Source organism: Gasterosteus aculeatus, chromosome 11, assembly GCF_964276395.1.
Source record: "Gasterosteus aculeatus chromosome 11, fGasAcu3.hap1.1, whole genome shotgun sequence".
NCBI classification, from domain to species: Eukaryota; Metazoa; Chordata; class Actinopteri; order Perciformes; family Gasterosteidae; genus Gasterosteus; species Gasterosteus aculeatus.
Window position 1 is genome coordinate 13,470,989 of NC_135699.1, and position 248,432 is coordinate 13,719,420.

At 45.4% G+C, this 248,432-nt stretch overlaps 8 protein-coding genes and 1 long non-coding RNA gene across 15 annotated transcripts in view; 4 read left to right on the plus strand and 5 right to left on the minus strand.

The window, feature by feature from the left end:
- Nucleotides 1–30,986: 30,986 nt before the first annotated feature.
- On the plus strand, nucleotides 30,987–34,693 carry LOC120827713 (protein Tob1). Its single transcript, XM_040190799.2, has 2 exons — nucleotides 30,987–31,311; nucleotides 32,514–34,693. Exon 2 carries the CDS (start codon nucleotides 32,726–32,728, stop codon nucleotides 33,767–33,769), a length of 1,044 nt encoding a protein of 347 aa, XP_040046733.2. The 5' UTR covers nucleotides 30,987–31,311; nucleotides 32,514–32,725; the 3' UTR covers nucleotides 33,770–34,693.
- Nucleotides 34,694–46,448: 11,755 nt separating this feature from the next.
- LOC144384543 (uncharacterized) lies at nucleotides 46,449–56,284 on the plus strand. The gene is made up of 2 exons (XR_013451334.1): nucleotides 46,449–46,535; nucleotides 55,339–56,284. It is a non-coding gene; the product is annotated as an uncharacterized LOC144384543 (long non-coding RNA).
- Nucleotides 56,285–60,970: 4,686 nt separating this feature from the next.
- On the minus strand, nucleotides 60,971–65,373 carry wfikkn2a (info WAP, follistatin/kazal, immunoglobulin, kunitz and netrin domain containing 2a). Its single transcript, XM_040191928.2, has 3 exons — nucleotides 63,867–65,373; nucleotides 63,162–63,478; nucleotides 60,971–63,000 (listed from the first exon to the last, which is right to left on the minus strand). The coding sequence occupies exons 1-3, from the start codon at nucleotides 64,083–64,085 to the stop codon at nucleotides 61,800–61,802; spliced, it is 1,737 nt and encodes a 578-aa protein (XP_040047862.2). The 5' UTR covers nucleotides 64,086–65,373; the 3' UTR covers nucleotides 60,971–61,799.
- A 2,003-nt stretch (nucleotides 65,374–67,376) lies between these two features.
- ankrd40 (ankyrin repeat domain 40) lies at nucleotides 67,377–72,760 on the minus strand. The gene is made up of 5 exons (XM_040190315.2): nucleotides 72,041–72,760; nucleotides 71,309–71,457; nucleotides 70,545–71,165; nucleotides 69,942–70,123; nucleotides 67,377–69,711 (listed from the first exon to the last, which is right to left on the minus strand). The coding sequence occupies exons 1-5, from the start codon at nucleotides 72,172–72,174 to the stop codon at nucleotides 69,568–69,570; spliced, it is 1,230 nt and encodes a 409-aa protein (XP_040046249.2). The 5' UTR covers nucleotides 72,175–72,760; the 3' UTR covers nucleotides 67,377–69,567.
- Nucleotides 72,761–73,518: 758 nt separating this feature from the next.
- On the plus strand, nucleotides 73,519–79,416 carry luc7l3 (LUC7-like 3 pre-mRNA splicing factor). 2 transcript variants are annotated; one of them, XM_078083914.1, is made up of 11 exons: nucleotides 73,519–73,777; nucleotides 74,268–74,337; nucleotides 74,424–74,463; nucleotides 74,560–74,704; nucleotides 74,833–74,907; nucleotides 75,150–75,254; nucleotides 75,474–75,635; nucleotides 75,889–76,266; nucleotides 76,739–76,931; nucleotides 77,037–77,254; nucleotides 78,754–79,416. In XM_078083914.1, the coding sequence occupies exons 1-10, from the start codon at nucleotides 73,679–73,681 to the stop codon at nucleotides 77,219–77,221; spliced, it is 1,452 nt and encodes a 483-aa protein (XP_077940040.1). In that variant the 5' UTR covers nucleotides 73,519–73,678; the 3' UTR covers nucleotides 77,222–77,254; nucleotides 78,754–79,416. The 2 variants fall into 2 exon arrangements, with proteins under 2 accessions (XP_077940040.1, XP_077940039.1); XM_078083913.1 differs by having other exon boundaries at nucleotides 77,037–79,416.
- An 11,838-nt stretch (nucleotides 79,417–91,254) lies between these two features.
- On the minus strand, nucleotides 91,255–223,076 carry cacna1ia (calcium voltage-gated channel subunit alpha1 Ia). 5 transcript variants are annotated; one of them, XM_078083915.1, is made up of 37 exons: nucleotides 221,904–223,076; nucleotides 195,552–195,816; nucleotides 173,472–173,583; nucleotides 170,068–170,201; nucleotides 165,947–166,044; nucleotides 162,763–162,922; nucleotides 158,578–158,926; nucleotides 158,158–158,250; nucleotides 155,290–155,614; nucleotides 154,656–155,044; nucleotides 151,554–151,705; nucleotides 150,989–151,174; nucleotides 149,647–149,764; nucleotides 149,359–149,514; nucleotides 148,635–148,725; nucleotides 148,019–148,173; nucleotides 147,067–147,798; nucleotides 146,365–146,465; nucleotides 145,671–145,794; nucleotides 145,466–145,534; nucleotides 144,068–144,246; nucleotides 143,836–143,962; nucleotides 143,376–143,501; nucleotides 143,207–143,296; nucleotides 142,896–143,088; nucleotides 142,158–142,309; nucleotides 141,310–141,419; nucleotides 139,237–139,370; nucleotides 138,807–138,877; nucleotides 136,276–136,354; nucleotides 135,205–135,326; nucleotides 133,653–134,096; nucleotides 130,475–130,624; nucleotides 127,391–127,525; nucleotides 96,527–96,728; nucleotides 96,093–96,334; nucleotides 91,255–95,852 (listed from the first exon to the last, which is right to left on the minus strand). In XM_078083915.1, the coding sequence occupies exons 2-37, from the start codon at nucleotides 195,797–195,799 to the stop codon at nucleotides 95,133–95,135; spliced, it is 7,068 nt and encodes a 2,355-aa protein (XP_077940041.1). In that variant the 5' UTR covers nucleotides 195,800–195,816; nucleotides 221,904–223,076; the 3' UTR covers nucleotides 91,255–95,132. The 5 variants fall into 5 exon arrangements, with proteins under 5 accessions (XP_077940041.1, XP_040046660.2, XP_077940043.1 ...); XM_040190726.2 differs by having other exon boundaries at nucleotides 127,391–127,528; XM_078083917.1 differs by lacking the exon at nucleotides 130,475–130,624.
- Nucleotides 223,077–234,021: 10,945 nt separating this feature from the next.
- lgals2a (lectin, galactoside-binding, soluble, 2a) lies at nucleotides 234,022–237,351 on the minus strand. Its single transcript, XM_040190263.2, has 4 exons — nucleotides 237,052–237,351; nucleotides 235,341–235,420; nucleotides 234,847–235,018; nucleotides 234,022–234,629 (listed from the first exon to the last, which is right to left on the minus strand). Exons 1-4 carry the CDS (start codon nucleotides 237,214–237,216, stop codon nucleotides 234,483–234,485), a joined length of 564 nt encoding a protein of 187 aa, XP_040046197.2. The 5' UTR covers nucleotides 237,217–237,351; the 3' UTR covers nucleotides 234,022–234,482.
- A 1,336-nt stretch (nucleotides 237,352–238,687) lies between these two features.
- Nucleotides 238,688–244,531, plus strand: gtpbp1 (GTP binding protein 1). Of its 2 annotated transcripts, XM_040190261.2 has the most exons (14): nucleotides 238,688–239,128; nucleotides 240,058–240,169; nucleotides 240,252–240,432; nucleotides 240,600–240,783; nucleotides 241,142–241,306; nucleotides 241,436–241,559; nucleotides 241,677–241,791; nucleotides 241,879–242,023; nucleotides 242,134–242,316; nucleotides 242,438–242,573; nucleotides 242,665–242,843; nucleotides 243,352–243,507; nucleotides 243,752–243,802; nucleotides 243,951–244,531. In XM_040190261.2, the coding sequence occupies exons 1-14, from the start codon at nucleotides 238,934–238,936 to the stop codon at nucleotides 244,062–244,064; spliced, it is 2,040 nt and encodes a 679-aa protein (XP_040046195.2). In that variant the 5' UTR covers nucleotides 238,688–238,933; the 3' UTR covers nucleotides 244,065–244,531. The 2 variants fall into 2 exon arrangements, with proteins under 2 accessions (XP_040046195.2, XP_040046196.2); XM_040190262.2 differs by lacking the exon at nucleotides 243,752–243,802 and having other exon boundaries at nucleotides 238,752–239,128.
- A 51-nt stretch (nucleotides 244,532–244,582) lies between these two features.
- The window catches only part of sgsm3 (small G protein signaling modulator 3), a 12,261-nt gene continuing 8,411 nt past the window's right edge, over nucleotides 244,583–248,432 (minus strand). The window contains exons 17-21 of the mRNA XM_040190260.2: nucleotides 248,049–248,097; nucleotides 247,738–247,823; nucleotides 247,499–247,621; nucleotides 247,233–247,293; nucleotides 244,583–246,236 (exon numbers count right to left, since the gene is read on the minus strand). Coding sequence (XP_040046194.1) covers nucleotides 246,153–246,236; nucleotides 247,233–247,293; nucleotides 247,499–247,621; nucleotides 247,738–247,823; nucleotides 248,049–248,097 — 403 coding nt within the window. The 3' untranslated portion in view covers nucleotides 244,583–246,152. The remainder of the gene's footprint in view (nucleotides 246,237–247,232; nucleotides 247,294–247,498; nucleotides 247,622–247,737; nucleotides 247,824–248,048; nucleotides 248,098–248,432) is intronic.

Here is a 248,432-nt window from a genome sequence, read left to right on the forward strand (position 1 = left end):
GAAACCCGATGGTTACTCACTGCCTGGTGCCTCCTCCGTGTCTCTCTGTCCTTCTCTGTCTTATGAAAATCCACCCCCCTCTTAAAGGTCAAATGTTACGATGGGCCTGTTAGTTATTGTGATTGCAGACAATCTATTCCTCACTGAAAGCTTCAGCCCCTTCTGAGGGAAACGTGGCGGTGGCGGTGTCTCAGCTCGGTGCACGGCTGTGACGGCGTTCTCACTCTGTGGTCTCAGGCCGGAGAGGAACTGCAGAGAAAAGGGAAGAGTGGTAGAATTTGGTGGTAACCGCAGCACCGGGGCGGCGTGTGGATGCATTTCACATTTTCACGTCTGACCTCTTAGCAAGTGGTGAGGAGGGGGCGGGGGCTGGATGAAGGAAAGTGAGAAATCCAAGAGGGTGAGAGAAGGGAGAGAGTCAACAGGGTTTGGGGAAAGAGGAGAGGCCCAACAGATGACGCTGGAGTGAAAAATAGGGCAGATGTGAGGAGAGACTGAGCTCTGCATCTAACGGGATCCTCCCATAGTGCAGCGGAAAGGCTCGTAAACACCAAGCAACGTGCATGTTCATACGTGTGTGTGTGTGGGAGTTTTATACTTTGTTACCTTTTAATTCCCAGATTCCGAAGCGGCCCGGCGGAGATCGATGATCACGCCAGCGTTCGATCCTCAGCACTGAGAGCTGAGCTGAGTTTTTCAATCCCCTTTTGCAAACACAACGCTGAATGCTTAATGTATTTCTGACATTAAATATTATAAACGGTAAACATACAGTACGCACCTCTGTCTTTCCCTGTGCCTTTGTGTGTGCGTGTGTGTGCGCGCGCCCACGATAGCACGTGATAGCATGTGATTTAAAAGATCCCCTCGGCCCCCCGGTGAGAGCGCCCTTGGCCTCCAGTGGAAGTGCGCAGTATTTCACCGTGATGGGCCGGGCTGAGCGCTTTGTGAGCCAATAAAATCTCCTTAGAGCACACTGGGCGCACCATCAACACAACGCCAGCCTCTAGGTGAGGCCTCATCACAGCTCAAATCACCTTAGCGGAAAAATAAAAGTGTGTGTGTGTGTGTGTGTGTGTGTGTGTGTGTAGATGCCTATTTATAGCAAATGTGTAAAGTGCTGAGGGGGCGGAACCAGGTTTGAAAGAGGGGACACAGTTTAGTATGACACCATGTGCTGGCCGGCACTGGGGCACAGGTTATATATGGGTGTAAACCAGTTAGATCCTCATCCTCTTCCTCTCTCTCCCTTACCCCTTCTCCTATATTTAGGTCGCACCTTCGACGTACACAACTTTGCAGTTTGTGGAACCAACAGAATCAGTCGTGAGACAAGTGCAGAGGGTGAAGTCGGAATCTGTATCAGCATCTGTAGCTTTGTGGATGCAATCACAGGCTGGAAGTAAGCGCTTAGGTTATCCGTGTGTGTGACAGGTCATTTGTTGGTAATCATTGCAGTATACTATGAATTATTGACCAGAAAATATACAAATGAGGAATCAAGAGTGTGTGTGTGTGTGTGTGTGTGTGTGGATAAATATACATCTGGTGGATTGAATAATGAAGCACCTTTGTACGCAGTTTGAGTGTTCCAGTTATGGAGCGACGTTCCGCCGCGTCAGTCGGCCTCCAGCAGCAGGGAGATCTCCTTGCTCTTTTATTAACCCACTCTGCCCTGAGGGTCTGGTTACCCTTTCATGGATGATGTAGGCACACCGCCGTTATCCTTTTCCCCCTTTTCTCCATGTTATTTATTTTTCTACTATGTGTGCTTTTGCATTCAGGCAGCAGAGGGATAATTTCAGTCCTATGAGTCACTCTCGCTTTCTCCCCGATGATGATATGATTCACGTGGCCTGCGATGGTTTTCGGTCTGAAGAGACACTTTAAGCCGTCAGGCTCTTTGTAGACTTCTCTTTCTGTCAACCATCCTACTTCTGAGATCCAGCCGTGTCTGGTGGTCACGCACACACGTAAACAAAAGAGCACTTCACCGTAAGCAGCCTGGTTCCTGGAGGATATAGCTTCTGTAACATGAATGTGGAAATCTCTTGTTCCTTCAAGGCTGAACCATGGTCCTGTTATAACTGTAGCCTATGAAGCTTAACGATGGGTAACCATGAAACACGACCGTAGCTATTACACATTATTTATTACTGGATTTTAAAACACTTCTTTGTGCTCTCTTGGTGAGTATTTGATGAGAAGATCAAATCCAATCTTGTGTCGATAAATATCTCACGAGCTACATCCACAAGCTTAGCTTAGCTTAGCACAAAAAATGGAAACAGTTAAACCAGCAAAAAATCTGTGCCACCATAAGGAAAAAAACCCGTTCAGTATGAGCCAAAGGAGTGTGAGCATTGCCTTCTCCTGCTTTGCTGATTCAATCTTATGATGTTAGAATGCACAAATTGGAGTAGCTTAATTAGCAGCAAAGAAGTGTTGCTCAGGTCTCAGGTTATTTTACTTCCCATGAAGTCAAACTACAATTTGCCCACAGGGGCGATCTGCTGACTTACAGGTAACTCACAATGTGCCTGCACAAGCCTGTCAGCTCACGTCCACAACGTCCATCCCGCTTAGATCGTCTTCTCTTTCCAGCTCTTCTTCTGCTTGTTTTTGCTGCACATTAGGGTGTCGATTCAATGAAAAGGGTTCAGGTTGGTAAGTGCAGGAGAGAATGGACGATTACTTTGTGTCCAGACCCCCGAGAATGTTGCCCGGCCCGACAAATTGTGTCCATGTCCTTGCCAGACCACAGAGAGATTAGCAGGACTCATGTTGCAAGGTTGCTTTTTACTGCGAGGTCAAGGTAACCGGAAGACACACAGCAGATAACTGCATGCTCGTAAATTGTGAAGAGAACAGGGCCTAATATAATATAATATAATATAATAAATATTTCATACAACCTCATCATACTATACTATAATATATCAAGTCATTACATGCAAGTCAGAGTATAGTATTTTGTAGAAATATCATAATAAGTCACAGCATAGTCAGATAGTTGAAGTTAGCTATAGTGCGTAAAAAATATGATAAAATTTTTATAAAATTGCTTTACGAGCTCCACATATTTTTGGTGCTATTGTCTTTCAAGCAAACAATTTAGCTTAAAACAAAGACTGGAAACAAGATGAATAAACGCGCCTGATTCTGTCCAAAAGTAACGCAATCTGCTAAGAAGGGATTTCTAGGGACTTTCTCCCGTTCTATCTTGTTTGTTGAATTCATATAATTCCTTGTTTATCGAGAGGTTAGAGCCAGAATGGTTATTGGGCAGCAACAGCCACCTCCTAGAGTTTTCTCTGGTTGCCCGGCAACCATCTGCAGCAAGCTGTTCCCACGGGTTTTCAGTCCTTCATAAGTTAGCTTCGGTCAGCCAACGGTCTCCTAACCAGCTTACAATACAAATATGTATCACCGGCATACGTCAACCTCCCAAAATATACAGCCAGCTGCAGCATCTAGACGCTTTCAACTGTCCCTCAGTGATGAACGTTGCTTTCCTCTTTTCCGATGTCTGCACTTCCTCTGCCTCTTGTGTGAGATTCTGTATATTCACTGTAAATCAGCCCCAAAAAAAACCTGTCAAAGATGTGTTCCCATGACAACCTCCATCTAGCAGTAGAAACATGTCAGTGTCAGGGTACATCCAAGTGTGTGTGTGTTGAAGAGAGAAAGAGAGAGAGAAGGATGAAACCACCTCAAATGAAGCAGACAGGAATTTGGAGATAAAAGGGGAAGTAAATGTTGGTGAAAGGTGACCGTCGATGTGGCCGGTGCACAGTCATCAAACAATCATGAATATGCATAAACATGCATGCATGCATATGTATTTCTCTCTCTCTCTTACTATATATATATATATATATATATATATATATATATATATATATATATATATATAGTTAGATGTCTATCCACACACGTACATAGTAAAATAAAGTAGTAGCAGGCTGAGACTCCAGCAGACAGATTGTGCTGGATGTGTTTGTGTTGGTATTTGCGTCATGTCCAGCTCAACTGTGAAGGTCTTCTACAACTGTTGCTATGCTACAAGAATTTCCTGAAGAAACCACAGTAGTGAATACAATTAACATTTAACACAGTGGATGGCGAAAGTAAAAAAAACTGAATTCCTTCCTTGCAATTAGTATATTGGGTTTAAAAGTAATGAAAAAGGCAGAAAAATAGACCCCGGTTATAGTTATTTGGCCTCTTGTGACATGAATCAAGTTGTGACATGTTTCTGACACCTGTCAGCTCGTCGCCTGAAGTATTCACTGTACTCCCACACCTCCTCCCTTTGTCTTAAGTCTCACTCTCAGCTCTCCCCCCTTCCTGCCTTTTACCGTTCTCGTCCCTGTGCCTTCTTGTCTTCATACCTCAATTACATAGAAGAGCAAAATCTCCTCCTAAATCTGTCGATGACGTACTTTGACATTCAGTTCTCTCCAACGAGAACCCCTCGAGGTTCTTCTTCTCCCCTTTCACACGCGGCTCTTGCATGACCAAGCACATCTTCAAAGTTGTAATTTCGAGATACAATCTGTCCTAAAAATCCAACTCATAAACCCCCCTTGTCACCCCCTCCAGGGACGTGACTCTCATACACGAGCTAAATGAATCTCTTCGTCTCTCTGACACACGCGAGCCGAAGTAACGGCGGCTTCTCGGGTTTTCTGTCCCTGAACGCGACACACACGAGGAACCCACAGCGGCGTAGAGGGCGAATTAAATGCACTAATGTATCCGCCAAGGTTGTGATGCAGCGGTGGAACGCGGCCCGCCTGACCTCTGAGACGCCTCACAGGGACATCGGTCTCCCCCGTGACAGGCTGAGGTGAAGAACTTTTACATCTCGGGCCAAAAGGGGAGAATAGCATTTGTTATGTGACAGAGTGCCTCGGCCTCTCCGAGGGGCGGAGGGCGCACATTAAAAGATGGCGGGGGAACACGTTGGTGACAGATTGGAGAGCAACGCGGTGCGCTGCCGCATCGCTGCCGCATCGCTGCCGGGCCGCTCGCAGCAGAAAGCGGTCGCGTTCAGAAAATGAATAACTGTTGAAGCTAAACTTCAATTTGATCACATTGGAAATGATATGTAGACTCATACACGTATGTGTATGTCAGTCGAGAGCTGAAGTCTTCACAGAGGTTAGCGTTGGCTTGAGAGCTGCGTGTGTGTGTCTGTGTGCTTTCATCCGTTTCCAGCTCGATATGTCAGCATGCCGCACAGACGCAGGCTTTTTATCACTATGTGACACACTTGTTTGTCGTTGAGTAAATCTTTGTGCAGCCAACAACACATTATGTTTGGTTTGCTTGGGTATTTCTTTAAGGTAAAAACGTCAGCTGCCATGTAATCAGGTTAGAGAGTACAAGGTTGTGGGGACACATTAGTATCATAAAACAAATATACTCAAGTTAAGTACGACAGTACTTACTGTTCTACTTGGTTTTGAGTAAATGTACCTACTTACTTTCCACCGATTGTCCCCGACCTTTAACACTGGCAAGTTTGAGGTCTCTTCTTCCTCTGATGATCGAGACCTTTGAATGACTTTAATGGTTAAAACCTCTGATGAAAATAAATCGATGCAATATTTAAATCGACACCTAAGAAAATTCCGTCTCTGTCTTTCTCATCTCGTGCTTGCTTGCCAGTCCTTGTCCGTGTGCAACGTTTGCTTTGAGGAACCTGTAGCCCTGATAACGCTGCGCACGTAAAAGAATATTCTGCATAAGAATGCAGAGTATTGGAGCGGACACACGGTGCAGGCGCGCCGCCGAGGAGACGGGGGGCTTGAGGGAGCAGCTTCGGTCGGGTATGAATAGCAAGGCTAATCGCTGCAGGCCGCGGGAACCAGGAACCGAAGGGGGCCGAGAATAGACCGGATTGGTTGTTGGTGGGAGAGCTGCTCCGCCGGGCCGGCCGCTGACCCACAGCGGGAGGGGATTGAGGTCAGCCCGACACTTTTTCTGTCACCAAAGCTAGCTCAGGCTTATGGAGCGTAAGAAGGCCTGGATGTCATTAGTGGGGTTTATGCAGGCTACAAAGCAGATGTGGAAAGGAAAGACATCATTCTGAGCTAATAGAAAGTGTAACAGAGGATTTGGAGCATCGTGTCCTTTACATCGACTGGATCGGTTCCGGTGGAATGAAAAGCAACTTTGGGAGAAGTGAAGCTTTTTCATAATCTGTCACAGTGAACAGAGAAACAATGTCTTATTTTTATTTGTCGCCAAAGGTGAAACGAAAGACTGGAATTTAGTATTAAAAAAAAGGGCACCTCGCGCATTAATCTGCAAAAAGTAGTTCATGAAGTACTTTATGAAGTACTAACTATGAATACTGTGGAAAAGAATCATAATGCAGCAGCGCTCAGTTCCTTCAGAGCATTGAATCCTTAATTGAATCCTGTCGGGCTGCAGCTGATTTCAAACCCTACATCCAGTCACTGCCCACACATTTATATTCTCTATCGTCATTGTCCGTAAAGCAACTGAACTGAGCAGCCTTGGAATGAACCCTGCTGTAATTCTTTGAAATCTGGAGAGCTAAACAACCCAACCGCCAGGAGGTTATTCAATTATGACTAGAACATCTTGATAAACATGAAACGCTGTAAAAGCGAGAGCTACCTTTGGCCAAACATCTGTCTGCTTCTACTGCCGATGTTGTTGGTGGAAGCGAGGAGTCATCGGAAATAAAATGACAGCTACTGCTGGAAGAAAAAAAACACAAGATAGATGAAAAAGAAGAAGTGAACTGGGTACGTCTCCCGTCTAGAAATCACTTTGTATTCAACAAAGCGTCCCGCAAAAAACACAGAGAAGCCAAAACCCACCACCTGCTACTGCTGCAGATTGCAGGTCAGGCATGATTGCAGAACACTTACAAATTATTGCTCATATAATTAGAACCCCGTGGTTAATTTGTGAGGATGGCGACGCGGGTTGTTGGCCGATAGCTTGACCTGTGAATGCGGCGTGTCGCTTCACATCGGGGGGCGTCGGTGCAGCTATTACCGACGAGGCTCCATCCGTCCTCAGAAGAAGTGGCTGCAGAAGTAATCAACGGCGGACAGAGTGCCGAGTTTCTCCCTGACAGCTGCATCTTCTCTCTCTTAGGATGAGGATAAGGACGGGAAAATAACGCAGGACGGTTGGGAGGATTTTAGCAGCAATGAACACATTAGTTAAAAAAAACATGCAAGAGTTAAATGCAGCAAATGCAATGCTGGAAAGTCATCCATCCAAACAACACTGAAATGTGACATTTCCAGGGGGAAAAAAAAGATTAATCCCCATAAAGAACATTTGCTCCAGTTTCTGCTCTTTTTTCTTTTTTTTGCAGCTGACTGTCTGCAGTTATCTGCTGTGTCGAAAAGGACAACATGAGGGGAAGGCTGGTCACGGCCTCGTTTAATGTCGTGACCTATCCACATTTAGTCCATATTAGCAGTAATTCAGCCTGTTTGTTGTTGACACTGTACTGCTTGTGAGTAACTTCAGGCCCTAAGCAGCCACGAGGAAATATAACAATCATGTACAGATATACTGAATGAGAAAAGCAAGCGAGAAATCGTCTCATCTCTTTGGAAAAACACTGTGCCAAGAAACATTTGCGTATTATTGATTCTGAGCAACATGCGTGTTGATTTACACAGAGAAACACAACAGTAGACGTTGCCAAAAAGACAAATAACGTACAATGTAATGATCGGTATGCTGCATTCAAATGGATATTCGACATCGGGTTGCACCGCTCTGCTGATGCCGTTCGTCCTAAAATAAACACAGGTCCTTTCATGCTGTCTGACTGATGCTGAGCACTGTGCAAACATCAGCAAAGCAATTTCAGTTTTCACTGACTTTAGCGGGTAAACATTGATTGACGGAGGAAGCAGGTTTTAATCTTCCTCGAGCGTGTGAGACGGAAGAAATGGCTCCGTCTATTTCAGGGTAAATCCTCCCGCGCACATGTGATGACGTCCGAGGCTGCAGAATGTAGATCACAGAGGGGTGAAGTCCGGGTAATAGAACATAAACATACTGCTCAGCGTACAGTCGCTCATGTTTGGATTTTCTCCTTTTCTTTTTTTACAGCATACAATAACTCTCGTCCCCACACCTGCCGCCCTGAGGTGTCGGAGCAGTGTGTGCTTTATGACGGCCTCTGAAAGATTGGATGGACACGCCTTAATGCCACCAAGGTCGCCCTGGGGCTTTGGGGCAGGCGTCATTCTCCTTTGCTGCATACTTGATATACACCGTGAAAACAATAAGGCAGAGGCGGATAATTTACCCACAGTTGTAGCTCAGAGATGCACACAAAAAGCTTCACTTAGAAAGCGTTTTTTCTCTTTCCATTAGGTCGGAGGTGTGGGATTTATGCCGGCCCTGTCGAAAAGTGCCCTCGCCCGGTGCTTTATAGCACTAATATGAATCATTTGGTGTGCAGAGCGCATGGGGGAGGAATATATGTCCACTGCTCATCTCTGCAGGTCCCTATGTGGGTTTATGACAGGTCAAAATGGACAAAACATAGAGTAACTTAAGAAATCATAAATCATTTTACATGTACAGTATAACTTAATCAATGAGAAAATCTATTTAAGCGACACGCTGTAATTTCAGTTTAAGCTACAGGAAGATAGAAACGACCAGGATTCAGGGACTGGATGCTTCTTCAGACCTGTGGATCCCTTCTGGTTGCTCTTAATGCAGCTGTGGGGAGAATCCTCCGGTTATTCAAGTGGAATTAAATGTGGTTACTCTACTTTTCTTCTCTTTACTCCTTTTAGTTGCCAATGAGGCAGTGAAGCTTTAAAGTCTGCCAGTAGTTCTCAACCATTATTGTCTGACTGACTCTGCGCCCTCATTGCTTTTAGCACTATTTGAACTATTTAACAGCTTATTGTAAATATCCTAGAGTTCAGCAGTTAAGTTAATCCTATTTGTTCTTCCCTTCAAACAAATATATATAAATCAAATCACAATTTAAATTCTTTGATTGAGTTTAGTTGAACTTTTTTCCCCCAAAGCCTCTGATGCAAAAGTAATAATAGTTGAAAATTGGTTATCGCAATGAAGTTATGCGGCGAATGCTGTTGCTGGGCATAAAAAGAGTTTGATATATTTCGACGGTGCAGATATTATTTATGGTAGTGTTATGGGCCCCAGTAAAACAATGCATGCTGATTGTTTGGGGTTCGGGGAGCAACACTGCGGTAACGCTGTTGCCAAGTGATCAGCGGGAAACGCTGGCCAGAATGCCACAGCAATGACCGCACGTCACCAAAGATGTCACAAAAGCAAAGCAAACAAACCAACACAACATAGCAACGATAACGCAGACACACGCATTCAAAGCCCTGGGCTTCACTTTCCTGTTTGAGCAACATGCTCGTTGTGCGTGGATGAGCTACACAGACGACTGCACGACAAGGAAATGCAAGTTTGATTTGTTTTCAAGTGAAACATGACAAAGCCGCTGCATAGAGATTTAGCTCTGGATTTCTTCACAATCACATCTGGATTTGAAAAACTAGGAATGGAAAAAGCTCACCTGACAATGTAAAGAGCAAAGAGGAGTCACTGCCTTTACAAATGCAGTGTCAGTGAGGGAATGGAAAGGCTGCTTTTTGATTGGTGAGAATTTAATAGAAAACCCAGATTGGAAGCAATGCACGGCTGAGCTCAGCACTAAGCTCACGTTTTAGTGGCCCGACCTGGTCTCCCCCCCTCTGCACACTGATGCTTGCGCAAGTGAAGCCTAACCGGCTGCACTACATTAATTAATTATGCAAACAGAAAGTTGGAAATGTTCATTTTCTCTAAGGATCTTGTTATCTTTTATATGCATCTTTTCGACCTACAAAAGTGACAAATTAAACCTCTGACAATCCATTCAAAGGTTTGAATTATAAATCCCTCGATGTGCCGCCTGCACATTTCAATTTACCCCTGAACTGATTTACATTTCTATGGCTGCTGGGGAATATAAAAGTAGGGGGCAAGGAACCACCGACGCGCTGTGTTCCCGCTCAGGTCACTTTAACTGCACATATTCACTGAGACATTAAACTGCCGGCTTGAGTCTCTGGCATCAGAGAAAGACATTTGTCATTCTGCCATTCAGCAACACACACGCAGTGAAGGATTATGGTAAACAGCCTCTGAAGGCTGGTTAGTTTGGTCTTGTCTGCTGCACCTCATTACCCTTCAACCAAGCAAACATCAATTATGAACCATATGTCTGAAAACATAAAAAAACAACACAAAACCTTCCATTGATCGCACATACTACGTTCTATTTGATTTCCATCAAACGTCTTAATCGTGCGTCAAAGACGAGACCTCGGCATGTTGAAATAACGAAGCTACTTTCATAGATTGAGTTATAAAAAACATGGCGGGTGACACGCCGATGGGAAAGGTGCTTTAATGTGAATCAATATGAAAAGCCACAGGCAATCAATACATCAGCGGGCTGTGATTGGACACTTCAATATGTGCTTTTGACATTTCTCATGAATGCAGGAGATGGGACTTCTCGAATAACACTGATTAAATATTGTTACGCTCCGTCTCATTTGGACATAATGCAGTAGGAAGACAAATGTATACCTTCTGAACTGGACCTCCAATTACTATATTTTCCCCACATCAGCACTATAAACCGAAGTCAACAATTGCAGATTTGATTTATATTTGTTTCATCCTGTGCATCATGTATAGAGCTCAGGCCTCCTTTCAATGCTGATAAAAGATAAGCAGCTGCCTTCATTGCTGACCCGACTGTTTTCCCCCCCTCCTATTTTTCCAACCCTCTTCATCCATCCGTCTGGTCCGCCAGTGTTTCCTCTGCTTGAGAATACAAGCAGATGGAAAGGGAGCCTGCTGCCAGGTGGTCAAGCGATAGCGGGGGGGGAGGCGGGAGAGGAGAAGTTGTGCTCCTGCGGTCGTGGCCCAGCCGTGCAGTCTGCTCCCACCTGAGATAAGACAGCGCCGACCCCTCCCTGAGCTGCCCCCGGGGAATCATGTGGATCCTTTCCAGATCTTTGACCTCTCCTGCAGCGAATGGCTGAGAAATCACCTCACATTTTCCAGCACTTTTCCTCTTTCCACTACTCATTTTGATTCTTTCCTAAGTGGAGGCACTCCACGCGGACTACCGTCCGCCGCCCTCCTCCTCCGCCTCCTCCTCCTCCTCCTCCGCCTCCTCCTCCTCCCCTCCGGTCAGGGTTCAACTGCAACGTCTGGAAGGACGTCACATGCCGACCGCTCGGGCTCACGCACACAGTATCTGCACATTTATCTCTGCAAAGGTCGTCCTGCAGGGAGGTGAGGAGGAAGGCCGGGGGATCATTTGCTCCCTGTGAACAATCTGACGACGCGGCTCCGCCCTCTTTTGCATCGTCAACCTTCGCTTCAGGAATTTGGCAGCCTCTTTTTGTGCGTGTGCGTGCGTGTGTGTGTGTGTGTGTGTGTGTGTGGGTGTGTTTGTTAGTTAACGGGAAAAAACATGCCAGCGTCCCACCAAGTGATGCAGTGCCCTTTGGACACACACCCATTGAGGAGGGAAGCAGAACATGTACCAGCAGGGAACAACTTGTTCCTACATGGACTCTCTTGACCCAACTGGGGCACCTGCTGTTGTTTACTTACAATGTAAAATCTGTAAGAAACATGGCGAAATAAGGTAGTTGTTTAACATCACGGAGTGTCACAGACAAGTCAGTTTGAAAAGGGAAATGTAATTCGGTCACGATTCCCACGTTTCAACTGAGCGCTGTGAGTCAATTTTACACGACACAAAAATATGGAGATCTATAGCGTTTTATATCTTTGTGACTCTATTTGTTCCAAACAGATTTCCCCTGTTTGTTGAGCCGACCGGGTTTTCCTCCCTGCATGTTACTTCAAATGTTTGATTTTCCGATTCATTATTTGCACAGCTGTTACCCTGGTACAGCTGTTGAACTATGTTTTCTTTTAATACATATTTTAAATGCATGAGACAAATACATCAAATAAACTATATCCTCTTTGAAAGCAAACAGGCTGAAGGAAAGGGAGACAGTATTTGTCCCTCTTTCTGTCTCCTGATACAACAATCTCCCTGAGGACAAACGGAAATAGCACGGTCGCTTTTCATTCATTGTTTTCTCATGCTTTTGGTCATACATTTGAAATGCATGTTCTGCCCCGGCCTGAATCAGCATGAATTAAACAAGCCGGTAAACAACAAAGCAACCAAACGGCCTGCATCCGGGGGGCAACCACCAAATGAGAAATAAAAGCATAAAAAAAGCCATTAAAAAAAGCCATATTAAGCGCTGGGAGGCTATGCAACCAACATCGAGTCGTCCCAAAAATGATTTAATAACATTTCTATTTGTGGGAAGCGCAGAGATGACGCGCATCCATTTACAGCGTGATGTAACATGATTATCAGTGGTTTGAATCGACGCTGCCCCGGTTTTCAGGGATTAGAATTCAGACAAACATCAATGTGCCGTCTCCATTTTCGTCCGCGATACGACGCAGATTGCCGGCGGGGTCTTGAAAACTAATTAGAGGTAAAAGGACGGAGGATTAGCGTGAAACAAAGAGCGTTCGAGGTGAGACGGGTGGTTGCAGGGGCAGATGGCCTGTGCTCAGAAGAGGACCCAGTCGGCGAATTCACGTCAGACTCAGGTTCAGTCCGGTCGCACGCATCGTGAGCTGTTGAGCACCAGTGTAACCAACACCGGCAACAAAGCGGCCGTTCCAATTAGCCGTGAGCCCTGGAGTACTTTCCTGGGTCACGGCAGAGCGTACTGGCGCCAACGCGGATGTAATTAGTTACACCGGTGCTTTTCCTGACAAAATGTGTGCCATTTAAAGGTGAACATAAAAGGTCAACCGTGTGCTCTGGTGGGCGGCTGTTTCCTCTCAGTTTATAAATACATAAGAGCGAGCACACGTGGCCCCTGGCATGCATAGTAATGTTTGCCTCCCCGGGGATCAGTAAAGGAAGTCACGGCAGAGTTTATTTTAACTCACTGCAAATAGGGAATACGTGTCCTACGTAATGAGCTAATACAGAGATATGTGTGTTTCTCAAGGCACATGTTGTGCTTTAACTGCATTCAGTGAGTACGGCAAGAACTCCTACCGCTGAGTTCCCTGACAGACAGTCGGACCTGGTTTCCCAGCTGTGTGTTGTAACTTTAGCGGCCCGGCGGATCGCGGGGCCCCCCCCCGTCCCTCAGAGCAGTTGCCAGGGGGGGTTTGTGAGCGAGGGCCGAGCTCAGCGGAGAGAGAAAACACCCGGCGCGCCGAGAGGTGTGGCCGCCAAGACTGGCCTCGGCCAATCGCGGCGGGGGTGGAGATGTGCTTCTACCCGGCAACACGGCGAGAGGGGACTTAGGCGTTACGCGTGGAACGCGTGGACATTAGACCCCCGGGAGGGATTCCCTCTGGCTGAATCTATGACTTAGAGCTTCGATGGGCGCGTCGGGGTATTGAAGCAGGCGTCGAATTGGGCTGCAGCAGGTTCGCTCAAGCTGATGTGTGTGTTTTGCGTTAGCTGTGTTGACACAGCGAAAAGGTGGTGGAGGAGGAGAAGATGAGGCAGCAAAATAACTTATTCCCAGTGCATGAGGGACAATTATTGAATGTGTCAAAAAGGAAACAGGGAGGGAGGGAGAGAGAGTTTGTGTTTGCACAAGCAGTTTTTCTCTCCAGGAGGCCCTGCAGGGCAGTTTTACAAACTTGGCAGATTGGCAGAGCGAGTGAAACATTAACACTACTCAACCTTTGCTTCTGCCAAAAGAACTACAGCTGGAATCAAGACAAGGAGAGACAGCCCCTCGAATGCGTGTGGGTGTTTGTAGTGCAAATATGAATGTTTGTGTGTGCCTGGCTGCCCGACTCCAAGCACGGGGTGGTGAAATGTGGAGGTATAGCCATCTTTCTGTTTGCCTTCGCCACCATTTCCCTCTCATCAAAAGTCCCAGCAGCTCAAAAGCATCCTTTGGTGTAATGTTGTCACTGCCTCAGGGTTTCAATTATACCTCTGAACTTTTCCACCGTGTTTACTTTCTCTCATTAAAAGGGGCTTTAATGCATGCAGAACACTTTGTCCTTGAAAGCTCGTGTGTTGTGCACGCCAGCATATTAACTCCTGCACCATTTATTTTTGGTTGTTGACACCTCTCTTAATGCTGAAACTGTAAATCACTGAGCGAGGGTGACAGCGGTGACATTACCAATTCGTGCAATAACGGAGGCTGCTGAGCACACGCACAATGTACGCGACGGCATTTTTTCAGGTTGGTTTTCCTTTCAAGCCAATGCACGATTTGAAGCAACGCAATCACACTTCATCAACACCGAGTTTTTGAGCAGGGAGAATAATTAGACTAAATAGAATCCGTACATTACCAGCAAGTCGGTGATACCATTTGTTTTAATTCAACCACAGGTCTAGTTAATGCTTTGCAGTTTGTTGCCCCAGCAGAAATATCCGTGGCCTCACGCAGTAACTGCTACATGAATCGATGATGCGTTTCCTCTGCTGGAGCAGACACATCAGCAACGACGCGGATGGAACAGGAGACACATTTCCCTGCAATAGCTTTCCAGGGTGACGGACACAACTGGGGTCTGAAAAACAACATTTCTAAAGGCACGTACGTACGTATATATATATATATATATATATATATATATATATATATATATATATATATATATATATATATATATATATTACATGTACATATATTAGAACAAATCACTGTTGGACTATGATATCACGACGCTGCAGATACTTTTTAGTTTGGCTCAAAAGACACTTGCTTGGGTTTAGTGAAACCTCGTTGCTCGGATTGGAATGACACCTTGATGAGGGCTTCGTTACTATGGTGACAAACGTAAACCCGGGGTTACGGCAGCGGAAATGATCGGCGTTCCTGCTTAAAAGAAATACACGATTCACTGTCGGTCGCAGAGCGGAACAGACTGAATGACTGCGACCCCAAGAGGGCTTTCTCACGTGACCCTAAACGTTTGCTCTTCGCCTCGTTCCTATCGGGGAGACGGTCTCCATCCATCTGGTAAAGCTAATCACTGTCTGCTGTGTGAGGCCCTCCCCGGGCACCGCAGTGGAGTTAGCCCCGATGTGGGTGAGGGTAATTGGACATTCCAAATTGAGGGGGTGAGGGGGTGGGGGGGGGAAACGCAGCCGGAGGAGTCACTTTATCACCAGAGGGAAACGTGTCGCTGTTGCCTTTGATTATTCAGTCCGGGAGTCGGCACGCAAGCGGCGCGGCGGCGGCGTGCGAGGCCTCGTCAACGGGCCGCAGATGAGCAGAGCGGCTTTTCGGAGAGAGGCACCGACGGACGGACCTCAGCAAAGATATCACACAGATTGCCGCCTGCGGGCGTCTAGCAGCAGCACCGAGCACGGCCCCAAATTAATTGGACCACAGCATTGCTTAAAAAAAACAATAAGAATGGGAAAAAGCAGAATGAGTGGCGAAGCGTTTTGAAGAGCTTCGTGCCCAATTCAGGGAAATGAGAACGCTCGCGTCTTCCATTTGTTTATTGGGGAATAAGAATTGAGTTTGACTCTGAAATTCTTGCTAAATATAAACAGCGCAGCTCTGGAGTTCTCCTAATCCGGCTGGGCGTGGAGATCCAAGCTACCCAACTTCAGAACTTTAAACAGGTCCCGCCCTGTCTAAGGTGCTGCTAGACGTCAAAGGACGTATTGTGTGAATGTGGAGGCCGGCAGCTTTCTCCTCCTTATCCAAACACGGCACAGGCCAGAGCTTTCGCTCCATCCTCCACACACAGAGTATCTCAGCAGACAGGATGTGTGGCGAAGGGTCACTTCCTAAAAAAAAGAAAAAAGGCTACGGGCACAGACCTGTGCTTGATTTGTGCATTTTTTTTTTCACAGTCTGAAAACGAGCACGAAAGAGACGACCACAGCGGCAACCGTCACTAAGAACAAGGCTCATTTGTTGTCCTCTGCCATTACCGCCAATTAAAAGATAAGGGTCAGGATGAGATATCAGATTCCCCCGACGGGTGCGTATGGGTGCAGCACCCACAGGAGCAGAGGAAAATCAGAGCATGCTCAGTGACTTGATAATAGCTAATAGCAATAGAGGGGCAAGCGCTAGATACCCTCTGTAGCAAGAGCATAAAGGGAACATTTTAGGATTAACTGAAAGCTAAGGTTGAGCTGAATGAAATAACCTGTTGTTAGACGTCTATTTGATTTGGGATGTTTGCTTCTACTGCTTTCAGGAACACATCGCTGTGATATGGAAAAAATACAGCGGGCACCGTCCTGGGTGCTGTTGTCTCGGGGGAAGCGTGATTGAACAAGCTGAACTGAACTGAAAGAAGCAGCGTCATTGGAGACGGTGAATGCCTGCGTCTGTCACAGGGACAGAAGAAAAGGATTTTGCTACTTATGCAAACATAACCTCATTTGCTTTTCAGGGTCCCTGCAGAACGTCTCAGTGGCTTACGTAACCGGCGGAGTTGATTACATCTTCCTTTGAATATGTACCCAATGGCAGGTTGATGTGAGAACAAGGCAGGCAGAGCGATGGGCGAGTAAAAAAACTCCCGCAACAGTGAATCATAACCTCAGTTTATTTCTACGTGATATAAATGATTTGTAAGCGATGTCACTGCGACACCAAATTCTCAGAATAATGAACAACCATTTCACAATGTTATCTTCACATCGAGCAACCCGCACAGGGCATGGCAGTGGCTGCTGGAGACGAGCCGGCGCGCCGGAGGTCAGAGGTGAGACCCCTCCTCGGGTGCCTCGCTGGCACCGAAGCAAAGAAAATGGTCTCCGATTGCAGTGTTCCTCGTGATGCCTCCAGTGCCCCGCGGTATTGATTGTTATGTTCAGAACTCCTGGCCGGGGTACAACGATGACTCGGCGTTGGCTCCACCACCACCGGCCACGGCAGACAATCTCCCTTTCATTTCGGCGCCCATGCTGTCCCGTCACAACGCCTTTTGTACAGCGCCACGGTAAAAAAGGCACCGAATAGCGACCAACAACTGCGTGTTGACATTTGCGGCCTCGTCGATTGGATGGTTTGACATCGCATCTTTCATGCGCTTGCCGCAGCTTTTTTTTTTATTTGCCGTCGAGACGAAGCGGCCCTTGTCAAGGGGCGTTGGGCCGGCGCCACAGCGGGAGAGATAACCATCGCACGGCACAAAGGCTGTTGACATCGCGGCTGTTGTGCGTGAACAAAGTAAATGGAAGACTCGTTTTCTAGTGAGGCGATGATGGAGCGCAATAATGTCTGTGCATGGGAGTCACTTTGTATATTTTGTGGCACATGCAAATAATAAAGAAGGGACGGCGAGTTTACGCGTATGAAAAAAAATCCTCGGCAACACGATGCATGATTTCTCCTCCATCTTTGAAGCGGGGCCGTTAGCATGTCCTTGGAGAAGGGAGGTGATGTCATAAGTGCTCTGGCCGGGCCGGGGCAGTAAATTAGATAATCTCCGGGGGGAATGACATTGGGAACCTACGACCAATCATCGTAGGGCAGATTATTTGCAATCCCCCCCCCCCCCCCCCCCCCTCTCATCCTCCCTCCAAGGACATCTTTGCGTTGGTATTGAACATCATCATCAAACATCACTTCCATCATCTCGCACTTCTGTCATTTGGCACATGTGCGTAAAAGGACATGAATGGAATTGGCTCGGAGCAGCTGTTGGAAAGGTGCGCAGGTTGACATTTCATGGCTCTTCTAACAAAAGGACACCGGGGAGGTTGTTGTCTTTCAGAGACGCCGCTGGAACATGTCCTTCGAATTCCCCCCCAAAAGCGTCCGCAGCTTTGGAAACGTGGGAGAATAAGAATGACATCTCCTCAAGCCTGTCGCTGAATGAATGAAGCATGTCCGTCCAGAGATTTAAATCTGAGACGTTTCGTCCCCACCACTCAACAGCTGAATATGAAAGTTATTTGCTAAACGTGACCTTCCACAAGGTAACATGAACCCTTTGGCTACGACGGCGGCTTTAGTGAGCGCTCCAACAATCTGCTCCTTTCACCGGATTCTTCGTGAGACCTCGTTTTTGTCAAACGTGATGATTTAACCATGTTATTATTTTAAATAATTTGAAAGAAACCATTGTCACTTACCATCGTGTTTTTATCCATTCATGAATAACAAAAAAGTGTGTTTAAATTACAGGTGAGACAAATCAATCAGCTGAATTGTTTCGGCAAACCGACATCGATAAGAAAACAAATAAAGCTGTGGAGCAAAGACTTGTATCATCATTATGAGTTATTTTCCATGCTTTGGCTCAGGTGTAATGAAAGCTTAAAATTCAAACTGCGCACTGTAACATGATACTCATCAACAATGAGAAGGCGGCTGAGACAATTGTACTAATAATAATCAAAACATGCTCGACAGAGTTACAAGGGTTCCACATAAACGAGGGAAGCGGTTTCATTAATCCTGGAAAGATGATATAAAATTACATTAAAATCTACAGTTTTTGCACTGTAACTCACAGGGACCAAGTATTGATTAATATCAGGTCCATGATACAGTCTATATTCAAATCCATCTGACACTTAATTAGTAAGTAATTTTGTTCTTCTAATTTCCGCCGCGACCGCTTGGCTTCACGTCATTTCAGCTACAAGCTTCAATCTGCTCTTTTGTTTTTGTGCAGGCGACTTGGAGGTGAGCCACATTCCTCTGGCCCTCCATTGTCCTTCAGCAGGCTGTGTCATTATGGGACCCTCATGAAAGCCTGAAGACCTGAATGTTCCCTTTCCTAATCTGCGCATCACGTTAATAATTCCAACAGCTAACACCTAACCTCTGTTATTTAATGATGGTCACCACGGCATGCAGATGCAAAGAGAAAGCCCCTCCTCCCACGTCTGCTCTCCTCCTGCCTGCTCCTTTTCTCCCTCTTATCATCTTCTCCGTTCTGATGCCTGCTTCCCCTCCGTGTCCCGTTACTAGTTGTCCCACATCTTGCTCCTCTTCCTTCTTCACGAAGCCTTTTCCCTTTTCACTGCCGGTAATAATATGACTTAAAACAGCCCTTATCACGCAGATAATAGTCGTTGCACTCGCTCCCCCTCTCGGTCCCTCTGCTCCTCCCTTGGGGGGGGTGGGTTGCTGCATGAGCTCAGTCTGTATGTAGGACCAATCCACTCTCCTCCGTTGGTTTGCTTGTTACTTTCCATCACTCTGTCATCCTTCCACATCCATCCCTGTTCATGCACAAAGGAACAAGTTTAAATGCTGCTTCCACAAAGCCTCACTTCTAGGGCACTAGCTCTGAACAAGGGGACCATTGAGAGGGTGTGGGGGGGGGGGGGGGGGGGGGGGGGGGGGGTTGACAGGGCGCTGATCAAAAGACTGTGAGACTGTGTCTGTAACACAGGCTGCAGGATGGGGGCCAATGAGAGACATGCATGCCTGAACTCGACTGGGCATGTGCGATGGATTGTTGCATGAAAAGCTCCTTGTCACCGGCGAAGCCGTCGTATCTGTTTAAAAGAGATATAAAGTTAATGGGTGGAAATGTGGCGCTCGAATGTTGCTCAATCTAAAAGCATCACACTTGCAGAGGTGTTTCTGAGCTTGTGAGGAATATGCTTTTAGTTTTGTTTGTGTACATGCATAAATATGCGCCTGAGGTTTTTCATAACTGGATTTTTGAATTCTGCTCGAATGACCTTTGGCTGACCGCCACCTCAATTTTCTGCCTCCGTGTGTGTTCGGATTGCCTCCCTCTGACTCTGTTTGTATCATACTTTATTTCTCCAGTGTGCCTTCCCTGTTTGTGTGTCTCTCCCCATCTGTCTGTTCACTGCAGCTGTCTACCCTTTGACCTCCTGGGGGGCTGCTCTCCTTTCGTCTGCCAAAACCTTTATCGGTAAGAGCTTCCGTTTCTGATCTCCCTAAGAACATTTTAATTTCCACAAACGATGCATATTTCAAGTATGAATAAACCGGGAATAACTGCGGCACCGGTGTGGTGACCAGGTCAGTGTGTGTCACCAATTTGATCACAGAGACCTGACCTGTGAGCCAGCGCTGTGCAGTCGCTGTGACCCGCCCGGTCCTCCACGAGGAAAACAAGTTCTCTACTATTGTTTGCTTTAGATTGATTATTGAGGTACACCAGAGCACGTTATTTCCTCCTCATATTTCCCAGTATTAAGCCCGACTAAATGTAACGCATGTCATCGTTTTTGCCCTCAGTCTCACACTTTGCGCTGCTGGAAAACAACACTGCATGTAATCCATATGTTCTCCTTCTCCCACATGGTGGAACCAGCACAACGGGGCCAAAAGCCTGGTAGCGCTCTCTAAAAATAAACCTGTGCCCTCACATCATAAACCAGCCTGTGCGAGAGTGATCAATGGCAGCAGGTCTTCACCACTAGCGACTACGGTGGGACGGGACACGTAAAAGCAGCCTCAGAGCTGTCAGGCTGACATTTTCAATCTACAAAACGCAGGAAGCTTTTTGGTAGTAAATATAAAAAGAAATGAGCCATTAATGTAATATGTGTAAATAGTGGTACTAGTAGGTTCACTAGGACCACTAATGGAAATTAAACCAAGTACAGTATATTAACACAAGCATTGTACTTAAAGTCAATATGAGCTACTTTAACTAAGCACTTCCATTTGATTTGAATTCCAATTTACAAAATACTAATTGATATTTTGCAAAACAAAAGATACGATCTAATTAAACGGAAAGCATTGTGATGGCAGAAAACACATTAGGAAACATGGGTTGTGTATGTGTGAGAGAGACAGCTGACTAGACTGTTTGTACGGTGAGCTAAGCTAAGCGGAATGGCTAATTGCTATAGCTTTATACTTAATGTACAAACATGTGAAAGGTGTTTACCAAACAAATATCCCACTATTCCTTCAATTGGTTTCTTACGTTTACTGAGGTTCCTTGTTTTCACAATTTTACATGAAGCTAATCCTTAAGTGCAAAGGAAAACAGCTGTTAAATGTACACTACGTCCTCTCTGTGTTCCCTCCCGTGTTTTTCCTTTCAATCCGTCTCTCCTCTCACCCTCTGCCGGGGCAGGAGGTGATGGGTAGTGGGGATGTAAATCAGGATCAACTTTCTGATGCTGATCAACTCTCTGATTTATAACTCTGTGCATGCCCACTCCCTTCTCTCTCCATTATTGCATCTGTGCAGTGCTCACCGCTGGTTGAGGCGCTCATCAATCACCGCTACCTATCTATCTCATCTGCCTCAGAGGCCGGGGCCCCCTGCCTCACCCCTCCCGCATAAATCAACAGACAAATGAATACTAAATGGTAAATGTTGTTGCGTACTACCTCGTTCTGCTTTTAGTCACCAGCCAATATTCAGTTTTCTGGAAAAAAAAATGAATCTCCAATGAGCAGGTGACAGCATGCCGAGGGGCCGACTGTGGGAGCCGTTTGGAAATGAGCTGGAAGCCACGTCACCCGGTGCCGGGAAGGACCGGCACCCGTCACAGCCGCACAATGAAGGTTGTATGTTCGCAGATGGAACCTCACTCTGAGGAGAGTTAAAGGATCAAAGAGGAAAGGGAAGGGAGGTTTGAGCTTGAGAGTGGTTCCCATGGTGATCGTGACATCCCTTCCCGTCCATGTTGTGAGCTAACACGCTAATAACACAGCATGGTTGTGTGAATTGTGTCATTCTTAATTGACTTATTACTTTGAGGGACGGGGACGAGCAAGAGAGGCGGTCCAAGGCCAGCGGCAATATTGTCAATTAATTCATTGCTTTTTTTATTATTGTGTCATACCATGAATGCAAATTACAACACACATTATTCCTGCAGGGAAACACCGTCTACAGTCGGGAAGATTGAGTAAAGCTCTTTTGGCCCTCAGAGAACTAGTGATTAACTCCAGACTATCTTATTTATTTATGAACCAATCTATGGACTATATATGAAATAACTCAGATCATTAAATGATTACATTTCAGTTTAGCAACGACTGATCGCTGAGTCCCAATTTCAACATCACAATTCAAAACTACATTTTTTTTACACAAACACATTATTTGGGTTTTAATAATCTCCATTTCAAACACTCTAAACGAGTGTTTACCAGACTCTGGTAAAATGATATTTTTTATATCTGATTATAACCAGCTTTTCCTCTTGATGATGTGAAACTGCCATTAGCAGGATGTAGCATGCTATTTAGGACACCGTGTTTAAAGGACCTATTCCCCACGGCTGCTCATGCCGCAGATGAAGCGGCGGCATTATCCCCTATACGGTTGTCCTTACCGGAGACACACACATTAAAGTGGCTAAATAAAGATCTGATCATCAGCATCTGAGGAGCAGACCAGAGGAAGCAGATGGCTGAACAACTCAGTGATCACACGCCACTTAAATCAAACTGTTAGTTTGCCGAAATTCTCCCGGAGCCACATCCATCCGTCCACTCGTGTCCACTTATCTGGAGCTGGTTTGCATGGCTGTTCCAGGCATCCCTCTCCCCAATTATGTTTCCCAGCTATTGCCGGGTCGGCCTGCGTATCAGTTGCCCGACCCGCCTCAGCTGTCCCTGCTTGACGCGGCAGGGGCTCTGCTCACAGCTTCAGCTGCCACCCGAAGCTCCTGACCTAATGTCAGAACCTGAGCTTGGAATGGTAGCAAGTCAGCCTCATCTCCAAAACCTGTTCGTAAAAATGTATACGAAAATCTTGAACCTACAAATTGGTAGTGATAGACACTAAATAAATACGGACTGCAACTGATGACGTCACCCTATCCAAAGTGAACGGGGACCTGGATCCCGTAAACACGCTTCGTGAAGTCTAACGATGTAAAATAAACGTGTTATGATTGCATTTTTAACGAAAAATCAATGTTAAATTGTAAGAATAGAATACTAACCCTAACCCCCTCAAAAGATCCAACATGGCGGAGAGACGTTCACTCAAGAATCCGACATGGTCCGCCATGTTGTTCACTCAAGGGGCGTGGTTAACCACCGCCAGTTCCTATGTATTGTTACGAATTTGTATGTTCAAGATTTTCATATAAATTTTTACGAACAGGTTTTGGAGATCACGTTGAGCAAGTATGTCTTTGTTTGTAAAGTTGTTTTTATTTACGTTTGTATAGCGATTCACCCACCGATACCAAGGCAAGGTTTTATCATCTGCAAGTTAACCGTACAGCTGAAGGAGCAAAAACCCCTGAATGTACCTGCGTGTCTCAAATAAGTGAGCATTAACAGAGGAAAAGTCCAAAGTGTAGCTTTCGTTAAAATAAATGATCACGCTTTCTCGTCGATGACCTCTGATGATAAAACACTGTAAACAAACCAAGTGTTTAAATGGACAGAAATGATGATCTGTTTAACTTCATGACACCGGCGCTAAGCAGCTCGTAATACATCATTAAAACCACTCCAGAAAGGATTTGTTTGGATCCATAAAAAGATGTGTTTTATTTGCTTATCACTTTGATTGTGTTTTTTAACAACGTTTGGAATTTCTGCCGACTGACCCGACGATTAGTCAGAGTCACTTCCACCTTCTCCACAGCTGTCCGCAGCTGTTGTCCAAAGGTTTCTGGCCCCAATGCGTCAAAATAAGATTTGTATGTATGTGTGTGTGTGTGTGTGTGTGTGTGTGTGTGTGTGTGTGTGTGTGTGTGTGTGTGTGCGCGATGGGGCTGCCCCACTGAGAAGGGTGACACTTGGGGGTGACGGGTGGCGTGTTCCCCTGCAGATCCAAGGAGTTTTGAACAGATTCAGTGAGTCACAAATCACATTCGGTCGCTGAATTTAACACGACTGATGTAAACTTTAATGAGAGCTCCTCGCTTTGGGGGAAACTTTGAAACACTACGGCGAAAGGAAGCCGAGTTTGATAGATGACAACATTTTGCACAATTAGTTTGGGAAATTTATAAGTGGAAGCAGAATGGGTTTATCTATTTTTGAATGTATTTCTGTGGCCCGGTCTGAGTGGTTATCGGCTTATAAAAGCTAAATTAGCATCAACGTGGGAAGGTTTATGTGCAGCATTTTTAGTAAAACAACATCAGCAGACAACTGAGAGAAAGTGAGGGTAAGCAGAAATATATAGAAAGTGGAGTTGCACTGTGGGTAACTCAAACCCCAGGTGGTGGATGATGAATGCATAGAATGAAAAATTTGAATTGACTTTTAACCATCCGTTGTGAATCCGATGATGTTACAGAAGTGCACAGCTTCATGTTTTAAGTCGAGTGAAATCCATGATACTTCCTTAGCGACACTCTCTGCCGGTCGGTTTGCCAGTTTGCCATCTGATACTGGTTCACCTCACAGGATCTAAATAAAGGAAAGGTCACTGCGCCTCAGCTACTGCATGATACCATATCTGTTCTCAAATCAGGTGCAACCATTAGATGTTGAGTCCTGCGCTGTGGCCGGTGTTGGGCAGGAGATCTAACGTAGACCTGTCACACACACACACACACACACGCACACAAATGGACGCACACAGATCCAAACACACACGTTGTGACGAGGTAGGAGAGGAGGATGTCTGGAAACGTTGGGAGTGTGAATGTGGAACATTGTGTCTCCTCCAACCAGATGCGCCACAGGGCAAAGTACGAGATAAGGAATCAGACGCCCGAAGCCACAATTCTCCACACGTAGGATCTCCTTTCTGTTTCCAGGGAAGAATTACATATGAAGCATTAGTTCTAGCGCTAAATTAAGTTTAGTCTCGTCTCAAGTCTGGTGTGGAATCTCATATTTTGGGATTCTCATATGATAGGTGATACTATGCTTCATGGCCAGAGCAGAAAGAACAGGGAAATGAGCGAATGGTGTTGGGTTATACTTTAGATTTTACTCAAATTATCGGAAAGTTTTGTTCATTTCTAGTGAGGTAAAATACCACATCTTGTGATATTATAAATAGCCTTATTGTTATATTTGCCCCTCCAATCCGCACTACTTCTTCCACACGGCTCTTGCCCTCCAAAAAGAAGGTTAAAAAGCAGAGATAAAAATAGCATCTCGTCAGGCTGTTCTGGCCACACACAGTGAATTAAACAGCAACGTTGAAATGCAGTCTGTTCACTCTGGAGATTGCTTTCATTCTTGAATCAGCACTTTTAAAAGCTGGTACATAATTCAGTATTGTGAGTCATCACATAACAAATGGAAACACATAAAAGTAATTCACACACACACACACACACACACACAGACGCGCGATGCATTTGCTGCATTCTCAGTGCGGGGGCTGGTCGGCCGTACCATATGGCCCTCTGAGTACATTTCAAATGGAAAATCACAATTATGTGTGAAGAAACCCTGCGGGGTCACAGACTACACGGAAGGCCACTTTAACCGTAAACACATTCTTATAAAATGGATTTATGTATATAAATTATAATTGAAAAAAACAACCCACAAGATTGCAATTAGCTGATAATAAACCGAATAATATTATGGAAAACTAGAACATTTTAACATAATTATGGGTGGTTTATCAAGCTATCTAAAAAAACAGGATCTCATTTAAAGGCAGATTTTTGCTGCTGCGTGACCACGTGTAGTAGACACAAAACATCCGGGTAGTACAGTTCTATGTGATTACTTATTGGGGGGATGCGAGACATGCTGAGGGATTGAGTGTGGGGACTTGAACATACAGATTCCACAAGTATTTTCCCACCAGCTGGGAATACGGAGTTGCCTCCCCTTCCTCCCCCTTCTACTGAACACAGTGGGATTATTATTCCCCCTCTTTCTTTCTTTCATCCTCGGTTGTCCCGCTTGTATGTATTGGACACACCTCCCAGCAGACAGCCCCGTTGTTTACTTTTAATTTAGCTCTTTGGATCCTAATTGCACGTAATGTGTTTCCGAGGGTCAGTTATGACCCGTCTCCAAACACCCCGAGGCCAATTGTCTTGGGCTCCACTATTATACAATAGGGACGTCTTCATTTGGCTGACTTTGCTGTCTGAACAATACTTATCTTTGCATTTACAGCCATCAACATGCAGTAATTAATTTGATGTGCATGTGATGTGCGCAGCAGTTTCTGTTTCGTAATCACTGTTCATTTTCCATCCCAAATCTATACCAGCTCGATCCTCGTTTCTTTTCCATCTCACCCCTCTCACTTTGCGCCCTTTGAGGTCACAGCTGGCCCTCGGGGCACGGAGGTCTTCCACCCCCGTCCCTCTTCGATCGCAATCATCAAAGATATCCTTCATGCCTTTTGTAGTTCCACTCTTCCACCTCGACACTCTTTTCCCAGCTGGAGACCATTGCTTGTCCAGCAACTCATAGAGTCAAACTGAGCACTGAAACGTGTCTTGATGGATGAAATCCAAAGTAAACAGCTCTATAATAAAGGTGTGAACGCGCCCGCTGTTTGCCGGTGGCCAAGTAAAAACACACGCGTGGCCACGGAAGCAGTGCGAGGTGAATACATGCCAGTGAGCTGTAGAGAAGCAAAGAGTCAACGTCGGCCCTGTGTTGATTTTCAAGTCCCGGTCTCATGAAAACATGTTTCTCTGCATACTGAGCGGGCAAAAGAAATCCAACGAGAAGGACACTCAAGACATCTCCGATGTCAGGTGGGACAATCGGCCCTGATTGAATCCCAAAATACTTGAATCCTGCGTTCATGAAGTAGCCCTCCTCAACAAATCTTCTATTTGTTCTCTATGATGATTAATAAAACGACCCGCATATAATTCAGTGCAGCATATTAGGAAGATGAAAGAGACTGTGACTGCTGAGAGCCAACTTCACTATTTTACATCTCACTGCTTCAAACCAATTCACGCAATGAGAAAACAGGTACAAAACCCCACAGGAGACCTGATACGCACACTGAGAGCTACCGTTGTGTCACAATAATGCAGCATTTAAAAGGCATTAATGAGAGGAGAGAGAAAGCGAGAGGGATGAGTGCAGCATGTAAAACACACGTCAGGTACCAGACATGATGTCAGGTACTGAAGCACACAAAGTGATCGGCCTCGTCACTCACACAGATGAATCTGTTCCATCAGCTGCCCACGTCTCATCATTCGATTACTTCTCCGTGTCCCTGAGGTACAGGAATTGTCGCTCTATCATCTCAGATGATCTGTGTGTGTGTGTCACATGCGGAGCGTATACAGAGGTATTCTACACCCCCCCCCCACCCCCCACCCGCCCTTTTTAGTCCCAGCGTGTGGATTTGATGAGGAATTATATGGAAAGTCATAAAATCAGGACACGTGTAGGATAATAAACACACAGAACTGGGTGTTTTTTAACCACCGCGTTGCGTTTTCTCCACCTGGAGGTTAAAGCTGAAGCAGGTGGCTTCTGGTTCTGCTTAGCGGCGCCTGTACAGTCAGAGTGAGAGAAAAGGAGACAGAGACACACTGGAGGGACACTGCACACCGCTGTGAACCGATTATTTTCCTTCAACTCATTTTAAAGTTCCCTGTCCAGAGATAACACGACTTATTTGCCTGACTGTGATGATTAGAAACGGATGAAAAATAAACTATTTCCCAAAGTGTAAAGTTGCTCAAATCAGTATACTGTTATTTTTCTTTCTCTGGATGCGGATGGCAAAGGGATCTATTGATGTTGCCCCGGCGGGCTGACGTCGGATGAATTATGTAACAGCCATGGCTGGTTACAAAGGCGACTGTGCGGGAGGAAAAAAAAAAAAAAACTACTTATGCTGCCGTCGTGACAACCGATAACATAACCTGTGTATTTACATAGACTGCGGCATGTAAATCCTCTGCGTGTTAGCGAGCCTCGTTGCAGGTGACGATGTTTAATGGGCAGCCACGGCTGACAGGCCGCTCCCGAGCTCAAGACAAAGTACAAACTGCCGTCCCCTGATAACGTCATAAAACGTTGGCGTAAAAACTCAGCCACATGTGAAATTTGGTTAATGGGATTTCAAACCGGGATCGGTCATTTCACGTTTGGGTGACAGGGTAACTAATGAGGTGCTTGTTTGAAGGTTACAGAGGAGACACGGTTGTGTTTTAAAGGTTCAACATTCAGCCAAAGGACACAGAGACTATCGTCTGCTGTTTAAGCTGAAGTGCAGCTTTAGCTGCTAATGCTAATGCTAGGTGATGCAGATGGATGGTATGTATTGTGCTGTGTTGTCATGCTGAGAGAAGGATAGAGAGCTAAATGCATTCCACCCATTTGATCAGCTGGATTCGGTAATCGACATCTACAACATGACCTTGCTAAGATAGTCAGTTTTTAGAGATCTTTTTGGCTCTGGGCATTATATATCTCTTTCAAATGATCAATTAATTTTGTAATTACATCTCAATTTGGGATAAATCGCCTCATTTGGCAGAAGGCTTAACAATACAAATGAGGTTCCCGAGCTGCCAGTGTTGCACCCACCATATTATTCCCTCCATCTCTCTGTCTCCTTCACTGGCGCACCTACTTCCTCATTAGCTCCTCAAAGGGAAAGCAAAGCATCAGTCTATTACGAGGAGCCCGGGCGCTGTGCAGAGTTGTGTTAAGTAATAACAACCAGTGACGTCAAAGGCTCTCCGTCTGAGCTGGGCAGAGGGAGGGCGAGTGTGTGTGTGTGTGTGTGTGTGTGTGTGTGCGTGTGCGGGTGTGTGGGTGTGTGGAGGGGGAGGAAAAGGGACGGAGGGTGCGGAGGCAGACGTGGAAGCACAAGTGTGTAGAAAAAGCGCACATGCGTGTGTGTCAGCGACCGGTTTTCCGTTCAATGCTCACCGCTGAAGAGCGTAAACATCGTGCAGCAGTTCGGTCTGGAATCAGGAGCCTCCATCGCTTATGTGATTCCTGCAGCTCCTCTCTCCCTCCCACCGCTGCATTGATTATTTTTCTCTCCCCGGCAACGTATTGCTTTTTCCCCCCATTGGTTCAGAGAATAGCGGAAGAGGTCTTTTATGCTCCGTCACACATCTGCCAGTACTTCTGTTTATGGTCCTATCGCCGGAGCCTCTGCTCAACTATTGTGACTAATGCTGTTTATGCAATATCATGTTTTAATGATTCAATACACTGCAATCATTATTGTATTCAGACCAGTAACCATGAAAGATGTCTCACACATTCTTACTGTTTACTAAACTGTTGCGTTCCCTCAGTTTAAACACCTTAACTAAGCCCCTTGGATGTTCATAAAATGTCTCCCTCCATATTCCCATTCTTGGAACGAAAGACCGATTGTGGGATTAGAGATCTCAGGGTACATTAGAGAGGACACATTAGAGGATTAGACCCTAAGACAACGTCGACGTCTTAACATGCCTCATTATGGCTGCTGATCTTGCCCTGCCAGGTGACAGCTGTTTGTTGGAACCGCAAGCAACGCTGGCAACACTGCACACAAAATGTACACACAACGGAAAAAAGCACAAGAGCCATGTATGGTATGTAAACTAGCACGAAAGGCCCAGGAGGGTTCAGACTGTGCCGGACTGTTTACGGCAAACAACCCTGAAAGCCTCGCCGGGACCGTGTAAGTCAGCGTGTCGTTGGCAGCTGCCCACCTCCTTTCTAGATTGTGGCTCCGAATCCACGGGGCAATGTCAAACTACAATCTGTCTTTAGTTCAGCCCTATTTGATCCCTATACGGCACTTTCCACGGGAGGCCTTTCGCTCGCATTTACAGCTCACAACAAACACATGACTCCGGCGGGTAAACCTACTGTAAGTGCCCGAGGAATGTCTGAAAGTCCAATCTGTCAGCAGGCCTGAGGACCGGCAGCCTTGTTCCTCCATTACAGCCACGGGCCCCCGTGATGACGAAATGCACTCTTGTTTTCTCAAGAGGTATGAATAGAAAAGGACAGACGGGGTTTAGAGACATATTAATATCAGTACTAATCTGCAGTTTGAGTAAATTACGCCATTCTTGCAAAGCAAAGATCAATATATATTATATAATTAGGAATATTATTAGGAAAACACTGTTTGTTCCCTGCCATGCAAACATGGTTATTTTGCTTCATTCATACACTGCGACTTGTTTTTAATAGCAACCGTGCTGCAAAGTTACACCGGCACCGTGCAGCGGTGACTTCATGTCCCAAACACACAACTATGCGTATTGGTGCACTTTAAAATTGGCAACAACGTGCGTTGAGCCGAGCGATGACGCGCGCAGCCTACATCAGCACCTTGGATACGGGCACACCACTCAGCGCGGGGCTCCTGCCCCGTTTTGGACCAATCAGCGGCCTTGTTTTTCCAGAGAGCGTTGGGCTCCGCCCACACCGCTGCCAGCTGTAACGTTCTGCTGAAGGGAATCTCCTCTCGGGCAGCCTGCGCCCCCCCGCAACGCCCGTGTTTCGTTACCTGACCCCCCCCCCCCACACACACACACACCCTTTCCAAAATAATAAGTAAAAATGAGGTCCATTAGGAAATAACAGGCAACTTAGAAGGACATATGTGATGCAAATTATATTAAAGCCGGAGAGGCTTTAACATGACACGGGCGTTAAAGGAGCACGGGGTCATGTGTAGGCTAAAGTGTTCTCAATGTGAGATGTTTGATAAAGACGTTCACGGCAGATTCCTCTAAAAAATACATGGTTTAGTTTCTGGGAATAGGACGTTTTCAGTATAAATGACTTATTTCAGCACCGTTCAAGTCGGACCGGATGTATGTTTTTTCATATTCTACCGTTTCTGTCTTTACAATATAATCGCTTCAGCCTTTCGCTGTCAGCACAGATCTCGTTGTCTGTGACGCAGACGCTCGCCGTTCCACAGGATCCTACGTCGCGGAAGGACACCTCGGATCAGCCAATCAACGCGCAGCTCGGGCACCGACTGGAGGGGCGGGCCTCTCAGACTGGACCAATCGCGGCCGCTCGTATTGTGTTGACCTCCGAAACCGCATCACCGCCCACCTCGTGCCCATGGCGGAGGGAAGCTATAAATAGAGGCGACGGCGTTGCAGGCGGGGGACGAGGCATCGACACTCCCGGAGAGGCGGGAGCTACTCTGCAAGCCTGCTGGAAGAGGGGAGAGGAAAAAATACAGAAATAAGCTTAAAAACAGAAACCGAAGCAAACACCAATCGTCAGAAATGAACATTTACTGGATTACTTTTTTGTAACGTTGATAACATATTTTGGGCGAAGTTTTCACCCCTATTTGCACTAACTAACGGTACTTAAGAACAACTGCGAATTGAATCCTTTTTTTTGTTGTTTTACAGAAAAAGTAAGTATTTCTGCTTCCCTTCGCTTCCGCTGCTAGTGATGCATTTAAAGTCATCGTCTTCATTCCGCTGTCGTAGTGTTGCATCCGTAACCTCACTTACTAAGCTGATTTGCTGCGTCAGTCCACGGAGTTGGGGAAGGGTGCGTGCGTGTGTGCGCGTGTTTGTTTGAGAAAGTGAGCGGGTGTGTACACGCGTGCATTTCATCTACGTGTGTAGCATCTGTTTTCGCGTTAAAAAAAAAAAAACACAACATAACAACAATATCCCCTCAGAGAGCCGGAAATGCGTCGGACGTGCACGTCGATCAATACTGATCATATCGCAATTTAATCAATCTGTTGTTTTTGTTTTGTTGAATTTGCAACAGTATCTGTCATAATTTACCGGATAAAATAAAAGACCTGTAGGCATTTCGCCTCCTCTCGGCTGCTGTGTTCGGGGCTGGTCATAGTCCCTTGCAGCGTATATCTCCTGTATTGGACGAGTAAGGGAATACCCTTTTTTGGTAAGTTATTTCAAGGGGGCTTGACTTTGTATCCCCTCAATTAAACTCATTTTGCGGGCGTTAATACAGCACGCACGTCCCCCTGGACATTCCGTGTCCGCCTCATGTTGTGACGTTCAAGGGTTTTGGCTTTTCTCTGTAAAATAAATAAATAAATAAAAAAGCCTAACATATGTGAGCAGCCACAATGCGTTAAGTCTTTTTTTTTTTTAACTTGTTGTTTCGAGCTCGGGGACGACGCGCAGCCCTCGTGACAAGATCGCACCCTTTGGAATCCACTTAAGTCCTTTCCTCGCTCACTCGTCGTCTAGGAAGGCGTCATTGGGGTTTTAACGTTTGGGTTTTCCTTAAACGCGACGACCCGACTCGAGCGTTCCCGTGCGCCCCTCCGGAGCCTCTCCGGTGTGACGTAACAGGCTTCCCGAGCATTAGCGCGAGGTTAACGTGCTCGATGGCCACTTTCTGACATGCACACACGAAAATAAAGGCTGATCCGGGATCAGCGCGCTGTGTTGATGTTTCTGCAATAGCTGCACATTTTAAGCGTTGTTGTTGTGTAGGACACTAACTCGCACTCCCCTTATGTAGTCTGCGGTCGAAAGGAGCCCGATCTCTCTTGTAAATATTGGTTCTTGATGGTATTTACGTTTTTTTTGTGACCTCATTTTTTGTTTTCTTCTCTACCAATTGTTACAGGACAATATCAGAGCCTGTGGAGAACATCCCTCCGCTACAAAACCAGCACTTTTTCCTTTCGAACCAGTTTCATCCAAACACTGGTTGCTTTCGGCATCCTGCCAGGAGAGCGCCCGTTTGCCCGCCACGGATAAACAAAGCAGCCCCAGTGGACGCGCTCAAGGTCAGACACACGTAATCCTCACGCACCTGGGAAACGTCGGCAGTCAGCTATGCAGCTCGAAATCCAAGTAGCTCTCAACTTCATCATCTCGTACCTCTATAACAAGCTGCCGAGGCGGCGCGTTAACATTTTCGGCGAGGAGCTGGAGCGGCAGCTGAAGCAGAAATACGAGGGACACTGGTACCCGGAGAAGCCATACAAGGGCTCGGGATTCAGATGTATCCACGTGGGGGAGAAGGTGGACCCCGTGGTGGAGAAGGCAGCCAAGGAGAGCGGCCTGGACATTGAAGACGTCCGCAACAATCTGCCCCAGGACCTCAGCGTGTGGATCGACCCCTATGAGGTGTCCTATCAGATCGGGGAGAAGGGGCCCGTCAAGGTGTTGTACGTCGACGACAGCAACGACGGTGGCGCTGGCAGCGGGGGGCTCGATCTGGACAAGGAGATCAAGAACAGTTTCAATCCCGACGCGCAGGTCTTCATGCCCATCAGCGAGCCCGCGATCGCCGCCTCCCCGGGCTCCACCTCGCCCTCCCCGCCCTTCGGCCACTCGGCGGCGGTCAGCCCCACCTTCATGCCCCGCTCCGCGCAGCCATTGACCTTCACGACCGCCACCTTCGCCGCCACCAAGTTTGGCTCCACTAAGATGAAGAGCAGCGGGCGCAACAACAACAACAACAACGGCAGCAACAACAGCAGCAGCGCCGCCGGGAACAAGGTGGCGCGCACCTCTCCCACCAACTTGGGCCTGAATGTGAGCAGTCTCCTGAAACAGAAAGCCATCTCCACCTCCATGCACTCTCTTTACGGGTTGGGCCTCGGCGTCCAGCAGCAGCAGCAGCAGAAGCCCTCGGCCCTGTCCCCCAACGCCAAGGAGTTTGTGTTCCCCAGCCTGCAGGGCCCGGGCAGCCAGAGCGCGCTCTTCCCCGGAGACAGCTCGCTCAGCCTCAGCCCGCTGCAGTACAGCAATGCCTTTGACGTGTTTGCGGCCTACGGTGGCCTTAACGACAAGTCCCTTATGGATGGCTTGAGTTTCAGCTTGAACAACATGCAGTATTCTAACCAGCAATTCCAGCCAGTTATGGCCAACTAGTAGGCGTTAAGGTACTACTTAAGCTACTACACAGAAACGACCAGAGATAATGTGATCGGGGACGGGGGGGGGGGGGGGACAAAAACAAATGCACATATTGCAAAAACAAAAACATGTAAACGAAACCAGAATGTCAAAGAGAAAAGGAAGAAGCGACTTGTCAGCTGTAAGATCTGTGTAATGAGTCGAAGAGCATGAGCCCGAGGGTGAACTGCTTTGCCCCCTTGAGTTATACCTTTAGTACAAGATGTCCAAGCTTGGTTACCTAAACTTCAACATGCATCATCGTCATTTCTTTTGCCAACCAAGCACAATTTTTTTTACGTGACTGTTTCAACATATAAAAAGACAAAAAAAAAAAAAAAATACTCCACCACAAGTCATGGCCTCTTTCAGTATTTAAACGGAACTGGACACCGCCAATTTTTAAGAAATTGGCCCAAATAAGTGGAATTTCCTGGTCTTTTTTCTAATTGTATAATTTAATTTAGTACAGAGTTTGTAAAATATCAGAGTATCTATTGTTTCTACGACATGGTATTGCATTTATATCTTTTTACTACTCCAGTGATCTGTGATGGCTGCAGCAACTTTATGTTTTCTTTTTTTATTGAAATTATAAAATGAATCCATCTTCGACAAACATCGACTCTATTCTAAAGATTGTGTACAGAATATTCCGTAGTGGTGGGATTTAAGAATATTTGCTTTTTTGAAAAAAACATAAGAGTTGTATTTTCTGTTTAAAGATTTTTGCTATATTATGGACAAAATGTAATCGTATATTAATTTTGTACCTACATTGTGCAATACTTGATAAAAAAACAAAAAAAAAACGGTATAACAAAGTATTTGGAGTCAGTGTCTTACATGTTAAGAGGGACTGATAGTTTATTAAGTTTGTATTAAAAAGCTTGAAAATAATTACACTTGCTCAGTTTCCTTGTTTTTTGTGGTTGAGCTGGTTGGTGCTGGTCCAAATATACGTTGCAGCGTGGACGGATCCATCACTCTGTCCTGAGGTCAGAAGAATGAGCCCTGTCCCAAACACGCTCACGTCCTTTGTGTTTCACCTGGTTGGTACACTGGTATGTCCTCAGCAAAGACTTTGGACCCTCCGCTCCCGATGAAATGGGTCAAGAATACATTGATTAAACCAGATACATTACATACTTCCACACATTTCATATCCTTCACATGTGACACTATCAATAAAGAAGCCCGCAGTCGAGCTTTCAGGCCGTGTTGGCTACCGCTTCACTTGGCGGTTCACCACACTTGCAGATACTTGGAGGGTGACCACCTGAACCAAAGCAAGAACTTTGCAAGTGACCAGGCTGCTTAAACCATGCAACCAATTTCATGAGGCATAAACTACACAGTGGATGGGCAAAGGCCTTGTACTGTGGGTAGAAGAATACGCATCTGAAGCTGTGCCGAGAAGATGCCGTCATGTTTTGGTGGGACGAAGCTAAAATGTTAGGACAGTGCTGAAGTGCTTCCCCCCCCCCAGATATTGAATCCCCAGCAACCCCAGGGGGGCCATTTCTCTCCTCTCCTGGTTGATGGAAGACCAGATTGAAAATCACCCGGTCAGGGAGCGAGCCGAGTCACTTATTAACTTTAATAATAAAATGCATCATGCAACGCTGCAAAAGGCTACTAAAACCTGTCAGCTGAATGCTAAGCTGCCCTGTTACATTTCACCCAGTGTCCTCAAAGATGTGGCCTGTTAATGGATAACTATATAGCATATAAACACAACGTAGCATTTGAGCTTTGGAGTTTTCTGCTGCTTGTACTACTATTTGGGAGTCGAGGATCCAAGTCCAATTGTAAAAGCGGAATGTAGATGGCAGCTCAATCCCTGCATGCTTTCACCAATAACTGCTGGGTCGGAGTAAAAACAGGTTTTCTTGCTGCGCTGTTGAAGTTCAAACCTTTGTGGTCACTGCTGGCTCTCGTGCTGAGAGGCTGTTGGACTGTGTCATGTCGGCCTCAAATCGCGCTGACCCTGCTGGCATATCGCAGCCCCTCTGGGTCCAGCTCATCATCGCTCGTCGGCCTGCGAGTCCCCTGATAAACTTGGGGCTTGGTAGGCTGAGTAAAGTTCAGCCCGCGTGAGCGGGCGTATCTCAGTTGCTGATACTGTGAGCGTTAAAGGAGTCGGGTGGGAGTGTGTTTGCTTATCTTCTCGGTCTGTGACACTGTTTGTGTACATGTAGATTCCGCAGGGTTTGGAACAGGTTGTTCTGATAAATGCCACAACTAAGGACTGTTAGCTGCTTGAGCCTTTTCTTGATGCAGTTTATATTTATCTACACGGGGAGTGAATTGATCGCACATGTGAAGGCTTAGACCGGTGATGTGCTGTAGTTGTAAATGAAAAGGAGTGTGTACTATAACCTCCAGCAATCGCGAAAGGGCATCACTATCAACAGATCAGTTTTTCTTTACTAATCACACTACTTGGGAATATTACGATTTATCGCAGCCCAAAATGGCAGTTATTTGTGCAAATACATCGAAGCATTGATGCTTGGGGAGATTCAGTTTGAAATATGACCTTTTTAGGATTGCTGATGGTCATGTAAATATGTTGGGAAATAGCCGTAGGGTCTTTTACCCAAAGGTTGACACGCTATGCTTTAAAGTAGCAAATAGGAATCCGTTTGTACTGTAAGTCTGATATAATCATTTTCAACCTGCCTTTTTTTCCAGGTAAAAGATGGGTAGAGAGGAGGTTCAGACGAAAGAGAGCGAGCAAGTGTTATTTGGAGTTATATTGATGTGAACGCCATGTGGTACTAATAATACCAGTTAGAAGAAAATCCAAGAGCGGGCGGGATGTGAGATCAGAATAGCACAGAGAGACGGAAGCTTGATGAAGAGAAGAAGGGATGGGGAAGGCTTGGAGCAACGGGACTGGCAGAGAGAAAGAGTGAGATTGAAGCATTGCCAGCACCACCATGATGCTATTCCGGTGCCAAGCCCACCCCTCAGCCCCCCGGCCCCCCGTCGCCCCCTCCGCCTGTCATTAAAACAGGTGTGGTCGGGCTCAGCTTGTGGTCCCGGCCAGCCGACAAGGCCTTATGGTAATGTCACACTCCTCAGCAGATGACAGTAATGGCTTTTCAGTCCTTTGCCCGAGCCCTCCCCCCGAGTCTATTTCTGGAAACACGCTGGAACTGGTTGAGCAATGATAAGCTTCAGAGAATTGTCCTTTCCTCTGAAAAAATTACTTCACCAAACCTTATCCGCACACCTCAAAGGAGGAAGTAAAGAATAGAAGAAGTTGCGTCCTTTTTTCTGTTTTTCTTGCTTAGTTTTTGCTAAAGAACAGAAGACTAAATTAGTCCACGTCCTCGCCGTCCCACTAATGAGGCAGATAACATGTGTTGACTGGTCTCACAGTTGACACTTAAGAGAGTACCAAGGGCACTGACACAGTTGCTCTGAACAGTTGCTCACACATCCGTTCGGCACACATGAGCCGTCGCAAGTAGGCAGACAAGAAAACACTTCGCCGAAATATATTCCGTACTAATGCACCCTGCAGCTGTCGCCCGTCTTGTGCTAATTCAAACAGATCGGGGACTCGTGTTGGACAAAGGCCGGTGTGTGCCGTGTGCACTTTTGCGGGATCTTGTGAGGGATTTGTTTCACGGCGTCTGTTTCGATACATGCTGACTTTTGTGTCTCCACGTCTGGGCCTCTGGGCATCTTCTCATCTACTTGTACTGCACTCCCGCACGGTGGGAGTTGTCCAGCTCGCTTGGCACACGTTTAGATATCGCCAGCAGACACTCACGCACCCAGCCCTTTAAACTGCAGCTGCTCTTATCTGCAGATGGAGACCCACAACAAACACGCATTCCTTCGCCTTCCCTCCCGTGCCACGCCCCTCCTTGTGGCTCACGGTGGTTTTCCAGGCGCAGTCTATCGCGACACCACCTCACCTGACGTTGGGTTCCCCCGTGACGCTCTGCAGCTGAAGGGTGGGGAGAGAACCGCACGCACCAATGTTACAAAGTAACTCCGCTCTGCCACTTACGGTCCTTCTGGCTCCACCTGTTCAGCCTCATCAGTTTAGAAGTAAAGGAAGTTAATGTGCCAGTTGTGTAGCATGCTGTGTGTCACTTTCAGAAATCAAAATCTGCAACCCACAAATGTGGCCCGTGCTGGGGAATCGCACCCACGGTTTTCGGAGGAAATGAACCAATCAAAGGTATCCACGGGTCCACAAAGCCAACACTGGGTTAGCCCTCCCTTAACATTTGGATAGTTTTGGCAGCATGATTCAAGACATCTTGTCAGACTGAGATGAATCAGTGGCGTGCATCTGCAGGTGTGTGGCACGCGCTGGTGAAGGTGGTGGGGGAGGGGAGGGGAATGTTGGACACCTGCTATTCATCACCTCCCAGTGTCTATATATGTGTGCCTTCAAGTGAGCGAGAAGGAGAGGAAGGACGCTGCAGCACTGAGACATCTTTTGAAATCTTTATGCCGAGAAGAGGCTGATTTGATGATTAGAGGATAAAGAGGCATGCTGGGAAACATTGGAGAGGAGGGTCATGGATGTGAAAATGCATAAAAATACATAGATCCATGTACACAAACGTGCTGCAGATCTAGAGAGTTGAGAGGAGAGCGGTGAAAATGAAAGCAACAAGAGATGTCCTTTTTAATAACGTCGTCATATGAAACTCTCTCTCTGCTTCCATATCGTCCGTAGCCTGCACGTCACCACGGAGCCTCTTCTTTCGCTGAGAAAAAATATACCTATTGCCTCCTAAAAACCTTTTCTGTCTACTTAGAGTCAGTCTGGATTTACCTGACTTATTCGGCATATGCTTTCAACACTTTCATGAATAATATTTACACACATTACTGGCAATGCAGCTTCCGCCACGTAACTCAAGTCGTGAGACACTCTTGTTCTTTCAAGCTTTAAATGCATCTTCAGGTCCTCAAAGGAAGCTCTTTTTCTCCGGTTTGTCTGAGGACGGACGGCTATCAGTCCAACGGATCATTGAGACAGGAAGTCCAGACGTGCAGGGATGAAGCCATCGGCGAGGCATTTACACGCAGTGTTGCAGGGCGGTATTTGTGAATAAACACTATTGGCTGTTTTGTGCCCTTGAGAAATGCTGAAGAGAGTGTGTGTTAAACGCTCAAAAAGAGAGGAGAGTGAGAGGTACACTGCAGCCGTCGACATTGATTTAATGATAATCAGAGTAGCTGATGGCGCACGTCATGTGACAGCAGATAATACGTACAGCTGAGCTTATCGGGGCCTCTCTTGTTTAGGCAAAACCTATTTGGACATCAGCAGGAAACGTCTCCACAGCTGGAACAGCAACGACTGCCTCAGGACTCTGGAATTTCAACTATCCTGCTTATAAGGCCGGCCTGAACACGCTCTTTCACATTTCTCTTCCTTTTGAATACTAAGTCGGAGACTATTTCCCGCAGCCATTTTGATGGTGTTTGGATGTTATTCTATTTCTGAAGTATAAAGAAAGGTTCATTTTTAAAATAGAGAAAAACATCATTCTTATTTAAATGCAGTTACACAAGTTATTTGCATCCTCAACCTGTTTCATTTACACTTTAACCTCGATTGTAGTTTAATCTACCGGATTTTCCCTGCGTTTTACTCTTTCCTGTGAAAGAATGGAGAATTACCGGATGTTGCACGCGAGGTGAAAAACACGTCTGCTTCATAGCTTGAGCAAAAACATGTATACACGCATCCTCCCCCAATGCCTGGTTTGTACAATAACCTGTGGAATGTACCACACACCTGTTAACCAACAGCAGCGCACAGGCTCTAATGAAGCCAGACTGGTGCTGCTTGTTAAAGAGATTCTCACCAGGAAAGGGAATTCATATCTGTTGATCAGGATTCAGAAACCTGTACTCATATTTTATATAACTATTGAGCCTCAATAGTCCTACATTTAAGAGGAAAGGGTCTCTTGATGGCTTTATATTTATTGTTTTGAAATTTTTAGTTTCTGCACATCCTCACAATCCTCTGTTCAGTTCCCTCACAACATTTAAGTAATTGCATTGTGTACTGCTGTGTCATTGTGTGAGACAAAGGACCTTATGAAACCAACAAAAACGGTCAGCTGTCATCCAGCGGGGTTTCACCATTTCTTACATGCTGAAATAACACATGACACCAAATAAATAGAGAGAAGGACATTGACTGGCTGTGGAATCCAGATTGGGCAAAGGACGCATATGAAATAATGGCTGAATGAATCACTGTGTGTGGGTGACTGGGGATGCAAATCGCTGCGCTCTCGGCCATGAAAACTGAAACAAAAAACTGTCGCTTTTCGCTTCATAAACTTAGAACCCCGACAGCACTTTATCTGAAAATGCTACCTATTGTATTTTATGTTAATAGGTGTTTGTCAGTGACGCGGGGTAAAAAGCTTGGTGTGGTTCCATAGTTGTCAGATATTCAGATGTATCTATAACTGCGTTGCACTCGGTCGTGGCACTGTGCTGCACACACACACACCCACCCACACACACACACACACACACACACACACACACACACATTTTCACCAATCATTATGATCCGATTAACATAATGCTCTGTAAGCTACAGCAGCATTGGGACGAAAAGGGCTCAGTGACACATTGAATTACGAAACAGTTCTTGATGTTAATGCTTAATAAAACTACAGCCATGCCTTAATACTGTGTGCTTTGAAAGGAGACATTTGTGAATGTGTTTTTGGTTAAAGCCTGATGTGCCCTTCATTGATAATACTAATTTCCCATGGATTTCTATTATTAAAGATTATTGTCTCTCTCTGCCATTTGAAGTATATTAATCTTAAGGTGTTAAAACATAGCGGATTTGATGAATGTTTTTACCTTTTCACCTGTTGCATGAAGTGTGAAACAGAACACACTCATTTGACTTTCTACACGACTGCTTGAGAATATCTACATATGTTCAGTAACATTGAATCACTAACTACTTACAGTGTTGTGGAATCACACAGGATGCAGGAAAATCCTTGTAGTCAATTGTTAAATATTAACATAGCTAAAAAAAAACAGGCAATGAGTCCCACCTTTATAAACATTATGACGTGTAGCGTAGGTTATATATGGTTGGTTATATGGGCCCGAGGTGCCATGACATCACCAATTTTACAGCTGGTTCATTGCAACGAGCAGTAACACGAGAGAGTGGCGCTAAGTACAACCGAGCGCTGACTGAGCGATTTTGGAAAACCGAAAAGGTTTGAATCATGAACTGACAACACGCCGTGAAAGCATTAAAGTTAAGAGCCAAAGAACGCAGATAAATGTGCTGTATTTAAGACTTGAAACTAGCGATTGAGACCATAAGCGCATTTCTATAATGATTACTTATTCCCTTTTCAGACGTGGCGGTTCTTCATTTCTTTCATGTTTTAAACAAAGTAACAGTAGTGTTTGTACATTTCTTTTTTCTTACCGGCATGAGAAGAAAAGCACAGATTTAACTGTATCCAAATAAAAAGCATTCATAAACACCATCATATCAGCCGAGCAGAAATTAAACTTTTCTGCTGATAATAACGGTCTAGACTTTTAGTTTAAGAGTCAAAGTTTTCTCGCCAAGCTGAGTTTTGCACCTTGTCATATTATACTTTCCTCACACCTTAGTTTTCACACTTTTCTGTACACAAAAAAAGAAAGTGGAATGAAAAATGGTGAGTTTTGGAGGTGCCGGAAGGTGGATTTTGTAGAACTTTTTTTCCAGTCTTACAGTCTCATGTGATGCTTTGCACACAATAATATGAATCCTAATAAGTATATTTTTTTAAGCATTAGTCAAATCTAGTCCTAATTAGCACATTTAATAACCACCCGTGACTCAGACTACAGTGTATTTATGTTGTAGTGTTTGTTTCGTACCCAGGTGGACTAAATGATGTCACTCTTCTCCCACACAGCACAGATATGCTTAAGGCTACTTAAGGCATATTGTGTGTGTGTGTGGGAGGTGCTGACGGGTCCTCAGTGGGTGGCGTTGCATAAGAACGTCAACGTGAAGCAAGGTCAGATGCCGAATTAACAGACACGGGGGCTCCTATCACTTAATGTCTCCTTCTCCCCCGTCCTCTCTCTCCCTCTGTCTCACACAGGGCAGCAGAAGCACACGGCACACGGGACGCGGCAGTGTCTGAGTCATCTGCGTGGACCACGATCTGCAGAAGTCGGGCGAGTAAACACAAGGCCACACCAGACCAGCATGGCAGATCAGATCAGATAGAGGGAGGGACACAGATAGAAGGGGGGGAGACAAAATAAGAAAAGATTCCATTTTATACGCATCGCAACGCGCTGAGCGGGTGACCGGCCGCAATCTGCCGTCCCCCCGGGACTCGTTGGCCTCCAGGACTCTGAGGCGGGCGGCAAAGATTGTAGCCAACGCCTCTCACCGCGGACGCACACTCTTTAAGCTCCGTTGTCACGGTGTGGGTTTGTTTCCTGTCTTATTTTGTAGTTTTCTGCCTCTTGTCTCCCTGGGTAACTTCACTTCCTGCCTTGTCCTGTCATCCCCTGTGATTGTCTGATTGTTTCCAACTGTGTCCAATCACCTGCGCCGTCCCAGTGTATTTAAGTCATGTGTGTCTCTTGTTCCCATGTCGCGTCATTGTTCCGTGTCCGGAGGCCCTTTGTCTGAGTGTTCCTGGTTCCTCTGTGCGTTTTTGCCCCTTGCCCTTTTTACTTTTTGGTATTTTGACTATTAAAGTCTTTTTTGTTTCAAAACTTTGCGTTTGAGTCCTGCCTTCCCCGCTCCCCGTGACATCTGTCCCCCTGGCAGGAGGCTGCGGTCCATCAGGACCAAAGACCTCTCGCCACACAAGCAGTTTCTTCCCGTCAGCAGTCGGTCTCATGAATCAAGTGCGAGTCCCCCGTTGAGCCGATACTCCATCCCGGAAGAGTTTGCACTGTAGTTTCTCATCATGAAAACATATGGAAACACATGTTTTAAACGTAGCCATCTTATCTGTTTATATGGTTATAATCTTTGCTGGTATATTTTAATCTAGTTTTACTTAATCTTATTTTATTGTGTTCTTATATTGCACCAATTCACCAAGTCGAATTCCTCTGTGTGTCACACATGTGGCAATAAATGGCCTCTGATTCTGATTCTTTGACTTCATCCTTCAACAATGTGGAAACAAGATCTCTGATTGCTCTCTATCGAAAAAGATATTATTATCTTCCCACAACGATATGTGTTGTATCCTTTCCTTTTGTTGAGAAGAACTGGGACTATTGTGAGTGTGCTTCCTTATCCAATTTGTTGTGGTACATTGTGTTTCCATTTAGGCTTTGTGGTAACGACAAAATAGCTCTTAGACAATCGCAACTCCAATAACAGTACCTTTAACGCTTCTTTTACGTTTGACACAATGTAACACTATAGTTTGTACATCTCTCTTTTCTAACTTACCGGCGTAAGAAGAAAGGTACAAATTTAACTGCATCCAAATAAAAGGCTTTCTCTGCATTCAGGCGCTGACTTTCCCTCAGGATTTTATCTCACGTTACATAAACACCATCAAATCAGCTCAGCAAAAATGTATCTTTTCTCGCCGATAATAACGGCTCGTAAAACTTTATAGTTCATGAGTCAACAATTTGCCCTCTGCTTTACACGTCACGATGTTTAGACGTGTTAACACTCGCACACAGGTGACGACTGCCTTTAACTCTGCTCCATTCATCACCTACTGTGTGTCGGGCCTCCAGACCCTGTTTTTTTGCAGTAGTTGTGCTGCTGTTGCGTTCCTGAGTTGGGAATAATTGTGTCTCTCTTTCCCTCCCCGCATACTGTGGCTTTGTGTAGAACGCCAGCGGCCTGAGGAGAACCGAGAGAAAGACTGCGTGATTTCAAGGAGCATTAAGTGATAAGAGAAAGAAAGGAAAGCAGAAGGAAATGATCTGCTGATTTGTCGTCTTAGGATTGGTTCGGGTCGGTTTGATTCAAGGAGGCCTGTCGCGTGGTGAAGGGAGGAAACACCTTTGACACGAACGCTCTCCTCCACGAGGATGGGGGACACAAAGCTACAGACATCCTCGCTACGACGTGCTACGGTTTCCTCCTTTTATACGGAGGCCGCATTTCAGTCCTGGTTTTCCCCTTTCATGGGCTCATAACGGTCCACAGCAGACCTGTGAAACGTCGATCCCATCATGGGTTTTAGTGCCCGCTGTGCTGTCAGCCATCGCGGAGGATTACTGCCGGCGTTGTGAGTGTTCTGGTGGCCGTCTGCAGCCAAATGAGGAGGAGCAGGAGGAAATGAAAGTAGGGAAGCTACTCAGGGGTTCTGCCCGGGTCGTGTTGCCCCCGTGACACTGACCGGTAATCAGTGGTCCCACTAGAAGGAGAACACTTTGTATTAAACTTTTTTTTTAGGTCATTACTGACTGACTGAGAATTTAATATTTAAAGAAGCTAATTCCACGTAGTTTTTTTTCTTTTAGGTGTGTGTTGGTAAATATGGGTCAGGTAACACAGATTAATGGGCTCAGGAGAGAAAACAGATAGTCTGTGTACAGTATTGAAGCCGGAGCCAACCGACTGGACAGTTTCCAGGTTTTATAAAGAAGCAGAAGGTGAGCTGAATCCCTCCAATTTGAGGCTTCTTTACTAAACACTGTTGTCATGGCGTTCTGTCTATATTTGGACAGAAATCTACCAACCGTTTGATTTTTTTTTAAGTTAAAAGTCAACACTTAAAAATCAATAGTCAAGTTAAAAGTTTTTCAAATAAAATACATATTTTCCAGAAATTGAACCCTAAACTGTGGGACTTGTTGATATTTTTATTTATTAATCTCACATGATTATGTGCTAAAATGTTTGCGTGATTATATTTGTTTGCGTGTGGATAACATTGGTATGTGCGTGTGTGGGTATGTGCGGACATACGTGCGCATTGCATTGAGAGTCGGTGTGATATAAGGCAGTGGCTGGACGCGCTCCAACGCTACATGCAGACGTCAGCACCCGGCCAGCTAGCTGAGGATTGGGGGGAGGAGGGAGGGAGGGGAGAGGGGGCAGATGGAGAGAAAGAAAGACGGAAAGAAAGAATTAACTGTGGACATGATGGAGAGGGTTAGCAGGAACGTGGATGGATGGAGAAATGGGAGAACAGAGGGAGAGACATAGGAAGGGACAGAAATAGGGGTGAGTGATGGGCGGAGCGGCAGGAAGCCAGAGAGAGAAAGAGAGAGAGAGAGAGAGAGAGAGAGAGAGAGAGAGAGTACAGATGCAAGAAGAAAATACATTCAGATCTAATAATGAATGCAGACATAAGAAGAGCGATACAAACATGCATCATACTGAGTTAGGGAAATAATGTAAAAGTTACAAGGTGGTCTTCAGGTGGCTTTAGGCGATAGCGATGACCACTCGACTTCCTGTTGTGTGCAGGTCGCCACTTCTGGAGACCATTTAGACCGTTTTAAGGATCCTAATTGAAGAATAGTTTGACATTTTGGGAGATGCCTTCTGCGTAATCGCTTTCTTTTTCGGGTTTAAATCAGAAGGTCAATACCACTCTCTCGTCTGCACAGTGGATGTGTTGTAGCTGGGGCGAGGCGCCGTAGCTTAGCACAAAGACTGTAACGCTATGTGACAAGTTTGGGAGTCAGGGGCAGCAATAAGCCAGCTCAGTCCCCAGCAGGGAGGCCGGCTTTATTGAAGCCAATAGTTGGGCTTCCTCCGGTGAAACACTGTTATTACCGTAACCCTCCCAGACTTTTTGAAGAGCAATCTAAGCGGTCACAACGATGCAGAGGCCGACGCGGCGGTTTACTGTGATAACGGGGATGACACAGACGTCGCCTCCGTGACCGTGATGCCGTTACCAAGCAGCGATAATTACCAGGTAATGCTGATTGCTCGTTGACCACCAACACGTAGGGAGACATCTGGAGGGGAGGAAGTAGCTTTGTTTATTGTGTGACCCATCCACATTAAATGCTTCTATAACGATGCCCCTATGCCAGGAGCCGTTGGGTTCTTCCTCCCGCCCTGCAATTGAACCTCCGGTCGTAGTCATGGTGGCTCGAGAGCCACGCACAATAGACACGGTAATGGTTGGGTGTAGACTGACGCACATACACTCTATCACAAAATAGAAACGTATACAGACTTACAATGAGACCGCAGGCTCTCAGAACACCACAACATAATTAGACTCGGCCTTTCCCACCGCTGGAATCGTCCGACACTGATTATATGCTCTTTGTTTGTGTGTGTGTATGTGTGTGTGTATGTGTGCTTTGTGTGTGTCTGAGAACTGGATTTATAGATTACATTTGATATCCCATATGACTAGAAATCATATATATGTAAAGGGGTACACATATATATATATATATATATATATATATATATATATAAAGGCTAGATGTCTTACGGCGGAGTATAGAACGTCCGCAGATGGCGGCCATCTTGCTACAGTAACATTGCGTAGGTAACGGTACATGTACTTTAAATAATAATAACAACATCTCTGCCGTTTACAACAAACCAAACCGTTTGAAAATCGCTGAATTGTTGAAAAATGACTAACAATACAATGTTATTGTCACGGTGTAGGTTTATTTCCTGTTTGTTTTCTCAAGGTCTGCGTTTGAGTCCTGCTTTCCCCGCATCCCTGACAGAATGACACGACCACAAAGGGACTCAGCGGACCCGCATCCCTGACAGTTATGGGTGAGCGAGTGTGAGTGTGTGAGTTTATAATGCTATATGTGTTTTGTTTTGTCTTCCAAAAGCGTCTTTTCAAAAATATTTTTTGCAGTTATTTCTGCAGCTTCCAGTTACAAGCAAAACCAGTTGGATGCCTGTTGAATGTTATTTACGTGAGGCTTCCTGATGAGATGCAGATCTAGTTAATGTAACAAGGTGTGAGAGCCTTGGTCCATGACTCGCAAAGGGAAATTGATTTGAATCAATATTCAGTCAGAATTTGACTCTGGGAATATAAATCAAGATTATAGATGTGTTATACAGACTTACTTTACCCATTAGGAAACCATCCAATAAGTAGTCCACACATAACCCCCCCAACAAATTTGTTTAATTAAACAATTAAAACACGTTAAAAGGGAGCCTCAGAGCCTCTTCCAGTCTTTATGCTAAGCTAAGCTAACTGGTGGGTGCTATTAAAAAATATAGAGAGAAAATAACACCGAATGATACCCATCTTCTAAGCTAGCTTCCAATAAGAAAGAGAATAGGAAGGTTTTCCCTTAGCATAGGTACCAAAGTGCTGTGGTTACTGTGCACTGGGTACCGCTAAGCTTTATTAGCTTAGCTAATTAATTAGGACTCTATATTTCCTCCCCCTGCCAGTTAAACTACACATACTCTCTCTTCTTTAGCGTTTATACAGTGGAAGTAAATAGAATCCAACGGTCACGATGTGAGCGGACAAGCAGCGAACACATTGCACGGAAGACGAGGTGATAGTTCGCGAGGGAGCCTTTACGTACCGGTCCCTGTGTTTGATTGGTAGATATGGATGAATACACACATGCGTATACTTAACTGCCCCGGGAAGTAATTAGACTCTGGAGCTGAACACGTCCACTCATACAGGCACACAACACACACCACGGCGGCCTTTTCACAGCTAGTCTCACTTTCTCTGTATAATATTTTGGGTGGCCAGTTATAGCTGCATGCTCGCTTTAAGTTGTGGTGACTCGCACTTTCTCCAATCATTTTTCATTGCCCGTTTTATAGTGGCATTGATTGAATGAGGACTCCTCGCTCACTACCTTTTTACGCTGGCGATAACACAGCTTAACGCGTCTCCGCATAACAGACGCTGCACCGAGTGCCGCAGCAGGGAAAATACATTTTGTTGAATTTTGGCTAATCGCTAACAGCTAAATCGACGCCACCCGGGCACAGTAGAAAGTAGAACTTTGTTCTTGGCCAGACTGTATGAAATGTTTTACACGGCAACTGGCGTTTTTTTTGAGGGGGGGTTGAATGAAGCGCGTTTACAACCCACTAGCGTCGGCCTGTTGTCGGTTGTATTCATTTCACACCCGCCTTTCTAGCCTAAAGCTAGTTTACATTCCGACTGACACGGGCCCAAAGGGATTCCTGAAACGATTTAATTTGCACCGCATGGTCTGCCCAATGGAAATAGCTTTTACTCACGGCAAAGAATGTGGGATGATCCTGGAGGATTCTCTGTACCTCTTAGAGAGCCTGACTGTTACTGCTACTATGCACACGTATGATAGGTGAATGAGTCCTAAGGTCAGGTCAGCTGAAAGGTGAGGATGATTTCTGAGGTATTCTGGGTATATCTGTCTTAATCACCTTAATTGGTAATATGAGTTGTCAGCTGACCTCTTTCCGAAGGCGCCTTGAAAGCCCGAGCCTGTGCGGAGCGCACAACAACCCACGAACAAAAAGATACAAAAAAAACATTGGCTTCTCCTGCAGGGCTGCCTGGACCTTATTGACCCTCCATTAACACGAACACACGCACACATACACACAAAGCCACACACGCCGGGAAGGGAAAGTTGTGCAGGTCTATTTCGTTTTTCGTGTCAAGATGTCAATGTCAATCTGCCCCATGTCAGCCATGTTTGTGTGGAGCAGCTGTGTCCCATGTTATAATGACTCCCTACTTTGGCAGGTGGTCAACACATGATTAATACATTGGTTCGTACTCTTTCACAGTAGCCTTTTTATGACATTTGGACATATGGTACCACTGTGGTCCCTCTATGTGTCACTAAACGGCTGAAAATTTGGGATCTTCAGCTTGTGGCCGTAACGTAATTTCTCCCAATAATCATCGCCCCTCTTGTAGTCAGTGACTCAGTCGACGTTGCACCTGCTAACACATCAATCTTTTTACCAGCTGCACCCATCAGATTTTGGGAACACATACTTCTCCTCCTCTCCCCCGCTTGGCAAGCCGTTCACTCTGTGCCCTCTGTCATGAGCCTCTCTCTCTTTCTCCCTCTCTCTCTCCCTCTCTCTCTCTCTCTCTCTCATATGACATGCTGTGCCAAGTGTAAGTGATTTGGTTGACTCACAGGCAGTGTGGGCCTCCGACTACCGCCCTCCTCACTCCAACACCCATAATGAGATACAGAGGGTAGAACTAGACTGTGAAAACAGGGGAGGGGATGGATGAAATACACGCACACTAGATTACAAATTCCTGCAATCACTTCCCTTTCCTCTTTCTCTCTGTGCATGTGTTTTCTTACTGAAACTGCAGTCTGGCAGACGCGGATAAAACTTAATAATTTGCTCCCCGGGGAGAACCGGACTGAGTCACTCCAATTACTGCTGGTAGAAAGTAAACACAAGGCAGGCAGAGAGCTACGCCAACGACACACGAACACACACAAAGAGCACATGAGCTGAACTAGTATACGCGATCAAGATTAGAGAGACTCAATTCTGCCAGTGAAACAGGGTCACCTGACGAGTTCATTACCTCTTGTAAGAAAAATTGAAGCGTATTTATTTGCTCTTAAAGACGCACGTTGTTCTTTCTCAGGCTGTTTTCCAGCGTGTGTATGTAGTGGTTATAATGGCTGAGGTGTATAACATGTAATCTCTGATGAATGGGAAAATGAATGGTGTACATGCTATATTTAGCTGATGGCCGAGTACCAAGCACAGATCCAGCCATGGGCCCGGTCCCCCTCATTAGCTCCAAGGGACAAGGCTTTCACCCTAACAACACACACACACACATACCGACACACACACCACACAACTTGAGAAGTTCTTGTGTGTGTGTGTGTGTGTGTGTGTGTGTGTGTGTGGTATTGAAGGTGGACATTAATCATCTCTATTGTGCAGAAGCGGTCATTTAGTCGGAGGTGACGCAAGGTTATCTGGGCTCCTCTGCAGTGGAAGGTCAGAGCATCACTTCTCACCACACACACACACACATACACACACACGCACACAATCTCCCACTGTTCAATCAGCTGGCTTTAATTGCCTTCAAAATGTATAGATTACATCAGTGAAGGTCATATAAATGGGTGGTGTCCCACCTCTACTAGTTAACCATCTGACCAATTACGGATAAAATGTTAACAGCGAGAGACAAATTATACTTTGATCCTACACCATGAACTATGAAGGACATGTTTTTAAAATTGAATCATTTCATTTTGAATGGAAAAAAAATCCAGTTGAATTTGTTGTTACATATTTTTATTGGAAAAACCCAAAACCCCAAAATCAATCAAAACAAGAACCACAATATTTGTCTCTCTCCATTGACTGCCGTTCAGTTTTTTTTTCTTAAAAATCAAAGTCCTATGGGGGAAGCCGGTAGCGGCAGGACTTCTGTCTCTCTATATAGGAGTGATGATAAAACACATTTTAATATTAGATGTGGCATTTTACACACAGTGTGATGCCAAACACAAGTGTGCTGATGCAGTGTGTGTTGCGGATCCTTTTGAAGGGTCTGGGTAATATATTGTGTGAAATAAGTGCAGATTTATCAATAGATTCAGTTAAACAAAGACTCTGTATGTGTATCGTTCATCATTTTACACACAGCTATGAATTTTTTTGTTTTTAATTTCTTATTAATTTACAAGGAAAGACAGAAACATGTAGTTTGAGGCAAAGTGGAAAGTATTTTTCCATCTCGTACATTTTTTCGTACTGTACATGAGACCGCATGCCGCCAACTTCATGCACGACGGCGATCCAGCCCGGCAAGACTGACACAGACAACCCGCTAACAGCTAAACTTACCACGGCACCCTAGCTAGCCCTTAACTTCTCCACCGCCGACCCACCCAAACCACCAGCGCCACCAGCGCCGGCCCCAAACGGCCACGCCACCCTCTCGGTTTATAATCATAGTTGCCGAGCTAAGCAGAGTGAAAGCACAGGAAAGACATTGGGGGCTGGTGCTCGTCCCCCATTCAGCGCAGTCAGAGGGATGGACCGGGCCCCGAAAGCTCAGATTACATGCCACATAATGAGAGGCCTGGCTCAGCAGGCTCAGCCTCTCTTTCTCTCCCTCTCTCTCTCACACACACAGACTGACCCACTGACGCATTATTGCTGAAGTCCTGTTCTGTTCTTCTCACCGGTTACTACACTGACAACTGCCAGCACAGCTGCTTTACATGTCACAATATACCTACAGCACCCAGGACCAGTAATCACACATAAATCTAGTAGCTGCTGCTGGTGGTGTTAAGAGGAAACTTCTGGAAATCATACAAGTCTACAGAAATGTCTTTGCAAATCACGCAATGGTTGTTGAGTTGTTTCTTCCACCTGGAACAAAGGGTCTACACACCAACAATGAATCAGACTACATTAAACCGCACAAATATTGGTTTAATTTGTTTTACATGTCTGGGTCACAAAGCTCACAGAGCGACGCCCCACTGAGGCACCAAGTTAAAACTAAAAGTGAGAAGCACAGTTTGTCCTCTTCGAGCCCCGGGGGCGAGGTCCTTACAAAAGCATCCTGTAAAAAAGGCCTTTTCTGGAAGCTCAGTGTGTGAGCGCTGAGTGCTGTGACAAAGCCCGGCTCCTTCCCAAACACACACACACACACACACACCGCACAGACCCATTCTGCACACAACTCACAACCTACTCACTCACATGCCGTGTGGGCCGGCATTGTGCTTATTGCTCTGTGATCTGGGAGCACTGAGGCCATTAGCATCGCGTAGCGCTGGATCGCTGCACGGCGAGCTCTCTTGGTGTGTCAGTGCTTCAGCTTATGGACCTACACACAGTGTGCATCCAGGGGTCGTGTGCTTATGTGTGTAAATAAAACAATATCATATCTTAGCGGATGCGTTTCTGTGTGTGTGTGTGTGTGTGTGTGTGCGCGAGAAAAGGAACGAGTGAGGTCACAGACTCTCCCCACAAAGGCTCCGAGCCCAAGGTCTACTAGAGTACAAGCGGCCTTTGTGCGGGCCGTGTGTGGACCGCTCTGTGCTGCATCACAATGGATCCCAGCGAGGGAGAGGGGCTATAACAACTCCTATTGATTAGCAGGAAAGGGTCCCACCTAATGCCCCGTCCGCTGTTACCGCTGCCAAAAGGAAAGCAGCGGCACCTGAAGGATACGTGTCTTCTGCCGTGTATCTTTGCTTTTCTTTTTTTACATATAAAACTATTAATTCATGTTATTGAGCTTGTGCAGAGATTCACACAGCTGTTTCATACACTCACACATGTTACGACATCACCTGCACCCTGGATGGCTCGCTCCAGGCGGACCGGTCCTCATTCATGGGCACGACGAAGCCCGCAACCGCCCATCAGTCAGACTTACGTTTACCGCATGAATGCAAATAGTGCATTAGAGAGACTTAACGTCGGGGATTCACACGGGTGAGTTTGTCCCATTACAGCCGGGCTGAGGGAGGCGTGCCGGGGGAGGGGGAGGTGAAGGTGGCGGGGGGCGCAAGAATATTACCCCGACAGAAAGGAGCAGATGAAGGTGAGCAAACAGACGCGTCTATTGGTGGGATGGAGGATACTTAGTTTAAGCTTGATTCTACATGTATGCACAGATTTATATGTTGCTTGACAGGACAAGTGTCCTTTGAGTGTTGGATTTATGGTCAGTGTCCCCCCCCCCCCCCCCCCTCACCTCTCTGCGTGATAGACAGACTCACACAGCAGTCCAGTCATACAATCTTCACCGCTCGCTATGGGCCTCACACACACACAATTGTTCATTAATGCACTTTGGATGTTTAAAAAAAAAAGATATACATGCTCAATGGTTAACATCGGGTAGTGAAGGCAGCACGTTAATCATAAACATACAGTCAAACAGTCCAAACTATTTCCATTGTACTTCGCTGTTCGCTGATCTTTATCCGTCAAAACCTTCAAGGGCAAAGTCAATATTTGAGGATACATTAAGGCTTTAGGACGGCTACTGGACATTTACACATTTTCTTATAAATCCTGAAACTATAAATACGCAGTTCTATCGTTGTATTGTATTGCTTTTGTGAAAGAGCGCCTTGTCGTTGATTGTCGGGTCCTACTTCTCCTGGAGGACGGTACACAACCAAGTGTTCAACAAAAAAATAAAATAAACCAGAAACACACCAAGATGGAATTTATAGTTAAGTCTTAACACCTGTAAAAACACCCTGTTACCTCCTCACGGCTTTGTTCTTTCTTCTAACTGCCTCCCTCCTGCTGCTCCAGATGAACCCCCAGGTAATCCAATGCCATCGTTTTTGCACATCAAAATTGACTGGAGCCGAAGCTGGAAACTAATGGCTGTTCGGGAAGACAATTTAGGCTCCGAACAGACATTCAGAAAGATATTACAGCCAACAAATGCCATTTGGGAGAACGGCTCAGGCACCACCAAGGACAAAATCATATTAGCTGGCGACTGCACACATCCGAGGACGCACAAACTCACAACCCATTTTTACAAGTGTGGAAGTTAGATGTGTATTGGGGTTTTTGTGTGAGGTGATGAAAAGATCTGACCGTAGCATTAATTCACATTAGGCGAGAATGTAGAACACACCGGGGGATGAGACCATAAGTGATCTTTCACAGTTTCGGGGTAATCTCTATTGCACAGTGTATTTATCATGTAAGCCGAGTGGAAAGTTGTTTCTAATTGAATAAAGCGAGGCAATTTCATCAAAATGCAGTAAATGCTTGCGGGAACGGAAAAATATAAATGGGTCATTTCTCATAAGGAATTGTAAACGTGCACTGTGAGAGCAACATGTAAACGCTTACTGAAAGGCATGACATCACTGCAAAGTCATGGTAGTCATACAGTCATGTTACATATATAAAGTACGCAGACCTATTCTGTCAACTGTCATCGCTCAAAACTGCAGCAAGACGTCCATGAATGAATCCACAAACTTCTTAACCCGTCCTCAAACTGGAGCTCCAGTTGTCATGGCAACAGATCAGGCGTAGCGACATCGTCGGGCAAACTTTCGATGCGATACCCGCTTTGACATATCGGCCTATTGAAGCAGCCTGCTAGTTTCTGCCCACTTTGGGTTAACCTTAATAACCGTTAACCTCGACCTGCAGAACTATACTTCTCTATCATGGATCATCTCAACAGGATCTCTACTTTCCTCACACTTTGCATCTATTTTTACTTTTTTTATAAGCGGCCTCGGGCCATTCAGTGTCTGGGTCTCTCTCTCCCCCAACGAGCTCGCTCTAAGCTCGTGTTTGGCAGCAGGAAGTCCCGAGGTCAGAGATCGAGTGTCATGTGATTCAGATGTTTAATACACACTGACATTCTGCCTAAGCTGCTCAGGGCGAAAGCGTGACGTCACGGGATCTGTCACACAGAAATGAGAACACAAACACACACTCACACACACACACACACACACAGGCCTGGACGTCAGCTGAAAGGGAGGATTTCGGCTTCTCCTTTCAAAATGCAATTTACCTGTCGATTACTGCTCATCGGCCCTCGAAACAAATCCGATTGGACGGAAGCTTTCATGTTCGCTCAAGTCCGCAACTCTCTCTTTCCGCGAATAATGTTTTTCGACTCATATGAAAATGCAGCAACGGGAAGAGTGGTTTTATGGCTTTCCTGCCATTCAAACAGAGCGGGATCCTTTCCATAACAAAAGATAAAAGCATCTATTAATATTCATACTCTCTCATGGCGCAGAGGGGGAAAAAAAAACGGAGACCTGACTGCAATCCAAAAATAGTGAGACTGCTTCCTCGCTCTCCGTCTGCGACAGGCCCGGGCATTTCCTTCCATTTCCAGTAGTGAGCGCTTACGTAATGCCGCTCTTGAAATAAGGTCAGACACCCACTCCTGATGCCGCGCATCAAGGTGGGCGAAAGCGTCTTCCGAAATGGGGCGACCCGGTTTTTCCATTCTACCTGAATATTTTCTGCAAACGGCGGCCTGATGTCCCTGGAGGACTCTGAGCGGTCACACCACCATCAACAGTGACTCAGTTATAGCGCAAAGATGATGTTGGTTAGAAAACCCGTTACTGATTAGAAATAGATTACTAACCTTGCACAATGCAATGGATTGTATCTATTCGCGGAATAGTCCGGGATGGTGACTTACTAGGGAAACTATTTGACATGCCTATTTCAACTACCCCGAGCCCTCCGGGTCTCAGTGAGTGACTAATTATGTAGGGACCAACATTACTCAGATGCTGCAAACGCTAAGGTGGAAGCAAACACAGGATAGCGAAGGGTTAATCCTTCTCCTCCCCAATGCAAAGAGTTTGCTGTTGTTGAAAAGCGTATTTTGAAAGCACCAACAAGGGAATTACGACAAAAAAAAGGAAAAGACAATTGATTTGTTTGTTGCTCTTGTTTTCTCTGGAAAAGTTCTAAAATCCCACGTCCACACAGACACAGTTAGCCACTAGCTGGGGAATTTGAATATTTTTTACCAAAGAAAGAAAGCTTTGGTGAAATCTGTAACTTTCGATGCTGAGTTTCAGCGGTTTTCTCTGCGCTTGTCTCTTTAAAGGACAACTGACCTTCCAGCAACAACTGCGAGATCACACAATCCAACTTTCCCCCGCCTGGAACTCAGTGTGGCAGGAAGCAGTCCAGCGCTCCCTCCAGCGTCTGCGGGGGCTTCACGGCACAGACGTGCATCCGTCGGCCCCGCGGTGCCACAGGAGCCGGGCGGTGGAGGCGTCAGAGAGACGGGGACCGCAGGGCCGCGTCGGTGGCATACAGCTATTTGCATCCATGATTTATAAAAGGGTAACTTATTTGGATACAAATTCCTGGACACATTTATTGCAAGCAAGCACATATAAGTAAATGTCAGCACTTACTAAAGAATTCATGCTAAAAAGGCAATATTGATAATAGCACAACTCAGTGGTGCGGTCCTGAGCATTTACTGTATTAGGTCACTGAAGAACGGCCCCACTGTGCCTAATTACAGCCACGATTCTGGACCTCCCTGCTGTGTGTGAGTACTGGCTAATGTGTGTGTGTGTGTTTGTGGGCTTTTGAGCTTGTGTGCACTGGGTCCTTCTAATATGCTTTCAACAAACACAGGATAAGACGAGGCTTAGTGTATAGTGCGCACAAACAGCACGCCTCCTCTGAGCACGTCCACGTGAGTGATGCAGGCGCTGCCTCTTGGTCCCGGTGGCCACAGTCAGAACTGCATCGACGTTTGGCAACACCGTAACTTACTCAACAGCAAATGTAACTAGTGGCAATTTGCTTCGCTTCAGTTAGTAGAATTGCAAATGGTTAAGTTTAGGAAGCCAGCTAGAAAGACACGACATGTATATAAGACGTTACCGTAAAGCAAGTTCACCAATGAGACGATCATTTCAAGCTCATCTGCAAGCAACTGAAACAGTGACTTTCCATGTGCGAAGCTCGTGGCTCTCTCACACAGCGTCCTTCATAACGTCATCACTTTCATTTAATAACATCGAGGTCTCTAACGGTTCCCGTGTCCTTGCCTTCATCTCCTGTAGGAGGATTATGTTTTTGTTCATTTTCTCACATCTAGTGAGCAGATAGTTCCAATCAGTCCCATCGACAGTGCACTGACCCTTCTTGATCCACGCCGGGGGGGAAACTGTCCTCCTCCCAAAACAGAAAGCATGTGAAACGCCTGAATGACGCTGTGATGCTGTGATTAGAACATTTTGTCCCGAGCATCCCTTCATCCCCACACCCTCCCTCCCTGTTTGTGTTTTGGCCACTCCCCACCCTACCTCCTCACGCTGTGTCACTTCTGTTTGCTTTTTCTATTTATTTATTTTTTGTCTCTCTACAGTTTCCATTTATAGCAAAAGCCTTGGAAGTGAAACTCACCCAGTGTTACCATCTGCACACGCAGGCTAAAGCTAGCTGCATTGTCTCTGGCTAGTCCGTACACAGTGGAAATAGCCGAGCAAAGTGTGTGTGTGTGTGCAAATTAAATTTGTGTGTGCACGTGTTTGTTCAGCGTGTGTTTGTGTGGCATAAATCAACACCAGGCTGCTGGTGTGACATCTCGTTAAAGAGACAGTCTACCTGCAAACGTTGCCAGCAAATGTCCAAAGCTGAAGAGCATCAGGCGGAGTGGGGTGGGGGGGGGGGGAGCGATACTACAAATGCATTGCATTGTGTTTAATGCGTACAGGTGCCCGTGTGTTTATTTGTTTATTGAACTGGCCCCTCCACATTCTACAATCAGGTTTGTTCAGTAAAAATGGTTGGATTGAAGCTGCCGTTTCACTACTTGTGATTCTTTATCATCACAGCAGGATATTCACGTTTGATCATTTGGGCACAGCTGCTTTTGTCTCTCATTACAAGGATTGAAGCGTAAAATACAATAGCAGGTATATTGAATGAAACACTTTTTGCTTCCTGTGCACGTGTGAGGTCTTATTTTGATGCTCACGATCAAAGTCCAAAAAAAACAATTTGGGAAATCCAATTAGGGATCTTTAATCTAACCCCAGTCTCTAAGCGTGGATACAGCACACAGATGTGAAAGGTAACTATGTCCTAGTTTTTTGAGCAGTTACTATTTTTAGAAAGCAGAAAGATAAGGGAACAGGGGGGGGGATCCCCTCGAGTCGACAGCAGCAGCTTTATGTTCCGGACAATTTACACCCTCCTTATGCTATAACGACCTTACTGCCTTCATCATTCACTCATTCCAGCCCCCAACGTACCCTCTGCTCCTCTATGTCCTTTCTCCGTCCCATTATCCTCTCTCCTTGCCTCCCCGCCCCCCCTTCTGGCACTCTTATCTGTTGCCCTCCATACATTCAGTTTTCCTCTCGTGTCATGTATCCTCTTCCACCCTTCAACATCTCTCCAGCTTCTCCTTCTCTGTCGGCCATATTGCCAACCAGCCAGCTGCAGACATGCAGAACTCAAGCCCCCTTCGGTTGTTCTTACTATAAATGATGAGCAAAAAGGAGAGCTGCAAATTTTAGGTTGTGTATTAAATGTAAAAATAGAATTAGTCAGGGACAATATAAAACGTCCTTTGTGGGACTAGAAGTTCCTGTTCCTCATCTGCAGGGCCAGCAACATCCACTGCACTCATGCACGCAGTGTCTGCGTGTGCACACGTATGCATGTGAATCTGGTGTGCTGGCATGATATCTTGGTAATTTATGGCTTTATATATTTTTGTTCCATTCTCTTTATCCCTCCACATCTGGTAGATTTGAGTCTAACCCAACACATAGAACAGCTGTGTACTGGCCGGCTGTGTGTGTGTGTGCATTCATTTGTGTGCGATTGCACAAATCCAGCGTATTGGGCACAATCTTCCGGCCCATCTGGATGACTGCTTGGGGAGGCAATCATAGGGCAAGTGACATTGATTGTGTAATAGACTCATAATTACATTAAAATCTTTTATCCTGTTGGAGCCAAAAATAACATTCATTGTAACTACTTAATTTTTTAGGTCTTGAATTTGTAACGCAAGTGCAAAAACCTGCTTCACTTCAACATGTATTCAATACAAACTGGTATTTTCTTGTTTTTCTTGCTTCAATCTCTCCTACCAAACTTTTCACAATAGTCCTGAAACTATTGAAATGAAAGTTGGAGGAAGTGGATATATAAAACATTTTTGTGTATAATGAAGTGTATTTGCTAAAAATGACAAATGTCAAATACAAGTATGACACATAGCAAAGGGATCAGCAACAGTTGTGACTGGTTGCAAGACTCTGAGCTTTGTTGTGCTGCCACCTAGTGGCCGACTTCATTAGTTGCACAGAATGCTAAAATGTAGTTTTCTTTATATATGTCTGGTTGTTGAATGTCACCTGATAGTAAATGCAAAACCAACAGGAGCACAATTGTGTGAAAACAGAGTTAGTACATTAGTCCCATTTAATTATATAGTTAGTTAAATGTTAATAAAAGCTAGGGGGAATGTGATATGTGATGATATAGTTAAGGTTGAAAAGAGTAATATATTGTTGTACTTTTAAAAACTATTACTTAAAAGCAATTTGACTGAAGAAAAAGTTGGTTGGCTAAATGATGGGAGTACTCTTAACCGTAAGGCAATTCATATTTAAAAAGACGGGAATATTTGTCGCAAGAATTGCTTCAAATATCTCTTATCAAATCAACGGCAGAGTAAAACATCCCCAAAACAAACAACACGTAGGTAACGAACCGGAGCTACACAAACAAAATCAAATATGGAGGAGGAAGATTTAGCCATTTCTTTTTGCACTTTTTTAGTGAGCACTATTAAAGTTAAATGAGCCCAGGTTGCCTAGCAACATGGGCTCTGGAGTCCCATCCATCCCAGTGACTCACTTGCATCCAGAAAGCACACACATTGTATCACGCGTCTGCTAAGTCTCAGCATGTACTGCTCATGTCCCAGCATGACCAGTACACAACCCGGCATGTTAGCATAATAGCATGTTAGCATTGAGGGTGTTATCGTCCACCATGTTAGCGTTTATCATGTTAGCTAACGCTGAAACTAGCTTGCAGCAAAAGGTCACTGAGCACGCCCGCCTGTGTGTGCAGCACTTCACTCGCTTTTCATCGAGGTTTTCTAACTATGGAGGTACGTTAATGGTGACTTAAGCCCCTCGTGGACCTTCCTCGATTTTATTTACTTTTATTGAACTACTTGATGTAAAAGAACATAAACAGATACGCCACACTCCATTGATTGTAGTGAACTTATGTCTCACACAAGGCAAACCTTTTTTAAGTGCACATAGATTACCACAGTGAACTGATACACAACCGATTCATTGGTCTTGGTGTATCATATCAAAGGGGGGGCTACATCGGACCCTGATAGCGTAACACACTGGAATCACAAACTTAGTGCAGTTGCATTGTATTTAGGATTTTCACACCATTTTAATTTTCCATTATGAGTCCGACAATATGGTATGAACGCAATTAACGCAAATATTTGGTGTGTTCACCCGAGTTTGTTCCGTGATATACTGTTTTTGGTTTAGCGTTTAAATCAACACTGTGACAATCGATGTGCAATCAATGACTATTTTTTGTGAATCAGTTGTTGAACACCAAGTCGTTTCTAACTGATACGGTGTCAATAAGGGGCATCTTGCCCCCCTTGTGTGCCAGAGGCTGACTAGCTTATTATTATGGTCTGTCTGGCAGGCTGCCTGGCTGGTGGTCTCTGAGTGAACTTGATACTGAACTCAGCAGTCACCGGCGATGTGAAGCGCTGTGCGCCGCTAGTCTGGAGCTCAGCCAGTCATTTAACACTTGTCGACAGTTCTAATGAAAGTGGCCTTTTCCTTGGCGGCCTCTTTTTCATTATAAGGGTCAGAGGTCGCCACTCAAGGCTGGCTGCCTGACAGTTTAGAGAAGAGGGTTGAGGATGGGGGTTAGAAAAAAAGCTGATATAAGGGACGAGGGGGAAGGGTGAAATTATTCACTTGCTAGTCGGCCCCATATGTTCTCATTCCTATACCCTGCTGGACTTTGTGACTAATCTAAGTTATTAAGGCATCCCACTGCGCTAGCATTTATCAAGCCTGCGTTGATTCCCACCCGAACTTGTTACTGTTAGCAACTAGATACTCACGCAGAGTAACAATCCCCAGCGGCTCAATAACTTCCACACCGGCGATAAGCTACAATCTCCAACACTGGAGGAGGCACTAAACAAAGCTCTTTCTATGCTTAAGGGGTTACATTCCTCAGTGTTCTGCTTGACTTGACTCTCTCCATTTCCCTCAATGTTTTATATTATGCCTCTTTAACACAGATGTGGCCAACCAAGTGAGTGAAAGAGAATCAGCCGACATCCCTCTCCTCCTCCTCCTCCTCCTCTTCCTCCTCTTACCCTTCACCCCGGCCTCTCGCACATGAAAGGAGCCGCACAAGGCCAATAGATGGCTGGTGGGATTTGTGCTATGCGAGGGCCCCAGACCCAGACACAACACAACACACAGCTCTGCAGGCCACCACAGCGGGGCTGGAATGTGACCTGCTTCAGACTGGCCCTGTGTGTGTGTGTGTGTGTGTGAAATACAATTGTAAGGAGGAGGACATGGATGAAAGGATGCATGAGGCTTTTGATAAGCTGTGAGCATGGTGGGTAGTTTTGTATTAAACCCAGAGACCAGCACAACATCATAAAGCAAGGACATCTGTAGTATTTTTAAATCATCTTTATTCTTTTTGCCATCATATTCCATGCACGTTTTAATGGACACTTGTATATCATAGATAACATTAAACGAAATCAGTCTATATATCCATAGATATATACAAATATGAGAAATAAATCAAAAATAAATACATGGTACAGAAGTCCACATACATACTGAAGTCTTATCAAAAGAGATTCCACAAAATATGAAACCAAAGAGCTTATCTGATTCTGGTAAATAGACGGATGCTTCGCTCTGCATAATCGTGAGCTCGCGTGTTCCTGACAGATGTTACAGTGTTGGGACGACCCACAAAAAAACATTAAGCAGGCGTACCAGTAATATTAAAACATACCCTTAAATTATTAGTATTAGTGTAAAAAAGATCAAATTTGGAGAGGAAATCTAGAACGCTGTTTTAGTAAAGAGGATTTTTAGAGGGTAAATACTTGACTAATTCTACTCCACCTGCCTTTTTCCGACAGCGCTCTTGGTACGAACATCAAAACTGACGAAGCTTAAGAACATTTAAAAAAAACGCTTTTAGGAGATTTTTTAAACAGCATCCGTAAGGAAATCCTGAATGAAAAGGAGCTGACGATAAAGATCAGTGACAGCGGTGAAGCTACGAGGAATGACTCTCTGAGATCTACAGAAAGACACAAAGAAAAGAAAATTAAACGTCTCAAACAGGCAACAACATTTCCAACGTTACAGATAAGTTACTCCTTTTACGTTTACCGTCAGTCAGTCCGACTGTCGAGTTCACTGGAGCTTAAAAATGATCAGAAAACACATCCGGCCTCCAGCGAGTGTCAAACCTAAATGCACTCTACTGAACGACAGCGAAATCCTTCAGGAAGTCACATGTTTTCTTGTGGATGACCTCCCGGAGCTTCCTGACCCTCCGAACGCTGGAGGATCCCACGAAGCTGTCGGGCTGCAGGACGGCCATCCCGTTCTGGACGTCCCCCATGATGATGAGCTGCCCGTCGGTCGTGGTGATGTTGGGGCAGGGGCAGTTCCAGTCCATGTTCAGCAGAGTCACCTCCAAAGGCTCTTTGCCAAAGAATCTCAGACCCATCTTCTCATCCCTCAAGATCTCCTCCACCGTTACCAGCGCGTGGCCCGACTCCTGCTCCTCCGTCAGCTCGGTCACGCGTCCCAGGATCACAAAGTCGCTCCTGCAGAAGCTGCTGACCATCTTGGCTCGGGGTTTGCACGTCTTGCACTTGCGGTTCTTCGGATACGGGCACATCTCTTCGCAGGCCTCTTTGGACTCGAAGCTGTTCTCGTTGCCACCACAGCCTCCGTACACGAAGGACTGGCACTTTTTGAGGCTGTTGCTGTAAGCCCAGCGAGGCTCGTAGGCCTTGCAGGGCCCCTGGAGGCTCGGCAGGCTGCAGGGAGCCGCCAGCTCCCCCCCACACGACAGCATGCAGGTTTCGTACGCGTCGAAGTGGTTGCGGTTTTTGTTGCACTGACTGTAGGTGAAGGTGAAGCAGTTGTTCCTCTTTGGTTCGTAGTACCAGGTCATGATCTCCTCTCCACAGTCGTCTGTGTCCGGGCTCTTGAGACACTCCTCGGCTGGAAACGGCAGGTGGGTGTCGTTTCCCTCCGCATTCCTACCTTTGGCCTCCTTCCCGATCACCACCAAGGGAAAGTGGGACGACACGCTCCCCCCGACATTTTTGGCCGTGCAGGTGTAAATGCCGGCGTCCTGAAGTTGCGCGTTGTATATGACAAGCTGGCCGACGTTGGTGACCACGACGTTCCCCTCGACGTGATTGGGCCTCATTATGGTGTTCTCTTTGCCCTTCAGTTGTTTCTCCCACGTGATCTGCGGATGCGGCTTTCCAGACACTTCGCACAGAAAGCTGGCCGTCTCGCCCACAAAAACCGCCTGCTGGGTGAGGCCGCCGTGTATGGTGGGCAGCTGGATGTCAGCGGGGAGGGTGGTCTGCAGGGCGGTGGTGGGGCGTAAGGTGGTCTCTGCTGGGACGGGACTGGTGTTTGGCCAGGTCAGATGGTACCTGTAGGTGGGGCGAATGAGAAAGGAATTAATGAAAGTTTCTTCCTCGATGAAAACAGTCGTTTCTGTAAACGTTTCAGTTCCGAGGACTAAAATGGGGCAACTCTACCTCACCACACCCAAAAAGCAAAAGATAGATATCTAAAATACTTAACATGTTACCTGCAGGTGACCTCAGAGATAGAGATACCCTTGGAACAGGCCTCTGCATCCATGTAGCACTTGTTATAGTACGTCATGCCGTCAGACGCACACGTGAAGTGGGGTTCTCTCTCACAGCGGTCCCGGCACTTACAAACGGGCTGGCCGTCCCAGATGTCACACTCGGACCCCTGCTGAGAGCACATGAACTTGTCGCAGGTGGCGCCCTGCGGCATTCCTATCGGGCCCTTGTTGCCCTTGACGTCTATGTAGCGCGACGCCACGCAGCTCTTGTTGCCACACACATTGCGGCAGCACTTCTCAAATGTCTCACAGTCCTAGAGGGAAAGAAAAGACAAATCAAAAAGGATACTTTTTTACTATTTCCATACATTTGTAGTTCAAATTGAACAGACAAAACAGTTGTATTCCTGGTGGAATTATATCTAAATTATATCAGTGTGGAGGAGTTTTGACCAATATTTGGATAACTTAAGTTTGGATAAACTCAAGGAGATACAGTTTGTTAAAAAAATATTTAACAATTTAAATATGTAGCAGCTCCTGCACAATACAAAGAAAAAAGGGGGATTCGTCCAACACGGCACTCGCTCATCCAGCTGCCTCTGACACACAGTGGGTTTCTCCCAACACGAGATCCCGGTCCACATAAAGATCGAACACACCTCGAGCGCGGATGCGCTTCGGGTTTCGGCTCAAACTCACCTGGTCGGATTCACACTCGCGCATGCAGGTGCTCATAGCATCCACCCACAGGTTGGGGTTCAGGTCGTTCGGGCACAGCCCCGCGTGAGAGTACACCACTTTGGCCACGGACATGGGCATCGGCATGGCTCTCACGCGGCCGCAGCCCGTGTAAATGAGAACGGTGTAAGAGGGTCCCAGGAGAAACCAAATCCATCGGGGAAACAGCATCCACCACATGCCCGACGCGTGACACCGCGGACGGTTAAACACGCAACGAGACCACAACAACAACAAAAAAAACACGACTTGTGAAAAGCGGTGGAGAACAAGCCGCCCACCTGCGTGAAAAGTCCCTTCAAAGTGACGCGTTTTTAGTTTGTGGCCGCCGGGGTTCCGCCGCTGCGTGCGGGGAGCGTGCGCCGCCGGGATGGATGTGGAGAGCTTCTCCGCGTCGCGAGTCGCTCGGCGCTGAATAGGAGCGAGAGAGATTAGTGCTGCGGTGCGCGAACCCACCGAGGAGCCAACTGCGTGGATTACAGTGACACGTCACGTCGGAAGCGAATCCCAGCTGAGTTACAGTTATTACTTAATTAAAGAGAGGGGGGTGATAAAGCACCGGGGAGACACCTGTGCGCAAGTCGCAGGATGCCTTAACCCTTAGCGTGCAGAGGAGAAGGAGATAAGCGGCAATAACTCTAATAAGAGTAGGACGGTGACAATTTGAAACTAATAGTTAACACTTCACTTCGGTGCTGAATGTTGTGAAGTCACTATTTCTTCCAAATTGTTATTTTTTTATAAAGCATTTCTATTAAGAATATTCTTTGGACATGTTTGCTCTAAATGATCTGCTATGACTTATGCACCACGTTAAAGTAACTTTGCATGACTATACAGAGCACAAATACTTATTTTTAGAACCTCTTATTGTAAAATCCCTCCCGTCCACATGGACCAAACGTCAGTCTCCAGAAGATGGCACCAAATGCCCTTCTAGTCTTTCTTATTTGTAGATCCCATTTTGGTTTCACTTCTGAGCTCAAAGTGTTTTTTTTTCTCTCTCAAGGTTTCCGTACCTGACCAACAGCAGCACATATTTTCAGGTAAGTGATGACAATAATATTTAACATGCCATAAAAGCCCGTTCTGTGATTGGGTCGGTAATATCTGTAATATCTCAGCTGCTTGTTGCTTCCTGCCTTCCAAATCATCACTTTTGATTTCGGCCATCCTGATGCCCACATGCACATAAAGTACACAGCGACTAAGGTAAAGAAGGAATGAGAAGATCATCTAACTGACGTTAACAACCATCACAAAAAAGATTCTACAAATGATATAGTACAAGTTGCGCACACACACACACACACAGTCAAGCTGTGTTTTCAATGTCTGCCCAGCCACTCACCCCTGACCTTTGACCCTCGAGATCCTGCATTCCCAGCATAGCCGGCAGTGGGGCAGCAGGGCATGTCACGCGGTGAATGGTGGCGTCCACGCGGGGCGCTCCCACCATCTATCTGCCTCCACCGCTCGTTTTGTCCGCCGTCGGACCTTGACTTTGACCTTCCTCCCCGCGCACACCCGCCGTCTCCCCGAGACCACATCACAACCGCCTCGCAACTTAGTGAACGGCTCCAGTTCCTTTTGTTTACCCGCAATGTTTTAGATCCAGTAAAGCTTCCAGATCTGCTGGCAACTGCAAACAAAATATACAACATGTAAGGCGATGAGCTCAGAATTTCTAGCAGCCAGATTTTTAAAAAATTGACACACAGACCCGAACTAGCTGTGTCCCCTTGTTCCCCACCGTCAATAAAATCACCTTCTCATTTATGCTAAGCTAGGCTAACCGGGTGTCGGCTGGAGCCTTTCATCGGACAGACAGCGAAGAGCTCCACAATCATTTCCCCTCCTCCCTCATTCATTCATTCATTCGCTGTATGTGGGCCTGTGCTGCTCAGCTAGAACAAGATGCATATATATATATATATATATATATATATATATAATCTCTCAGTGGCTTTACCTTGTCCTGCATGCAAAAATATATAAGCAGCTCTGTATATCGGCTTTGTGTATAATGCCCGTCAGAGAGGAGTGCATGTTGCCCCACGTGCCCGGTGGGGAACGTGGCCTTGTGCCTCCGTGTGTGAAACGCTCTCAGGGGCCCTCGAGCACGATGCTCCGCGGCGTCTCGCGCTCACGGCCGAGTCCTGGGAAGCTGGCTGAAAACAATGGAGGTGTTATGACTGTTCACTCTAAGCCTATTAGGGGCGCCTCACTCCTGAACAAAGGAGAGGGACACGTCCGGCCGCTGCCGGGCCGTGAGCCGCTTCCTCGGTCTAGACACGCAGCCGACGGACGGACATGCAGGCACACGTGCACAGATTCACCGGGCGCCACCACGGCGCACGCACACAGGTTGTCAGACATCGTCTGTACATTTAGGTTGCGCACGTACACACGTGTGTGTGTGTGTCCCTTTTCTAAAAAGACTCCATTCTCACGTTATGTAAGATTTGTTCCCTCCGGACTGCAGCGTGTGAACATCTGCTCACCACATGAACTCGATCGTATTCGTTTCAGAGCTGTTGAGGATCTCCAGTGTGTGCGTACGACCATAATGTAGGCGTTGTTTATGTTCTTTAAATTACAAAGGGAACATAACAAAATGTTTTAAGTTCAAAAGAGAATGTACAACATCGGCTCGGACAAATGCAGGTCAAAGGTGAAAAGCCACAGCTGGACAGTACATTACTGAACTTTGAAATGTGGAGCGTTTCCAGAAATGCACATTACTAGTGTAAAGATAAGGAGCTATTATGTGGTAATAAATCTATATTGAAAGGAAGTCTTAATCAATTAGCTCAAATGTACAGGGAATGTTAGTATATTTAAGTGAAGGATAATAAAAACATGAGTCAGGGTTTTAGAGGACAACTTTTTATTATTTAATTCAGTTATTCCTATTATAGATCAGGTGTTTAAGAATTAAATTCTTAATTTAACAATGACTACTTTTAATTGGACCCAGTTATAAAAGTGAAGATATTTTTTCAAGCATAATAAGTTAGTTAAGACACTTCCTGTAGATCTAAATATATATTCTTATTTAATTAAGAGACTAGTGGCGCCATGAGAGCAATTTGTTTACTCCCTAACCCCCTCCTCAGGGACTTTCACTCTGAACAAATCAACTCTCACACTGACCCACTGTGGCTTCTGCACTTCTGGGTAGAAACATCGAAATGGACCAATATTTAAAGTGAGTAAAAAAAACTTTTTATATTCAAAAAGTAATTCGATCCTGAACTGAAGTGATAAAACGTATGTGTCCGGTGCAATGCCAATATTTGCTCATTTGTGTCCTCTACTGGCTGATGGTTGAAACATTTCAATACATTAAGCCAGACGAACCCTGTAAGCGGTCCCTGCGTTTATAGAGAGCATCAGGAAAGATACTCAAGCTCATTACTTCGTCCGTCGATTAGTCAGATGGGAATAATGTGGACACAGTGAGGGAAGTAGTTCACCATGCTTTATCAAAGAACAGATACAGGTCTCCATAAATATCCAACACAACTTAAAACAGTGAAGATAATTTCTACAAGTGCACAGGACGCACTGTATATAAAAATATCAGACTCTGAATGCATAGGTTAAGTCAAACTGTATTCTGCATTTTCTAGAACAATTAGCAACTCAACAAATACAAGTTAGTTATCTCCTTTCCACAAAATCAAAAGAGATCCTATAAAAACCCATTTGGAACACAGTGCTGCCCCTGGACCGGGACGCCATGGGACGCCATGGGACGCCATGGGACCCGGGCGATGCTCCGCCCACACAGACCCAAACTCCTGCCTCAGACAGGGGGCACAACTTCCCATAACGAAGCACTTAACATTGTTGGGACAGAACATAAGCACTCTTGGTCGTCCTTTCTTCACACAGCAAACGTTCTGGACGCCCCCCCCCCCCCCTCCCCTCCTCACCAGCCACACATTGCACTTTGCTTCAACGACAGGGACTTTCATCCCTCCGCTGAACTCCTTCTTGCACTAAGTTAAGACAAACAGAAACAGGCCTATCGGTTAAAAAAAAAAGAATAAACCTAAAACATACAAACGCAGTGAGAGCGTCAGGTGGGTGGGGAACGTTTTGATTGTAGATGGAGCATTGAGAACCTAAAGCAGCATGAACGTTCCCCTCCGTCACAACATGGTTAATCCCTCACAGCACAGTAACGCTGTAACGGGCTCCTCTACGTCAGTCAGCAAAACGGAAAAGAACATTAAATAAAGGCTTCAATAAAGAAGAAAAACTATTTGAATACTGGCCTTAATAACCAAACGGAGGCCATGTATGGCTATTTTAAATAAATATAGCCCCCCCGTATAGACACGGTCTAAGTTTAAATGTAGGTGACACAAGGTTAGAAAACAACGATTAGAAATGATTAGCTTTAAGAATTTAGTGCTGAATGAGGAAGAAAGCACTCATTAAGTCATGAGTCTCACACACACACACACACACACACACACACACACACACACACACACACACACACACACACACACACACACACACACACACACACACACACACACACACGCTCTCGGCTGGATCTTGTTCGTATCGTCGCTGGCTGGATTAGTTTTGGGTTTTGAGTCTAAATCACAGTTAAACAAAACGGCAGCAACTGAAAACAACTTGTGCAACGAACACGTTTGCTCAAGCTCTCCACCTTTGAGTGGTCCCGCTTCGTTAGTACACATCAAACATTAAAAATAAAACCTTCAGAGTTGACAGTAAGTATTGAGCTGAATGAAGCCACTAAAACAACCTGTAAACAGAAGTGGGAGAAAAACGTCAGATGAAAAGACACAAAAGTTCAAAAACAAAACTGATTATTTTGTTTCCAGTGTCTGACTGAACAACTTAAGAACGCGGGGTGGGGGGGGGGGGATCCAAGACTCAAATGTGTCCCTCCTTTTGTGGATCGCGATTAAAGCAGAGCGTGCGTAGAGAAGTACTATGTGTCACCTCAGGCTACCTCCACCTTAGAGCTAGTATGCTGTTCCCTCCCCAGGAAAGACACTGAGGTTTATGCCTACAGCATGTATGAAGCCAGCTAGAACCTCTGATAACACTCCTCTAAAAAAAGGTTCCAGTCGATGTGCGCAAGTCCAAAACTTCGTACTCGGTCGGGTGAACTTATTGGCAGGAGTTATGCAAATCCTTCCTGTGGTGCTCCGGGTCTTTTCCCTTTGTGACCACAGGCCGTGCATGATGTGACCAAATAAGGCTCTTACAGAATCCCATTCAAGTCCGGCCCTTAAGGAAGACAAGCCGGTGCCGCCCTCCCTGTCCCGCTGGAGCCGTGGCACAAAAGTGCAGTGGGGAGGAGAGAAAGAAATAGAAGAGAGGAGGAAAAAAAGGGGGGCCCAAATACTTTTGCACATAATCAAGGACACCATGCATCAGTAATCGCCTACAACTGGCCGGGTACACTAAAGCAGCAGGAGGTGCCCGAGGAGTACAATAGCTACAGAACTTGGAGCAAAAAAAACAAATCCCAGAAAAGGAAATTGGCGAAACACCAGAGCTGGACTGGGCCGTTACAGGGGACCTGGGTGGGCAACTAGTTAGGGTTGCTTGAGGGCAGCTACAGAGGCCCGTCACAAGCGGGGAGACCTCAGGTTGTGTGGCAGCTCTAGTAGGTGAGGCGGGAGGCCTTCATGTTGTAGCAGGGTCTGTCCGTCAGGCCCCCGGTGCCGGAGAAAAGGGACAAGCCCTCGGCTTTCTCCAACACCACCTCGAGCTCCTGGAAGTCCTGCAGCCGAGCGACGTCCTTGTCCTGCACAGGAAGAGACAGGGATGTTTCAATATATGACCAATTCACATACTGTGAAGTAACGGTGTAGAAAGCCCTTTTCCAAACATGTGAGTCGGCTTTTAGGTCATACGTGACAATATTACAACAAAAGGGCATAATCGTAAGCGAGCACGTTTCTTAAAACAAAAGGCTCATTTGATTTGAATAGAAAGCACATCTGATCCGCCAGACTGCATCTTCCTTCAGCACACCTTTCTCAACATGGTGTTCGGCAGCTTGCGGATCTTCTCCACGTGCTCCGTGCTGATGTCCAACTCCCGGCAACACACCCTCAGAAGGGAGCGATAGGTGAGCTCCTGGCGGTCCAGCTCCACTTCGATGAAGTCGTTCTCCCGGGTGTTGGGATTCTGGATACGCACCTTCAGCACCAGCTCTGGAGAAAAAGCAACAGGGTGGCACCTCTTCTTTGACACAGATAGCTCACGTAGAGAGACTGGCTGCGGAGGATGGTCGTGTTTTTGATCATCAAGAGAGAAAGGGGAACGTCCATTAACTACCGGTTCTGGTTTGACAAGTAGGCTGCCGACACACAAACACACATACGTCCGCTAGCTGCTTGGCAATAACAAAAACAACTCCAGTAAGCCAGAGCTCAAGAAATGAACTCAACACAACTGGATGTTTACACAGCAACATGAAATGTGTTGACTGCGATCATTTAGAGGAGCTGGGTGGTGTAGAACCAGGCTAACGGATGTTTCCTCAAGCTTTAAGTACTAAGCGAAGCACTATCTGGTTCTGCATGTGAGGAAGGCGTTAAACATATTACAATACACATGGTAACACCCCCCCACCTTGCACGTTGACAGGGAAGGTGCTGGTGAAGAAGAAAGGCTGGAAGGCGGCCACGGGCCCGCCGGCCTGGCCGTAGTTCAGCTGCTGGGGGAGAGACTGCTGCCGGCCCACAGTCGGGTTAGCGCCGCCCACCGGGGCCTGGACGTGGCCCCCGCTGCTGCTGGCCACGCTGGGGCTGGGCGAGGCCGACGGAGGCGAGCACGCGGTACCGTTGTGGGCCCCCGCGGGCGGGTAGTCGCCGTGGTTGACGAGGTCCATCGGCACCGCGCAGTTTGCGGCGGCGTGGCGGCGCGACGAGGCCGGGCTGTGCGACGCGCCGTTCTGCTCAGTCACGGGAATGAAATCGCCGTGCGCCTGGCTGTGGGTGGGCGCGCTCGGGGGAGGCGAGGGGCCGTCGGGGAAGCGGCTCTGGGGCTTCGGAAGCTCGTGAGATGGGGAGAGGGAGGGGGAGTCGCTCGGCGTGTCTTCGGCGTCTTCTCCAGAACTGTTCTGCGCGAGGTGCCGCGCCCGCATGATCTCGGACTTATCCATCTTGGAATACATGAAGGCCGGGTTGGACAGGTAGTTGGGGATGATCGGCAACTCAGGCTCCTTGACTTCAGGCTCATCCTCTACTTCGACTGCAACAGAATTTATTATTTCCTTAAAAACAGTTTCGAACACATTTCAAGTATCTACACTTTATTACACTGAATGCAAGAGAGAACAAATGACATCTATAATGATGCGTCCAAAACAAGTGGGGAAGAAATCTGCAGCTTACCTCCCAAAAGTCGCTTGATCTCTGGTTTGGATGTAAGTTGCGAGGCCAACTCATCCTTAGCGGTGAGGATTTCTTGGTCCGCTCCGTAACCGAGCAGGAAGGACACTATGTGCTTATGGTTCCTCTTGCACGCCCAGTGCAGGCATGTCCTTGTGACATTATTGGAGAGGGGACAAAGTTTAGTGAGCGGAGGCATCCATCCGCTAATGAAATGAATCAAAATGCATTCAATCGCACATTACTAAAGTTCCACGCATCATTACACAAGTTGTGTATTGCGATTGGAAGCCAGGAGGCAAACAGAAAAAATGACACCAACGTATTTAGTTTGCACAAAATCCTGGCACGTTGCTTCCCTTGTTTATATTGTATTATTTAAGTCAATCCATCAGTGGTAATGACAATAAGCTCGGCAGGTCCATGACTGTATTACCAACTCACTCTTCAAACTTCACACTGACTGATATTTTAGGATGCTTAGAATAATGGCACAAGCAGGTACTAGCAAACAGCTCGTATTACTGACTGACATTTAAGCAGTAGCTTGTCTATCTAACGAAACCGTGGCTCACACCGATAAGCTTTAATCCCTCGTAACAAGGCACTTGACTGCACTGACCCGTTCTAGAAGCGTCAAAAATCGAGTATTAACCAAAAATGTGCATCAAAACAACACTTGTCCCCATGCGTGTATCGTGGAGGAGACACCGTGCACTCTTCCAAAACACTCACCAGCCATTTATTTCGTTCTGGGAATTAACATTTACTCCGCTCTCTACCAAAGTCCGCACTTCGTCGATGTCCCCGATGGCAGACGCCTCTCTCAGCCGCTCCTGTAATTCTTTATCCAGCGAAGTGGTGGACATTTTGATACAGGCAACTAGCGCTGGGACACCATACGATACACAAACGCCTACCGGGGAAAGTTGTCAACTACAAGCGCCCAACAAATGTTTCTTAACGACGGCACATGCGGCCACTAAATATGCGCTTGCCAGCTAACATTAGCTACTCAGCTAACATTAGCTACAGGCTAGCTTGACGAGGTGCTAGCTTGTGGCAGCTAGTCGCTGCGGCTAATTTAACTTCGTATGGAATCTTTGGCGTTTACTCGGCAGGGTCCGTCCTCGCCATTTATCTGTGTTGTTAGATAAAGTAGTAGCTGGTGAAGTGCCACTGCCAAAACTCAGGGCACTCATTCAATGTATCACTGGTATCAGAGCTCCGTCATCGGGCTGCCGATACCATCAGCGCCTCATCGGGGGACATGTTTAGATGTAACAACCGCGGGCACAAATGTTTGTTCCACTCGGAATACTCTCCATTTACGTTTGGTTGACACTTACCTTCCCGTAAAATATAATATGTGACACTATTCCGTCACCAACTCGTTGTCGCTAAGTAAATTAACCTGAAAAATAAAAGGGGAAAGCATTGTTATTAGCACGTGTCACCGGTAACCACGCAACCAGTGGGTAATAACAGACCCCATACTATACTGTCTGCTGAATTTAATGAACGTACGTAAAGCACACGTGATATGATACCTATTTTTATAATGATCGCAATGTGGAGTTGTGCACTCTTTAATCAGCCCCACTTGAGAGAAAATAAAAGCAGACAGGATCAACGATTACTGAACATTTTTTTAGTCGTTCAGTTAATTTGAAAGTCGGAATTTGTGGCTACCACAGATCTCCAAAAAACAGCTATCCGCTAGTGAAACTGTAAAACAGTTAATTAATTACAACCCAAAGCTATGTTTTAATTTATATTAATGGCGATGATTAAACGTATAATAACGTCCGTAGTTGCACGATTTCAAAAAATGTTGCATTTATTCAATATGAACACTAGAGAGCAGTGCAGTTTGCTATTCACGTGCATACGTCACTTAAACTTCACAGACAATATAATGTGTTAGATAAAACACAAGTCTGTATATCATTAAATGGATGCACTGTCTGTATTTAAGCCTATTGAACATTGATAATGTTTAGTTTGTAACTATTGAACAAATAATGACTTTAAAAGGTTATATCTGAGTGTTTCAGTTTGGTGAGTTGATGTAGGTTTTATAGTAGAACATGGGAGTATAACATGTAGGTTGTATGTATTGTTTCTATGTTCTTCACGGATACACGTACGTGTATTCGTCTCCGCAGAGTAGCGTCAATGCACCAATAAGCGCGACACCAAACGCTGAAAACACAGAAGAAGAAGAAGAACGGAGATGACGTCATTCGCATGAAACGGTTCGTGGGTAGAGTCGTAAGCGGGCGGCGTTGTTATAGCATCTGCCATTTTGATCAGAAGTACTTCCTTAAATATCGTGGTGCTTTAGATTAAGACTACAATCTTGTGGGCAAAATGCTTTCAGCAGCCCAGTTACTCGATGAGTTGATGGGCCGTGATCGAAATCTGGCCCCGGATGAGAAGCGATGCAACGTGCGATGGGACGACGAGACTGTAAGTTAGCATTCTAGCTAACATTAGCCCAGCCTGTTCCATAAGCTAACGTTAACAGCTACCTGGCTTAGATCCGATCTGTTTAACCATAGCACATAGGATGTGGGAGCTAGTTACATTAGTGCATTGGTAATTTATTTAGATCGAATTGATGACGCACCAAATTGGAGAAATCAGTGTAATCTTTGCACGCTGCATGATAATTAGCATTAGCTTTAGCCAAAGGTTACGCTAGTTCATTGGTTTACAATGCGGCTTGAGACGTTGTGGATTACTGAGGGTTATTATGTTGCCCCGTGTTAGCTTTGAGGGATAGTTAATCTTTAACCAAGCTAGTTAGATCCGGCATTTGTTAGTCCAGTTTAATGATAACATGAGACAGAAGTAAGAACTGGTTGGTGTTAAATAGCACAGAAATGCTTTAGCCCGAACTGAAATGAATTCTGTCTGTATTAACGTTGGTATTGTGTTGGTCTTTTCTCTCTTCAAGAAAGTATGTCGATACTATCTGTGTGGCTTCTGCCCAGCTGAGCTGTTCACAAACACCCGCTCAGACTTGGGTAAGTTAAGAAGTGTGTGTGTGTGTGTGTGTGTGTGTGAACGCAATACTTAATATCTAATTATGACCTGCTTGTAACTTTTTCAGGGCCTTGCGAGAAAATCCATGATGAAAACCTTAGAATAACGTAAGTTCCCATTGTGCGTTGTACCTCAGCTTGTGTGTGTGTGTGTTTCTCTCGATGTTCCCACATAACAAGCTGCTTCTGTCCCACCGTGTCCAGGTACGAGAAGAGCTCTCGGTTCATGAAGGAGGGCTATGAGCGAGACTTCCTGCGCTATTTGCAGTCGCTCCTGGCCGAGGTGGAGCGGCGGATCCGCAGAGGACATGCCCGGCTCGCCCTCTCGCAGGCCCAGCAGAGCGCAGGGGTTTGTGCACTTTAAACGATAAATGTATTGTTTTTAGGAGCACATCTTTTTGTCATCCAACGGTGCAGAGAAAATTGAGGGATTTTGTGTGTTATATTGATGCACTTTACATCTATTTCTTCCTTCAGGGTCCGGGCCCATCGGGAAAGAATGAAGAGAAGGGCCAGGTTCTGACGGAGAAGATTGAAGACCTGGTTTTACAGGTCTGTAAAGAATATGTTGAAATAAGTGCCTTATATTACATGCATATTGACGTTAATGATTTTGACGGAACCGGGAAGTACTCTAATGTGAATATCTGTTGTGGAACTTCCCCAGATTTGTCAAAGGTAGATTTACCAGCATGGATAACTGATCCTTTACAAAAACGTGTTTGAAATATTATCACCATTGATGCCTCTGTGTTGCTTTTGGTGGGGGGCTTATCGGTTTTATTCTTGCTCAGATTGAGGAGCTGGGCTCGGAGGGCAGAGTGGAGGAGGCCCAGGGAATGATGAAGCTAGTGGAGCAGCTGAAGGAGGAGCGAGAGCTGCTCGGCTCCAACCCCTCGGTGAGTCCGTGAACTCCAGGCTGCTCGACGTGACCGGCGCTGCTTGTGTATTCTAAAAGATAACTGCTGGTTTTACTGACATTCACCATCGCTAGAGTCAACAATGATTCCACAAACGTCTTCAGAATCCATCCTGCGCAAACAGACCAGACGCTGTGCTCCCGTGCTGAACCATGTTGTTGTTTTGACACAATGTTTTTTTTTTTTTTATTTATTCAGACCATCGAGAGCTTTGCGGCCCAGGAGAAGCAGATGGAGGTGTGCGAGGTGTGTGGGGCCTTTCTCATTGTGGGTGACGCACAGTCTCGAGTGGATGACCACTTGATGGGCAAACAACATATGGGCTACGCCAAGATCAAGTCCACCGTGGAGGAGCTCAAGGTAACCGGATTACACGTCCCAGGAAATAAAACGCATGGTTTGATGCGGCAGCAGTTATTTGGTCCATGTTATGGTTGGACAAGAAGCAGAAGTTTGACAATGAAACCATGCAAGTATGTGACTCGGGTTGTCGCAATGCATCCTCTCGTGACAATACTGTACAATTTTTGTCCACTACTTTGGGAAGGTGAATGATTTATAGGAGGCGTAATGATCAACTCGTGCTAATGAGTTCTTGCTCTCTTACTTTCAGGAGAAACTTCGTCGTCGCTCAGAGGAACCCGCAGAAAGTCCAGCGCTTAAGAAGGACCGAGAGGACCGTGAGCGCGAACGAGAAGAGAGGGAGAAGAAGCGCAAGGAGGAGGAAGAGAAGGAGAAAGAGCGGGAGAAGGAGCGCGAAAAGGAGAAGGAGCGAGAGAAAGAGCGCGAACGGGAGCGGGACAGAGAGCGAGACCGTGACCGGGAGAGGGACAGGGACAGAGACCGGGAGAGGGACCGGAGGGCCCGCCGAAGCAACTCCAACAGCCGCCATTCCAGCAGAGTGTCGGACAGGAAAAGGAGCCGATCCCGAGATCGCCGGAGGTCCAGGAGCCGAGACAAGGAGAGGGAGAGGGAACGCAAACGCAGCAGGTAACCCCAACAAGCGACCTTAAAAGAATGCGTGCGTCTGTAAGTCCAGCATCGGAGGACCCTTTGAATCAGGGTTGTCAAACATCACTTGGCGAAGTGTAAAAATGACAGAAAAGCCGGTCCGCGTGACATCAAAGTGGACCGTATGTGGGGCCCCTACCTCAAATCAGTTTGACACCCCTGCTTACAAACGTGTCACACGCTTGTTGGTTTATTTTAAAAAAAAATTTTTTTTACTTGATTTGTTCACTGTGGCATTTTCTAGTTTGGAACCTATTAAGGTGCCTTTAGCTTGTTGCTCATTGTACTAATTTGTTCTGATTACAACGAAAAAGAATTTTCTCTGTTTTGCTGTGAAACATTTTAAAATGGACAATATCAAATTAAATAGTATTTTCCTGTTAATGAAAAATAAAATTATCCTGTTAATGTAGTTATTTGTCAAATGTTAATGATCAGACTTTTTTTTTTTCAGTCGAGACAGGGAGCGCGAGCGGGAGAAGAGGCGCAGCAGCCGCGAGCGCGTTGACAGAAAGCGCCGCTCCCGCAGCCGCGAGCGCAAGAGGTCACGTAGCCCCGAGCGCAAATCTCACCGCCATCGCAGCCGCAGCCGGGACCGGGAGGAGAAGAGAGACCGGGACAGGGAGCGGTCATCGAAAGACAAAGGTGATTTCAAAGAAACGGCGCACGCACGCGCGGGAGAAAAGCCCCCCCCACCCCCCCTTTTTTTTTTTTGATGGATGTGAGCATAAATATCCGATGATTTCGCAGACCGTAAGGGGACGGAGGAGAGGAGCAGCTCCAAGAAAGACAAGCACTCTGACGGCGATGCGGCGGCCATCAAGGCTTCGTCAGGAGCCGAGGTGGTGGAGAAAGGGGCGGCTGCCCCCGCCTCCCCTCGGCTTAACGGCCAGCAAGAGCTCCTCCATTCTGAAGGTGACACTCAGTCCAATTAAAACTGATCTGATAGGACCTCAGATCAGGCTCAGGTAAGTGCGTCCTCACCCTCGCTCCCCCTGGCTCTCAACCCAACCCCTCCCACGCTCCCCATATCCCTCCCCCCACCCTCCTCCCCCATCCCTGTTTACCGTCAGTTCTATGCCTCACGTACTATGTGCATATATCTTTATCCTGTTTTTTAATAGTGCATCATAAGTATGTACTGAAGATGAAGGACTAGGCCCGATGATTGACGAGAAGCTAGAAAACTATCAGACAAAGCCAAGAGGGAAAGGCCAGTGTAGCCCTGAGCAAACGTGCCCGGAGGTACCCTCGTTTTGTACCGGTCTTTGACCAAATGGCAGAAAGAAATATTAACCAATCCAAATCAAATTCCTGCCTGTATTGACCTGTTTGCTTTATTTCTTTTTGTTATTTTAACTTTTTGTTTTTACGTAGAAACCTTTTTCGTAGTTTTGATCTCCTGTTGTCAGACGACTCCTGTGTGTTTACGTGTTGATATGTCCACATATCCATGTCTGCAGATATCACGGTCTGCTCACATGTAAACACACAGACGGACCCTCAGCTCTAGTACAAAAATAACAAGCCATTTTGCCGTAATCATAACTCGAATGCCATGGATCTGTTGTCCAGCTGACTGTGCCTGATGATGCCATGCAGTGTGTGTTTGGGATGGGGGGGGGGGGGGGGGTGTTATAGCAACAGGGGCCTTACGTAACTAACTAACTGGAGGGTAGGGTTTATCAAATGAATTGCAGCTGACTTCCATACCTCACACAGCGTTGGTGTTGTGAGCGAGACCACATGAGAAAAGGGCAAATTAAAAATCATGGATACTCTGACTGTCAAACTGTGCAGGTACTCACCCCAGGTACTCCTTTCTCTACCCACATCCATTTCTGAATGCTGTTGCCTGTCAGAAAAAAAAAAAAACTGCTGTGTACTTCTCCACAACATTTAGTTATGTCTTTTTATTCTGGTTCTTTGTTTTTAGATTCGATAACTTTCAGGGAAAAGTTTTTTTGTTTTTATATTCTAGAAATGTCAGTTTAATATGCTCCGATGCACAGACGGCCTGTTTGATATTTCTATGCGAAATGCTAAAGTTGTCACCCGAGTGTAGCTTTGCCTATAGCGTTAAGGACTTCTGTTTTGTGAGGGTATTTTTAATGTTAAATCTGTCATTGAATCTGTCTGAAAGTATGTCAGGTGCACTTTAGCATTGGCATACGGAGCCTCTAAACAGGTTTGTCACTGTTGATAAAACATTTCGCTCGGAGTTGGTGAGCAGAACTTGAAAAATTTCAGAACTTGTCTGCTCAGAATTACCGCAGATAGAGAAACCCGTTGATGATCTTAACTGTCCTCTGTGGCTAAAGTGAGGGACACATATCACCCGTTTTTGTTTCTCTGTCCATGCTCGTGTTGCTCCAGTAGCAGCAGCAGTTGCTCGTAGCGACGCGCTCAGCACTTGTTGTGGGACCTTTACTGACATTGCGTCTTGTGAACATTCTTTGCTCCACAGGGGAAGCTGGGATATCTGGCGGAGGAAGAAGTGGAAGAGCGCAGCCGCCCTCGTCCTGATTCTGACACGTCGCTGCTTAAAAACAAGGTGAACCACAGACGTGTAGTGGCTTATTTAAGAAAAAAAAACGACAAACAAAAAAACATGAGCGTACATGTAAATTGAGGAGAGGGGGAAGAAAATGCATCTGTCTGATGCTCCATCAGCGGTCCGGAGGAGGGTAGTTGTGGTTCATCTGATGTATTACTTGGTCTAGATGTCAACCAGGCCTCACTTTGAATACCAAACTTAGAGAAGTTCATTTTTGGTTTTTGTGTTCTTATTTTGAAAACCTTTACACATCCTCCTTGTTTCTTGACATTTAGTGCAAACCAAATAATAATAAAATGAAAAGGAAACGATGCTTGTGGTTTGTTTTGGTTTGTCAGGTGCCACTTCGCTCCCTGACCCATTTTTTCTAAGTCGGTTGAAAGCGTAATGTACGATGGTCGTCTCTTATCTCCTCACTCAGAGCTCACATTGATCGCTCTTGTCCCTTCACTGTAAAATATACTGATTTCATTTTGATCAAAAGATTTCAAAGAATGGAGATTCGTTGAATTTTGCTCTGCTTTTAAATGTCCATGTTGTCTCGATGAATAAAAAAAAAAAAAAAAAAATCAATATTTGTCAACCCTGCGTTGTTTCTTTTCCCACCATCGGGGCATCTACTGGAACAAAAATGTCACTGCATGTTTTAAATAAGTCAATGTGAGGTTTGGCAGTTAATCCTGAACTTTGCTGTCCTGTCTGCTTTTTAATGGAGTGAGAAGACTTGAAGTGTTGAGTGTCTGTAAGGAAGATGGATGCAAATCGCGAAATGTCTCCTGGCTGATTGATCACATCGTGTACCCGCCGGTCGGCTCTCGATCCTCCGATAAGTTTACTTCATTTAGTGCAGCCCCTAAGCCCCGCCCACACGGCTCCTCCGTACTGACCTTTCCCAACCTGCCGCCTGTGGAGAAAGCCGGAGGACTTTGTTAGTGCTACTAGAGGCCCTGATTCTGCAGAGTCACCACTGACTGAAAGAAGCTTTGATAAGTTTGCATTCAAGACGTCCAGATGGTCCGATAATCAAGCGCGTCAAGCTTTTACAACGTATATCTAAAAATCTCCAGCAACTAAAGAACGTGTTGTAAACTCTGCTTCACAGTAGCAGCAGTTGACAGATGGCGTTTAATTAGCCAGACAACCGTCCTTATTTCTCGTATCCAGAGTTTCTTCTCCGGTTAAGAGCGTTCTATTGCGTTTAAGATTATAATTAGATGATTTCGGCTCATTCTACTCTGCTGGAAAGTCTTTCATTTCTGTCCTTTGGCAACATTTTTTGTTTTGCCCCATTATTTCCATTGCCAGTGGGGAAATACCAATTTAATACACCCTCGATAGAGTTCAATTAGTGTACGTTGATGGCTCTGGGTGTTGTACTCCCCAAGCTAATGATGCTTCAGTTCCACATGAGCGTGTGCGTGGTTGTGTAGCTGTGGCGTCTCAGTCTCTCTCTCTCTCTTGTGACGCCAACATTCACTCGCCAGGAAAAGGACCAAAAAAAATGTCCTCTGTACCGATCTCATAAGACCACATTTAACAGGTGGGGGCTTAAGATGGTCTCTTATAGAATAACGACCCATGGGGGGGGGGGGTGGTCTGAGAGCCATGCACAGGTTGCAGTTGCACAACTCAACAGCAGGTGGCAGTATGCATCATTTCTAAGAAAAGATGATAATCTGTGGCCTCTCGATACAGTACTTCTTGACACACACTGCTATTAATGCACACAGACACACACAGGCAGGTAGGCAACCCTGATAATAGTAAGTCATGCTAAACAGTGTCACACTCGGGCAACATTAACATCCCATTTTCTCCACCACACACAATCTAAATGTCATTAGGGAAGCAGTATTTCCCCCGGGCGAGAGGAAAAACCGAGGGAAGACACAACAGGAAGATAGCAGGGAAATGGTGGGGTTGTTGTGGTGGTGGTGGGGTGATGGAGCAAGGAACAAGGGGAGCCATGGAGGGATTGGGCCTGATGTGACGCTAACCAACCAAGGTGGGGAAAAAAGGATAATGGAGATGGATGATCTTTACTTTTACTCCTTCCTTTTCTTTTCTTTCTAGACACCCAGTCGATTGCAAGTGAAGGTCAAGAGGGAGAGCAGCATGTAGATGATGCAGCAGAGTGGGCAATTCATCAGCGATGTCGGATTAATGATCTAAACCTCACACTCACTGCTTGTGTCAGCTTTACATCATTGCGTGTGATATGTTGCTACCTGCAGGTGAACTCAGGCACAATGTTTGTTATGCACGAATACTAAAATTGAAGCATATTTTATGCATTTTTTTCTTTTTCTTTCTTAATGTGAGCCAAGAGTTTTTAATCCTAATTCAATTTTTCTGGCCCGGCAAGTTTTAGCACTTATCAACCTATTAGGCCAGAGCTGCTAATGTATATTTTAATACCCTGCGCTCAGCCCTCTATCCCACCATGTTGCTCATTAAATCCGAGGGTGGCTGTAGTGTTTCACTATCTCGTGCAGTCAGACCCGCGTGTCACGTGGCGGAGTGAGACAATACGCCCACTAAATATTAACATATGAAAGACTACCGCGCGTGTGTTAACATGCTGCTTAATTGCTTTATTTTTCAGGTAAACAACAGTGCGTTGACGAGGGCGTGACATGTGTTTACACTTAAATATGTCACACAATCTCACAACACAAACCGACCCTTCTGATGGAGTTTTGATCCCCCGGGTTTTCATTCACGGTTCACACAGTGTGAAGTAAACTACCGATGAGCTCTGAAGTGACGAGTGGCTGCGAAGGAAGGAGATTCCGCCGCGCTTACGTACGAGTGTCGGGGTCCTGTTTGTGCTTTCCGCGTTCAGTTCACCGTTTCCACGGGAGAATGTGGATGCTCAGCGGCAGGGGAGCCGGAGTGAATCATGCTGTAGTGTTTGCACTGCCTCCATCAGCAGATGGCTCCACCACAGGAACGGGCTCAGAGTCAACGAATAAGGGCCCGGCAGCTTTCTCGCACCCTTTTTCTTTTCTTCTCTACCATCTTTACCTTTATGTTCTTGCTTTTCCTTTCCTGCAGTGTTTGCAGTTCTGGCCCCAGATGAGCTGCCCGGAGCCAGAAACCCGGGTGGCAGCCACTGAGGCTTGTGGGTTCTCTCACCTGAGCTTTAAAGCCCTTTGGTGGGGCGTTGGAGTGAGGAGAAAGCCTTTCCCGTGTGCCGTCTCCTTCTCCGAGAGGGGGAACAGACACCGAGAAGGATGAGAGGATAAAACAGGAGGGAGAGCCTTTTGCTTTCTGCAAGATGGCACTAATGTAGAGGAGGAAAACTACAAGCAAATCACACTCGGCAATAAAGGAACGGATTTAGATGCATCACATGAATTCAATTATGGGATTTGGATTTAAACAGCGAACGTATTAACAGGGATCCCAAAGAATGTCTTACTGGGGGGGTTAAAGTGATGCGGAAAGCGAGCCGATCGGCGGGTCGGTGAAATGTATTTTCAACTCATGTCCCTAAAGAGCACACTGACTGAAACCCTTCCACCCGAGATACCAGGAAACACCAAAACCGTCCTTTGGCGCAACGCTGTCTCCAAGGCAACGGTCGAAGCTGACCTCGCCTCGTTTGAACCATGACGGCCGACGGTCTCGCGCACAGCAGCTGTAAACATGCACCAGGTGGATTGAAAATGGAACCAACAGACGTGCATTTGGTTCTCAAGCGGGGCGAAGGGCCTGCAGGAGAACACTTCACAATTACCACCAAAGTCTGGCTGACTAATGTAAAAAAAAAAAAAGAGCATCGTCGTAGAAGATGGCAGCTTTCGCTGAAAGCGTCTCCTGTGTTTATGCAGAGCCAAAAATATAACACAGGCTACCAAACAAATATCGGCGTATGTGAGCTTCATAATTAACGAGGAGAGACCAGTGATGCGCTCCGGTGTCGCGCTGATGTCCCCGAAATTGAAGTATTGATCGCAGGCGGTGCCCGTGTCAAGATGGTGGAGCGCGGATTCACTCGGAAAAATGAGGGTCAAAGAATACAGAGTATTTTGCCCTGTATTAGAGATGTATAATTAATCCTTTGGCGGTGGAAGCTTGTATTTGCTAGAAAAAAACAAGCATTCATACTACTTTTGAAGTTCAAAATATGTTGATGATTTCTTGTATGAACCTTATCCGTGGTGATCAATCACAGGGCCGATCAATGGTTTGCATACAAGCCGGAGACCCCCCCCAGAGACCTGAAGCTAAAGCAGGTCCGCCGCTCGCTGTGTTTGATGTCTTTTGTCATTAAAGGTCAAAGTAAAGCTCCTGACAAATCTGTTGGTCAGGTACACACACACACACACACACACACACAACGTATGTTTTCCACACACAACTCCAGTACTCACCTCCATCTTCTCCTCTCCCAGAAAATGCTGATGGTGCGATCTCCCGTTGCCCGCCCACCAGTCCCCCCTCTCTCTCTCTCTCTCTCTGTCTCTCTCACAGCACTATTTGTCTCGTCCTATGAATTATGCATATGATTAATTAGGCTGGTCATTACAGTACATGGTCATCTGGAAACTCCCCTTTGTTCTAGTTCAAACATAAAATGGGCCCGTTTCCCCCCCCCCCCCCCCCCCCCCCCACACCATCCCTCTCGCCCGCCGCCATTGTCGGCCGCGTGTTATGGATGAGAGGGAGGGCCCCGGGTATTTGTTGTACCCCTCGGGATGCTGCGTGGTGTTGCGCGGGGGGGGGGGAATACAATGAAATAACAAGATAACAAGATAAAAGCCTCGTGTCGGACTTCAAAGCCCAACGGCTGCCTGAATAGAAGCCCTGTGAAACGGGGGCCTTGGTGATTTCAAAGAACGGGTGTGCGCTCGTGGGAGGCAGGCGGGGGGGGGGGGGGGCCCATACGTGGACATGGGGGGTGTCGCACATAAAGACACAGGTGTACATGTGACGGAGGCAATATGCAATATGCAAACCCCCCTTTGGTGCACCTCGGAAACACACGGGAAGCTGGAGTGGAAGCAACTTGCCTCCTGGTGGCCTTCGTACAGCAACACAACAGTTCACCCTCACCAGCAGCGGTCAAGTTCAGCCGCCATCGCTCCTTTTCAATGTCACCGTGAGGGTTGAGCACTCATCTAAAAGGTGTGAATCTCCCGCCAACCTGTGATTCCAGCCAAAAGCGTCCCAGCTCAAAGGTGCTGCCTTGTGCAATAAATCCGCTAAGCAGTTATTGATCCGTGCTCACAAAGGTGGGCCTGACAGCAGGAGCGAGGGGGGCATTGGGGCATATTCCTCCGCAGATGCAACAAGCAAAGCTCACTTTGTGCCTCCCTCCATGAAGTGGGGGAGCGGCGGAATCCTGCATCATGAATCCTTTTGGCCTCTCATCGATCCAGGGCTCCAATAACTCTGTATTGACCGTCCGTCTTTCCCTGTAAAGACATCACTCATGTCCGCCGGTGGCCGAGCGGCAGTGAGACCACGCGGACTGTCAGTGGCAAGCTTCACCTCGCAAAAGGACCACACGCCAGAATGTGGTTCACAGTGACGAGCTTTGCAAAAGGAAATGTAGTCATCCCCGAACACAAGCCTTCTCACCTCGTGAGGCGATGCATGTCTGTGTTTGCTCGCTGCTCAACCCCGAGCAGCGTCAGACGGCATCACCCTGATGCATTCGCTCTGTGTGTGTGTGTGTGTGTGTGTGTGTGTGGAGTGAGTAATGAAGCGCTGGGTGTCTCGCTGGCTGCTGCGTAATCATGCAAATCAGCGTTGCACTCTTCTGCAAGCGAGGATATTACAGGTGACGCCGGACGGTGAGTGAGGGTGACCCCCCCTCCCCTCCCCACGGCGGATTCACTCTGCGGCACTGATGTGAAAGATTAACAGGGAGAGACACAAAGACGGGCAGGGGAGCGGGGAGGAGATATACAAAAACAAAAAAATGTTTCCAGGATAAGGAGGGTTTATAATCGAGGGAATTAAGTGCATTTGCCTTGGAGTCTTGCTCTCCATGGGTGTTCATACGCAGAAGTTGCAACTGTTTTGTCCCCCGAGCGTGCACTTGTGTGTGTGTGTGTGTGTGTGTGTGTGTGTGTGTGTGTGTGTATTGTTGGCGATGAAGCCGACGAGTACTGACATTTGCACTGATGTGCACTGAAGTGGAAATTACAGTGCGGACTGACGTCACCTGACTCTCACCTCCAAAGGAGGCGCAGGTCTCCTCTAAAGCTCGGCACACAAGCACACACATGTGTACATTCGTGTTTTTTTTTTTTTTCAGATCACGTTTTGTTTACATGGTGTTTAAACGTTTCTTCAGCCCCTGCAACATTCGCTTGGTGTTTGATGAGAGCTAGCAGGACGTTGTGGCATTTAGAGGCTCTTTGGGCACCAGATCCAAATGTTTAATACCAATATGTTTTCAAACATCGCTCAGAGAAGAAAAACCTACCTCGGGCCTTTTGTTTGTTGAGATTTTTCGTTGAAATCTAAATGCTCCTTGCTGATTCCTGCAACATAATTCATTTAAGTTATATTCCCAGTGGATGCATTTCAGACTTCAAACCTAAAGCAAAAAACCTTTTAAGGCTTAAATCCAGTGACACAACTAATGACTAGTTCAGTTCAGTATAAATGACTAAATAGTGCACAAACACACACTTCTATATGAATACGTAATACTGCTAATATGTCACTACTATTTCCTTATGCGCATGACATTCAAACAGCATACGGATGCAAAGTGTTGTTCAGCTCGATATATACAAACATATAAAACCCAAACTAGCTGTTTGCATATGAGCAGGAGTGAGAACATCTGCTACAAAACAGGAAGGAGAAGAACGACAGATCTGCAACATGCTACCTGGCCCATGAGAGCAGAACCGAGTCATGCTACACAGATCCAATGACCCAGTGTCACTTTACCTGGAGTTAAGTGGGCAGAAGTCTGACTTGCTTAAATCCATCAACAATATAACCACATAGCTACTGAAGACCTCAAATCTGGTTGATCCAAAAATAATTTTAATATTTTCTTTGCCTCAGTTTTAAGTGGATTTTGTATTTCTACCTGTTTTTTTAAATTTACTAATAAGGCATCCTCCATTCTGGAAAATGGATATCAGAACTCATGAACAATTTGCTAAAGTGACTTGGCCAAGAAACCGTTTCCTAAAACCTGACCTGGGATTCTTTCACATTTAGATATAAATACAAATAAACACAAATCGTCTCTACGATACATGTGTTCATCCTCACCTGTACACAGGTGTTCATCCTCACCTGTACACAAGTGTTCATCCTCACCTGTGGTGTTCATCCCCACCTTGAAACAGAAGTTCATCCTCACCTGTACACAAGTGTTCATCCTCACCTGTACACAAGTGTTCATCCTCACCTGTGTACAGGTGTTCATCCTCACCTGTGATGTTCATCCCCACCTGTAAACAGAAGTTCATCCTCACCTGTAAACAGAAGTTCATCCTCACCTGTAAACAGAAGTTCATCCTCACCTGTACACAAGTGTTCATCCTCACCTGTAAACAGAAGTTCATCCTCACCTGTACACAAGTGTTCATCCTCACCTGTAAACAGAAGTTCATCCTCACCTGTACACAGGTGTTCATCCTCACCTGTACACAAGTGTTCATCCTCACCTGTAAACAGAAGTTCATCCTCACCTGTACACAGGTGTTCATCCTCACCTGTACACAAGTGTTCATCCTCACCTGTGTACAGGTGTTCATCCTCACCTGTATACTGCAACGCATTAATAACAATGTGACCATTAACAGAAAACACAGAAAAAAAGAAACCCTCTGGAATCATGTTAAGATCTCCGCCATTGATCTTCCTCCTTCATTTAATAAACTCATCTCCTTGAAGCATCCGGGCATCAGCTTTTCCTCTTTGCCCGCTCTCTGCCTATTAGTGTCTGCCCTCAGCTCGTCTCCCTTCTCTCCACGCGAGCATCAAAGCCACAGACATCAAGGTGTTACAGCCACTCACTAGAATGCAATTACCCCTCTGCTCACGCCGGTAAAACTAAATAACAAGCAGGCGTGCATGACATCTTTTAGAACCAGTGACAGGTTGTCCATTTAAAAAAAATGTAAAGACAGAAAGAGGTCAACTGTTTATGCATTATCCTTAAAAAAGTATTGTGATGCTTTTTTTGTGCGTTTCGTTTTGTAACCAGCCATCCCAAATGTTGTGATCTCCCATTTCTCTTTCGCACAACGTCTCTTTCTCTAATGAAGCATCATGTCTTTCTTCTCCTCTCGCCTCCACAGAGTCTTCTCAATCTCAATCTCAATCTTTACCTTCTTTGCTGCCCCCCCTTTTTTTTTTACACCTTCTACCTTTAACCGCCACTGGGTTTGTCAATGCAGACGGTGCAGAGTGCAAATTCACTATATGGATGCATCCTGTGCTCCAAGTGCTGGCTTCAGTTTCACTTCCTGGGCTCCTGTGGATCGACAACATATGTTCAATGGCTAAATGTAAAAAAAAAAAAAAAAAAAAGTCATCTGCGCTTGTGGAAGCAATTTGACACACTCGGCTTTCCTCGACTCGTCTCTCTGATGCCTTCTTAAATGTTTTGGCAGCTTTCTCCTGTGCATTCTTCATTTTAGTTTCAGCCTCATTCATCTTTCCACCCTGTTTCTTGAAGTCCTTTGTCTGCGCCGTTTGGTTCTGTCCCTCTGTTGCCCTCCAAGCTACGTCTGTCCAACGCGCGATATCGCCCCCTGGACACGAGCGTAGACGCAGACGTAGCAAGGACAAAGGACAAAATTTACCTTGAAGGAAAACCATGGTGGCTTCTTGATCCAGGCTGCAACAAAAGGCACCAGCATTTGACAACCAAAGGGTGCTCAAAACACCATTTTAAGCAACGATGGGAGTCTCTTTTCTTTTCTCTCTCTCGCTCTTTAACACACATGGAGACACACACACACACACACACACACACACACACACACGACAGGCTTTTAGGTAGACAGGACAGACAGGCTCTCCGGTGGAGGAGAAATGCTCGCCCACTGTGGGCCAACACGCTCAGCAGAGCGGCTAATTGCAGTGATAAATATGAGATGGTGGAGATGGGAGACGAAAGGCTCGTAGGAGCTCTCCTCACATGAACCTGGCGAGGGAGGTGGCTGTCTGAAGGGATTTACGCAGAAGCACGCGCGTGAAGAAAGTCCACAGAGCACACGAGCTAGAAAAACACAGAGAGAAAAACGGCCCAATTGGGATCATGTACTTGGTGTGTGTGCAATACTATCAAAAAAGCTCTAAGGATGAATCCTGAGATTCATCATTATATGGCTTCAACAGCGGCGACGACAATTCTTCCCCCAAATCGGCTTATAAAAATAATGCAGTCTACAGCGACGTGGCTCCGCAGCATGCAGGACACGTTGCTTTTGTTTTTGATTCTTTCTGTGAAACACGTTTTTTTTTCTCTCCACTCATCGCTGGCACCTCTGAAAGGGTTGTGACTGCATGCCGAATCAAACTGCTGTGGTGGAAGATTTTGCACAGACAATCGTTAAGTAAGAAACAAAGGCTCTGAGTCAAGTATGTCTTTTCTCCGTTTATTTCCTTGCAAGGGAAAAAGGGTCATAACAGCTACGTGGTCAGTAGACTGTCAAGAACCTCCTTTTCCTCCCCAACACATCGAGGCAGTTCTTATACCTAAGTTTAGATATCGGTGGCGTCAACAGAAACCGTTGACCATCTTGTTGAGTATCGACAGCCAGGGTACTGGGAACATCTTATCCATGTAAGACACGTCAGCTCTTTGACCGTGTCCTTGCTCTCCCAACATGCTAAAACAAAGGTGGTCATAGACATAACAAACACTTTGTTCAATCTCTACAGCTATGACGCTGGAAACATCTAATCCAAGTGGGAGACGTCAGTTCTTATGTCAGGGCCTTTGTCATCTAAGCACTTGCAATTAATAAACCGGTTATACAAATGAAGCATTTAAAAGGGTTACATATCATTTTCCCATTACACTGCTTTACACGGATCTATAAGTCGGCCATGTCCAACTAGCTGAGAAACACATGGAAATGAGAAGCAAGACAAATAGAGGTTGTATGGAATTGCACTAAATAGTTTACCCTTTGTCTTGCAAGGAATTTAAGTGCGAGACTTTTGAATTGCAGATTGTGATGGAATTTGAAGAAGATGATTTATTCTGTTTCAGATCCAGTACCAGTCAAAAGTTTGGACACACTTTCTCATTGAATTAAAGAGAAAAAAGGGTCCTGGAAATGTATATTCAGGCCAATTCAATGTTTTGTTAGACAAGTGTCTACGTAGTTTTTCCCTTCAGGACATCCTTGTGTCCTGCATAATTTAAATTATAGTATGCTTCTGGGTCTGAGATGAAGTTCTGAGATGAGCCTCTTTTACTCACTCTACATAGCAAAGCGCAGCACGAGAGAGTCAGAAACACGAACGCTGTGGACGCCACAACCCAACTCTCAGACACTCGACCATTACATCCACTCCCGACATACAACATGTTTCAAATATCTGAAATATCAAATATCTGATAAAGCATCACATGTTGCTGAGATACGTAGAAAGTCAACGCGCCGTGTTTGAGCACCACCTGACTCTGAATTGACTTTCCTTCACAATTGCTTTGAAGCGCATGGAGTAATTTCAAGGTCACATAATTAAAGGTCCAACAAAATATTAAATAAATGAATTGCATGAATACAAATCTGCTGCCTTTGTTGCTCTGGAGGCTCCCTAATTTGGAGGACGAAAGATAAAACTTTCACAGCCGCAACTTTATCACAAATTCAACTTGCAAGTTGCATGAGATGGTATTTGGTAACTTTCCATAGGAGGGCACAATTCATTTTTACCAACGTCTTCAGAGGTAGTTCCTGCTTCATTTCTGTGGCTGAGTGAGTCAACGTGAGTTGTGTTCTTGGTCACCATCACGAGGAGTTAAGTGGTGTCGGTCGGCTGCTTTCTAACTTCCTCTCCGGCCTTTTCCACAAAACTCTTGCACAACTTAAAGTAAGGTAAAGTCTTTGGATGTAGCGTCATCGTAAAGTCGCTTTACTCCTTTTTTCCTGATTCTCACAATTCAGCAGTAAATTAAATTTGAATCCTGACAAATGTGGAGGGAATTTTGCCAATTTTCAAAACTATTTTCATGCTAAGCGAAAATGCTGAGTTCTGAAAGATGCGACAGCTTGATCTGGGATTAAAAATCTATTCGCAGATGAAACACCAGCACACCACCGAAGCGCCTCAGCTTCCTTCCAATAAATCTTATCCGAGAGCGAAAAAACCAGTCGCTCAACATTTGTTGCTGCGTTACTTTCGACTATTATCCCACTACCAGTGAACCAGGCGTTAAGAAAACCAGTCAATCATCGTCTCCCGGCTGAAACCAGCCGTGTCAGCACTGCTCCCAATCTCACAGTTTCAGCTGTTACGGCTCCTCTCGCCCCGCTAATGGCTTCGTGCTGCAGAGGTAGAGCGAAAGGAACACGGAGAAGGGAGAAGGAGGGTTACATCAGCGACGATAACAGAAAAGCTAACCCCCTTTGCCGACTGACTAGGCGATGTGCGTTTACGTATTCTTGTGTGAGCACCAAAAACACCAACACGTGAATTTAGTGAAATTCCACAGGAGAGCAACATCAACGAGCGGAAACATTGATGCAGCAACATCACGTGAGATCTTTGGAAGCAGAGTTTAAATATCTGGAGATTGACAGTGATTTTCTCTGATCTTTTGCCGTCAGCTCATTTCACCTCAGTGTTTTTCCTGCAGCCTGTGGTACGATCAATGACCCTGGAAGACTCCCCGGGCAGTTAGCCTCGACGCAAGCTGGTGTCCATTAAAAACCTTGATAAATGTGAGTATCAGGAAAGCCTCAGGTGTGGTTTTGGGGGTTTTGCTGACTCATGTGATTATATAAAAAGGAAGGAGATAGTATTGGGCTTTGAATAATAATCAGATGAAGCCCACCACTTATTGTACATACATTTTTAACTCTTGGAGCAAAATGTCCTGAGTTCCCCATAATGTACACTGACCTTCCCGTTTGTCCTCTCTGAGTGTGTTGCATCCAGACGACACCAGCTCGATATCACGGTCTTAAAGACGCTCATGAAGCGACGGAGCACTAAAAGCACCTGATTTACATACTTTTTGAATAAAAAGCATCACACTTCCCCCGGGAAAAAAAAACACCATCGTGAAAACAAGTTGGATGTTCTCAGAAGTTTCCGGTTCCTCCCTCTTGAGCACAGAGACAAACGCATTGATGAGACACAACTGTTTGGACCTTTTTTTTTTTTTTATCAGACTGTTTGACAAGACTTTGGTTTGGCTCCACACCTTTTAAAATAATAACTTAAACAAAGAGATCAGAATTATGCCTGGCTTAGCCCACTTTTAATCCGACCCATCACCCGTCTCAGTAAAATACATTTAATGGATGCGCCATGCGGTACAGAAGCACTACAGCTCAGACAAAACCCCCGCGTCTGCAGTGGAGGTGAAAAAGGTGATTGAAGAGGTAGGAAATCAACCAAATCTGCACACTAGTTTTTTTTCTTCATCTTCCTTGTCATTCATTCGAAGGACAACGGGCCTGCAGGGAGGGGGGTGGGGTTGGATGAGGTGGGATGGCTGGCTGGTTGTGGGTGTGAGGTAAACAACACCTCAGAGTTCAGCGTGCATGCCTAATGTGCTCCTCTCGCACCGCCGGCTCCGCTGGGCCAGGCCGCCGATGACGAGCTGTCTGAAGAAGTCTCTTAGTCCTGCAGCGCCGAGCGTCGGATCCACGCTGTCCAGCCGTCCACGTCATCTCTGCACACTTCCTGCTTCTGTCCCTGACCGGTTCTCGGCTTTCCTTTTGCTCCTTCAGACTGTCTTGGCACAACCCTCTTTTTCTTCTTCTCTCATTTCAAATGCTTATTAAATGCGAATTAAATAAAAATTGATGAATATCTTGTGAATAGTGTGCAGGAAGAAACACATTTTTTTGTGGCTTTGACTGATGTTTTTAGTAGATTCATAGCAGCAGTCAAAAATCACTGGGGCATTCCCTTTAACTTTGTACAATTTTATGAAATGCATTCTAATGATAATAATCATGGTCACTGGCAGTAATGCACACATGCAGATCAAAATACAAAGATATGTACAAATGTGAATTGTACACTCCTTAAGGTGTGTTCAGACTGAAGGCGAAGCTCATTTTGGAGGTGGAGTCATTGCATTCGACTTCAACGTAGAGTGGCACAACTCTTTGCTATTTGAAAAGGTAGAAACTTTAGCAAACAATGTGTGCTTCTCCAGAGCTATCGCACTCCACTCTGTGCACATACAGAGACAAGAGGGGGGGAAACAACAGAAAGGAAAATGATCCGATCCTGGTAAATTGCTATGATTCAGAAATGTAGCACGCACTCACCTACAAAGGCACACTGTGCACGCAGGGAGTCGGTGCATTGTTAAGTTTGTATAGCCAACATCTGGACCGTGGGTGCATTTGCTGTTTGCAGCATATCAACGCTCCACCAGTTAAATTTGTGTGAATAAAGCAAGAAAATTTGCTACAGTCTGTGCACACCTTTACAGCTATCTTTCAAAAGTTACCAGTTGTTCCGCCTGACCTTAGTTCAATAACCTCAATTGTTCATGTTTTCCAATTTCTCTTTGCTGATTGGTTCCCGAGAGGGCAGACGTGCTCTCAGATTGGTTGTAGGTTCAGACAAGTAGCATCAAAAACAGACGGCAATGAAAACTGTGGTATTCTGAGGAGATAGAAATCACATTGACATCATTTACTCAGGGCATCCACATAGAACATTTATTGCTGCGTAGTCAGGCTTTAACCTTTGGTGTCATATTCAGTTGACACAAGGATTTGTCTCAGAAAGATAGGACGATATATCTTTGAAGCTAAAACAGCCCTTGGTTGCTCCGTGTTTTCCTTCTTGGACAAAACGGGACACTGCAGGAAAAGGCAAATCACTTCACCTGAAGTTATGAACACACACACGCACACAAGCATACACTTACACAACTGTCTTCAACACCGCTCTAATACCCAACACCATGTGATAGAACATAGTCGTCAAAGTGATTTTGCATGATTATAAAAAGGTAAAACCCTCAGTTTTTCTCGCATCACCTCATTCTTTTTGAGAAATAAAAAACAAAAACAAGGTAATGTTTAAAACAAAAGGGACACCACAGTCGACATCTAGAAATTAGGCCTTAAGATGAGCACCTCCTTTTTGGATGTGAGTGATTCATCAAGCGGCAGAGGCCAGAACAAGTTTGCATTAAAAGATGCAGAGTTTTGTTCATCGGTACAGTATCAGCTGTTGATGTCCAACTATGGTGTGAGAAAGGGCTGCTACAACATAGTGTATGTGTGACGAAAATATGAGTGCATTGAGCGTCATTTCAAGAAAAAGCATACTGTATTGCAATCCCAGAACCATGCTTAAGACACACTGTCCATAATCAAGATGTTGTGGTGTAACTTTAAAAATTAAAGCTTTCATAAAGATGATTTATGCTAATCGTGTCTGTTTTTTTCAGCTTTGGAGGCTAAAAGCAAAGTTCCCCGTGTTCAGGAATGTCTGTGAGCTGGAACGATCCTTGTGTGCTGAGTGCTGAATATGGCTGTTCCCATCTCTGGTTGCCCCCTTTGGACTCCAACATTTGAAAGAAAAAACGAAATCCGTGAGGAACCGGGGTTCCCAAGGAGAAACGCGCTGGAGGGAGCAATCACTTCAGCGCACGGGAGTTAGTTTGACATTTTTTGCTTTGTTGTTTTATACACCGTCCACACATTAAAAAATATTATAAAACTGGAAGCCACTGGCAGACAAAAAGTCCTAGACAACAAGAGATTGTGTGGGTTAAATGACATGGGGACAAAGTAACACTTGCACGTGCCTATTCTCTTTCCTACAAAAATAGTGGAATAAAAATCACATGGTTATCACCCAACATTGACATCTTGATACACTTCTGTATATAGATTAAAAAATCTTGGTTAAATGCAATTCCATCATGCAGTCAAGGTCCCGAGCAACTCGTGTGGGTTTGTCCATTCATCACAAATCCTTAAGCATGGTGAGAGGAAGTTCTGTCAATGGAGTGCGCTTGAAGTTTCACTTCATTAGGGAGCTGTGAACCATTTATTTTTGGTGCACACAAGGCTGGCCCATGCACACGTTATTGTTTCTTCTGGTGGAGTAAAGCTCCATCCAGCTTTCTTTCTTACTCATTTCTCCCTGTTTGGGAGAGATGTTGGAGATAGAAGGAAAAATAACCAATTTCACGAATCACTCCATGCACCGTTATACCTCCGCGTCTGTCAATTTCTTTTCATTTTCCACCGCCACTCAAGACTAACTTGACAGAGGCACGGCGCTTTGATCAGTCAATACCCGTCTTCTGTTTCAAAATGATAGAGGTACGGGGAAGAGATGAGAATGATTAAATGCATGCCTTGCAGACCTCCGGCAGCGCTCCCACAAAGACTTTAAGCACACGCACTTGAACTCTCCTCCACCTCGCGTTTTACTCTGAACCCAGCGGAAGGTCCTGTGCCAGAGTGAGTGTGACTCGTTGTTTCCGTCTGCCGGAGCAGATGGACGTTAGATCCGCTTTCTGCTTTCCCAGCCAAACAAAAATGACCCGCCTTCTCCTTTCGCAGCCTTCCTTCCGCCTTAAAATATTCTGCCATTTTCCAAGCCTCCTCCCACTTACGTGCTGCACTGCCTCTGAGACGTAAACCGATCAAAACAGACTTGGTTTTTACGGAGAGCTATTTCGGTTCGGACCCGAGCCGACGCGGCATAAAGCAAACTACAATCGAGCAAGAACAAGGATCCTTCCTGTGTCTTCAAGTTGAATCTCTTCTTTCTTTTGATTCTATTGGCTCCCTGATACGAATTGGTCTCCTGGTCTTCCAATGTGAGCAAAACCTTCAAAGCAGTCCTTACAGGTACATCCTCCAAGAGGGTATAAGGCCTTGATTCTGCATCCTCACCAGCAGGCTATAACCAATACCCTTCCTTAGGTAGCACGAAATACGATATGGGCTTGTCACAAATGTTGAGAAAGGGGTTGGGGGTGTAAGATGAGGGTTCGGCTTTGGAATACGGGACATCATGTGTCATCAAGCCTCTCTCTCTCACTGGTGAAAGCAGAGAGAGTCAGAGGGACAGCTAGGGGTTTAGATCCAAGGAATGGAGAGACAAAGAACAGTGAACAGTGGGTTTCATCTGTTTTTCCGACACGGTCCTACTGTCGTTTGGCTTGAGCTCTTCCCTTTGAACCCTTGCTCGCCATCTCCCATTTCAACTCGTCCTTCTCCTCTTCTTGTATCAACTAACACCCCCGCCCAGGGGTTGGCCAGGAAGCCTTGGGGGTCCATTAGCTCCATGCCCAGAATCTCCCGGCGTCCCTCCCTGGGACGCGACGACAGCAGCATCCCCCCTTGGTCCAAGCTGCCTGTGCTGTTGCACTTCTTCACCACCCCTTCTGGGTACACCAGGGAGCTGGGCGACAGCAGCGATGTCAGCGACAAGCTGCTCAGTGTCTCTGACAAGTGTTCACTGTTGCCCGCCTGGCTGGAGCCACAACCACCAATTGACGATCCGATACCTATGCCCAGGTCCTCGTCCGAAGGGTCGATGGAGTCTTCCCTGGCGTAGCCCGGGCTGGTGCTACCTCGCCCACTGCTCTGGCTACGCTGGTGGCCCCTGGTGGCTTGGAGGGTGAGGGCTGATGAGGGGCTCGGCCGGGGTCTCAGGGTCCGGATAGGGGAGGAAGTGGCAATGTCGTCTTCAGGCAACGGGTGTGGCAAGGGAGCCGTTGGCAAAGGCAACTCTAGGTTCTGTGGTGGAGAGATGCTGAAGCTCAGTCCCTCCTCCAGGGTGGTCTGGAGGCTGCCTTCAGAGCTGCCAGTAGCAAGGGACGAGTCACTGTGGGACGGATACTGGAGACAGAAGGAAGGAAGAGAGAAAGAAAGCACATGGTACAACATTTATTTTCATTGTGAATGTAAAAATTACAAATCCTCCGCTAACTTCAGGCCATTTCTAACCCAGATAAGAAGAGAAATGTATCCTCTTTTCTTGCTTCATTGTTGACATCAATCTAATTACTCTGACAGAGAAAAATCTCTATCTCTATGTGAAATAATATTCATCTGAGTTTTCCCCCTCCCTTCCCCTACCTGTGTGCAGAGCATCTTGTTATGGGCTCCTGGGGAGCGGAGCGATGCCCAGGAGTCGGGAGAGGTCACTCTAAGGCCCCTCGACAACCGTAGGCTTTTACTGCGAGGAGGTGCCGGGATGGTTGCTCCTGCAGGCTGGAAGAACTCTGCAGGCAGACTGAAAAGGGGAGCAACGCCACTGGCTCCTCCAACTCCTCCTGTGGTCCTTTCCTTGTTGCTGCTGCTGCTGCTAGAAACGCCGCCTTGCAGAGGGAATACACTCTTTCCATTTTAATCCTGGTGTCGTTGTATGGATAGTAGACAACTTTTCTTCTGTTTAATTAATTCCATTTTACCTACAACCACTAATCCTTTGGCATGTAACCCTCAGGATACAGCAACAAATGAAAACAGAAATGAATAAGTTGAACCATATACAGTACAGGTTTATTCACCAGGGCTACAGTGAGGTTGGTGTGTTAGCATCTCTTTCCCCTGCAGTGCAGTCTCCACCTCGATGCCAGTGCTGGGCGGCCGGCAGGACTGGCCCGACCCTTGCACCTGGCTCTGCACCACGGTCCGGGTCTGGTGGCCTCCTGCGTGACTTCCTCCACCTCCAGCCTCTTCTGAGCTGTGGGAGTCACTGCTGCACCTTCCCTAGAATAGAGCAGATGACCTGACATTGAGGAGAACGTCGTTTCCCATGTTTTCAATAAAAAGAGAAAATTATTGCAAATTAAGACATAGAGAAAGTACAATTTAAGCATTATATTTTTTTCAAGCGACAATATCTGGGCCGAGTCTAATAGAAAATAAGTAGAGCAAAATGTAGCCCCTGTGGCATCTTGGGAATATCAAACATGGCCTCTGTTTAACATAATCTCGCAAGCATTTAAGTGCCAGTGAAAGGGTGGGGGCTGATTATAAGCCGACAGAGCCCGTTATTGTCATGTTAGGTATTGAAACAATAAATGTTTGTTATGAATGAGTCGGTGTGTGCGACGGCTGCTTGCAACAAGCGGGAAGCAGGAGGTCGATTAAGGCAGGACTTCAGCTCTGTAAGCTCTTACCTCAAACCTTTTAATTACCGTCATGTAGGGACCGCAGAATAATTGTTGGAATGCATTAGATGCATTCCAAGTATTGTTCTTCGAATCTTTATTGTTGGAATGCATTAAGATGCATTCCAAGTATTGTTCTTCGAATCTTTATTCAACTTATTGTTGGAATGCATTGAGATGCATTCCAAGTATTGTTCTTCGAATCTTTATTGTTGGAATGCATTAGATGCATTCCAAGTATTGTTCTTCTAATCTTTATTTCCGACTTATTATTCTATTTCTTCCGCGCCCCCTTTCAACTCCTTCACACTTTCAGCTATTAAAATCCTTCAAATATTAAAATGTTCAGCTCCTTTTTGGCTTGAGGGCTATGACTTTTCAGCTTTCTACCTCTTAAGCTTGAATTTATATAAATCAATAATCATTAATATTTTAACATGGTTTTCAAATGGAGTTTGCTTTCAAATCCTCCTAAACTTCTTCAACTTTCAGATTTTTCAGCTTCGCAAATCTTTCAGCTACAGACACCATTTAAACTTTTAAATGTTGACACAAGTCTTAACTATTTTATGAAAAAAACTGCTTCTTGATATCTATTGTACTTTTTTCATAATCACTGATTATGTTTCACTAGTTCTTCGCTCCGTTTCTGACTTTTACATGAGTGTGTATTGCGTCTGCTAGAGTGGAGAGCTCGAGGCTAGAGGCTGAAGCAGCGCAGAAATCTGGTTAAAAAAGTATGGAACTTCTGTCCTTGCAGCCAAAGTATACACTCTAGAGGCTTAATTTCTTCAGATTAATGAGGGTATGGTTGTGCTGATTGGATTAATGTGTTCATGGAATCCCAGAGTTTTTTAGTTTTGGCGCAAGGAGTGTTTGAGTGACACAACCTCTGCCAAAAGCCCCATAGGCTCCAATACAAATCTGCCGACATATTTCTCACAAAAATCCACAAGGTACACGTTCTGTCAACGGCCATAGGAGCCGTATTTATTACCGGACAGACATAAAAACACATCCACGCGTTCGGTAGAGTCTTGGGTCTCATACAAACGCCGTATTTTTTAGATAGCTGTTATAGTTTTGCGCTGGTTCTCATTTGTTTGAGGTGTGGATTCTGTGTAACTCGCTGTCCTGTGTCTGCACTTTTGCAGCCGCACAGGTGCGTCGTTGTCGTGGTTACGAGCACTCACATGCTGCAGGATCTGTCTGTGGCTCACAGCTGCTCGCTCCTATGACCTGATTAGTGGAGTCACATGACGCAGCTATGCTTTCTGTCAACAGACCAATATGATAAAGACACTCGCCCCCCCTCCCCCCTCCCCCCTGACCTCTACTTACTGTTAATCACTCTCAGTCAGTCAGTCAGTCTAATTCTCCTCCCCTCTCCCTCTCTTCCTCACCACCATTCCCTTCCTCACCCTCTCACCCTCCCTCCCTCTATCTACACCCCCCCACCCCACCCAATGCAATAGGTGCGCCGTTGCCGTGGTTACTCGTAAACACGCTGCAGTATCTCTGTGTGTGACTCACAGCTGCTCCAATGACCTGATTAGTGGAGTCACATGACGCAGCTATGCTTTCTGTCAACAGACCAATATGATAAAGACACTGGCCCCCCCTCCCCCCTCCCCCCTGACCTCTGCTCACTGTTAATCACTCTCAGTCAGTATGTATGTCTATTTCTCCTCTCTCTCTCTCTCCCTCTATCTCTTCCTCACCACCCCTCCCTTCCTCACCCTCTCACCCTCCCTCCCTCTATCTACACCCCCCCACCCCACCCAATGCAATAGGTGCGCCGTTGCCGTGGTTACTCGTAAACACGCTGCAGTATCTCTGTGTGTGACTCACAGCTGCTCCAATGACGTGATTAGTGGAGTCACATGACGCAGCTATGCTTTCTGTCAACAGACCAATATGATAAAGACACTAGCCCCCCCTCCCCCCTCCCACCTGACCTCTTCTCACTGTTAATCACTCAGTCAGTCAGTATGTCTGTCTATTTCTCCTCCTCTCTCTCTCCCTCTATCTCTTCCTCACCACCCCTCCCTTCCTCACCCTCTCACCCTCCCTCCCTCTATCTACACCCCCCCAACCCACCCAATCCAATAATTTCAAAATAAAAGCCACATGGAGGGAATTTTTACTGTAATGTTTGTGATGAGGCCTATTAATTAAAAACGTCTTAGTTTGAATAACAAACATTCTGTCTCCCACTACGAATATTACTCGTACTTCTAGTACTACAACTGATACTTCTACTACCATACTACTAGTATTTCTACTGCTATTAATACTACAACTACTACTAATGTTATTACAAATACGACTATGGCTAATAGTATTACAGCTGTTTCTACTGCTATTGATACTAAACCTACTATTACTGCTAGTACTACTAATACCACAATTATAACTAATACTACTACTAATATTACTACAAACAATTTTAAACAAATTTAAGCTCCTGCAACTTCTGTTTTTAGAAAATCTATTGAAATTCAGCTTCCCCACTTCCTGTATTTTCAGCAGTTCTTTAAAATAATTTCAGCTATTCTTATGCCTCTATCAACAGCAATTTTTCAATATTCATTTCTGTATTTTTTTGCAATATTTCAAATTTATTTCAGCTGTTTTCATTTCTGCTTTTTCAGCAAATCTATTGAAATTCCTTTCAGCTTCTCCCATTTCTGTATTTTCAGCAATTTCAAATTCATTTCAGCTTTTCTAATATCTATAATTTCAGCAAATGTATTCAAATTCCCTTCAACTTTCTGTATTTTCAGCTATTTTAAAAAGTTCATTTCAGCTTTCAGCTTTTTGCATTCCAACGCATTTTCAGCAGGAAATGCATTTTCTAGTTCCGACTTATTATTATGTTTCTTCTATTTCTTCCGCGCCCCCTTTCAACTCCTTCACATTTTCAGCTATTAAAATCCTTCAAATATTAAAATGTTCAGCTCCTTTCTGGCTTGAGGGCTATGACTTTTCAGCTTTCTACCTCTTATGCTTGAATTTATATAAATCAATAATCATTAATATTTTAACATGGTTTTCAAATGGAGTTTGCTTTCAAATCCTCCTAAACTTCTTCAACTTTCAGATTTTTCAGCTTTGCAAATCTTTCAGCTACAGACACCATTTAAACTTTTAAATGTTGACACAAGTCTTAACTATTTTATGAAAAAAACTGCTTCTTGATATCTATTGTACTTTTTTCATAATCACTGATTATGTTTCACTAGTTCTTCGCTCCGTTTCTGACTTTTACATGAGTGTGTATTGCGTCTGCTAGAGGCGGGACCTCGAGGCTAGAGTGTGGAGCAGCGCAGAAATCTGGTTAAAAAAGTATGGAACTTCTGTCCTTGCAGCCAAAGTATACACTCTAGAGGCTTCATTTCTTCAGATTAATGAGGGTATGGTTGTGCTGATTGGATTAATGTGTTCATGGAATCCCAGAGTTCTTTAGTTTTGGCGCAAGGTGTGTTTGAGTGACACAACCTCTGGCAAAAGCCCCATAGGCTCCAATACAAATCTGCCGACATATTTCTCACAAAAATCCACAAGGTACACGTTTTGTAAACGGCCATAGGAGCCGTATTTATTACCGGACAGACATAAAAACACATCCACGCGTTCGGTAGAGTCTTGGGTCTCATACAAACGCCGTATTTTTTAGATAGCTGTTATAGTTTTGCGCTGGTTCTCATTTGTGTGAGGTGTGGATTCTGTGTAACTTGCTGCCATGTCTCTGCATTTTGCAGCCGTTAATGATCACAGGTGCGTCGTTGTCGTGGTTACGAGCACTCACATGCTGCAGGATCTCTGTCTGTGGCTCACAGCTGCTCGCTCCTATGACCTGATTAGTGGAGTCACATGACGCAGCTATGCTTTCTGTCAACAGACCAATATGATAAAGACACTCGCCCCCCCTCCCCCCTCCACCCTGACCTCTTCTCACTGTTAATCACTCTCAGTCAGTCAGTCTGTCTAATTCTCCTCCTCTCTCCCTCTCTATCTCTTCCTCACCACCATTCCCTTCCTCACCCTCTCACCCTCCCTCCCTCTATCTACACCCCCCCACCCCACCCAATCCAATAGGTGCACTGTTGCCGTGGTTACTCGTAAACACGCTGCAGGATCTCTGTCTGTGGCTCAAAGCTGCTCCTATGAGCTGATTAGTGGAGTCACATGACGCAGCTATGCTTTCTGTCAACAGACCAATATGATAAAGACACTAGCCCCCCTCCCCCCTCCACCCTGACCTCTACTTACTGTTAATCACTCTCAGTCAGTCAGTCAGTCTAATTCTCCTCCCCTCTCCCTCTCTTCCTCACCACCATTCCCTTCCTCACCCTCTCACCCTCCCTCCCTCTATCTACACCCCCCCACCCCACCCAATCCAATAGGTGCGCCGTTGCCGTGGTTACTCGTAAACACGCTGCAGTATCTCTGTGTGTGACTCACAGCTGCTCCAATGACGTGATTAGTGGAGTCACATGACGCAGCTATGCTTTCTGTCAACAGACCAATATGATAAAGACACTAGCCCCCCCTCCCCCCTCCCCCCTGACCTCTACTTACTGTTAATCACTCTCAGTCAGTCTAATTCTCCTCCCCTCTCCCTCTCTTCCTCACCACCATTCCCTTCCTCACCCTCTCACCCTCCCTCCCTCTATCTACACCCCCCCACCCCACCCAATGCAATAGGTGCGCCGTTGCCGTGGTTACTCGTAAACACGCTGCAGTATCTCTGTGTGTGACTCACAGCTGCTCCAATGACCTGATTAGTGGAGTCACATGACGCAGCTATGCTTTCTGTCAACAGACCAATATGATAAAGACACTCGCCCCCCCTCCCCCCTCCACCCTGACCTCTTCTTACTGTTAATCACTCAGTCAGTCAGTATGTCTGTCTATTTCTCCTCCTCTCTCTCTCCCTCTATCTCTTCCTCACCACCCCTCCCTTCCTCACCCTCTCACCCTCCCTCCCTCTATCTACACCCCCCCAACCCACCCAATCCAATAATTTCAAAATAAAAGCCACATGGAGGGAATTTTTACTGTAATGTTTGTGATGAGGCCTATTAATTAAAAACTTCTTAGTTTGAATAACAAACATTCTGTCTCCCACTACGAATATTACTCGTACTTCTAGTACTACAACTGATACTTCTACTACCATACTACTAGTATTTCTACTGCTATTAATACTACAACTACTACTAATGTTATTACAAATACGACTATGGCTAATAGTATTACAGCTGTTTCTACTGCTATTGATACTAAACCTACTAATACTGCTAGTACTACTAATACCACAATTATAACTAATACTACTACTAATATTACTACAAACAATTTTAAACAAATTTAAGCTCCTGCAACTTCTGTTTTTAGAAAATCTATTGAAATTCAGCTTCCCCACTTCCTGTATTTTCAGCAGTTCTTTAAAATAATTTCAGCTATTCTTATGCCTCTATCAACAGCAATTTTTCACTATTCATTTCTGTATTTTTTTGCAATATTTCAAATTTATTTCAGCTGTTTTCATTTCTGCTTTTTCAGCAAATCTATTGAAATTCCTTTCAGCTTCTCCCATTTCTGTATTTTCAGCAATTTCAAATTCATTTCAGCTTTTCTAATATCTATAATTTCAGCAAATGTATTCAAATTCCCTTCAACTTTCTGTATTTTCAGCTATTTTAAAAAGTTCATTTCAGCTTTCAGCTTTTTGCATTCCAACGCATTTTCAGCAGGAAATGCATTTTTGTTGGAATGCATTAACGATGCATTCCAAGTATTGTTCTTCGAATCTTTATTTCTTCATCTTCAACTTCTTCTATTTCTTCCGCGCCACCTTTCAACTCCTTCACACTTTCAGCTATTAAAATCCTTCAAATATTAAAATGTTCAGCTCCTTTCTGGCTTGAGGGCTATGACTTTTCAGCTTTCCACCTCTTATGCTTGAATTTATATAAATCAATAATCATTAATATTTTAACATGGTTTTCAAATGGAGTTTGCTTTCAAATCCTCTTCAACTTCTTCAACTTTCAGATTTTTCAGCTTCGCGAATCTTTCAGCTACAGACACCATTTCAACTCTCAAATGTTCACACAAGTCTCAACTATTTTATGAAAAAAACTGCTTCTTGATATCTATTGTACTTTTTTCATAATCACTGATTATGTTTCACTAGTTTTTCGCTCCGTTTCTGACTTTTACATGAGTGTGTATTGCGTCTGCTAGAGGCGGGGCCTCGCAAGCTAGAGTGTGGGGCATCGCAGAAATCTGGTTTAAAAAGTATGGAACTTCTGTCCTTGCAGCCAAAGTATACACTCTAGAGGCTTCATTTCTTCAGATTAATGAGGGTATGGTTGTGCTGATTGGATTAATGTGTTCATGGAATCCCAGAGTTTTTTAGTTTTGGCGCAAGGAGTGTTTGAGTGACACAACCTCTGCCAAAAGCCCCATAGGCTCCAATACAAATCTGCCGACATATTTCTCACAAAAATCCACAAGGTACACGTTCTGTCAACGGCCATAGGAGCCGTATTTATTACCGGACAGACATAAAAAGCACATCCACGCGTTCGGTAGAGTCTTGGGTCTCATACAAACGCCGTATTTTTTAGATAGCTGTTATAGTTTTGCGCTGGTTCTCATTTGTGTGAGGTGTGGATTCTGTGTAACTTGCTGCCATGTCTCTGCATTTTGCAGCCGTTAATGATCACAGGTGCGCCGTTGTCGTGGTTACGAGCACTCACACGCTGCAGGATCTGTCTGTGACTCACAGCTGCTCCTATGACCTGATTAGTGGAGTCACATGACGCAGCTATGCTTTCTGTCAACAGACCAATATGATAAAGACACTCGCCCCCCCTCCCCCCTCCACCCTGACCTCTGCTCACTGTTAATCACTCTCAGTCAGTCAGTCTGTCTAATTCTCCTCCCCTCTCCCTCTCTATCTCTTCCTCACCACCCCTCCATTCCTCACCCTCTCACCCTCCCTCCCTCTATCTACACCCCCCCACCCCACCCAATCCAATAGGTGCGCCGTTGTCGTGGTTACTCGCTCACACGCTGCAGGATCTGTCTGTGGCTCACAGCTGCTCCTATGACCTGATTAGTGGAGTCACATGACGCAGCTATGCTTTCTGTCAACAGACCAATATGATAAAGACACTCGCCCCCCTCCACCCTGACCTCTGCTCACTGTTAATCACTCTCAGTCAGTATGTCTGTCTATTTCTCCTCTCTCTCTCTCTCTCCCTCTATCTCTTCCTCACCACCCCTCCCTTCCTCACCCTCTCACCCTCCCTCCCTCTATCTACACCCCCCCACCCCACCCAATCCAATAATTTCAAAATAAAAGCCCCATGGAGGGAATTTTTACTGTAATGTTTGTGATGAGGCCTATTAATTAAAAACTTCTTAGTTTGAATAACAAACATTCTGTTTCCCAACCCCCCTCACCCAATTCCATCATTACAAACTAAAAGCTTCAATGATTATCTGTACCTTAACCATGAAGCGGTTTCGTTGAAATACGCATTGCTCTTTCAAATACTACTATAACCACTACGAATATTACTAGTACTTCTAGTAGAACTACAACTGATACTTCTACTACCATACTACTAGTATTTCTACTGCTATTAATACAACTACTACTAATGTTATTAAAAATACTACTATGGCTAATAGTATCAGTATTCCAGCTGTTTCTACTGCTATTGATACTAAACCGACTTCTACTGCTAGTACTGATACCCAAATTACAACTAACATTACTACAAACAATTTTAAACCTCTTTTTATTCATCTCAGCTTTTGTTATTTCTGTACTTTTTAAAATTCATTTAAGCTCCTGCAACTTCTGTTTTGCAATATTTCACATTTATTTCAGCTGTTTTCATTTCTGCTTTTTCAGCAAATCTATTGAAATTCCTTTCAGTTTCTCCCATTTCTGTATTTTCAGCTATTTCAAATTAATTTCAGCTTTTCTAATATCTTTTATTTCAGCAAATGTATTCAAATTCCCTTCAACTTTCTGTATTTTCAGCTATTTTTAAATATTCAGCAAATGTATTCAAATTCCCTTCAACTTTCTGTATTTTCAGCTATTTTTAAATATTCAGTGCAGCTTTCAGCTTTTTGCATTCCAACGCATTTTCAGCAGGAAATGCCTTTTCTAGTTATTATTATTCTTCTATTTCTTCCGTGCCACCTTTCAACTCCTTCACACTTTCAGCTATTAAAATCCTTCAAATATTAAAATGTTCAGCTTCTTTCCGGCTTCCCTGCTATGACTTTTCAGCTTTCTACCTCTTAAGCTTGAATTTATATAAATCAATAATCGTTAATATTTTAACATGGTTTTCAAATGGAGTTTGCTTTTCAAATCCTCTTCAACTTCTTCAACTTTCAGATTTTTCAGCTTCGCGAATCTTTCAGCTACAGACACCATTTCAACTCTCAAATGTTCACACAAGTCTCAACTATTTTATGAAAAAAACTGCTTCTTGATATCTATTGTACTTTTTTCATAATCACTGATTATGTTTCACTAGTTCTTCGCTCCGTTTCTGACTTTTACATGAGTGTGTATTGCGTCTGCTAGAGGGGGACCTCGCAGGCTAGAGTGTGGGGCATCGCAGGAATCTGGTTAAAAAAATATGGAACTTCTGTCCTTGCAGCCAAAGTATACACTCTAGAGGCTTCATTTCTTCAGATTAATGAGGGTATGGTTGTGCTGATTGGATTAATGTGTTCATGGAATCCCAGAGTTTTTTAGTTTTGGCGCAAGGAGTGTTTGAGTGACACAACCTCTGCCAAAAGCCCCATAGGCTCCAATACAAATCTGCCGACATATTTCTCACAAAAATCCACAAGGTACACGTTTTGTAAACGGCCATAGGAGCCGTATTTATTACCGGACAGACATAAAAAGCTCATCCACGCGTTCGGTAGAGTCTTGGGTCTCATACAAACGTAGTCTTTTTTAGATAGCTGTTATAGTTTTGCGCTGGTTCTCATTTGTTTGAGGTGTGGATTCTGTGTAACTCGCTGCCATGTCTCTGTCTTTTGCAGCCGCTCGTTAATGATCACAGGTGCGCCGTTGTCGTGGTTACGAGCACTCACATGCTGCAGGATCTGTCTGTGGCTCACAGCTGCTCCTTGTGACCTGATTAGTGGAGTCACATGACGCAGCTATGCTTTCTGTCAACAGACCAATATGATAAAGACACTCGCCCCCCCTCCCCCCTCCACCCTGACCTCTGCTCACTGTTAATCACTCAGTCAGTCAGTATGTCTGTCTATTTCTCCTCCTTTCTCTCTCCCTCTATCTCTTCCTCACCACCCCTCCCTTCCTCACCCTCTCACCCTCCCTCCCTCTATCTACACCCCCCCACCCCACCCAATCCAATAATTTCAAAATAAAAGCCCCATGGAGGGAATTTTTACTGTAATGTTTGTGATGAGGCCTATTAATTAAAAACTTCTTAGTTTGAATAACAAACATTCTGTCTCCCAACCCCCCCTCACCCAATTCCATCATTACAAACTAAAAGCCTCAATGATTATCTGTACCTTAACCATGAAGCGGTTTCGTTGAAATACGTATTGCTCTTTCAAATACTACTACAACCACTACGAATATTACTAGTACTTCTACACTAAAACTGATACTTCTACTACCATACTACTAGTATTTCTACTGCTATTAATGCTACAACTACTACTAATGTTATTACAAATACTACTATGGCTAATAGTATCAGTATTCCAGCTGTTTCTACTGCTATTGATACTAAACCTACTATTACTGCTTATACTGCTAGTACTACTAATACCACAATTATAACTAATACTACTACTAATATTACTACAAACAATTTTAAACAAATTTAAGCTCCTGCAACTTCTGTTTTTAGAAAATCTATTGAAATTCAGCTTCCCCACTTCCTGTATTTTCAGCAGTTCTTTAAAATAATTTCAGCTATTCTTATGCCTCTATCAACAGCAATTTTTTAATATTCATTTCTGTATTTTTTTGCAATATTTCAAATTTATTTCAGCTGTTTTCATTTCTGCTTTTTCAGCAAATCTATTGAAATTCCTTTCAGCTTCTCCCATTTCTGTATTTTCAGCAATTTCAAATTCATTTCAGCTTTTCAAATATCTGTCATTTCAGCAAATGTATTCAAATTCCCTTCAACTTTCTGTATTTTCAGCTATTTTCAAATATTCAGTGCAGCTTTCAGCTTTTTGCATTCCAACGCATTTTCAGCAGGAAATGCCTTTTCTAGTTTCCGACTTATTCTTCTATTTCTTCCGTGGCACCTTTCAACTCCTTCACACTTTCAGCTATTAAAATCCTTCAAATATTAAAATGTTCAGCTTCTTTCCGGCTTCCGGGCTATGACTTTTCAGCTTTCTACCTCTTAAGCTTGAATTTATATAAATCAATAATCATTAATATTTTAACATGGTTTTCAAATAGAGATTGTTTTCAAATCCTCCTTCAACTTCTTCAACTTCTTCAACTTTCAAATATTTCAGCTCCGCCAATCTTTCAGCTACAGACACCATTTCAACTTTCAAATGTTGACACAGGTCTCAACTATTTTATGAAAAAAACTGCTTCTTGATATCTATTGTACTTTTTTCATAATCACTGATTATGTTTCACTAGTTCTTCGCTCCGTTTCTGACTTTTACATGAGTGTGTATTGCGTCTGCTAGAGGCGGGGCCTCGCAGGCTAGAGTGTGGGGCATCGCAGGAATCTGGTTAAAAAAATATGGAACTTCTGTCCTTGCAGCCAAAGTATACACTCTAGAGGCTTCATTTCTTCAGATTAATGAGGGTATGGTTGTGCTGATTGGATTAATGTGTTCATGGAATCCCAGAGTTTTTTAGTTTTGGCGCAAGGAGTGTTTGAGTGACACAACCTCTGCCAAAAGCCCCATAGGCTCCAATACAAATCTGCCGACATATTTCTCACAAAAATCCACAAGGTACACGTTTTGTAAACGGCCATAGGAGCCGTATTTATTACCGGACAGACATAAAAAGCACATCCACGCGTTCGGTAGAGTCTTGGGTCTCATACAAACGCCGTATTTTTTAGATAGCTGTTATAGTTTTGCGCTGGTTCTCATTTGTGTGAGGTGTGGATTCTGTGTAACTTGCTGTTCTGTGTCTGCCCTCTTGCAGCCGCACAGGTGCGGCGTTGTCGTGGTTACGAGCACTCACATGCTGCAGGGTCTGTCTGTGACTCACAGCTGCTCCTTGTGACCTGATTAGTGGAGTCACATGACGCAGCTATGCTTTCTGTCAACAGACCAATATGATAAAGACACTCGCCCCCCTCCCCCCTCCACCCTGACCTCTACTTACTGTTAATCACTCAGTCAGTCAGTATGTCTGTCTATTTCTCCTCCTCTCTCTCTCCCTCTATCTCTTCCTCACCACCCCTCCCTTCCTCACCCTCTCACCCTCCCTCCCTCTATCTACACCCCCCCACCCCACCCAATCCAATAATTTCAAAATAAAAGCCCCATGGAGGGAATTTTTACTGTAATGTTTGTGATGAGGCCTATTAATTAAAAACTTCTTAGTTTGAATAACAAACATTCTGTCTCCCAACCCCCCCTCACCCAATTCCATCATTACAAACTAAAAGCCTCAATGATTATCTGTACCTTAACCATGAAGTGGTTTCGTTGAAATACGCATTGCTCTTTCAAATACTACTATAACCACTACGAATATTACTAGTACTTCTAGTAGAACTACAACTGATACTTCTACTACCATACTACTAGTATTTCTACTGCTATTAATACAACTACTACTAATGTTATTAAAAATACTACTATGGCTAATAGTATTAGTATTCCAGCTGTTTCTACTGCTATTGATACTAAACCGACTTCTACTGCTAGTACTAATACCCAAATTACAACTAACATTACTACAAACAATTTTAAACCTCTTTTTATTCATCTCAGCTTTTGTTATTTCTGTACTTTTTAAAATTCATTTAAGCTCCTGCAACTTCTGTTTTGCAATATTTCACATTTATTTCAGCTGTTTTCATTTCTGCTTTTTCAGCAAATCTATTGAAATTCCTTTCAGCTTCTCCCATTTCTGTATTTTCAACTATTTCAAATTAATTTCAGCTTTTCTAATATCTTTTATTTCAGCAAATGTATTCAAATTCCCTTCAACTTTCTGTATTTTCAGCTATTTTCAAATATTCAGCAAATGTACTCAAATTCCCTTCAACTTTCTGTATTTTCAGCTATTTTTAAATATTCAGCAAATGTATTCAAATTCCCTTCAACTTTCTGTATTTTCAGCTATTTTTAAATATTCAGTGCAGCTTTCAGCTTTTTGCATTCCAACGCATTTTCAGCAGGAAATGCCTTTTCTAGTTTGAGTTGTGCTCGTGCGTGCGTGTGTATGCTCTTGCGCTTCCACTATAATTAGTTGGAATGCTTTAAGCATTCCAAGTATTGTTCTTCTAATCTTTATTGTTGGAATGCATTAACGATGCATTCCAAGTATTGTTCTTCGAATCTTTATTCTTCAGCTTCTTCTTCTATTTCTTCCGCGGCACCTTTCAACTCCTTCACACTTTCAGCTATTTAAACCGTTCAAATATTAAAATGTTCAGCTCCTTTCTGGCTTGAGGGCTATGACTTTTCAGCTTTCTACCTCTTATGCTTGAATTTATATAAATCAATAATCATTAATATTTTAACATGGTTTTCAAATGGAGTTTGCTTTCAAATCCTCCTAAACTTCTTCAACTTTCAGATTTTTCAGCTTCGCGAATCTTTCAGCTACAGACACCATTTCAACTCTCAAATGTTCACACAAGTCTCAACTATTTTATGAAAAAAACTGCTTCTTGATATCTATTGTACTTTTTTCATAATCACTGATTATGTTTCACTAGTTTTTCGCTCCGTTTCTGACTTTTACATGAGTGTGTATTGCGTCTGCTAGAGTGGAGAGCTCGCGGGCTAGAGGCTGAAGCAGCGCAGAAATCTGGTTAAAAAAGTATGGAACTTCTGTCCTTGCAGCCAAAGTATACACTCTAGAGGCTTCATTTCTTCAGATTAATGAGGGTATGGTTGTGCTGATTGGATTAATGTGTTCATGGAATCCCAGAGTTTTTTAGTTTTGGCGCAAGGAGTGTTTGAGTGACACAACCTCTGCCAAAAGCCCCATAGGCTCCAATACAAATCTGCCGACATATTTCTCACAAAAATCCACAAGGTACACGTTTTGTAAACGGCCATAGGAGCCGTATTTATTACCGGACAGACATAAAAACACATCCACGCGTTCGGTAGAGTCTTGGGTCTCATACAAACGCCGTATTTTTTAGATAGCTGTTATAGTTTTGCGCTGGTTCTCATTTGTTTGAGGTGTGGATTCTGTGTAACTCGCTGTCCTGTGGTCCTGTGTCTGCTCTTTTGCAGCCGCACAGGTGCGGCGTTGTCGTGGTTACGAGCACTCACACGGCTGCAAGATCTGTCTGTGGCTCACAGCTGCTCGCTCCTATGACCTGATTAGTGGAGTCACATGACGCAGCTATGCTTTCTGTCAACAGACCAATATGATAAAGACACTAGCCCCCCTCCCCCCTCCACCCTGACCTCTACTTACTGTTAATCACTCTCAGTCAGTCAGTCAGTCTAATTCTCCTCCCCTCTCCCTCTCTTCCTCACCACCATTCCCTTCCTCACCCTCTCACCCTCCCTCCCTCTATCTACACCCCCCCACCCCACCCAATCCAATAGGTGCGCCGTTGCCGTGGTTACTCGTAAACACGCTGCAGTATCTCTGTGTGTGACTCACAGCTGCTCCAATGACGTGATTAGTGGAGTCACATGACGCAGCTATGCTTTCTGTCACCAGACCAATATGATAAAGACACTAGCCCCCCCTCCCCCCTCCCCCCTGACCTCTACTTACTGTTAATCACTCTCAGTCAGTCTAATTCTCCTCCCCTCTCCCTCTCTTCCTCACCACCATTCCCTTCCTCACCCTCTCACCCTCCCTCCCTCTATCTACACCCCCCCACCCCACCCAATCCAATAGGTGCGCCGTTGCCGTGGTTACTCGTAAACACGCTGCAGTATCTCTGTGTGTGACTCACAGCTGCTCCAATGACGTGATTAGTGGAGTCACATGACGCAGCTATGCTTTCTGTCAACAGACCAATATGATAAAGACACTCGCCCCCCCTCCCCCCTCCACCCTGACCTCTTCTCACTGTTAATCACTCAGTCAGTCAGTATGTCTGTCTATTTCTCCTCCTCTCTCTCTCCCTCTATCTCTTCCTCACCACCCCTCCCTTCCTCACCCTCTCACCCTCCCTCCCTCTATCTACACCCCCCCAACCCACCCAATCCAATAATTTCAAAATAAAAGCCACATGGAGGGAATTTTTACTGTAATGTTTGTGATGAGGCCTATTAATTAAAAACTTCTTAGTTTGAATAACAAACATTCTGTCTCCCAACCCCCCCTCACCCAATTCCATCATTACAAACTAAAAGCCTGAATGATTAACTGTACCTTAACCATGAAGCGGTTTCGTTGAAATACGCATTGCTCTTTCAAATACTACTATAACCACTACGAATATTACTAGTACTTCTAGTAGAACTACAACTGATACTTCTACTACCATACTACTAGTATTTCTACTGCTATTAATACTACAACTACTACTAATGTTATTAAAAATACTACTATGGCTAATAGTATCAGTATTCCAGCTGTTTCTACTGCTATTGATACTAAACCGACTTCTACTGCTAGTACTAATACCCAAATTACAACTAACATTACTACAAACAATTTTAAACCTCTTTTTATTCATCTCAGCTTTTGTTATTTCTGTACTTTTTAAAATTCATTTAAGCTCCTGCAACTTCTGTTTTGCAATATTTCACATTTATTTCAGCTGTTTTCATTTCTGCTTTTTCAGCAAATCTATTGAAATTCCTTTCAGCTTCTCCCATTTCTGTATTTTCAACTATTTCAAATTAATTTCAGCTTTTCTAATATCTTTTATTTCAGCAAATGTATTCAAATTCCCTTCAACTTTCTGTATTTTCAGCTATTTTCAAATATTCAGCAAATGTACTCAAATTCCATTCAACTTTCTGTATTTTCAGCTATTTTTAAATATTCAGCAAATGTATTCAAATTCCCTTCAACTTTCTGTATTTTCAGCTATTTTCAAATATTCAGCAAATGTACTCAAATTCCCTTCAACTTTCTGTATTTTCAGCTATTTTTAAATATTCAGCAAATGTATTCAAATTCCCTTCAACTTTCTGTATTTTCAGCTATTTTCAAATATTCAGCAAATGTACTCAAATTCCCTTCAACTTTCTGTATTTTCAGCTATTTTTAAATATTCAGCAAATGTATTCAAATTCCCTTCACGTTTTGTAAACGGCCATAGGAGCCGTATTTATTACCGGACAGACATAAAAACACATCCACGCGTTCGGTAGAGTCTTGGGTCTCATACAAACGCCGTATTTTTTAGATAGCTGTTATAGTTTTGCGCTGGTTCTCATTTGTTTGAGGTGTGGATTCTGTGTAACTCGCTGTCCTGTGGTCCTGTGTCTGCTCTTTTGCAGCCGCACAGGTGCGGCGTTGTCGTGGTTACGAGCACTCACACGGCTGCAAGATCTGTCTGTGGCTCACAGCTGCTCGCTCCTATGACCTGATTAGTGGAGTCACATGACGCAGCTATGCTTTCTGTCAACAGACCAATATGATAAAGACACTAGCCCCCCTCCCCCCTCCACCCTGACCTCTACTTACTGTTAATCACTCTCAGTCAGTCAGTCAGTCTAATTCTCCTCCCCTCTCCCTCTCTTCCTCACCACCATTCCCTTCCTCACCCTCTCACCCTCCCTCCCTCTATCTACACCCCCCCACCCCACCCAATCCAATAGGTGCGCCGTTGCCGTGGTTACTCGTAAACACGCTGCAGTATCTCTGTGTGTGACTCACAGCTGCTCCAATGACGTGATTAGTGGAGTCACATGACGCAGCTATGCTTTCTGTCACCAGACCAATATGATAAAGACACTAGCCCCCCCTCCCCCCTCCCCCCTGACCTCTACTTACTGTTAATCACTCTCAGTCAGTCTAATTCTCCTCCCCTCTCCCTCTCTTCCTCACCACCATTCCCTTCCTCACCCTCTCACCCTCCCTCCCTCTATCTACACCCCCCCACCCCACCCAATCCAATAGGTGCGCCGTTGCCGTGGTTACTCGTAAACACGCTGCAGTATCTCTGTGTGTGACTCACAGCTGCTCCAATGACGTGATTAGTGGAGTCACATGACGCAGCTATGCTTTCTGTCAACAGACCAATATGATAAAGACACTCGCCCCCCCTCCCCCCTCCACCCTGACCTCTTCTCACTGTTAATCACTCAGTCAGTCAGTATGTCTGTCTATTTCTCCTCCTCTCTCTCTCCCTCTATCTCTTCCTCACCACCCCTCCCTTCCTCACCCTCTCACCCTCCCTCCCTCTAATCAGAATTTATATAAATCAATAATCATTAATATTTTAACATGGTTTTCAAATGGAGTTTGCTTTCAAATCCTCCTAAACTTCTTCAACTTTCAGATTTTTCAGCTTCGCAAATCTTTCAGCTACAGACACCATTTAAACTTTCAAATGTTGACACAGGTCTAAACTATTTTATGAAAAAAACTGCTTGTGGATATCTATTGTACTTTTTTCATAATCACTGATTATGTTTCACTAGTTTTTCGCTCCGTTTCTGACTTTTACATGAGTGTGTATTGCGTCTGCTACAGTGGAGAGCTCGAGGCTAGAGTGTGGGGCATCGCAGGAATCTGGTTAAAAAAATATGGAACTTCTGTCCTTGCAGCCAAAGTATACACTCTAGAGGCTTCATTTCTTCAGATTAATGAGGGTATGGTTGTGCTGATTGGATTAATGTGTTCATGGAATCCCAGAGTTTTTTAGTTTTGGCGCAAGGAGTGTTTGAGTGACACAACCTCTGCCAAAAGCCCCATAGGCTCCAATACAAATCTGCCGACATATTTCTCACAAAAATCCACAAGGTACACGTTCTGTCAACGGCCATAGGAGCCGTATTCATTACCGGACAGACATAAAAACACATCCACGCGTTCGGTAGAGTCTTGGGTCTCATACAAACGCCGTATTTTTTAGATAGCTGTTATAGTTTTGCGCTGGTTCTCATTTGTTTGAGGTGTGGATTCTGTGTAACTCGCTGTCCTGTGTCTGCACTTTTGCAGCCGCACAGGTGCGTCGTTGTCGTGGTTACGAGCACTCACACGCTGCAGGATCTGTCTGTGGCTCACAGCTGCTCCTTGTGACCTGATTAGTGGAGTCACATGACGCAGCTATGCTTTCTGTCAACAGACCAATATGATAAAGACACTCGCCCCCCCTCCCCCCTCCACACTGACCTCTACTTACTGTTAATCACTGTCAGTCAGTCAGTCAGTCTAATTCTCCTCCCCTCTCCCTCTCTTCCTCACCACCATTCCCTTCCTCACCCTCTCACCCTCCCTCCCTCTATCTACACCCCCCCACCCCACCCAATCCAATAGGTGCGCCGTTGCCGTGGTTACTCGTAAACACGCTGCAGTATCTCTGTGTGTGACTCACAGCTGCTCCAATGACGTGATTAGTGGAGTCACATGACGCAGCTATGCTTTCTGTCAACAGACCAATATGATAAAGACACTAGCCCCCCCTCCCCCCTCCCCCCTGACCTCTACTTACTGTTAATCACTCTCAGTCAGTCAGTCAGTCTAATTCTCCTCCCCTCTCCCTCTCTTCCTCACCACCATTCCCTTCCTCACCCTCTCACCCTCCCTCCCTCTATCTACACCCCCCCACCCCACCCAATGCAATAGGTGCGCCGTTGCCGTGGTTACTCGTAAACACGCTGCAGTATCTCTGTGTGTGACTCACAGCTGCTCCAATGACGTGATTAGTGGAGTCACATGACGCAGCTATGCTTTCTGTCAACAGACCAATATGATAAAGACACTCGCCCCCCCTCCCCCCTCCACCCTGACCTCTTCTAACTGTTAATCACTCAGTCAGTCAGTATGTCTGTCTATTTCTCCTCCTCTCTCTCTCCCTCTATCTCTTCCTCACCACCCCTCCCTTCCTCACCCTCTCACCCTCCCTCCCTCTATCTACACCCCCCCAACCCACCCAATCCAATAATTTCAAAATAAAAGCCACATGGAGGGAATTTTTACTGTAATGTTTGTGATGAGGCCTATTAATTAAAAACTTCTTAGTTTGAATAACAAACATTCTGTCTCCCACTACGAATATTACTCGTACTTCTAGTACTACAACTGATACTTCTACTACCATACTACTAGTATTTCTACTGCTATTAATACTACAACTACTACTAATGTTATTACAAATACGACTATGGCTAATAGTATTACAGCTGTTTCTACTGCTATTGATACTAAACCTACTATTACTGCTAGTACTACTAATACCACAATTATAACTAATACTACTACTAATATTACTACAAACAATTTTAAACAAATTTAAGCTCCTGCAACTTCTGTTTTTAGAAAATCTATTGAAATTCAGCTTCCCCACTTCCTGTATTTTCAGCAGTTCTTTAAAATAATTTCAGCTATTCTTATGCCTCTATCAACAGCAATTTTTCAATATTCATTTCTGTATTTTTTTGCAATATTTCAAATTTATTTCAGCTGTTTTCATTTCTGCTTTTTCAGCAAATCTATTGAAATTCCTTTCAGCTTCTCCCATTTCTGTATTTTCAGCAATTTCAAATTCATTTCAGCTTTTCTAATATCTATAATTTCAGCAAATGTATTCAAATTCCCTTCAACTTTCTGTATTTTCAGCTATTTTAAAAAGTTCATTTCAGCGTTCAGCTTTTTGCATTCCAACGCATTTTCAGCAGGAAATGCATTTTCTAGTTGTTGGAATGCATTGAGATGCATTCCAAGTATTGTTCTTCGAATCTTTATTCTTCAGCTTCTTCTATTTCTTCCGCGGCACCTTTCAACTCCTTCACACTTTCAGCTATTAAAACCGTTCAAATATTAAAATGTTCAGCTCCTTTCTGGCTTGAGGGCTATGACTTTTCAGCTTTCTACCTCTTATGCTTGAATTTATATAAATCAATAATCATTAATATTTTAACATGGTTTTCAAATGGAGTTTGCTTTCAAATCCTCCTAAACTTCTTCAACTTTCAGATTTTTCAGCTTCGCAAATCTTTCAGCTACAGACACCATTTAAACTTTCAAATGTTGACACAGGTCTAAACTATTTTATGAAAAAAACTGCTTGTGGATATCTATTGTACTTTTTTCATAATCACTGATTATGTTTCACTAGTTCTTCGCTCCGTTTCTGACTTTTACATGAGTGTGTATTGCGTCTGCTACAGTGGAGAGCTCGAGGCTAGAGTGTGGGGCATCGCAGGAATCTGGTTAAAAAAATATGGAACTTCTGTCCTTGCAGCCAAAGTATACACTCTAGAGGCTTCATTTCTTCAGATTAATGAGGGTATGGTTGTGCTGATTGGATTAATGTGTTCATGGAATCCCAGAGTTTTTTAGTTTTGGCGCAAGGAGTGTTTGAGTGACACAACCTCTGCCAAAAGCCCCATAGGCTCCAATACAAATCTGCCGACATATTTCTCACAAAAATCCACAAGGTACACGTTCTGTCAACGGCCATAGGAGCCGTATTCATTACCGGACAGACATAAAAGCACATCCACGCGTTCGGTAGAGTCTTGGGTCTCATACAAACGCCGTATTTTTTAGATAGCTGTTATAGTTTTGCGCTGGTTCTCATTTGTTTGAGGTGTGGATTCTGTGTAACTCGCTGTCCTGTGTCTGCACTTTTGCAGCCGCACAGGTGCGTCGTTGTCGTGGTTACGAGCACTCACACGCTGCAGGATCTGTCTGTGGCTCACAGCTGCTCCTTGTGACCTGATTAGTGGAGTCACATGACGCAGCTATGCTTTCTGTCAACAGACCAATATGATAAAGACACTAGCCCCCCTCCCCCCTCCACCCTGACCTCTACTTACTGTTAATCACTGTCAGTCAGTCAGTCAGTCTAATTCTCCTCCCCTCTCCCTCTCTTCCTCACCACCATTCCCTTCCTCACCCTCTCACCCTCCCTCCCTCTATCTACACCCCCCCACCCCACCCAATCCAATAGGTGCGCCGTTGCCGTGGTTACTCGTAAACACGCTGCAGTATCTCTGTGTGTGACTCACAGCTGCTCCAATGACGTGATTAGTGGAGTCACATGACGCAGCTATGCTTTCTGTCAACAGACCAATATGATAAAGACACTAGCCCCCCCTCCCCCCTCCCCCCTGACCTCTACTTACTGTTAATCACTGTCAGTCAGTCAGTCAGTCTAATTCTCCTCCCCTCTCCCTCTCTTCCTCACCACCATTCCCTTCCTCACCCTCTCACCCTCCCTCCCTCTATCTACACCCCCCCACCCCACCCAATCCAATAGGTGCGCCGTTGCCGTGGTTACTCGTAAACACGCTGCAGTATCTCTGTGTGTGACTCACAGCTGCTCCAATGACGTGATTAGTGGAGTCACATGACGCAGCTATGCTTTCTGTCAACAGACCAATATGATAAAGACACTAGCCCCCCCTCCCCCCTCCCCCCTGACCTCTACTTACTGTTAATCACTCTCAGTCAGTCAGTCAGTCTAATTCTCCTCCCCTCTCCCTCTCTTCCTCACCACCATTCCCTTCCTCACCCTCTCACCCTCCCTCCCTCTATCTACACCCCCCCACCCCACCCAATCCAATAGGTGCGCCGTTGCCGTGGTTACTCGTAAACACGCTGCAGTATCTCTGTGTGTGACTCACAGCTGCTCCAATGACGTGATTAGTGGAGTCACATGACGCAGCTATGCTTTCTGTCAACAGACCAATATGATAAAGACACTCGCCCCCCCTCCCCCCTCCACCCTGACCTCTTCTCACTGTTAATCACTCAGTCAGTCAGTATGTCTGTCTATTTCTCCTCCTCTCTCTCTCCCTCTATCTCTTCCTCACCACCCCTCCCTTCCTCACCCTCTCACCCTCCCTCCCTCTATCTACACCCCCCCAACCCACCCAATCCAATCATTTCAAAATAAAAGCCACATGGAGGGAATTTTTACTGTAATGTTTGTGATGAGGCCTATTAATTAAAAACTTCTTAGTTTGAATAACAAACATTCTGTCTCCCACTACGAATATTACTCGTACTTCTAGTACTACAACTGATACTTCTACTACCATACTACTAGTATTTCTACTGCTATTAATACTACAACTACTACTAATGTTATTACAAATACGACTATGGCTAATAGTATTACAGCTGTTTCTACTGCTATTGATACTAAACCTACTATTACTGCTAGTACTACTAATACCACAATTATAACTAATACTACTACTAATATTACTACAAACAATTTTAAACAAATTTAAGCTCCTGCAACTTCTGTTTTTAGAAAATCTATTGAAATTCAGCTTCCCCACTTCCTGTATTTTCAGCAGTTCTTTAAAATAATTTCAGCTATTCTTATGCCTCTATCAACAGCAATTTTTCACTATTCATTTCTGTATTTTTTTGCAATATTTCAAATTTATTTCAGCTGTTTTCATTTCTGCTTTTTCAGCAAATCTATTGAAATTCCTTTCAGCTTCTCCCATTTCTGTATTTTCAGCAATTTCAAATTCATTTCAGCTTTTCTAATATCTATAATTTCAGCAAATGTATTCAAATTCCCTTCAACTTTCTGTATTTTCAGCTATTTTAAAAAGTTCATTTCAGCTTTCAGCTTTTTGCATTCCAACGCATTTTCAGCAGGAAATGCATTTTCTAGTTGTTGGAATGCATTAACGATGCATTCCAAGTATTGTTCTTCGAATCTTTATTCTTCAACTTCATCTTCTTCTATTTCTTCCGCGGCACCTTTCAACTCCTTCACACTTTCAGCTATTAAAATCCTTCAAATATTAAAATGTTCAGCTCCTTTCTGGCTTGAGGGCTATGACTTTTCAGCTTTCTACCTCTTAAGCTTGAATTTATATAAATCAATAATCACTAATATTTAAACATGGTTTTCAAATGGAGATTGTTTTCAAATCCTCCTTAAACTTCTTCAACTTTCAGATATTTCAGATCCGCCAATCTTTCAGCTACAGACACCATTTCAACTTTCAAATGTTGACACAGGTCTCAACTATTTTATGAAAAAAACTGCTTCTTGATATCTATTGTACTTTTTTCATAATCACTGATTATGTTTCACTAGTTTTTCGCTCCGTTTCTGACTTTTACATGAGTGTGTATTGCGTCTGCTAGAGGCGGGGCCTCGCAGGCTAGAGTGTGGGGCATCGCAGAAATCTGGTTTAAAAAGTATGGAACTTCTGTCCTTGCAGCCAAAGTATACACTCTAGAGGCTTCATTTCTTCAGATTAATGAGGGTATGGTTGTGCTGATTGGATTAATGTGTTCATGGAATCCCAGAGTTTTTTAGTTTTGCCGCAAGGAGTGTTTGAGTGACACAACCTCTGCCAAAAGCCCCATAGGCTCCAATACAAATCTGCCGACATATTTCTCACAAAAATCCACAAGGTACACGTTCTGTCAACGGCCATAGGAGCCGTATTTATTACCGGACAGACATAAAAAGCACATCCACGCGTTCGGTAGAGTCTTGGGTCTCATACAAACGCCGTATTTTTTAGATAGCTGTTATAGTTTTGCGCTGGTTCTCATTTGTGTGAGGTGTGGATTCTGTGTAACTCGCTGTCCTGTGTCTGCACTTTTGCAGCCGCACAGGTGCGTCGTTGTCGTGGTTACGAGCACTCACACGCTGCAGGATCTGTCTGTGGCTCACAGCTGCTCCTTGTGACCTGATTAGTGGAGTCACATGACGCAGCTATGCTTTCTGTCAACAGACCAATATGATAAAGACACTCGCCCCCCCTCCCCCCTCCACCCTGACCTCTACTTACTGTTAATCACTGTCAGTCAGTCAGTCAGTCTAATTCTCCTCCCCTCTCCCTCTCTTCCTCACCACCATTCCCTTCCTCACCCTCTCACCCTCCCTCCCTCTATCTACACCCCCCCACCCCACCCAATCCAATAGGTGCGCCGTTGCCGTGGTTACTCGTAAACACGTTGCAGTATCTCTGTGTGACTCACAGCTGCTCCAATGACGTAATTAGTGGAGTCACATGACGCAGCTATGCTTTCTGTCAACAGACCAATATGATAAAGACACTAGCCCCCCCTCCCCCCTCCCCCCTGACCTCTACTTACTGTTAATCACTCTCAGTCAGTCAGTCAGTCTAATTCTCCTCCCCTCTCCCTCTCTTCCTCACCACCATTCCCTTCCTCACCCTCTCACCCTCCCTCCCTCTATCTACACCCCCCCACCCCACCCAATGCAATAGGTGCGCCGTTGCCGTGGTTACTCGTAAACACGCTGCAGTATCTCTGTGTGTGACTCACAGCTGCTCCAATGACGTGATTAGTGGAGTCACATGACGCAGCTATGCTTTCTGTCAACAGACCAATATGATAAAGACACTCGCCCCCCCTCCCCCCTCCACCCTGACCTCTTCTCACTGTTAATCACTCAGTCAGTCAGTATGTCTGTCTATTTCTCCTCCTCTCTCTCTCCCTCTATCTCTTCCTCACCACCCCTCCCTTCCTCACCCTCTCACCCTCCCTCCCTCTATCTACACCCCCCCAACCCACCCAATCCAATAATTTCAAAATAAAAGCCACATGGAGGGAATTTTTACTGTAATGTTTGTGATGAGGCCTATTAATTAAAAACTTCTTAGTTTGAATAACAAACATTCTGTCTCCCACTACGAATATTACTCGTACTTCTAGTACTACAACTGATACTTCTACTACCATACTACTAGTATTTCTACTGCTATTAATACTACAACTACTACTAATGTTATTACAAATACGACTATGGCTAATAGTATTACAGCTGTTTCTACTGCTATTGATACTAAACCTACTATTACTGCTAGTACTACTAATACCACAATTATAACTAATACTACTACTAATATTACTACAAACAATTTTAAACAAATTTAAGCTCCTGCAACTTCTGTTTTTAGAAAATCTATTGAAATTCAGCTTCCCCACTTCCTGTATTTTCAGCAGTTCTTTAAAATAATTTCAGCTATTCTTATGCCTCTATCAACAGCAATTTTTCAATATTCATTTCTGTATTTTTTTGCAATATTTCAAATTTATTTCAGCTGTTTTCATTTCTGCTTTTTCAGCAAATCTATTGAAATTCCTTTCAGCTTCTCCCATTTCTGTATTTTCAGCAATTTCAAATTCATTTCAGCTTTTCTAATATCTATAATTTCAGCAAATGTATTCAAATTCCCTTCAACTTTCTGTATTTTCAGCTATTTTAAAAAGTTCATTTCAGCTTTCAGCTTTTTGCATTCCAACGCATTTTCAGCAGGAAATGCCTTTTCTATTTTAAAAAGTTCATTTCAGCTTTCAGCTTTTTGCATTCCAACGCATTTTCAGCAGGAAATGCCTTTTCTAGTTCCGACTTATTCCTCTATTTCTTCCGCCGCACCTTTCAACTCCTTCATACTTTCAGCTATTAAAACCATTCAAATATTAAAATGTTCAGCTTCTTTCTGGCTTGGGGGCTATGACTTTTCAGCTTTCTACCTCTTAAGCTTGAATTTATATAAATCAATAATCATTAATATTTTAACATGGTTTTCAAATGGAGTTTGTATTCAAATCCTCTTCAACTTCTTCAACTTTCAGATTTTTCAGCTTCGCCAATCTTTCAGCTACAGACACCATTTCAACTCTCAAATGTTCACACAAGTCTCAACTATTTTATGAAAAAAACTGCTTCTTGATATCTATTGTACTTTTTTCATAATCACTGATTATGTTTCACTAGTTCTTCGCTCCGTTTCTGACTTTTACATGAGTGTGTATTGCGTCTGCTAGAGGCGGGGCCTCGACGGCTAGAGTGTGGGGCAGCGCGAAAATCTGGTTAAAAAAATATGGAACTTCTGTCCTTACAGCCAAAGTATACACTCTAGAGGCTTCATTTCTTCAGATTAATGAGGGTATGGTTGTGCTGATTGGATTAATGTGTTCATGGAATCCCAGAGTTTTTTAGTTTTGGCGCAAGGAGTGTTTGAGTGACACAACCTCTGGCAAAAGCCCCATAGGCTCCAATACAAATCTGCCGACATATTTCTCACAAAAATCCACAAGGTACACGTTCTGTCAACGGCCATAGGAGCCGTATTTATTACCGGACAGACATAAAACACACATCCACGCGTTCGGTAGAGTCTTGGGTCTCATACAAACGCCGTATTTTTTAGATAGCTGTTATAGTTTTGCGCTGGTTCCCATTTGTCTGAGGTGTGGATTCTGTGTAACTTGCTGCCATGTCTCTGTCTTTTGCAGCAGATCGTTAATGATCACAGGTGCGGCGTTGTCGTGGTTACGAGCACTCACACGCTGCAGGATCTCTGTCTGTGGCTCACAGCTGCTTATATGACCTGATTAGTGGAGTCACATGACGCAGCTATGCTTTCTGTCAACAGACCAATATGATAAAGACACTGGCCCCCCCTCCCCCCTCCACCCTGACGTCTTCTCACTGTTAATCACTCTCAGTCAGTCAGTCTGTCTAATTCTCCTCCCCTCTCCCTCTCTCTCTTCCTCACCACCATTCCCTTCCTCACCCCCTCACCCTCCCTCCCTCTATCTACACCCCCCCACCCCACCCAATCCAATAGGTGCGCCGTTGTCGTGGTTACTCGCTCACACGCTGCAGGATCTCTGTCTGTGGCTCACAGCTGCTCCTTGTGACCTGATTAGTGGAGTCACATGACGCAGCTATGCTTTCTGTCAACAGACCAATATGATAAAGACACTCGCCCCCCCTCCCCCCCCCACCCTGACCTCTTCTCACTGTTAATCACTCAGTCAGTCAGTATGTCTAATTTTCCTCCCCTCTCCCTCTCTATCTCTTCGTCACCACCATTCCCTTCCTCACCCTCTCACCCTCCCTCCCTCTATCTACACCCCCCCACCCCACCCAATCCAATAATTTCAAAATAAAAGCCCCATGGAGGGAATTTTTACTGTAATGTCTGTGATGAGGCCTATTAATTAAAAACTTTTAAGTGTGAATAACAAACATTCTGTCTCCCACTACGAATATTACTCGTACTTCTAGTACTACAACTGATACTTCTACTACCATACTGCTAGTATTTCTACTGCTATTAATACTACAACTACTACTAATGTTATTACAAATACTACTATGGCTAATAGTATCAGTATTCCAGCTGTTTCTACTGCTATTGATACTAAACCGACTTCTACTGCTAGTACTAATACCCAAATTACGACTAACATTACTACAAACAATTTTAAACCTCTTTTTATTCATCTCAGCTTTTGTTATTTCTGTACTTTTTAAAATTCATTTAAGCTCCTGCAACTTCTGTTTTGCAATATTTCACATTTATTTCAGCTGTTTTCATTTCTGCTTTTTCAGCAAATCTATTGAAATTCCTTTCAGCTTCTCCCATTTCTGTATTTTCAGCTATTTAAAATTAATTTCAGCTTTTCTAATATCTTTTATTTCAGCAAATGTATTCAAATTCCCTTCGAGTTTCTGTATTTTCAGCTATTTTTAAATATTCAGCAAATGTACTCAAATTCCCTTCAACTTTCTGTATTTTCAGCTATTTTTAAATATTCAGCAAATGTATTCAACTTCCCTTCAACTTTCTGTATTTTCAGCTATTTTTAAATATTCAGTGCAGCTTTCAGCTTTTTGCATTCCAACGCATTTTCAGCAGGAAATGCCTTTTCTAGTTTTTCTTCTATTTCTTCCGCGCCGCCTTTCAACTCCTTCACACTTTCAGCTATTAAAACCATTCAAATATTAAATTATTCAGCTCCTTCAGGAGAGGGGTGCTATGACTTTTCAGCTTTTTAGCTCTTAAGCTTGAATTTATATAAATCTATAATCGTTAATATTTTAACATGGTTTTCCAATGGAGATCGTTTTTCAAATCCTCTTAAACTTCTTCAACTTTCAGATTCTTCAGCTTCGCCAATCTTTCAGCTACAGACATCATTTCAACTTTCAAATGTTGACACAAGTCTCAACTATTTTATGAAAAAAACTGCTTCTTGATATCTATTGTACTTTTTTCATAATCACTGATTATGTTTCACTAGTTCTTCGCTCCGTTTCTGACTTTTACATGAGTGTGTATTGCGTCTGCTAGAGTGGAGAGCTCGAGGCTAGAGTGTGGGGCATCGCAGAAATCTGGTTAAAAAAATATGGAACTTCTGTCCTTGCAGCCAAAGTATACACTCTAGAGGCTTCATTTCTTCAGATTAATGAGGGTATGGTTGTGCTGATTGGATTAATGTGTTCATGGAATCCCAGAGTTTTTTAGTTTTGGCGCAAGGAGTGTTTAAGTGACACAACCTCTGCCAAAAGCCCCATAGGCTCCAATACAAATCTGCCGACATATTTCTCACAAAAATCCACAAGGTACACGTTTTGTAAACGGCCATAGGAGCCGTATTTATTACCGGACAGACATAAAAACACATCCACGCGTTCGGTAGAGTCTTGGGTCTCATACAAACGCCGTATTTTTTAGATAGCTGTTATAGTTTTGCGCTGGTTCTCATTTGTTTGAGGTGTGGATTCTGTGTAACTTGCTGCCATGTCTCTGTCTTTTGCAGCCGCTCGTTAATGAGCACAGGTGCGCCGTTGTCGTGGTTACGAGCACTCACACGCTGCAGGATCTGTCTGTGACTCACAGCTGCTTATATGACCTGATTAGTGGAGTCACATGACGCAGCTATGCTTTCTGTCAACAGACCAATATGATAAAGACACTCGCCCCCCCTCCCCCCTCCACCCTGACCTCTTCTCACTGTTAATCAGCCAGTCTGTCTGTCTATTTCTCCTCCTCTCTCTCTCCCTCTATCTCTTCCTGACAACCCCTCCATTCCTCACCCTCTCACCCTCCCTCCCTCTATCTACACCCCCCACCCCACCCAATCCAATAATTTCAAAATAAAAGCCCCATGGAGGGAATTTTTACTGTAATGTCTGTGATGAGGCCTATTAATTAAAAACTTTTAACTGTAAATAACAAACATTCTGTCTCCCACTACGAATATTACTCGTACTTCTAAGTACTACAACTGATACTTCTACTACCATACTACTAGTATTTCTACTGCTATTAATACTACAACTACTACTAATGTTATTACAAATACTACTATGGCTAATAGTATTCCAGCTGTTTCTACTGCTATTGATACTAAACCTACCATTACTGCTTATACTGCTAGTACTACTAACACCACAATTATAACTAATACTACTACTAATATTACTACAAACAATTTTAAACAAATTTAAGCTCCTGCAACTTCTGTTTTTAGAAAATCTATTGAAATTCAGCTTCCCCACTTCCTGTATTTTCAGCAGTTCTTTAAAATAATTTCAGCTATTCTTATGCCTCTATCAACAGCAATTTTTTAATATTCATTTCTGTATTTTTTTGCAATATTTCAAATGTATTTCAGCTGTTTTCATTTCTGCTTTTTCAGCAAATCTATTGAAATTCCTTTCAGCTTCTCCCATTTCTGTATTTTCAGCAATTTCAAATTCATTTCAGCTTTTCAGCAAATGTATTCAAATTCCCTTCAACTTTCTGTATTTTCAGCTATTTTTAAATATTCAGTGCAGCGTTCAGCTTTTTGCATTCCAACGCATTTTCAGCAGGAAATGCCTTTTCTAGTTGTGTGTTATTGTACCTCAGAGTCATTCAGTCGTGGCCCCTGAACGGCCCACTTTCAAACAGGCAGTCAGCCACACCTATACAAGCCTCACACACACACACACACACACACACACACACACACACACACACACACACACGCACACACACACACATACACACACATAGACTCTTACTTCACAAATAGTTTTGGACAAATAAAATCCCGTAACTCACCTTCTGCTTTATCTTCCCCCTCGCCCCCCCGCCCACCCTTCTAATGAGCAGTGTTTCTCAGGCACGCTTGAGGCTAGCAGGCTTATCTGGCTATCCAGAACCAAGGAGCATTACCCCATTACAGCTGAGGATATCTAGGAGGGACGGACGGTAAGGGATGGAGATACAAGGTCTAGAGGGAGGTGCAGGGAAGGTGTGCAATTACCCGTGAGGTAGCACTGAGAAAGGACGAGCATGAAAGATAAAATCGAAAAGGGGGGGAGAGCGAGTGCAGGAGAGACACCCAGGACTGCAACTAGGAACGGGCTAGTTTTATTCATGAGGGGAGACTGTGGATTCTTCAAAGACAAGATAGTTTTCAGTGATACGCAGAGAGGAAGAGATAAGGTTCCTGTAATTCACGAGAGAGCCCGCAGCAAAGGCAGGAAAAATATTTGTGAAGGGCTATTTGTTTTGTGTTAAAATGGATGGAAAAAAATTACCACTTTTTTGTGCTCCTCCTCCTCAGGGACTCTGACCACGTTGCTGATCAAGATAGCGGGCACACCAGAAGTAAACCACGGTGAATGTGTGGTTCGATGGGGTTTTATTTTTCTCATTTTCTTGTAAATTAGACGAGCAGGTATACAGCCCGCCTGTAGTTACCCCGCGGCAGACAATAAAGCAGATCGTTATTTGATAGTTATTACTGCGATGATGATCATTTCATTAGGATTCCTATCTGAGCAGCACGAATAGAGGAGAACAAATATTGGTTGAAGCTAAGATCCTTGCAGAAGGCACAGCGTGACCACCAATCAAAGCCCGGCTGTCACTTTTTTTTGGTATGAATTTTAATTTCCTCACACAGATGAAAAACAGCCTTTTTCATTTAACATTTACAGCAATTTTTTTATTAATGTGCACTATCCCTTATCAAATAAACCAATAAATAAACACTGTTTCTCATTTTGGCCTCACAGAAAACGAGCCGTCTCCGTGATAACGGCATCGATGCGTTTCGCACTCAACGTTTTTTTTCAAGCAGTGGAATCTCACACCCACCTTCCCCTCTCGCGCCAGCAGCTGGTAGGCAGTGTGTTCGTCCAGGCTGAGGTCGTCCGGCAGAGCGGGGGACGAAGACTTGTCCGACAGTTGCTCCGACTTCAGCGACGCCTGCTCTATCTCCGCCATCCTGATCTGCTACGAAAACGCACCTCCGTCACTCATCTCTTAACAACAGCACGGGGTCGCCAGTGGGGACAGCCAACTGGTTATTGGGTTAATGAGTGGTCAACACATTGCATGGTTTATTCTATGGTACACAACCACCTTGGCTGCATAGATAACACATTTCTACAGGATCACACACGACGTGAGCTACACAGACAAGATTGGGTAAAAAAAAACCTCTTGGGTAAAAGTTTCGATACGCTTCACCAGATGTTGACATGTGGGCAAAAAGCTGTGGCCGCTGTCTGTAAAGAGAGCAATGGGGGGAGAGGTTTCAAGAAGCAACGACATTACCCAGTCGTGCTTATTGAACAAAATAGGTGAAAAGAGAGGCTGAAAGAGAGGTCAAAGGGCATATGTGCATTGCAGCAAGTAAAAATGTATGTTGTCTCTGCATGTTGTGTAAGCAGGAGTGAATAAATGATATATTTCCCCATCCAGAGTGCTGTGAAGCAGCAGCAGAATCTCATCATTTTGCCCTTATAGCAAACGGAGTCTGATTAATTCATAACAAACACAGAATAATTACACCAGCTGTTGAAACCTCTCTCTCTTTTATCTTTCATCAGGTAACTCAGCTCACAATGGCTACCGAATTGGTTTTAAATTAACGCTACAAGAGCCTCCCGAGGGCGAGAGTTTCCCGGCTGACGCTCTTCTCTGACTTACCGTGGCAGCACAATTTCAAAACATGCGCACACAGTGAGCCGGAGTGGAACTCAGGGTTCTGAAGGCGTCACAGAGGAGCTCAATAACCGTTTCTTTAACCAGACACAGCAATGAAAAGCCAGAGAGCATTTAAGAAGGGCCCAATGAAATCCAATGGAGTGAGGCCTGTTAGCGATTTCTTAACACGTAACCCGTAAGAAGGACAAAGAGGATCATAGAGAATGATCCAGAGCCAATGCGTAGCCGTAAATGATCATTGCACATGGCGGGAGGGAGAAAGAGAGGAAGGGGGAGGGAGAGAGAGAGAGAGAGAGACAGAGAGAGGTGAGGTGGAATGAGGCGAGGAAGCAAAGCATATGCATTGCATTGAAACTCATTCATTTAAGGGAGCACTTTGGAGTTTTTACGCATTCCCTCCGTATATCGGCCGTCCCTAATGCTGTTATTTGACCGTGACATATCTGCTGATTTGCTCCAGCTCTCAAAAATGGGCTGTAAATAGCTTCAAAAAACGGTCCATGTGAGTCATCGACTGGTTCATCAGCAGGTAATGGAAACTACAGCCTTCCTTGTGTGTATTTCTTTCTGTTTACCAGACTCCTGGTACAACAAAAAAAAGCCCCAGCGGTACAGGAGGAGCTGCTACACAGGTGCTTTCGAGGTAAGCAGACTTTTTGAAAACCATTCAAAAATGTCCACCCCAGTCTTGCAGCATTGCAGGGGAAATAAAAATAAGCAGTGAAAAAATAATCATGACTGAAATCTCATGAGCACATTGCAAGATTCCAGTGTGGACATTGTAAAGCGTGGGCCATAATTCATGTAAAACACAGGAAACACCGCCGGAAACCACAGCAGCCGGACGATTGTTTACAACACACAGGCCGGCCTCCTGCTGTCCACCACAGGTGTTGTGTTACAACTTTTGGGAGAAATTCAATGGTTCAGTCATAGTTGCATGAATATAATAATGTTTTCTGTCAAATGCGCAATGGTGAGAAGCAGAAACTCGGTGTCCTTGCTTCCCCTTTAGACACAAAGCCATCCTACAGAACTCGGCGGTGAAAGACGCACCCACACCGGCTGTTCACATCCAAACAAACAACATGCAACTCTGATGGTTGAAGGACATTTAGAAATGAATGACAACAGTAAAGCGTTAGATACAATACATTGGAGATAGATGGAGGGAAAGCCAGAGGGGCGGAGGGACTGATGTATGTAAAAGCATCTGCAGACAGGCAGACAGCAGGGCCGACAGGTGAGGAGGTGTAGAGCCCAGTTATTGCTTCTCCTGAGCTGAACCACTGCGCTTTGTCATCGACAACACTGGCACAGGATTCACTACGACTGTGAGTGCGTTTTAATGCGGGATCTCCGGAGTACAAAACACACTCAAAATGCAAGCACAAGTAAAAAAGAGTGCGTGCATATCGGCATGCATATCAGGAATGGTTGCATGTGTGTACGCGTGCAAACGGGCCTCATTAATCCACATTTCTGCAGTTATGGAATCAATTGAGGGCTGAAATCCTGTGTCATACTGTTAAATAATAGAACATACATTAGTCGACGAGCTTTAAAAAGAATTTTCTTCAGCAACTCTTCCTATTCAAACTGATTTCTGCGATAAATGAAGCCCTCTGCTTGTCTGTTTCTATGAAAGTACGTGCAAATGCATGCCAACACGTGCTTCCCTATTACAAATGTGCATGCACATAATCAGCTCCCTGGACATCATGGTTTTGTGTGCGTGTGAGTCTGTGTGTTCTGGGTTTCAGGACTTGGATAGTAATAGATTCCGCACAACGGAATAGATATAGTGCACACTATATGTTTTCTTATACTGTCTTCTGCATATTTTATGTGTGCTAAGGGAGGTACAGTATGAGTCCTTCAGTCGTATTTCTCAGTTTCTATATCCACAACTGTTTGGGGCTTGCATGCAGGGTGAATGCATTTCCTCAAGAGCATTTTCATCAAAGCCCTTCGGCCCTGTTTACCAAGCATCACAGAGCGGTGAATAAGTCCTGACGGACTCAAGACTTCTCTAAATGACCTATATTTTGGTTCTACTTTCATAAATCAAGATTTGTAAATGTTACTCATCTTTGCAATTATCTATGTCCACAACTGTGGGTGTTACATCCCATTATGGCCTCTCATATGTGTGAGTACATGAATGCGTATGCATTATCTATTTACGTATACTCATGTATATGAATGTATGTGTATTCATGGTCGTACCTCGTGCGGATGACCCTTGCAATTTCTGCAGAGGGGTGGAGGAGAAGCATAGTGGTGGAAAACAGAACCGGAGAGGTTGTCGATCATCAGCATCTCCCCCTCCAGTGTATCCTTGATTAGAAGGGAGACGCTGTCCAGCCATTGGCTCTCCTGGAACACGTTCACACACACACGCACGCACAACCACGCACACACACACACCACGACAGACATACACACGGACGCACACGAGACGCAGGCCAGCAGACCAGTATTGCACGCAGGTGCAAACATGTGCACATGCGGACATGCGAGGACAGAGAACACGCAGGGAAATGCATAAACCAAAGTAAGGGTTATACAAACGTCAGGTGTACACAGAGGTATGCTGTTAAACTCAATGTACTCACACAAAAACTGTACAAAACTGTACACGCCCACACGTGTGCACATTTGACCCTCATCCATGTCAATTTTACAGCCTTTGGCCTTTATTCATTCTTCCATAAAAAAAAGAAAAACACCTGAAACACGCTCTCATACTGTATTGGCCTTTAGGGGCTAAACACAATTAGCTTTTGGTATAAGGATCTTCAATAATATGACTCCACACCCACATTAGCCAAGTAACTTTATTATAATTGCATCATCAAAGCCGTGAGCCCCGAGAGCGGTGCTAAGGTACTATCACCTTAATTAGGCTGTTCAATACCGTGTTGAAACAATTAAAGATTTTAGCATTGGCTTTGTGCTCTGGGTATTATTACGTTTAAAGTAATTCAGACTGAGTCACTCAGAGCTTTTTCTGAGACTTACATGATTCCTCATTGCTGGAATCTCATCTGCCAGATTGTTTTTTCCCAGAAACCGATTCGGTAGGAAAAGGAAACTTGTTATATAATCGATTTCGGTGTTTTCTGGCAGGTATCTGGTATTTCACAATGAATTAAATCTATTTTGCTTGACTGGAGCACATTCATAACAGCCAGAATAACCGTGTTATATCAGCACAAGTATCCCAAAATCTACTCTGAAACAAGGTCACTCCTCTTCAAACCCCACACAACGTATTTTTACAACAATGCTTATCGGACTATTCTTGGATATCTTACGCAAAACCACTTTTCTGACTCAAGCGGTTACGCTGCAGTCACTCGTGGCTCCTGGATCAAGAGATCGGCTGCTGCACTATAAATACGGCCAAACGATGCTGGTTTATGAAACAGTGTTCTAGTGCCGCATTTTGGCAGGAATAAAAAACACAGAAAAAAAACGTCAGTAAAGCTGACTGCTGAAAAAACAGACGGTCCCGAGATAATCCATTCCGTGTAGGTGGAGAGCTTGATGAAAAACACGTTTGATGGACTGCGGTGGCCTCCATTAATAACTGTATTAGTGGGCAACAATGGGGCACGTCTACTGGGAATGGAAGTTGAGCGCGAGAGCTGAAATTAATTACTCCGTCTATCTGACCGTCTCCGGCGCAGCTATTATCTCTCCCCCCTTCACTTCCTTCCTCCCCCACTGCGCGCGTCCACTTCTCACAGTGTCGCCTCGCTTTGCAATATGTCGCTGGTGTTTCACCACAGAGAATCACTTCAACGGCACATTGTGGAATGTCCTCCTGGATTCTCCTCCAACCTAAATCTCACAGCATGGATGACTGAGAAATCCAAGAGGTATGTTTCTAATACAACGTCTCAATGAAAATAATTTGTATTTGTTCAGTGTAGCGTCCGATAACATGAGTATCTCAAAATATTTAGGCACCATAGGAGAAGACGTCACTCGAGAGAGACCGAGAATGAGGTAGAGAGACAGAGACAGAGATAGAGAGAGAGAGAGAGAGGGGGGGGGTTGATGCCGGTGAGTTCTCGCTGGTCTGCGCTAAGTTTCTTTGTCACGCTGAGTTAAAAATGACTCCACTCTGCCGACTTTAGCTGTGCGAAGGTGAGAGGCTCTGTGTGGCAGCCGGTGAGTCATCTGTACGCGGGCCTCTGGGCGGGCACGCGAGACGACCAGCGGAGACGCCGTAAGGGTTTGTGCCCTCAGAATGCCAGTAGAAATGAGGGACCATCTACTCACACGCAAACACACACACACACACAAACACACACAATGTGCAGGTGTACCAAAAGCCTTTTTTTATATATATATATATATATATATATATATATATATATATATATATATATATAACATCTGAATGTGAGCACTGACACCTTAGTGAAGCTGGAGTGTAAACTTCATTGAGAAAGCGATTCAAGTTGTTCGTCCCTCTTTGCTGTCGACACGGGTTGCCATGACAACAGTGGAGCGCACACATGTACTTGGGATTGAAAAATACGGCCCAGCTTTGACGTTCATCTGCCTAATATCCATTTGTTAATTTGCTAATATCCACCCATTTGCTTGCTGTTTCGAAATTGCCTTTAATTCCAGCCTAATGTTTTAACATTCATATTACGCTACTATATTACAATTATCCAATGCTGAAATTAGGCAAAACTTAGTGTCTCTTTCTCTGCCTTTTTCGGTATTTCTTTTTTGCTCTCTATGTGTAAATGTTTAACCTTCCTTCTCACAAAATGTGTCAAAGAAAATGAACAAAAGTAAAACCCATTATTTAAAGAGATGAGTCGGTCCATTTCCCAATAGGAAGCACAGTAATGATTCACAGAACCTGCATAGCAGTTACTGCCATATTGTTTATCCCTTTTGTATTCGTCCAGTTTCTGAATCAAATGTGTAATTTTCTTTACATAAACTAATGTATTGTGTAAAGAGAAGTAAGCTGACATTCTCTCTAGGCATTCTTTAAATTATCAAGCAATTATTACATATGTTGGAATTGCATTACGCTTATTACGCTTTCCATAAACCCTTAATATATATTGTATATTCTCTTATTGTGTGATCTATGTTTTAGGTTTTTAGGTTTTAAATTAGAACTTAGGAAACTTTTCTTAATCATCCTTTTGAACAAAATAGAGAGATGTGGAAGATCAGGCGTCACAAACGGATCTGAATCAATGAGGATCTGAGGAGGCTGAAACCGGTCCACAAAACCAAACTTCACTAAGCCCGAACCCGATCCTGCACGTACCTACTTGCATATGCACACTTATAAAAGATAGACCTTTCACACTGTCAGTTAAAAAACACACACACACACACAATCCTAAATATACACACTCACTTGTGCTGGTGAGTACAGCGCTCGGCCCGAGTCGCGGGAGCTGTACGCTCCTGAGCGCGCGCTGCCGGCTGAATGAAGCACCCTGCGCACTCCTTCCGCCCGCTCCCCGCATCCTCTGTCGCTGCCCCCCGCTGTGCCTCCGGGTCCGGCGTCCACCAGTCCCTTGTCCACCCTCGCGCCCCCGCAGCCGGGGGCGCCCATGCAACAGAGGGTGCCCTGGGCCAGCTCCAGCTCAATTTCTGCATCCATCTCCGCCTCCTCTTGGGCCTCCTTGTTGGAGTCGTCCAGGTGCTTCATCAGCACGGCCACCACCACGTTGATGAGCACGAACTGGGCGGTGAGCACGAAGGAGACAAAGTACATGGGCGAGATGAACTGGAGGCTCGGGTTGCAGGCGTAGTCCACATCCGTGCCGTGGTCCGGTGGGCACTCCCGCAAGGTGTCCTGGTGCGGACAGAGGGAGAAGATGAGGGAAAAGGTCAGGACGAAGAAGGAACGGGGAAAAAAAAGACAAGCTAAAAGGGCTTTTGGATGAAGCTTTATGAATCTACCAGATCACCTACTTGACGGCAACAACTCAGGATTTCTTATATTTTACATTTTCTAAAATATCAACTCCAAAGTCGAGATCTAAATGTGCTTTTCACAACGCTGTGAGCTCAGAGAACACCACTCTATGGATGGAAATTGGGATTCATATTCAAGATGTTTTAGTCAAAGGAATGAATTGTTAACAAGGCTCTTTGCATGCATGACAACTTGTATAATCATCACACACGTAATTGTTTTGCGTCTATTCAAAACAACAGGAGCCCCCCCCCCCCCCCCCCTCCCCCCACCCCTCTATTCTAGTGATTTTGCACTGCGGTGAAATACGCGCTCGGTCGAGTTCATTCAGAGCAGAACCGAAGTGACAAGTGCTTTCTGGAGGCTGTGACCACACATAAGAACTTTAAAGCAGTTTTTCCATCTTATTTCTGTACATCATTCCATTCAAATGTCCATTTGCTTCCCCTTTTTCCTCATTTTTCTCATGTGTACTTTCCTCTCTACAGGAAAGAAATCATAGGTTTCCCTTCCCCTCTTCCTCAATGGTGCCTCCTTTCTTCTTACCTACTTAGAGTAAGTAGAGGTTCTTGTCTCACAGCCCAGGTGGTAATTTGACAGCTAAAATGACAGAGATTTAATTGCATCTGCGGCCCGCTGGTTTGCTCCCCCCCAGTCTAGTGTGTGTTTAATGGTCCACGCCTCATGACACCCACCAGCATCTCCTTTGCCCCTCGCAGCCCTCTGAGTGCGGAGGAGCTGCGAAAGCTGCGTCTGGGAGTAGATGTGTGTCCAGGGTAAACTGCGTATTTTGTGTGTGTGTGTGTGTGTGTGTGTGTAATGAGGCGCAGTCAATCCTCCGTCTATCAGTAAGGAAATCTGCGCTGCCGGTGCTGAGCAAGCACACTTGACAATCACCAGAGCGTTTGCCTCAGAGCGCCTTCACACTAACTTCTCTGCTTCAGCGTTTTCCTCCTACTGAAGCACCCAAATGTTAACTTCCTACCTTCATGATGCCATTCCAGTTGTCGCCCGTGGAGACTTGAAACAGGGTCAGGAAGGCCATGCCAAAGTTCTCAAAGGTAGCGTGACGACTCATACCCTCACATGGGTAGTCTTCATTACAGACTGAGGAAGGAAGTCAGAGAAGAAGAAGAGACTTGTGAGTTTGAACACTCAACACTTTTCAAGCACAATTCATTGTTTCCAAAAAAACTGCAGAGGCAAGCGCCATTTTTGTGAGTGTCCAAACAAGCCGACTGCCTGTTATCAAAGCAGCGGAATGTGACCAAACACTCTCTGTTTGTCTCTGAGCTTATATCCCAAGATAATCTTTGGGATGGTTTCAAGAATGAAGAAAGCGACACTTGCATCTGCCACTAATCCTTTTCCTTCCATCTCCAATAGGAGGAAATGTTGCCGTGGGCTACAGCTGCAGCACACAAGGGGAATGTGACAGTTCAGAGGCAATATCTTCCAACTTCAATGTGGATATTTTAGGACAGTATGTATCAGAATATTGAAGGGTGGGTTGATTCCCTAATGTCTGTCTGACTGCAGGGGAGAGAATTGATGAAAAGGAATAAAGGATGGAGAGGAAATAAGGAGATTTTCATAATAAAGTTTTTTTAAAGCTTTTATATGCATACGTTGAGTTAAAGCAAAATGAGAGCATTTTTTTGAGTCCACAGAAAGACAGTTAGTTATTTTATAATAATCCCATTACTTTGTCGCACAAACCCAAATAGTTTTTTTCTGTGATGGTGTAAATTTTCACAGTTTTGTTTCTCTTGTCTTTAAATGACTTGTTTATAAATTATTGCCAAATGTCACAAATGGAATATATGTTCCATTAAATTGAGGTTTTAGATTTAGATTTATTTAATTATTATTATCTAATATCCCAGACTGCATTTATGTATCTGTAGTAAGCTGAGTCTTTATAGTCTTCATAGGAATTAAAAAAACAAACTGTACAACACACTTTATTCAAAGTTTACCTGTTGATAAAAAAGTAAGCGCTTTTGCTCGACTTAATCCTTTTACAGCGGAGCGTCTGGATGTCATGAGCACTCACCAAGTTCTCCAAACAGCTCCACTCCTAAGGCGGCGTAGATGAAAAACAGCAGCATGAAGAGCAGGCCCAGGTTACCCACCTGCAAGATACACACACACACACACACACACACACACACACACACACACACACACACACACACACACACACACACACACACACAGAAGAGAAAGTCTTACCACCACACATTAAAAAGAACATTTGACAACATCCACATTACTAGAGTGCTACCTCAACAGTTTCATGGCTGTTTTAAGCTCTTATTAAATGATAAACTCAATATCAAGACTACCATAAAAAAGGCCCATGGATTATTTCTAGCTGGCTGCTCCAATTCCCCTCTAAGTTCTACAAACAATGGCACAAATAGTCACTATAACCACACTACAAGTTGGGATCTCTCTACCTGTTTATGAAAGGAAAGATCATTCAATCCGATCTTCACTTTCTGGCATTTGGTCTTAGAATAATGCATTAACATTATAGCTATGAAAGCTTATTTGAAAGAGATGGCATAGGCGTATTCCAAATAAAGTTCATTTAAAAAAACGGAGATACCCGCAGTCTTTTTTGCTCTGTTCAAAGAGGGTCTGTAATGATGCTTAAGTTATGAAAGAAAAGCTTTGATAATAAGACCTGGTTTGAAAGGGAAAGCTCTCTAAGCTCAGCCAAGTCACACGAATGTGGTTGGATTCATATTTTATAAAATTGATTTCTAGCAATACATTTCTAGCATGACATGGACTTAATCTTGCAATCATCAATCTTAAATTCAAGGTTGAAACGTTTGCTTATGTGTCTCCCATCCTTTGAAATTCAATGCAATGATAATTGATAGGAGGAAACCGGAACACAATTTGACTCACATAAATTGCCTGATGTGAGTCACCTAGTCCATTCTAAACGTAATGAAAGAGCTTCAAGAGGCGGTGAATTGCAAAATTAAAAATCACAGAACAGAAATGTTTGCCCACATCTACAATTGAAATATGCAAGTTTACTTTTGATGGAGAAAAACGAAGCCCCATTGAAAGCTGCAAACTCCGATGAGTTCATACTAATTCTAAATGTGAGTGTTCTGGGGTTTGCACCGTGTATTCTATCCAATATATAATATTCACTCATGCTATACGGGACACAAATAAACATGGGCTGCAGAGGTATGGCAGTTGTGATTTACCCTACAAAGGAATAAAATAAACATGAGCTGCAGAAGTTTATAATAATAGATTACACTACACAAGATGAGAACCACAACATGAGCTTTACTATTCATATGAGTTATATTTTCTGAACAAACTTGTTTCTTTTATTTCCAAGCTAAATACGAAAGGCTTCACAGGACGCTCTGATGCCTTCTCAAGCACATTCCACGTGGGGTCGGCATCTGCCTGCGGAGACTCCGGAGGTTTTTCAGCCAATCCCAGAGAAGAGATAAAGCAACTGGCTCAGCTGTGGCACCAACGGGATGTGGGCTATTAGCGAGAGTGAATGTTGCAGCCATTTTGCATTATTTGGGGAGCCACAGGATAATGGAGGACGCTGGAGCGTAAAACTACTTTGTCTTACTTCGTTCTTTGTAAAGACACGCCGTGAAAATGCATTTCTCTTAACGACGATCTACTGTGGTTCCTCAAGCATTCAGTCTGAATGTATGGATACGTCGTTACATCTCAGCGTCCCGTCATGGGCTATTTAATACATACAAGTTGGATTAGCGACATGTTAAAGCTCATAAATCAGTATTCCAGTACGTCACACTGGTCTCTGCGTGCCATGACGGCATCATCCATATTTATTAACTTCTTCCACCAACATCAGTGCATTTAAAGCTCTGCTCAATCTCTCGCCAGGTGTGACGCTTTCAATCGCACCTTTCCAGAAACTAAATGTGCACACGCACCGATACAGAGGGAGACCTCCTGGAAATGTTTAATTAGCCTGTTTTAATTACCTCACTGGGGCTCTTGGGATAGAGAGCAAAGGGCTAAGTGTTAATGAGAGGGTTGATCAATAGAAAAGGAAGACAAGGAATCTGATTAATAAATATGAGGATTTTGGAGGCAGCCTATGAAAGCCACTCCCAAACATAAAAAGATAAAATAGTATATTTGTCTTACGCATAAGATTACGCGAGAGAGCAAAATGCAACCCGTCAGTGAGAACGGCGAGGCCAAAATCCCTTCTGGGAGTTTCCTACAGCGTTGAACCTTCAGTACAACCGAAGGATTTTAAACCTGGGACGGCCTAGACGCTGACGGACGCTGACGGACGCTGACGGACGCTGACGGACGCTGCACCAACACACGAGCGAGGGCACGAGTTCTCTCCGCGGAACTGGAAGTGAAAACCAGACAAAGCCTGTGGCATGTAGGAGTCCTCTATCTGAGTCGCCTACTGGCCAACAGAGGAAGAGGAGGAGAGGAGTCGCTATTCCGGTTATTGACTGAGGCTCTCTTGGTGAGAAGGGAATACAGCGTGTGTGTGTGTGTGTATGTGTGTGTGTGTGTGTGTGTGTGTGACGTGTGTACCTGAGGCAGGGCTTGGACCACCGTATCCAGCAGGGCTCTCATTCCTGTCGCCATCTTCAGCAGCTTCAGCACTGTGTGTGTGTGTGTGTGAGGGGAGAAGATAGAAGTGTGGCCATTTAGGGGGGAAATCCCTCAGGTTCAATTACAGGCTTAATGGGAAACATTTAACTGTGCAAAGGTCAGTTCTTCATTTACAGGCAGTGTAACAAACACACACACACACACACACACACACACACACACACACACACACACACATGTGGACACGGGAAAAGGGCCTTCAGAAAGGAGCTGCTATGCTACAACTTGCAGATATTTTAACACAACAATACCACATCAATGTTCATTTCCATTATTTAGGAATTGTGGGTGGATAGCAGTTGTCAGTGAGTGTGTGTGTGTGTGTGTGTGTTTGTGTGTGTGTGAATACCTCTTGCTATCCTCAGTACTCTCATGATCCTGATGATAGTGGGGTTGATGGGCAGCGCCGCACTGATCTCGATCTCCTCCAGCGTTATTCCCATCACCGACAGAAGCACAATGGCGAGGTCCAACTGGTTCCACCTGGAACAAGCGCACACACACACACGCACACACACACACACACACACTCATGTGAAGGCATTGCACAACACAACACACAAGTGCATATAAACAAAAAATATACTGGCAAATTTAAAGAAGAAGAAGAAGAAAATACAGTTGTTCACTTATTGGCTCCGACATGACTAATGCTCTGAGGGATGCGTGAAAGGTTCTTGGCGTCACTGTACGATGACACATGCAGTAAATTATTTTACTTTTTAACACATTACTACTCTTTTCTAAGAGTGATAACACAATTCCCCAGCTCCAAAAGCCCTTAATATATCAAAGTAAACGCTGGGATTCAGGACAGATGGCGGACAGATATTGACAGATCAGATGAATATGGCGGTAGATGAGAGTTTGAAGGCACCGTAGTCATTTTAACAGTTAAGGACATGTACTCTGAACTGACGTTACTGCATCATTTTTGCAAGCTTTCCCCTAGGTGCTCTTCCATGATTGTTTCAGTAAGTACTGCGCTCCTCGTTTGTCCTTTTCAAAGATATTCAATACTTATCTTTTCTAAAATCGGCGAGGCACACCGAGTGCTGAAACCCTTCGCCACGCCAACTCGTTTGTCAGAGCGCTTGCCGAACAAACGCCGCTGACAACAGAGCATCAACCGCTGGCCGTGACTCATTCCCGCCGTGCGCGATCACGTGTCCGCCCGTTGCCGGAGCCTGTGGGCCTACTTTGTTTGCCGAGGGACTCATATTTAAGAAATAATGTCCCTTGAAATAATACTAAGAATACTTATTTCCCTTATTGTCCTTCTGGCCACACACACTTCGTTATACTGTGCACAATAACTTGCTCACCGGCGTCACTGACACTACGCAGGAGTGATACATTATTATTATTATTATTCATTGGTCCTCGTCCCTTTTTCGTTTTTCGATCAGTCCAGCGTTTCCTCATATATGTTATCAGGATCTTCTCCGTAACTCACCCCCCCCCCATCTGTCACCTTAGATATCTCTCTTTCTTACCAAACTAAAATAAGCCGACGGCATTAGACTGCCATCAGCTCCCGAATCTGCCGCTATACCTTTAATTAGTCACCGCCTATCCCCGAAGAGAATAAGACATGAGTTTTATCACCGTGCACATTGAGGTGAGGGACAACTCAATTAGTCCGGGCTCTCACTGAATGGATGTGGGAGCGAGCAGATCAGCGCCGAGGTGTGTTTCCCATGGAGGTCAAACAGAGGTGAGTACAGTAAGTGCAGAACTATCACATGCAGAGGATGGAGAGATTTGAGTTTTCTAACATGCACGGAGCTGTCGAGCTGTAGATCCCACAAAAAGGACACTTCTAGTCTAAAGTCTGTATTATCTGCAAATCAATTAGAGTTTATTCATAAGGGAGTGAAGGAAACCGTTTCTTACTGTGATAAAAATAGATTTCAGTAGTCTTGAACATATAAGATACTGATGTTTGACATGCGTGTTGTATGTGCCAGAATATGGTGAAATCAACATAATAACAGAAAGCCTCAGAGCAAGATCCCATATTTCCACATATTTCATAATACTCTATGATGTCAAGGTTGTTACTCCATATTCTATTTGTAATCATCAAAGCCATTTGTAAAGCCGCATCACTTTGAACTAAAAACACGTTTATTGAGCAGCTATTTATATTATACATTAATTCAAAAGATTATGAGCCTAGAGCCTCTCTTCAATGTTTAATTTTCATCCAATGTGTGATTAGGGAATGAGTAAATACACAAAAACATAGAGAGATATTTCAATTTTTGGTGACAATGGACCTCCAACTGTTTTCCATTGAGAGTTAAACATGTATGTGTGCAACACGCACAGAGAAAGGAAAACACACACACACACACACACACACACACACACACAGTTACGCCGTCACACACACACACGGTAGGAACACACACTGTACCTCTCTTTGAAGAAGCGACGAAAGCCAAAAGCGATGAGTTTGAGTACTGATTCCAGCACAAATGTAGAGGTGAAGAAATAGTTGCAGTACTTCAGGGCGAGATCCAGAGACTGGAAAGAGAGAGTAAAAAAGATATGTGTGTGTGTGTGTGCGTGTGTGTGTGTGTGTGTGTGTGTGTGTGTGTGTGTGCAGTAGGATTCAGTATCAGCAGCAGGAGGAAACTGTTGAATTGGAATTGTTCCCATTGTTTGCAGAGTAAAATCCAACATGCCGGGGGCGCAAAATGCCACATCTTCAATTCACAGCACAACAAACACACACACATTGCGTCCACAAACAGACATACATTTTTAAGCTAAAAACTATTTACAGAGTATTGAGACATTCCAAAGGCAGGGACGTTCTCATTGCATTAAACATCCAGTACAGCTTCCCGCTACTGCAGAGACCGAACATTTTCCTGCCTGGCTGCTCTCTCCTTTTTACGAAACAGAGCTTCAACCAAACACCTGAACAAATATTCATCTTCCACTCGGTCCGTCATCTTAAAAGGTCTAACGGGCATCCTGTCTCCAGCCTAATCATTTTTCCCGCACGAAAAAACAAGCCTTTTGGACCATTCGTCACACGTGAATGGACAGCGGATGCATCGAATCATCATGGCCTGGAAACAGCTCCATGGTGGCTGACCAGTCTCTTTTAAACATGCCGCTATCTAGGGACAGTACAGCATTGGCAGCTGGAGTCGGTTGTAGGAAAATAGCCTCAAATCTATGAATAAAGTCCATACTGATATAGAGCTTGCCTGCTTTTGGGAACAAAATGAACATCTTTGCGGCTCTGCTTACACGAGGTTGATTGTAGTGCTCCAAGGACATGGTGATGACGTTGATGCAGATGATGAAGGTGATGATGAGGTCCAGGTAGTGGTTGGTGCACAGTGTGTGGATCATCAGGCGTACGTTGCCATAGCTGGCAAAGTAGGGTAGCTTCTGGGCTTCTGTTGGTCAAAGAAATACAGCGATGATTTAAACACATTCAATCTGTTTTTGTATGTGATGTGGCCCTTCAGAGGTATAAAATACTTCTCACAGTGACAGTGATCGTTCAAGCCTGGAGGGGAGTACAACCAGAACTTATATCAGGCCAAATCAAAAGAAAGTGCTCCTGGTCCTACTTGAATTGAACGAAGGAGCATTTTTCCAGGGAAGACCTGCTGCGCGCTGAGCGCTTAGAAGCTGAACATTGAAGTGCTTCGATCAATCCGAAATCACTATCAAGCAAATTGCAGAGGAAATTAGCAGCGATGACACTTGCTGTTTGTGAGTTGTTATTATCTGTCTGTCTCCATTCTCATCTCTCCTTCTCTCTCACGTTTCTCATCGGCCTCGATCAAATGCTAATGCTAATAGCATGCAGGGATTATTGTGATGTGTAATAGTAACAACAAGGGTAAAGTAGGTTATTCACGCCCTTGTTTCAGATAGCGCCCTGTTGTTTTTAGCATTACATCTGCCGGTTTATTAGTCATTTTACTATATTTTTTTCCTCTTCGCTCCTCCTCTCTCCTCGTTCCCCTCCCTTACTTCTCCTCTTCTTTTCCATGCGCCGCTGGCGCTTCTCCTCGCGCCTCTTGGCCTCCTCCACCTCTTGGTGCTGGCGGCACTTGTGGAAGTTCTCCACCACCACGCCGACGAACATGTTGAGGACAAAGAAGCTGACGATGAGGAGGAAGGAGATGAAGTACAGCAGCATCCACGGATTGTTGTTGGTCACCGGCTGTCGGTCGACGTGGCGCGCGAAGGAGGGTCAGAAACAAAGCAGAGTTAACGTTTTTTTTTTGCCACATTAAAGATCGTGCCTGAAGTTCGCTGCTGTTCGGCTGATTGGCGGGTACCTGCTGGTCCACAGACACGGCATCCAGGCCGTGGTACATAATGTTTACCCAGCCATCCTTGGAGGCGAGAACAAACAGGGACATCAGAGCCTGGACAACAGGAAGGAAAACTGATAAAGACTTTGTCCTGTTACACATTCCCAAAACATGACACACACGCAGCACTGACCTGTCCCAGGTTGTCAAAGTTGTACTTATGGTGGACCCACTTGTAGTTTGCTTGCAGACAGTCAGACTTGTTGGTGATGTTTTTGACGTCAAGGCCGAAGCAGTAGAAGAATTTGCCTTTAAACAACTGTCAGGAGAAGAAGAGACCGCGCTTTGGATGACGTCTAGCGACTTATATGAAGGAGAGAAAAAGGCCTTCGCAGGCTCCTCTGATGAGATGAAAAGATGCTTTTAAGTGAAATAATGAGCTGGTCAAAGATCCCATCGGCCGAACATTTTTTGAAGTGATGCAAGAAGTAGGAATACAATGAGATTCACTTTAACTTTAACGCTATGTAGAGCGAACGGCAGGGAGATGATCACATTTATACAAAAATCATATTAATGGGCAGGAAACCAAAGGACACACAATATAGTGTTTTAACGTTTTAATGCGCGGCAGGTGAAGCTCTTTTCCCTACCTGCACCCCAAGGATGCCGAAGATGATGAAGAATGCACAACAGATGAGAACAATGTTGCCGATGGGTTTGAGGGAGGTTATGAGGGTCTCCACCACCAGCTTCAGACCTGGAGCTCTGCTAATCACCCTGGAGAGCAGACGGGAAGAAACAAATGTATTCCACACTTTAAAGGTTTTGTCCGCTCATCAGACCAATAATAACTTTGGATAAAACTCATGACATCGTCCACACCTGAGGGGACGCAGTGTCCTGAGCAGCCGCAGTACTCGTAGAACACCCAGGATCTTGGCTCCTCCCGCCATGGACACGACAATGTCGATCAGAGACACAAAGACCAGGAAGCCGTCCAGAATGTTCCAGCTGCTGCGCAGGTATGCCTGTTCACCCACGTACAGACCCATGGAAACCACCTGGAGAGAGACAAGCAGCTCATCACAGGGCGTCTGCTTCTCGGGCCGCCTCTGTAAAATAATCATTCATCACAACAACAACAAAAACTTCGAAAACAAAACATGCAGCCATGAAAATGGAGTGTCATATCCGTTGGTGCCGGTTGACTTTGCTGTGAAAGCGTTTGACATTATCAGGGTCCTCAGTGACTCGGCGTCGAGGGAGGGATGTCAAACAGCCATTGTGATACAAATGTAGACAGTGTGAGCGTTGACAATCTGCAACTGACATTTGAAGCGGTTTGCCGAGTGTCCGGTGAAGCTTCAGAGGGACGACGGGGGTCAGCGTGCAAACAGATGGAGGCGCCGGGCAAACATCTTACTGTAGGACTGAATACCGAAATATGAACGGAATGTACAAAACGTGAATGTATCGAGATCACGATTTTCAGTGTTTTCATGAAATCCCCCAAAAATTGCATTGCTTCGTCACAACGCTACAACCGTGGAAACGATGTTTTAAGAGGGGGGCGCGACTCAATCACGCGGCGCTTTTTTATGTGGCCGCATGTGGTAAACAGGGCCGGACTCATGGAGTCCTACGGAGAGATTAATGCCACACAAACAACCAACCGACACACGTTATGGAGATACGCGAGACCCAGACAGCCTCAGGCTCGGAGGGAGGCATGTGCGGCGCGGCCAGAGGGCTGACAGGCCCGCGGCTCCTTGGCGGCCTGTGATTGGTTAATAATTGATGGCGAGAGTGCATAATTGATAGCCCACTTGTGCCAAAGTATTTTGCAGAGAATACAGACGACAGATGCAATGGACGGGAGGGGAAATAAGAGAAGGGAGAAAGGTGGGGAGTCGGGGGGGAAAAAAATCACCGACTGACGAGAACGAAGAGACCCGAAGGAAGAGGAGACACGCGTAAAAAATAAAATAGAAGCAGTTAACATCGGCGAGGACGAGAAGAAAGAGGAGAGAGTGTGTGTGTGGGGGAGTGCTGGAGACGGACTGCGTCCAAAAAAGAAGACTAGCGACTAATTAATGACATGGCTTAATTGCTCTATTCTCCAAAAGAACATGGGAATTGCCGAGAAAGAAACGTAAAGGGAGGGGAGGAGCTGTGCGAGCACTGAAGCAAAGACAATTCATCAAGAGAGAGAGAACCAGGGAGACGCGAGAGGAGGACAGGACATCTGCACACAAACTACACACACTCATAAAACGTTACCTTGAGTGTCATCTCGCTCACAAAGATGGCAGTAAAGATGTAGTTGGAGATGGTGAGAAAGACTCTTTCCTGTAACAAACCCGGGGAGGGGACGGAATAGACAAGTCAATAAGGGTTCGTCAGATCCTGTCCAACTGCACCTTTATGATAATCAAATTGCATTGTATTTGGAGAATGAACGCGAAGGAGCCTCAGTGTAACTCACCAAGCTGCCCTGTAGGATCTTGGGTCGCTCCAGAGCTACTGTAATGCAGTTGGAGAAGATGAAGGCCAACACCACATAGTCAAACAGCTTATGGGCGATGATGGACTGGCATATCTGTCGGAATCTGGTGTGACAGGGGAGCAGAGGACAAGAGATAAGGATGAATAGAGGAAGGTAGGAAGCAGGAGGCTCGGGGGGTGCAAGAGAGTACAGGGCGTAAATATCTTGATTCAGCAGCTGGTTACAAAATTAAACATCCTCCTTGCAGTGTTGATTGGAAACGGATATAAGAAACAGAATGAATCCAACAGGAGAGGGATTTTTGTTTTGGAACAAGCACGGGGACATTTGAATGCCTTTTATTAAAACTGAACTGGTTCCCATTCAAACTACAGATTGCAGGACAGAATTACTACTAATTAATGTAGACTTGAATTGTATTAAATTCCCCCCCGAGGCGTGTTTCTTCTTCTCCAACAGGAGGGAAGAGGATAGAAAATATCAACAAAGCGGCAAACGATAAATGTAAATCCTTGATATGGTTTTGCAGGGACGCGTCCCGCGTCCCCGCCGTCTGTGGCTCTCGGGGTCTTTGGCAACAGCTCTTATTTTGTAGCAACACAATTTTCGATGCACTGCATTCAACAGATATGAACTGAAGGTGAAAGCGGTGCGACGGGTAACAGCGACTCACTTGTTCTGCGGGGAGAACAGGAAGACAGACCAGTCCTCTCTGCTCTCACACCACTCCGGTTTGTACGCTTCTAACATCTTCTGGATGCGGAAGCACAAGCTCTGCAACACACACACACACACACACACACACACACATCATGACAGGCTCACACACCCCAGCAGAGGCCATACAGCATGCACAGTATAATTGGGCATCAAACCGCTTTCCGAATATTTAAATTATTTACAAAACCAATACACTTCTGCAGCAAAAACCTGGAGCATCCTCCAACATTCCCATCTGAATAGCTATCTGCTGCCTAAATAGTCCTTTCTAATTAACCCTCTTTCTCTCAAACATAGGCTTGTTTACGAGGAAAACAAAGGGAAACTCCCACGAGGCCCAGGTGATGGGAGTGCAGGCTTTAAACAAACGACTTGGAAATCCTACACAAGAGAGCAGGAGATTACTGCATGTTTAACACCCTTTCCTTTAACAACTAAAGCTAAAGCTTCGGTCATTGGGAATCACAAGATCAGATGGTGTTTCTTTTCTTTTTCTTTTTTAAAGACGCCGCTCCATCTCAGGGATAATTATGTGAGTCTGTGTAATTGGTGTATTATAGGAAACTCGTATGATTGCTCCACTTACTCACCGGGCCTTTTTCCTGCCGCTATTACCGCTTAATTCCCTCCCACACCCATTATAGCGGTAACTCACGTATTCAATGTCGTCGTCCAGGTCCTCCCGGTCCTTGCTGCGCGTGTTGACCTGGGGGAAGACGTCGGCCATCAGCTGGCTGTGGGGGTTCGGCCCTCCGGACGTCTCAGTGTGGTGTCTGGGAGGGAGCTGGAGATGCTGGGACAGAGGGGTCTTCCCGTTACAGTCTTGGTGTACCCCGCCGTAGACGCCCAGGCCGTCACCGCCGCCTAAAACCATCGCCCCGGAGAAGCTCTTCTTCCTGTGGTGCGCGTGGAACGCCGTGGAGGGCGGCGGCGGCGGGAGGTGTGGGGGCGGCGGAGGGTGCGGGGGCCCTGGGACCTGCAGCAGGTGGGGCAGCTCCAGGGACAGAGCTCTGCGGTCCCTCCGGGGTACAAAGTAGCCCGGCCGCACAGGATGAGGGAGGTGTAGAGAGTGCGGAGCGGCGGCCGGAGGAGACAGGAGGGACTCCTCCTCGTCCTGGTGGACGTGGTGGAAGTGGCGGTGCGGCGACGAAGAGGCGCGGGGACCCCGGATACGCAGGCTTCCTCCGACTACTCCGCCGAGACCCCCCAGGCCGTAGCCATAGAAGGGCCTGGCGGAGGTGGGAGTGAATGCCGGACTGGCGGAGGGAGACGAGGAGGCGAAAGGCCGGCATCCTCCCAGGCTGTTCCAGCTGGAACGCCGGGCCCACAGGGCCTGAGGCTGGGTGGGGAGCGGGCGCCCCCAGTTGTGATAACCCCGAGCTGGATACTGGGAAAGAGGGGGAGAAGTCTGTCTCGTGCCCTTTACTGTAATTCTGAGGCCCAGCCTGCCTAGAATGCCTCTGGCGGTCTGGATTACAATGAAACTGAACCGATCCAAAGGCTGTATAATGCTTTGCTGCAGCAAACGGTTGTCCTCGTCAAAGGCGTTACCGATCAAATTACTTCTATTGTTAAAAAAAAGCATAATCTCAGTCCTCTCCACTTACCATCACCCTCTGCTCCAAGTTGGCCCGGCCCAGAGAAATGACACTGTTCTTCCTGGAGCCGAGGGCAAAGGTCAACCTCTCTCCTGGAAACAGACCGTGCGGCAGCGCGGACAAGTCCAGGTGTCCATTTGGGGTGAGAGTAGAGATCTTTGGGTCTGAGAGAGAAGAAGGAGGAAAGGGTAAAGGGGTGATAAAAGGAGGGAGGAGGAGAGATAATATGGATGAAGGGCAAAACAAGCCCTTCCCTCTTGGTTCCATGAAAACATATCTTGGCACACAGCATCAAATTGAAACATAAAAGTCCTAAACCAATGTTATGGGCTGCTCAGAGAGGCAGAGGAAGGTTTAATTTACACTAAATCACCATGGAGGAGACAGAGAGGAGCTCGTAATGACTAAAGAGAGGAATACCTGCCAGTGGTTTGTCAGACCAGCGTCTTTTAAGCGGAATACGAGTCTCCAGGAGCGATCAACTTTTAAGCTGACATGAAAGGCTCAGTCAGACATCATTAGAGGGAAAATGCTTTTCTGGAATTATTTTAACAGCTCACGTCATTTCAGAGGGGAAAAAACGAAATCAAACAAAACAATAAAGCTGCAACATGCATTTCAATACCTGAGAGATGTAGAGAGTCTTTCTGCTTGTCGCTCTCCTCAAAATTACAGGAAGACCTGTCATCGTCCGAGTAGGAGCGGTTTGCATCACCCTTCATTGGCGGAGGAAACGGTGACGGAGAAAGAGAGGCGGGGGGGGGGAGAAGGAGAGGGATGCAGGGGACGCAGCAACAACGAGACAGACAAGGAAGAGTGAGGAGCACAGAGAGGTTGTGAGTGTGGACATAATTAGCAATCACAAAGTCATTTACATAGTCACCGCCGATCCTTCGTCCTCTCCTAATCATCAGCCCGTCAAAGAGGCAATTTTCTCTTCAGCCTGGCTGGTTTATTTTCACTCATATCAACACAAATCCAGCTCTACAACACCCACGTTCAATTTGTACCCTTCTTATTCCTGATTCATACACGTATGCGTGTTTTACAACATCTCACAGTTATCCGACCCGTTGTTTATGCGACTATAAAGCAGGGAATCAACGTCTCTGTGTCACTGGTCCACCTTAAACGTGCGTCGCTTGTGCGTGTGCTGCTGATGTCGAGCATAAATATTTGCTCTACTTTACCAAAGTGCTGTAATTATGTAATAACCACAAAAGTGACGTTCAAGAAAGATTGTTTCAATGAGCAGGTTTTCCAGATGTCTACAAACAGCACGGGCCTTTGTTTGCAGCGTGCCGCACTGGTACCTTTGGCATGTGACACACGGAATTAGGACGTCTCACCTCAGCCTGGAAACCCTCGACCAGGATGGCGACCAGTAAATTGAAGAGCACGTAGTTTCCAAATGTCATGAGAGCTACAAAGTAGAGAGCGGCGCAGGGCGAGGTGGAGGCCATCCCGTTGTACAGCACCATGTTCCAGTCCTCCTGAGTCAGGATCTGCACAAAATATTAGGATCTGAATAAAAAATAATGTGAAGTGCATACACACTCAAATGTATGTAGAGCGACAAATAAGCAGCCTTTTTCGACAGCACGCTTTCGTTGTGGAAGTGTGTGTGTGTGTTTAACCTGAAAGACGGTGACGATGGCCCACAGCAGAGAGTCAAAGTTCTTCCTGTCCGGTACCGTGTCTCCTGCCTCGGTCTTCAGACTGAACTTACAGCCAAAGATGTGCATCCCCAGAATGCTGCAACACAAGAAGTGAAGTGTCCAAGAATCCACGTGCTGCCATAGACACATATTAGTATGTCATGGGCACAATCATTTATCACCCCCAATGCTTTTCTTTCATTCACTATGTGCCTCCCTCGTGCTGCTTTAACCTGCGCCCGTCTGCTCGCCACAGGACCTCAAAACCCGAGACAACGCATTGATTGCTGCTTCCTTTAGGGGCTCATGAGAGGACTTAAAAGCTTATGTCTTTGCTGAGCAGTACTTTACTTTAACTGTTCACTCAAAGCTGCGCTGCCCAGTGCTACTTGCTCAGTAGCATCAGCTGGCTGGAACCTCTTGTGCCAGCTGTCTTATTGCTGGGGTGCAAGAATGAATACACACAAACACACACAAACACACACACACACACACACACGTTAAGATACAAGCGGTGGGCTGCTGTGGAACTCATATCTTTCAAAGGCCAGTGCGCTCGCCACAATTCTGATAAATTGTTTCAAATAACAACCAGCCTGAAGGTCCAGAAGTGGAATTGGGGGGAAAAAGGAGTAAAGTGATGTGTTTGTGGGCGTGTGTGTGCGGGAGGGTTAGAAAATGAGGATTCAGGTGAATGATTATGTTTTGGTTTTCTTAATTTAGGCACAATGTAAATAGAGAATAGGACAACTCTCCCCCTCTGTTACCTGGATTTCACAGCGGAGTGATTTTCTTAAGCTGATGGTACCCTGCTGACCACCTTTGTAGTCAAAACTAAAGTTATTCATAATTCATTTAAATCAATGGCACTGTTAGAATTTGAGCCGACAGCTTATTAGTTATGTTTTTAGAATCCTTCTTTTGCCTGAGGCCCAGGTGTCTGTTTAATGGAAATTGAAGAATTACATTGTCTTCAAATGTCCAACTTAAGGTGCTCATTGCTTTCATGGCGCAAGAACTCCTTGAGTAGGAGGAAGGTCAAAGACAAAATCCTCGATACAGCTACAAACCAGGAGTAATTCCAATAATAGTGAATTAATCCTATTATCCTTTGTCCTCTGGCTATGTCTGCCTCCATCGGCGATTATACTTTACTTAATCTGCTGATATTCCATGCTTATTATTTTTGCACAGTGCACATACAGGAAACACACACACACACACACACACACACACACACACTTCACAAGTCACTTCCATCTCAGAGTCTCATAGATCTCGTATTCCACAGAAACACATGGCCCCTGTGCCCCCCTGTTACCTGAAGATGAAGATGAAGAGCATAAGCAGCATGCAGAAAGTGGCCACGTTGTCCATAGTCTTCATCAGCACAACCAGCTGCCGCCTCAGCGCAGGCATGAACCTCACCAGCTTAATGACCCTCAGCAGCCTGAAGGTCCTCAGCACTGACAGACCGCCGTCTGCCTGACCGATGATCTCACACACGCTGTACGTGTTCAGTGTGTGTGTGTGTGTGTGTGTGTGATTTAAACAGAGAGAGAGGGGACAAAGTTGGAAGACAAGATGTTACGAAAAGAGTATTTTATAATGGAAAAGAGAAGATAAAAGAATGAGCTGTGCAGTAATACTGAATAAAAGACGATGAGATGCAGACAGTTGTATATTCCATATTGTTTTGATGCATTTTACACATTTTATTTGCACACATTTCATATATTTCAAACACAACAACAACAAATTCCAGTAGCATGATTTAAATACGTGAATTTAAGCGAAAGAGTATCTTTCAACCTCTAAATGGCAGCGCACTCCACCTGCCGACAACCTCAAACTCAACTATCGGCACAATGATTTTGTATGCAGACCTGATGATGACAATGATGCCGTCAAAGATGTTGTACGGGTTCCTCAGGTATTCAAAGAAGCCAAACGCAGTCAGCTTGAGGATCATCTCCAGGGTGAACATGCTGGTGAAAACTATGTTGCAGATCTCCAGGACATTGGTCAGCTCCTCTGGCTGGGGGGACGGGTCACCGAAACAGGGGGAGGAAAGGAGTAGTTAAGACACAATATAAGAGGGGTTTGAGATGCAAGCGTTCAAGCTTAACAACAGGGCGGTGATATCCACGCCGAGGCAGGTAGAGACACGACGCTAAAAGCACAGCGCGGATATTAAACCACCGCTTCGCAATTACCGCTGCAGCAGCGACGGAAAACAATCGCCAACGCGTCACGTTTCTCCGCCTGTGTTGAGAAAGACTGTCACTCAAACCGTCACTTTCAAAGAAAATTCTCTCTCTGGAATTAACGCGTACACCTCGTCTCAGATGGGCGACACCGACGGTGTGGAGACTGAAGAACAGGCAAACAAATTGTGTTTTTCCTGCTCATGTAAAATTAGAACGGACATTAGAAACAAAGCGAAAACAGAACAGCGAGGATGGGAAGGGAACGTGTATCGTGGAGCCTTAAACTGGCTGAATGGGGCAGCATGCTATCTGGAATTGGCAAAGGAGAAACACACAAAAGAAACAAAGACAAGCTCCAGTCAATCCCAGATTTATTTCCATTTGTACGTGTATAGTGTATCGTGTGTGTGTGTGTGTGTGTGTGCACAAGCAGACTTGCTTGGCGAAGCTACACTGTGTGTGTGAGTGTGTGTTATGCATGATACAGATCAGATGCCCTCTCTGATACCTCCTGTGAAATTCAGTTACAAAGCCGGGGGGGAGAAACAGCCAGCTTCGCCCTGCCAAAGTTAGCGAACCCTGTGAGAGGAAAACTAATCCGCTCCGTCTCCCGATCCATCTCCATCGCCCCAAGTTCTCTGTCCCCTTTTTTCTCTCGCTCGCTCTCATTATCAGGCAGTCACATCGCTGCCCAATCAATATCCGACTGTCGATCAAGAGGAGGGAGAACCCGGCTGCACGCAAGCGAGGGGATCGTCCACGGTTAGACGACGAGACAGAGGACAGGGAAACGTTTGCAAAACGGCCCGACGCGTTGGAGATTATTGAGAGCTCGGTTGCAGTCGCCGGACGCCGAGGCGGTTAGTGGGCCGCAGGTTTAAACAATGACGTCACTCACCCTTTCCAAACAAAGCGCACGTCATCGAACAACACGTGGAACAGAAAATGAAGGCTGTGTTGTATGAGAAGAAAACGTGTTTCATTTGTCAGGAGTCATCTTCCGCTTTGGCCAAAGCCCCCTCACCAGCCGGAAGGACAAACACAGGATTTAATATTTATTGCTATTGACAGAAGCATCACAGCCGTTGACACCACGGTTTGAATCAGACAAAATGCCATCATTCCTCTGCTTTTCTCCTTCTTGACCCGTCACCCATCATCTCCTAACCGCAATGCTTTTCCTGTCCTCGTACCTGCGTTCTCCAAAGTAAATGTTTCCATAACGTTCCATCTTGGGAATAATATTTGTATCCTCCCACAGAAACGACCTCTCCCTCTTCCTCTTCAGTCAGTGTGTCAATGTAGACGAATATGAATTCATGAGCTACAACTTCTGAGCCTGAATTCCAATGTGCTCATTTCTTTCCCGCCGAGAGGCGTCACACACGTAACACGAATAGCAGCTTCTCTTTAAATGGCTAACTGGCACAACAACAACAACATTTCATGACTCAATGTGGGAAAATGAAATGTAAACATGGAATTAAAGGGCTCTGACATTGAAAGATCAGCAACGAAAATTGCAAGGCCGCACCCGCACAGAGCCAAACCCCTTTTGATTTGGAACACTTGACCTTTGGGCTCAGCGGGGTGCGGTGCGAGCGAGGCAGCCCTGCGGTTGGATCTTGAGGAGAAGCACATCAGCTCCAGTTTCCCCTTTCAGAACACGATTGCGGGACGGGAGACTTTTTTTTACCCCCAAGCGAAAAGTACACTGTCATCGCTGCTCGCGTGTCCGCCTGTGGAAAACGCGGAGGGAGAGACGGACGGACGAAGGGTCCGTGCGCATGCGTGTGACCACACGGGGGATTGAGCTGAAAACTGCTGTGTAACAGGAGTCTGCTTCGTTCTTCCCGTCTCCTCCTCCTCCTCCTTTCCCCCCTCCCCGCAACACTCGTTTTATTTTTAGAGACTTCAGAGATGAGAGAAAGCAACTACTCTGTGCGCTGTCAAAGAGTGCGTGGGTGGGAGAAAGAGAAAAGAGAAAAGTGGGGAAACAGAGGTTGAAACTCAGGGAGGCAAAAAGAGAGTCAGGCAGTAGAGACACTCGGTGTGAGGAGGGAAGGACGCGAGGGAGGGAGGCAGCAAGGCGCAAAGGAGCGAGCGGGGAAAGGAGTGCAAAGGAAAAGGTTCACAGGGGGGAGAAAAAGGAGAGAATAACGGCAGAGAAGTGGAAGTAAAATTAGCACGGGAGGGAGCAGACAGTTGAGAGGGAGAAATAAAGGAAAAAAGAAGCTCTTTTATGTAACAGCTTGTGCATGTACCTGCATGTACTTTTTTCTCTTGTGTGTGCACACGCAAAAGGCCGTGTATTCATGTGTGCACATACTCCCGTGCGTGCATGTGTGCATGTTGGCAAGCTTCCCCTTTTCCTCGCGCTCTGACACCTGTCTCGTCTGTCTCCGAGGGGGCCGGCCCGCCGTTGTCTTTCCTGCCGCTGGGCTAAACGTTTACACCTCGGCCGGGACGCGGCGCTCCCACGCGCGTCACCCCTCAAGGTCATCCGCTGTTATCACATTTCTAGTAGCGGCGCTCCATCAGCATGGATGGTGATGCTGAGGTCACGGTGTATCAATCCAAAGGATTAAAGGCGATGAAAGCGAGAAGTACACTTGTATTCATCAATATCCAAACCATTCAGTGACTCCAGTCACTTCACAGGCGCAGCATAAACCTCTCTGGCAGTAGTTTAAAGAGGAAAAGGCCTCTCTTCAGTTTGGTGAACAGCACAGAGTCAGCAACAATGTTCATGTGGTTGAATAAACTTTATCATCTTACCTGGTTATGATGCTCGATGCCCATACTGATGGTGTTGATGAGGATAGCGATCATAATGCCCCTGCTGAAGTACTTGCTCTCTACAATGCCCCAAAGTTTCCTCCTCATGTCATTCCAAATGTCTTTACAATGTCCAAAGCATGTCCTCTTCCTCTTCTTCTCCCCATCTCCCCTCTCCTCGAGGTGGTTCTCGTCCTTGCTCGTCTCTTTCACTGCTTCCTCCTCATGTTCCTCCCCGCTGGCGGAGTCTCCCACCTCCCTCGCCCCCTCTTGCAGTGATAATGCACATATGGGGCAGTCCTCGGGATTCTGAGGGACGGCCAGAGTGAGGGAGTTAGCGAGTGTCTGAGAGCCGTTGTCTTGCTTGCTCTGGTGCGGACATTGGGGCGCTAGACGGACGGGAAATAAAAATGAAATGAGAGGCTTTCGTGTACAATTCAGAATTCCTTTGACGTACAGGATGCGAGCATTTGCAAGAGTAGCAATCACGCTGTGTCACGTTTCATTCAACGCACCACACATTACGCGCATCCATCATCACACAGGTCAGGTTGTCACATTGTCTCATCAAGTTACTGAACTCAAAACGGTAAGTATGAAAATGTAAAAACGTCGCTCACGTCCTCCTACTCACTTTTAGGGTGCCGGGAATGATGCCGCTCTCCGTTCACGTTCCCTCCCCCCCTCCTGTTACCCCGGCCTCCTCCAGCCGGCGGGGGCTTGCCCCTCAGAGTGTAGTAGAGGGCTGCCGATCTCCTCTTGGCCTTGCGGAGGACGTGGCAGACCAGCTGGAAGATCTCTTCGTAGCAATCCCCGGGCTCGGCCATGCTGGCCAGGGTGGAGGACGACAGGCACTGAGCCCTTTGCTCCTGCATCAGCTGGTGCTCCCGCTGTTTGGTCTCCGAGAACTGGGTGGCGATTACCACCAGGCACAGGTTGATCATGAAGAATGAGCCGATCTGGGTGGAAGTGGAGCAAGGGGCAGAAAGTTATAGGCCTGTTAATGGAGGCGGGACTCGAGTCGTACACGAGGTGTGAAGTGAGTGCAAACGTGGAAAATCACAGCAGCTTCGACCAAGTCTGAAGTAAGTGTACCAATCAAGATTACAAGAGGCCACGCTGACTAAAACAATAGAAACCAGTCCAGCTAGAGCGGATAATGCTTATTTAAGAAAAACAATTGTGATTTCACATTGGTGAATACAGACTTCAAGCTCTAACCTTCCAACCTGTTTGCCAATCCACCTGTAGATACGACAGGAGACATCTCACAGGGTCTCTGAGGCTTAAAACTCCACTGAACCAAGGCTAATTAGAGCGGACTGACAGAGCCAAAGCATGCCCAGTGCACAGTTCATCTTTCCTTCTTTCGTCACTGACTCGAGACGTGAGGGTTTGAGGGACAAACCCTCACGTTCCCTCAAATCCAGGCCGCTGGTTGCGTATGGGACGGCTTGTCGCAGAGCCTCAAAGCATGCAGAGGTGTAAATATCCCGACGCAATGACCGTCCACCTATAGATCGAAAATGATCAAAGGGGCAGGGCGAGGGGAAGGAGAGACAGTAGAGCCTCGGAGGAATAGAAAAAGAAGCGCCTGCTGCGATATTTGGGGGGACACATAGGAGGGCGATGGAGAGGGAGGAGAGATGCCCATCTGTGTCCTGTGGGTCACAGCAGGTCGGCAGGTGTGTGGGCCTTTGATTTCCCTCCAGGCTCGCTTCTCTGTGTGTGTGTGTGTGTGTGTGTGTCCGCAGTATTCTGTGACTCTGATTAGTAGACAGCTTCACGCATAATCACGGAGGACACGCCAATATCACACATTCAGATGATCACTGCATTATGCATGCGTGCAAACACGCGCACACGCACACACACATGCACCCGTGCTCAGTCACGCAGGTACGTCCTCCCTCACACAGTGAAAAGCATGTGTGATCACACACTGGCATGCGCAAATTGAGAAGGCAGGCTTATTTCCCACACAGCAGCCCGTCACATACATATTCTCCCTTTCAATCGCACACAAACACCTTCCTAATAACTACCCTCACTTTAATCCATTTACTCACACTATCAATGTGACAACAATAAAGACTCTGGGGTGGCGCGCTTGAAAGTACATCGAGTGTCGAGCAGATAGAGTTGAGACTGTGTTTGGCACCGTGGAGGTCAACCTGAGGTTTGTATCTGGGAGCAAAAGCTTATAGGATCAACTGACAAGCTCAGAGCATCGGGTGCTGTCACTGCGTAAAGACAAAACACACACACAGGAAGAAACAGGATCCCTGCAAAGCAAAGAATGAGTCGGTCAAGGTGACCCTCCATGCGTGAATAACACCTTTGGGACTCATGGGATTGCCTGATTGTCAACGTCTCAACGTGTCAGCAGCGCTTCCTCGGCATCCCTCAGAACCTTTGAGTACGAGCCTCCAAACAGACGGGAGCCTCGCAATGAAGCTCAAAGAGGAGCGGCACATTTACGTCAATCAATCACGCAGCGCAAAAGGCAGCGGCGTGTTTGCTTGGTTGTCAGCGGCGGAGCTCTGCACGTTGAACCTCTTTGGTCGGCCGTCGCAGCCTCAATGGAACAAACACAAAGTTCTGACTGCGTATCAAGGCGTCGGCAGCTGTTCACTTCAATTGTTACGTGTTCCAGATATCGCTAAGAGTGAAGAACGGGGCCTAACGATCAACAGGCCATGAGACCGTGAGACTGTGGTCAACATGGCCACATAAACCGGGCAAAAGCGATTAGACCGCGACTCCGTGTCGACTCGCTCTGGCTGCCAAAAGGTGTTCGCACCGGGAACGACAACCCTCAGGTCGGACGTGACAAAGAGGGGAGGCAATTTACAGCTGCAGTCCTGATGCCAACAACCCCCCCCCCTCTTCCCAGCCTAATAAGCTCTTAGCTGTGGTGTCGGATGAGTTTTGCACTCATTTAAGTGCGCTTGATTTATTTCTAGTGGGGAAACTCTTCAGCGAGCTGGTGACTGATTAGTGCGTTCACTTACTCTCACTTCTCCAGTAACATTTTGCAGCTCTCCTCTCACCTCATTTCCAGTGATCTCACTTTCAAACTTTACAAAAGCCTGAATGTCTGTTACTTATTGTGTAAAGCTGCTGGTGTGAAACCTCCGGGACCTTTATCGTACGTCTGATGCAACACATTGACTGAATACTGAGTTTCTGCAGACAGCCAATGGCAAGTGAATGCAGAATTCAAGAGCTATTATTATGCCGCCATCTGTCATGGGACACAACAAGCTAGCGCGCTCATATGCACACATTGTGTTTTCTGTTGTCTATTAACACTTCTTTTCACTTCCAATGCCAGAGTCGACAGAGTCGACATATATTGAAAAGGTTAAACAGGTTTTTATCCTCTGTGTCTAACCGTTGAGCATCATTATTAGTTTAATTAATATTAAATCAGGCTCAACACGCTGTGCTCTGGATGTTTCGGCTCACTAACTAGAATGTGGTAATGAATCGTACTTACAATGATGAGTAAAATGAAGTAGATGAAGTTGTAAAAGGAGTGCGCATCCATCACGTAATACATGATCTCCACCCAGCCCTCCAGAGTGATCACCTGCATCAGTGGGAAAGATTATTTCCTGTGTTATGAAATAAACGTTCACATGTTAGCGCGTCGGGGCTGAACAGCATCGCAAAACCGAACGCTGAATTGATGCTTAAGTGAATCAAATGTAATTTATTCTTTTGAGAATTAGATGAAAGTGCTTCAAAAGGCCAAAAAATATTGTATTATTCGATTGAAATAGCGTGAACATTTTTAATAAGCACGGTTGTTCAAATCTTACCTGATAGTAACATAAGAATCCCTTACAAAGAAAAAAATAATCCCATTGGTCGTATTACAAGATTCAAGAAGACTTCAAACTCTTACGGAACATACCTGAAAAATGACAATCCAGGCGTACACGATGTTATCAAAGTTGATGGCGCCTTTGTGGGGGTTTGTGCTTCCTGTGTGGCACCGCGTGTAGTACTGGTTCCAGTTGATGCACAGACCCACCGCCTCCCCAACGCCGCTGCCGTTGGCCAGCGGCTCAGGACTCAAGCCCAGAGCCTGTCGGTGCAGCGCGTCCTCCCTGTCCAGGCAGCACGTGCGTCCTCCTTCGCGCCTCGCCGGCACGTCGCCGCACGACATGATTCCGTTGTCGGACGCCAGGGAGCAGATGAAGGGACGCTCGTCGTTCTCGTCCGCCTGGTAGTACGGGGCGGGCAGGGTCATGCCTGAGGAGCTGGGGGCAAGACAATGGGGAGGAGTCATGGAATCTAACCTGTACACGCAATGTAGCACGCGGCGTCTTTGCATTTCGTGAGGAGTTGGACTTATGAATTAATGGAGCTGTAAAAGTTACAATATCTCCCTTTGAGAGACAAACCCGAGCCAGCAGTGAACTACAGAACACGGCCTGCAGCTGGTGCAGAAAACCCAAGGATGGCCGACAGGGACGGTAAACAGGGTCATGATGTTGAGGAAAACGAGCGCCTGGAGGAGACGGCAACACCTAAGCACCCCCCCTCCGTTACATACACGCCTCGCTCAGCCTGGAAGAGAGAACATTTCCGATTGCCGCTGTAAATACGCAACCTAAAGTTTCACAGCAACACAGAGTTTGTTGTTCAGATTTGATCAACTACTTGATTAAACTTTGTTATTCAGGGAACCGGAGGATTTGAATCCGTATTTCGTATTGCCTCCCTGCAGTTGACTTTCCCATCTGTGGCGCCCCACAGCAGCTAATGTCTCCTTTTCTGTCTTTGTTTTGTTTTACTCCTGGGTGCAAATGATACATCTGCTCTGTAAAACCCAGAGGAGCCGTGACGCCAGAGTTACAAACATCCATCAACGCATTAAAAAGATGGATTTTTGTACCATTTAACGTGTATTAAACCCTCCGTCTTTGCTCTCTCAGAACTACTCCCAACACAAAGAACTGCACCCTTTTCCTTTTTCCGTTCTAGCAAATACAAAATGTGCATTAATGCAGGATGTTCAACGCTCCCTCGAAATTGGGAAAGAAATAGAATTTGAAAGAGCGACAGCTCTGCTGCTCTGATTAACCTGCTGAACACAAGGACCTCCTTTGACTGGGACTGTAATGGCTGCAGATAATCACATCACTCTCTCACATGAAATTGGTTCACAAGTGAAGGATTTTAATGAGCACCACGAGGACACCGGACGGCGGCCCGGACAAGAATCTTCCGACGGGATCATAATCCCGTCCCGGTGTTCTCTCTACGCGTTTGTGGGAAATGCTGATTTAGAATCCGCTGAACAATCAGGTACAGGCCAAACGAAAAAAAAACATCAATGAAATTCACTGAGCCAACTCGCCAACTGACGAGCACATCACCGGCGATGTTGAGCTCCAGCGAGAGAGTGTTAAACGACGTAAACTGAGTCATGTGAAAAACCGCGTGTGTGTCTTATAAATCAGAAATCAGCAGAAAAAGCGATTACACCCTCTTGCATTGACACGCGTATTACACACATGCACTCACCGTCCATCGACTCATTCAATGCCGTTACGCGCCCCTCGCGACTGAGTGATTCCCACTAAACTTAATGACACAAACTGATTGCCACCATCTGAAGGACCTCATAATTTCCTGACATACCTCTCAGGTTTAATATAAGCACGCCAAAGAGTCTGTCCTTCCCTTCGTATCCAGGGAGCTCAGACTTATCCGCCTCTGTGGATTCACTTGACATGGGCAGTTGGTAACAAATTGCTTTAGTAATTTGCCGATGGGACCGCTGTGAGCATATAGACACACGCTATTTAAAATAGAAATAAACAGAGGAAGAAAAACGCTCTCTTGCATCCATGAAAAGAAGGTCGATAATGTGTTAAATTCAAAGCCATTGTGTAAAAAGCCAAATCTAATTTTAAGATAATTAGCAATGAGAAAACACAAATAACAAGAAGCCACTGCGATATTGAGGAAAAGTGTGTGTGTGGACGCTCATACTGGGGACGACAAAAATAGACCCTCTCCATCATTAGCTAACACACATGTTCAGGGTCACTGGACCTACAGTATTTACTCTTTGTCTCACACTTCTGCCTCCTTTCGCTGTCTTTTTCTTCCTCGTATTTTACCACCGTTGGTCGCTGCACAGCAGTCTACTCTCACATTTATTTATTGGGGGGGGGGGGGGGGTGACTAATCGGGGGAAGAATGTCCGCGGATAAATCCTGCAATGTTCTCATTTTCAATTCCTCCCCCCCTCCATCGGTCAATAGGATAGAACAGGATAGATCCTGCTCAGGTACGTAGGAGGAGCTCATCAGAAACCCCACACATGCATGCAGACCGATCCTGGGATCGACAGCTACGGTGCACATAGCAGGCGGCGCGGCTCCCCGTTGAAACCAGTCAGTGACTGACACTGTTTGCAGGAATGCACTGAGACGCATTCAGGACACGAGGGACCGCCTACAGAGACGGACATTAAAATAATAATAAATAAAATAAAACAGAGGTATGTCAAGATTAGCATTTCGAGGCGGAAGAAGAGAGAGAGCGTGTGAGAGGCGGAGGGCGGGGGGGCATGGGGGGGCGCTGTCAGAGTAGTGGAGCATGAATGAGGCCTGCTGCCCCCCTGCCAGGTGACTTGGCAGCATGGCACAGCAAAACCTGGCATCACACTGAGAACACACCTGCCAATGGAGAGCGAAACGAAGGGGGGTAAAGGGGGTGAGAGAGGGGGGGGGGGGGTCAAGGCTGTACAGTAGCAGAAAAAAAATAGAAAGTTTCCAGGAGGTGAAGAGTTCATGGCACAAAGGAGAAAAACTATTTTTAAAAGATATGTCAAGGTGGGGATAAGGAGGAGGAATAGAGAGACGGACGTGCATGAACCTTCTTTGGAAGTGAATCGCCCCTCCGGATGTATTCTTTCTTTTAACTTGCATACATGAATACGGATTAGATATACTGGAAATACCTTAATGATACTGAGACGGTACACAGAGCGCTTAATTGGAGACTTAAAGATAAAAATAAATAAATACCAAACCAAAATAAGCCAGAATGAGGCATGTTGAGAGAAAGGTGGAGATCAAACGAGCGAGAGGGTGTTATATGGCGAAGCGAATGCTACACTTGACTACCACTCTATTATAACCTCTCACAGCGCTAACGTTAGCCCTTTATTCTGTATAATAGCCCTCAAGCACTAACTCACTACAAGATTCCTAATTAAGCACTCAAGCACCCTGACAAATCTACATAATGTCTTAAAAAGCTCTCAAATAATAATAACGCAAAATGATATCTTAATTATAAGAAGCAGACATCTGCTGACCAAACGCACAAGGACATATTTTCTGGGGGAAAAAAACGCTGTAGTTTACTGATCTTTAAAATTGTCTTTGTGGTTTAAGTGATTACTGTAGAGGTTGTTACAGTTAATGGCGCCTCTCAAGTTTAAGCCGAGGACAAAGCGGACGGGACTGTGCGACTGTGTCGTGTTTCATCCGCCCGTGAGATCTGTCTGTCGTTAGCACACGCTGTGTCAGCAGACACACAACACAGAGCTGTATACGCATTACAATTCTTAAAACATTAGGAGCCTTTCTAGCCAGCTGATGCCAGCAGTAAAAAAAAAAGAGGGAATAGAGAATGCGATAAAAGGAAACACTGGTGAATGTCACTCACACACAGACACAGTGGGTGATGCCGTCACGCAGCCTCATGAATATGGAGGAATGCAGCTGGGACCTCATCACGTTCATCGATGCAAACTGGGAAAAACTGTTTTTACTGTTGTATGAGAGAGACAGAAAGGTACGCTGGAAGACACGTGTACGGAGGTAAAATACACCAAATCCTAAATGGAACCCGTGTGAGAAGGAAAACTGTCAGGTAAAGACAGATTGTGACCTCATACGCAAACAGAAAAAAACTGTAAATTCAAAATCCCAAAGTATTTCAGGAAAGGAAGGTCAGGTTGCATGTTGGTGTGTTTTGAGGGCGAGGTCAGATTCTCTCCTTATGATCTATGCGTATCACACACACACACACACACACACACACACACACTCATCCACAGTGCTTTACTCACAGGTTGAAGTTCTCCTCCAGGTAGCAGCGGTTCCTCAGCAGACCCGCCCACAGCTGCACACCGATGATGCCGAAGATGAAGAATACGAAGAAGCAGAGCAGCAGCACGTTGCCCAGCATGGGCAGAGTGTCCAGCAGCAGGTTCACCAGGATGCGCATACCTGTGAGTCAATCAATCATCAAAGATGAATTATCACACGGCTTACACCATTGGTGCGGAAATCAACATTTGCATATGTAAAGACACAATAACTACAGGTACAAATGATTATTTGAGGGGAAAATCCTGTTTTTGGTTAAATGCAGAGCCTGAGAGCACCATTTACTGCCCCACATTCTCTGATTAATCTAAACACCCACCAGCAGTCATTCTTTAGTGGCAGACATTATACAATCAGATCAACCCTGATTGCGGAAAAAAAAACGCATGACCCCTGTTGAACTGTGATGACCTCATCCCCCGTGGATCCCTGGTCCTTCAGGGAAGACATATTGAGATGCAAATATATTTAAACATGATGACGGGTAATTGGACTACGAAGACAGAACGATGAGATCATGGCAACCTCGTACTGACACCTGAGAGAAGCGTGTGTGTTATTGCGAGCGTGACTACGTGGCTGCCTCTAATTATCTGATGTGTATTGTGTGCTTTTCAAAACCACACTGCGATGCTGAATAACAACTCAACAGTAGGTTAATGTTTCAGAAACACAACAGTGCATCCGAATTGCCAACAGACAGAATGACAGGAGAGAAGCTGCGATGATGATAATCGTGTTCACACATTAACGACATTTTAACAAAAGCTGAGGCTCACTAGACTACACACTACACACTACACACAAAACCACGTATGAACGAGCGCTAGCAGGTAACAGCTCTCACCACCAGCGCTAATCAGGGCTAATCCACCCGCTTTTACTACATTCATATTACTGTTGTCCTTTTCATTCAGGCATTTTTCAAGTAACTTACAATCAGACCTAAGATGTTATTAAAACAATCCCTAGAATTAAAAATGAGATAATAATATTAGACTGAGCTTGATGCCATGATATTGACCCACGGCGATCTTGAGGAACGGCGATTAGATTCCATGAAAATAGAAAAAAATATTGATGTGTTGAATTTATCAAGCATCAGATGCTTGAAAAAGTGAAAAGTGGAGTATGCACTTTTTATGGTAATGTTATTTTTTGAAGGGCAAGTTTAATCACACCTTTGGCCGGTTTACCAGCATGTCTCAATTTTAAATTGGAAAGCTAAACATTCACAAAACTGGAACTTGTGAACCCATGAAAAGCGTATCTTCTGAGTTCATCCTCCTCTAGCACATATGTGTCCCTCCTGTGGCTAATTTGTCTCGTCAACTGGCATTAGATGGAGAGCAGCACAGCGTCTCTGGTGCGTACGTGTCTCTGGCTGCAGGGCGAGTCTTAATGTCTTTGTCATTAGGCCACTGTTCCATTAGGCCTAATTGGCTGAAGAGAGGGAGCGACGCATGGAGGAGGAGAACAGGAACGAGGCACTTCCCCAGGGTGTGGCGACCAAACGGGGAGTGCCGAAATAAGAAATAAAGCAGGAAGGAACAATGACAAAGCTAAATGTACAAAAAAAACAAAAAATCAAAGGGAGGAGGGAAAACAAAAAGTAAGCAGAGAGAAAAGAAACATTTCCCAGCCTTTTATGCTTCTACGCTAGTTCCCTTCACTACCTCAGTTTGCCAGTTCCTGCTGTTTTTGCGATGAAGATGGATGACTCCGCTTGCATCCCGATGGAAACACGCTTACACTTTTCTGCTGTTTCTATTTACTAAACCGGGAGAGAAATCTCTTCTCACGCTGGCTTACATAGTGTGGTCTTCCTCGTTTTGTCGGAAGGTTACAAACTGAGGCGGTTGAGGGGTCAGGACGTGCTCGTCCTCCGCGTGTACCTGCGGGCACAGTGACGATCTGGCAGGACGAGGAACAAGCGGCTTTAGCCCCACGCGCCCTGAAGGGGTCACCGGTAGGCGACAGAAGCAGGCTGCCGCCCGCCGAGGCAGCTCACTGATCATCAGCTGCTGCGGCTTTCTGAGAATATCGGGCTGAGTCAGTTCCCTGTCAGCGGCACGCACACTAGGAAGCAAAATCAATTCATATACCGCACACAGGCAGTGTTTTCAGGTGTAGAAAACATCTCCCGTACCATTTTGGATTCGTCTCAAAGGTCTGTATTTAAAACAAGGGTAAAAAAAATTGCCATTTTATTTTATTTTGTTAGAGTCTATACTCAGTCTTATAATGATATAGCGAGCAGAGCGAGTCATTTTGAAAAATACAATTGGGACTGAACGTTTGGTGAGGCATTTTTTTATCGAGGCTAGATCTAAATAGGCAAATAGACAAGTTAATGAAATCAACATTTAGAAACATCTAAGAAAATTGGTCCTTATCTGCAAAAAAGTGATATTATTATAAGTCATTCACATTTTACGCTGTCGACGTAATTATAGTACTGCAATTACACTATAATAAGTTGACACATTTAGGTGCAACAAACTACAATTGACATTCAGTTCCTATTCAGCTTGGGGGGGGGGGGGGTAACATCAAAGGGGGAACGTCACTGGAACGGGTTTGTGAAAATTTAGAAACACATACAAAATAAAAAAAAATAATAAGAATTTGAAACAAACAGCATTTCTGGCTACTGATGTGAAATGTCTTGCTAAAGGGACCAGTCTGAACCTGCCGTAGCCCTGGAAGTCTAATTGGTGCTTAAAACAATTAAGAGCTGCCTGTTGGGGCAGCAGGACAAAGGAATAATCAATAGGAGTTAAAAAGTTTGCCCGATAACTGCGCTTCGGATGAGAGGAACAGGGTTACGGTCACGGACTGATCAGTGCAGCGGCATTAATGGTTGTAAATCTGATAAAGCTGTAATTCAGGGGCCTGAGCGGGCTGTGTGACTTAGCATGAGATGAATGTTTAATAACCCCCTTGGGGAACAGGTGGCATGCGGCTGCACAAAAGAGCCGGAGATGTTGTGCTGAATACATACATAGATTTTCATGCGGCTGCATTTGTGCTTTATGTGGACTGACAGACACGTAGAAGCACAAAAATAATCTGCTCACCCACCCAAAACTTTTGAATAAAACAAATACACCGCAGGCAAAAGAAAGCGTCGAGTGTTCTCACTTGGTACTCTGTTGATGGCTTTGAGGGGCCGGAGGACCCGCACTGTCCGAATGGCCGACAGGTTGATGTTCTGCAGGTCCAGGGAGTACTCCACCATCCTGCAGAAGCACGCACACGGAAAGGCAGAGAAAAACATCATTTAATCTTTCTGCAGACTGGGCGAGCTGCTGGTTAACATGACCCAGAAAAAGGACCCGGCAACCTCCGCTCAGGACACATGAATGGTCATTCTGTTATCTAACCCTCACCTCTTCCCCCCCCAGAGCTGCGTGAGCTGCAGCCGATTGGGAAATGCGCCGCACAGAGCGACACAGCAACGCTCGGGAGAAAGTGGTGAGTGGTTGATGTGACAAAGCATCAAAAGGGGTGAATAACATCAAATGGGGGTGAGAAAGAGAAAGCAGGAAAACAGGGATTCTTTCTATTCAAAGTGCAGCCTGCAGGATGTTGCGGCTCAGTCGGAGGCTGGCATCTGTTAGCAAGTCATTTCCTCAGCAGGGCTAAGCTGTTTGTGCCCCAAAACCACTTTCACAGGAGAATGGCCCCGGTTCGCCGAGTGTGGAAGTGTGCGTTTGAATGTGGCACTCACATGAGTCACACGAGTCTTCTGCCATACATGCATGCACGTTCTAAGCGACCGGACCAATCGGTGGACCTCGCGCGATGAAGCGAGTAGCACCCAAAGTGCGATCGCTGGCTCCAACGAAACAAGCCGGGCTCGCAGAGACGGATTCATGAAGCTCGTCAGTAACATAATGGGACACTTTATTAATCCCACAGAGAAGTTATTTCGATTAGGAGTGACACACCAGCTCACACTTCGCACAGTTGTGGTTTGGTCAAAAGTACTGAAATGCCAAACGGCAGCTTGATGAAACTATCACAACCTGGCTCAAACATTTTAGCATCCGCGGTGGTGATTTGATGTGAGCTGCTGAGAGACTAAACAGAAGGATAAAATGTCAAAAGGGAGTTTGAAAACCATTAACGCCGACACATCCTCCGTTTAAGTGAGCTCAAGGGCATCGAACTGTGATTTAAAAATGCTGCTCGATTAGATTACAGGGTGAGAAATAAGCCAGTAGAAGACGAACCACAAAAGCATAAACAATTGCACGGATGAGGTGGCGTTTGGTTTTGTTCGTGACCCAGTTGCATCTGAGCGACAAGAGCCGTGAAAGAGAGAAGATCACAGATGTGTGTGTGTGCAGGCGCGGTGCGCGTGCGCATTGTTTGCGTACGTCTGTGCGCTTCACAGAAGGGTCACTTCCTGTACTGTACACATCAATCGGACCGCCCTGTTTCGGAGGGTAATTAGTGGTCCCTTTTATGATTGTTCGCTATTTTTCCCCATTCCTTTTTTTACCTATGATGCCTTCATCTTATTCATGCTTTTATGTAACTGTGTGTGTGTGTGTGTGTGTGTGCGTGAAACGCAGAGCTTCAGAGTAAACCTAGGTTAGAACCTGTGAGAAGTTCAGAGGCAGATTTAACAAGAGAGGAAGGAAATAAAAAAGAATGTGAACTAGCTAGCGACTTAGCTGTCAAATTAACAACATCCATTCATCATCGTTACCATCGAAGTTGAAGTTCCACGTCGAGAGAGTAGCTTCTAAGCATGATTTATATCAAAATAATTTATTTTTTTGACAACTAAAAGGAATATTCATAACCGTGAAGACGTCTGAGGGAAGTGATGAAAAGTGTGAGCTAGCCGCAGTGGATGTTTGTTCCTGTTTAATTATGTATCACAGCCGAGCTACTGAAGGCTAGAAAGGCGAGTCGTCAAGATGTTGTTCCTTTGCATCCATCTAAGGAGTCGCATCTGTTGTCCACCGAGTCGCTTTTCGTTTGGCCTGCATCAGAATGGAGATGGCTGTGGAAAATCATATTTATGTTACCACAGATAACAGCCAGGGGAGAATAAGTCCCAGTGCAGCGTTTATTATGCTAAGATGAAAATGTACAGTATATAAAATGAAACTGGACTGTGTGTGGGTTACGGAACAAAAGTACACAACCCCCTTTAGAGTGTTGCTGGGCGCATGCCAGGTCTGCGTGGGGCGTGAAGGGGAGATGACGAGGGAAGATGCTCATCCATGCATGTGAGAAAGGAGAGAAAAGGAGAGGGAGGGAGCAGGGGGGGGGAGGGTGGGGGGGGTAGGAGGCGAGGCGGCGCCCGTGGGTAACAGACGTGCAGCTCATAGCAGACTGTCGGCTGTGATTTGGCCTGGCACGTTCGCCGGTGCCCTCTGCAATTACCCCAGACGCTAAACTAACGGACGCTGCCAAGAGGAACGCGAAGACGAGGAGGCGTTCGCGCGCGTTTCGTATCAAACAACACAGGCGCGCACGTGCACTGGCTAAACAAACTCAAAAGGCGCAAACTCACAGACTGTAAGTTTATTTAACTCCAAGACTTAAACACACAAACACACAATGAGCGTCCACCGGGGATGAAGTGATTCGCTCCAAATGAAGATGAATTTCCCTGCACCGTCCCTGGTAAGTGTCTTGCTCTGCCTTGCTTTGTGTGCTATTATATCAGCCGCTCTCCCTATCCATCTCTCTCTCACACACACACACACACACACTCGCTTTGTTACACATGTCTGAGCCTCTCATTACACTTTGTTCAGAGCAGGTGTTTGAGCAGGTGTGTTTGCTTTCGTTTTGTGCACATGCATCCATCCGTCGGATGTGTGTGTATGTGTGTGTGTGTGTGTCCCGTGCAATGGACACTTTGTGAGAGCGAGCAAAACCTACGCAATAACTTACACAATGTATGAGGATGGAATTGTGTGTTCTTGTGGGCAGTTGTTATGGATCTTTCAGCAGTGGGTGTCTCTTCAAAAGCTCGCTTTAGAATTCTTAGTTTTCCATATTTTCACACCTTTTTCCCGTCTGCCTTCTACCATTTTTAGTTCCAAAGTTAGCAAATTGTGGTTTCCAAAGGAAGCAATATTCCACAAAATAAAAAAATCAAGGATACGACTGTGTTTTATTCCACGCCTGACGGGACAACATTGTGTCTCAGTGTCTATAAAAATATTGTACAATTAACTGTTAAACTGTCAAAATAAAAGGAGTTTCCTCCATGAAGTGAAGGTCAATGGGGGCAAAAGAGAACTGCTTCGGCAGCTAAGCGGCTCATTGGGTGCAAACTGTCTCTGTTTTCCCAACAGCAAAAATGGTACGTTCTACAGTGTTTTGGCTCTCAGATGTTCAGCCATTGAGAGGCTGCTCGAGGCTGCAGCCGGGGGGGGGGGGGGAACAGGTGGAAATTGCTCTCCTATGCCGGCAGAAACCGAATATTTTTGCATTGATGAACGTCAGAGTGGACGTCTCCGGTCGGACGCCGTCGCAGACGACAACCTCAAAGAGAGCGGGCACTGAACGCCTCACGAAGCAGGGAAGCTTTCCTCCTCACTGGGTGCGAGGAACCTTCTTCAGGATCCTGAAGGCCAGCCAGGGACCTTAATGGTCTGTCTGTGAAGAAGGAGTGGGAGCCCCCAAAGAGCCATTTCCACCTGTTGGTGTTTGCTCTTGACAGCTCAGAGTCCGGATCACCTGCCGGCCGAATTCCCCCCCACCCCCTCCCCACCGGCTGCAGCTGCAGCCTCGAGCAGCCTCTCAATGCGCAAATTAAAGGGTTTTATTTCATTACTTAGTTTGGTGAGTTTTATTTGGTTTCTATCATCATTTAAATAAAAATGGTTTTGCAATAATTTAACAAGACAATTAATCCCAAACTTTTCTGCTTTTGAGTAACAATATTTCCTTCATTTAAATTCTGTGTTTATTTTGTTTTGGTTATCTAATAAAAAATGAGAGCTTGTGTATGGTGACAAATTTGCCACTTAGGCACAGTGCACACTGGCACAAAAAATGTCACCTACGCACATGAGATAAAAAGCTCACGTAATTTCTACGCACTGAACACTGAACATGCAGCGACAGCCATCACACACGATTTATTTACCTGCTTGTGACTATGAACACTAAATCATTCAGCTCAGAGTTCAGTCATGAACTGCTGGAGGACAGTCGTCCCCTACACAGCGTGCCAGACATGTCAACAGAAGTGAAGTCCATGTGAGCACCGTGATATGGTCGCTTACCCGGACATGACGATGAAGAAGTCCAGCCTGTTCCAGGTGTCCCCCAGGTAACAGCGACGGCCGAAGATCCCAAGAGCCACCATCTTTATGACCATCTCCAATGCAAAGAAGATGTAGATGAATGCATCAAAGGCCTACGAGCAGATAAAGATGGGAGTGAGAAAAATATCCATCTCGTACATTTTGCCCGAAGCATCTCAATCTGTTGCCAGAGCTCCCTCTTTTTCTATTTTTTCCCCGCTGAATGAGTGGCCCTTGTCATTTCTGAATCATCCTTTTTAAGAGCCCTCCATTGTGGTTTACAGCAGACCTGCTGCTGGAAGAGAAGAAGTATGGCGTCAGAGAATCCCACAAAATGAAAGGCCGAGGAACAAAATGGAACGAGTGAATGTTTAGGCCGACCCATCTATTCAGAAGTAATCCATGACCTCGTATTTTTCATAATTCCAGGGCAATTATGGCCCTTTTTTTTGCAGTGGCCAGTTCACACTGCACAGCGGACTAATCCCAAAGGTCAAAGGAAGGAGTGGCGCTAAATGTGTGTGCGTGTGTGTGTGTGTGCACACTAAAGTAATCCATGTGGTACCCAACGTGAGCCAACCCTCACTGCAACACAGGAAACTCCAGAGAAGAAAGAAGTGAAGAGGGAAAAGAGAGAAAGGGAGATCAGATTGAACTTCAGAGGCAACAAAGACGAAGAGTGAAGAGGCAGCGAGAGAATTATTGGGAGAGAGACAGCGGAGCTCACATCTGGGCCGTGTCCTGCTGCTGTTCACATCACTAGCTCAACCTCCCGTTGTATTTTCAGAACAGAACTCTTCCCCGGTGCTTTGCCCCGGGCTGTGTGACTGTTTTGGCTTCCTGGTTACATATTCCTACTACGCAGAACTCAAGCGGCTTCCTCTCCACGCAGAGACTTCCCGAGGTCTAAAAATACAAATAAGAAAAAGTAATGCACCTGCATGGTTGCATCAGCCGCTGTTCCTGATTCGGATTTTAGATCATAACAAACCTTTGCGTTGGTGCTCTACCTGTAATCCGTCTTCAAACAGACAAATACACACACAAATAAACTCCTACGCCGAAATAAAACCAGTTGGAAACAAATTCCAAGAATCTTCACCCATTTTAATTTATCTTCAAACATCTACAGATAATTGTAGGAATAATCACATGAAATCTTTGGCTGATGAGTTGAAAACAACGCAGGTTTAGAAGGCGTTTGATGCTGGAAGCATTCAGATTTTGAAACATCACATGACCTTTCAAGCTAAATGTCGTTGTTTGATCAAGATATCTAATGCCCAAGACAAAAATAAAGTTGGTGACCTGTAGATCTATTTTTTTAAAAGCGCCTCGTTTGCACTTGAGCAAACGTGTATATGAGCAATCAGCAAGTCTTGCGACGCTTTGTGAGGACGACATGTGTGTTCCATCCCTGTTTATTCACACACACACACAGAGCTGGCAGCCTGCAATAGGAAAGAGTGGAAGATCAGTCTTACATGCTGTTTAAATGATGTTTTGATGAATAATGCAGCCCTGCGCGTTTGGCGTGTAATCCGACGCTGGCTGCAGCAGTCGGATCCGGGCCGCGCTCAGCGCCCAGTGAACTGGGAATCGACTCGTCATATCTGTTTGTCACTACGCTTTCACTTCAGTTGGGTTTGTGAGGAGGTCGAGGTCGCCCTGTGACGGGCTCCTTCTACTTTATATGCTGCCATTGTGCTTGGCGGGGGGGAGAGGACATTTTAACTAGGTCACAGGATTGAAATAAATAAACGTGTGTCTCACCCTACTGGGTAAATGTCAAGACTCATCTGTTTATCATTCAAAAGCCACAATGCAGACGATTATCATTTCACACTGGCTGACAGACGGGACGGGGGAAGTAATAGCTCGCTGCGCGGCTTCTGATCTTCTTCAGCTCCATCAAAAAGGTCGACCGGGTTCCTATTTGAGGGTTTAATGAGTCCTTTCCCATGCAAATCCATTTAAGGTAGAAAAACAAGTTATCATCGAGATCATCGAGGCAGCGGGGAGAAATATTCTTTGCCAGAAACAAATTCCAAGTCACTCACAAGATGACAATTGTATCTTGATTTTTAATAACTTAACTTAATTTCAGTTATTATCATGTTAAATTCAATCATCAATCACAGCGCGTTGTTGTACGATCCGTCTGATTGAAGTAATAGTTGGGGAAACCTGTCTGGCTCTTTCTCGAGGTTACACAACCTTCCTACCAGCACAACTTAACAACCTATCGTCTGATTCTCACGTTGGCGGCATGGAAACCAGTGGAGACATGTTTCCCCTACCGATACTTGAGCGGCGTTGATAAGCTATGCAACTCTTAGGAAATGTCAAGCCATTTGATTGTATGTTTCGATATTGACCAAAGTGTTCCACATAGCAGCCGAGCCCCCCTTCACTAATACTTTGATCAGTCCCAATCCCCCCATTGAACCCAGTTTACGACCGTGGACACATCCCAGGGAAATGCATTGTTTGTGGCCGATACTTTGTGAGGGGAGGATTTCAAAAAGGGGCCAAAAGAACAATCTTGGCTCTGTCAGCAGAATCCCTCCTGTTACCATTAGCAACCACCAGAACAGGACCCCTCGCGCTACCTGGGGAGAGAATACGCTTGTTAAAAAGACAAAGCATAGAGGGAGGAAGAGCGACTGCGTAGAACGAGGTGGGGGCATTGGGGTCTCAGGGAGGAGGGACGATGGTATCGGATGGAGAGGTGGAAGAGGAGGAGAGACAGTGAAGCAGGGAGATGAGGATTTGAAATCCCTGCACAATGAGGAGAAAATAAATAAACAAACCACCGTTTGGTCTGGGGGGCTTTTATTGATATTATAATCCACTCTAATGTGCTGCGGGCCAGTGAAATACGGCAGCTCATTAAGTCAACATGGCAAGTCAGAGTTTCAATGGCAATGGAAATTAAAACCATCAACTAATAGCGTTGAGGCAAAATAAGGTCGTCCTTGTCACATGTGAAATTGCCTTCCAAATGAACTTCAGAGGAAAGCAATTAGGACTCCCGAGGAAAACACAGGAGTCCTCAGCAAATTACAGTAGTTATGCACAACACACATCAGCCCTACCTCACGGCTTTTGAGCACAAACAAAACAAAAATGTGTAGTTTAGCAAAAAGGAAAATGATCAGAACAGAACCCAACCTGCTACTTGCCGTGTGGCAGGTTTAACACACGTGGCTCAGATACTATTTTATAACTATCTCAGTTCCTAATTCCCTCTTCAGAGGGCAGGATCAAATAATAAGCTGTCAACAAGAAGAGTAGTGGGCTGAGTTCACGTTTCTGCTGATTTATTGTTGTGATGTCTTCATCACTGCGCTCACACACGTGCACGCAGAGGTCCAGCTTACCTGCAGTATCTGGCAGCGGTCCGAGGTGCAGTCGATGTTTTCACAGGGCTGGTACATGCCCAGCGTCACACAGTTGAGCAGGATCACCATGATGCTAATCCTCTCGAACCACGTATTAACGGGGCTGGGGTTAAGGAGCATAGCAGCTGAGGAGAAACGCACAGCCATGCACACACAGTGTATATATTTCATTTAGTTTGATTAAGTTGAGGCCATTAAACGTAATATGTTTTTGTTTTTTTTACATGTTTCTTCCTCACTTGAGTCCTGGGTTGCCCACTTTTCTTTATCCAGTTCTTAACCTTCTTCACATGTCTAGTTCACTTGTCTCCTCTCTTCTAATCCCTTTAATAACTGTCTGGTGACCCTCTATGAGAAGCGTGTTTTCTCCAGTGAGTGGGGTGCGTTTGTTTTAACTCTGAGTGGGTGGTGGGTCGTCTCCGTGTGTCCACAGTCCTGACACAAGGATAATGTCCAAGCGGAGAACAAATACACTTCACAAGACGAGTTAATGGCTCCAATGCAGACAAAGGTGCTGATAAATTGTTACTTTAGTTAAAATGTCTAAAATAATATTTTTATATAATAATCATATTTATTTATATGTAAACAAATTCACAAACCAAAGACTAAAACTGACTCATCCACAGCTTTTAAGCAACAAGCCATGTACGCTAAAGGTCACGTAGCCGCCACGTTGTAAGTGAGCAATTCTTCAATGAAAATGAAAAGTAGTTTTCTAGCGAATATATTTTTTCTACGTGACAAAAAAAGATGAGTGTATACTATTACTGCCAGAATGCACAAGACAACCTTTTTGTGATATTTAAATGTGTGATCTAAGACATATGTGATGTAAGATATGGCCGCGTAGGGTCAGATCTATCTGAAAGCCATGAATATGTTACAGTTTCAACATAGAATAAATTAAAAAATTGCGCTTAAGTAATTTTGTCCTCATAAATTTGCTCTTACAGAGTGGGAGTGGAATGTGTCATTTGTAACTAGCCTGAACCATTAGAGGAGCCTTGAACTAAAAACTGAACTAAAAAAACATGGCAGTTGTTTGGAAGAAATGTGACTCGATTTGTGAGAAGAGTGAAACACTTTTTTTCACTGAGAAAATCCTCCAGTGTTCTTTTTTGCCTTTTTTCGATTGAAGAGATACGCTGTAGTTCTAATGCAACTGATACTTGAGCAGCATCTACACTAATCTCTTTAGGAACCGCCATTATTATTTGCAAATCAATGTGTGAAACGGGACACGAACTTTTGACATCAGGAAAATCCAGCTGCAATACAACTTAAATATTACACACCTTAAATAAGCAGTTAAACTCGTTAAGGAAATTTGCACATAGCGTTATTTCAGTGGGTGACCTCACATTCAACCTCCTCGCTCAGGGACACCTTTAGAAACAAAGTGATTTGAAGCTCAAGGATCTTCTGAAGAGATCTTAAGTGCACTTTCAAAATAGCTTTTGAACACACACACACACACACACACACACACACACACACACACACACACACACACACACACACACACGCACAAACAAACACACACACACACACACACTATTTGCTTTTATGCAAATATCAAGGGGTTGCAAACATATTTGCTATTCATCACATGCATTCTCCAATAATCTGCATGTCTCTTCCTCCTGCAAACTCTGCTATCTCTTCAGCACGGTGAACACAGTGAAACGGGGAGACACAATGAGAGAGCGCTGTGTGAAGAGAAATATTGTTTTTTAAATATTCGGCCTTCTCCAGCCAACCAACCAAGCCCTTCTTTCAAACACAGGTAGCCGCCCTTTTGGCTGCAATGTTCCTCTCTTGCTTACTGTGAGCAACCTCAAGGCTCCGTCCTGGGTCCCCTCCTCTTCACAGGTAGCAGTGACGAGTCTGACTGACAACAGTCTTTATGTTGCTTTGGATAAAACTGTCAGCTAAACGAAATGTAATGTAATGTAACTCTTATCCCTCAAAATCATTTCAGTTTTACCGGTGGACGCCTTCCCGTCTTTTCCTTCGATCCCTCCATTTTCTCAGCTTATCATTCATTCACATGTGTAACAGAACGATGGACCAGCAAACGCAAACACTTTGGGACACATCACACCTCAACAGGCAATGGAAAATCAATCAGGCTTGCTGCGTGTGCGTAGTTGTGCGTCTGTTTGTGTGTGTGTGTGTGTGTGTGTGTGTGTGTGTGTGTGTGTGTGTGTGTGTGTGTATTGCTCCCATTGCACAAGTAAAGAACCTGCCCCGAGGATCTGTGCTTTCAAACCAGGAGAAAAGAGGCGTGAGCTCCCGGGGTGGAAAGTAGTGAGACAGACAGTCTGAGAGGAAAAAAAAAACAGATTTACAAAAAGCTTCAGTTGAATTGTTTGGGACTTGGGCTACAAACAAACCTAAGACGGCTGACAAAGGACATAATCTATATGCCGCTGCGTATTTCCCGTTTTGAACTTTCTTACCAATCTCCTCACAGCTCAAGCGTTTAAAAAACAAACACTCGCCGGGCGGCTCGGGGCCAAACGCACAGCTTTTCCCTTTACACACAAACCCCCGACGGTGGACCATTCACCTTCCACCTATCCGAGCTCACAGCATCAGCAGCATCTGCTCTGACACGTGAAGTGACTCAGCGCTGGTGCGAGTTCAGTTTCTTTGTCATACCAAACCCGTAACCTTTCCCTCTCCAGGGAAACGAAGCAGCAGGCGGCTGACTCACCCCCAGCTGATTCCACAGCGTCAGCTGATGGCTGGTCATGTCACTTGCTAATCATGTTGGGAGGCCGCTAACCGAGTGTGACACCAAGGATGCTTTGAGGAGAAAGGAACGGGGAGGCATGCCGTTATTGAGCTTGGACATTTAATTTGATTTTTGCTCTTAAAGCTATTGCATGCGGGGTGGTTACTTTTATAAAAACGTTCCAGGATCCACCCGGGTGAACGTCCTCGTGTGGCTCAGGAGGTTCAGCTCGCATTTTTATGGCTCTTTCTTTCTGTCTGGTTAGCGTTACGCCTTCTCTCCATTTCTCCTCATTCCAAATCTTCTTAAGATGTGGACAGGGCCTCGTCCCTGTCTTTACTCTCCTCGCATTCTTTCCCTCTTCTACTTCTTCTTCTTCTTGACGTCTCTACCTATTTTTATGCCTGTCCCTCTGCGTCAGGACAGATCTTGTCAGAGACTCGCCTTCCGCTTGCATTTCCCTTTTTTTCCCCATTTGGTGGTTTCCAAATTTATCAAGCTCTCGTTTTGTCTTTGTGATTAATAATTGCAGGATCCTCACTTTGTTTTCATGATTTTTTCTTTTGGTCTATTTTTCCTCTTTTGTGATGCATTCAGGTAACAAAAAGGCAAAGCTAAGGTCAAGTACACCTTCAGTAGGAAAACAACTAATGATCAAAATGTGAAAAAAAATGAAATGATAATGAATGAAAAATGGAAGGGCATGATGCTTGTGTAAAACAAATGTATCACCTGAGTGCCTTTCTTATTTATTTCATCCCTCTGAAAATGATGTATTCCCTGCTGGATGCAGCATTTAGAAATTCGACATTAGCAGTCTTTAGCAGCTGATGTTTATGAAAATGTGCTGATTATTTAACCTATTGGACGCCTAACTAATAATATGTAGGTTTCATAAGTAGCAGTTAAGTACTAACTGTTAGTTATTAAATTCAGTCAATATTTTATAAACAGCAGACAATTTGCTTCAAAATAAAGCAATTATGATACTATAAATAATACTAAATACATCGTGAAACTAAAGTATTATACATTTTAAAATAATGGGGGCGATGTGTTTTAGTCAGTACTTGATTTAACGTCGGTTTGTGCAATAATCTAGTCTACTAGAAATCAATGTCTGTACCGTCTTATCAGAGAGTCACCGGGGGAGCGTCTAACTTTAGATATAGTTCCAAGACGATGAAAGGCAAGTCTTGGAGACATTAGATAACTGCTTCTGGCATTTCAGATCAGCATCCAGAATCACACCCAACTTTCTGGCATGCTCACAAATTCCATCGACAAGGCGGTAAATAAGAGTGAATCTAGTGCCTCGAAGCCTCCGGACCTTCTGAGTCATCATGGACGGACACTCGGTTCTTCCCATCTGGGCTTTGTTAGGCGTCTATTTTTCCTTTTGTGCGTGAAAGACTGCTCCACTCACACTGCGCATGAACAAAACAAGAAAACTCTATGAGTTGCCTGATAAATTATTCACAAAAATGGGAAGCCAAATGTTTAAGCAGATTTTAGTTATGCAGAATGTGTTTGTGCTTGTGTGTTTGTGTGTGTGTGCTTATTGAGAGCAGGACGACTCATGACTAGATGAGATATCTGTAATATACAATGAGTCTTTAAACAGCCCTCACTATACTCACTGCTTGCGTGTGCGTGTGAATGGGTGACGCTTTCGACGCTTAACTGTTGTACCGTGACCTTGCTTCTGTGTGTGCGTGTATGTGTGTGTGTGTGTCCTCTCTATGATGAAGTGGTGAGGCAGTCAGCCAGGGATCCCCCCACCTCCATTACTCTGCTCCCATCCCTCTTTCTCCCCCACTTAATTTCCCAGTGCCTTGTGGTAAAACTGATCAATGGGTCCATCACAGGCTGCTGTTTTTTTCTCTGCTGGACTCTCTGGCTGTTTGGCCTCATTTGTACGCGGTCCACAGGCTCCTCTGTCCATCATCCTACAGTATCTGCCAACTCTCCCCGCTGTGTCTTAATAGTTGAGTCCTCACTGTTCCAAGCCTGTCTTTGTATTTCCAAAGCCTGAAGGAAACTGCATTATTTGTTCGCTGAGTGTTGATCAGCTTAGCTCAGCAAATGCAACTTTTCCTCTACCAGCTCCAGAAAAGTTTTTTTTGTGAGGATATCCTCACACTCAAAACACATTTTTCCGATTTTTTTTCCGAAGCTGGTTAAATTAAAAGGAGTTTTCTAAAAATGCTACCTCATAAAGACACGCTCTGCCTGGGTAAACCAGCTTGTTTTATATATAGTGGTTCCTGCGAGTTCAGTACTTACAGCCAGCCTGCAACTTCTGCCAGGGCGTGTTAATATATGTTTTTTGCAAGAGCACATATGTTCTGGCCAGTGAGTCATTAACAGCTCGTGACTCCAACTTCTCACTTAGAGCGGATGGACAAGCAGCTTTTATCTTTGCGAGCTCATTTCTGCCAAAGAGTTTAATGAAATTAGTGCTTGCTTTTCTTCTTCTCATCCACAAATATAGATTTGTTTTTATTAAGTTAGTCGTGCCCTCAAAACAAGATAAAAATGGTTTCAAGTGGTTCAATTCTATAATTTAATTTGCGTGACTTTCACGCACAACGACATGGGAGATGAGCGTTCCTGCAAGATCAATGTAATCTTTTACGCTACGGTCTTGCCAGTGAAGGTAAATGTCCAAACAACGGCATGTCAGCATATGCTCTGCAATATGGAGACACAGGTGTTTGCTTTGTCCCCAGAGACCATATTTAGTATCATCAGGAATAATTCCACACTTTGTAAATTCTCAAAATCTGGTATCGACCTGCTTAGTGTGCAACGGAGGTTCCAAATTGTTCGATCACATAATAAATCATACTTGTATCACTCATAAATATCAGAGTTTTAAAAATCAGAAAAAATGGCTAAAATTGCGTTGATCAAAAGTTTTCTTTATAAAATGTTTATGTGTGTTATTCTACTTATGTAGTGTACAGATACCAACTACATTATTAGTTATTCCTGCTATACAGTCCTTTTATAATCATACTATACCAGGTCTCTATGGGAAGCTATTTTCATTTAAAAAAAGATTTCATGAAATGGTCACATAATGTATTGTTCTCTCCCCATGACTGTTCCCGTACACACACACACACACACACACACACACACACACACACACACACACACACACACACACACACACACACACACACACACACACAGTGACAACCACACAGCCCGACACGGCGAGCACAGACCTGGAGCACCTCTCGAGACAAACCAATGGCCCGTAACCAAGGCAACGGGAGCAGACCGGTTGCCTTCAACCACTGAGACAACACAAATTGTGTGTGTGTGTGTGTGTGTCAATAGTCGCCCATGAATTTTTGTGTGCCGTTTCTATGCCGCTAAAAACGTGCTGTAATTGTGCACACGTCTGTAGCTGCGTGCCGCGCCTGCATTTGCAGACAGAGGGTGATCACAATTTTGTGATGTGTGCGTCGCCATGTGTATCCGTCTTTCTCCTCATATCAGCTCAGCGCAGCAGGTGCCTCGCTCCAGCACGTTGCTGCCGCTAGTGAAGCCGAATGTATTACAGACACCATGGGAAATATAAGCCAATACTTCTCTGTGCTTGTGTGTGTGTGTGTATGTGTGTGTGTGTGTGTGAGAGGGAGAGAAAGAGAGGAATCGAGAGGGAGAGAGAATGAAAAACACGACCCGGTGAGACGGCGAGGAGGAAACTGGAAGACATACTGAGAGAGACCGATATGAATTGAGAGTATAGAGGCAAGTCATGGGTGAAAAGGGAGCGTTTGAAAGGAGGCATGCATAGGGAAGGTAGAGAGAAAGGCAGGAAGAGGGAGGGAAACTCATGAAGACTGGAGAGTGTGGCGGGTCAGTGGACAGCGGACCATGCAGCGTACTCACAAGCCATTAGCTTGAAATCGACACAGGGTCAGAGTTTTGGAAACAGCAGGATCGGAGAGAGAGAGAGAGAGAGACATGTGATGACAGGACTATGCTGCTGACATCCGCAGAGACTCGTCAGGCTCTGGTCCGACAAGAACCCATCCTCACCAGCCCTCAACTCCCCTCCAGCCATCTGTCTTTTCTTCTAATGCACTTTGCATTCTCTCTCTCTTCTCATCTCATGTAAATAAATTGCATTTGTGATTAAAAAAAATCTATTTGTCTGCCGTTACTTATCAAGAAACAATCAAGCATTCTTCTCACTTGATATACATTGTAGTACATTGGTAAACTTGAGTGTCACGTCTTCAATACAGAATGATGTTCATTTGGTGAAATATGGTCTCATTTGAAGTAAAATGGACAATATGGCAGGGTACGCCTTAGGGCGGGGCTTCCTTTTGATTGACAAGTTGCTGCCACAACGTTGTCCAGTACGTCCGTGTTTTATTCGTAGTTTTTAACTTAAGTCACAGCGTGTTTTGGTCCAAGAAACACATTTGTAACCATTATGGGCGCAGAAAAAGGTATTTTCCCCCCACGACTTCTGGTTGCATCAACGACAAGATGTGGACGGCTCACATTTTGAGCTCACAGCTTCAAAACTGTCCGCCATGTAGTCGGTGGTCTTCAACGGGGCTCTGACTGGTCACATGTGGTGCCGCCATCTGCTCTGCGATCTCTCCGACCTTCCACCTGCCGCCGCTACGGCAGAGAGGGAATGTGTTTAATTTGCAGTCTCGGGATGCACGGGGCAGACCAGAACTAATTCAATTATTTTAACTAATCCCAATTCCGAGAGTCAGGTCGTTTTATCTACAACGTCTGATGAAAGAAAAGACTGCGTTCTGCTGTTGTCTTGATGGGAGACGACCAACGCAGACATGCACATACGGACTCAGCGCATTGTCAAATTAATTAGATATCCCTTCGGGGAGAACGTGTGTGAAACACGAACTGTATCACATTTCTGTTTTCTTTCTCCGTAGTACACAAACAAACAGCCTCATGCCTCTCCCAGAACTGACAGAAGGGAGAGGATAACGGCGATCAGAAGCGGGAGATGGGGATGAAGAGGATCTGGTGGAGGAGGGAAGCGTAAGCCACTCATCCCTCTCATCTCTTCATCCATATTTCAACGGGGGTCTAATGGGCTGACATGATCCCTCGTTACAAACAGGGGAGAAAAACGACTCACGGCTCAGTAAGAGAAGAGGAAACCGGGAGGAGGAACCAGCAAGAGGGGCCCGACTCTGGCCGGGATCAAAGCAAAATGCCGCTGTGGTCTTTCTCTTAATTGCGACGCAGATTATGTGCCCTAAAAACCTCCGGGGATGAATTCCTATGAAAACAGACCTATGAAAACAGACCCATTTATATCAGTGAATTGATCTGTCAATTCCGAGCTAATTCCCAGCCCCCGGAAGCACAGGTGTAGCTTGAATTAACTGGAATCACGGCGTGTATACACAACACAGGCTATGAAACACCTCCCTCGTTCGAACCGAAGCTCGGTTGCCTGCTCTGCAAACCACACGGGTTCAGCCTGAACTTCACTCGGCGGCAATCGATTTTACCCGTGATTGGTTCGGCGCTCCCCGAGTACACGCCTCTAATTGCGAGCTTCGCTGTTAGATCCCCGAGCTTCACAGGTGTTTCATGAAAGGAGAACAAACAAGCCGAGAGTAGCGCGGCATGAATGAGGCGACACAGAGAGAGAGAGAGAGAGAGAGAGAGAGAACCACAAAGAAGAGAAAATAATTATCAATAGGTTATGATCCAGCCACTTGCGATGCTAATTTTCCGTTAGCAAGGTGACGGCCTTTTCTCTTGCTCTGTTTATGTTTTTCCATTCTGTGATATTAGTAACGAGGCAGAAACAAAATAGCTTCTTTTTCAAAATAGTGGAACGGGACATGACACGATTTCCTACTGTAACATAGCTCAACAAAAAGAGAGGATTTCCTTAAACGGGTTTGAATGTTCGGGGTTCAACAGGCACCGGAGGCCTCCACCAACAGAGAACAACTCATTCCACCTTTTAACATGGAGACTTTCTTCAGCAGTATTGGAATTCTAAGAATGCATGAAATGTCCTCATAGCAGAAGCACCTTAGCATGCTAACATTAGCTCATCAGAACTTACCGAAAGTTGCTCGGGAAGCTGATTGCTTAGTTTTTACTTAGAAAATAAGTTAGAACTGTTAGAAACAATAAAGGATGTTGAAGACAAATTTAACCTAAAAAATGGAGCCTGATAAAATGTTCAGAGACACACCTACACATCATTAAAAAAAATCATCATCTTAAGAGTGTCTGTACCAAATGTTGTGCCAATCTGTCATGTAGACGTTGAGACATTTCACAGTGTGTGCGGAAGAGAACCAATGGAATTAGAATTAATCTGTCATGGATCCATCCTGCTGACCATGTGGTCACACTGGAATTTCAGAACACTGGTACTGAAATTCTGTGCTGGCTGCTTAATTTCAGATTTAAATAACTGTTCTTTACCATCATTGAAGGTGACTACAACCATCATAAAATGTCCGTGCCAAATCTGAATAAAGCATTCAACACTAAAATAATATTTGACACGAGAAAAGAAAAATGCACACAAACACACACACACACACACACACAGAGACAGTAAATCATTTCCATTTTCTCCGTCCTCGCTTGCTTTGACCTTGCTTTGCTGCTCGCCATCCCTCCCTCCCGTTTGTGTCTCAAGCTATGGGAGTGGTGACTCGAATTTGTTTCACTCTCCGATACTCCTGGGAAAAAAAAATACCTCTTCTGTTGTTATCGTGTCCCCAGTTTATCTGTGTGAAGGTTTGTCAGAGGTAGTATACACACAAAACAAGAACACTAAAACAAAGATTTTTCCATCTTCTCTCAATACATTTTATCGGTTGAAAACAGAAGTGCAGGTGCTCATCACCGTAATCTATAATTATTTTTTTTCAGTTGGAAACTTCTGATTGCTTCTGTTGCAGCGTGGAGCCACCATGCGGGTCCAGCGGTTGCACCGCCGGGCGAGGTCCTGTCCCGCTAAGTGCGTTTGCCCTGACCTGCCTTCGTCATTTGTTTGTCTGTTACCTTTGTTTTGGGTGAAGGCTCAGAGAGCGGATAAAGTATTCACGAGCCTAAGTACCCTGACGCTCGCCCTCAATACTCCTCTGGTTTATTCATTTATATTATTATATAATTTTTTTGTCCTTATCAGACTGCTACAATATTAATCCACGTGTGCTACAGGACTGAAATGAAGTAGAAGAAAGGGCTCAATAATACATCATCCCTCTTGTGTGTTGCTACTTTCAGGTGGAGCTTTTATTTAATTAGGACATTGAAATGAACAACAAGCTTGTCTGGTTAAATGAAGTTTACTTTTTCACTGGATGACAATGGAAGTTCTTGCTGCCATGTAGTTGGGTGAAATAAGTTTATTTTTATCTCCGGTGAGTATGTGTGTGTGTGTGTGTGTGTGTGTGTTTTTGGACTAGAGGCAAGTCCCTTGTGGGCATGTCAGCACAGCAGGAAAGCCAATGTTCCTGTCTTTATTAATTACTGCCTGACACACACACACACACACACACACACACACACACACACACACACACTCACACAGTTAAACCTCCATTAAACTACTCCACATAATGCACGCAATTCAAACACACTCCCGTCTCCAGCAGCATCTTTATTTGTGCAGTAGGTTACATTTAACTACGCACACACACACACACACACACACACACACACACACACACACACACACACACACGCACGTTTTCAGGCAGTGGCAAGCTAATTGTCCCCATATCCCCTTTGCATTTCCTAACCCTAACCCAAAACAGGAAAAGGAACCACTATGTGCCGGTGAACCTGAAGGTACACAACATTCTACCCTGTGGATATTCAGATTCCAGAAAAGCCCAAAAACCTTTTCATTATTCATTTTCCCAGCTTACGTTAGCAATGACGTTGGGTACCGTACGTCGCCCCCAACTCTCATGTAATTGTTTGTGCTCCCCGAGCTTCTCCCCAGCGCGGACACTCGTCGCCATCGTTACAGGAGTCAAATGGCCATTCGCTCATTTTAATGGTCACGATTATCAGTCTGCCTGTGAAGGGCACGATATGAGCGTAGTTGCCAAAGAGTCTTTGGCCAGAACGCTAAGTAAAACAAAATGATGAAACTTGCCAATAGGTTAACCTGCCAAATATTAAGATTAGGAAACGATAACAGGGCTGTCAGTTTAACATCATCAGGCAGGGGACCTTCAGCAACCCGAGCCAGATGCTCTCCAGATAGCCGGCTACAAGGGCACCTTGCATGTTAACCTCAAAGGCTTCAGCGGCCATGTTGTTGTAGTTATCGCTTCCGTTATCGCTTCCGAGTGTGGGTGTGCGGCTGTCAAAATTGGAAAACACCAAAGAAGACGGCTCTGTGTGTTTAGAAAAGTCTTAAAAAAGGAACAGTCCGACGTCATTATTCGTTTCCAATGGAAGTTCCACAGCCATGCTGCCATATAAGAGTGACAAAATGATGCTCCTGCAATAACTATTACATTCATGTCATTATCGTGAACCACGAGAAGAATTTGGGAATTGTAAGATGTGACAGAAGTGTGCACGCCCTTTGCCAACTACTTCAGTGGAAACAACAGGGTTCCTCTTTAATCTCATATTACAAATCCAGAAATGACAGCAGTAGCAAAAAATAACATTGAGCCTCGAAACACGTGACAATGGATTGAAGATGATGGCACAAAAGAATGTTCTTCTCTCATAATCCATTAATTTAAATATAGGAACGATTGTTTTCATGATGGGACTCAAAATATCCAGCCTTCTTCTCGCAGGAATTTCCGCCCCGTTTTGGCTGCGCTTCTCTCTCAAAGCCAGAGTTTGTTAGAGGACAATAAAGTAACAGCATCTACCCCATTATCTACAAATATCTCCACCACAATGCAAAGTCTTGTAAAGGAGTCATTGGAGAGGTAAATGTCTGATGCATGGGCTGTTCATAACTTTTAAGGAGGTATTATCTCATATATATCACAGATACAAGCACATCTAAATTTAATATGGAGGCTCAAATATCACGTAATCGTCACGTGTTTTGAATCGGCAGCAGAGGATCTCAGACTGAACATGCAAACACCTGGTTCCTCATTGGATGCACACACGACTTACAAATCAGCTATGAAATAAAATGAAGAAGAAAGCCTATAGAAGCAAAAGAAAAGAAGGCATTTTAAAGCAGGCGGTGTTTGCTCACGGGTAATCTGAAGCATGACCAAGATCAGTCACTGCGGCTCAACTGGTGCCGTTTGATATTAACAGGCACTGACAGGGACTTCTTCCGGTGGAACCGCATCTCTGCAGGCTGGCAAGCTCAGGTATGTGCGAGCACAATATGCTTGGACACAAGGACAAAAGAGAGGACATATACAAACCTCCTAGGAGGACAAAAGCACAGCCGCTCGTATCGCAATAAACACACAATTACATTTAATGCACATGGAGATGGAACAGAGGCAGTCGTGGAAGCATGTTATCTTGGGAGAAATAATACTTCCAATCATTCCTTTCATCGGTGCAGAAATATGATTCATCACCTCAACCGCTTTACTTCATTACAGGATGTAAAGTGAAGGCACTTCTTCGCTTTTCAGACGGAGGACACAGCTGTTGAAAAGGCCACATGCCCAGATTAACACAAACCATCAGAATCTGTAGAAACAGATCTCATCAATGCAGGAGAATACGAGGCTCTCGCACCCTTAGACTGGCCTTGTGTCGATACAAGGTCCCAAAGTACTTTAGGCACGTTGTGATCAATAACCTATTGAAGCTCCAAATGACTTGTAGCCGTGGCCAGAAGGTTGTTCGGTAGTGTGTGTGTTGGAGCCTGTGTGGTGGCGGCTGGCAATAAGGTGAAGGGTCACAGTATCACCGCGGTTCCTGCAGTGACAACAACAATTCACACACGCCTGCGTTGCACTGAAGGTATCATTTGGTGCATTCGCCGGTCGGTTTGTATGTGACAGAGCCAAAGGGGGGGACATGTTCCTCTGAGTCAGACATCCAGTAAGTGGCAAAGCGCCGCTATTTCCTGACCGAAAACGAGCCGCACACCCCGCGCGCCGTAATTTGCCGGGGGGGGGTTACACTCCATGTGATGCCCAAAGGCGCTTTGCTAATGCCCAGAAGCATCCCGGACACTGCAAAAAAAAAAAGACAAAATACCAGCGGAGAATACAGGTCTCTCCAGAAAACAGACACCAACACACACTCCTGGTGGGTCATAAGTGATGATTCAGAGGGATCCTGTCCTCGCCGACCTGCGCGTTACACAATTAAACACTACGTGAAGGGTGACACACAGAGAGGGGACATTAATGAGAGGGGACGGGGTGTGGAGAGCAGGAGTTGGACAACGTGTAAGTGAAACAGATGGAGTGGAAACAAATGTATTGTGATAACGTCGTTTAAACAGTGCTCGGCGCTCTGAGGGGCCTCGGCCGCCTTTGCACTTCTCTCACCCGCGTTTTACTGGGAAAATGGCCAAAGGGACACCATCTCTCTCCCCCTCTCTCCCCCTCTCTCCCCTTCCCTCACTCTCTGTCGCTCTCTCCCTGCCAGGAGTATAATTGTACAGAATTGTGCTGTCAAGTCTCGTTTGTCAGAGGTATAGCACATTGGTTATTACTTGTAGACAGCAGGTTATTTGAAGAGTGTAGGTTTTTTACTACTACATGTTGTCTAAGTTGAAGGATTGAAGAAAATCCTTTCACTGGTTTATTGCCTGACAGTATTTTTAAAGTGATATAAGTTGGTTTGTGGTAAACCCTGCGTACAGCGCACACACACACACACACACACACACACACACACACGACACCAAACTGTGAGTAACGTCCTTTTTCAAGATATTGGGACAACTTAGATGCAAGGTCCAAATTCAGTGAATCGTCATGACCATCATGACCTTTTTCGTTTATTTTCGCTTTTCTCTCGTTCACATCTTTTCATTTGTGTCATCGTCTCCGCTCGTGTCAACTTCCTGCGAATGCCTGGCCAGGGTGAAGAAACGCCACGTGTCTACTGCCACGCACACGTCACAGGGAGGATTTTCCACACGTGTAGAGATTCCTGCCATCTCCAGCGGTGCCCCCGCTGCCCCGAAGAGATTCCCCCGGCGGGGGGTCTCTGGTGTACGTAGACGGCGAGACACAATCCCCAGCCCGGCTCCCACGAGGACCACCTCACCTCACTCACTGACTCGTGAAAATGTATCCACCCCCTCCCCCCCCCGTCCTCTCACCTGCAGGCATCCCTTAGCTATTGTGTTAGCACGTACCCTCACGTATGACTCCTCCACACCTCCTCTCATTCTATCCTTTTCTTCCTCTCCCGTGAGCACAATATCACTTTTGCTTTTTTTCACGTTGCCGCTACTTCAGTGACTCAGCCGCTGATTCAGTTACACGACAGTCAGCCGAGTTTTAGAAGAAACCAACTCAGCTACTTGGGGAGTGTGTGTGTGTGTGTGTGTGTGTGTTAGTAAAGCTCATCTTTAATGACCTAAGCCCCAAGGCTCATCTGAGCAGCAGAAACCACCCGTCAACTAATGTCTAAACATATGGGTGGTAACACACACACACACACACACACAATCACACACACACATTGAAGCCTTAAGCTTTTATCATTGGCCAGAGGAAGGGTTTTAGCATCCGCCCTGACAGATGCCACCCACATATCAACACACACACACACACACACACACACACGCTCACACCCCTGCCAGTGGAAAAACACCAGCGAAGGATTTAGGCTGAGTATGATCCATATAGGTGTAACATACATCTGACAGCTAGGATTATGTGTATACATGAGAGTGAGAAGAGCGAGAGAGAGAGTTGTGTGTGTGTGTGTGTGTGAGACAGTGACAAATAGGGGCCATTTCAGCCGGCCCCTAACGGCCACTAACTAACCTTTTCTTTTCTCTCTCCGTGGCTTCGCCCCCCCCACACTCTCCCTGTCAGCCCCTTCTGTTTCCATCGTTGTCCCCGGCCTCATACGGAGCAACGCGGTTCACTCCCAGGAGAGAGAGTAAGGGTCACTGGACAGGAGCGAGAGAAACGGAGGAGGTCGGGGATGAAAGTGTGGGTGATAGAGTAGTATCCTCCGCCCGCCGTGTCGAAGTGGATCGCACATTAAAATGGCACGAGTGATGGTATAAATTGGTATAAAAGATTTCAAAATTCAAAAATGTATTATTAGTTTCCCGGTTTGGGTGGTGAGGTGTGTTTGACTGAGGACTTCTGTTAATTGAGTCCCTCTTCCCCATCTCGGTTTGTACCTTCCCCCCACTTTCTGCCCCCCCCCCCTGCCGCTCACTGGGAAACAGGTCTGAAGTTGTAGTCACCAGAGCAATTACAGACTTCATGATCCTCTCTACTGTCACAGGAAGGCGATGCGCACACACACACACACACACACACACACACACACATCACTGGTCCTCTGCACTGACAGGCACTGGGCAAAAGTTCACTCCGCCACTGTGCTAACTATCTCTCCTCTCCTTCCTCCTCCACTCCCTCTCCCTGTGACATGCTGCCTTTTCTAGAAAATCACTAACTAGCAATCTCTCCCTTCTTCCCCCCCCCCCCCCCCCCTTCCCTCCGCCCGCATCATCCATTTTTTGTGCCTCCATCTTTCCTCTTTGTTTTTTTTCATCTGTCTCTCAAGGAGAAGTTACACAAGCTCCTCCTTCCCTCTGTGTTTTGCTTGTGTGCCTCTCGCTGGTTTTCCATCCTTCTGTATCCGCACAATGATTACCATTTCTCATCGACCCCCCCCAGCACCCCCACCCCCCCCCCCACCCTCTCTCCCTTCTGCTGGCGTGGTGCTCATATCCTTCGCTTTCACATGTTTACAGTGAATCACGCATCTGCCGCGCTCGCAGGCCAACCCGGATGTCTCGTGATGCCGAGTTGAGTCGGTGCTCGTGTGAAGCGCCGCCGACGTGCAGCGGAAAAACTTCCATTTCGCATCTCAACGGGTCCCGCTTTTCTTGATTCTTAATTAAACGACCTGAACAGAGCTTCAACTCGAAAAAGGGGGAAATGTTGAAGGCCAGGAGAGAAATTCAAATAAGCTTCTTTGTCATGTCATATTAGATTAGATTGGCACAATGGGGGCTTCTCAAGAAAAAAGAAACTCATCTTAGACCTCTCTCCAACTATTAGGCTTGAAAGGATGCCAAATTGTAATGAAAGAGAGCTTTGAAGATATGGAATTCCTCACTCCATCAGCCCGGTGAAGCTTTGATCTCACTCAGGTGAACAGCGGCTCGGCCGTGAGCCTCCTACTCTTCATCGGAGGACAACGAGAAAACAAACTTTTACCACTGACATTCATCTCTTGTGAAGTTCGGGGAATCATCTGATCTCGGCATTATTGTGACCTTTAAACAGGTGTTTTATGCCTCACATGACCCAGACACGGAGACAAAGAGAACATGTGATCTGCAGGTCCCCTTGATATTGTAATGAGTCTTCTTGGTTTGCTAATGTGCTCACAAGTAATAATTACCAAAGGGTCGACCTCAAAGCTCGCACAGCAAGTGGGCAAATGGTTCATGCAGAAACATAGTGGAGATCTATCAAAAAGCATGAATACTAATAAACATCCCCCAGTGACTCACACTTTCCTCACACGTCCAACTAAACGGGGCTGCAAGCGTTGCCAGGGTTCACAACAGCCATTTGTTCTCCTTTTTTTTTTTGACACAATCTCGCTCTCTTTCCTCCACGGTCGACGGCGCGGTCGGCTTCAGGAAGTACTCAGAGTGGTCCGAAAAAAAGCTTCAAAGTACCATGACTTATTCAAGTGTTATGATTAATTTGGTCACAGGCTTTCCTTCCCGCCCTAAATCCTGAATATCTATATTAAAAATACATGTATATATTTTGTCGTACTTTCTATGGGCTAAAATGTTCAAGCACGTGACTACAGTTTGCGATTTATTGTAGCAAACTAGCAGAATGTACGAAGAACTCGTTCCACAAAGGAAGGAGAGACTGTGAGCTGTCACATTTGATCCGTTGGTAATTCTGTCTGGTGGCAGTTTAGCTTCCCAGTGTAACGAGAAAAGAATATTTGGAGCGGAACAATTATTGCTTTGCTTATCTGTAGCTCTCGTTACAGCTGCCTCTGGTAATAACCATAGAATTTACATTAAAATAACTGAAATGTGGGCTTTTGCCGGAATCCGGTATTAAAGACGAGGCCACGGAGCGTTGGCCCTCTGCTCTGAAGGAGCAAACCAGTCAGTGTACAAGTACTTAATACTTATTATACTGGCATTTTACTCCAGGCTTAGCTCTGACCTGTCTCAGCTTTATTTACGTACTGCAATTTAAAAGATATATGGCATCATTTGAATAAGAAAAAGTATTAGCAATCAGTGCTGTTAATGCATGTACATGAGAACAAGCTCTACGTTGTTATATAACACTGGATACACAACACGTCCCCGTCAGCACACGCAAGGAACCCGGGCGGAGACGTTCGCTAGAAAAATAGTTTATACTCTTTACTAAAGGATTTTGGAGAACAGATTTCTTGTGTTATAGTTTTAAGTTCTAGAGCGCTAATTTCCAGCCACGAATCTGATCTGATCAGCCTTTTTCCTCCAACATTCCATCTCCGAGACAAAAAAAAAAGGCACAATTCACCACTGGGTCTGAGCCATTCCTCACCAGGCGGCCAGTTACCCACCGTCGCCTCATTTCACGGTCATTCATGTGCTCACCCACACTTTCTTCCATCCTGCACACATACGCTTGAAGAAAACGGCATTCGGGAGATTTGAAATCTCTTCAGTCGAGTTTTTCAGAAGGTCGGAGGCAAAGAGCAGAATGACTCATACAAGTGATAAGCCTTCTGTGGATAATAGATGAGAAACAGCAAACTACAAAGCGCTCGCTTGGATAAAATGTACCCTGCAGTTAGTGGCGATGGAGCCATTAAATTACTCCTCTCAAAACTCCCAGTTTGTGTAAAGCCGTACTTCTGAGTTGAGCGAACGTAAAAAGGAGGACGTGACTCTTTTGTAATTTGAAAATAAGGCAGCAAGAATGTGATGGTGAAATGGAGAGAGAGAGAGAGAGACACGCTGGTTTGAGCGTGCGTGTCACAGCTACAGGCGTGTGCATGTGCATGCGTGTTCCTGTCTGGGCACCTCTGACATTTATCTGCGTGTTACATCCAAAAGCGGTACACTCATGCTGATACCGAGTTCAGACCAAAAGCCACTGCTGTCTAAGGCATTGCTCCGAAATAGAGCGAAGCATTGCACGGGAGGAAGTTAGATAACGTCTGGCAGCCGCCTGAATGCAATTCTGTCCTGAGAATGGAAATAACACGTAACCGTGGAACGATTCAAAAACAGCGAGTACATAATCCGTAATCCAACAGTGGTTGATCGCGATAATGTGTAAGCACACACGCTGCCTGCTACGAAGCAGGTGCATGCTGAGGTACTCCGGTAATCATTGGAGTCACTTTAAGCCCTTCATCTGCACTGTTGCCCTCCCATCTCCTCTCCCTCACTCGGGCGGCGCAGACTAATGCAGTTTGACTACACCTGAGGGAGAAGGGAGCGGGAGGAGGGGGGAGGACAGAAGCATGCAGGGAGGAAGACGTGAGTGAGAGTGACCAGACAGTGGGGATCATTGCAGGCATTAGTATCCAACAAGTGTCATCAAGCTGAAACGGTTTTGGTTCTTTTATGTTTACAGCATCGTCGTGTGAGAAAGACAAAATAAAGACGTGACAGGAAGGACACAGAGGACACACTTTTGATATTTTATAATGAATAAGTGAAAAAAAAATGAAAAAAAGTTGAGCGACCCTTCGACATCAAGTGACACGGCTCACAGAAAGTGTGGCGGCGAAACGCGCGGCGCCCCGCGGCAACTTTTCTAACTAGAGCCACGGAAACCTGAAGGACAGAAAGCGAAAGAAAGGGAAAAAAATAACAAGAAAATGGCAGAAAGAGAGAGCGTGTGTGTGATGTGTCCCAGGTGTGAGCTCTATCCTCAGTAGTAGTTAAGAGCAAGACACGGCAACGCCTCAGCCATCCGTCACCATGGAGATAACAAGCTGTCAGGGCGGCCAGATAGGATCACGGGCCACAGAGGCCGTAACACCTCAGGAGCCACTCACAGGGGAAGGAGGACAGAGGATGGGATAATGTGAAGAAAAGGATAGTTATTGGCATCAAGCTCTCTCGGTGGAACAAGACAGAGAACGGAGAAGCCAGGAGGGGAGATGTGGTTGAAGGAGGGGTGAGGAACGCATGGGAGCGGAAGGACAAAGCCGATCTCAGAGAGAGAACAAAGATATGAGAGGAAGTAACGATTAGAGAGAGAGAAGATCATGCAACTGTAACGATGTTTGGGCGGAGAAAGAAACAAGAAGGTGCCCCGAGCCGTGCATCAGTCAACGTTCTCCACAACAGCACTGCCTTTCTGAGATGCTGTGTACTGCAAACGATTGCCGCTGGTCTTTTCACTTAAAAAATACAGCTGAAAAATGTCCCTCAACATTGTGTGCAATATGCAATTAAACTGCAGTTCAGGAGTCTGAAACAAGCAGTGGAGGAAAAGTGTCCCAAACAAAACTCGGTGTTCAACGGACCGAAGTACAACGGCAGTCATTTTAAAGGGTTATTGCTCTTTCGTTTGTATGTGTTATGTGACAAAACTGTGATATTCTGCCAAGCCAAAGGGGACATGGCATAAAACTCTGCAGAAGACGCCTTCAAACAAGTCGGGCCAAGCCACCAACAATACTGCATTGTTGAAGATACAGTGGAGTATGAGTCACGTGTCGTCTTCTCGATCTGCAGATATAAAGTATTGATGAGAGGCTGCTAAGCCCCAAAGCACCAGCTATTCTGTCCATTTAAAGGATTGACCAGGTAAAAGCTGCGAAAACATGCCGCAGTCCTGAATTGGACAAAGACGAAGTTATTCGATGAAGACACAAAGATTCTTCAAGAGGATCAAATATATATTATGGTGACGGTGGAGTGTTTATGTGAGTAATACATGTGGTGCAGTAGTCCATTACGATGCATCTATCCAGGTGAGGGAAACTATTTTCAGTGTTGAAACGGAGCGGAGGAACAGCTGCCGCCGAATGTCTCGACAGCCCGTCAGCATAAAGCGAAGCGGAGCACACAGCACAGCGCCTGTTTAGATTGAGAAGAAGCGTCTTAATAGAGATACAGCCAGAAAACACGTGATGCCGAAATGACACATCAGATGTACAGATATCCGACTGGCTGGTGGGACCCCTCATTGCCCCCCCCGCCTTAAACTGTCTTGTGCTCCTATTTGGTGAGTGTGACGATATTCAGTAATATCTTTCTATACAGGGACTGTAGTTCAATCGATACACACACACACAAACATCCTACACACGTAGAGGCACAGAGCTTGTTAATATGCTGCCATCCCACACACACACACACACACACACACACTTCAGCGAGCTTCAAAACGCTCCAAACCAACACAGTCACAGTCGGGGAAAGTGGCACCTCGCCAACCATCCCGTTGACACAAGTGTGTTTGCGTTTGTATTTTCTCGGTTCTCCAGCTGATTCCAGGAGAGGAGAATAAACCCCCAATTCAAAGGCAATAACAACCTTCCTTCACAGGAAAAACACATTTCACCTTTCTCACACTCCCTTTAGATGTGTCTCACACACTCCCCCATGGGTGTCCAACAACCAGTGAGCCACGATGGAAACTCAGCTCAACGTGAAATAAGATTTTCGAGCGTGCGCAGGGTGTGTGGGGGGATTTTTTTTTTCTTCTCCCTGTGGCTCGGGGGGCCAACTGAGAGCAGCAAAGCCCGTGCAGCCATTAGCGGGCGGCGTAGAATCCGTCTGAAATCAATGTCGGAGTCTGAAATGCAAACACAAAGCCTGGCTGTCCCGTCTCACTTTCCCGCTGTCTTTCTGAGTCTCCGGCCATCCGTTTGTTTGTCTGTACATTACATTTACATGTAATGTACAGACAAAAATGTATGTATGTATGTAATTTACATTACATACATACATTTACAACAAGCAAAGGCTTGTTGTAAATGTATGGGGGGGATCTGGTCTTGCGAGGCCTTTCACAAGCTTGATTTAAGATTTTCTGGCTACTATATGTGCTCGTACCAAAGGGGGTTCATTTTCTTTCTTGTTACTGTATATGTGCCAAATGTATTATCGCCAATCTTACTTTACAGGTCTTTTTTTCTGTCAATAGTTAATGTAAAGTAATAACACATATTAGTTTGGAAAGGGTGTTCGATGGCCGCAGAGTCTGCACGAATGGCAGATTCCGTGTAAGTTTGATTTTCCTTTGCAGACCTGATGAGACAAGAAACTAATCGAGTGGAAGAGAAACCAGAACGACGCCTGAGTCCTTACAGCAGCTGTTCTTTAACACACACAGCAAAACGACTTCGGAGTGTTTCATTTATCAAGTATGACGGGTTACCACAATGAAAACGCACCCGATCAAAGCAGAAATGTTACTGCCATTGCAATCCTTGGAGACCTGCACTCCAACTAGTGGGAGTTAATAGAGATGGATCCATATTGCACTTAGATGTACACACACACACACACACACACACACACACACACACAAGCAGCCAGTCCAGCGAGGTCTTGTCTGTCCTTGATGTGAAAGCAGTGAGCAATCTCAACGTTGCAAACAGAAAAACTGAAAATGTTAAAACCACACACATATACACACACACACACACACACACACACACACGAAGACAAACAAATGTCAAATTTGATCCCTCAAGCAGCCCAATGGTGAACCCCGCAGTTATAGTTGGATAAGGATTCCAAACACACTTACTTTGAGAAGCCTCCGCGATGTCTTCTGCACAATGTGGCGACAAAGCCACACGATATGTGAGCGAGGGACACAAAACAGATCCACACAACATCACAGAGGACAGAAACAGTGACTCGGAAAACAAGATCAACTTCAGCTCCAAAAGAAAAGGGAATGAAAGTCGCGGTGCTGCACGAGGCCATGAAAACATGCATCAATGAACGGTGTGACCTGATGCCAGAGCCGGTGTTTTAAACATATTCACATGGTGCATTGCATGAACTTCATCTTTTGAACCGGCAAAAAAAAAAAGCCCCTGGAGCTGGTAGGCCGGCAGGTAAATAATTAAGGTTAGAGAACGATGAAGGTTAAGTGAGTACAGGTTTTTGCCAGGGTTGCAGTGGGCCGGCTAACAAAGGATATGGGCTGGAGACCATACGGATGCACCAGTTGCGAGGGCAGGTGGTCTGCTTGAGGCAGAAGAAGACCACGGGCGCCAGCTCCGGGAAGGGCAGCACCAGAGTGCTGAGGTCACTGCCGATGCTGACGTCGTCGCCGGGGCCCACTTCCTCGATGATGTCGTCGGCTTGGCCCAGGCCGTACTCCTCGCTCTGCCCCGGCCCTGCCAAGGAAATGCTCCCCAGCGGCACGGGACACTCCTCGCTCATCATGGCAGCCCAGCCGAGCTCTGAAAGGAGTCCACAAGGGGATTAGTGGGAATGAAGTGATCGTTGAAACAGTTTGACGCACTACGGATAGAACTGACCGCTTTGATTCAATTAGCATGGGGTACGTTGCGCTGCGGCAAATAAATAGCAATGAAGTGAGAACTTCAGCTGCCACTCATCGCCACCACGCCGCCTCACAACTCACAGCTGTTTGATGCCGGTGGGCTTTTTAACCCAGACGGCCATTCGTCTCCCGCCGCCTGAAGCTCTCTTATCGTAAAACTCACTTGTCTGCATAACGGAATGCAAAGGCATCCTGATAGCAATCACCTCTCGCAGAGAAACACACACGGAGGGGCGCGAGAGCGGAGAGTAAATCAGTGTCAATAGTCATTGCACATTCATTGACGATTCATTTAGCCCCGTCACAGTGTTGTGGGAGAGGAAATGGTTTTCCATCTCTTGCCACTTAGCTCACGAACGGCTTTGCTTCATCCGTGGATATTGGTACACTTACACACGCACACGCAATCGGATTTTGCAGAGAACACAATGCTGCATATTATTAGGATTTCAGGGCTGAAGCAAAACAGATGTGGAGTTTCGGTTTAGAAAGAGAATGTCATGCACTAATTCCATGTGTTATTTATTTCTTTTGGCTCATCACAGCCGCGAGCCAGCTCGCGGAAACAGCAGCCACAGCCTAAGTGAAAGCACGATAAGACATCGGACTTGGTCGTCCACTTGCTTTTTACTGGCTGCCAAAGGAGGCTGCCAGCAAGCGGCAAAGAGCCAAGCAAACACTGGACATATGCACAGCGTTGTGCAGACAGAAGCCCCCCCACACACACACAGACACACGCACAGACACACACAATATACCGCATTGTTGCTTAAGGCTCTCCTTTGCCGCATATAAGTTTGTTATACTTTAGTTTTTTTACATATTTCATTAGTATTTCAAGCTGTGTGATCATGTGTGAGTGTTCATTGTTTGGTTTTGGCTAATGCGATATTTGCATGTTTGTGGTGCAAACTGAAGCTGATACCTTCAAACATTACCTGCGTAGGTGTGGTTCTCCTTATGTGTGCGTGCATGAGTGAATGGGTGGGCTTGCACCTAATCCCACAGTGGGATTAACTGCTGGTGGGAGTATTACAGGTTATTCATTACCAGCTAAGAGAAGAGAACTGTGGTGAATTTGTAGCCGGTTATCTCTCACAGCTCCAGAGCGAAATCCTCTGACGAGATGTTGAAATCAGGTGGAGAAATCGATAACACTGAAAAGGTCCCCCAGCACACACAGCGACACACCAACACATTAAGTCTTTCTTTCTCTGCCAAATAACTATCTGTTATTTAAAGGTCATTTATTATTCCAGAACATTAAAGCTTTAATACGGCAACAGCGGCTTCCTGTGTATTCTCAATCCGCTGTGTTTTACTTCCCATGACAAAGCTTCTTTAAGAAGGTCCTGTCCCTTTCATGGTCGACTTAAATTAAACAGACATGTTTCGTGTTAATTGTGTGTGTCTGTAGTGAAGAAAGTCAAAAAATGGCATCGCTGTCAAATTGGGTTGCAGGTTAAAAGTTTTCTATACGACATTTGGAACATAAATATAGGGGCACGGTTGAGTTGAATACGGTCTAAGTAGAGAACGAGTCAGCGCTCCCGCTGTGTGTTCTGTAATCACGGCTTCTTTGTGCTTAGTCGGTGCAGCCCGGACAGCCTCCAACATCTTCAGGCCACAGACTGTATGCAGGAAGACGTTGTTGGACTGCAGCTTGCTGATTTGACTTTCGGGAACCGTAAGTGACACTAGAGGTTAAACTAAACTAAGAATGAGACTTTTTATTTCGACCAAAAAGGTCACATTTCATGCACTGAGCAAACACGATGAGAAAAGGTTGTGAAACAAAACTATTTTACCCATAATATTAGTGTTTTACCAGCAACACCAGCACGTCAGACCATAAACGCCATTTGGTAACTGAGGAAACGCATCATGTTTTCTCACCGACTACAATATACATATATATATAAATACAATCTTTTTAGTTTTTACAACAAGTTTAAGGTACTTTCACGTTGGTATTACTTTCGCTGTGGCCATAAGGCGGTCACAGCGGATAAATCCGCAGTTCAAAGCCCGCTGTACAATTCTCTCCCATTTCTAACTCCGTCAGCAAGCCATTGGGATTAAATCCTTCATCTAACTATTGCTGCTCCTTTCCTCAGACTCTTTTTTTTTTACAATATCCTTAAATGCCAAAAAAGCTTCCTCCTAATGTTTTCTTTTGTGATGATGACTGATGAATGCATGTGTGTGTGTGTGTGAGAGAGAGTGAGAGAGAGAGAGAAACGCGCTCAGGGCCCTCACTGCTGTGTTAGCACGCAAACACATTCACACTCTCAACATACACACTGTCACACATTAGCACCCTTAATTGGGGTAGCGGATATACAGCCACCCATTTAGCTGCACTCTGAGCTAAAGGCTGTGATGAGCCATGGAAAGAACTTGCTTCCCCCCTCCCACACACACTCACTGCGACAGTCTGAGACACACACACAGGAAGCACATGCTGTGGATGCATAAGGGATTTGGGAAACGCCGTTGTCATTTCAACCGTTTCGTGATGCCAATTTGAATTTTGGAAAAAAAACGGTGAAAGTCGTTGTTTTCAGTCCTCGCTGGCTGTTTACACGGAGATCTGATGTAGGGGTACGAGTAATGACCAAAAACCTCAGTGAGTCACGGAATGCGCTCGAAACTGAAGGCTCAAGATAAGGAATTGGAGGCTTGAGAAAATGTTATGAGTGCTTCCGTTTCTTTCGGATCTGTTATTGATGGCTGCAAGTTGTGCATGTTTAGAGTTCTAGACAAAACTTCTTTCAAAGAATAATGTTTTAGGCGTGTTGGCCCCTGAAGCTGAAGGAGAAGCACCAGTTTAGATGAAATCATATTAAATGCTTCACTTTCCTGTTGCTGGTAATGTGCATTCAAGCTCTAAATGCCATGGTGTTTAACCACAGGTGAGTATACCTGTGCAGCATGTGGGGAGAACACCATGATGGTTTGTATATGTTCATGTCCAGTGTAATATTATAATGCAACTTGCTAGTGAATTTACCCTTCCAAGTATTTGTATATGACACTCTTCTTTTTTTCCCTTGACAGATATCTGTTGCCTCTTGCAAGCTAACATGATGCACATCCCAGACAGAAACCGACAGCTATTAGCATTAGATGAGATGGTGATTTGCAGAGAAGATGAGGTCTCTGACATTGGCGTCTAAGTCAGTCATGTTGCTTAGCAGTGCAGCCGAAATGTAGTGAACTGACACTGAGTTTGACAGATTATAGCACATCATTATTCATGTTATCAAAAAAGGCCTCCCTGTTATGTTGCATTGGGAGTTTTAGAAGTTATAAAGATTGGTGCAGAAAGTTGCAGTTGAGTTTTCCTTTTTCTTTTCCATGGTTGGACGTGTGCATGATGTGTATTGAATGTGTGTGTGTGTGCGTGTGCGTGCGTCAGGTGATCTCAGCCCCGCTCAGCCCTCACAGACAGTCGGGGATCTGACTGTCACACCGACTCAGCACAGCATTCAGTCGTCTCCTGGATTCTTTCTCTCGCTGTGTCAAAACACAGCGGAAGAAACACATTATTATCATTTCGTAACACACACACACACACACGCAGTTGCGACTGGGCTAAAATATGAGTCGGGAACATTCAGCATGAGAACACAAGCCGGGCAGGTCCCCTGTGATTGCTGCTCTCCCAGATGTGTGTCGGCAGAAACACGATGCACCATTGGACCATTCAGAACCCAGACGGTGTCACTGTTAGAATCATTCCGGGGCGGGAATCCCCTGATGACACAACTTAGGCAAGCCAACCTGTGAACAAAATGCTCACACAGTCTCGTCGGCCCCCGTCGGGTAATGCTTCATCCGGTGACCTGAGACGCAGTAGCCACGACACACATTGCTCGGCGATCGAGGCAACGCGACGCTTTGCTACTGAGACTTTCGATACATGACTATCAGGCAATGAATAAAATGTCTGGCCTCTCGAAAGCAAAACGGCCTTCTAGCACGGGCGCTTTGCTATGTGATAAACGTGCACCGTAATAAAAGTAGTTTAGCGTCGTGGTCAAATTCAAATAAGTCAACGTAGACGATGTGGGAAATGGGTTCCGTGGGGGAATTCACTGCCTGTTGGAAGTTACCCGCTCATTATCAATCTTGCATCATTGTTTTCTTTATAGCGGCACCTCTCTACATTTCAGCCACACAACGTGGAGCAATGTGTCCTACTCGGAATAACCCTTAAGAGATCAGAAGAAGGATGTAGAAAGACTAAATCAGAGTAACTGTTCTGGCTCGGCCGTGCTTCTTGGAGCAGAGCTCCTGGAATATTTCTCCTGAAGAAGCCGAGGAGGAAGGAGAACATGCCGCATCAACACTATCGCTGACAGGCCGTCACAAGGCAGAATGCACAAGCATTCAGACATTTAAAAGCTTCATGTGTCAGATTTAAGGGAGGTTTATACCAGTTCCACGCAAGGGTAGGATTAGTTAACCTCAGGTAAGACTACATTACTCAAATCACTATGTTTTATGTCAAATCCATCTGCTGCATTCAGTGTTCGGAGTTCGCTCCAAATTGGGTAATTCCATTTTCTGTCCCCCAACGGGTTATTAAATCCACATCCAGTGCCGGCAGATTGGCTGTTAACCTGCAGCTACAGCCCGACACATGAAGGTATTTCAGCTAGAAGGTGAGATGTGGGTGTCAGAGCGGTATAATCCTGACTCGGCAGAGTGGCCACACTGGCCCTGATAATTGTTATGGATCTCAGACCAGTCGAGTGGGCAGATTTACTCCAGGCAATGCGTTCTGTGAAAATAACATTTCGCTGGTCCACACTAAAATTACAGGTTGTCAAATTTCTACGTTCCACAAAAGGTAATTAACACATGGGAATATAAACTGCAGCATATTTCTAAATTCAAGTTAAATACAACCCTACGTGTCATATATACGTACGACGTAGGGAGTGTCTGCTCGGTGACTTTGTAGGTTTCCGTAAATGAATTTATCATAGAAACTTCCAATATCGTTTTATCGTAAGAATATATTGTCCAATCATTGTGCTTCATGTTTTGATCCGAGGAATGAATGAAAGATTTTCTTTTGATCCTTCCTCAACCTCTCGTCTCCCTTTTGGAATTTTAAATTTCCAGCTTCCATTTCGCTTCCCTTAATCTGCCTTGATGTCTGCCCCCCCCTCCTCCTCCACTTGATCTCATCCTCCTACTCCCCCCGCTGCCCCCTTTCCCTGGCTCTTCCTGCAGCTCCTCCACCCCTCTACATCTTCCTCCTTTTCTGAAATTCTCTCTCTCTCTCAGTCACACTGTCTCTCCGGTTCTCTGCGATGAAGAGAATATTGAGCTCCGTGTCAGAAATCGTATTTAGAGGCTGCCAGCAGATTACACTGGAGCAGTGGCCCCATCAGCCTAATCTGTTTAAACAGTATTAGCTTTTGCCGAGCAGCAGGGACGTTCCTCTACATGCAGTTTAAGTCAGCACGGGTTCTCTGCTGTGTGACATGCTACTGTAATACAGCCATAGACTTATTTTAGGCTGGATATTAAAATATGATATGGTGCTGCATCCCGCAAGTTATACAACCTGCTAATCTCACCACTTTGGTTTTAGTGAGTATGAATCTTTTTTTAATTGTTTAATTTAATCTCCACGCTTTGATTCCTGTTGGTTTAGTTTTTGTTGGGTGTCACCTGATGAAATGGATACATAATGCATGATAATTACTAACGAATACCAAGTTGCTATTTTAAAGTAAAAGCACTTGTAAAGTTTACAAAAATAATCAAAGTAATTATTACATGGCCAAAACGCAATTTTTGTTATATTTTCTAATATTTTCTGTTTTGGACTCATTAGATACGCAAATCTGTGAACTCTGATTAGAAATGCTCAGTTTCACATTTTCAATGAACCAAAAAATAAAGCTGAATCAAAGCCCGTCTGCATATTGTGTTGAAGGTGATTCATGAGGTGGAGGACCGAGACCACGGGTGATCCACTCAGGAAAAACTAAACTGCTGCCAAGCCCGTTATCACCACATTTATTACCATCTTTGTTTGTGTGCACACACTCCTGTGTGTTATTGACTGATTTATAACAGGCTTCCCAACACAAATCCATATTGGCGAGGGAGTGGTGGTCCAATAATGCTGCCAATGATTTACTATTAGAGCTCTTGTTGTCATTCTCTCACCCTGATAAATGACACCCTTTTCCCTCAGGCTGGGGGGGGCGGGGGGCTCACACTTGTAGACGTGCCGAATAAAGCAAACGGTCAATCTTACGGGGCGACGTGCGAGTGCTTTTAAACTGCAGCAGCCTGTCAACCTTAGGGAGTGTGCGTGCACGCGCGATTGTGTCTTCAGGCTGCAAAACCAGATCAAGCAGTTGTGTACGGCCTGACAGCGGCGGGGGGGGCGGGCTGAGGATGATGGATGCACATTAGGAAAGGACTGCTCCAGGGCTGCAGGTGTACGTCAAATATCAGCAGTTTTTGGTGTGTGTCCCTGCAGTGCATCACATTTTGTGTTGATTTTAAACACCGTAGCTAGTGAGAGGCAGCAATGAGGACAGAGGGTGCTGTCATTGTGTGTGTTGTTGACAATTGGCTAAAAGCTACACTTATTTTCCTTGTTTAATTGGCCAGTGAGGACTTTAGATTGAGTTTAAGCGTAAAAAAACGTCAGTGTCGGTCTCGTTAAGAGCTTTTTGCAACATCGCCAGCTGTGAGTGGCTGCAACTTGCACTCTGTTCTACCCCGGAGGTTCTGATTGGCTTCTATTGTATCAACGTCACAACATCCAAGGAACCACGTAAGGTAAATGTGGGATTCACGGAAAAAACAAGATAGGAAGGAGGATAACAGAGAGGAAGAAGAAGAGGTGATGGAACAAACATTTCTCCCCTCCTCAATGTCTCCTCCCCGCCTGAAAGAAATCTCCTCCCAGTTGCTTACACGCTTTTGACAGGAAGCTGCCATCCGAAGTTTGAAAACTGAGGGGAAAAATGGCAGCGGGCGATTGTGCATTGTGTGGAACTGTGTGTGTCTGCGCGAGAGAGAAGGAGACAAAGAGACGGCCGCGAGGAGAGACGGAGACGTCAGACCTTGATATCCGGCCCGAGGAGGAGAAACGATGCGTGCGAGTGCAGGTCCACGTGTTGCATCCACACATTATGCATGTCTGGGAGTACGTGTGCGGTTGTCAGTCTTCTGGATGCAGAGGATAGATTATTAGTAATAATTTAAGTCAAATCTGAAGCGAGAGGAAAAAGCACTATGGTTAACTGTTTATGACTAGCAAATTGTTCATCTATATATATATATAATTTCAGAGTTCCATGAGACAATTGCATCAGAAATATAGAGATGAAGGAAGAGTTAGAGGGCAAGAAGTTGAGGCAACTGAGGCGAGTTAGACGGAAGAGATGGAAACAGAGGAAGACGTAGCGGGAGGGGACGCTGTAAGCGAGGGCGACAGAGAGAAGGTAAGAGATGAGAGGAGATGGTGGAGATGAGGACAGGAGAAGGAGGACGAGGAGGAGGACGACGACAACTGACAGACAAAAAGGAAAAGAGAAAAACAAAGAAAGCTGCAGTCAGACAGGAATATGGGAGGAAACGTATTAAAGCGCAAAACCCGAATCCGTCCACTCTCTTCTCTCTTCCCTCCAACCTCATAGCTCAGAAGAAGCCAAGCTGCCTCCTAATTACCTCATTTACATAAACATGCACATTGTGCAAGTGAGGGATGGGGCTGGGTTGTTGACGGTGGAAGAGAAGAGGAAGAGGAGGAGGGGGGGGGGGATTCACCTGCTGAAAAAAGGAAGAAGAGCGAAGGTAGAGAATCTTTCTTCTCTACCTTCGCTTCGAGAGTCTTCCTTCACATGTTCTGCTCTCTTTGTCCTCTCTGCATCCTCCTCCTCTTTCCATTTTTAGCGTTTTCCATGAGCTATTCATCCCCCCCCCACACACTCTCCCCTTTTTCTCTCCTCTTGCCATTTGTAGGTAGCTTAATGCCAACAACCATTATTCTCTTCCTCTCCCACATCGCGTCCCTCGCTCTCCTCCTCCGCTTTCAGCGCCGTCTATACCATCACCCCCCCTCAACCCCCCCCCCCCCCCCCCCCCGGTCTCTCACATCCCTCCCGTCACAACTCCTCTCTCCTCCTCTCCATCCTTCTCTCGCAGGGTGCTGTGTCAGGTCTTTTCACCCTCAGCAGTGTGAAATGAGATTTGAATATGGCTCTTGGAGTGTCCGCGGATCGCCTGCAAACACCCCCCGACCCCCAACACCACCCCCCCCGTTCCCATTACAACAAAAAACAAACACATAGACGAGGCCGCTCGTAAAGACAAAGGGCCGTGACGCGTCTGGAGTGCATCCTCACATGTCAGGGAGGAAGATGACGGTGAGGAGAGGAAAAAGCCCGGCTGTGACTAAAACTTGGAAAAAACTGACGAGAGCCAGAGAGAGGAATGGACTCTAATTAAAATGCGGTGACCTTCTTGTTTGCCCGTTTCTCTTTTTTTTGGGGACATTTTGAGTGGAAACCCTCATACGAGGGAGCGAGGGAGAAGAAGGGCGAACGGAGCTGAGCATGAAATGGCCATGAAGTGTCAAGTGCTTGTCTCCTCACCAGAGGAAAAAGGGAGCGATAAGAAGGTTGCAGGATGTGTGTTCACCATCTTCACCACAACACACACACACACACAATGACCAGGGAGAAACAACACACAATGAACTCCGTCACTCCCACACAGTTTATACTGTCTAGAAGTATCAGTTCTGCAGTGTGTCACACACACACACACACACACACACACACACACACACACACACCGCTGCTGATGCGGCTGCCAGCCCTCGGCAGATTGTTTTCATCCAGAGGATTTCAACCTCGGCGGTGCCTCCCTCCATGTCATCGCTTCCCCACGTTATCCCATACAGGACATTTGGGCAAAATGATCACGCCGACGTTTGTGCCAAATTTAGAGAAATTTGCTTTTGCTAAAATTACTAAAATATGCTCCATTAGAACGGGACACATTGTGCCTCTGGCCACGATTGTGCAGACATGAGAAGAGAGCCAATGAACTTTATTTATTGGCTCTTATAAAAACGACTGCTACCACAACACCTATTTAAAGAATTGGTTTCCTGAGAAATGACGTTATTCGCACACTATCGATGTTCATATGTTTCCTTGACCTCTTTTCCTTTTTCGTACACTACTGCTGGAGCGGTTTTGTTGCCAAGTAATGCATGAAAGGCGACAACAGATTAGTAAAGACAAGTGTTTTGTGAATTCTGGCACACATTCAGAGGATGATATTCGTTCAAGTTGTTTTCCCAACAAGAAAGAATGCGAGTCAGCGGTCACAGCGCTTAAAGCAACTCTTTCATAAATGCATCTCAGTACCATTTACCATCAAGTCAAAATCCCCCCTCCACGCTAAATCTGTTTCATGCTTTTCTAAAGAAGAGAAAATATAGCTCACAGCAAGCTCTCACAAGCTCCAATTCCCGTCTCCAATTGTCAAAAAATAGAGGATGGATGAAATATGATGTATAATATTAATCAAATAAATATCAGAGTTGGGTTCTGTCATTACAAATGTCAAACTTTGAGGGGCCGTTATAACAGGTATATTTTCCTTCAAATGTGAATTCCTGGTGAACCAGTGATGTTTTTATCTAAATGTTCAGCATGATGCACCTCCCATGAAAGAATCGCAACGATTCACCCTGTGACAAAGACACGCTGTTGAATATTCAATTGTCTGCTTCACTCCTTTGTCTCTTATCTTAGTAAAGAAAGTGCGTCATCTTCTATTATCAAACAGCCACGTGTTTGTATCTCATCCAACAAGCAAGCAAGTGGTACAAGAAGGCATCTCTATTTAAATGATATACTATTTACCTTTGCATGTTGTCATTAGCAACCTTAAAGACTGATAATTGATTTATGTATTTGTACGTTTGCTATTGGAAAACATTTCCATCTGTGAAATGAATCCATCTTCCACGTAGAAGCTGCCTGGGACCCTGGATTTACATTCTGGTTTCGCTCGGCTGATCTTAATTCCAGTCGATGTGATGTGCTGGTCCACCTTTAGTGATGAGGTCATATTGTTATTAATGTGGCAGGTGGGACGGACGAGTGCGGAAGTCCTATTGGCCACAAATTGACTTTAATAATCCCATCTGGACCCCAAATCCTCACTCTGCACTTTCTATAAAGTGTATAATCACGATTAATAGCCGTAAAATCATTGATTTCTAACGTAATAATAATCTCTATATTGTTTTAGCGATGTCTGCATGAGTTATTTCCTCTATTACTAGAAAAACAAATCGCTCTGTCACTTAATTTTTATATAAGCAATAAGGACGTTTTTTTTCTTTTTTTTGATCAATCGTTATGCCGATGTCAACGATGATGTATTGCATGTTCATCCATCCTTGGAAGACCACTTAACAAGATCAAGCACGCCGACTAAACTCCTTCCAGGTCCCAAACGGTGCTGTAGTTTTTAGCGACAATGAGTCACTGAAGCTATCTAAACGTTTCACTAATCACCTGTCAAAGAAAAATAAACCTGCTAAGGAGTCATTTTTAAGAAAAAAGACTGTGTGCTCGGGTGTAGTGGAGATTTTGTGATGAATTGCACTGAAACAGCAATGACGCCACTGTGATTTGACTCCTGTTTTGACTCACTTTCATTCAAAGCAGAATCACCGTGAGGATCAACCGCCTGCAGCTTGAGACCCTTTAACCATTTCACGGCTCGAGTGCTTGAATAAGGCTCTTCTATAATAGAATGGTGTCGACCTGCCTCAGGTACTTGTCTATACCAGAATATAATTAGCCTTCTGTTCGGGGGAATCTCTGGCGCGCGCCACACAGCTTTGATAATGCAGAACAAAACATCTTCATCTCTACCAACAGACAGAAGTTACATTACCTTGCTAATTAGCTAAAGCAGATAAAATGCTAATCCTAGAAAATCCACGGCGTCGTTGTTTTCCCTTTCCGCTTGTCGCAGCGTTAGCAGAAGCCTTCCAGGAGAACAGCGAGGGTCAAACGGAGGTGGAGGAGAGAAACCGAGCGGAGACGGAGACGAGGGATCCCGGGGACTCACGAGGGAGAAGGATGAAAGGATGTGTGCCACGCCAGGCAGTGAGAGAATACTCTAGATGCGAGCGACAGGCGCCGATTGTGAAACTCCAAAAGGAGGATGAGTGGTGCACAGCTTTAAGGACTAGTAAGGTTCATGTTTCAGACAATGATCCCGATTCTCAGGCCTGCAGAATCCTGCTGAATTATTTTACCCATAATGGGGTCCGATGAAAACATCCACGGAATGAACTGAAACACTGTATGATAGGTGATGAATATCACTCTAATATTTACACTGTGATTTCTGCCCGAAGCGGTGGATCACTTTTTAAGGCTGCAGTAGATACAGAAGCTGTGTATTTTGTGTGCTTGGCATTCTCCTAAGATGGAGGCATGAATACATGAACACAGAGACATACATAATATTACAGTATGTTGCATTTCTCAGCTGTAAGTCACTCAGTGCCGCCGTGGTTCGTTTACGTCGCCTGTGAGAGCGGTTTGTGGCATTCTTATCATCATTACTACAATGCGTCACGTGTGAATTTCATCTGCTCCCTCCAGCGTCTCACGATGCCATCTCACTTTTATGAAGCCACGAGCAGAGATGCGAGTGACGCTGTTTTCATGCTCAGGTGCTCGTTCGGATGAATCATCCTTGTCCCGCTTGCTGCGTGTTACATAACTTATCGGTGAGGCTGCTGTGAGCGTTCAGATTGAGGAGACTCGCAGTGCTTCTGCGGCGTGCGTCCAGCAGCTGAACATTTTGGGCCCAAACCGGCTATTACAGCCCGGCTAGTTGATCAAAGAACCGGCCGAGGAGCAGAAAAGTCTCAGCTCAACAAAGAGGAAGACATGAGAAAGAAAGACGTTAAAAGTTTAGTCTTTAGCATAATACATTACAGCAATCACACGAAGGAGTTCTTAATACTGAAGTGCATCTCACAAGGAAATGTGGTGACTTTCACAAGTTTAACCAAGTCATACCGTTCGATATTTGACCTCAAATCATATCAATTCCTGAAAGGGAAAGTTTCTGCTTCCCTCACTGGGCTGATTTAGATTCAGACGCAGATGAATCAAAGAGGCGGAGGCGCGGTGGCGGCGGCCAGAGAGGCCGCTGTCAGGCGTCGGCTCCCTCGGGAGCGGTTAAATGCATTAGGGCCGTCCACTGGGAAGCAGTCAAGTGATTAGGACGTACTTCAGCGTCGAGATCCAGCACACATCCTTCACACGCACGCGGACACGCGTGTGGAAGTGCTGATTAGGTGAGCAACTCCGCTGATAAGACAGCAGCCGACGGTGCTGACAATCAGGGTTTCGTGTGGAGAGACACACACGTATATAAATAGTGTGTTATATGAGACTGCATTATTTCACTGCATCACTCCAACCGGACACAAACAATGGTAATAGTAATAATAATACTAAAGGCTATGTACACTCGTATTGCAAAAATAATGACACCAGAAAGCTTTTGCTTTCATTGCCCGATTCTTGCAGCCTCCGGGTAGAATCCCAACTAGACGGCTCCAATTACAGCACAAGGGAAGAGCGGCAACGTTGCACAACCTCCACAGGAAGAGGATAGTGCTGCTGTCGTCCCCGGGAGCTATCGGCAGCTCTCCCAAGTAACCACACCGTATCACTCCACGTTCATTTCCCCCTGCGGTGGAAACGGTGGATCAATGGAAGGCAACGCTTCCTGTGTCTGTCGGTAGTTCCTGGATTCTGAGGAAAACAGAAGGCGAAAAACGACATAGCTGTGAATTTGTGTTCGTTCTGAAGGAGCTCGGGCTTCAAACCCGAACACAACGTGGACGAAATGAGCCTTCGTTCAGGCAAAGAAGATTGATAAAAGATCACTAAAAGTATTGATGTACATGCAGTTGTGTCAAAGGGATGAGGCAAAGCCAGGCGTGAAAGTACCAAGACACCATGTTTACTATTAATCATCTGCGTATAGTCCCACCCGTGGCAGGCTGGGGCACATGGGAGGGGTCTAAACCATGGACCCAAAATTCAATTACCTCACTGTTGAGCAATGACCTTACGGAAATGTCAAACTGAATGTATTCACTTCTCATTTTACGTAGAGTTAAAATCTTCCAGAGCACCGAATTCATCATGCAGTGTACTTGTCAAAGGCAGGACACTGCGTATCCACGCTGCAGTGCGCTGTAATGGGTACGCAGTGGGATGTGGGGGGGGGGGGGAGGGTCTCACCTCCATGTGTGTCCTGTGGCCCCAAATACCAACAATCGTTTCACACACACACACACACACACACAGCAGAACATGCTCCTCCATGTGTTGTCCAGCAGCCGGCTACCATTAGCCGGCCACATGCTGCCGTGGATAAGTGCGTCTTCTGCTCAGCTGAGTGGTCACTGTAGGCGCTGGAGCCGTTCAAAGAGCCCCCCCCCCCCCCCCCACCCCACTTCAAAAGGAAATCCGACCAATCAGCCAGGCCTCATATGAACACACATACAAAACCCGATTTATGTATATGCTGTACACACCCACACGCATAATCCAGCGTGAGCGTGTGAAATCGTCCACAAAGACCAGGGCTGAAATGGCCCTTTGAAGTCTCCCAAAGGCGCAACATTAGAACCCTATATGTCACGCTGCTCTTTGACAAAAAGGGGGCATCACACTGGCGGCAACATATGCAGAGAAACGCTGACACGTGTTGATGATTTCATACGTATACGCTGCGAATTATGTTATTTACCAGGAGGACTCGGGTTGGCGTTCGCATCACAGAACACTCCCAGCCTTGAACGCGTGGTAATAATGGGTCCCACATCACAAAAAAGGGTGAAGGAGACGTGCACATCACTCCGTCAAACAGCGTCGCTGCGCGAGCACGGGCGGTGGAAAGCCGAGGCAATTATCAAAGGAACGATTCACCTGCGGATCTTCAAAGGTCTCCCCTGGTTTCAATCCATCTCTCATTTCTCTCCGCATCTCAACATCTAAATCCGTCCATCAGCGCTCGTCTCTTTATTCCTCCGTCTCACAAGGCACCCGGCCTTTTTTCGTCTTGTTTTGTCCTTGGTTTTTCCCACGATGAGTGCGGCAGCGCTTTGCACCTCGGCTGCTTTTTTTTTTTTTTTTCACTAAGCAGCAGACTGATGGCATTAATAACGGGGGCCAGCGATCTAGTGTTCTGAAGAGATCTGGGCATAATGATTCCATTGATAGCGGTTTTCTGTGTCTCTCCGCGTCTCTTTATCACGTAAGGTCAAAAGGAATGCAGCGTGTTGAATACTGACTGACTACCAGTTTTTGAAATTGCAGATGCCATTGTGAGAAGTTAGAGGTCGGGGGCTCTGATCTAGCATCCGGTAATTGGACAATTTCAGTTCAAAGTACTTTAATCAGCGGCCTTCAAAAAAAGTGATGCATTGATCCTGAAATGAAACGTTTTCTTTTCTCGTTTGCCTGCTTTCCTGGCTGGAAACACAGCAGCTCTTCACATTCTTAACAAATCCGCCGGGAAAAAGTCTGCATCCAAGTCCGGATGGCAGCTTGGCACTTGGTAAAAGGTAGCGTGGGATCGGAGAGAAAAGGCTGAGATGCAAATGCAGCCACAGATCAGTTACATTATCCGTCTTGAGTGAGTTACCCGAGGGAGAGAAAGGACACTGTACACGGCTGCCTGAAGGCACAACATCACTCTGTGGTTTTGCAGCACAGCGGTGAGGTCGACACAAGAGACATAAATCACTCCGCGCAGCAACGGGCTTCAGGTTTGACTTCGTTTCACCTTTCCATCACACCGCTTCCATCAACCGGTGTGTGTGTGTGTGTGTGTGTGTGTGTGTGTGTGGCTTTCAAGATCTCCACTCACTTGCGAATTCCTCTCCTTATTTTTGCCCACCATTCGTCCTCGCTCCCCTCCCCCCCTCCTTCTGACTAAAAGGCAGAACGGGGCGAGAATTTACCAATCACAAAACACCCAGTTTCCTGTGAAGCTAACGGGGCTAAAAATACAAATGCTTCGCTGCTCCATCTCATTACTCAGTAGGTAGATGTAGATGCCACACACACACACACACACACACACACACACGACATACTTTTTTGTAAGACTGTGCCTGTTGGCAGTCAGCTGCATATCAGAGTTTTTGTGTATGAAACCAGAAGCCTGATGTGATTTTTGCACTAGATAATGACATTCATCTTTTTAAGGGTTCGGCCGTGTCGAAACACATTAAAGCCTCTCTGTCATCATATACACCGACATACACACACACACACACACACACACACACACACACACACACACACACACACATCTAGTTATGCCTGGTTGTTTGTGTGATGCACAAATGATGATGCACGGTGCATCCAGCATAACACGACATTACTTGTGTTTTCCTCACTTGCTAAATGAGTCATGTCCGATTCAGAAGCCCCTCGTGTGTTACTGTGTGTTTGTGTGAGAGCGAAACTGGTGTAATATCAGCCTGACACGTTCACAAAGCACGGGGTAGTAATGAGATACTGGATACATGTCAGTAGGTTTCTTTTAAATATTTTGACCTGAATTATTTTTTCCAAGACATTTCTCAACCTAATATTTACATAATTTTAACTACCTAACATACATTCTCTTTTTCTTCCATATTTCTTTCTAATTCATTATTTTTCCAACCAGACATATTTTGTATTGTTTTCCGAAAATGTTCAACCTAACATATTTATATTATTTTTTTACCCATGACATTTCTTGACCTATTTTCTTTTACCCATCTTCGTTTAACATTTTCTGACATAATGTTTTTTTTTACCTGTTTTTTCCATGACACACAATTCAACAACAAAAGTCCAGGCGGCTCATCTTCACACACAAAAGGAGTCGTTAGATAAATAGTAGCAAGTCAGCGGCCTGTAGGAGGTACAGAGGACAAATGCACATATACATGTACATGCAAAGATACATGTCCCTAAGGTACAGCAACATATATCCTCTTTGTTTATCCTCTAACAAAAGTATCGACTCCCGCCCCTTGCACAAAACCATGTGTGTGTGTGTGTGTGTCTGTCGGCAGCAGCGAAAGTGCCCCAGGATGCTAGTTGCCTCTCCAGGGAAATGAAGTGTTGTCAAAAATAGAAATCTTTCATGGTCTAGTTGTGCGCTTGTGTCTGCATCCACAACACATTCAATTTCCACCCTTAATTGCCTGCTCAGATAGAAGGAAGGAGTACGATAATATTATATTACTGGACTTCATCTCTCTCTCATTGGGAACATGCACTTAACAACCAACAGGTCTCTCATTGCAGTGTCTGACTGAGCCAGTCGGACTTTACGCTTGTCATTTTTTCTATATACATCCATCTATGCTCACATGCTGTGTACATTTGCCGTGGATCTGGCCCATTTTATCTTTTAAGTGTGTGTCAATGTGTGTGTGTGTGTGTGTGTAAGCGAGGGACAGATGGTCTCTGGTCATTGTCCCAGTGGAGTAAACACTACAGATGCTTCCGCCAAACAAGGTGTCAACAGTGGTCTGATTTCCTTCTCTCTCTCGTTTCCTCAAGATGTCACATATGTTGTGTAATGATCATTGTCCCAGACCACCTCAGAGGGTCCCCCCGCCCGAGTTACGCAGACAAATGGATGTGTTTTCTGACTCTTACTCACATTTATGGTGATGAACCTAAAAAAACTAAGCAGAAACGCAGAACCTTTTCCAAATCAGTCAATTCCTCTAACTATGGCCTGGTTGGAATTTGAAGTATACATTTGGATAATAATGAATAAATGTGCTCTCCATTAAACACAAAAAGATGTAACCTCACGGTGCATTCAGGAGCAGCACAGCTTTTTGAGCCTGAAGAAAGCCGAGGGCTGAGATGTCAGTGTCAATCAGCTCCCCACCCCCCCCCCCCCCCCCCCCCGCATGTCTAACCCCAAACCTCAGGACACACACCCACATGCTGGTGGTTTTTTGACGCGCTGAGCTGTACGCTGCCCAACCATCCATGAACACTTCATGCGTGGCTCAACTCTGTTGCGCAACAGGAGCTCGTCCCTCGAGACGCTCGTCCCCGAGACCCTCGACCCGTTCCTCTGTCCCTCCATCTTGTCGGGGGCCGACGTAATAGAATTCACGTAACAAAGAAGGGATTGATTGCTAAATGAGCCGTGTGAGGGGGGGGGGGCAGCGTGGAAATTAATTATTAGAGCGACACAGTCCCGGCTCGTGATCAACAAGACTGGACCTGTGGAGCCTTTTGTGTGTGTGCGCGTGTGTGTGTGTGTTTCCAATTAAATGCAGTGAAATTGAGAGACTTGGCCTGCAGGAATCTAATTACCAGAATCCTTGAGGGGGAAAGAGGTGCCTTCAGTGTGTCGGCACATCTTGCACGGTGTGTGTGTGTGTGTGTGTGTGTACAGGTGTGTATAAATATATTTATGTGTGTCTGGATCAATGATTGTTTGATACTCCTCAGTGTTGCCTACACGTGTGTGGCTGTATGCCTGTGTGCGTGTTGGTGAGAGGCCCCTTCATGCTGGCGCGGCGAGTAGCGTCATGAGGGGCCATGGCTAATGAATTGGGGCGACGGGGACACGTGGGGGGAAAAACGCCGCGGCGTCCACCTACATCAAAAGCCACAGTAGCTCCACATGTCTGTCAGCCTCCGCTCGGGTCCTTAGAATACACGGCTGGCATCAGAGAGAGAGAGATCAGACAGGTGGAGGCAGGGAGCGACGGATGGAGAGAGAGGAGAGGGGAAACAAATTAGAGGCTCATGTTTACCTGACGCTGGGGAAAGATGAAGCTGTGGCACTGCAGAAAAGACGCTTTCAAAATGTTTCTTTCTCGACGAACGATTGACTCCAGAATCTTTTGTAACTTTCCGTGTCCACATATGTGACGGCGGCCGAGCTCATTAATCAATTCCCCGCACAGAACGGTTGTGTCTCACACACACACACACACTCGCGAGCAGTTTGAGCGCTCGCTGATAATCCGGTACAATAGATTTGAGTAAAGCTATAAACAGATGCAGCTGTGCTCTTACAGCCTAAACTAAAGAGACAAAGAGCCATTCGAGGTCAGTGAGATTTCCCCCTTTGATGACCACGAATGCCTGAACCAAATTTTACGGCCGTCAATCCTTAAATTGGTGCGATATCTCAGTGTGGCTAACAATATACAAGGAGCCCGGTGTCTGTTGTTAAAATGTTGCCGTGTGGTTCCGTGAGGTCAAATAAACACGTTGAAAGCATTTCCTTCCTCAATCATGGATATGGATCTAGTCAGCCCCCTCTAAGCAGCAGCGTCAATATTACCAGGAAAGAATTTTATTTGAATGAAAACAGCTGGAGTAATTCCAGGCAAAGAGATAATCATCCTCTCTTTCCAGACGGAATAAATTGCAGTAGTCCAAGCTAATTATTACCAATCAACAGACCAAATAATAAGCAAATATCTATCACACACCTCTATTCACTTACATTCATGCTGTGATTCAGTGCGGCCGGACTCTGTACGGTCACTTAGGTGATGCAACGTCACACCAAAAACGTCAGCTAACAAACACTCACACACTCCGCTTTCCAAGCTTCTCCTTCCCAAACTTCATCAACGTCATCTCAAGCTAATGTTATATGTCAGACAGCACCACCACAACAATTGCTCATTTAACTCCTACTTCACATCGCTATGATTGCCGCCTGATGTATTGTAGTGCGTTTGTGACAGCGAGGATGAAGGAGCCGGATGCAAATGCCACCAGGAGGGATGGCGTCGTTTCCTGACAAGCTGACTGCGTCTGGTTTGACAGGTTGTTACTCGCCGAATAATACCTGCACTGTGATTGGGTGGGTGGGGGCCACCGGGTGAGTGTGTCAATGTAATACACCCCTGTGCAGACCACAGACGGCATTCAGATCGATGGATTGGGAGGTATGACTTTAAAAACGAAACGTATCTGTGCGAATGCGTTCCTTTAAAATTTCCGAAAGCTGTAATTCCGGCACACACACACACACACACACACACACACACACACACACACACACACACACACACACACACACACACACACACACACACACACACACACACACACACACACACACACACACAGAGACACACAATCAATCAATCAACAAATAGACAGAGTGAGGGCTGACATTTAAACCCCTGCAGCTCTCAGTTGGGTGTCTGTGTGTGTGTGTGTGTGTGTGTCTGTATGCGCATGTGTGTGTGTTTGTGGGTGTGTCCTCCATCTTAAGATGCAGAATAGGGGGACGATGCTCTGGCTTTCACAGGAGAGAGAGAGAGATCAAATGTCCATAAGATGTAGAAAACATTACCAAAAGTGTCTCTCTCGTCAACAAAAGCCCATTTAAGTCACTCGTAGCGCCTCGTGTTGGCAAAGGAGCTCAGATGGTGATGATTACATTCATAATGATGGAAATGATAATTACAATGATGATGATGATGATGATGATGACGGGGACCGAGGCGATGACAATGCTGCTGATGAAAATGTGCCATCGTGTTGCTGTTTTTAATCTCGATGACCTGGGAGGCGTTAAAAGGGGATGATGTTACCGAAGAAACAAAATCACAGTCACTTATTCAGCAGCCTCGTGTTCATCTCACCTCAAACTGGAATTGAACATGAAAAGCAACGTCTGGCATTCGGACAGCCGCGCATTCTTGGATCACTTTCTGTATTAGAACGTTCAGCCGTGGAACTCTGGAAACCTCATCTTTGTTCTACTCATGCCAACAAAACACATTGAATAGAATCGAGAACGAGAGATGGAATGGGATAGCGCGAAGAGCTGTTCCTCATAGATAACCAACACAACCAAACTAATCCACTCTGATGTGCCCCTGGGTCTCCAAAGCTGCCGTTGTCTTGTTTGGAGTGTTGTTCTTTATCTCTTACTGCAGTGAGCAAAATATGTTCATTGCTGTCCCGTATATATTATTATGAAGAAATAGAGATGTCACAACTCTTTGAGAGTATAATTTCCGTTCTGTTCTGTGTGAGAATTTGAGATTTGGTGTCTAGTGAAGGTGAAAAATAAACATCTTATAATTCTGTATTTTATGAAGCTAAATGATTAAGGTGTTGCTCACTTATTGAAAACAAACCTCCTTTTTCTGCATTGAAAAAAAACAATTTGCACTGTCAATCATTTTGCATGAATTTGTTCTTTTCAGTTAAGCGATGAGCCGTTTGACGTATTTTCTAAGTTATGATTGATAACAACAATTTCAAAAAAGAAATTAAAAAGCTAAACTGTTCTATTACCTCACATATCCCTCAGAAGTGCTAAATGATCCATTAATCAACCAAGCGAAGCGCCACAAGACATGAAGGCTAAGGGAGCTCTAAAAAAGGTCACCAGTCGGCGAGGCGGGGGCGTCGTTTGTTCACATCGCTGAGCAGCGAGCAGAGCGCGGCGGAACGCGGTGTCCGTCAACGCGGCTTAGTGACGCTGGAGCGGCCTTGAGATCGCCTCCCTTACAGGTGTCAGCCTGTGACAGGTGACAAAACAGCTGCACACCAAGGGACCGCATGAGAGTGTGTGTGTGTGTGTGTGTCAGAGCGCAGGAAAGAATAGGTGCATGTGAGTGTGTGAGACACTTATCTGTTAAAGGTGATAAAGTCTGATCAGTTGATAAAAGTGTGTGTTTTTTTGATGCGCACACAGTTATAATGCAGCAATCTTACAGCATTGCATTGATGTTTACATGTTACACACTGAGCAGCTGGTTTAATGCCAGTAAAGTAAGCTTGTTAGTGGAGTAGGGTGTGAGGTTTTGTGTCAGGTGGGTGCAGCCGATCATTAATGTGGAGAGCAGGTGTGAGGTTGGATGTTTCTGGGACAACAGGACATACTGAGGTGTCTTCTGGGAGCTTTGTGGTCCACATTCAACCAGACAGCAGAAAGCGTTCTCTCTCTAGTACACACGGTTTTCCTCTCAAAACCTGTGTTGTGTTGATAACTGCACACTGACAAAGATTCTGCAAATTAAACTCAACATCACAAGGAAGTGTCAGCATCTACCAAAATAAGAGCGAATATGAATTAAAATTAAAAAAAAGATGTGACACAACAACATTTCTGTAGCTTAGCACGGAGACAGCTACCCTGCCTATCAAAGTCTGCCGTTCAGCATGTTTAAGTCTCACTAATTAACAGGTCAGGTGCTGACTTCTTACTGCACACCTCTTGCTTAAGCGCTCTGTATGTTAATCCATCACAATTTAAGGCGTTTTAAGTAGCACATCTAGGTTCATACCTTTGGGGATGTTACAGTCATACATGTGAACACATCATCGTGCATACAAAAAGGAAACATTTGAAGGCGGAGGAAGCATGCGATTAGTTCAAATCCCTCTATTTTACATGAATGCGCCATGTTTTCAGAATGATAAATAAGTAGAACGTTATCATTGAGTATAGATTTTGAAACCCTGTCTTTGTTTGCCTGCACACAATTATAAGATGTCTTCGGGAAATCATAGTTCTCTATTCTTCTGAACAACTTTTACCTTCATCTCCTAATCCAACGGCACATTTTTATTAACAGAGCACACTTTAGCTTAACCAGCAACTATCACCCGTCATGAAGCCAGAAGACTGCACAGTAATCCCTGACGTAACAAACACATCATTCTAAATACATCCACATCCACACCACCCACATGCTGTGCAGCATTCAGCTGCCTATAATTGGGATGGTGTGTGATGGGGAGACTGCTGCTTGTCAACAGAGATTAGCTGCAGAAGTGGCTGTGTGTGTGTGTGTGTGTGTGTGTGTGTGTGTGTGTGTGTGTGTGTGTGTGTGTGTGTGTGTGTGTGTGAGAGAGGGCTTGTAACCATTGTTTGCAGCTGAGCACATCGAGTGACAAACGCCTGGATTATGTGTGATACTGTGAGGACACACCACGTGCGAGCAACGACACCAATCTGAATGTGCGTAAAGAAGTCACACAAAACACCGACGGCAGTTTGTTCTTCCTCCAAACTCCTCCAAATAATGCCTGAAAATGTACCTGGATATATAGATATATATAGAGATATATATCCCTATCCATCATGTACATCCAAAGTTGAAGGATGGATGTTACTTTAGTGAATATTTCCAGTCCAGCTGTAGTCAGCTTTTAGGAGGACAATGCCCTTCAGAAGCTAAACGCACAGCGTTATTTCTGTCACAAAAACCTTTGCGTGCGTTCTGCACACGAACAGCAACTCGCAATTCATCATCAGCAGCTATGACAGCAGCCGCTATCGGTCATGCTCTCCGCCACCCATTGGAGAAGCCGCAGTGAGGAAAATGATCATTTGCTGACAATAAATATTTGTTTTTCGGGCCAGGAAGCTGAAAATAAGTGCTGGTCTGTCAAAGCAAAGGAGCGGAGCTGAGGAGACCACCTGGCCCATGTCGTCATTTGCTGTTGTCAGAGTGGATCAGGAAAAGGCCACCCGCTCTTTTAAAGAGACAGGACCGCGAGGGTTGAGTCGGAGCGTCCTGATTGGCTGAGCACATCCATTCACCTTTACAATGAAACTATCAAGGTATTTTTGTGATACATTGTGATTCCGTTTAGTGCCGATATCTGCGTCTGTGACTTCTTCTTCTGTGATGTCGTCTCGTGAAAGGATTGTCTATCTCTGAGTGCCAACCTCCAACTTCTGTTCCTCGTTGCAAACATCTTTTGGCGCGCTGTCAAGTCTGGGCCCCGTGCCTCGCTGAAATAGTTTTGGAGTTGTTTAATGGTTGAAGAGGTTTATGCATTTTAATTAATTTGGACAAAACAAACTCTGAGAGAGCTTGTTTTTTTTTCCATTCAGAACAACAACTTGCCAGTTAAATCCATGTGACTCACCTGCATTTGTGAATTAGTAAAAAGAAAGCAGACCAACAAAGTCCGTATTTGTTTATACTGTTTTGTCGTCTCCTGTAGATCTGTACTGTTCTTTGCATGCAATTTGTCGTACACACACACACACCTATGGCTACAATCTTGTTCGGCATGAAGCAAGTGCAGACCTGTGGGTGAGTGTACATGAGTCAACAGCCCTTCCTGCCGGTGGCTTTCACAGTGACTGACATTTCAAGGAAGAGAGAAGCACACGCGTGGAGGAAGAAAAGGGGGTACGTCTGAGGTTCAGACCGCCCAGATCGAAGATAATCCTCCAGCAGGCCAGTGAGAAGCCTCAGAGTAATGTTTCAAACTCTCTTTGGGCTTAACTCAGACACATTCTCATATTATAGATGAGAAAACACTCATCATCGTTGTCAGACATAAGAGTCAGATCAGTTTTTGCTTTGCTCTCTCTCTCTCTCTCTCTCGTCCTCCATGGTTCTTTTTACATCGTGTGTGTGTGTGTGTGTGTGTGTGTCTCACTGTACTCTCTCTGCTGGTGTTTGTCCCTCCACTCATCACATTTCCTCTGCCTTTGTTCACCATCACAGAATATCGACAGTCACAGTTACCAAAGCTCTTCCCTCCTCTCGCTCCCTGCCTCTGTCTGTCTCTCTCTTTTCCACCGGCCTTCACGGGAGGCTCTCAGGGCGCAGTATGTGGCTGCCCTCAGCAGACAGTTGTCAGGCATAAACCGATCGTTTCACCTTACTGAATAATACCGGCATTCACTGCAGACCGTCTCTCTCTCTGTGCTCCCCACGGCTCTTTGTCACTTTACATCTTCCCTCTCTTCCTCTCCGTTTGCCATAAAGTCTCCCTAGATGTTCACACCTTTCACTTCTCTTTTGCTCCCTGCTTGTCCTCCTTTTTTCTTTCATTTCCAGTTTTCCCTGTTATTTTTAATCCCCACGATGATCCTCTCCAGTCTTCCCACCTCTGACTCGTTCTCTCTTCGGCTTTTCACTCCATCTCATTTTTTACACACACGCTCGCCCTTTCTCTCTGTTTGCATACCACCTCCTGTTACTTTCAGGTCATTGTGAGCCGCTGCTACAAAAGAACCGTAAATGCCCCTCTCTCTGCCCCCCTGTGGTGATCCACAATGCCGGATCCCACACGGGCCAGACCTGACGTCTGATTGCAAGTGCGCTTGTGAGCGCAGTTGTCGGGGAAAGCAGGAAATACGGTATGCATGTATAAGAGTGTGTTAGGAATTCTTAAACGACCAGAGCCACTTGACCACGGTCTATAAAGGCCATGTCAAGGTGCTGCTCATTTTTATTCAGAGGATCCTCGCATTTCACCTTGCAGCGTTTGCTCTTTTACCAACAGCAGATCATTTTTTCACTTCCTTCGCGGTTGCCAAAGATTGTGACCCTTTAATAGCTGGAAAGACGGACTGAAGGACGCAAGCTACTGAACACCGTGTCCTGGGGAATCTAGTGTGCAGCGGCACCTCCAGAGTAGGACATTTGATCATCACTGGGGTCAACAATAATAATGGTCCTTACATACAATATAGTGTCATACTGAATATTGTAGGGAGTCATTTTCAGAGTTGATAGCCACCCAAATGATTGGATTTTGGAGAGAAATGCTCTATGTATCACTTAGCATAAGACCTGCTAGAGCCTGAGGTTAAATGCCCATGTCAAAGATGAATAGAAGACCATGCAGGGGGGTTGGATACGACTGATCAGGCTCATTGATGATCACAGTTCACCTAAACTCAATATGCAGCCACAGGCCATTTCCTTATCGTAAAGCCTTAAAAGTGACCTCAGCATTAGGAGGAATATAACCATTTCCTGCATGGATACCAAGTTTCATTTTGGGACCGTACACTGCAGGTTTATTTCTCTTAAGCTGGGAGTAATAAAGAGGCACTGTGGGTGTCTGTGAATGCGATCTAATTATCGCGTGTTGTCGACTGATGGCAGTTTTATGCGAAGTCACAGTGGGTGCAGCAGAAAAGTGATCTTAAATGTATAGAAAGATTGTAAGCACCCACTGTTAAGAAGTCAGTCGCCCAGACAGATAAAAACACATTTACAGAGGACAATCGACCATCGATTGTTGTGCTTGGATGTAAAAAATAATTTCATAAACCATCATCCAGCATTTGGATCTACGACCATTGCCTTTTTTTCTCCTTCAATTCAAATCAATATGCCGTATTGACTTAAAAGTAACAAGGGAAATTTTGTCAAAGGATCAAATGAAAATGTCGTTCTAGCAGCAAGGAGAGGAAAGGAAAAGGGGGGCTGAGATGCAGTGAGATCAGGCTCTGTCTGATCCGATGTTTGCACCACTGTAGGCAGATTATTGTTGAAAGTTTCATGTCGCAAACATTACGTTTTGTTAGTGGTGATTCTTGGCTGCATCAGGTTTTGCAATGAATGTAGTCTGGAGACGTGACATAGAAGGCCTTCCACGTTCAGCCCATGTCACGGAATACTGCTCAGCACCATGGACAGCGCCAAGGATTTGCGAGTAGAACGTATTCAACCTTATTTAAGAGTTGTTAAGATAATTCAGTGAATCATTATGTTAAATACAGCACATAGAGCCCATTTCATAATGAACATGTCCAAGACTGTTCCCGAAATAAACGCTGTGGTCTGACTGTTGTCATGCTGTGAAACTGTTTAGAATTAAATCATTAATTTGAGCAAACAAACATTGTCGCAAATCCTATGATCATTTTTTTCTGCTCATTCCCAATTAATATTTCTAGTCCAAGTCCAGTGCCCTGCAAGCTGCAATTATTCATAATGCTGATTTCACGCGAAATCTGATGAGGAAAACACCAAAAATAAGATCACTCTTTGGGGATTAGTTCGGCTACAGGTCTAATAAACAAGCAACACCTCCGCGCGCTCTGCGCCTGCTTTCCTTTAAGAGACGTGAAGTGAAAATAGGCCAAACTTACCTTGACTGACATTAAAAAAGGTGTGTCCAGGATTTACTGAACCAAACTGTCGAGGTCTCGCCTTCTCTGAGACACCTGCCCGGTGTGAACCATGGAGAATATGAAGAAGAAAAAAATCACTATCCACTGGCCAGTCGTGGAATCGGTGCAAACGGAGGCATCGCGGAGAGAAAACGCGTGGACGTCGTTGCGATGCTGCGGTGCCAAGCGCGGTTCCCCGACAGAAAATTGGGTTTGTGCGTCGCAGCCTTGGCGACTCTGTGTGGCGGTGCGCACTGGTCTCCCCCGGACTCACATTTCCAGAAAGACAAGCAGAAAATGTGACGGCAATAGAGAACCAGTGGAGATGCGTTGGGTTCCACTCTAGGCTTGTATATGTGGAGGAATTTGGGAACACTTCTTTTTAACCACGGTCACGTTGTCCGACCTAGCATGTTCTAAAAACGTATCTTCTTTTTTTCCATTTCCAAATTGGCACGAAGAACATTTCACTTCTTGTCAGATCATTCCAACACCAATGTCGGGACTCAACTTGTTATTCCCAGACGCTGCATCCCAAAGACGTTTTTCAAAACCAAACTGCAACAGTTAATCACCTGCAGACTGAAACACAACAATGTCCACGAGCGCAGCCTTCACTTCCTCGTGCGTCCAGTCCTCCTCCCGCAGGAATACGCGACGGAGAGGCGCCTATATCGAGCCAACCTCCCTCACGCAGCCAAAATATCCCATGCAGGCTCAGCCAAGGATGGCTTCTGGGAAGAAATAAATGAATAAAAAAAGTCCTGCACTTAAAAAGGATCAGCTGATTAGGGGGGGGGGGGGGGGGGGGGGAGTTGATTTTCTCTATTTATTCCCGCGCTCTGTGGGTTTCTTCATTTATCTCCCGCGCGTCCAAAGAAAACTGGGCTTGTGGTTGAATTCTCAGCGAAGAGTTCGGAGTGTGGGAGAAGAGGAGGGGGGGGGGGGGGGGGTGCATTCCGGAAACGGGCAACAATGAAGAGTAACGCCGCTGATTTTGGGGAAGCCTGATCGATTCGCACTCATGTGGACGGTGTTTGGGCCACAGCGGCAAACCACCCGCTAAACTGAATTTAGTGTTGGACTTTAGAGGGAGACGCGAGGGAGACGCGAGCTGGACTCCGCTTCCTCTCCACGTTGACTGTGCGGAGCGCGTCTGCTGGCACGGGAGGGGCGCGAGGATCGGGGGGGGGGGGGGGGGGGGGGGTAAATGGTGTATGGCGGATTTAATATTTGATGATCAATGCTTATTATACCCTCATAATCAGTTCACACCAGCGCTGGGGTGATGGGAGACACGGGGCACAGAACACACGCGCACCACCAGTGGATAATCTGTCCGAACGTGCACGTCTTCATGAGATCAGACAGGCGAACGCGCCATCCCGCAGCGCAACAAAAGCCAAAGACTCACGCATGGACAACTTTGATCCGAACACCACGGCGCGGCGGAGGGGTGCACCGGACGAGGATGGGGGGATATATTGGCAATTGGGTGGCTGTGCCATGTGATAAGATAACATATTTGTTATGGAAAGTCTTGGTCTGAGAGATGAGGAAAGAGGAGAACTCCACAGCGGGTCCTTTGTAGTGCCGTAGACTTTGGATTCGTTCAGCTAACGAGCGCGCAAGGCCCCGTCGGCGCGGTCCGGCGTGGTGAACACTCGGTTTTCAAGACTCCCATTAAGGGGTAAAGGCTACTACTGGCTCCACCAATCTGCTTAAACCTTCTCCAGAGGGGTCAGAGCACTCAAGTCAACTTGCTAATGAACTTGGGATGTAGGTCCAAGCCATGGTGCCATCTCTGACCAATAGAAATAAAGTGACATTTTCGTCTTTTTCCTCCATAGAATTAGTGATGCTCATTAATCTTCTACCTCAAAGGCTTGGCCAAATCTTAATTGTTTTTCATGTCCCCCATCAAATCCCATATAAAATGATGTGCCATAATTAAAAAGGGAATGCAGCAGTTAATTTGACGGTTTTGAAGTGTAGTTCATTATGAGACCGATGAAGGATGTTTAATGTTTTGTGTTTCCAGAATGTCTTAAAGAGACATTTAAACGGCAATTCAAAACTGCACATTTCTCCCGTTATCGATATTCATCAATATCGATTCTTTAGGCGCAATTTTGGAGATATCCATAGAGATGTCTGCCTTCCCTTGAATACAGTTGGACTATAGCTTATTTGACAACAAATACATGGAAATGCATTTAAAATAAATACATACATAAGTAGCACTTCAGGTAGAATGAAAGTGGATTTTTTATTTTAAGGTGAACTGTTCTTTAGGTGGTCTAAATCAAACGCAGACCCGTCACTTTCCCAAAACAAAAACACTTTATTTGCTAGAGAGCAAAATACAGAGACACACATGTAACAAGACTCACCAACAATGAACGAAGAACCGGCAGGGAGTCGGTGACACTCGTGCTTTAAATATACTGGGGAGGTGCAGGTGATTAGACACAGCAGGAACCAATAAGACAATCACACTCAGGGAAAATACAACAGGGCAGAAGAGAAGTTAACCCAGGGACATGAGAGGGCAGGAAACTACAAAATAAAACAGGACATGAACCCACACCGTCTATAACAATGTATTACATCGTTTTTCACTCATTAGAAATAACGGTGAACCGCGCCTTAAGATGAGGGAGGCTGCAGAGATTTTAGATTAATTAAACATGACTACATTCCTTCCACACGCCTGGTCAGTCACACTGAAAGCAGTGAGCTTTGAGGCTGGAGCTTACGGCTCTGTTTTATAAACTCCCTACGTGTATTGACAGCCAAATACTCATTACGGCACTTTTATAACCTGCACAAAAAAAAGGCTGGCATGAAAATGGTATGTTTTGCCATTGTGTGGTTATGTCTAATTCAAGAAGCCATGTGCAAAAATACCCCCACTTGCCAGCTTGAGGTAAAGTGCGTTATTCATAAGTTCTGAATAATTGAGGATTAGGGAGCACAGTCGAAAACCGAGGGGGGGATATTTGCTGACGGTGTGCTTTGTCTGGGTTTGTACTTATGAGAAAACACAAATCTTGGGTCAGGCAATTAGCATTCAGAACAGAAAATAACGAAGCTAGAAACCCTTTGTGCTTCAATGACCAAGTCGCTTCCAAAGTAGTCTTTTTTCTATCTGGTTGGGATGTTATTAACAGTGGATGATTCACCGACTCGGATTTACTGGTGCTTCAATGTTTGGCTGGGACACGTTTTGGCATTTCTGCACTGATTAGGTTCTTTTCATCACCCTCAACAGTGTGGGGAGGTCTGAAAACAAAGTGCCAATCAAAATGTCAACATGGCGTTGCATGACGTGACATCATGGCACGGCATGTCACATCATATCGCCTCACATCAAGCGACACAGCAAAGCAATAAGACAGTATCACAGCACAATGTTGGTCTTATTAGTGAAAAACTATTGCATTTGTACAGGGGTCTTAGCACAACCTGCTAAAGTGAACATCAGATGCTTTTTCTCTTCACAGCAGTAGTGGAAATCATCCTTTTGTCACAGTCTAAATATTATGTTTAGAAGACCAACATGGCACGCAGTTGTGCAGAGAATTGACGCAAAATAAAAACATGACTCAGCCAGTATGAAATACTCCCACCGCTGACATTTACTGAGAGACGGTGCAGAAGTTCTCGACATCTGAATGTAGCCAAGATCTACCAGCCATCATGTGTGCTTAGCCAAAATGTGAAGGGATTCATTCTAACCTACACGGCCGAAAGGCGAGCCTTCAGCAGTACCCACACGGGAAAGGTGGTTTGCTCTGAGGTCTAATGCCGAACATCCCAAACTCTGTTTAACCCACAGCATGTCATTTTGAATGACAGCGTTAATAAATGTTGATTTCTGCAGAGATGCCAGTCGTACACAGCCCAAAGGGCTGCTGGGAAGAGACAGGCAGCATCCCGAGGTGTGTTAGTGTGTGTGTGTGTGTGTGTGTGTCGGTTAGTAGCTGTGTGAAACCATGTCTTCCCCTTTCCGAGGTAGAGATAAGGGCGAGTCCTGGAGGTATTTGAAGCATGGAGGAAGAGAGCGATTAGTGCCACCAGCTCCAACCACACATTCGCTATCTAAACCACTGAGAGCAGGCAGGTGTTCACCATAGACATAGACCATATATATATATTTATATAAGAGGTGGACGTATAGACACCGTGACGTCAGCCACATGCTTGTGTCCATCTGAAGCCTGTCCTGTTCGTTCTGGCTGCTCTTTTGGTTCTTTTGCAACCTGAAGCCACCCGTCACACACTAGGGGGCCTCGGCCGACACGCGGCTTTAATGTCCGGTTCACTCTGAGGATTTCTGATGTTGACACGTAACCTACATCCATCTCTTGGTAATCTCATGTGACAGGACATGTGTCTCTTAAGTCTCATTTAAAAGCACTCGCCAGATTTTCCCTCTCTGTGCACACACACACACACACACACACACACACACACACAGACACACACACACACACACACACACACACACAGACGCAAAGAGAGACATCTGAAACCCCCCCCGTGTTCTTATGAAACATTCAGAGTCCCAGTTGACCGGACAAGTGTTCACCCCTTGGTGGATAAGCCCTTGAATGTCTGTGCGTTTCCCATCAGTCATGTCTGGGCCGCGATGAGGCTCATGTTACTCTTTTAATGTCACTTTGGAAAGTAGCAGGTAGAGAGAGATCTGGGAAAAACTGGGGTGGACGACAGGAAAAGTCAATCGCACAGATGTGCAACATTCACATATTTGTATCTATGTATGACATATTTTCAGGTGACAAAGGTCCTCGCGGAAAAATCCATGTACCCGTCGTTAAGACAGCAGCTGAAGAACTTAAACCAATTTAACTTGATTTCCAGTCTGTTCCCAGTGTCTCACTTCCATGTACACACACGCACACAAGCGTACGCAAACGTCTTCAGCTGCAGTCTCAGTTCACAGTCTGCTCTTTGCCTACCCAGACCCCCCCTGCAGGGATTTAGTAAATAGAAAGCTAGTTTGTACTTTCCATTAGGGCCTAATTCTATTTCGCAGTTGGCTCTTATCGATCCGAACATTCAGAGAGGCATGCGAGAAAAGTAGCGAGCGGAGCACAGCGGAGGCCGCCGTGGTTCGACGGTGGAGGCGGTAAAAGGTGGGAGTAAGCGGGTGGGTTTGGTTGAGGTTTGAAAATAAATAAAGAAATTGAAGGGAGGAGGATGTGGGGAAACAGTTATGAGAACAGAAGGAACGAGGCTCAAATGGCGGCACCTGAAGCTGCACTGTGTGCGTTTCTCCCCAATATCATGCAGTGTGCGGCGAAACGGAGGTCCGAGACACACTGATCCACATGGACAGCAGGCGTGTCATTTAAATAGCGCAGGGACCTGAACATGCCCAACACACCTGAGCGAGCAGACGCACATGTGACCCCACAGACACACACATAGATAGCACACAGCGCCCGAGCCAGGGAAGATATGAACCCCCTACCAGGGTGACGAGATTGGATTTGTTTGTTTGCGATGTTTGACCCCGAGAAGTTCTTGAACATGTGGTCACGCCTGACTCCCCCTTTCCCTGGCGGGGGGAGGGGAGGGGGATGTGAGAAAAAGGGCAGATGGTACGAGGCGCATCGCTTCAGAGACGCCGGTAGATGCAGGGTTAGAGAGGGAAAGGGGGAGTGAGGGGGGGTGGCAGGTGAGGCATAGAGGAACCTACACAAATATGTCACCACAAGGTGATTGAAAGAGGAGGAGATTTAGAGAGGATTGAAAAGGGGGATAAAGGATACGCATCAGGATCCACTTTTCTCCAAACCGTTTCTTCCAGGGGACCGGCTTTGAAATAACGGCGAACCACAGTGACCCAATTCACATTAGACCTTATCTATAAATCACGAGCAGAACAAATTTGTGCATACAAGAATGTTCCATTCGGCCATTTTTTAATGCCGTTTGACACTATAGGTTCACTCCAATGGGGTAACGTTGACATTGTAAAGAGAAATTTGTGGATCAAAACGTTGTCACGTTGTTGTTAAAAACACATTTAATACTAACGGAGTTAATATGCATTAAGCTGCAGTCCACAAGCTAATTCATCCCTTTATATTTACTCTAATCAGAATATCTGAATCAACGTTAATGTGTTTTACAACACACATATTCAGTCTTCCTCATGTGGCTCAATTGTGTGCAGTACTCCAGGAATAAATAATAAAAGGGGTTTTTGGCTTCCATAATAAAACCTCCTGCGCCCCATCTGTCGGCTCCTGACCCAGTCTGTTGGAATGACTGATTCAGATAATTTAGGGAAAGTAGTACAAGTAAAACCGCATCTCTCTCGCAGCTTTCTTCACAGGGCCGCAGGAGTCCGTCTCGCGCGCGCCGAGCCCGCGTGCACCTGCAGGCAGCTCAATGCACATTTGCTTCAGTGAACTCAGCGATACAAGAGCATGGAAGCGACCTGAAAAATGAGGAGGGCTTCTTGCGGCGAGCCAACTTTGGGCCGAACACATGGGCGAGAGGATGTCAGAGAGCGTTGGGCCTGAAACTCTCCCGGCGTGTACGTCAGAGCAACGTGATCTCCAAAACCTCTTCGGAAAAATGTATACGAAAATCTTGAACATATCGTAACAATACATAGGAACTGGCGGTGGTTAACCACGCCCCTTGAGTGAACAACATGGCGGACCATGTTGGATTCTTGAGTGAACGTCTCTCCGCCATGTTGGATTTTTTGAGGGGGTTAGGGTTATTATTCTATTCTCACAAGTGGACATTGATTTCTCGTTAAAAATGCAACCATAACACGTTTATTTTACATCGTTAGACTTCACGAAGTGTGTTTACGGGATGCAGGTCCCCGTTCACTTTGAATAGGGTGACGTCATCAGTTGCCAGTCCGTATTTATTTAGTATGTATCACTACCAATTTGTATGTTCAAGATTTTCGGATACATTTTTACGAACAGGTTTTGGAGATCAGGCTGGTCAGAGGGCGAGGGAACTAACAACGAGGGCCATCTGGATCACCACCAGCAGGGGAAGCGTGTGGTCTCCTTTGATCAAGTCGTCACGACTGGTTCCTTGTCAGCGCCGTCGTCTAGAACAATGTTCGGCGTGACAGCTCTGTTCTCACAACGTCTGAAGACAAAACAACGTTTATCGAGGCATCTTTCATCTTCTTTTATTCCTCAACTGTTGGAATGAGGAGAACTTGTTTTCCCTGGAAGAGGAGTGTGTTGTTGCTTTTCAAATGTGAGTCATCAAAACTCCCACTATTGAGCCCACAATTGACTTGATGTTAAGGCAACGTCAAAACACCCAGAATATTTAGTGACTGCGGGTACCGACATTGCAGAAGCAAAGATAAATTGAGCCCTTATCAGCTGCAACAGTTTACTGTCGGGCACTATAATAGATATGCATCATATTTCACTGCTATTGGGTCAGAAATGTGGCATTCACAATGTACTGTCCAAGTTTATGGCGCCGCTAAATGCAAATTAGGTTTCAGGGTGAACTTGGCGTTTGAATTATGAAGGCGCCCACCGGATAAGATTCATCGCATGCTCTCTACGACGTGCAGCGACGCTCTCGTGGGATTGCGCGGGTGGATCAATGTATTGTAATGGAGGTTTGACTTTGTGAAAAACATCCTTTCCGTTGTGCCGTCTCTGACTCGAGTTCAATTTAGAATTTAGGGATATAGTGGACACGTTTATTAAGCGTGGCTTCGTAAAATGATTGTAAGTTCCTCAGGTGTAAACAAGGGATAAGTGGAAGAGTCAGAAGATCAGAACACAAAATGCTCAGCGAGGCACACGAGTCTGTTGTGTTTCCTGTATTGGGCCCAGATGCCAATTTATTCTTATTCTGCCACATGGCCAAAAGGTTGGAAATAAGAAATACAACAGCCAACATTCTCCTTCACGCTGCGATGTCAAAAGAGTGTTGGGAAATTTTGGAATTCGACTCCTGATAATACGGATGACCTTTCCCACGCGTTCATTGACCTTTCCCACATGTTCATTGTTCGCACAGTCCCAGTTGAGCCTGCGGCATCAAACCAGGGTGGTGATGTTTATCATCCGCATTGCTACAGGGACGAGCTTCATCCCAACCCAAGACAGCAAACCAGGGGAGTGACTTTCACGCAACGTGTGTGAGGTGCATCACAAGTCTGGTTGGAGGTTATATGTAATTAACTCTGCATCATGGTTGCGCTGGTGCAAACAAACAGCACGCTATGTTTGTGCAGGCAGGGAGATTGCACATTTACTGCATTACTAAAATCCTTTGTTTACTACGTGAAAAAAAAGAAACACTCAATGTGTCAGCTGTGTTAGCTTTTAAACATGACCCAGATGTGTGCAGAGAAGCTAAGGGACTGACACTTGATGTTTGAAAGGGCTTACAGTGTTTAAAAGGTCACCTGTGCTACTGTGCATACACACTTTGCATGCACACCGCACACATACACACACACACATACTTGGACAAATGCTAAAAGAATAGCATTTAAAGTAAACTGCAACAGCTATTGGATTCCAGTAAAGCCCTTTAATAATGTCACCAAATAAAGTAAAGTTTAAGAGAGCTCTCCCCGTCTGACAGGATTTTATGAATTGATATTTTGTGTGGTACTTCTTGTCGGGGTCACAGCTCAGCTCGGGTTTTAACAGCAGCAGTGCACAACCCAAGAATATCAATGTCAGTCGTGCCATTTTGAATACCAAGGTGCGGGAGAGGAGCTGCACTGAGCGGACAATTATTTCCTCCGAAACCCACAGTAATAAGCAGAACACATTGTGATTACAAAACACAGAGGAGTGTGTGTGAGTGATGCGGTGGAGAATTCATTTGATAAAAGGCCAGTCCTCGTGTTCCAAACAGCAGCGCATCGCTTTTCTGGAGACACGACCTTTCCTTTGTCGATCATTTACATCTAAACATCCCCCCTCCTCAGTGGAACCACACAAAAACACAGAATAAAATAACAGAAAGTTAAAGGAAAATGCCTGACAATAAACAATCATTCAGCTAGAAGGAGAAATAACAGAATAAATATCACCAAGAGAGCCAACACACAGATGTAGACACCATCCGTCCCATTAGGACCAGTCCACACAGTCTCTGTCCCAGTAGCACCACTCAACATAGTCTCTCTGTCCCAGTAGGACCAGTCCACACAGTCTCTCTGTCCCAGTAGGACCAGTCCACATAGTCTCTCTGTCCCATTAGGACCAGTCCACACAGTCTCTCTGTCCCAGTAGCCCACACAGTCTCCCTGTCCCAGTAGGACCAGTCCACACAATCTCTCTGTCCCAGTAGGACTAGTCCACACAGTCTCTCTGTCCCATTAGGACCAGTCCACACAGTCTCTCTGTCCCAGTAGCCCACACAGTCTCCCTGTCCCAGTAGGACCAGTCCACACAATCTCTCTGTCCCAGTAGGACTAGTCCACACAGTCTCTCTGTCCCAGTAGGACCAGTCCACACAGTCTCTCTGTCCCAGTAGGACCAGTCCACACAATCTCTCTGTCCCAGTAGGACCAGTCCACACAGTTTCTCTGTCCCAGTAGGACCAGTCCACACAGTCTCACCCAGCACCCCACTACTCATTCTGACACAACAAACCAACGTGTCTGATCATGACCCTCTTACCAAACCACCCACTCTCTCCTCCATCCTCACACAAGGAACATCTAATTGTATGTGTTTGTCTTTGGTTATTGTTGTTTTCAGCGCTTGCCTTTCTGCTGGGGACTTGATTTTCATTTCTCTTTTGGGACAACTCATGCAAGCCCACCCACATTTCTGTCTTCCTCTGCGTAGCTGTGATGCGTCTTTGCTTTCGTTTAATGGCGTCTTTACACATACATAAACACCAATCTTCACCCAAACTCCCAGGGGGGGGGGTTACCCAACAGGTTATGCATTCAGGTGGCTCAGATAAAAACCAAGCCTGAGGTGAAGCAGCCACGCAGAACACGAATTCAGGACCGCAGTCGGCTCAGGGCGGGCCCACGCACATCTCAATGTGTGGCTGATAGCTTCGGTGCAGGAATCTGGAGTCATGCTGCCGCTAAATATAGACAAAGGTTTTATGTAAGCCGAGGTGAATCATTCCATTCCACACATTTCAGCACATTTATTCACACACACACACACACACACACACACACACAGAATAAGTGACGTGGCACAGGTAAAGGAAACACAGGCATGTGTTAAATATCCGCAGTGCTCATCACATTCATTTAGAGAAGTGACAGCATGGTACACGCCCGCTGTCTGTCACATTTATACATGTGTGTGTGTGTGTGTGTGTGTGTGTGTGTGTGTGTGTGTGTGTGTGTGTGTGTGTGTGTGTGAATGGGTTGATCCAACTCCTTACCTGATTGATTGGATTTGTGTGGAGGGGTTGTGGATTTATCCTTCACATGGGAAGCGTCTAAACAAACGGCACACACACACACACACACACACATGTATAAATGTGAAACACACATCAACACACTATTTGTTTTACTCGAGCCCAGTGGACGGAGGAGTGGGGGGTGGAGGTGAGTACCGAGCGCCTGAGTGGATGCAGCGCGACCGCGAGCACAAAGTGCGCTAACAACACAGCCCCGGATTATTGATCTTGTCTGCCGCAAAATAATGAAGAGGGGAAGTGTTAAAATTCTAATTAAGAGTGCGGGGTGAGGGATGGGTTTACAGCTGAGGAATGACTGGGAGAGAGGAAGTAGAAGAAGGGTGAGTCGTCAGAGGAAGGGAGAGAGAGTGAAGAATCAGGTGGGAAAGATGGAGAGACGCGTCGGAAACAGAAGAGACGATTTGTTTGAGGTACAAAGAAACGGAATGGGGGGAAGAGGGGGGGGACGAGGGGGGGGGGGGGGGGGGGGTGCATGCGCATGACAGAAAGAGGAGCATACAAGGAGAGAGGAAAGGGACTGAATTTCGGTGATCATGGCAACCAAGTCTCCTCCTCCTCCTCCGGAGAGAGGACCTTTGACATTGCCAGGTACCTTCAGAGCCCTAATTACCCCTCTCTCTCTCTCTGACAGACACACACACACACACACCTGTACATACATAGAGGAACCTGCTTCTCTGACTGACCACATGCATCAAAGCTGCAGACGCGCCGGTGTGCCACTGCTGTCAACAGAAGAAAAGGAAAGGTCACTCTGAATGCTCCCTCAGCCTTTGTCTGGAAGGATCAGAGCGTCTCTCCTAAAATCAGCCTCACACACGTTGCCCTCTGTTACATCAGATTAGATAACGGAAATACACACAGAAACACGTTTAAAAAAAAAGGTGGCTGGTTGAAAGGACGGGAGGGTGTATCTCTGTGTATCTCTGTGGCATCCCGTGCATGACGGACATCTGGTCAGCCACAGATTGACAGCATGCCGGATCACAGGAGGGTTTTTTTGTGAAACATCACTTTTTTCTTCACAGTCTTGAGTCAGACCATTGTGGCAAGACCACGCGGTGTCATATGGGTTATTTTAATGGGGTTTATTTCTGTAACCCGGATACTGGTAAAAAATGAATGAAAAGGTCAAATCAATATGGATCCACAGGTTTTTTTTTCAGTGGTCAGACAACTTCTGCATACACACACACAACATTTTGTGTGTGAATTCCGCCCTTCAGATTGTTCGTCATTACATTGTTTTAACCAATAGGTGATCGTTTTTTCCTTCATCCGAGCAAATGTCATTAATACATCAATGGCACCATCTACTGGCTGAAAAGGCTAATTATGTTTGTTTTTTCTTTGGTTTTCGTGATGTACGCAAACCGACGGAACAAGATCTAGACAAATAGCTACAGTCTGATTTCAAAGTCTGCCTTTGTTTGATAAGAGGTGGAATGTTGTCTCCATCCATGTTGATATGGACCGAAACATTATATTCTTCTTCTGAAGAATCAGTAATTGTTGTGCATGAATGATCTTAAATGATAGTTTGCACCAATAAAGAAAGATATAGTATTTCTGATGTGCAAGAAAGGTACTCGCTGATGGATGATGTGCTTGTTTAACAAGTTTAAGGAGTCACAAAAGTCACATGTTTGTGATGTTCATGCTTTAATGGGCAAGCATTACACTCAGATATAAACCGGAATGTCTGGGAGGAAAAAACAACAAAGCATGTCAAATTCTTAAGCACCTTAAAGAACCCTGGATGATATATGAAGTACTTCTCAACTAAAACATTGCAAGGTGCAGAGCAAATAACAGTCAGATAACGTGGCCTCGGGCTACTTATGCGCAGTAACAGTGTTGAGCCCATGAGAGAATAATCACATGTCTGTCTGATCCAATCCTTTTTTTGTCTGCTTGCATTGGCACATGTCAACAAGCTACTTTATTGCATCATCCTGTTTGTATGATAAACATTAAGGCACTACTGATATCACATAACATTCTAGACCTTAAAAGCGGGGCCTGGGGTCGACCCGACGTTGCACTAATTGAAAAAGAAAGAAAGAATGAATTTCAATTCCCCAAAATTCCAGGGTGGCTGCAGGTTTACTTGATCTCAAAGCTGGTGACGCGGACCTCGCCATCGAAGCCGATGTACGAGTACTTCTCTGCGCCCATGCGGTTGGGGAAGTGGATCTTTGAGCCATCGGATAAAGTCACCTGGAACTCCGTCGGGGCGAATTCGATGACGACCTAAGGTGGCGGGATGTGCGAGAGGAAATGAAGAGGAGGGAGAATACTTGAATGAATGAGCGTATCTCTGCCTCATCAAAGTAATGTAGATGAATATCACAAATCTCAAAGTTATCAGACATTCAGTGACACATTTTCCAACGAAGGTCACTAATAGATTAGAGAGCGTTATAGCACATACCTGCAGACAGATACACACACACACAGGAGCTCTCACCTTGAACTCCTCTCCCTGGTGGAACGGAAAGCCTCCCTCGCGGTGCTCCTCACACCAGCTGCCTTTCTGATAAGAGTTGCAGACCACAGCATTCTCGTCTCCGTGGGCATTGAAGCGAGGGTTGATGTGCATCGTGATCTCCGTCTCATCCGGGCCGATATTGATTGCAAAGCTGTGGCACGAAGAAACAAAAAAATCGCTTGATTTAAATGGCTGCTTGTATTTCATGTGAGAAGACACAAGGAGCCTCTGCGCGGGCCGTCTTCTCATCTGCTAACCGTCGTCTTCATCAACCCCGCTTCCCGGAGGTGAAGTTTACAGGTCACCGACCGCAACTGATTACAGGTTCCACCTCCAGATCCGTCGGGCAGTGAGTGCATTGAAGATCGGCCCTCACATTAAGTTTAGTCACAGAAGTCCACACAGAAATGAGTACATAAAGTAGTAAGTAGGACGTTTGACTGGGCTCAGTCACTTCCGTCGTCAGGACTTACTTTGTAGCATCAGGCTTGGGGACTCCAACAATGGTCAGGGTCTGTCCGACCTTGAAGGACATGTTCTTTACGATCATACCCTGCGCAAACAAAACGAGGGGAGTTTAGTCACACCGTTAGTTATTGGGTGGAAATACTACTCTATTGTTACTACATCCAAATTGTGTTATAGCTCTGTGCAATAAGCAGCCCCGACAGTAGCTTGAGCCAACGCTCTTATCCCCACTTCATCCTTAGAAATAAACCAACATGTGTTTTCTATTATACTCCCACCAGCCCACAAGCCCAATATTCCATCTCCTCGTCCTACCGTTGCCATGGCCATTTTCCTCTACGTGGATTTTGGCAGAGGCTAAAAATGTTGAAAAAGGATAGGTTGGACTGAGTAATATTTTCCTAAGTGCAATACTGGACGACAAGTATACACGGTGGGAAAAAAGGCTGAGGCGAGCAGAAAACCTCAGCTCGGGTTGCTGCTGCGGATGTGCAAGAACTGTGCCGAGCCACCAATAGGAAAATGCTTTTGAGCAATCTATTGTGTGATTGGGAAACACGGGTCGCGCCACCATTTGAGATGTGTTCTGGGGGACAGAGATGGCGCTCCTTTGTGGGTTAAAAATGAAAAGCAGAAGTTTATGAAATATTGAATGAAATGATGATTCTGAGCCGAGAAACTTCTGGTCACAAACACAGTAACAAGCAACAGCAAACATTTCTTTTGCCGCTGTAAAAGCGCCAAACTGTGTTTGAATGATGAACCAAACCACGAAATGAACAGGAGGGTGAAGGGATCCAATGACGCGGGTTAGACGTTCCTCCCATGTTAGAGACGGGGTATAATAAATGGCACCGGGGCTTGAGCCGCGTGGGGCCGGGCCGAGGTCAAAGCTGGCAGTCGGCCTGCGTCGCTCCCAAACAGCTGTCTAAAGGAATCTGAGTGTTGCATCCCATTAAGGAATGACAATTCGTTTCACCTCGGACTGGCACAGTGATTGAATCTAACACAAGTGAGTGTGTCCAAAAAACACACATCCAGAAATAAGGTCATTATGAATGATTCAAATCCTGCTAATATTATATGATGATTAATAATTGAAATAGACCTTTTCAGTCTAAGAGACACTCCCTGGTAGAATCATGCTTTTCAGTCCGAGAGGGCAACATGAGAATTACATTATGCCAGCATCAATTCTCGACTTTATTTTAATTTGATTTAAACTCACTGCCCCCATTCTAATCACATGTTTAGCTCTGTATCCAGCAAAAAGCCAGAATGATACCGCATTGTAATCTACCGGGTTTATAAATACCAAGGGACCAGAACGTGTTGCTGGCAAATGTTCAGCTGACAAATGAACAAATGTTAGGACGTTTTTTCTGTTTTCCAGCGTTACACACGTATTGCAGGAAGAATGTACCAACCTAAACAGCTGACTTACATTCAATGCATTTGCTGATTGCACGAGGTGACTAATGTGAACGCATGTGCGCTCTGTTAAGAATACTTTGACCATAAAAGGCAAATCTAAGAAGCCCAGAACTCTCAAAAGAAAAAAAGCAGCTGTTAAAAAGTGCAATGTGCCGGTTTAAAGCAGAGGTCAGCTGTTTCAGTGCCACTATTAAAATAGAAGCTTTTTGCTATCTGAGTGAGGAGATTAGTTAGTGACAGCAGAGCACAGGAGCACAACAGTGTTGTCAGAGTTTCACTTACGTTCATCATTTTTGCAGATGTAGTCACTCGCGTCGGGTGGAGAAGAAGTGAGAGTGGTGCAGGGCCTTGACTCACTGCAGCCAAGCGGGATATATACAGTGTGGGAGGTTCTTCGGCCTGAGCGACGAGCCAAACAGCGAGCAGAATCAGGCCACCAGAAAACATCGGCCAATGACGTCGAAGCGTCGTTAAAATCCATAAATAACTGTTTCGGAGCTTGACAAGTGATTGCAGACCTCAGTGAAGGGAGGTCAATTAGTGATCGGGTGATATCAGACTATTACATTGTAACCTGGTGGTGTGGAGTTTGACTGTGAGAGGGGAAACTAGAGTGACAGATAAAAATAGAAACGCATGTGTTGCTAGGGAGACGACTAAATATTTGGCACAGTGAATCGCCTTTGCTGTTAACAGTTTACAGTCGGGTGATACGTTTGAGACCAGCCGGTCTGCAGCAGAACTTGAGTTTAGAGGGAAAGAGGTCGAAGTGAAATGTGGAAACTGACTCTGACTCGTGGCCAGAGACATGCAACACATTTTTATCAGCTGACATACGAGTGTTACAGCTGCTGTGACCCAGTGAGGGAACGAGCCACATACACGTACGCTGCAGTTTGATACCCTATCATGTCATTTAGATTCAAGACAACCAACAGACATATCAAAGTTACTCATTAGACTTGATGCTTGATTTAACGGTGGGTCTCTTTAGGTACATTATGAAGCTATCCAGGGGAAGTGGCTGCACAGATGTTCAGTGTGGCACAAGGATGTTATTTTTTGGCCTGCCCCAGGACGCAGTCTTAAGACAGTCAGCAGGTCTAATCACAGAGAGGGCGTACACAGTTAACAAGGAGGAACACAGCCAGACACACACAAACCCACACACACGCACACACTGATCCTCATTGCTGGATATAAAGTGTTGATCGTGATACTGGACTAATGTCAATCTGCATTGTTACGCTTTTCTACGTATTACTACCTCTGTGAAAGTAGTAGTTTTTTCCAGCGACACACTTTGTGGCGCAGACACGCAGCTTTCTATGGTTTGAATTATGCGTACGGTGAGGCCTTTGACCTCAGGTGGAGTGGGTGTTTATAGAAAGGTGTTCCCTGTCCACTGCCCTCCACTGGTCACTGTGAAAGACTGCAACATCACATGAATCAGACGGCTGAAAAAACGGCTGAAAAAACATCTCTCAAGCTCATCCAGCTCTCACACTAAGAGGGGGGAGGATGCAAGAAGCCTTGTTGTGCTGCTCAAATCCTAAAAATAAAAATAATGTAAAAAACGTGTAATTTGTCTTAAAATCCACTTTAAGTCAAACATGTCCGTGGCCTGGTGGTTTTCCTTATTGAGGCTAATTGAGAACACCTATTATTTCCGTCATTTATTTGGATTTTAAAAAATGTTTTAGTTGGTCAGCTGGTGTCAAACTCCATTAAACTTGTATAAGTACCAACTTCAACAAGGCTAAGAAAGGCGTTATTTCACTGCTAAAGAAAATAAATGAACGATAATGTTTCACCCCGAGTCCCATAAATACGGCGTCTATTCGTCTTTTTAATAGTTTTTACCAGGACAGGAAAGTTGCACTCTGATTGCAGCATTGTTAAAAACTTAAACATATTCACATTGACTTTGATACCATTGGTGAATAGGACGCAAAAGGAAGCACGTGCACACGCTAAGCCCCGCCTTCTTTTTTTATTATTATTATTATAAACAAGGTGGTGGGCTATTTACTGTAGTCACAGCGTCGCTGTAAACGTCAGCAGAACCGAGGTGTGACGTAACGACCTCACCTATCTGACGGACCCCCCCCCCCCCACCACCACCACCACCCTCCCCTCCCCCCCCCGCCGGGTTGTCACAGAGATGGCATCGATTGCGGCGTCGCCCGAGCCGGGGGTGAGCCCGGTCTCCATGGCGCTGGCCGATGCCTTGGTCCCCGCCAGCATATTCGCTCCGGACCGGGGAGGATGCGGGGACGACACCGGGGACGAGTGCTACGACGACGGCGACCTGATCAACGGCGAGCTGGAGCACCGCGGGGTGGACTTCACCAACAAGGTAGCGCGAGGCCCCGCGAGGCTTCCGAAGCGTCACCGAACGGACGAGGCCGCGACACACACGCGCGCGCGCGCGCGCTCGCTCGCGTTTCCTCGCACGCACCGCAGCCATGTTAGTGACCGCGCACACGCCGCACCGTGACCCACGACCCCCCCCCCCCCTTCGCAGGGTCATCCGGGAATGAGACGCGCCGGGTCCCGGTTAGCTAGATGTGGCTAACGCTAGCCCCCAGCTGGAGCGTGAACGCGCCCGCTGTTGTGTTTTTCTTTCTCTTTTTTTACCACCTGCTGTCCAGCCAAAGATAATATATGTGGTGACACTGTCGGTGTCTGAGGACAGGAGAGGAAGACAGATACATGTCCGACGGTTCAATAAACCATAATATTGACATCTGGACGCACACACACACACACAGACACACGCACACACACATGCTGATGAAATAAAAGGCAAGAGATGATGCCCAACAGCTGTAATGATGCCAAAATGACCAATACGAAAAGAAAATAGGAGCAGGCAGAAGACACCTTTAGAACTATTAAAAGTACCGAGACCTGCCAAATAGAAACCTTTATTATAGTGAGAGCGAGTTTCAAATGGCACGTTGCAATGTTATTACACTTCCATTCACTCCGGGCTGCAACAGGAGGGCAGTTTGTTGTCGGTTTGCGTCAATGAGCTTTGTTGTGTACTTTGATCCTCTTCTTGCACAATGAAACGTGAACTATAATAAGCGCCAGTAACACAATCAATTTACTTAAAAACGTCTAATTGTGGCAGCGCTCTCTCATGAAGGGAACCACATGTGGTGCGATCACCAGCTCACTCATAGCACTTATTGGCGGTCACGGCTCGCGACTTACTGAACAGAGGCTCTGCCGCGATCGTACGTTTAATGGCCCGTTTTGTCTCTGTTTCCAACCCGATAGCTGGCGCTGGTGAGTCCGAACGGGGAGCAGTATGACTCGTTACTGCGCCAGCTGCGAGACAGAATGGAGGAGGGCTGTGGAGAGACCATCTACATGGTGGGCATGGGCTCAGGTGAGGAACCGCCGACTCTCTCCTCCCTGTTCATCCAGTCGAAGCATCTGACGGAGCCGCGTTTTTACGTCGTCTCTCCTAGATGGCGGCGACTGGGGTCTGAACGACACGGACATGGAGGCCTCGGCGGCCACCGTGCGATCCATGTGCGAGCAGGTGGACGCGGACCTCATCACCCTCCGGGAGCGCACCGAGGCCGCCGGCTTGGTGCGCGACTATCTGATCCGCCGGCGTGTGGGTGAGCTGGACTTCCTGGAGGTCAGGTGAGTGGTCGGAGTTTCGAACAGAAACATCTTGTGGTTATGCGCCCAGTGACGCTCACAGAGTACGCACAGTACGCTTTTGGCTCCTCTCCAGTGAGACGCGTCAGAAAGTACTGCCTTGCTTTTCTACAGTTCTGGTGTTATTTGAATACTCCTCTGTCCCTCAGGGTTGCAGTCGTGGGTAACGTGGATGCTGGTAAGAGTACTCTGCTGGGAGTGTTAACGCACGGAGAGCTGGACAATGGCAGGGGCTTTGCCCGCCAAAAGCTCTTCAGACACAAACACGAGATGGAGAGTGGCAGGACCAGCAGTGTGGGCAACGATATCCTGGGGTTTGACCAGGAGGGACAGGTGAGGGCCAGAGAGGCGGCAGAGCAGAGAAGCCAGTTGCTCATGTGATCGAGGCTTTTTTCAAACGCGTCCACACCGCTAATGAAACGACCAAGAGTCAGAGTAGGAGACGCTGGGGGCTCCTCCTTGGAGGAGATGGGGGGGGGGGAGCGGAGAGGTACGGCGTCGAGGGGCGAGAGAAGTGAATGTACGGGTCACATAATGCATGATAAGCTACGGCGCTCTTGCTCGGGAGCTTTTTTCGACACTGCCGGGTCGTAGTTCATTGAGATGGGAAGCAAAGCTCGCTGCATGAGTGTGCGAGTAGCGTTCGACTGCTGAACTGGCCTTGACTCCGCCCCCGTCTCTCCGGTCCCAGGTGGTCAACAAACCAGACAGTCACGGAGGAAGCCTGGACTGGACCAAAATCTGTGAGAAGTCCTCCAAGGTCATAACCTTCATCGACCTGGCTGGCCATGAGAAATACCTCAAGACCACAGTGTTCGGGATGACCGGACACCTGCCCGACTTCTGCATGCTCATGGTGAGAAGGAGAGACGGGGGGTACAGGGGGGGGTGTTCGAATGAGAGCAGTAGGAAGTATCCATTACCATCACATTGGGTGGCGTGTATTAAAAGGCAAATGCAAACCCCTTTCTTTGCCCCTCTCCAGGTGGGCAGCAATGCGGGTATCGTGGGGATGACCAAAGAGCACCTGGGCCTGGCCTTGGCTCTGAATGTGCCCGTGTTCGTAGTGGTGACCAAGATCGACATGTGTCCAGCCAACATCCTGCAAGGTCAGTCCCGGGGAGCGAAACAAAGACGCCTCAATCTCATCTTTCTCTTACTTAGTACTGTAAGAGGTTTCTGCCTGGCTTATTCCGTGGCCACGTGCCATCGTTTGTGGCTTCCAGAGACGTTGAAGCTGCTCCAGAGGTTGCTGAAGTCGCCCGGGTGCAGGAAGATCCCCGTCCTGGTGCAGAACAAGGACGACGTCATCGTCACCGCTTCAAACTTCAGTTCCGAGAGGTACTCGGCGTGTCCCATGTAGATTTACGGTGAGCAGCGAAACCATCCTTTGTAACCTGCGTGTTGATCTGTGTTCCCCTCCCCCAGGATGTGTCCCATCTTCCAGATCTCCAATGTGTCCGGGGAGAACATGGACATGCTCAAGATGTTCCTCAACCTGCTCTCCTCCAGGACGTCGTACCGCGACGACCAGCCCGCTGAGTTCCAGATAGACGACACGTACTCCGTCCCGGTAATACCCGGCGACCCTCGTCACTAAATGCACTCGCGCTCAGCGCCGTGGATCGCGCCACAGGTGCGAACCTCCAACGAACCGCCGCCTGTGTTCCGTTTCTGTCTCAGGGAGTGGGGACCGTAGTGTCGGGGACCACCCTGCGCGGACTCATACGTCTGAACGATACGATGCTGCTGGGGCCGGACCCCTTGGGCAGCTTCATCCCCATCGCGGTCAAATCCATCCACCGCAAGAGGATGCCCGTGAAGGAGGTTAGGGGCGGCCAGACGGCCTCCTTCGCCCTGAAAAAGGTAAGCGGCATCTTTCTTCTGTAATCATGAATGGATTAACCGGCTCAAACTGTGTGCAACATTAATGTTTTTTTTGGGGGGTGCGGTTGGGTTGTGTCCTATCGCACGACTCTTTGTGCAGATCAAGCGCTCGTCCATAAGAAAAGGCATGGTGATGGTTTCCCCGAGGTTGTGCCCGCAGGCCACCTGGGAGTTTGAGGCCGAGATCCTGGTGCTGCATCACCCGACCACGATATCCCCCAGATACCAGGCCATGGGTGGGTAGCGGCAACGCCCGAAAGGTGATTCCCTCTGATGTCGGCGCCGATCGTAAATGCAGTCGTTTGTTCCTCCTTTCTTTTTCTCCAGTGCACTGCGGCAGCATCAGGCAGACGGCCACCATCTTGTCTATGAACAGGGACTGCTTACGGACCGGCGACAAGGCTTCAGTCCACTTCCGCTTCATCAAGACCCCCGAGTACCTGCACTGCGACCAGAGGCTGGTGTTCAGGGAGGGACGCACCAAGGCCGTGGGCACCATCACCAAGGTAACGCCGCTTTCTGGAAGAGCAGGGACTAGTTTTTACAGCCCCGCGAGGAACACAAGGAGGGGGGGGGCTCTGTAGTAGACCAGAGAGATGTATTTTACCCATTACAATGATTTGCCGGCGCCCTGAGACCTAATTATTCAGGTGATGTTATCTGAAGTGCTGATGGGTAGGAGCTGAGAATAGAGAGGCTCCATTTAAAATGATTGTTCATTACATTTAACTAAGACCTTCTATCTGCACAGATTACTATAACCATGGTATATAAAATACAAAATAATTGAATTTCCAACTGTTTTCATGTTTAAGAGCAACATTTGCGTAAAAAAAGAGAAATGTTGACGTGAAGAATTTAAAGTAGGCCACGTATTTGTAGGTTCTCTCCTTGTGACAGTCAATTGACCCATATTGGCCTTCAGAATGAGGAACGTCTTTTCAAATCCCGAGTAGCGGATTCTCTCTTCATCTTGTTGAGACTCAAATATTGACCGGCCTTTTCCATTTTCAGCTGTTGCAATCCACCAACAACTTACCATCCAATTCCAAACCGCCGCAAATCAAAATGCAGTCCACGAAGAAGGCGCCGCCGCGGCGAGAGGACGGCACCGCGGCGGCCGGCGATGACGCGGCGGCACAGTCAGCGGGCTCGAACGCCACCCAACCGGTGAGACACGGGTCAATGTTTACTCGTTTTAATGCGTTTCTCATGATTACCTGTGTACTCGCCGCTTTTCTAACCCGTTAACTTCCCTTTTATCCTCTTCCCTTATTCTAATATCTTATCCACCACCCGTTTACGTCCTGCTTTGATTTTGTCTTCTTCCATATTATTTTTTCATATATTGTTTTAAACCGTCATGCCACATCACGCCTCCCCCTCCTTCGCTCGCCTGGCTGGCTTCCTTAAGGGGGAGGGAGATGAAGATCCTCAGATAAAAGAGGGCAACAAAGAGAACAAGGTAAAATGAGTCGAGTCAAGGGAACAAGAAGAGTAAAGGAGCTGAAAAGAGGAAGCTAGTGGAGCTCTGTGCATTTGGAGCGAATACGTTATGGTTTTTTTTGGTGTTGAAATGTCCTCGTTGAGTGTTTTCGTTTTCAATCCCGCAGCCAAAGTCCGGAGGAGGTGGAAGGAGACGGGGGGGCCAGAGGCACAAAGGAAAAGGCCAGAACAGCAGCACCAACTCCACAGCGGCTCCCTCCTCAGGAACAGGAGGATCCTAGACCCAAGTGTCTTCAAGGGGAGAAGTGTTGCAGCCAAACACTGCGCCTCATCACTCACGCCCTTTTCCCACCTGCTTCTACGTTTTATTTCAACTTATTTATTTAAAAAAAAAAAAGGGAACACAAAGGATTACATCCTAAACCAAAATACACATCGAATGCATTTTAATGTCAGCTGCCTTTCACTATTTGTAATGGTTTGGCTGATGGAGAGCGGTGTGGTTTGAGCTTAGCCTCACTGAGGGGGAGGATTTATTTAATTTGTCTATGAAATGTACAGAAGCTAAACAGAAACAGTACCAACATGAGCAGCTATACGTGAGACTCCATTCAATATTCCCCGTGTACTAGCAGTGGAAAACAATGTACTATTTATACTGCGTATGTAAATTCAATGTTAGTTGTGCTGTGATTGGAAAGGCTCCGTTGTACAAAATGTATGCAAATAATAAATGAATGTAGCTGAAGGCACCGAGTGATCTTGAATACTAGATACATGGAAAATATAAGCTGTTGCATTTTTATAATTGTCAGTTATTTATTTGGCATACATGCAGAAAGTTCACTCTTCAGATTTCTTTCAAGCTACGCTCACTTGCACTAGATCCAGTAGTGTCGTACCCCCCCCATCCCCATCCGTCAGCCTGCTTACAACCCGCTGTTACAAACATACAGCACATCGTCTCGTCACTCGTGCTTATAAGACATGCAGGACTCGCAGTGCTACTTGTGACTCACCTACATGCGCTGTGGCCCGTCACTGGTAACGTGTCGTGACAGTTTAAAAACACTGCCGATAAAAGACTGACCATAAATAAACTTTTCAACTGTGATTCTTTCCCACAGCTGCATTCATCTCCAATAACTACCAATGTTGATGCTGCGCATTTTATTTGTTATATATTGTTTTCTAAGTTGAAACATTTAACAGGATTATTTTTCTTTCAATGCAATGAAACTCGTATGAGCTACATTTGCTTTCTACGTGTCACGGGTGGGCCACTACGGTCTCTTCTCACACACACAGCAGAATATTGTACATTGATAATCACCATTGGATTTACGAAGGCTACAATAGCTACCATCATGTTGGTTGTGTTTTCTGGAAGTTAAAGATGAACGATTTCAAGCTGAACTTCTGCGAGATGTGATTAGCTGACAAGCGAGAACACATTTTTGTCATCAGCAAAGTATTCAAGACTAGAAAGAAAAAAAATAGTATATTTTGTTATGCACAGATATGTTTCACAAGTTCCCATTTACAAGAATGGTCAACAATTTGAAGAAATGAATCGGTTTTCTTATGCATGTATAGCTTTAAGTCCAAATTATATTTTCGTTTGGACATCAGTGTTTGAGTAAGAACAATAAAAGTTCAATTTTGAATTGCTTTAACCTGCATGGGCACATTTAGTCACAAAATATTTTTACCTTATATACAGAAATCTTATAAACTATATGCAACATTTATTCACTCTAGGTTGAAACACTGAAAGTATTTTTCTGCTTCATCAATATTCTTGTGTTCACCACCACTGCTCAGGTAGAACACACACACCCGTAGTCTCGTATAACAATTCAAAAAGGCTTTACTTGGCATGTGCAACATTAGTATTTAATGAAATATATTAGTGGAATCGATGATATTGAGGTAATTAGCATTCCTCTCAAAAATAATTTGTAACTTTACAGCTCCATGTTCAGGAATGTTAGTTTTGGTCTCATCTGGGAATTGACAGGGCGATGTGGCATTCAGGACCTGCCGCCGCGTCTCTGGCTGGGCTTTTCTCTACTAGACTGTTCTGCTAGTATGCAGCGTTTTCACCACGTAGTGCAACCTCATGCACTGGGCTGGGATTAAAATCGGAGTATGCAACTTAATGCACACACAAACAGGTCCGACGCTGGGAGGTGGCGTGACGGATGGAGTCAGAGAGGAGTCACTGCAGCAGACGGTGGCGTCTGATTTATAACCGACTGTGACAAACAGGTGAGAACTCGACACACACACACACGCACACACACGCACGCACACACACGCACACACACACACACGCACACACACGCACACGGATTCAGCCGCAGCGTCTAGCCATCAATGTCCCAGCTGAAGAGATGATGTTTCACCAACATGTCCTGCACGCCCTCTTTCAGAGGCCTCTGCTCCTTCTCCTGGAAGGGAAACGTGGAAAGTTCTTAACCTGAAGACAACATCAGAACTATAATAACACATGGTGGCTTTTTGATTCTTGTTAGTGACTCGACTCGAGATTCACAGTTAAGGCCGGCGCATGCTTCTGCGTCTGCGTCGACGCACTCGTTCCAATTCATGGTTCTGCGTGTGTTGCAGAGCAATTCACCGCCAGAACAACAGGCGGAGTAACGTGCTTTGTTGAAGACGACCTAGAGAGTCACGTCTATTTATTTGTTTATTTATTTATCATAGACTTTATTGCCCCGTGCATCGCCACTGCTGCTTTTTCACATTTGTCCCGTATTTTCCTCCACAACTTTGTTCCTCTCGACCGGCAAACCGGCGTTTGCGGCGATCTCCCTCCGTGAATCCAACCCGCTTCTACAACCCGTCAATGACGGCTTGTACAAGCGCTCATATTTATGCATTTCTTCCGACAAAAGTTCTTAAATCTGATCGGTTCTCTCGTAAACATTCGTCGCTTTCGACGCAAGCCTAGAAAAATGGCTCGACACACGCAAGGACGCAAGGAGGTGTGAAAAGCGACGCAAAGGGGGGCTTGCGTCTGCGTCGCTCTGAAAACGCAGAAGCATAAATCAGGCTTTAGAGAGGATAACGCTTCATTAACTGGAGGGATTCCGTACCGAAGCAAGTCCATGCGACGACAGACTAAACACCTTTTACCATTTTGCCTCAAGGTTTCAAAGGATCAAATACAAAAAAGTACGTAAGAGTTGGAGTTAAGACACATAAGAGTAGATTTGTTTGTTAGTGTGTAAACACAAGCAACCACATTAAAGCCTCTTCGGTCTCATACACGTTACACAGAGGTTCCATATAAAGAGGCAAACTTGAACCAGCGCATCCATAAGGTCTGCGTTGAGAACGGAGGAGGTCTGACGCAGTGTACAGCAGGTTTACTGTCGCCTTACTGCTGCTCTACAGGAGGATGCTGGGGAACGTCCTCGGCTCACCTCTTTCTTGTCGGGCAGCTCACAATCTTGGGAGAGGCTGAAGGCAAACTTTGATAGCACCCTGAGGAGACACCAGAAGACCGGTCACGACTTGTTTTATTGGTCCGGTTAAGGGTCCATATTCAAGTAGAAAGCTTTGTTTTTGGATATTCAATTCTATTTTTAAACTACCTGATTATGTGTGGAAAATGGGGAAGTACAGCAAAGATCTCAAACGAACAGAAGAATCATGACGGACTATAGTTTTGAAGTGACGCGTTTCTTACCTGAGCTCACACTTTATCTGAACCCATCCAGGACTGCGAAGGAAGGACCACGGATGATACCACTTTTCTACAGCAGCCATGCTGGAGCACAGCACCTCCAGCCACAGGTGCAGCACCTGCTCACTGGTAGGAGGAGGGGGGGGAGGGAGGCGCACGTTAAAACCAAGTAACTTGAGGGTGTGCGTGTTGAATCTTAATTTTTTATTGTGCGTGTGTGCAGATGAATCTTGGGGACTCACTTGAGGCCGACGCAGGCCAAAGACCTAAACTTGACGTCCATCTGGGCGTGTGCGGTGTCGTGGCTCATGTTGACCGACTGCACCGCCTGGGAGGAGACAGACGGCGCTAATACATCGTATTTACGTTCATAAGGCTGAGGGAACAGACCGCTTTCCACAACACACGGAAGGAAGGAACCGCGACAAACTTCACGGTCCACGACACGGAAAGTCACTGCATTTTAATCCTCACACTGCGGTCACAATTTAGCTAAATGAACCGAATATACAGTCGGTTGTTATTTTCAGTGAGTGAGTAAATTCTTACTTACTCTGTAAAGCAGCTCCTCTGGCGTTAGAACTTTCCCATCTTCATCTAACCTGGAAAAGACCGTAAACGTCTCATCATGATTAGTTTTTAAAACTTGCCCAGTTGCATGCAAATGGACCTAAACTTGGCCTAGCCTTAAATTTTACTTTAAAAAGGAATGATTTATCATCCCAAGTTAAATAGCCTGTAATGCAGTGCATTATACGTGAAATAACTAAGAAAATAGCAGATGTAACAGGGACACAGCATGGAAGACAACAAAAATATCCATGAACACCATAGATCCATAAATATGTTAATTAGCCGAAAGTTACAGACTGTTACCATAGCAACAAAAAGTCTAACCACAATCAGGCCTGGATAACTTCCCTACCTTAAATTAAGT

What these genes read in the sequence shown, in the direction of transcription:
- ankrd40 (XM_040190315.2), bottom strand. Translation starts at nt 72,174, where the DNA reads ATGTCCACCACTTCGCTGGATAAAGAATTACAGGAGCGGCTGAGAGAG. An exon ending in CAGAACGAAATAAATGGCTG is followed by an intron (nt 71,458 to 72,040) that starts GTGAGTGTTTTG and finishes TAATGTCACAAG; the next exon opens with GACATGCCTGCACTGGGCGT. An exon ending in CGAACACCATGTTGAGAAAG is followed by an intron (nt 69,712 to 69,941) that starts GTGTGCTGAAGG and finishes CTTCCTGTGCAG; the next exon opens with GACAAGGACGTCGCTCGGCT.
- cacna1ia (XM_040190726.2), bottom strand. Translation starts at nt 195,799, where the DNA reads ATGATGAGCGAGGAGTGTCCCGTGCCGCTGGGGAGCATTTCCTTGGCA. An exon ending in AGCACTACAATCAACCTCGT is followed by an intron (nt 141,420 to 142,157) that starts GTAAGCAGAGCC and finishes CTCTCTTTCCAG; the next exon opens with TCTCTGGATCTCGCCCTGAA. An exon ending in ACAAGATGCTCTGCACACAG is followed by an intron (nt 95,853 to 96,092) that starts GTAGGGGAAGGG and finishes TTCTGTCTCCAG; the next exon opens with TATCCGTCCCACAGTGACTC.
- wfikkn2a (XM_040191928.2), bottom strand. Translation starts at nt 64,085, where the DNA reads ATGTGGTGGATGCTGTTTCCCCGATGGATTTGGTTTCTCCTGGGACCC. An exon ending in GCGAGTGTGAATCCGACCAG is followed by an intron (nt 63,479 to 63,866) that starts GTGAGTTTGAGC and finishes CTTTCCCTCTAG; the next exon opens with GACTGTGAGACATTTGAGAA. An exon ending in ATCTCTGAGGTCACCTGCAG is followed by an intron (nt 63,001 to 63,161) that starts GTAACATGTTAA and finishes CCCCACCTACAG; the next exon opens with GTACCATCTGACCTGGCCAA.
- LOC120827713 (XM_040190799.2), top strand. Translation starts at nt 32,726, where the DNA reads ATGCAGCTCGAAATCCAAGTAGCTCTCAACTTCATCATCTCGTACCTC.
- gtpbp1 (XM_040190261.2), top strand. Translation starts at nt 238,934, where the DNA reads ATGGCATCGATTGCGGCGTCGCCCGAGCCGGGGGTGAGCCCGGTCTCC. An exon ending in GGGTGGACTTCACCAACAAG is followed by an intron (nt 239,129 to 240,057) that starts GTAGCGCGAGGC and finishes CCAACCCGATAG; the next exon opens with CTGGCGCTGGTGAGTCCGAA. An exon ending in CCGTGGGCACCATCACCAAG is followed by an intron (nt 242,844 to 243,351) that starts GTAACGCCGCTT and finishes TTCCATTTTCAG; the next exon opens with CTGTTGCAATCCACCAACAA.
- luc7l3 (XM_078083913.1), top strand. Translation starts at nt 73,679, where the DNA reads ATGCTTTCAGCAGCCCAGTTACTCGATGAGTTGATGGGCCGTGATCGA. An exon ending in TGCGATGGGACGACGAGACT is followed by an intron (nt 73,778 to 74,267) that starts GTAAGTTAGCAT and finishes TCTCTCTTCAAG; the next exon opens with AAAGTATGTCGATACTATCT. An exon ending in TTGAAGACCTGGTTTTACAG is followed by an intron (nt 74,908 to 75,149) that starts GTCTGTAAAGAA and finishes ATTCTTGCTCAG; the next exon opens with ATTGAGGAGCTGGGCTCGGA.
- lgals2a (XM_040190263.2), bottom strand. Translation starts at nt 237,216, where the DNA reads ATGTTTTCTGGTGGCCTGATTCTGCTCGCTGTTTGGCTCGTCGCTCAG. An exon ending in CCCAAGCCTGATGCTACAAA is followed by an intron (nt 235,019 to 235,340) that starts GTAAGTCCTGAC and finishes TTCGTGCCACAG; the next exon opens with CTTTGCAATCAATATCGGCC. An exon ending in ACCAGGGAGAGGAGTTCAAG is followed by an intron (nt 234,630 to 234,846) that starts GTGAGAGCTCCT and finishes CCGCCACCTTAG; the next exon opens with GTCGTCATCGAATTCGCCCC.